A 288,358-nucleotide genomic window follows, 5' to 3' on the forward strand; every position below is an offset into this window, starting at 1 on the left:
TAGGGACATCATAAATAATCATAAAACAACTGTGGAGGTGGGCAAAAAAAAACGAATAAAATCCAGGAAACCACGGCAGCGAAGGCGATGCCGTCAAGAAAGATAATCTCCCTGATCCGGGCTAACGTAGTGGCGGCGCTATGAATGCGGGCTTACGTAAAGCGGGACTTAGCGCTGCGTCGTTCCGCGAGTCTGCCGTTTAATGCGGGCGCCGTGGATTTTCACAAATTATTCTTCACCGCCTCTGACTTCGCTGACCTGTGATCGCGTGGAGCTCCCTCCCAGCTGCTTGGGAAATCTCCCCCGCCCCACCCACCCCACCCACCCCCGCCCCCCACTCCACCCACCCCACCAGAGCCCCCCCCCCCACTCCCCGCACCCCCTCTCCCACCTCCACCCGGCTCAGGTGACCCCGACGGCGCCGCGACGATTCGATTCGCAGATCCTCAATCGATGATTGGCGCGGGGCGTTCCCCTCCGGAGGGGTTCGCGAGGTTCTCGCGCACTGGACACCCCCCCCCCCCCCCCGTTTAGCCGACAAGGTCGCTCGCTTCGGTTTTGTAGATCTCCCGGCGCGGCAGGCGAACAGAGAAATTGGTGGAAGTGTATTTCACTCAACCCCGCTCCAACCTGCGCCCCCCCCGCCACCCCCCCCCCCGTCTCGTCTCTGTCCCCCGAGCAGTATGAATGGGTCTACGATCGGCAGGGCCGCGTGTGGGCGGTGGGGTAATCAGTGGCTACTCCCCTATCCTCTTCCGAGACCGTCTGGCGAGCGTGGCAGATCAGGCCAAAATACGCCACCCGATTCGCACGGTTGGCTACGTACGGTGCGAAAGAAGTTGCACGTATCTTCTTGGTTCTTTCGGTAAAAGGCACGTAGAATGGAAATAATAAAATAATAAAAATAAAACGTAATAAAATAATTCTCACGACGTTTCGGCCACAACGCAAGCAGCCGTCCTCAGGTGAAGAACAGGTCTGTCAGAAAGACAGCGTCTGACAGACCTGTTCTTCACCTGAGGACGGCTGCTTGTGTGGTGGCCGAAACGTCGTGAGAATTTATTTATTTATTATTATTTCCCTTCTACGTGACTTTACCGAAAGAACCAAGAAGATGAATCCCTGCAGTCACGAAAGCTTTAAATCGAAATTTAAGTTTCACGTAGTACATGCACCTCCAGAGGGGTGGGTGGGTGGGTGGGGGGTGTAATTAGAGCTCCCTCTCGTCCTGGAGTCCGTTCCGCCAGAGCAATTGCGGAGCTGCGCCTTAACCATCTGTGCACCTATATATACTCGCATGAAGATGGCGCCCATAACGATCACAAACCTCCCACGCAACTTGCCCCATTGTGTACAATTCGAATACCGCGCTGCGGGAGAGCCCGGGGCCGAACCGACGACCTCCGCATTGCACGTGCGGTGGCGCTTAACCCAGTACAGGGACTCCTCTGCTAACGAACGAGTTAGGTTCCAGAGTTGAAGCGTTCGTGACTGCAAGGATTCATACTCTTAGTTCTTTCGGTAAAGTCACGTAGGTAAAAAATGAAATAAAAATTAATAAAAAATAAAATAAGTATTATATTATTTCATTTTTATTAATTTTAATTTCATTTTTTACCTACGTGACTTTACCGAAAGAACTAAGAGTAGGTTCCAAAGGTCTGTTCGTAAGTCGATTTGTTCGTAAGTCCCAACTAGACTCCTGTCGATTCCAAAGATGTTGCACGGCATGTACACGAAACACGAGGAATGGCTTTAAAAGTTGAATAATTTCCTGTAGATGTAGATGCCACTGGTTCTTCACGTTCTGCAGATGTAGATGACACCACCGGCATCTATTGCGTGGCGGTTGAACTCACGAATCTCGGCCCGAACAAGCAACTGGACATAGGGACAGATTTGTTCGTATCTCTTAAAGTTCGTAAGTCGAATGTTCGTAAGTCGAGGATTCCCTGTGTACACCACCGTGGCAGCATCCGCCACGCCACGATAGATTGTAGATGTAGGGATTTTTTTTATAGGGTTAGATCGCGTAAATATAAATGCGTCGTTAATCCGCCAAAACCTGACGCAGCCAATTCGCAAGGTATGCCACGTCAACAAAACGTGCCAATTAGTTACGACTTCGGCACACCAGTTGTGTGTTGGAAAGCAAACCCACAACGTTTACAATCCGAGTGCGACGTTTTCGCTGGTGATTGCAACCAGCTTCATCAGGCGAGTTACCAGATATTTTGAATGAAGTCATCCTGTCTCGGTCTTAAATAGAGGAGCAAAGGTGACGCCGTCATCACTGTGCGCCTATCAGGTGCGAAGACCAGAGTATAGGTGTTCACCTAGCAATATACATGACAATGGACCATTCGTCCTCCAGTTTTTTTATCTTGTTTTCTCAGCATTTCTACCCCCCCACCCACCCACAGCCCCGCCCGCTCACCCTGCCCCCCCTCCCCCTCCCCACCCACCCCCTCCCCAACATTAGAATGCCCTGCCAGCGTGTGGCCCGTAATTCTGATGGAGAGCGATGGAGTTTTGGAGACAGCTGCCTGGGATTGAGACTTATAGCAGAACCCGGGCAAATGTCCCTTCAGCTAAATCCCGGTTTATCAGCCTCACTGTATGGGATTGAGAGCTGCTCTTCATGCACACACACACACGGGGACATTAAACATTCAGCTGTTAGATATACATACACTGAATAATACATATATGTGTGCGTGTGTGCGGGTGGGGAGCGGTAGTGGAGGGATTAGCGCGCTGCTCTACGAAGCCGGCCACCCGAGTTCGATTCCCGCTCACGGCCAACGCCATTGGCGAATATCTGAACCGATCCAGCACCCTCCCCTAGGTCGACCCAGCCTAAAATGAGCACCTGGTGCTGTGTTTTAAAACATCGCCATTGGGGAGACAAAGGCGGTCGGGCGTGGTGTTGGCCACCCACCCCCTCGTGTATCGTGCCGGCCTTCGTGGGTGCTCGCTAACTGCCCTTGCCCCAACGGTCTGTTAAGGCAATACGGGGGGTCTTTGTACCGTATATACACGGGGCTTAATTTATCATGGAATATTTTCTGCACAGCCCCCCCCCCTCCCCGCCACAAACCTCTCATCCCCTTCCCCCGATGGCAGGGGCAGAGTGGCTGGAAAATATTTTCTGAAGCTCAGCCCCGGATAGCACCAGCTGAAATTAAGGGCTGGGACGTGCAGTTTCAACATCAAAGTGTGCTACGTTGTGTTCGATGTCACCATTCCCGTGGCTGTCTTGGGAGACACCTCGTGCCGCAGAGCTGCACCTCCGATGTGGCACGGTTGGCTAGGTGCGGTGCGAAAGAAGTTCAAACATACATACAAGAGGCAAGAGCGCAGCCCCGCAAGTGCTGGCGACAAAGGCCTCCACATCTGCAGGCCTCCTCTTCGACGCTTGCCCAGACGTCCCGGAAGTGATGGGGAGTACCCACACTTTGCCCCACCAGCACACGCGAGATGCCGATCGACTGAGCGCACTTGCACACGTCTTACACTGCTCGGTGCACGATGGTGGATTTAATTAACTTTTCCGATCGTTTAAACTGCCGCACCGGGACATGACATAGGATAGCTAGCTACACGTGTATAAATGCTGTGAACAAAAAAATAAACCATGCTCTTCTCTTACAGATCTAAATCCAAACATGCCAATCAATTTGTCAGTCGTTGCAATATATGTTATTATTATTTGTTAGAATTGACCACCAAGCCTTTGTCAACGATGAGCTATACAGGATAATATGCGTACATACATGAATACAGGCACGTGTTATGTCTCACTAAAGTTATTTAATGTATACATATTTGTTGAAATAACATTCATCGAAAAAGAAATATCGGTACATGGGTTACGACAACAAAGCAAAATACAGGCGCGAGACATGCCAAATAAGAATGCGGAAATGCTCTAAGACTGCATTGGTGTGACATCTTTGCGTCTATATCACAATTGTACAGAAATATTCAATGCAGGTAACTCCACCGCTTAAAATGTATTTCTCTCAAGTTGCTGTAAATAAAAAATGTTTCAACTCGATTCCTGCTTTGCTTTGTCTTGTTGTTTTGCCGTGGGATTATTCCTGTATACCGATGGCGGTGAATGTGCGATGAAAAAAAAAAACGAACGTCCCAAAACGTTACGATCGCTGGGAGCGGCAACGCCACGCCGCGTCGGTACGCGCCGTTCCCGCCCAGAGTAGAAAATAAAACAGTGGGAAACCGTTGTAGGGCCGACGTTGGGCGACGTTGGGCCGACGTTGCGCGCGAACGTTTCCAACCGAACGCCAACGTTGGGTCAACGTTAGGGGGGAGGGCGGAAACGGTTCCAACCGAACGCCAACGTTGGGTCAACGTTAGGGGAGGAGGGGGGAAACGGTTCCAACCAAACGCCAACGTTGGGTCAACGTTAGGGAGGGAGGGGGGAAACGGTTCCAACCAAACGCCAACGTTGGGTCAACGTTAGGGGAGGAGGGGGGAAACGGTTCCAACCAAACGCTAACGTTGGGTCAACGTTAGGGGGCGAGGGGGGAAACGGTTCCTACCAAACGCTAACGTTGGGGCAACGTTAGGGGGGGAGGGCGGAAACGGTTTCAACCAAACGCCAACGTTGGGTCAACGTTAGGGGGGAGGGGGGAAACGTTTCCAACCGAACGCCAACGTTGGGTCAACGTTAGGGGGGGAGTGGGGAAACGTTTCTAACCGAACGCCAACGTTGGGTCAACGTTAGGGGGGAGGGGGGAAACGTTTCTAACCGAATGCCAACGTTGGATCAACGTTACGCGTTTACCGGAACTGCGATGGTCACAGTAGCCGTTCGCCCCCACCCGAAAGAAAAATTAGCGGCTGCAAAAAATATCGATTTTATTTTATAGCATCATTCTTATTTTGGTGACCAGACACTGCATGGTTTGTTGGTTCGCATTGCCCTCGCCGCTCAAATCCAACGCTTTCGGCCTTAACGCGCCGGTTTTTAATGAAAGAAAGGAATCAAGAAACACCCCAATCGCGACGAAGAGGTGGGGGGGGGGGAACAACCACGCGCGTGCAGGCTGGAGACGAGTGGAGGGGGGGAGCGCACGCTACGAATGCCGTCGCTTGTGCGCTCTTTAACGTCACCCCCCGTCTATTTTACGCCCTTGATGTCCCGAGCCGGAAGATTTCCAGTCGGGGGATAAGAAGAGGGAGCGAGCGAACAGGCGACTGGCCTCTTCGTTTTGTTTGTTAAACTGCAAAAAAAAGAGGTTTCGCAAATGGGAAATCAATTCACAATTATTTGACCTTATTCGAGCGCTACGAGTAAGTAGTAGTGATTTTTAAAAAAAATCAAAATAACGATGATGATAGGGGTTAAAGCAGGCTTCAAGAAAGTCGCGTCGATTGTTTTGGTGCTGTCCGTTCGTGCCGTTTTGGTTTTTTTGCCGCCCCGTCCGTTTTCGTTTCGTTTCGGCAACGCGACCCCTTCAGTCGGCCACAATTCTCTTTGTCTTACGTCGAAGTTGATTTTATTTTGTTTGTTGTTTCTTTGTTGCTGTGGGTTTATTTTGTTTCGCCGACTGATCAGCACGGCCACCACCGTCCGAACCGCTTCCTCGCGGCGGCGCGCGCGGATTGACCGAACACGTGACGCGACCACCTCCACGTGCACCCCGGGGGAGAAGATTATTTATAATATTATTGTTATTTTTCCGCTTCGATGGGGGAACGGCAGATGTCACGAACCAAGTCTTTGTTGTTGTTGCGTGGCAGCAGCAGCAGCAGTAGTAACAGTAATGACGCTGTAAAACTTTGTTTTCTCCCAAAGTGTGAAAGTCTTTACGAAACTCCGCGGGCGCGAATTCTCGCGTCCGCCCGCGTTCGTGGTCGTAAACTTTGAGCGGAGAGGGCCACCGTGCCCCACGTGCGCGCGAGACGCGTCCAGCAGGCGACAGCCGGCAGGCCGGGGAGGTCTTGCGGGCGACGTCGTTGACATTTTATTTGATTTCACAGACGTGGCCAAGTTAAAGCTTGTCCCCCCCCACCCCCCCATTGCACAAACTCATCCCCCACACCCTCCCCACCCCCCCCTCTCTCCCCTCCCTCCCACCGGCTTGGGGAGGGGATGATAAGAAGCGGAGGGTCCAATTACCCAACGGAGAATCTGGCAATTTCAAGACGGCCCTGAATTATCAAGCTGTGGTACCCCCCCGCCCCCGCCCCCCCCCATATCTCCTCCGTCTCCCTCTCCTCCACTGTTCTCTCATCTCCTCCACCTCCCTCTTCTGTTCCTCCTTCCTCCCCTCCCCTCTCCTCCATCTCCTCTTTTCTCTGCCTCCCTCTCCTCTTCCCCCCACTCTCCTCCAAACACACCCCCCCCACCCCAGCACCCTCCGCTCCTCCGGCAGATCTGTTGCCAATTCACACCCTTCCCCGAGCCGACTATTCTTGGATGGATGTGATACGTCTGTAAACGTGTTGCATTATCGCCGCAGCCTGAACACATATGTCTCGTATTGTTTACATTGTTATAGCCAAAACACCAAAACAATCACTTTTGTATCGGTAAAAACTGCACTCACGAAAGCATTCCCACCCCGTTGTAAATTATGGACACGACATCTCACCAGTGCAAGGATCCTTAATGTAGATCTCCGATAGACTTCGTATTTCCCCCGTTAATCCTTATATATTATGTATATATATACTGCAACTTCAAGCAATACATCTGAATCGATACTAGATATCAAAGCTTATCTTCACGCACCCACCCCTCCCCACCAACGAATCCATTCATTCATTCACCCCGCGAAACAAGTGTTTGTCATTCCCCCCTCCACCACAGCCACCCCCCTCCTCCCATCAAACTCTTCCTCCGCTTGTCACTTCAGTTCGTCGCCCCCCCTTCCCCCCCCGTCTAGACGAGGGGCCCGCGCGCCAGGCGGACGAACGCGACCGCCGCCACGGGGCCCAGCGCGCACCTCGCCACGGCGTCGAACCCCGCCCCGCGCCGCCCGTGGACTTGCCCGGCTGCCCCTCCTCCCGCCGCCTGCCCTCCGTGCTGAAGGTCGGCCCCCTCCATCTTCTTGCTCCGGCTGCACTTGGGGCTGGCGGGCTGCGTGCCGCCCGCGTGGCCTCCCACGTCGTCGTCCAGCTCCTTGAAGTATGTGTCGAGGTGCGGCAGGTCCCCCGCGGCGCCGTCGCGCTCCTGCTTGCCGTCGAGGTAGCCCTGCCCGGCGGCGTTGGCGCGGGCGCGCGCCGCCGTGTGCTTGCGGCACTTTCGTCTCGTCGGCACCTTGATGATCGGCGAGATGGCCACGGCCGACGTCTTGGCATCGCCTCCTCCTCCTCCTATTCCGGGTGCCGCCGGAGTCTTCGGTGCGTGGGTTCCCGACGCCTTGTCCGGTCGGAACGGGTGAGTGGCGACGGCGTAGTAGGTGGACGAGGTGGGGCCCAGGTTGCACGACATGAACGTGTTCTCCGCCAGCGACCTGAGGTTGCGGTTGACGAGGTTCGAGGGCGAGTGGCAGACGACATCGGTGCTCGAGCCGCGGAAGCGCTTGAACCACTCCCAGAGCGAGAAGAGGCGGCAGTCGCAGGCCCACGTGTTGTTGTTGAGCCGCAGGTACTGGAGGCCCGACAGGTCGCCCATGGCGTGGCCCGAGAGCTCGGTGAGCTCGTTGTTGAACAGGTAGAGGGTGGAGAGGGCCGAGAGGCCGCGGAAGATGCGGCGGCGGATTGCCCGCAGCCTGTTGTGGTGCAGCAGCAGCTTGTCGAGGCTGTGCAGGCCCCGGAAGACGTTGTCGGAGAGGCTCAGCAGCTTGTTGCCGTGCAGGAAGAGGTGCGTGAGGTTCGACAGCTCCCCGAACAGGTCATCCTGGGCAGAGCGCACGCGGCGCGGGCAGAGCGCAGGGGGGGATTACAATCGTGGGTTGGACCTCGGTTTTATACTTTTTTGTTTGAGACTCAAGGTCACAAAGGGGCACATGCCAGCTAACAGATGCCGAGCAGGCAGCAACAAACAGCACGAGGAAAGTTGGCTTCGAAGTCAAGAGTGGGAGATTTTGTTTTTGGCTCAAATGAGTGTTGCGTGCAGCGGTGCACATTTCTCGTTTGCAGTGCTGGAGTTTCCACATTCACATGGCAGGGGTGAGTCTATCCATAGGGCAACCCCACTGTAAATTTCCCCAAAAAATTGGTACCGTATTGTATCGACCCACCCCCTCCTTTCCCCCGAGGGATCCTCCCGATTGTGAGCCACTCGCTCTACCACTGAGCCACCAGGCCGGATTATTGAACGTTGGGTTGCGCAAGAGTTGACACTTTCTGTGTTAAACTGGGCAAGGTTATACGAATTTGTGGGGGGGGGGGGGGGGGGCGATGGGGTGGAATTCCACGGTGGAGCAGTGCGAGCTTAAAAAGGAGAAAGGAAATAGTCGTGACCTACAGCGTGGTGAATGAGTGGGTGAGTGAGAGTATGGGTGAGTGCATGAGTGGATGAGTGAGTGGATGAGTGAGTGTGCGAATCGGTGAGTGAGCGAGTGTGATGCTGTGATCTGCTATGTGGTGGTCGTGGTGGTGGAACACAGTGGGGATGAGTGGGTTGGTGGGTGAGAGGGTGGGTGAGTGCATGAGTGGATGAGTGAGTGTGCGAATCGGTGAGTGAGCGAGTGTGATACTGTGATCTGCTATGTGGTGGTCGTGGTGGTTGAACACAGTGGGGATGAGTGGGTTCGTGGGTGAGAGGGTGGGTGAGTACATTAATGGTTGAGTGAGTGTTATGTTGCTAAAATAAGAAAAGGTTTAACCCTTGATGGCAATAAAACAGGTGGTATTAAGATGTTCGATCACCAAATTAATACTTTTTGTAAGGCATCAAGTCTACATTAACCACACGTATTTGCGGCAAAACATGCAAGAAACGTGCTATGATAATATATGCATTGTGGGTGAATGAGTGGTTGAGTGAGTAGGTGAGTCGGTGAGTGGGTGAGTGTGGTGCTGGTGGTGGTTGAACACACAGCATGGATGAGTGGGTTGGTGGGTGAGTGGGTGAGAGGGTGAGTGAGTGGGTGTGATGTTGTAAGGTGGTGGTTGGTGGTAGTTGAACGCAAAGTGTGGATGAGACGACACAGAGCAGACCTTCCATTAGACCAAGTCCTCAACATGGATGGGTGGGGGGGGGGATGAATGGATTTGAAACTCATGGGGACGGTACGCATGGTTGTAGCGATGGAAGAGCGACCAGGAGGTGAGTGATCGCTGGACCATCAATGAACCCCGACTGCTGCTCGTTGAATTCCGTCAAGTGCAGTGAACTCGGAACCGGGCAAACCTCCACCCCCCCATACATCACCAACCAACACGGACAAGCGTGGTGAAGTACGGTCGAACACCCCCCGTGACCGACACAGCATGGGGAAGCCACGATCCGGCGGTAAATTAAACAAATTGTAAACATTTCGATTTAAAGCTTTCGTGACTGCAGGGATTCATCTTCTTGGTTCTTTCGGTAAAGTCACGTAGAAGGGAAATAATAAAATGATAAAAATAAAACATAATAAAATAATTCTCACGACGTTTCGGCCACAACGCAAGCAGCCGTCCTCAGGTGAAGAACAGGTCTGAATGACGCTGTCTTTCTGACAGACCTGTTCTTCACCTGAGGACGGCTGCTTGCGTTGTGGCCGAAACGTCGTGAGAATTATTTTATTATGTTTTATTTTGATCATTTTATTATTTCCCTTCTACGTGACTTTACCGAAAGAACCAAGAAGAAAAATTGTAAACACCAATATGCGACAACGCTACATTTTTATCACGAGTGTTGTGGCAAGTGCATTTGGTCCACGCGTTCATATCGACAATGGCCCAGCTCATTCAACTTCTCTGGTATATATCTAAATACGTTTCTATTCAGACCAAAACAATTCTTCATTGGTACATTGGCAAGTTCCCGTTACTCTCTATTGGTTATGCATGTGCCGTGAATTGCAAATAACACCGTGAGATAGAGTGTCTTTCATTATAAAATCAATTTATGCTCTTACACGTGTAATTGGAGGCAGGGCTCCCTGCGTGGTGTGTGTTATTATTTGTGCGTGTAATTATTAGCAATTTTCTCAACGGTGCTCGCAATTATTGTGTTTGTATGAATATATTTGTTTGCTATTAAATATCATTAGATATCTGGGGTGGACTGGTGGCACGGTGGTTAGCACGCTGCGCTAAGAACTCAGTGAGCCGAGTTCGATTTCTGGCCATGGCTAACGCCAGTGGGTAAGTCATATGGGGGGGGGGGGGTGTGTGCTCACAATGGTGAAGTATGGTCAGAAACCCCCACGGTTAATGTGAAGCTTTCACGTGCGATGACTTGAGAATGGCTTGAATATTCGATGTAATGTTTTACTCTCTTACTTTATCTATTTTTTCCAGTCCATAATTTCTCAAAAGAACGGCTTGACGACGACATAAGAAGATATTGATGCCGGAAAGATGTGGCACCACTTGATCATACTGGCACGAGACAGATTAAAGTGGAAACAAATGACGAAATGACGGGGCTATCTGCCCATGGATCGTGATGATGATGATGATGCTGATGATGATACTTCTCAAAAAAAGGAACTGATGAAAATCCAACAAATATTTTTTTAATGAATTGGCCACTGGCAAGGGGAACGTCGTGATTCATGCGTTAGTTTGGGGTCAGATCCCTGTGTGAGTACAACGCCAACGTTGGTGCGTTACACCCTCCACTACCTACATTTGTCACGTACACAAACTGCCGATTTATTGCTGCTTCCGCACATAAATACTTACACACAGAAACACACCACTCACACCCACATACTAACAATAACATCAACCGCCGTTCACCACTAAAAGGGGCGGTGGTGTCATCACAGTACTTGTGCCAGGCTAGGTGCACGCACAACACACAACACAACAACCGCCATTCGCCACTAAGTGGCTGTGACGTCACCACGACTCTTGTGCCAGGCCATGTGCACCTTGAGGCCAAGTGAAGTATCGAACGCCCGCTGGCAGGAGGTCACGGGGCAGACCCAGGTGCCACGGGTCGACTGACTGAGATGACCGAGATGACTGGCTGATGCACCACCTGTGCCCCCTACTGTGCCAACTTGCTGTGCTTTAGCCACCAGGCGCTCCGCTCGTTGTTGTGCACGTACACACACAGTCACAGACACACACTTACAGACAAAGAACCCCCCATCCGGTTGTGAGATTCAACTCACACCACGGTTAAACCCCAGATATCATGCGGTTAGTTGCTTGACTATAGCCGGGCAGTGGTGGCTATGCACGTGGCCTGTAGTAGTACATGTTGTTTATGCCATTTATTGTGAAAATTCCGTCACAGTTCCTATGATCACTGTTTCATTGCTTTCATGGCTTTATTTTGGTGATTTCGAAAAGTGTATTGGTTTAGCCATGTTTGTTTGTTGTAGTACAGAGTTAGACTGATGACCTTAATCTAAGTTGTCTTGTGGTTGTTGCTGGTTGTTTGACTTGCATCCCACTGGGATTTTTGCACACAGCGTTGGTGTACGGTGTTTTTTCTGCAATATTTTGCTGTCTTTTCTTGGATTTTCTGTTTGCACTCAGTCACATATTCACTTTAAGATGTTTTTTGTTCATGTTTTAGTTTTTTTGTTTGTTGCGGTTGCACCCGATCCAAGAGCCGAATGGCTCACAGGGCTATACCCAATAAATGAACTTGAACTTGAACCCAGCATTGTGGAGGCAGCGAGGGTTGGCGGATCACACAGACGTTCTGAAATTGCCCGCGGGCGTCGATGAGGTGCCATATCCTGGCTCACCAGGAGCAGGCAGTACAGCAAGTGTTTTAACCCCAATCTGTATCCATCGGTACGAGGATTAAGCGTAAGCCTAATGCTGGCGCCCGTGAGTCTTCTCCAGTGCTCCGGTCTGCTGCCGCACGTATAAACACCCATTAACCCCATTGGCTAAACATACAAATATAGGGTCACAGACCTTGGGCAATTGTTGGCACTGCTGGTTCTGGCTGCCCTCCCAGACCTAATAATCTCATGTCAAACTGTGCAACGAGTTACATAATCGTAATCTTGTAATGTTTTAACTTTTGAGTCTCTGCATCGTCTGTCTCAGGAATGATGTAGATTCCCATTGTAAGCCATCCATCAGTACTTTTTTAATCATTGATGTTCTGGGGCACTAAGTGAGAACAAGACGATGCCACTGGTGTATTTCATATTTCTCTGCATAAGTTATGGGCGTACTTAGAAGCGGCTGCGATCATTGCAGCTATAAATGGCACAAATGGATTCTGTTTCTTTTTTTAAACAAGTTTCTGCGTCTCCCCATTGTGACTCGCGAGATGTATTTTTTTTATTTTATCGCTTTCAAAACACCTCCACGCAACGGCCAAATAAATAACAAGTCCCCCCCCCCCCAATAGATGCGTTCCAAAAAAAAAATGGAGGTCGCACAGAGCGAAATCGCCTCGCACGGACCGCACGGTCACCCAACCACCCACAATGCACCGCGTGAAGACGGCTGCTTGCCAAGTAGCCCGCGTGGGCGAGCTCAGTGCCGGATTATCCCAGTAGCACAAGTCGCTACACGTGTAGTAGCTACACATGTGGTAGCTACTACACTATACATGTAGTAGCTACACATGTGGTAGCTACTACACTATACATGTAGTAGCTACGGGCCCCGCACTTTCAAGGGCCCCACGCTAAATGCTTTCAAGCTATCAATTCCGGTTCAGTGATTCTGCACTTGCTCGATTACTAGAGTGATATACTGCCTTAAACTTTTATGAACGACTGGGTGTTTAAGGACAGCGAATTGTCGTATTATCTGGCTGTATAGTAAGTGAAAAAATACAATTACTTCACTGTGCAAGTAAAAAAGTGAATGCGTTTTAATATTTTTATTTAGGGCCCCTTTACAACATATGCTACAGGCCCCGCACTGGTTTAATCCATTACTGGGCGAGCTGCGGCAGAGGGCTCCGTCTAGATCACGTGGATACAAGACGGTGAGTCCTTAATAAGTAACGTCACGCAGCCGTCCTTAATGAGCCCCATGCGGCTCAGGAAGCTGCAGATCTGCCGACCCCTGCCCGCGATAAACTGGACTTCCACGATGAACTGAACTTCCATGGTCAAGGGAGTCGGCAACCAATAGAACAAGAAGGGCCATTTCTTTTGGAATTTCAGGAGCTGCACTGCAGCCCTTAAGGAGGCGCAACCTGCGGCTCCTTAAGGACTGCAGTGCAGCCCTTAAGGAGGCGCAACCTGCGCCTCCTTAAGGACTGCAGTGCAGCCCTTAAGGAGGCGCAACCTGCGGCTCCTTAAGGACTGCAGTGCAGCCCTTAAGGAGGCGCAACCTGCGGCTCCTTAAGGACTGCAGTGCAGCCCTTAAGGAGGCTCAACCTGCGGCTCCTTAAGGACTGCAGTGCAGCCCTTAAGGAGGCGCAACCTGCGGCTCCTTAAGGACTGCAGTGCAGCCGACCCCTCTGCTCTCGAGGGTGCTGTGGCGTTCCTACGCTTCCGCTCCGGCCTAGGCGCTTTCGAGAGAGGCGAGGAGCACGTGGAGGAACCACAGACGGGCAGGAAGGCGACAGCCGCGCGGTCTGAGCAGTGGGCGCCAACAATTGCCCAAGCTCTAATGTCGCCTACATGTCAGGGGTCGGCAATCTGCGGCTCCGGAGGCCACCACGCGGCTCTTCAACGACTGCTCAGTGACGTCATTTTTGAAGTACCACCGTCTCGTATCCATCACGTGCCTTGCTGCTCTTGAAATATTGAGTTTTGTTTTTTACATATATACCGCGTTTTAAACCAAATGGCTCTTCTTGTTATCATTTAGGTTGACAATTACTGAGCGCTTACGTGCGGGAGGAAACCGGAGCACCTGGCGAAAACCTACGCGTGCGAGGGAGAAACACTCTATCCCATTGCAGACGGAACAGGTGGAGTCCACATTCTGGTAGTGCCAGGGGGTTACGAGCTCCTCTTCGACGTCCCACCCAGGTGAAGACATGAGCGTGTGGTAATCCATCAACCCTCGCTATGCACGTGGCCTGGACACGTGCATCGCCCGCGGTGGGAGAGTTGGCTATCATTACCTTTGCGGTCCTAGTCTTGCCATCGCCATGTATTTATTTTTCTCCCGTTTTTTCCCTCCACATTTAGAATCAACATGCTTTGAGATCGTTTGGATTATTTGGTTGCTGTGTAGATTTGCACGCGATAAGCCACTTTGTTGAGCTATCATTTGTGGCCAGGTCGTTTCTGGAAAATAAGTCAATACCGCAGGGGGCTTTACCTGGTAAGATTACAAAATAAATCGCTGTATTTGTATATTTTTCAAGAGATGTGTTTTCCTTTAATATACAGCGTGCTTCAAAAAAATGTTAACGCTTCGGAGAATTTGCAACAACGCCACAAGAAATGTGCCTTCGGGCTTTGGAGACCACCTGGAGAAGATTCCAGGCGTGCGTGGACAACGATGGCGATCAAGTGGAGACTCTTTGACTTTTTGAAGCAATTAACTAATCATTTGTTATCATGTTACAGTGTGTTTCATCCGTTCTTTTCCCAGTCCCATAATAAGTGTTAACATTTTTTTGAAGCGCGCTATACATTGCAATCACATCGTGTTTTTGTATTGTTGGTTGTTGTAACTTTCTGACCCGCCCTACTGGATATCTGTGAAAAAGACCTTAATAGCTCATCGGATTCCTCAGTGTCAATACACATTCTGATTCTGATCACGGGGACGTGAGACGTGGAGCCCAATGAGACGCATCTTCGCAGAGCGCGGTAAGGAACACCCCACGTGCTCGAGAACGGTGCGTAGAAGGGGATATTGGAGAGCTACTTCTGAGCATCCTTGCAATCGGCACGTCGGGGGGTGGAGGGGAGAGTGGGGGAGCGGGGTTTGACGTTACCAGAAGCCCACCTACTGAGAAACGTTTATAACACAGAAATAAAATCGATCCTTTTCATTCCCACCGCTGAAATGTTGCCATATCAAGTGACGTGCTAAAGTTAATAATATGAAGAGTCATCGTTATTATTTTTTACGTGGTCGTGTGTGCAGCAATTACTAATTGGGTTGTGAATCTCAGACCATTATAAACTCGTCGCACGCTGGAGAACCCGGTCTAATCACGGGTGGCTGAACACTCAGATTCGAACCCTCCGGTCCTCAGAGGTTATCGGCTCCGTGTCTCTGACCCAGAGGTCGCAACCGGGTACCCGATACCCGTACCCTACTCGATACCCGGCTACCCGTACCCAGCCGGGTACGGGTACACGTTTGCGACCCTGGTGCGGCCGGGTACGGGTACGGGTAGGCCGTGAGTCACTGGTGAGTCACCGTTTGTCACTCATTTCCCAACGTCTTGTCTCTTCTCACAATTCAAGTTCCTATAATCAACCCACCCGCGCCTGCAACATGGCTTCATGCCAGAGGTCGCAATCAGGTCCCCGATACCCGTACCCTACCCGTACCCGGGTACGGGTAGGGTACGGGTACGGCCGGGTACGGGTACCCATTTGCGACCTCTGCTCTGACCTCTGGGCTACCCTTGGCAATGTCCATGCGGCATTAATCATGAACGCAGCCTGAAACTAGAATCATCTTGGCTGACGTTTCAGTCAACAGCCGTGCATCAGAACAGAGAGTCGTTATTCATCATCTAAAAGTATTCCACTTATATCCTTCACCTCTTGACAGTGTATACTACGTACACACATACATTTAGGGTGCAGTGGTGGCGCGGTGGTTAGCGTATTGTGCCACGATTCTAGAAAACCTAATTTGTACTCCCAACTCTTCCAAGACGTCTGGATGGCAAATGGGGAAGAGTAGACCAAATACCACTCGGGAGAGGAACTCTACAAAGCTCCATCTCTCGCGTGAAAGAGCCATCCGGGATGTATTGCCCGAAGCGTGGAAGAGTAGGCCAAATTCAACTCGAGAGAGAGAGAGAGGCACGCTCTTTAGCGCTCCCTCTAATGGTGGAGGCCCTTCCACCAGCGATGACGTTTCAGTTTTCAGCTTCATTTATCTGGTATAGCCCTGTGAGCCATTCGGCTCTTGAATCGGGTGCAACCGCAACAAACAAAAAACAAAAACATTAACTAGAAAACATCTTAAAATGACTATGCGCAAATAGAAAAATCCAGGAAAAAACTGCAAAGTCTTCCAGAAAAAAGCACCGTACACGAATGTGAGTGAGAAATTGCAGGGCTGCGCCTTTATCCCTTGCTGTGTCAATCCGCTGGGTCACGTTTGGATGTGCCGCGCCCGTTGTTGAGATCAGTGCATCGTCTTTGAGCTCTACGCCTTTTGGCGTCCTCTGGTCTAGCACCGTTTGAGACGAGGCTAGAAAGAAAGCCGTTCTCTGGTGTGGACCAATCAGTTTCAAGGACAATGCATAGATTATCAGAACGTGTTTTTTGTTCGCATTTTGACCACAAATATTGTGGTTAATGCACACATGATTCCTTGTTAAAAGGTTTCAGTTTTGTTGCCAGAAAAAAGGGGAAAACCCCTATTATGAGATCAGGGCGATTTCAACCACGCGCCCCCTTCATTGCATCGGGGGAGGGGGGGGCGTGGGAGGGAGGGAGGGGGGCTCTGAAGATGCCGCTGCTATGCGTGACGCCAGGGCCCTTGAGGACAAGGTGCTGCTGAATGCCGAGCCACGCAAATTCAGATTTTTCTAAAAATAACTCATTAAGGGCAAACTCCGTGCCCCGGGCTTCTACCGTCTTCTCCAAATCGTATAGGATCCTCGGGAAAGTAAGACGCACCCCCGAACTCGTGCTCGGTATTCAATAAAATTTAAGATGCATCCCTCGAACTCGTCGATGTAGAGCGGTTGGCGGTAGGGGGGGGCAGAGCGGGGGGGGGGGCAAGTGCGTCTTATAATCCGGTAGTGGTTCAATGCGTTAGTTGCTGAATGTGTGCCACGCGTATACGCACGCTACTACGGCAGGCTGCCGTGGTGTAAACGGTGAGCTCACTGCGCTTGTCATCCTGAAGTATCCCGGTGTTCTCGATCTCCAGGCGTGGCAGATTAAACATTTATTTAATACCTCCCCACCCACACCTTTACTCCCCCCCCTACCCCCTCGCAGTTTCCCACCAAGCGTTGCTGTAGATATTTCTGAGAGCCGCGTGTCGAGTGGATACCCTTACAGTGGCCCTACTTGCTGTGCTGCCTCCCTTCTGCGCCCCCCCCCATCCCACTCCCGCGATCTCTTGCGTGATCCACCAATCCCCGAGTGTCAGCGCGCTGGGCGATTCTTGCCAAGTCGCGTTGGGTTGACGCTCGAAACCGTTGACTCACGTGCGGTTGGCGGGGGTGATTTGGAAACAAAATCTCAGCGAATTGTGTCAGCGCAGAAGCACGGTGACGTTATTACCGAATGGTTTGGTGTGAACTTTAAAGGATGAAAATAAAAGGAAACTACCGTATTAAACTATTTCTTTTTTTTTATCTTACCAGGTAAGGCTCACTGAGCTATGTAGCTCTTTGAAAGGAACGACCTGGCTTTCACGAATGATCGCTCAAATAAGTGGCTTGCAATGTGGAAATGAAGAGATAGCAGCCAAATAAATGCGTGTTATTGAATTTAAATGTGGAGGTAACAACCGGAGGACCCGGAGAAAAATCCACGCGACCACGGAGAGAGAAAGAGAGAGACACGCAAACTCAAAATATACAGCAGCAGGCGTCAGGGTCGGGATCGAATCGACGACCTCCTGCATACCAGGCGAGGTAGTTAACATCTCCTAGCCACCGTGATGATGATGAGAGAGAGACACGCACACTCCAAATATACAGCAGCAGGCGTCAGGGTCGGGATCGAATCGACGACCTCCTGCATACCAGGCGAGGTAGTTAACATCTCGCCGCCGTGGAAATAACTTTATGTAAATAATAGAAACATGTAATAGGTGACGTTTTGAGAAATGGCCTTTCACTCTAGCAGAGTGGCTCACGCGAATTTGAGACTACACAATAACTCCTTGGATTAGCTGATAACAATTACTATTAAAAACATTGTTAAAATGTTTCAGACGTACGACGACGATGATGATGATGTCGCTATGATATTTGTCATTTTCTGTACGTCTTTGACAAAACGCTTTGTAGCTCATCGGATTCCTCCAGTATAAATAATGATTATGATATTCTATTTTTTTTAACCCATAAATGGCATTGTTTGTCTGTGTGTCTGTGTATCTCTGTGTGTGTGTGGCCGGAACTTGCGAAGGATTTGGCTAGCAAACCGTGGAGTTTACGACTAAAAAAAGTACCCAGGTAGCACGCCATAAGCCCCTTGCTGAGCCGGCGCTATTCCCATTTCGCGTCCGTTACCTTTAAAGTAGTTTAATTAGCGATTTAGTGCTGCTTTCGTTCATGTCTTTATTTATTTATTAGCTAGCGTGCGCTGGGCCCTACCAACTCGCACGTGGGGGGTGAGGGGGGGGGCCCTACCAAGTCACACGTGGGGGGTGAGGGGGTGGGGAATTCTCTTTCGTGTGGACACTGCGCAACACACACAGATTTACAGCTCCCTTCAAACGTTTATTACCATGACTGTTTGCTCATTACAAATTGCCTTTAATAGGTTCGAAGATTTAATGACAGGTATGAAGTAATGATTTTGAAGAATAGCTTTTTCTCTGTACTCTGGAGGCATAAGCAGCCGCGCAATAATTACGTCTCCATTCTATAATATTTGCATTTGCCCCCCTCGGTAGGGGGGGGGGGGTTGAGCACTGAAGTTATGTCAATTACGCTTGATTGGTGCGCATCTGCTCATAGTTACAGGTAGGTTTGTGGGTTAATTTTGTCTTCGTTGACTTTCATGAATTTGCCGCTCTTGCTCGCGGCAAATGTTTGCACCGAAATGGGGGAACACCCACGCGGTCGCTACTAATTACTTATCATACGCGCGTGCATTTACCCTCTCTCCCTGCCTTCTTTCGCTAAAGTCGCGTACATAGAAAACTATTATTTACGAACTTATTTAGTCTACATAAAAGTTAGAGTGTGCGTGTGTCCGTCCATGTGTGCGTGTGAGTCCATATATGCGTGTGCGTTGTGTCTGTGTGAGTCCGTGTGTGTGTGCGTCAATGTGTGTGCGAGTCAATGTGTGTGTGTGACATGTTGCTGTGTTTGTTTGTGTACGTCCATCTGTGTGTGTGCGGTGTGTGTTTAAGTCGATGTGTGTGTGTCAGTCGATGTGTGTGTGTAGGTCCATGTGTGTGTGTTAGTCGATATGTGTGTGTGTAAGTCCATATATGTGTGCGTAGTTCCATGTGCGTGTGAGTCTATGTATTTGTGTGTGTAAGTCGATGTGTTTGTGTGTGTACGTCGATGTGTGTGTGTGTGGGTCCATGTGTGTCAGTCGATGTGTGTGTACGTCGAAATGTGTCTGTGTGAGTCCATGTGCGTTTGTAAGTCGACATGTGTGTGTAAGTCGATGCGTTTGTGTGTGGGTCGATGTGTGTCAGTCCGTGTGTGTGTGCACGTCGATATGTGTGTGTGTGAGTCCATGTGTGTGTGTGTGTAGGTCCATGTGTGTGTTTGTGTAAGTCCATATATGTGTGTGTAGGTCCATGTGTGTGTGACTCTATGTATGTGTGTGTTTAAGTCCATGTGTGTGTGTGTGTGTAAGTCGATGTGTGTGTGAGTCGCTGTGGGTCTGTACGTCGATATGTGCGTGTGTAAGTCCATGTGTGATTAGTCAATATGTGTGTGTGTGTAAGTCCATATGTTTGTGTGTGTGTAATTCCATGTGTGTGTGAGTCTATGTGTGTGCATCGATATGTGAGTGTGTTAGTCGATGTATGTGTGTGAGTTGATGGGTGTGTGTTAGTCGATATGTCTGTGTGTGTTAGTCGATATGTCTGTGGGTGTAACTCCATATGTGTGTGTGTAAGTCCATGTGTGTGTGAGTCTATGTATGTGTGTGTGTGAGTCGATGTGTGTGTGTAAGTCAATGTGTGTGCGTGTTGTGTGTGTAGACAACTAATATTTAACAATTAAGTTAGTAACTTTTACAATAATAATGTGTGTGTCTCAGTCCATGTGTGCGTGTGAGTTGAGGTGCGTGTTTGCATTGATGTGTGTACGATGTGTAGGTGTGAGTCGATGTGTGTGTGTGTGGGTCGATGTGTGTGTGTCTTTTTTGCCCGGGCAACGCCGAGTACTATATAACGTGTTCCCCTTCACGATGATTCCAGACGAGGCCCGTAGCGTAGTGGGAGAGGCCTACCCCAACAAAAAAGCAACTCATACATTATCTAACCTTTTTATGTTCATAATTACGTCAATTAATTCACCCAGCAAAGCCTCACTCGGTTTCAAGGCGCCCCCTTTCAAGAGGACCCTGCTGCATTGCGATGTTCGGCCAATGACCTCAATGAGTGTTTTGGATGTTTGTGTGACAGCAAGCAGGGGAGAATCCGGAGTAAAGCCCACGTGCACGCATGCACACGCTTGGAGGGGTGGGCGGGGGGGGGTAAATGCCCTTGAGCTCAACACGCCCCACGGCCTGAAGGGCGAACCCACTTGCTGTACTGCCATCTCCTGGCCACTCCAGTCGCACAAACCTGACGTGTCAATTAGTGACCTCGCGCACCATAGCCTGAACAGACTGTTGGGGCAAGTGCTGTTAGCGAGCACCTATAAAGGCCGGCACGGCACACGAAGGGGTGGGTGGCCAACACCACGCCCGGCCGCCTTTGTCTCCCTAGTGGCGATGTTTACACATTGCACCAGGTACTCATTTGAGGCTGAGTCGACCTAGGGGAGAGCCCAGGACTGCTTCAGATAATCGTTACCGGTGTTATTAACGAGCACCTGTGTGAGGATGGGGGGCGGGGGTGTCACCACTACGCCCGGCCGCCTTTGTCTTCCCAGAGCTGATGTTTGCACAACGCACCAAACGCAAATATCTGAACCTCGCCACTGATATTGGCCGTGAGCCGGAATTGAACTCGGGTCGCCAGGTTCCGCAGCGCACTTCGCTAACCTACTACGAGCCTTACCGATACCAGTACCCGCCATTCCCCACTAAGTGACGGTGACGTCACCACGGGTGCCTGTGCCAGGCCAGGTGCACTTTGCACTTTGAGGCCACGTGAAGTGTCGAAGGCTCGCTGATAGGAGGTCACGGGACAGACCCAGCAGGTGACATGGGTAGACGGACTGAGATGACTGGAAAATGGACCAGCTGTGCCCCTTATCCTTACCACCCTCCCACGCACACGGCACACGGGAATTAATGAATACGATAACATTTCAAACTCGGCTATTTGCATGGGTATGGGCAGACGGAAAGCGTCTGTCTATGAGAGGCATCACAGCCTAAGGGCGGGAGCTTTATTCGAGTCTCGAATTACCGCGGAGAACGTGGTCCAGGCAGGGGTTTCGTGGTTCGAATCTTGCGGCCGCGCCGGGTAATACTGCGGGTGTATTAGCCGAGGGAGGCCGCTGCGTGCCGGCGTGGTTCGTCCAAAGTTGCCAAATAAAAATTTACGAAAATTACCCCACAAATTATTCACTTAGAATGTACAAAGCAATCGTCGCCCCCCGTACTGGAAAAGAAAATGAGAAGACTCGCTTAAGACTCAATGAGGGTTTCCCGTGCAAACAAGTGTGAGAAGGTTTAACACGTAGGCTTTCGCGACCGGTATTATTCATAATAAAGATTTTTGTGTTAGATCGAGTTATTTATAAACGTGTCGCAACCCTCCACCACCTGACACGGCCAATCAGTAAAAAATTGCGTCACGTTGACAAAAGACAAATAGTTCACTACTTTAGCCCACCGGTGTGTTGAAGTGTGAATCCACAACATTTACAATTTTTGAGTAGTACGACGTTTCGCTGGAAATTACATCCAGCATCATCGGGCGATTTGCCAGAATAGTGAAGCCATCCACCTGCTTCCGGTCTTAAATAGTGCAGGATGACGTCATCGTTGTTTTGTTTATTATGAAGCGCGAGAGAAAATACGTTGAATGTTTTGGTTTTAATGTAGGGCGCAAATTTTTTTTTTTAAAGATTGATTTTTCGGGACCGCCTCCCCGACCACCAATTGCAACTGGGACGTTTCTGGAATCCGCCTCTTGCCCCGGCTGCTGTCGCAAACGCGACGTTCCATCTCCAGCGAAATCCCTGGTGAAATGCAATACTTTATGGGAGAGAAAACAAACATTGTCTGGCTGGCTAGCTGGCGTCCTGGGCTGGCTGGCGCGTGCATGGTGGTGGTGGTGGTGGTGGGGAGCGGTCGTGTAGCGGTTAGCGTGCTGCGCTACGAACCTGGCGACCCGAATTCGATTCCCGCTCACGGCCAACATCAGTGACGATTATCTGAACCGGTCCTGCGCCTACCCTAGGTCGACTCAGCCTCAAATGAGTACCTGATGCGGTGTGTAGAAACATCGCCACTGGGGAGACAAAGGCGGCCGGCGTGGTGCTGGCCACCCACCCCCTCGTGTGCCGTTCTGGCCTTCATAGGTGCTCGCTAACAGCACTTGCCCCAACAGTCTCTTAAGGCTATACGGGGGATCTTTGGTGGTGACGCCACCGTGCACATCTCCGTGATGACGTCACGCCCCCCCCCCCCCCTCCACTAACAAAACCCCCACCCTCAACCCCGACCGTGTATCTCGAACAAATGCGCGGGATACGCTATCCGACTATATTCGACAACAGTTTTGCTGGCTGGCTGGCTGACTGGAGGGAGGGAGGGAGGACGTCCGAAGAACGTGCGAGCTGATCGTTTTATATGAAAATAAAATTGTACGGCATTACTCTGCTTGTCCACGTGTCCCAACTGCACATCGCAGTCGTCGTGCTCGCGTCGCGCACAACGACATCGACAATAACCATCTACGCCTCGAGTCTCCTGGCTGGCTGCTGGCTGGGCTCCTCTCCACCCAGACAATACCGTAACTCGATTTGTCAGTGACTGCTGCGGGTGGTTGCCACCTGAAGAAACTCGCTGGGGTGACTGGCAGCACGGGATTTTCCGTGTAGCAAATAATCATTGAGATGAACTATAACGGCGGAAGATGGAGTTGGGAAGACGTAACGAGAAGAAGAAGAATATTATTAGTTAGAGACACCGACGAGGTGGGAGGAACGAACACGGAAGGAGACTGACCACGGTGCATTTTAAAATTGCTCCAACTTCCCAACGTGTGTCCCCATCGGCGTCATAATTATTTCGCCGGAACAGTGCATTTCAAATGAACAAAAACAGATTATCTACATCATGGGACCTCCTTTGCCAGTACCAAAATATAAGAACAGGTTTTCCCCTTTGTTCTGTCAAAAGAAACAGGTGTTAAGATGTCAAAACACCAAACTGAAACCTCTTACAAGGAATCATGTCTGCATTAACCACAATGCTTGTGGTCAGCATGCAAACAAAAAACATACTCTGATAATATATGCATTGTCTTTGAAACTGATTGGTCCACACCAGAGACAGCTTTCTTTTGAGTCTCGTCTCAAACGGTGTTAGACCAGAGGACGCCAAAAGGCATACAGCTCAAAGACAATGCACTATCAGAGTAATGAGACCACAAATATTGTGGTTAATGCAGACATGATTCCTTGTAAAAGGTTTCAGTTTGGTGTTTTAACAACCTAACACCTGTTTTGTTGCAAGATAAAAGGGGAAAAACCTATTCTCATATTTTGGTACTGGCAAAGGAGGCCCCATGATGTAGATGCTCACCCGAGCTCTCATTACTCTAATAACGCGTTGTCTTTGTGGCTGTACGCCATTTGGCGTCCTCTGGTCTAACACCGTTTGAGACGAGGCTCAAAAGAAAGCTGTCTCTGGTGTGGACCAGTCAGTTTCAAAGACAATGCATATATTATCAGAGTAAGGTTTTTTTTTGCATTCTTACAACAAGTATTGTGGTTAATGCAGGCATGATTCCTTGTAAAAGGTTTCAGTTTGGTGTTTTAACATCTTAACACAGCTGTTTTGTTGCCAGAAAAAAGGGGAAAACCTATTCTTATAAAAACAGCTTACTTTAAGTGCTCCGAGCACAGGAGGATTTTGAGATCCGAATATTAAAACCAATCCACGCGTCTCTTATTTTTGTTTTTCATTGCAAGAGCAACGGCTTTCTACACTCACCACAACAACACCAACAACAACAACACTACTGACACGTGACAAAGCGTGCCATGCGCGTGTCGTGTGCGTGCATCATCATCATCATCACCGTCACCAAATCACCTGCAGATGCATCAGCTCGTTCTGCTGCAGGTACAGATGCTGCAGGCCCCTGAGACCGGCGAACACCCTGTCCGGCAGCTCCTGCAGCCCGCATCGGTACAGGTGCAGCGTGTGCAAGTTCACGAGACCGAGGAACGTGTCCGCGTCCAGCCACTGCAGGTAACGGTTGTTTCCGAGGTCCAACTCGTCCAGCCGAGAGAAGGCGGCGAACGCTCCGGGCTGGATGATGGTGATGTTGTTGGAGAAGAGCGACAGGGCAACGGTGTCGGGACTGAGGGCGTTCTCGCGAGGCACCGCCGTGATGCGGTTGTTCTGCAGGAGCACTCGGTGGCTGTTCCTGGGCAGCCCCGATGGGATCCTGACGAAACCCAGCGACTGACAGTTCGCGGTGACGGGCAGCATGTAGCAGCTGCAGTTCTTGGGGCAGTCGCTGGTGCTCGCGGGAGACAGCCAGAGCAGCAGCAGGCAGACGAATCCGAGCCCTGCGTGTGTGTGTGTGGGGGTGAGTGGGGGGGGTGTGTGAAGGTTGTTGTTGTTGTGTGTGTGGTTAGTGTGTGAGTCAGTTGTGTTGTGTGTGTGTGTTGTGTGTGTGTGTGAGTGGGGTGAGTGGGGGGTGTTGGTGTGTGTGGGTTGTTGTTGTGTGTGGTTAGTGTGTGTGTGAGTTGTGTTGTTTGTGTGTGGGGTGTGTGTGTGTGTGTGGGTTGTGTTGTTTGTGTGTGTGAGGTTGTGTGTGTGTGTGGGTTGTGTTGTGTGTGTGTGAGAGAGGGTTGTGTTACGTGAGGTTTATGTTGATCGTGTGTGTTTGGTTGGTGTGTGCGTGTGTGATGATTGTGTTGTGTGTGTGTGAGAGGGTTGTGTTATTTGTGTATTGTGTTGTTTGTGCGTGTTGTGTTGTTTGTGTGTTGTGTGTGTGTTGTTCGTGTGTGTGTGTGTTGTTTGTGTGTTGTGTGTTGTGTGTGTGTGTTGTGTGTGTTGTGTTGTTTGTGTGTTGTGTGTGTGTTGTTCGTGTGTGTGTATGTGGGTTGTGTTGTTTGTGTGTTGTGTGTGTGTTGTGTTGTTTGTGTGTTGTGTGTGTGTTGTTCGTGTGTATGTATGTGTGTTGTGTTGTTTGTGTGTTGTGTGTGTGTTGTGTTGTTTGTGTGTTGTGTGTTTGTTGTTCGTGTGTGTGTGTGTGTTGTGTTGTGTGTGTGTTGTGTGTGTGTGTTGTGTGTGTATTGTTCGTGTGTGTGTATGTGTGTTGTGTTGTTTGTGTGTTGTGTTGTTTGTGTGTTGTGTGTGTGTGTGTTGTATGTGTGTTGTTCGTGTGTTGTGTATGTGTGTTGTTTGTGTGTGTGTTGTTTGTGTGTGTGTATGTGTGTTGTTTGTGTGTTGTGTGTGTGTTGTGTGTGTGTTGTTCGTGTGTGTGTTGTGTTGTTTGTGTGTGTGTGGGTTGTGTTATTTGTGTGTTGTGTGTGAGTGTGTGTTGTTTGTGTGTGTGTTGTGTGTGTGTTGTGTGTGTTGTGTGTTTGTGTGTTGTGTGTGTGTGTTTGAAAGGTAGTGAATGAAGCACAGAGAGACGAGCTGCAGTGAGTGTTGGTCACGTCGCCTGAGAGACAGAGAGACACAGAGACACAGAGAGAGAGAGACACACAGAGAGACAGAGACACAGAGAGACAGAGACACACAGAGAGAGAGACACAGAGAGAGAGACACACAGAGAGACAGAGACACACAGAGAGAGACACACACAGAGAGAGACACACAGAGAGACACAGACACAGAGAGAGAGAGAGAGAGACAGAGAGAGAGAGAGACACAGAGAGACAGAGACACAGAGAGACAGAGACACAGAGAGACAGAGACACAGAGAGAGAGACACAGAGAGACGGAGACACAGAGAGAGACACACACAGAGAGAGACACACACAGAGAGAGAGAGACACAGAGTGAGAGAGACAGAGAGACACAGAGAGACAGAGACACAGAGAGACAGAGAGAGACACAGAGAGACAGAGAGAGGTCGCGTGCTCACCTAGACGTCTCCTTCCCGAATGGGCGCGACAACGTGAGCGCGAGTGGTTATTGCGAAACGCGAATGCGCACGTGCGTCGAAACTTCTTTCGCGCCGTACGCAGCGAGCCGTGCCAATCGTGGATTGAAGCGAGCGTGTCGTCACGATCTCCGCCAAAATCTAGCCCCGCGTCGGGTCAGTGGTGCGCAACGCACACGATAGCAGGGAATGAACACACACGCACACACAAATAACTCAATTGTCGGTAACCCTAACCCTGGAGGAGACTTCACATGATACAACAGACGACGTGGTGTCACTGCTGAAGAAAAGCGGTCAACAGCCCGTTGACTGAAAGGCGTCTGTTCTGATGGGAGGACCGTTGGCCGAAACGTCGCCTCTTGGGCGGTGGCATAGACGAATTGGCTTGGCCGTCAACAACAACAACAAGTGAATGCCTAATTTCAAGTGCGTGCCCGGGTGAGCGTCAAGGGAGAGAGGAGCGTGTGGGGGGGGGGGAGGTTGAAGTTGGGGAGGGGGGCGGTGGGGGGAGAAGGCGGGGGTGGCGGGGTGGTTGAGTGGGTGGGTGTTGGGTGGGGGGGCACGAAGGGGCCGGGAGGGGGGCGGCGGGAGTTGTGGTGATATGAGCGCGAATGCGGTAGCGTTTCATCATCTTCGGCCGCCGCTGATTACGCCGGACACAGCCGAGCATGGCTCTCCGCCAATCGCTGCATTAAATCACCATCTAATATTTATAATCAAATCAGCGGAGCGGCGGGGCTGCGCATCGGCCGTGCCTGCAGGAACGCGCGCACGCACGCGCAGAGAGGCCGAGTGGAGGAGTTCCCGTGCTGTCGTGCGCTCCTGCGCGCTCGTTCCAAAGCGCGCCGCACAGGAGCGTCCAGCATCGCGCATTTCGCCGCGTTCAGCTCAACCGGGGGTCAAGCGCGGCTCTCTGTGGGCTAAGAGAGCCCGAAGGGCTTCGCGGCGAAGGCAGGCGGGTTACGACTCCGAGAGGTGCCCGAGGACGTCTACCGTCGAGAGAGAGAGCGAGAGAGTGAGCGAGAGAGTGAGCGAGAGAGTGAGCGAGAGAGTGAGCGAGAGAGTGAGCGAGAAAGTGAGCGAGAGAGTGAGCGAGAGAGTGAGCGAGAGAGTGAGCGAGAAAGTGAGCGAGAGGTGGGGGTTTTACATAAAGATAAGTTTAAAAATAAATAAATTACGAAATGATGAACGAAGCAAAGTGCCGAATACACCGAGCATCTTCTTGTTTCCACTAATCGTAAAAAAAAAAAGAGAGAGATGGAGCGACGGAATCGGTTGAAGTTTCGTGTTGCGGTGCGGCTGTTGGGTCACGGGTCGTTTGTTGTTTGCATCGCGGGGTCGTGAGAGAATAACGAATAAGCGAAGGTTTGTGGGGATCGGGGATGGGGGGGGCGGGGATTTCATCCAGCAGTGGATGAAGGCCTGCCAGTTGAATTCATCATCATCATCATCAGGATTATCCGTGATCAATCCACTGCTGGATGATGGCCACTCCCAAGCAGTCGCCGTACGCCGATCGGGGTCACGCGACGCAGAAATCCACGCAGCCTCCTGCGCACGAAGCTGGGATGATTTCACGTCTCCATCTCTCCTCCCCGGTGGGACGTCCTCAAGTCGGACGCGTTCCATTCCTTGTGGCTGCCACTTCGGCGTGATCCTTGACCATCCGTCATCGTGCACGCCCAATCATTCACACCGTTAACACGAGAAGCCAATTGTGTTGAGAGAAAAAATCGAGCAAAAAAAAAAACAAATACAACGCGTTTCGTCAATCGCACTGTGTGGACTCAAAATAAAGATATACTGGGCGACGTTTCGGGCTAATGGGCTCTCTTCAGGGGGCGCAGAGAGGCCCGTCAGAGTGGTCGAGTGAAGGTGAATTGAGGTCAACTATAGCCCGACATAAATTGGGGACGGAGAGGGTGGTGGTGGTGGTGGTGGTGGTAGTGGTCGTTGAGAGCAGTGATGTAGCGGTTAGCGCGCTGCGCTACGAACCCGCTCACGGCCAACACCAGTGACGATAATTCTGAACCGGTCCTGGGTATCCCCTAGGTCGACTCAGCCTTAAATGAGTATCCAGTGCGGTGCGTAGTAAACATCGCCACTGCGGAGACAAAGGCGGCCGGGCGTGGTTCTTGACCCCCCCCCCCCGCTCCCTACCCAGCCGACTCGTGCACCGTGCCGGCCTTCGTAGGTGCTCGCGAACAGCACTCGCCCCAAACAGTCTGTCGAGACGACGCCGGCGATTGAACGTTGCCTTTCATCTTTCGGAGCAAACTTCGCCGGGCATTGGACGAGAGCGGAAATCGTTGGCGCGCGTGGCGATCGAGGCGCGCCACGCGCGCGACCCTCTTTGTATTGTGGGTGTCCACGCGGCGCCTGGCTGACACGGAACGTACGCGTGAGGCCTCGCGGTGACGCCGCTCATTCACAGAGGCCCCCCCACCTCCCCCCCCCCTTGCCCCGACATTGGCAACCCGTGAGATGCAACCATCCTCATGAATTTGAATCTGTTCGTATTGATGCAGGGAGCTAAGGTTTTTTATATATATAGTGTGTGTGTGTGTACATGTGCACAACTTATGGTGAGGCTACTGGTCACTCGGCCCCCACCACTCCGTGCGTGTTAGAGAAGTGACTTGGGTTTAACACGTGGGTTTTTGCGGCCAATGTTATCCCCAAGAACACCGATTAAGGAGGGACTTTAGTTGATTAAACACGTAAACTCTGTTTTTTTGTTTTACCAGGTAAGGCCCACTGAGCTATATCGCTCTTTTGCAGAAGCTACCTGGCGATCACGAATGATAGCCCGACGAAGCGGGCTTGTCATCACGTGGAAATGTAAAGCGTCCAAATACTCTAAACGCGTGATGTTGAGTCTAAGCGTTGAGGGAAAAACCGGCGGACCCGGAGAAAAATCCATGCAGCCGTGGGCATAGAGAGAGAGAGACACGCAAACTTCAAATATACAGCAGCAGGCGTCAGGGTCGGGGATCGAACCCACAACCTCCTGTAGACCAGGAGAGGTCGTTGGCATCTCGCCACGGCAATCAACATCACGGATTGACTGCGCTGGTGCACAAGCACAGCCAACATCTATAGACAACAACAACAACAACAAACACTCCAACACGTTCGTGAATATCACTGCGTCATGTTCTCAAAAGAAAACGTCTATGTAATAAGCGACGTTTCGGGCAATGACCCTCCTTCACGAAACGCATTTAAGTGAAAATTCAAATGACCGTTGGTGCGATGCTCCATATAAGCCAATCGTTGAAATTCCACATTCCTATGGCGGGCGCAAGGGGGAGGGGAGGCGAGTCTCGCCACAGGGAAACTGCTGTTTACTTCGGTACAAGGTGATACTCGTTGTGTCGACCCCGGGGCAACCATCGGCTGAGTCAACTCCACCCCCACCCACCCCGAATTAAGATGTGAACTCGCACCCTTCCGACGGCGAGCCGCTGGTTCTGCCACTGAGCAACGGGAAATGCCCCTTTGAAATTCAATTGCACCGCGGCGATTTTAATTGCGCCATGTTATATCCAGGTCAGGCACGTTTTGCAACAACAAAGAGATTAATTATTTGATCTCGGCTGCTTGGAATGAACACTGTGGTTATTTATCCCCAGCCAAGGCACGTGAGTGTGTGCACTGGTTGTGCTCAGGTATATGCGCAGAGTCGCTTGAACGAATTGAAACGATGTGCGCGCTTTAGACACCTCGCAGGATCCCGCGAGAGACGGCAACAACTTGGAAGGAGTTTTTTTTTTATCCAGCAGTGGAGTTATCAAGGCTGCTGATGATCATGATGATGATGGTAATGATGTCTGATCCGGAGGCGATCGGATGGTGTGGATTCCAATAATGTCTGAGATGGCCTAGAATAATAGATATTTGGCAATAACACACATTCACTCACTCACTCGGAGTCTCTGCTTATAACAAGATACCCTCCTGGGTACGTCCTCCTGTAAAAACCCGCCCTAACCAGAGCGGTGAAGTATGGTCAAACAAACGGCAATCTCCAAATTAAAACAAACTCACGTACTGATGTCAATTAGTTTCATTCAAAGGGCAGGGTTGACCAACCCCCGCACCCGCCCTCCACCCAAGTTCCAAACTGCTCCAGGCCTCCAGTCGCACCACTTAACTTCTCAATAAATACAAATCTACGATCCCACCGCTTCATCGGTGAACCGAGTAATTCGCCTCCCGCTGATGGAGAGCCCACGAGGCACACACCCACCACCCCCCCAACCTGTTCACAGGTACCGCGATGTTCGAGGCACGCGTGGGTGTCGTCTGGAGGCACAACGCCTTGAGAGCCAGACAGAAATCCATTCCGCAAATGTCACGGTTCGTGTCTTGCAATACGCCTTTGCCTCGCTATAGCGCTCTCTCTCTCTGTATATCAAAGATCCCCCGTATAGCCTTAACAGACTGTGGGGGCAAGTGCTGTTAGCGAGCACCTATGAAGGCCAGAACGGTACACGAGGGGGGGTGGGTGGCCAGCACCACACCCGACCGCCTTTGTCTCCCTAGCGACGATGTTTACACACCGCACCAGGTACTCGTTTGAGGCTGAGTCGACCTAGGGGAGGCCCAGGACCGGTTCAGATAATCGTCACTGGTGTTTGCCGTGAGCGGGAATCGAACCCGTGTCGCCAAGTTCGTAGTGCAGCGCGCTAACCGCTACACTACCGCTCCCCATCTGTATATACATACATACACACACACATACGTCGATTTCACCGGATTATAAGACGCACCCTAGTAGACCCGTGCCCGGTGTCGATGGTTCATGCGGGTGTGGTCTCAAAGCGATAACATCCATCCCTGCCGGCTGCAGGGGCAAGTGCTGTCAGCAAGCAGCACCTGCGATGGCCAGAACGGCACACGAGGGGGATGCGTGGACAACACCACGACGGGCCGCCTTTGTCTCCCCAGTGCTGATGTTTACACACCGCACAAGGTACTCATTTGAGGCTGAGTTAACCTAGGGGAGGCCTTGAACGTGTACACTGTATTCTCCGGAGTATAAGACGCTCCGGAAAGTGAGACGCACCCCACCAAACTCGCGCCCGGCGTCAATAGCAAACGCAAATCTGGTTGCACAAAGACAAAGATCCCCCGTTTAGCCTCAACGGACTGTTGGGGCAAGTGCACGCACATTGTGAGACTCACCCCGTCAACGTTTTCTTCAACATACCAAGGGCGGTAACAAGGGCGTCGCGTGATCCCTGTGAATACGTTATGTTAAGTATCATACGTGCACAATAACAATTCCCTCCTGCCCGTCAATATCGCTCGTTCTCCGTCTCTCGTCTTTTGTTGTTTTTGTTGTTTTGCTCGCTACGTGCAGCGTCACCCACGAAGCGATTTTGTGCGCAAGGACAAGAACACCGCGCCTGGCGACAGACGTGGCAGAAGTCTCCCACGCCGCCCGCCGCTCGTGGTCGAGGCTTTGTCTGGCGCGTTCGTGACACCACACTTTTGAAAAACTATGAAAACACACGCAACAAATTTGAGCGCTGCGTGCAATTTCCATTGTTCTGTTTCATTGTTCTACCCCGCACGCATTGTACTCGTGCAAGGGTGGAATGGTGAGTGGCGCGGTTGGTTAGCGTATTGGGGATATGATATACGGGTGTTCGAAAAGTATGGACCCGATTTGAAATCGCTATATCTCTGCAACCACGAACCGCCCATGAATGAAACTCTTACCACTTGAAAGGGCGGGGCATAGAGTTTCAAATGAGTACCGCTATATGCCTCTCCCAGCGCACAAACAGCCCCTAGCCTCAGTCATTCGCAAGACAACACAGCCTCAACGTTGAATAGGTCGCTGGACCCCAAGACTTGGCGCTAAACTCTTGGCCCCCAAGATCACCCCCAGACATCACGACACCCTGCGACTTTTTCTTGTGGGGATACGTCAAAGACCGTGTTTTTGTGCCACCATTAGCGACTCATCTGGTGACCTCAAAAACAGAATAACGGCGGCGGTGACTTCAGTGGAAGAAGACACTTTGAGAGGCGTTTTGGACGAATGCAACTATCGTCTCGATGCTGTCCGTACAGCACGTGGAGGGCACATAGAGCATTTATAAAATGGTTAGTAAAACTTGATAACTCATGAAACCGTTTGTAACTTTTAGTGTAATTGTAACACGTTGCCATCGTGAAATATACTGCTTTGAAATTGGGTCAATCTATTTCAACATCCCTGTATATATCCCCGGCGACTCGAGCTCCGTATTCCACCAGGCCACGGCGAACATCATTGTCCGCGAAGCACCAGTTGGCCGTGAACATTTAATTCGGATGACGTCCGAAATTTTCAGACGATAGTCGAAAAATGCGCTCGGCGCACACTGACCAGCGCGGTGAAGTATGGTCAAACGACTACAACAACAACAACAACCACCCCTCCATGACCGAGATGCGTGGAGAGGCCTTCATCTAGCAGTGGATTGATGAAGGGCCGCGCATTAGCCCGCACTATTGTTGCATCGCAACACGCCGGCTCCCCCTTTCAAAGAGAGATTCGTGGTCTCGACGGACTGCCGCCGCGTGCTTCAGATGACAGGCGTGGACGCTTGCGAATGAACAAACAAATCAGAGGCTTTGGACCGCGGGTCACCAACCGTAGGCGCTTGCCAGGTGCTGTAGGTTGCGGTGGCTGCCGGGGCTATACGTGAGCAGGAGATGGCAGTGTGCTGAGTGTCACTCCTTTCGGTCCGCAGATTACCGCACACGCGAATCCCGAAGCTCGTTAATGGAATTGGCCAAAACGTCGTTGCAAGACCCCCTCCCTCCCCCCGCCCTGAAAGAGGAGAGAGTCGAGGGACTCCGGAGTAGCACTGGAATGACCTGCATTGGATAGCCCTTCACAGGACCGCTGGGGCAAGTGCTGTTAGCGAGCACCTATTAAGGTGGGCACGACGCACGAAGCGGGGACGGGAAGAGGCTGCGTTGGGGGTGGGGGGGTGCAGAGAGCGCCACGTCTCCCCTGCTCTGATGGGTTACACGCAGCGCCAGCTGCTCATTTAAAGGCTGAGTCTACCTAAGGGGAAGCCCACGGCCGCTTCTGAAAGCACTCGACGTTGATGCTTTTGCCGTCCGTGGGAAGCAAATCGCAGGTGGCAGGCACGGGGGGTGGGGGGGGGTCTGTAGCGCGTTGCGCTAACCGCTGCGCCGCCGCTCCTCACACGTGACGTGCAGCAACTCCGTTCAGCACCCCCCCCCGCCCCACACGTGACGTGCAGCAACTCCGTTCAGCCCCCCCCCCACACACACGTAGCGTGCAGCAACTCCGTTCAGCACCCCCCCACCGCCCCACACGTGACGTGCAGCAACTCCGTTCAGCCCCCCCCCCCACACACACGTGACGTGCAGCAACTCCGTTCAGCCCCCCCCCCCACACACACGTGACATGCAGCAACTCCGTTCAGCCCCCCCCCCCACACACACGTGACGTGCAGCAACTCCGTTCAGCTCCCCCCCCACACACACGTGACATGCAGCAACTCCGTTCAGCCCCCCCCCCACACACACGTAGCGTGCAGCAACTCCGTTCAGCCCCCCCCCCCCACACACACATGACGTGCAGCAACTCCGTTCAGCCCCCCCCCACACACACGTGATGTGCAGCAACTCCGTTCAGCCCCCCCCTCCCACACACGTCACGTGCAGCAACTCCGTTCAGCCCCCCCCCCCCACACACACGTGACGTGCAGCAACTCCGTTCAGCCCCCCCCCCCACACACACGTGATGTGCAGCAACTCCGTTCAGCCCCCCTCCCACACACGTCACGTGCAGCAACTCCGTTCAGCCCCCCCCCCCACACACACATGACGTGCAGCAACTCCGTTCAGCCCCCCCCCCCCCACACACACACGTGACGTGCAGCAACTCCGTTCAGCCCCCCCCCCCACACACACGTGATGTACAGCAACTCCGTTCAGCCCCCCCCCCCCCACACACACGTGACGTGCAGCAACTCCGTTCAGCTCCCCCCCCCACACACACGTGACGTGCAGCAACTCCTTTCAGCTCCCCCCCACACACACGTGACATGCAGCAACTCCGTTCAGCCCCCCCCCCACACACACGTAGCGTGCAGCAACTCCGTTCAGCCCCCCCCCCCACACACACGTGATGTACAGCAACTCCGTTCAGCCCCCCCCCCACACACACGTGACGTGCAGCAACTCCGTTCAGCTCCCCCCCCCCCACACACACGTGACGTGCAGCAACTCCGTTCAGCTCCCCCCCCACTCACACGTGACGTGCAGCAACTCCGTTCAGCTCCCCCCCCACACACACGTGATGTACAGCAACTCCGTTCAGCCCCCCCCCCCCCCACACACACGTGACATGCAGCAACTCCGTTCAGCTCCCCCCCCACACACACGTGACATGCAGCAACTCCGTTCAGCTCCCCCCCCCACACACACGTGATGTGCAGCAACTCCGTTCAGCTCCCCCCCAACACACACGTGACATGCAGCAACTCCGTTCAGCTCCCCCCCCACACACACGTGATGTGCAGCAACTCCGTTCAGCTCCCCCCCCCACACACACGTCACGTGCAGCAACTCCGTTCAGCCCCCCCCCCCACACACACGTGATGTACAGCAACTCCGTTCAGCCCCCCCCCACACACACGTAACGTGCAGCAACTCCGTTCAGCTCCCCCCCCCCACACACACGTAGCGTGCAGCAACTCAGTTCAGCTCCCCCCCCCCCCACACACGTAGCGTGCAGCAACTCCGTTCAGCTCCCCCCCCCACACACACGTAGCGTGCAGCAACTCAGTTCAGCTCCCCCCCCCCACACACACGTAGCGTGCAGCAACTCCGTTCAGCTCCCCCCCCCACACACACGTAGCGTGCAGCAACTCCGTTCAGCTCCCCCCCCCACACACACGTAGCGTGCAGCAACTCAGTTCAGCTCCCCCCCCCACACACACGTAGCGTGCAGCAACTCCGTTCAGCTCCCCCCCCCACACACACGTAGCGTGCAGCAACTCCGTTCAGCTCCCCCCCCCCACACACACGTAGCGTGCAGCAACTCAGTTCAGCTCCCCCCCCCACACACACGTAGCGTGCAGCAACTCCGTTCAGCCCCCCCCCCTCCCACACACGTAGCGTGCAGCAGCTCCATTCAGCTCCCCCTCCCCCACACACACGTAGCGTGCAGCAACTCCGTTCAGCTCCCCCCCCCACACACACGTAGCGTGCAGCAACTCCGATCAGCCCCCCCACACACACACGTAGCGTGCAGCAACTCCGATCAGCCCCCCCCCACACACACGTAACGTGCAGCAACTCCGTTCAGCTCCCCCCCCCCCCACACACACATAACGTGCAGCAACTCCGTTCAGCTCCCCCCCCCCACACACGTAGCGTGCAGCAACTCCGATCAGCCCCCCCCCCACACACACGTAACGTGCAGCAACTCCGTTCAGCTCCCCCCCCCCCACACACACATAACGTGCAGCAACTCCGTTCAGCCCCCCCCACACACACGTAGCGTGCAGCAACTCCGATCAGCCCCCCCCCACACACACGTAACGTGCAGCAACTCCGTTCAGCTCCCCCCCCCCCCCACACACACATAACGTGCAGCAACTCCGATCAGCCCCCCCCCCCACACACGTAACGTGCAGCAACTCCGTTCAGCCCCCCCCCACACACACGTAGCGTGCAGCAACTCCGTTCAGCCCCCCCCCCCCCCACACACACATAACGTGCAGCAACTCCGTTCAGCCCCCCCCCACACACACGTAGCGTGCAGCAACTCCGTTCAGCCCCCCCCCCACACACACGTAACGTGCAGCAACTCCGATCAGCCCCCCCCCCCCCACACACGTAACGTGCAGCAACTCCGTTCAGCCCCCCCCCCACACACACGTAGCGTGCAGCAACTCCGTTCAGCCCCCCCCCCACACACACGTAACGTGCAGCAACTCCGATCAGCCCCCCCCCCCCACACACGTAACGTGCAGCAACTCCGTTCAGCCCCCCCCCCACACACACGTCACGTGCAGCAACTCCGTTCAGCTCCCCCCCCCCCACACACACACGTCACGTGCAGCAACTCTGTTCAGCCCCCCCACACACGTCACGTGCAGCAACTCCGATCAGCCCCCCCCCCACACACGTCACGTGCAGCAACTCCGTTCAGCCTCCCCCCACACACACGTGACGTGCAGCAACTCCGTTCAGCCCCCCCCCACACACACGTCACGTGCAGCAACTCCGTTCAGCCCCCCCCCCACACACGTCATGTGCAGCAACTCCGTTCAGCCCCCCCCCCCCACACACACACGTCACGTGCAGCAACTCCGATCAGCCAATCGCTCATTCATAGAATCGCCCAAACATGCACGGCGCGGCAGGACCATCGCGAGCAAGAGTCTTGAGACTCAACGAGAGAGACGTCCCGGGGTAAATCATTGCCATGGGTGTCATCATTTTTAATATATATTTTGTTCTACTTCGATGGAAACGCGACCGGGCTTGGTTGGCCCACTGCGCTATGAGGCCGCCCCGTCAGAGTTCGATTCCCGACCACGGCATCAGTGGCGAGTGACCAATACCCCCTTGTCGTCAACAACCCGCACGGACCGGCGCGGTGAAGTATGGTCAAACGACCCACCCCCGCGAAAGACAGGGCTTCAGGCGGACATTTACCCAGCAGTATGTTGACGAAGCCTCGTATAGAGAGTACTCTGTCTCATTATTATTATTACAAAGACTAAGATACCCCGTGTAGTCTATACGGACTGTTGGGGCAAGTGCTTGTAGCGAGCACTTGTGAAGGCCGACACGAAGGACGTAGGGGCTTGGTGTTGCCAGCACCACGCCCGGCCGCCTTTGTCTCTGCAAATCCGATTGTGTTCACACCCTCCCCCTTAGTACAGTCTTCATTTCAGGCTGAGTCGACCTACAGTGGAGATCCATGACCGGTTCAGATAATCACCCCTGCTGTTATTTTGCCGTGGCCGGGAATCGAACTCGGGTCGCCGGGGTTTGTAGCGCAGTGCGCGAAGCGGCACCACGATAACGTCTCGCTCCATTGTTATCGATGAAGGCAAAGATCACCCGTGTAGCCTTTAACAGACTGTTGGGGTAAGTGCTGTTAGCGAGCACTTATGAAGGCCGGAAGAGTGCACGAGGCGGTGCGTGGCCAGCTTCACGCCCGACCGCCTTTGTCTCCACAGTACCGACCTTCACACACACGCACACCGCAGCAGGAATTCATCCAAGGCTAGGATCGACCAACGTGATGGCCCAGGACCGGTTCAAATATAATCGACGCCCGTTATTAGCCGTGAGCGGGGATCGAACTCGGATCATTGGCGGGTTCGTAGCGCAGCGCGCTCACCGCTGCTCACAACTCGATTACCTGCCGTGCTGCTGCTGCTGCCGCTGCCGCTGACGTCGAGTCCCAGGATCGCGTTCACGCGTAGCCGGCTCATCTCAAGTCAGCGTGGGGGGGGTGGGGGTGGATAACACGGGCGAGAAGGCGGTGGGTTGCAGCAAGGCAGCCGAAGGGAACCCGCGGATGAAGCACCCGGGGAGCAGGTCCGGCTGGTGCCCTGGCCGGATCGGGTCGGGTTGGGTCGGCTCGAGACTGATTGTTCATCTGAGGAGGGTTGCGATCTTTCCCGGACTAGTTGGTGATGCGCTCAGCCCTTCCCCGCTGCGCGCGTTTCAAGAGCTTACGTCGGCGGCGAAAGTGGTCGAGGGATGTGATGACAGCGATGCGGCTGACGACGGCGTGACGATGTGACGATGAGGTTTTGTAGACAATGACAACGAAACGAAGCCAACGATCCGCGCGCTAAGGGCGTGAGCGAGTGAGCCACCGGCACCGTGATTCCGCGCGCTCCACCTCGTCTGAGTGAACGTTCTCGCCAAAGCGGAATGGTGAGAGAGGTTCGCCCTTCTCTTAACTTGCGCGCGTTCAATCCTCCTGCTCGGGTGCCGGTCCGGTGGGCTCGTTGGTGGAGGATGAGGAAGAGGTGGAGGAGGTGGCGGTGGTGGTGGGCAACTGTGCCCGTGAACTCTTCATGTGCTGGAGCAATAAGCGGCGCTGATTCGTCGTCATCATCATCATCAATCACCGTCGTCGTCGGAGTAATTGCAGGAGCCCGCAGCCGTCACGAAAGTCCGAGGAAATGAAAAGCGCGACTGCGTCCTCGGCTCGAGTTTCACACCAAGGGCCACGTCGCGCGCCGTGGGGGTTCCGCCGGGCTGCAGACGTCGCCACGCGCGTAACCCGGAGCCAACCCGCGCGTTACCGCAAGAGTCCTCGTGTCAAACAAGCGACGGGAAGATTCACGAAACAAGCAAAAAGCAAGCGAAAGGAGAGGAGAAACACCCCCCACCACCACCACCAACAACAACAACAAAAACGTGTTGTGTTTCCCCAGTCACATTTCCCCGAGCCCAGCCCAGCCCAGCGAGCAGACCCGAGCCAGAGCCGCGGTGCGTTGTCTTGCGCCGCGCAGATATCGGGCACCCGAATCTACAGCTCGTCTCTCCGCCTGCCTTCTTCTTCTTTCGTCGTCGGCAGAAGAAGCAGCGTCGGCCGGAGTGGCATCAGCGGAAGAGCAGTGGCAGCTGCGGCAGAGAAGAAGGAACAGGAGGAAGTAGTGGTGGTGGTCGTGGTCGTGGTGGTGGTGTCTGCGCTCTGAGCTGATACAGTTACTGCACCTGACTGGAGAGAGAGCGCAGCGCTTGAGGCTGCTCCACACAGCAGCGCCCGACCGACAGAGCTCCGGCTCGCAGATTAAACCCAGCGATTGCTGCAGATTCAGACCTCCCCCCCCCTCCTTGCCCCATCGCTCCGCAGCCCCCCACCCTCACCCTACCCTACTCCCTCCCACTCTACCCCCCCCCACCACCTCCCCTCTCCGTGATATTATGAGCCCACAGTCCGGGGCATGGCAATCCTGACTCCACACTCCGCCGCCGTGCCCATAATCGGCTTCTTTGGCATTGGCGCAAGCGTGATTGATTAATCGTTACACCGCCCTGTTGTTGATCTCCTCCTCCTCTTCCTTGCTCCTCTTTATCCTCCTCCCTTGTGTCTGCCCTCCCCCCTCCCCCCTCCCCCCTCCCCCCTCCCCCCTGGCTCTAGCTCCTCTGTATTCTCGAACTCCTCCCCGGTCTCCTCTTTCACCTCCTCATCCAATCTCTTTATCGTCATCCTTTCTCATTTTCTCCTCCTCCGACTCCTTTTTTTGGCCGATTCTTTTTCATCCTCGCTACCCTCCTGCCCCTCCTCCTCCTCCTCCTCTTGCGGTCCTTACACTCTGCTCGTCAGCGCGCTTGTGCGTACGTACACATATATTGCCCTGCTTGTTAGCGTATGTTTATGCGATTTTTTTTCCTCTCCCCCATGCAACATCTCTCTCGCCCTCTGGCTCCCTCCCTCCCTCCCTCTCGCTGTGTGCATGATCTTTGTGTGGCTTCTCGCCGCTAAGGTCACACGCGCTCTCTCCACGCCACGCGCAGGAGCACAGTCGACGCACCACCGAAGCACAAAGACACAGGTCCCCCGTGTAGCCTGTAACAGACTGTTGGGGGCAAGTGCTGTTAGCGAGCGCCTATGAAGGCCGGCACGGCACACGAAGGGGTGGTTGGACAACAGCACGCCGGGCCGTCTTTGTCTCCCTCGTGGCGATGTTTTTTACGCACCGCGCCAGGTACTCATTTGAGGCTGAGTCGGTCACCAGTGTTGGCCGTGAGCGGGAATCGAACTCGGGTCGCCCGGTTCATAGCACAGGGCGCTAACCGCTACACTACCGCTCCCCCTTGCAAGAAACACGCACACACGCGCGCGTGTTGGTCGACTCAGCCTTAAATAATTATGAGCACCTGCTGCTGTGTGTGTGAAGATCGGCACTGCGGGGACACGGGGGACCTTTGTCTTTGTACTGCCTACACCACCCCTTCGTGCACCGTGCCGGCCTTTTTAGGTGCTCGCTAACAGCACTTGCCCCCCTACAGCCTGTTAAGGCTATACGGGGGATCTTTGTCTTTGTGTTGTGTACGTGACTCTACCCACCCAGTATCACTACTCAGCTTCATCACCACATATCCTAAACACCACCACCCACCACCACTCACCATTCACCACCACCACCCCACCAACACCACCACTCACCACCACATATCCTAAACACCACCCCACCAACACCACCACTCACCACCACCACACATTCTTAACACCACCACCAATAAACACCACCACCAATAAACACCACCACCACCACATTCTCAACACCACCAATCACCACCATCACACATTCTCAACACCACCAATCAACACCACATCCTCAAAATCACCAATCAATACCACCACCAATCAATACCACGACCTCTCAACACCACCACACCACTCAACACCACTCACCACCACCACCCACCACCACCGCTACCACCACCACCGCACATCCTCAACACCACCACCGCCACTCAACAAGACCACCACTCACCACCACCACCACCCAACACCACTGCTATCACCACCACCACCACCGCACATCCTCAACACCACCACCGCCACTCAACACCACCACTCACCACCACCACTCAACACGACCACCACTCACCACCAATACCACCCAACAACACCACTGCTACCACCACCGCACATCCTTAACACTACCACCACCACTCAACACGACCACCACTCACCACCACCACTCAACACGACCACAACTCACCACCACCCAACACGACCACCACTCACCACCACCACCCAACACCACTGCTACCACCACCACCGCACATCTTCAACACCACCACCGCCACTCAACACAACCACCACTCACCACCACCACCACCAATCAACACCACTGCTACCACCACCGCACATCCTCAACACCACCACCGCCACTCAACACCACAACCACTCACCACCACTCACCACCACCACCACTCACCACCACCCACCACCCAACACCACTCACCACCAACAGGTCCCGTGTGGTGGCTGTGCGCGAGGGAGCGTCGGTGCAGGAGGCGCTCCCCGCTGTTCACGCCGAGCCCCGGGGCGGCATCGCTCAGCGTTTAAGTGGCGCAGAGCCGTAAACGACTCCGCGTCGTCATCGTCGTCGTCGCAATAACGAATCCATTACTTCGTTTCCTCTAAGACATTAACGCTGCCGAGGAATAAAAACGCTTGCCTAGTCACGTTTTTTGTGTGTGTGTGTGTGTCCGGGTCTTCCTTTATCATCATCAACAACATCCGCCTTGTGCTAATTGCGCCCTTCTGCTGTTACTTTCAATGACTGCCCTCTGCCCTTTAAACAGGCGCTTTGTGTTTAATGAGCGTAATTTGATGCCTTTGTTAGTGGTGGTGGTGGTGAGAGGCGTGTCATGAGCGTGCCATTGCAGGGCCGCGCCTTTGTCTTTACCTGCGTGGTGGTGGTGGTGGGGCGTTTGTGAAGCGAGTGTGAGTTTGCATAGCAGCACTTACCCCGACAATCTGTGTAAACCACATGGGGTATCTTTACCTTTGCATTTGTGAGTATGTGTACAGTACGTGTTACGTGTGGGAGTGCCATGCATGCATTCGTGTGCATTCGTGTATGTGTGTGTGTATTGGTATCTGTGTGTGTGCATTCGTGTCTGTGTGTGTGTATTGGTGTCTGTGTGTGTGGCGTATATACGGCACTGCATATTCGGGGAGCGGTGCCATTACGATTAGCGCACCGCTCATTGAACCTGGCGCGTGGCCTAAGTTCAAATCCCGACTAACATCAGTGGCGAGTGATATCGATCCGAGCCCCTTTCACCAGAGCCAGCGTGGTGAAGTATGGTCACACAGGTGCTGGTGCGCGCGCGTGCTTGCAACACCGCGTGGTAACGTCGGTTCATCGGCGGTGAACGTGAAACGTTCGGAGTTGCGCAGGCATCCATTCGCATCGGAGACCTCACCGCGATCAGCTGGCTCCCCTTGTCTGCGTGAGTCCGAAACCCGAGCTCGATTCATCCTTTCGGGGTGGTGGCTGTGACGTCCGTGGCGGGCTTGCAGCGCGCTGAATCAATTCGTATTTGATTATTTGATGAACCGAGGGGCCAGTGTCTGTGTCTGTGCATCGTAGAAGGGAGAGGCATAGTCATCCCCACACCACCACCACCCCACGCCACCCCCACCCCACCCCTCCATCCCCCCAGAAATGCTTTACGCAGCCGCTGTTTATCTCTATCATCGACAATTTGTGAGATTTCTTATCAATGTAAAGTTGTAAATAAATCATGAATGAATCTTGGGGAGAGAGATAGAGAGGTGGGTGGGGGGGTGTAACCGTGGATCTTATCTGCTCGAGAGCATTTAGCGTTCGAGATTGGTGTCTTTCCCCCTCCCCCCGCCCCGTTTGACTCTCGCTAAATGCACATCAGCTTATCATCAGCACCATCCTCGTCATCAGTCAGGGTCAATGTCACTGCTGGATGAACGCCTCCCCAAGCCGCCGCTGTCGCCGCTGTTGGCGATCCTGAATCATCAGCACGCGAACTGATGCCGTGGCTCCATCTCCGCTTGGTCACGTTCCACTCCTTTGCGACTGCCACTCAGATGTGACTCTGGCGCAAACGGGGCCATCAGGTACCACAACGACGACGATGATGATGTTAATGGTTAAGGCGCAGCCCTGCAATGCCTTGCTCCCTCCACTGCTGCTGGAAAGGCCCACAGGATGCCGCTCTGGACAGCGCCTCTCCTAAAGGCTACTCCGGAATAACTCATCCATTGGTTTGGGAGTATACCCACAACTTGTTACCCTACCACACACGCGCTCTGCCGCAGATCGTCTGACTTGTGGACCAAATCTATACTACTGAGTGGACAGAGACCTCGGATGGTGGCGGTGGGGGGGGGTTAAGAAACGTGTCCAATTGTTTCAACTACCGGGCGGGGAGATCGATTGTGATGTATCGGGTGGTAGTGGTGCACAGTAGGGGGCACAGGTGGTGCATCAGCAGAGTTATCTCGGTCATCTCAGTCAGTCGAGTCGTGGCACCTGCAGGGTCTGCCCCGTGACCTGCTGCCAGCGGGCGTTCGACACTTCACGTGGCCTCAAGGTGCACATGGCCTGGCACAAGCGTCGTGGTGACGTCACCGCCACTTGGTGGCGAATGGCGGTTGTTGCACGCCTGTGGTCTAGCACTGTGGAGGCAGCAGCGGGGGTCGGTGGATCACCGCACAGATTCATCTTATTGGTTCTTTCGGTAAAGTCACGTAGAAGGGAAGTAATAAAATAATAATGATGTTTTATTTTTATTTTTATTATTTTATCACTTCCCTTCTACGTGACTTTACCGAAAGAACCAAGAAGATGAATCCCTGCAGTCACGAAAGCTTTAAATCGAAATTTCACCGCACAGATGTTGTGAAACTCCCTTCCTTCCCGTGGGTAGCGAGGAGGTGCCATACCTCTGGCTCGCCAGGTGAGGGCAGTACAGCGAGTGGACTAATCGCCAACTGTGTCCACGATCTGTACGCGGGATAGAGCGTTGCCCCCTTTCGCGCAAAGGCGTTTTGGGTTGTATCCGGGTGCTCCGGTTTAACTGCCCACCCCCCCCCCCCCCGTGACTGTACGTGTGCATGTTGAACTTCGTTCGCACCGTACATAGCCAACCGTGCAGATCGGAGCAGCGGATAAGAAACACTCGTCATTAACTGGCTGAAAACATCTCAAAATAAAATAAAAAAAAAACTGAAATGCACAATGAGCAGCAGCAGGACCCTCCGGCAACTCGGCGTGACTCTCCAGGGAATAAATGAGCAATTATATTCGCGTATAATTAGCATTGCCCATAATGTACCGAGTTCAATGAATTCTCGTCGCATTCTTGCCACAAGAAGCGATGCTCCGCGCGGTGTCGTTGATATCATTTGATGTCTAAAAAAATATATAATCATAAAAAAAAATCACTCGGGGAGTAGGAGGTGTTGGTAGCGGTGGGGGGGGGGGGATAGGAAAACATTGCGTTTACTCCAGCAGTGGGTTGAGATGGAGGTGGGGGAGAAGTTTCGCTGGAGAAAAAAATATTGCTCTCAAGTCGGAGAAGAGAGACGCGCGCGCGCGTGTGAGCCGTGCGCCATGCTGGGTGCTGTGAAGCCGCAGCTCCAACCAGAACCCCCCACCCTCCCACTCCCCCCCCCCACTCCCCCCTCCCCCACTCCCCCCCCACCCCCACTCCCCCGCACCCCCAACGCTCCCTACTCCCCACACCCCCACTCCCCCCCACCCCCACTCCCCCACTCCCCCACTCCCCCCCCCCACTCCCCCCCCACTCCCCCCCCACCCCCACTCCCTCGCACCCCCAACCCTCCCTACTCCCCACACCCCCACTCCCCCCCACCCCCACTCCCTCCCACCCCACTCCCCCTCTCCCCCACCCCCCCACTCCCCAACAATCCCCCCCCTCCCCCACTCCCCTACTCCCCCCCGCCCCCACTCCCCCCCACCCCCACTCCCCCCCACCCCCCAACCCCACTCCCCCCCACCCCCACTCCCCCCACCCTCTTCTCTGCACGCGCAAGGCGGGACGCGTCGAGAGTTTGGTGCCTCGTTCGTTCTTCGCGGGCTCGAGCGCAGCTGGAACGCATTTTCAAAGTCGCATTCAATTAGCGCCTCTCCCGACTGCTCCGAGTTGCGTCGGAGGTGCCACTCTCTGTCTCTCTCTCTATGCGGATGGTGGCGGGCCTCTCCCTCCTCCTCCTCTTTCCCGCAGTTGTACTTCTCCTGCGCGCAGCACCCGGCCACAGCGACTCCGGCAAGCTACTGAAGCTCCGAGGCTGCAGGAACGTGCCCCTCAAGAGTGCCACGAACACAGCGCTCTGCACGTACTGTGTCAAGGCGCTCTACACGTGGCTGCGTAAAGGCGCTGCATTCCCGGGACCTCGCCGACCTACCGGACACAAAATGGAGAGACCATTTCTCTCACCCTCATTGTGGCCGCCCCTCAGTGGAAACAAATGTACAAGTCTCCCCCGTAGCCAAACGCTGCGGTGACCTCCAGTGGAGGTTGGCACACTGCACGTTGCCATCGGCCGTGTGGCTCAGCCGAATCTCGCCGGGGGTAACAGACTTGTGCATTTCCTGCGGTGCCAGGGAGGATCTGCCCCTAGTACTTACGCTGCCAGCGGCTCAAACCAATGTTCCGCCTTTTGGGGGACATCTTCAGGAAACTGGGGGTCCCCTTTTACAACAGCAGCTTCGTATATGGGGTGTGCCTTACCTGGCTAACAAGCGCCATGATTGCAAATGTTGTGGATTTCCTCTCCAATACACCGGTGTGCTGTATTAGTAACACATTGGCATGTTCTGTTTACGTGAAAACCCTTACTAATTGGCTGTGTCGAGTGGTGGCGGGCTTAACGACGCAATTATAGTTACGCGATCTAACCCAAAAGACCTGTTTTTATGGACGTAGACTCCACCTGCTCCGCGTGTATGGGATAGAGTGTTTCCCCCTCGCTCACGCGTGCGTGGGTTCTCTCCGTAACCACTCATTAATTTGCCGATAACGCCTTGACATATAGAGGACCGCAGAGCTTGGGCAATTGTTTGGTAGCACCGGCTCTTGGCGTGGCTACCGCTGCTGCTGCTGCCTTCCCGCTCGTCTGTGGTTCCTCCTCCTAACGCCGCTGAGTCGTCCCCTCTCTCTCCGGACGACAGCGAGCGAATACCGTGCGGTAGCAGCGCATTACAAAACCGAATCATCGTTGTACGCGTGCGTGCTGAACTTCTCTCGCACCGTACGTGACCGACGGTGTTAATTTGGAGGTGTGGGGAAGGGCGGCAAACTAAGCACAAAAAAACGAGTGTTCAATCTGGGATGTAAAAGTGCGTGGCTCCTGTGGCTTCCTGACAGCGAGTCGATGCCTTGCGGTTGAGCCTTCGCGAATCGGCCACACGTGTTTGTGCGTTGGACCGTTCCGAATATTGGCTTAGTGGGTGGGAATAGTCTGGTGATGTTGTCTATTATTTCTACAGATCCGTGTGTTGTGGTAGACACATTATATATATAAGTTATATTATATATGTGTGTGTGTGTTATTTTCTCTCCATGTTTGAAAGGTATAAGCATGGGGAGGAGTACAGTCTGGCTTGCCACAGCATTGCAAAACCGAAATGTTCCATCTTAAACACATCACGCGTAGAATAATAATTCGCAAATAACAACTCTTACTCATACCTGGAATTTAGCGAATGCTATTGAAAATTCGCCCTCTCGTCTTCCTCCAACGCCGCCAACCACAAACTTGCAGATCTGCGAAGGTCATATAAGGAACGAAAACTGTTGCGTACCATGGAAAGCGAAGGTAACATGCCGCACTTGATTTGTTTTTCTATACATATTCAGTTGATGCATTTAAATTCATTAGAAGTAAATACACGTCCACGTTAAACAAAAACTGTTTGTTAAAAGTTGTATGCAAAAAAACATTTCATCATACATTTTTGGAATAGTTAGCATTTTCAGAATCCATTCTGAATATTCTAAATTTATATGTAGTTTATGTGTTGGCTGTAACGATGCGTTTCTTAGAATTTTGACACAATACCCTTTATACACATCAAACTATCGTCATCCGTCATGGTCAATCTACTGCTGGATGAAGACCCCCACCCCCAAAGCCTCCGCCACGGTCTTTCACACGATCCGACGATGTATCACTCCAGACCGAGCACCTCTGCACATGAACTCATCTTTGATCGCTCCATCTCCTCGCGTGGTTGTATTGGGGTAGCTGAGTGGAGCAGTCTAATTGTTCTACCAGAGTTCGCGTGGTTGTACTGGGGTAGCTGAGTGGATCAGTCCGCTTGTTCCACCAGAACACGACGTGGTTGTATTGGGGTAGCTGAGTGGAGCAGTCCGCTTGTTCCACCAGAACACCACGTGGTTGTACTGGGGTAGCTGAGTGGAGCAGTCCGCTTGTTCCACCAGAACACCACGTGGTTGTACTGGGGTAGCTGAGTGGAGCAGTCCGCTTGTTCCACCAGAGTTCACGTGGTTGTATTGGGGTAGCTGAGTGGAGCAGTCCGCTTGTTCCACCAGAACACCACGTGGTTGTACTGGGGTAGCTGAGTGGAGCAGTCCACTTGCTCCACCAGAGTTCACGTGGTTGTATTGGGGTAGCTGAGTGGAGCAGTCCGCTTGTTCCACCAGAACACCACGTGGTTGTACTGGGGTAGCTGAGTGGAGCAGTCCGCTTGTTCCACCAGAACACCACGTGGTTGTATTGGGGTAGCTGAGTGGAGCAGTCCGCTTGTTCCACCAGAACACCACGTGGTTGTACTGGGGTAGCTGAGTGGAGCAGTCCGCTTGTTCCACCAGAACACCACGTGGTTGTATTGGGGTAGCTGAGTGGAGCAGTCCGCTTGCTCCACCAGAGCACCACGTGGTTGTACTGGGGTAGCTGAGTGGAGCAGTCCGCTTGTTCCACCAGAACACCACGTGGTTGTATTGAGGTAGCTGAGTGGAGCAGTCCGCTTGTTCCACCAGAATACCACGTGGTTGCACTGGGGTAGCTGAGTGGAGCAGTCCGCTTGTTCCACCAGAATACCACGTGGTTGCACTGGGGTAGCTGAGTGGAGCAGTCCGCTTGCTCCACCAGAACACCACGTGGTTGTATTGGGGTAGCTGAGTGGAGCAGTCCGCTTGTTCCACCAGAATACCACGTGGTTGCACTGGGGTAGCTGAGTGGAGCAGTCCGCTTGTTCCACCAGAATACCACGTGGTTGCACTGGGGTAGCTGAGTGGAGCAGTCCGCTTGCTCCACCAGAACACCACGTGGTTGTATTGGGGTAGCTGAGTGGAGCAGTCCGCTTGCTCCACCAGAATACCACGTGGTTGTACTGGGGTAGCTGAGTGGAGCAGTCCGCTTGCTCCACCAGAGCACCACGTGGTTGTATTGGGGTAGCTGAGTGGAGCAGTCCGCTTGTTCCACCAGAGTTCACGTGGTTGTATTGGGGTAGTTGAGTGTTGACTGGGCAGAGAGAAACCTTCATTGGCTCTGCCCTGACAGTGGCTCATAATCACAAATAATAATTGTAATAATAACTCAACACATTTATTCAACAACACTGCTCTGAAAATGGAAAATATGCATTTCTTAGTTTATACAACCGTAAATTTAAAGCGGCAGATTCTAAGTTTCTCGCAGCAGACGCGAAGAATGGGTGGAACTTGCTAAGTTGTTGTTCTGGCCACTTGCCAAGGTGGATATTTTATATCAACATTATTCACGGGGCCTCGACCTGCACTTTCTCCTCTGTGCGGCACAAAAATGTGAGACCACTGCAGATTTATTTTGCGTCCAAAAAAAAAACCTCAATGCATCCGTCAATAACACCGTGCCCTTAAAACGACAATTAAGCGACGTTTCGGGCAACGAACCCCTTGTTCGTGGCACGTAAACGGTGTTGTTATGAATGAGGACACCTTGGCCCGAACGTCACCTAATTCTAAGGCCACACAGTTTTATACAGGTAGGAACCTCCTTGTTCCATCAGCCCACAGGGGATTATTGTGTCCGTCCGTCCGTTGTGCATCCAAAAATGGGTGGGGTGGGGCTGGGTGGAGAGGGGAGAGTGGGGAGGGGCTGGGTGTGGAGGGGCTGGGTGTGGAGGGTGGGGAGGGGCTGGGTGGGGAGGGTGTGGAGGGGCTGGGTGGGGAGGGTGGGTAGGGGCTGGGTGGGGTGGGTGGGGCTGGGTGGGGGGTGTGAGGGGTGGGGCTGGGTGGGGAGGGGCTGGTCACCCCGTGGTGCCCTTATAAAACTCAGCGTTTAACCTACTCACGCCGGCTTGTGCCTGCCCTCACAGTCGGGCATATTTGCGGAATACACCACGCCGCCGTTGACCCTGACCATTGACGGAGCAACCCAACGTTCCTACCAGCTCCCTCCGCAGGAATGTGTTTGACGAATGTGGTGAAGTTTGTTTTATTTTTCTAAAATGTTCTATTGCATCGCGGCCAACGCAGCAGCAGCAGCATTCCCACCAATTAATTTATTAACTTCATGCAACGTTCCTGGAATATATCAATCCGGAAAAAAAAATAGTGATTGAAATTATGCTTCTAAAGACAATGTTGCTTTTGTTGTTGTTTGATGTCGCTTTTTATATATATGCACGTGGACACGATGCGTTCATTAAATATTGGAAACGTAACGAGTGAAATGAACGCGGAGTTCGCCCGATCTTGTCAGACAACGGAAGTTTCAAGCTAAGCGGGCATTTTTGAGCCTGTGATGCTGCCTTGGCACAGTGGTTCTTTACCTTTACTGCAGCCTTGCACCCCTTTGATTCTCAATTGTAAAAAAAAAAATTGTATAATGTGAATAACTACATGGGTTTGATGAAACAAAGCAGTTGTACTTACATGCCCGTACTTAGTTCGTGTTTTTTTTTTATGATTTACATTCTAAAAAAAACTGCCCACGTCTCGCACCCCCAGAAAGGGAATCTCTCACCCCAAAGGGGGTGCGTGCACCCCCCAGATTAGGAAGAAGAAGAACCACTGCTTTAGCAAATGGCTAAGCCAGCCATGCACACAAACACAGGCGCAATTAAGTGTTGCGGGCCGTGCGCTGGCTGATGGGATGCAAACCAAAAAAACGTTTAAATTGTTTTTTGAAATAGAGATACGGACATGTAAAGGAGACACATTCCCTGCTCATTTATTTTGTAAATTTACATTCTCTACAACCACGCCGCTAATTCATAACTTCAATGATTTCGCGACTGCGTGATTGCTCTGTTGAGCAGGGAGATAGTTTGTCTTGATTCTACATAACAAAGGACAAAAACAAAGACCCCCCCCCCCCCCGTATAGCCGGTTTGCGAGCACCTATTTGAGAGCGGCACGGCACACGAGGGAGGGTGGGTGGCCAGCACCACTCCCGGCTGCCCTTTCCTCCGCAGCGCTGGTGTTCTTCATACAGAGCAACCAGGTACTCATTATTGAGGCTGAGTGCGGCTAGAGAGAAGCCCAGGACAGGTTCAAACATTCGAGACTTCTATCAGTCGTGAGTGGGAAACGAACTCGGGTCGCCGAGTTCGAAGGGCCGCGCGCTATCCACTCCACTACCACTCCCTAAAGACAAAGACCCCCCGTATAGCCTAAACAGACTTTTGGGACAAGTGCTGTTAGCGAGCAACTATGAAGTTCGGAAGGGCACACGAGGGGGTGGGTGGCCAGCACCACGTCCGGCTGCCTTTGTCTCCCAAATGGCAATGTTTTTTCTACTCGGGAGACAAAGGTTCGTAGCACCGCGCGCGCTAACTCTACCACCCACACAAACTTCGGTGTCACTAAGTGGTTCAAACTTCAATTCTCAACTTTACCATTTGCATTCTTGTTTTTGTTACATTCGTTGCTCAAGCAGAACATGCGCACTTAGGGGTGTTAATGCACAGCTTGGCAGCGTGCGCACGCTCGGGCTCTTTCTCTTCACCGACAAAGGCCCTTTGTTGTTGACGGAGGCCCTGCACCGGCACTTCGCTGCCTCTCAGACGCATCAACCGGTCTGCTCCCAGCACCCACAACTACTGTGTTCGACCAGGTAAAGCCCCACACTGAGCCATGGGCTCTGTTTCAGAGGCGACCTGGCCGCACATGACGATAGCCCATCGTCGTCATGGCTGCTATCATCATGATATACGACGTTTCGTTTGCAACACAAGCAGTCGCCATCAGGTAGAACTAAATTTCAGAGAGAGAGACAAAACACAGACACGGAGACACACAGAAAGACACACAAGCAGAGAGAGACAACACAGAGACACAGAGAGTTTGTCTCTGTGTGTCTATGTTGTGTGTACTTTTTTTGTGTCTCTGTGTTGTCTCTCTCTCTCTCTCTCTGCTTGTGTGTCTCTCTGTGTGTCTCCGTGTCTGTGTTTTGTCTCTCTCTCAAATTTAGTTCTACCTGATAGCGACTGCTTGTGTTGCAATCGAAACGTCGTATTATATTATTCAATTTATTTTATTTCTACGTGACTTTACCGAAAGAACCAAAGAGTAATTCCTGCAGTCACGAAAGCTTTAAATCAAGTTTGATATTTTCATCATCATCATCATCATCAAACTCACACGTGGGAATTTTTTAGCAGCAGCCGAATCATCTAGAGGCGTGTTAATTATACATGTCGAGGAAAGGTGGGAGAGGGGATGGCAAAACTGGAGGAGCCCGGATAACAATCCACGCGAAGTGAACAGAGAGAGAACACGCAAACTCCAAATATACAGCAACAGGCATCGTCAGGGTCCGGGATCGAACCCACACACCTCCTGCTGACCAGGCGATGGACAGTTTAAGTTTATTTGGTATAGCCCTGTGAGCCATTCGGCTCTTGAATCGGGTGCAACCGCAACAAAACAACCAACAAAAACATGAACAAGAAAACATCTTAAAGTGACTATGCGCAAACAGAAAAATCCAGGGAAAAACTGCAAAGTCTTCCAGAGTCTTCATACATACAACATATCAAACGTATCAAACTCGCGCCAGCGTTGGCCGATGTCACCACCCATATTTTATTGTTTCAGGCTGAGCGCTGTTGATGAGATAACGTTCACACACATTTTCACTGAAACCTTTAATCATGCTCATGTCACAAGTCTCACGACCTACGGCATATACTCACATATTATATCGTGTTCGCAAGGACGCTGTCCACGTATAATTACAACGACCAACACTGGCCACGATTCAATTAACATTTGCAGCCCGCGATAATTTATTTGCTGAGATTCCTAAGTGGAACATTTACCATGTGCTCAAATCAGTTTATGTGCTGCGTTTAACCGCGCCGGCATGCCCCGAGGTTATGTAAATCTCGTGCGCGCGTGCTGCGTTGGAATTTGCGTGGATGGCCAATGGGGCGTGTAAAAGTGTCTATCGAGTCGAGGATTAAGATCGACACTCAGGCTCGCGACGCGTGCGTACGGAATCGAGCGAGTGAGAATGGGCTACTTGAACATTGGTACGATGGCACAACAACAACAACAACAATAGTAGTGATACATTTCACTTGGAACGAGCCACCGCCGCACATAATTCGCGTATTCTCGGAGAGATAGAGAGCGAACGACTCAGAGAGAGTGAAATAACGAATCAGAGAGAGAGAGGGGGAAAACCACTGAGACAGCGAGAAAGAACGACTTAGAAAAAGAGAGAAAGAACGACTCAGAGAGAGAGTGAAATAACGAATCAGAGAGAGAGAGGGGGAAAACGACTGAGACAGCGAGAAAGAACGACTTAGAGAAAGAGAGAAAGAACGACTCAGAGAGAGAGAGTGAAATAACGAATCAGAGAGAGAGAGGGGGAAAACGACTGAGACAGTGAGAAAGAATGACTTAGAGAAAGAGAGAAAGAACGACTCAGAGAGAGTGAAATAACGAATCAGAAAGAGAGAGAGAGAGGGGGAAAACGACTGAGACAGCGAAAAAGAACGTTTTAGAGAAAGAGAGAAAGAACGACTCAGAGAGTGAGAGAGTGAAAGAACGAAGCAGAGAGAAATAACGATTCAGAGAGAGAGAGAGCAAACGACTGAGACTGCGAGAAAAAACGACTTAGAGAAAGAGAGAAAGAACGACTCAGAGAGAGAGTGAAATAACGAATCAGAGAGAGAGAGGGGGAACACGACTGAGACAGCGAGAAAGAATGACTTAGAGAAAGAGAAAAAGAACGACTCAGCGAGAGAGTGAAATAACGAAGCAGAGAGAAAGAACGACTCAGAGAGAGAGAACGACTCAAAGAGAGAGAGAGAGAACGACTCAGAGACGCGAGGAGGAGCCACAGACGAGCGAGAAGGCAGCAGCAACTGGCGGCGCTACCAAACATTTGCGTAAGCTCTGCGGTCCTCTACATATTAAGATGTTTTCAGCCAGCTAATTAATGAGTGTTTCTAAATGTAGGAAACGGAGAGAATTCCCCAACACTCTATCCCATGCAGATGGAGCATATGGAGTCCACACTTGCTCTTCCGCCTTCACCTGGCGAGCCGGGGCACGGCACCGGTTCGATGCCCGCGGGACGGCGGCTTCACGACGTCTGTGTGATCCATCAACCCTCGCTGTTGCCTCCACAGTGCTGGGTTACAGGCCGCGGGCAGAGACACCCCCATGTGAATCTGGTAGAGGGGTGGGACGGTGGTTAGCGCGCTGCACTATGAACCTGACCGTCTCACTTCGATTCGCAGCTACAGCCGATTGACCAGAGAGGTGAAGTATGGTCAAACCATTCTATCTGGCAAAAAAACTGACACCTTTTTTACAAGGAGTCATGTTTACATAGACCACAATACCTGCGGTCATAATGCAAACAAAAAACATAACTCTGATAATGTGCACTGTCCTTGAAGTTGATTGGTCCACACCCGAGACAGCTTTCCTTAGAGCCTGGTCTCACATGGGTTGGACCAGATGACGCCAAAAGGCGTCATCTGGTCTCGGGTGTGGACCAATCAACTTCAAGGACAGTGCACATTATCAGAGTTATGTTTTTTGTTTGCATTATGACTGCAGGTATTGTGGTCTATGTAAACATGACTCCTTGTAAAAAAAGGTGTCAGTTTTGTTGCCAGTAGAAGGGTAAAAAAACAATTATCATATTTTTTACTGGCAAATGAGGCTCCAATGATGGTCAAACCAATCCCCCATGAGCCACACGACGGTGAGAATCGAGCCCTCGTCCAGCAGGGCATTGAAAAAGGGCCGTGCAGTACGGTTGCCACCTGTCCCGGTTTGACCTGGGTTTCACTCTGGACACTGGGATATTAGCATCTGTGTTCGGGGTGGCAGCACTTGATTTGCATTGAAATCTGGCACGGGTATTGTGTAGAGATACATGAAGAGAATACTGCACGGTTGTGACAATAGACCGAGACGGACTGAAACATGTGTCAGACCTGGGATTTGGTGTGTGCAAATGTGTGACAACCTTACTGTGCATACACGAACGGTAGAGTAGCAGCTATCGCGCTGCGCTACGAACCTGGAAACCCGGGTTCGATTCCCTCTCGCGGCCAAAACCTGTGACGATTACCTGAACCGGTGCTGGGCCTCCCCTAGGTCGTCTCAGCCTCAAATAAGTACCTGGTGCGGTGTGTAGACATCGTTACGAGGGAGACAAAGGCGGCCGGGCGTGGTGTTGGCAACCCACCCCCTCATGTGCCATGTGGCCGGCCTTCATAGGTGCCACTCGCTAACGGCACTTGCCCCAACAGTCTGTTAAGGCTATACGGGGGGGGTGGGGGACCTTTGTCTTTGTAGAAACACGTGCACGTTCTGAATAATGGCAAATGTTCCCTGAAAGGACCCCCCCCCCCCCCCCTCTGTTCGTCCGTTCAGCGTGGAGTGCCGGAGATCAGTGACGGGAATGTCCGACAGCCTCCGAGTAGTTTCAGTCGGAGGAGGCATCAGCCATTAAAACGTCGTAAATAATTAAGGAGAGTGTGCTGTATTATGCGAAGCTTAAAGCCTTTTAAAATAAATTACCTAACATTGACTCCGCGTGCATGATTTTTTGACCATCGATTCGTCAAATGAATATCAGAATGAGAATGATAACGATGAGAAAAACAAAAACCCCGGTGCTTTGATGTGCCGTAAATGTAACACCCGTTACATATTCGCGTCTCGTTTTCGTTTGGCTTCTGTTGATGTTCATCGTCATCATCAGCTTTGCTCAATCCACTGCTGGATGAAAGCCACCCCAAAACCGCCGCCGCCATCACTCGCAATCCTGTGACGTCATAATCCTGCCACGTGGTCCCAGGCGGTAGAGCGCAGCAATCGACAGCAGCAAACAACGACTCACGAGGCAAGTAACCCCCACCCCCCCTGCCCCCACCCCCCACGCCCCCACCCCCCACCCCCCACGCTCCCACCCCCCACGCCCCCACCCCCACGTCCCACCCCCCACGCCCCCACCCCTCATGCCCCCACCCTCCACGCCCTCACCCCACGCTCCACGCCCTGACCCCCCACGCCCCCACCCTCCAACACCCCCACCCCCACGCCCCCACCCCTCACGCCCCACGCGCCCACAACCCAACGCCCTCACCCCCCACGCCCCCACCCCCCCCACGCCCTCACCCCCCACGCCCCCACCCCCCACGCCCCCACCCCCCACACCCTCCACGCCCCACACCCTCACCCCCCACGCCCCCACCCCCCACGCTCTCACCCCCACCCCCCACGCCCTCACCCCCCACGCCCCAACACCCCACGCCCTCACCCCCCACCCCCCATGCCCCCACCCCCCACGCCCTCACCCCCCACCCCCCATGCCCTCACCCCCCACGCCCCAACACCCCCAACCCTACGCCCCCACTCCCCACGCCTCCACACCCTACCTGCCCACCCCCAACGTCCCCACGCCCCACGCCCCCACCCCCACGCCCCCACCCCCCAGGTCCACACCCCCCACGCCCCCACCCCTCACGCCCCACGCGCCCACAACCCAACGCCCCCACCCCCCACCCCCACACCCCCACCCGTGTGTGCGTCGCGGCTTTCTGTCTGGAGGATCTTTCCGGAACGAAACCCGTCCCACGCCTCGCCCCCTGTGGGTTTCGTCGCGAGATTTATTCGCGTGTCATCGCCAAGCTGCAAGCACCCCCACAACAGCAACGCGACCGCCAATTGCTTTCGCCTCTTGAGTAACAATCCCATTTTTGTTTTGTTCTAAATGTTACTCCGTTAGACGATATCCTACGCTCGGCTTTCAGATTAAAAATGAAAACAATGCCCATGCTTCAGAATTTCCGCATCACTATATCACTGACAATTCTCACCACCACCATCATCATCCCCACTTTCCTCACCATCATTATCATCGCCACTATCCTCACCACCATTATCATCGCCACTATCCTCACCACCATCATCATCGTCACTATCCTGGGTGGCTAGCACCACGACCAGCGCCTTTGTCTCCCCAGTGGCGATGTTTACACACCGCACTCATTTGAGGCTGAGTCGACCTAGGGGAGGTCCATTGACGATTCAAATAATCGTCACTGGCGTTGGCCGTCAACGAAAATCAATCTCGAGTCCGCTGATTTCACAGCTCAGCGCGCAAACAGCTACACCACCGCTCCCCCACACACAAAAATATCCCCCGTATAGCATTAACAGACTGTAGGGGCAAGTGCTGTTAGCGAGCACCTATGAAGGCCGGCACTACACACGAGGGGGTGAGTGGCCAACACCACGCCCGGCCGTCTTTGTCTCCCGAGTGGCGATTTTTACACATCGCACCAGGTACTCATTTGAGGCTGAGCCTACCTAGGGGAGGCCCAGGACCGGTTCAGATAATCGTCACCGGTGTTGGCCGTGAGCAGGAATCGAGCCCGGGTCGCCAGGTTCGTAGCGCAGCGCGCTAACCGCTACACCACCACTACCCCCCCCACACACACATGCACAGACACATTTGCACCCAAGAATGTCTGACACACACAAAAAATAAATAAAGAATAAAAGTTTCCTTTCAATTTGCAACCTGTCCAAACACATTTTTTTTTTGGCCGCACATCGGAGCAAGCAATCCCATTAAGTTGATTTAAATGTTTAATACCATTGAAATAAATTGGATTTTTCAATTGATATACAAATTGGCCGAACTGGAAGGGGCGACGTCGCTTTGAACGCCACCGGCTTTCGCGCTCGCAGAATGCGGTGACCCCCTTTGAGGAGCAGTCGCGTGCACGCGACCCGGCGCGAGGATCGCACACGCTCATTTCGCGCCGGCATTTATTGATTGCCATCGATTGCAAATAGCTCCGCACACCGTCGCAACTCATTAACCATCTCGCAAGGAGGCCATAGAACGGAGGGCTCGGTGACAATGGCACCGTGTCACGGGACCTTGTATTGTTCGACTTGTCCCCACCATCAACCCCACCGCCATCCTCATACAAATGTGACACTTTAACCCCGTTCATCTTCTTGGTTCTTTCGGTAAAGTCACGTATGACGGCTGCCTGCGTTGTGGCCGAAACGTCGTGATAATTATTTTATTCTGTTTTATTTTTTATTATTTTATTATTTCCATTCTACGTGACTTTACCGAAAGAACCAAGAAGATGAATCCCTGCAGTCACGAAAGCTTTCAATCGAAATTTAACACCGTGGTGAAACGGCTCTCCTCGCCGCTCTCGCCCCTTCTCCCACTCTTCGTTTCCCGTCCTTTCACCCTTCCTTCTGCTTTGCAAAACTTCCCTACATAACAACTTGGTCCTCCTACAAAGTTCCATCCGATTATTCCGAATTGTGTTCATCGTGAGTATTGTTCAATATATAAATTAAATTAATCAAATATAGTACTATACGAGCCTTTTGTCCGTCCAAGGACGACGGGTGTTTTTCAGTAAATATGAAACTTGCAAGCGAAAAGCAGAACGCGACGTGATATACATTGCATCAATGCGTGTGCAGTTTGTAAGGCCGCGGTGACACAGACCTATTGAATTTTAAGGTTATAATCCTTTGTTCGTCATGACGTCCTTTTTACTTCGATGTCTCAACAGCTTTACGGAGATCGCGTGACGTGAGGGTTCTGCCTTTGTAGTGAGGGTTGTGAGTTGACGCCGAGGAGGGGGGAGGACGCGCCTCGCCCCCACCATGTGGAGTGACGTCACCCGCTAATTATTATTAATGAGGGGGGCTGTTCGATGTGGAGTGATGTCACCTCTCCATAATTATTAATGAGGGGAGGGGGTGCTACACGTGGAGTGACGTCACCCGCTCATGATTATTAATGAGGGGAGGGGGTGCTACACGTGGAGTGACGTCACCCGCTCATGATTATTAATGAGGGGAGGGGGTGCTACATGTGGAGTGACGTCACCCGCTCATGATTGATAATGAGGGGGGCTGGCCAACGTGGAGTGACGTCACGCGCGGGACACACAGACATTCTTTGCTCATTATGGTAGTAAATAATGAAGCGTCTTCCTCCTAACCGAGGGTCGATATGCATGACCGAGTGGAGTGTTGGCTACGCAGCTGCTGCACGTGTCTGCCCGTAACCCAGCACCGTGAAGGCAACAACGACGGTGGGTGGATCACGCAGAGATGTTGCGAAACTCCACTCCCGTGGGCGTCGAATGCTTTAGAGCAAAGCGCGGACCAAAAACATCTAGATTTAAAGCTTTCGTGACTGCAGGGATTCATCTTCTTGGTTCTTTCGGCAAAGTCACGTAGAAGGGAAGTAATAAAATAATAAAAATAAAACATAATAAAATAATTCTCACGACGTTTCGGCCACAACACAAGCAGCCGTCCTCAGGTGAAAACCAGGTCTGTCGAGGCGACAGCGTCTTATTTTATTATGTTTTATTTTTATGATTTTATTACTTCCCTTCGACGTGACTTTACCGAAAGAACCAAGAAGATCAAAAAGATCTGCCCCTTCGGTATGAGGATCGAGCTCCCTCGCACGTGCCAGTTTCCTCTGGGTGCTCAACCCACCATCCCTCCAAGCTCTATGAAATCAGTGCCACTTTTTCTTGGTTCTTTCGGTAAAAATTATTTATTTTATTATGTTTTATTTTTATTATTTTATTATTTCCCTTCTACGTGACTTTACCGAAAGAACCAAGAAGATGAATCCCTGCAGTCACGAAAGCTTTAAATCGAAAATTTACAGTGCCACTTTGTGGGGAAGTCAACGGTGGGTGTCCTCTCGAGAAACTCGCCCCGCCCCCCAGCCCCAGCAGATATATGAATGTGGAATTTCCACCCCTGGTTCTGCAGGGATGTGAACAAGAGAAGAGCACCAATGCCTCAATGCTGCTCACTTGAGTTGGGAATTCACTGTGGCATTGATTTACGCAATTAGGCAGATGTAGATCCTGTACAGCGATGATAAATGCAACCTTCATTTGAGCTTGCATCGTATTTCGACATACAAAGCTGGCTGGGTTTTTTTATTTTATTTATTCATTCCACCCAGCCAGTACAGTTGTGTGCGTATTAGTTCTGTCGGCGAGACGATAAAAAATTAAAGACTGCCTTATTTTAAAACCACTGTACCTCCACCACCGCCGCCGCCGCCGCCACACACGAGATAATTATTTCAGGAACAGAGTAATGCCACGTGTTCGCGTCGCGTGAAAGCGCGCTGAGACCCAGACGAGGCCGCGCCGTAAAGCGACAGCATTTTTAAACGCGAGCACGAATCCATCAGGAAGCTTGCTCCGTATCGAACCGTCAGACGTTACATTTTGCGTCCGATATCACGGATGTCTCCTCGTAATCCACATGTCAATCCGCTGCATCATCGTGCTACTACTACTACACGTGACAGGTTCGATCAATCCAGCGGCATGGCTGTTACAGTGTTTTAATTTGTTGTCTTTCCGCCGCACCTCCGATTAGCACGGTTGGGCCACGTACGGCGCGCAAAGAAGTTCAACACAAACACAGCTCAAGATACACGTAAAGTGCGCAGGCGTTGCAATTGCACCGGGGGGCGAGTGGGCCGGAGGGGGGCCACGGGCACCCAGCTACTAAGAACGTTGTCGGACAGAGAGGGCCTCATTATTTCAATGTATGCATGCGTGTTGAACTTCTTTTGCACCGTACGTAGCCAACCGCACCAGGGCTCATGGCGGCCTCGCCCACGGCCACGCCACTGCAAGGGTCATCATTTGCGTTCGGATAATTCGAGCAGTTTGCCTTTCTTTTTTTACTTCTTCGTGGAAAACTCACTGACGGAAAAGGTTAAAGTTAAAAAAGAATCATTGAAGTAACTTAAGAGCAAATGTATGGGTTTGTGGCAAGCCCCTTTTGAAGCGTAGAGCGAACGTGCAGATCAAGCGCTCGTGCTTTCACATTTCTGTTGCCAGGGGAAGATAATATTGAAATAAAACCTTCCGGAAAGGGAGTTTAATTGAAAGTGAAAACATGTAGATGGGTATTAATGTTAATAACCTTCCGTTTCCTGTCGGGTTGAAAGCAACGCTTTTCAAACTCTAATTCTCCAGCAATGCGCTCGGCCAGGCGCGGGTGGCCTCTCATCTTTCTTCGTCCGTCTGCGAGCCGACTCAGACTGAACGATTGAAAATTGATTTGAAAAAAAAAAGTTCTGACAGCCGATAAAAGTCACCGCGGGCACGACCCAAGCACGCAGCTGTCCATCTCCGTCCGACGCGTTCTCCGGTCGGGCTATCGTTGTCCGACGTTTCACTACACCTGCTGCGAGCTACTTGAGGAACCGCATGGACTTCCTCAAGAAAAAGAAAAAAAAAGGCCACGTGTGTTTTAGTCCATTGGTCTATTTGACTCTGCGGGCCAATATCCAGTTTAACACGTAGGCTTTCGCGACCAATATTATTCATAACAAAGGTGTTTTGGGATATGATCGCGTTATTTATAAATGTGTCGTAACCCTCCACCACCCGACACGGCCAAACAGTACGAAAAAATGCGTCACGTTGACAAAAGACAAATAGTTGACTACTTTCGCCCACCGGTGTGTTGAAGAGTGAATCCACAGCATATCCCTCAATCCGGGGAAGATGCCACAGTGGTGGAGTGGTTAGCACACTGAGGGCTGCAATCCCGAGGTCCCCGGTTTGATTTCGATTTACCGTCGAGGCAGTCGAAACAATGAGAATATTTCTGATCGCCTCCACCCACGGCGCCGCACCTCTGTCCACCCCGGCAGTTGAAATGGGTTACGCCAGAGTTCGTCGATCGGCAGGCCGCGTGTGGTGGGGTAAAGTGTGGGTTCAGCACTCCCATCTATTCCAAGACGCCGAGCCAGCATGGAAGAGTAGGCCAAAGGTGCCCTATGGAGGGGTTCGCGAGTGCTCCCCATAGGGGAGGCGCGAGCAGGCAATTGCAGGGCTGCGCCTTTCACGTTACCCTTAATTACCGAATTCAGTTCCTGAAGAAGCTCCCAACACGCGGAGCGAAACGTCGGACATCGTGCCGAACAACAACAACAACAAAGGCGGTACAACCCGATAAGACATCGGAGAGTTACACAGCGGCAGCAACCGAAAACATTTGCCAGGCGCTATGATGCACGGCTTTACCTGGCGGAGGATTCTGAACCAAGAAGAAGCAAATCGCTCCACTGGGTCGAAATTAACTGGCACGGAAGTCTCCGTGAAACGGTCAAAGGTGCAGCCCCTGCAAGTGCTCGCTCGCGCTGCTGCCGGCAGAAGGGCCTCCGCTAGGGGCAGCTCTGGAGAGCCCCCCCCCCCCCTTCTCTCTCTCTCTCCACGCTTCATATAGTATGGGAAAGGGGAATTATTTAACAACAATAATAAAAATAAATCTCAACTCGTAACGCGTCGCCGCTGCACAGTATTTGCTCGTCTCAGCTTTCAAGATCTTCTAGAGAATTACGTTTGTATGTTGAGCTTAATACATCGCCAACCGTGGTAATAGGAAGTCCTTGAACGCACCTCAGTCAATCACTGTTACCTGTGTGTGCATGGTGTGGTACGGTACTGGAAGAGTCATAGTAATTCCCAGCCCTTTTTGTCAATCCACTGCTGGTTGAAGGCTGTGTAAGTCATGGGTGTCGTTTGACCATACTTCACCACGCTGGTCAACGCAGGCCGGTGAAGCAGGGGTTGGGGGAGGTAGGCGAGGGGGGGGGGGTTCAGGGTCGGTGGGGGCCGTACCGGTGAAGATGTCCCTCGCCACTTATGTGAGCCGTGGCATGGGAATCGAACTAAGGTTTGTCCAACTGCATATCACCGCATCCCGTGACCGCTGCAATAAAAACCCGGAGACAAATTCTAAAACTTGCAGCAGGATGTTTAGACACCGCCTGCATTAATGATGGTGACATTTGCTATTGTTAGAATGTATTTAAAATTGATAACCAGGGCAGCTGCACGGAGAAAATGCGGCTCTTTAACATTGAGCAGTTATTACATTTCGTTTAAAGGATACAGTATTTGTGTCGGTAGACGCCTGTGTGGTTAGCGGTGGGGGGGGGCCGGGGGAGGTCAGCGCACCGCACTACGAACGCAGCCATTTGAGTTCGACTCTGGGCCATGTGCTCGCCACTAAGTCCCCCGTACAGGGCTCTGTGGATTTACCGCATTAACACGAATGGAAAAGATAACAGTAACGTGTAAAGAAAACGATAGAATGTGTCGCACGTATGCGCGTTGCTTCTGTCGCTCAATCGTCCACGATAGAACGCAGCGCACTACTCATCGACAAAAAGTGAAAGAAGTTGGGACAAAACAAAATAAAAGAAAGTGCGCTAAGAAGCGGAGACAGATCCCGGCTTGGAATTACACTGAGAGCCAGAAAGAGGAACGCATTGACTGGACAACACACGCAGGCTAAACGCCATCAGGATGCGATCAAGAATAATAGCGGAACGGCAGCCAAGGAATGGAAAGAGTCTTGATCGGACGTCTGCAGAGGAGATGGAGCGACGGAATGAGATAATGTGCGGGTGACAGGTGGATCATTACATCGTATGAACGTGAGAGGAGGCGTAGGACTTGGGGAGGCTTTCGTCCAGCAGTGGATCGTCCATGATTGACAATGTTAAAAGTAAATTACTTAATTTCTCAGACATTTAGAACGTACGGTCAAATAAGGCTTCAGGATGACCAACATGGCGTGGGGGAGGCCTTCACCCAGCAGTGAATTGACAAAGAGAGTGTGAATTAGTAGTCTTATTATTTTAATTAGCATCACTGCTGATGTGGCAACAAAAAAATGGGGGTGCATCTTGCATAATGTATAGCGTCGTCATAATTGTCAACGCAATTTTCACCCATCAATCACGTGTTTATTGAGCCCTCTCACATCCTCTCACATTGATCCCCATCTGAAGGCAGCAGCAGCAGTGGACCGAGAGGCAAGTGTTGGGCAGACTACAGCTGGGTGCTCCCTTGAACATTTCCGCGTAAGAAAAAATTCTACTAGATTTTATTTCAAATCGTGTTATCGGCACCCCACCCCACTCCCGCCAATGAGGCGAAGGCCATTTGGGGAGGGGGGTACCCAGCACCACCCATTGTGGAAAGGAAAAAATAGTGGGTGGGGGGCAATTTCCCCCAGGCCTCACGCAACAATTGGGCCCCCACAAATGGGCCTGGTCTATTTTTTTGTTAAACAACACATGAGGGGGGCCCCCACGTGGCATTCAGAATGAGAATCTTTATTTATACTGGAGGAATCCGATGAGCTACAAAGCTCAATTGTTTCACAGATGTCCAGTAGAGGGCGGGTCAGAAAGTTGCAACAACAAGCAATGCCAAAAAAAAACACGATATGATTGCCTCGGACCTCCGATCCCGGGCCTCCCGAAACCACTGGGATTTTTGCACACAGTGTTGGTGTACGGTGTTTTTTTCTGCAATATTTTGCTGTCTTTTCTTGGATTTTCTGTTTGCACTTAGTCACATATTAACTTTAAGATGTTTTTTGTTCATGTTTTTTGTTTGTTGCGGTTGCACCCGATTCAAGAGCCGAATGGCTCACAGGGCTATACCTAACAAGTAAACCCGTAAAAACAAAGTTTTTCACTATAAATCCTTTATATGCGTGGCGGCTAGAGTCTTCTCGTCCTCTGGCTTGAGATGGCTGCCACCTATGGGTTAGATGATTGTCTGCCAGTATTAAGCAATTGGTAATTAAATATTTAATTTGTTTTCCCTAAACAGTGTAAAATTTTGGGAATTTTTTTTCACGAACATGAATTGTCTCGCACAACGAGTCTGTGTGGAAAATGTCAGCTCGATTGGATCACGGGAAGTGGGTTAAAAAACAACCGAAAGATTTGCACGGTCGTAAGCAAGCAAGCAAGCACGCACGCAAGCACGCAAGCAAGCAAGCAAGCGAACTTAATATAAAGGATTTAAAAATATATTCGCCTGTGGAGGACGCGGGGATCGATCCCGCGACCTTTGGCATGGGAAGCAAGGGCGCTACCAACTGCGCTACTCCGCCACAGCCTGTGGAGGGGTTACGCTCTGGGCTCTTACACTCTGACGTTCAGCCAAAGCCATGAATGCGTTCTATTTGAATATATGTAAAATAATTTTTTTTTGCCTAAAAAGTGTAAAATTTTGGGAATTTTTTTTCACGAACAATAATTGTCTGGCACAACGAGTCTGTGTGGAAAATGTCAGCTCGATTGGATCACGGGAAGTGGGTTAAAAAACGACCGAAAGATTTGCACGGTCCTAAGCAAGCAAGCAAGCACGCAAGCAAGCAAGCAAGCACGCGAACTTAATATAAAGGATTTAATAAATGAACTTGAACTTGACAGCACCCACACTTTATCCCACGACTCGCAACCAGCCGGATCCCGTGGACCCATTAATACTTCTGGTTGGACAAGAGGCAGTCGATCTTGATTTGAAGCTTTCGTGACTGCAGGAATCAATACTCTTTGGTTCTTTCGGTAAAGTCACGTAGGTAGAAAATTTAAATAAATCCAATAATAATAATAATTATTATTAAAGAGCAAGAGGCTGTCGGTTGAAGGGAAGGCAATTTAAGAAAAGAAAGTCCGGTGTGCTAACCATTTGCACCGCGACCTGGTCCAGCCGGAGCGCGTTCGCCGCTTCTTCTTCTTGTTGCAGAGGTTCACGGTGCGAATTCCAGCGGCCGCCCTGATTAATACTGCGGGTGTAGTCACCGTGACAACCATAATACGCGTCGTCTGCTGAACTCACAGCGGACGTTAGAACCCCGTGCCGTCGTTCGCAAGAGTAGGTGACCCCGTGCCTGTGTCTCAACCAGGCGCACGTTTGAGGCCGAGTCGACCTCGGTTGAGACCCAGGACCTCTTCAGCGTAATTCGAATCGTCGCCGCCGATGTTTGGTGGCCGTGAGCGGCAATCGAACACGTGGAAGGAAGTGCGCTAACCGCCGCGCCACCGCTCCGCAGGTTGACAGACAACGCGCCAGGGACCTTCGAACACTGCGTCAGCTTTACCCCCCCCCAGCACCGCGGATCTTCTACATCGCGCAGGACCTGTACGAACCTTTGGATAATACAAAAAAAAGTGCGCGCGTGGATCAGGCGAGCCGTGGCGCTCGCGGCCGCTGGGCTCGCCGTCGCGTGCTTAAGCCCTCCAAAGGGCGGCGAATGAATAAAAATGATGTATGTGGTGAGACGCGAGAGAAAAGCGTAAGGGGGGAGGGGGGAGAGCAGTGTACAATACCGCAGATGGCACGCACCATTGTTGAATGTAAAAAAAAAAGCAAGTAAAACACGCGTGTATGTTTTGTTGGGTAATAGCTGGTTACAGAGGAACTCTGTGAAGGGGCATCAAACCTTGAGTTAAGAGTGGTGTTTTGTAATCATTCCAACCGTCAGGTCTTGCTCGAACTAAAAGCGAGCTTTATCCCCGAGTGTGACTTGTTGCTGGCATGCAACAATACGCGCGCACGGTGTGCGAGAAATAGCCGCGGTAGTTGTATGCTGCAGTACGCTGAACTTCTTTCGCACCGCACGTAGCCAACCGTGCAAAATCGGAGGTGCGGGGAAGGGCTACAAACTTAACGGAATACAACGAATTGCGTCGTAGTCCGGCATACAACTCGTGAAAGTTGCACATCTGTCTCGCTCTCTCCCTCTGGGTTACGTTCTCGGGGTGATCGACCGTTCACTGCGGTACCCCCCCCCCCCCCCACAGTTGTGGAACTTTCCACTCGTGCCCCCCACGCCAAGCGCCCCCCCCCCCCCCACGCTTGTAAAACTTTCCACTCGTGCCCCCTACGCCAACCGCCCCCCACGCTTGTGGAACTTTCCACTCGTGCCCCCCACACCAACCGCCACCCACACTTGTGGAACTTTCCACTCGTGCCCCCCACATCAACCGCCCCCCCCACGCTTGTGGAACTTTCCACTCGTGCCCCCCACACCAACCGCCACCCACACTTGTGGAACTTTCCACTCGTGCCCCCCACACTAACCGCCACCCACACTTGTGGAACTTTCCACTCGTGCCCCCCACATCAACCGCCCCCCCCCACGCTTGTGGAACTTTCCACTCGTGCCTCTCACACTAACAGCCACCCACACTTGTGGAACTTTCCACTCGTGCCCCCCACACTAACCGCCACCCACACTTGTGGAACTTTCCACTCGTGCCCCCCACACTAACCGCCACCCACACTTGTGGAACTTTCCACTCGTGCCCCCCACACCAACCGCCACCCACACTTGTGGAACTTTCCACTCGTGCCCCCCACACTAACCGCCACCCACACTTGTGGAACTTTCCACTCGTGCCCCCCACACTAACCGCCACCCACACTTGTGGAACTTTCCACTCGTGCCCCCCACACCAACCGCCACCCACACTTGTGGAGCTTTCCACTCGTGCCCCCCACATCAACCGCCCCCCCCCACGCTTGTGGAACTTTCCACTCGTGCCCCCCACACCAACCGCCACCCACACTTGTGGAACTTTCCACTCGTGCCCCCCACACCAACCGCCACCTACACTTGTGGAACTTTCCACTCGTGCCCCCCACACTAACCGCCACCCACACTTGTGGAACTTTCCACTCGTGCCCCCCACACCAACCGCCACCCACACTTGTGGAACTTTCCACACGTGCCCCCCACGCCTACCGCCCCCCACGCTCGTGGAACTTTCCACTCGTGCCCCCTACGCCAACCGCCCCCCCCCCCCCCACGGTTGTGGAACTTTCCACACGTGCCCCCCACACCAACCGCCCCCCCACGCTTGTGGAACTTTCCACTCGTGCCCCCCACGCCAACCGCCCCCCCCCACGCTTGTGGAACTTTCCACTCGTGCCCCCCACGCCAATCGAACCCCACCCCCCCCACGCTTCTGGAACTCCCCACTGCTAGAGATCAGGCTCTCGGACAGTGTTGATGTCTTTAATTTCCGACTAAAAAGCTCCGTTGAAATGAAGTTCATCCTCATTAGTTGGAAGCCCTCCTTGGCTCTTATTCTTCCGCGCGGTTATTCCTGTTCCCTTTTCATCCATGACGCCTTGAGACGTTATTTGAAAGGCGCCTAATGAGTGAAAATCATTAGTATTACTTATGCTGTTTGATCGCTTCAGCCATTGGGCCAAAATTATCGGTACCACCAAGCCAAGGATGGCACATGCTTACAATCATTACCTTGAAATATTGTATCTTTCTACGACACTGTTTGATAGCAAGGTGACTGCGGTAGCTTTTTATGAATATAGTTTTGTCAATGAATGGTATTGTCACAGTAAACATGGAAACATTGCGACAACGTTAGCGTATTTTTGGAACCTTTGGCCCAAAGTTCGTCCAATGTTGGGCCCAACGTTCAATATTTACTGGGGTATGTATGTTTGATAGAGAAAATCGTTTCGGGAAAAAATGTGATATGAAACATCGACGGAATATAAAATACATAGGCAGAACATATTTTTTTAAAATGCACTATATACGATAATCTTTCTGCTGATGGGTGGACAATGCCCATGGTGGACACTGCCCATGTTTGACACCTGAGGTAGCATTTGCCACCTCAGGTGGGACCAACCAACCCCCTTGGCTCTGAGGCAGGTTGACGTCTCAAGCACAGCGGGGAACGGGGTTGTGCAAAGGTACCCTTGTAGTAACCCGGGTCGATTTGCCATGCACGTCACACGTTTATATATATGCAGCGGGGGGGAGGGGGGGGCACCAGATGCATCCGTGCAGTGATTTGAGTGATTGCTGGTGATATCACCGACGTGGCACAAGACGGAAATGCATTGAAGCAACAAATATGATATTCTTGGTTCTTTCGGTAAAGTCACGTAGAAGGGAAATAAAAAAATAAAAAACAATACAAATTCTCACGACGTTTCGAAAGAAAATTTTCTTGCTGTGGATTTCACACCTGATGATGATTGCTTGTGATGCAGTCGAAACGTCGTGAGAATTTTTATTGTTTTATATTATTTTATTTCCCTTCTACGTGACTTTACCGAAAGAACCAATAACATGAATCCCTGCAGTCACGAAAGCTTTAAATCAAAATTCAACAAATATGAGTGATCGCTTGTGCCAGGGTAAGTGCGTGTGGCTGGTGGAAGAAGACAGTAAACGGTAACCGGTTAATGGTTTAACAGAAACAGCTGAGTGGTCTGCAAGAAGCCTGGTGCCAACTATGAATAATGCACGCCTCTTTTGTGGCCTGCTGATATTGGGGCTATTTGCATATCGATAAAAAAAACTACAGAAACAAATGAGTGCTCACACGTCAAGTTCAAGTTTCAATTTCGACCAGGTGAGAATTTGAAGAGACCAGAGGTAAATTCTCAAACTGCCAGAGTGACCCGGGTCACCAAAAATGACACCGGCACAAAAATCAAGTAGAAATGCATCGAAGCAAATTAGAAATCAGAGCAAAAAAAATGTGAAATCGAAACGAAAAATTACTGCGTTAGGGGATTAATCAAACCGCGTACGTTACCTGTTCTGATGGAGCCGAAACATTGACATTGACAGGGAACATTTAATAATAATAGCTACGTGCCACAGGCTTGATGGATTGCTCTTGGCAATACAATCTGGCAACACAGCATTGTTTAATAGGTCTCAGTCTGCTGATGAGACTCACACGGTTGAAACAAGAACCAGACGGTCTTTTTTCACTTCATTTTAACTTCGTATTATACATGGAACGATGTTGCCCTGGATGAAGGTCTCCTCACACCGTGTCGGTCATGGGGGGTTGTTTGACCATACTTCACCACGATGGTCAGTGCAGGTTGCCACAAAGAGAGAGCCAATGGACCTATTCAGATATCGCTCGCCATTCATGTTAGCCGTGACCTGGAATAAAGCTGGTTCGTTTGCCAGCGTCAGAGTCAACATTTGCCAAATTCGAAAATTACCCGCAGGCTACCCGGTTAGGTTTGCACACACACATAGCAGCAATCATCATTGCCCCCTACTGGTCAGACTAATGCCCCAGGTCAATCTTGCAAATGAGACTTTTCCCTGGTCTCCTGAGTTCTCAACTGGTTAAACGAAACAAACTTGAAACCTCTGCTCAGATTGCATAGTTTTGTTGTTGTTGTTGCTGCTGCAAAGTCATCACGCAACCTTCAAGGTCTGCTCTTGCAGTATCCCCACCATCTGGCTTGCGGTCTTCTCCTTGGCTGCTGACCTCTGAGTGCTCACTCCGGTGCCTGCTATACACAGTTTAAATTTTAATGTGCGAAGCGAGGTGATGTGATTTCGTTTAAGAGGGTGTAGCTGTGTGTGCGTGCGTGCGTATGTGTGTGTTAGCGGGGGAGCGGGTATCGCATCGGTTAACGCGCTGCGCTACGAACCCTGCCACCCGAGTTCGATTCCCGCTCACCAACACCCAGTGACGGTTATCTGAACCGGTCCTGGGCCTCCCCCTAGGTCGACTCAGCCACAAATGAGTACCTGGTGCGGTGTGTAAACAGCGGCACTAGGGAGACAAAGGCGGCCTGTCGTGGTGTTGGCCACCCACCCCCTCGTGTGCCGTGCCGGCCTTCATAGGTGCTCGCTAACAGCACTTGCCCCAACAGTATGTTAAGGCTATACGGGGGATCTTTGTCTTTTTTCTGTGTTATCCACTCCACGTCTCTCTTGCCTCACCGTCTGTATGCCTTGAAGGACTAATATACAAACAACTTCACCTATTTACATGTTTTTAATTCTCATTGTTATTTACGAATGTGTTGAGTATATTCACATACATATATCCATATGAAATAGCAAAGTTCAATAAGATAAAGGTGCGGCCCTGAAATCGCTTGCTCATGCCACTGCTGGCAGAAGGGCGTCCTCAGCAATATGGGATTATTGACCTGCTCTTCCTTGCTAGCCAGAGCTCTTAATCATTGTAAACCACTTAAGCCAACGTCTTCATACTATTTTTTAAAAATATTTATTGCTTAACTCCAAATCGCTCAGCTCCGCCATGCACCCCTTTTCGTTCTCACGACTAAGGGAAATCTGTTAAGTAAAACATATCACCTCAAGTAACCTAGACAATGACACGTTAAGAAAGTGAAGTAAATAAATACACATGTATTGTTTTTCCATCTTAATAGTGTACATTTAAAACATAGTAAATCACTCAAGTAAAAGTAATCTTCAAGTTTATCAGCGAAATCAATTTAAACTGAGGGCAATCACCGAGGTAAAAATGTCCCTTTCACGTAAATTGCCTTCAACTTTCAATGCAATTTAAGAAAAATAACTTACGACAAAAAATATACCCTCATAGCGTCCAATCTAAAAATCCTAACTCATTGTTAAACTTCGGGGAATCACTACGGGGCCCTCCACAAATGACGTCACGCACCTGGAGGAGGGGGGGGGGTCAGACATTTGTGACGATGTGTGACGAGGGGGGGGGGGTTGAGAAATGTGACGTCACATCAAAATGCGCGACTTTAAATAAATATAGACAACACGTTCTACTTAATTAAATATACTTTTTTTTATATAAATGTTTCCTCCTACAACATCAGAGTGCAGCTCCACATTAAATACGCACTACAATGACAATAGTTTAAAGCGATTTGAAGCATGACATTTTTTTTTGGGGGGGGGCAGAGCTTTGTGACGTCATATTTGAGGGGGGGGTCTGACTTTTTGTGACGCCGTGTGACGAAGGGGGGGGGGTCAAAAATCGTCCAAAATCTCGTGACGTCATTTATGGACGGCCCCTAAGGACAATCACTGATGTAAAAATGTCCCTTTCACGTAAATTGCCTTTAATTTTAATGCAATTTAAGAAAAATTATTCAAGACAAAAAAAAATCAACCTCATAAGCGTCCAATCTAAAAAGTCCTAACTCATTGTGAAACTTCGGGGAATCACTTACGCCAAATTATAACACTTAACTTAACCTTATCCATTTGCGATGCAAATCACTTAACCTGGAGTTCCAGCTCCATCGTAAACTTAACGGAACCGCTAAGGATCAAGTAGGCGAGTGCAATTGCAATCGATTACCGATAACCGACTCATCGACGATCGACTGAACGTGCCAAAAGCAATCGCGCTCCGTCCGCTCGATTGCTCTGGCCTCCAATCTCCCTCTTGCGCAACAACATCCACCCACGCGTGTTACAATCGTCACGGTGCCATGTCGCTCTCAGTCGTTGCGGCAAAAACTTCGCCGGCGTCGGCCGCCGCCGCCGCCAAAGGTAACAAAACCTCAGTGGGCCACCACAGCGAAGGGCAACCACGGACGACGGCCAAATCCGTTGCTCGTCCACGCGACCTTTGCGGTTCAGGAGCGGCGTTCGAAGTTGTAGGCCTCGATGCAGCCTACGGGCTTGCTTGGAACCCGCGCCGGGGTTGGTGGTGGCAGCGTCGGCCTGTAGGTGGCAGACGGAGCCGCACGCGGACCCTTTCGGGGGGGGGGGGGGGCGGTTGGGGTTTGCCTTCGCTAATTTACTGTTGTTGTTCAAGATGTAGTTGGCATTTCTAGGTTTAAGAAATATTAACGCGTGCTGCATGGCACCGGTACGCAACATTACATGCCTCCCGCATACAACATACACATAACACACATGTGTGTGTGTGAAGAACGCACTTTTTTTTTAATACAACCATGCACACATCCGGCAACGGCGAGCATGTGCACGCTGCAAGACGCGTAATGTACAACTGTACAAACCAGTGGCCGGTTCAATCGATATTATGCAAATAGATGGCAATTTAAAACCGGTCCGTATGTTTTGGGGGGTTTAAGTTGTGACATGCAGGCTCTCCAACTCTTTTTGTCCACTGTATCCCTCTTAGCGTCTCTGTGTATGTGCTATTTAGGAGAAGCGCCATTGCCCGAAACGTCGTCTTCTTTTCAATGCAACGGTGTGATTGACGAATGTGTGGAGTTATTTATTCACACTGCGTGTCTGCCAACGCAAACAGCATTACCAAATTATTGGTTCAGAGAGAGAGAGATGGGATTTAACCCCGAAACACGAGCACACTGCTTTCTGACTGTTATGCATCTTGTAGATATGCTCCTAAGCTGTGTGACCATGCCTGTTTGACACGAATTTATAAAAAAAACTTCGTAAAAAAAAGCCGCTAAAGTCACACGATTAATTATTTAAAAGTCTCCGATAGGGGCTCGCTTGACCAGAAGCTTGGCATTTAAACAGCTGTTAAAGAGCTGCGTAGCCTAATGGCCTCACCGGCTGAATTAAAGAGTCTGAGTTTGCCTTTGGCTGTTTGTTTTTGAGATCATAGGCCTGTTAAATACACAAGCCAAAAAATTGTGGAAATAATGAACCATCATATAACTTTTCATATAATACAGTATTACATCATGGGACCTCCTTTGCCAGTACCAAAATATGAGAATATGTTTCTCCCTTTTTTCTGGCAACAAAACAGGTGTTAAGATAATAATAGGGTTTTCCCCCTTTTTTCTGGCAACAAAACTGAAACCTTTTTACGAGGAATCATGTCTGCATTAACCACAATACTTGTGGTCAAAATGCAAACAAAAAACACACTGATAATATATGCATTGTCTTTGAAACTGATTGGTCCACACCAGAGACAGCTTTCTTTTGAGCCTCGTCTCAAACGGTGTTAGACCAGAGGACGCCAAAAGGTGTACAGCACAAAGACAATGCACTATCAGAGTAATGAGACCACAAATATTCGTGGTTAATGCAGACATGATTCCTTGTAAAAGGTTTTAGTTTGGTGTTTTACAACTTAACACCTGTTATGTTGCCAGAAATAAGGGGAAAACTTATTCTCATATTCCATTCTCATAGTATTACAACTGTAATTTTGGTATGGTTCCAAATATTTTTTTTTGCTGTAATAAGTGCTCATGATATTAGAGTTTAATAATTTATCACATGGATGATAACATTTCATTTTAGATAAATAAGAAATTTGAGTGGTGGCGTAGTGGTTCGTTCGCTTTTTGGCTAACGGCAATCATCAGTGGCGAATGATATCCTGAACTGTCTGTGTGCACCCCTATCACCCACCCGCACTGACCATCGTAGTGAAGTATGGTCAAACCGCATGGCCAACACGGCATAGTGGGGGGGGGGGGAAGGCCTCTAATCCAGCATTGGACGAAGCCTGTTGTTTAGATTGCATAAAATAAACTGACAAAAGTCAGTGTCTACACTCTATATATTTTTTTACGTTTAAATCACCCGTCTGCACTTTGGTCTTTAATACCATGTTTAACAGCTGCGTTAGTTTCAGCGGCCAAACCTCTGGACTGTCTGGTTTCGATTGTCTGAGTCTCATCAGCAGATCTACGCGCCTGTTAAACAAATGCTGCAGTGTTGCCAGACATTTACTGTCAAGACCTAACAGCCAGAGCCGTGTCGCCCGTCTGCACCAAACAGCAGTGTTGCACAAAAACTCATTATGCACTGTCATGGGGGATGGATCATGGGGGACTTGTACATCAATAAATGTATCACACTCAAGACTAGCGCATTTACATGTACTTACATATTTGAATTAATGCATTAAGTACATTTAGTATGCAGTGATTAAGAACAAGAAAATATTTCATTATTCATTAAAGTGGAGTGCTTTCTCCTACTTCAAATTGGAATGAAAATGTGACTGCATCCCAAGGCACTGTACAAAAACAAGGGATATATATTTTTTTAATATAGGGGAAATCGAGGCAGCCATAAGCAGAGAAGAACAGGGAGGTCTTGGGCCTGGACTTAAGTCATCAGTACGGATGTTTGTGGGAAGGTATTGACAGGCAATGGGGGTAGCAGAGGAGGATGCATGACCTCCCACTGAGCCAAGGTTGACACGGTAGACGTCGACAGGAATCCTTGGTTGCTGAAGTGGAAAGGGAATGGAGGGGAGTCGAGTGAGATGAGAGGAGGGGAGAGTGTGTGGACGGGAGTGCGATGAGATGGGAGAGTTTGGCAGGGACTAGTCGGTAGAGGAACGTGGAGACTGGGAGCATTGCCACTGTGCACGAACTCGGGTTGCGCAACCGATCTTCGTGACATTTATGCCAAGGTGAGATGGCATTGCAAACCGGTGATCTTTCTGCAAGGGTGAATGCGGGACACACACGGCTGTTGTCAGTACAGTGCTGCCTTAGTTAAGTGCATCCGCTGCGTTACATCATCGTCCCCTTCATTAACCTGGCATTTACAAGCCAATATGAGTTTCGTATGTAGAACTTATTTCGCACCGTACGTAGCCAACCAGGTGCCCCTTGCAAAAACAAGCAATGGGTGGCACTTATCTCTATAGCTGGCCATAAGGCTGTGATTGAAATTCCATTTTCCCCGAGTAGGGTGCCAGCGTCTCTCTATTACCGCTTTCCCACTGGCACATCGAAACCAAGCCAGCACGGGGCCCTCGTGGTGCGGGTGGTTTTCCACTGGATATATACAAAGTCAAGCCGTAACCACACCATGCTACACTAGCCTCACACTACATCTGCATTTGGCTTGGGTGGCAAGCAGGGCCATGGGCTTGGTTAATGATGCGGTCATTGCCCATGATGTCAGTCAGTCCAGCTCAGACTGCGTTACCGCACAATCTGCATACGACAGAACTGTGTTTATTACACATGATGTCAGTGCACTGCTGCTCTCGTGCGTCGGGTACTGCAGTGGATAAACGAAACAAATTTTTTTTAATTTTACCAGGGAAGTTCCACTGAGCTATACAGTTCTTTTTCAGAAAGGATCCGGCCACAAATGATAGCTCAGCGAAGTGGCTTATAACGTGAAAATGTATAGCAGCCAAATACTCTAAATTCATGCTTACAAATGTGGAGGGAAAACCCGGAGGACCCGGAGAAAAATCCACGCGACCACGGGGAGAACATGCAAACTCCAAATATACAGGCGTCAGGGTTGGGATTGAACCCACGACCTCCTGTATACCAGGCAAGGGAGTTAACATCCCACCACTGCAGCACCACAATCTGGCACCTCCTAAGCCGCGCTGGTCTCCCTCAACACGGCCCTGGTGCAGCTCGGTTGTCGAGTGGAAAAGAAGTGTCAAGGATGACCGCTATCGAATCGGCTTTCGTGTGTAATCTTTAAAAGGAGGTAACGCAATACAATTTTGGGCTGTTGGTCAATACGGTTGGTCAGTGGAGCGCTACGTAAGCGCCGCTTGCGTTTGGCTCCGACGCCTCACTGGGCAGATCTTCTTGGGAAGCGTAATGAGATCACGGTGCGCACCTGCGTGCAAACGCAGCATAAACAGCGTCCATTGCCATCACCAATTACCATCCCGCTGCCTCCAAAGAAACGTTGAAATGCTTTTGACACTTAGTGTTCAGTGTGTGTGTGTGTTTCAAAGAGATGCCAGCTGGGTTTGACTGAAAGGAAATATACACGTACGTTGGGGCTTGAGTGATGGAATCTAGGTGGAACGCTACGTGATAATGATTGAGGAAAAGCAACACAACGGGGTTTAGGGTACCGTAGGATTAGTTGATTATTGTATCGGTAGAATAGGATTAATTGAAAGAAAGCTATTTGAAATGAGGAACATATGTACGATGTAAGATCAATATATGCACAGCACTGCATATTCCGTTGGGGATTGCTGTGGCGCAGTGGTTAACGCACTGTGCTGTGGACCCGGTGACCCGTGTTTAATTCCCGGCGATGGTGAGTGTTGTCTGCACAAGTCCTGGGCCCCGCCTATCACTAACCCGCACTGACCAGATTGGTTAAGTACGGTCAGATAACCCTTACGGCTGACAGTGTGGGCAGCCCTTCCTCCAGCGGCGAATCGACAAAAGGCTGTCGACTCGGCATTTTTATTTTACATACAGTACCGTTTATTAATAAATGCAAAAGGTAAAGGTGCAGCCCTGCAATAGCTTTCTGACGCCAATGCTGGCACACTCTTTGTCTGCCACTGCTGGCCCGGATGTCTTGGAAGAGATGTGGGAATGTCCTCACACTTTACCCCCTCCAGACATGCGCGACCTGCCGATCGAAGACTAACTTGGGGTCCCCATTTATAGTGCTGGGGGGTGGCAATAGGCGGGTGGTGGGGGATTTCATAATCTTTGCACTGTAATTTCAACCGGCAGCACACCGAGGGAGTTTTAAGCGTAGCCGTCACAGATAATGACTCGTGACATTTTTTGACACCCAAACAGCCTGCTCAGCCTCTGTGCTGGAAGTCTTGAATTAAAGTAAAACATCTTCAAGGAAGCCAAACTCTTGCGAGGCTTTTGTGGATAAACAAAGGGGCATTTTGTATTAAAACTATGACAAAGTTGGCTGCAGACTGCAATGGATTGGTGTTTCAGTTCCGTGAAGACTTTGACGAAACAACTTAATGGAGATGCTGTCAGAAAACACCACGGAGACTTTTCCCTCTAAGTGGCCTTCTTCATCCTCTGTACGTGACCTTTTTGGCCCTTGCTTTTCTGCTGATCAATCGATATGCTGCTGATGTGTTTTGCTCCTTCCTTTGCGGGGGTTTCTCCCGTGCACTTTGTTGTGGTTAAACCCCACTTTTACCGTGAAGGCGGACCGTGCTGTTTTTCATTTGGCGAGCTGCTTCGGTCAAAACAACCACGTTCACTCAGTAATAAAAACGCAAAGTGATTTCCTGCTCATAAATGAGCATCGAGGGGATGCTTTCTTTTACTGTTTTACATCCCCGAGCCTGGAAATTCTACAGTCCTGTGGCGGTCACTTGTCTCTCGATATAGAGGAGTGATTCTTAACCTTTACTTTTATTTTATTATGTTTTGTTATTTACTATTTTATTATTTCCCTTCTGCGTGACTTTACCGAAAGAACCAAGAAGACTTTACTGCAGCCCTGCACACCTTGGGTTCTCAATCATGATTCGATGTATAATGTTAATAAATAGTAGGTTTGATAAAAAGAAAGTATTCGTGCTTACGTGCCCGTGCTTAATTTGTGTTTTCGATGATTTACCTTATTTAAAAAATACTTGGCATGTCTCGCACCCCAGAAAGGGTATCCCGCACCCCCAGGGTGTGCGTGCACCCCAGATTAAGAACCACTGGTATAGAGCAACCGATGTTGAATTCCTCAAAAAGTGGCGGTGTTACATTTGATCCACCACGCAGGGATGATGGGCCGAGTCAGCTGCCCAACTGGAAGTTGAGCTGGCAACCTTCCACTCGCGAGCTGCTTGCAGAGACACGTGGCATGCGTTACTTAGTTTTGAAACTGCATCGCATCATTATTCCAAACTTAATGGCACAGACACTGAGAGCCATTGATTATTCCGTGTTCTGTTTCACATGCTTATCCGTTAGTCTGCAGAGTGTGTATTTTTTTTAATTTGCTTTGTCTAATAATAATTAATATATTTCACATGTAGTTCCCAGGGATATCTTTGTTTTCGATACTCAATAAAGTCAAATTAGATTACATTATTGCATAAGCGCCGTTATGTCTTGCTCACAAAGTGTTGGAGGAAAAAAAACCCAGCCTCAGCCTGGAGGTTTTCATAAATAGCAAAATGTCATTTTTGAAGAGGCAATATACATTGCCATGCAATCCCGCCGTCTCGCTTGTTCGCCACCTTTGCGAAATATTTAAAAGGAGCAAGCGGCCAGCCTCTTAAGAATGCGCACGGTGAGACGTGCTTGCGCGAAATCCACAGGAATAATTCATTGGGGGGTAGGGGTGTGGAGGGTGTTGGGGGGGGCGTGGTGAGGGTGTGGGGGGCGGCGTGGTGAGGGTGTGGGGGGTGGTGAGGGTGTGGGGGGGTTTGGGGGGGCAGTCACATCGCTGATTTGCTCGGCGTTTCTACGTCGACCGTGCAATTTGTTAAAAATAAAAATGGAAAAACGACACCGCTGGCGCTGCCCCACTCCACGTCCAGCCAATCTCGAGAAAACTGCCACCGGGGGACCCGGTGCAGAATGAAGTCAAACTGATAAATTGTCCCATCATCACAAAACCCTGAAAGTGCATCCAATAAACAAGTATTTATTTTCTTCCCAGCACACTGCATTGTTTACAAGTATCGCATTGCTTGATGGGACTTTGGGGATAAATCACGCCGGTGCTTATTTATTAAAGATCTTTATACGGGGCGGCTCCATTTAGCAGATGTCAGCGAGTTTACAAGAAACACGGTTGTGGGTTTTTGTTCAGCGGAACCCCGGAGGGCACTGAAGTGGAATATGACTCTCGCGGTGTATAAATCGGCAAAATTGCCGTACGCCAGTAGCAATACTGATTGCCGTATAATGATCCGGTTAATGTAAACATGTCCACTTGCATAGATATTTTTTGTAGTTGCAATGAGCGTGCAATGCTCGTACCAATTTGTACTTGAGTTAAAGCTTCCGGGCCCCTTTACCCGCCCTCCCTCCGTTTTGCATTAAGCGGCTCCTTATTAATTCCTCGCTTTGAAGTCGCGTTTGGATTCGCGCCCGCGGTGCTTTGTGTTAACCCACCAGTCGTCGCGCTCGCTCACCGTGGCACTGTCTTGCCCATCACGTCCAATTGGGGAGTATAGAGCAAACATATTTTTCATACAATAATAGTTAAAATAACAATTTTCTGCATCGTCCTCATCAGCCGTGATCAATCCTCCTGCCGGTTGGAGGCCTCCCCGTGCCGTCGCCGTCGCTTTTGGGCGCACCAAGTGACATTCCATCGAGCTCCCGCACACGGGCTTGATGTCCACTCCATCTCCGGGGCGGACGTAACTCCTGGGCTTATTCAGCTCCTTTAGCTGCCACACTCTCTGTTTAGTCTCGACCACTGGCCTTCCTCCATTCTCGCGACGTGTCCTGTCAAAGCCTGCCTACTTTTGTTATCAGTTAACGCAATAAGCCACCTCATTGGGCTATCATTTGTGGCCAGCTCGGTTCTGAAAAAGAGCTATACAGCTTAGTGGACGTTACCTGGTCAAATGAAAATAGTTTAGTTGAAAATGATGTCCTTAACTCAGGTTTGTTCTCGACTCCATGTGTTTACTAGCCTAGGCTATCATCGGTTGTCAGTGATATCTGAACCTGTCTTGGGCTGTCACCCCTTTCACCAATCCTTCCTGACCAGCGTGGTGAAGTATGGTCAAACAACCCGCTATTACTAACATGGTATTGGGGGGGGGGGCCCTTCCCTTGCAGTTCATTGACAAAGGACTCCATTATTTTCTAAAATGATCGAACAGAGAATGTAGAGAAGGCACAAACACACGCCTACATTTCCTATGCATGCCTAATTGTTGGAGCTTTTAACAAATCATTGGGTATAATGAATGGGCCAATGCATTGCACCATATTGCCTTGTGCCAGACCGGTCGGGAGAAGATATATGTGTATGTCAATAATTACAGTTGTTTTGCAGGACGTGCTGATTTTTAAAATCCTTTATATTAAGTTCGCTTGCTTGCTTAGGACCGTGCAAATATTTCGGTCGTTTTTTAACCCACTTCCCGTGATCCAATCGAGCTGACATTTTCCACACAGACTCATTGTGCGTGACAATTAATTTTCGTGAAAAATGTTTTCCAAAATTTTACACTTTTTAGGACAAAAATATTATATTTAATTACCAATTGCTTAATGGTGCAATGCAATCATCTGACCCATAGGTGGCAGCCATCTCAAGCCAGAGGACGAGATGACTCTAGCCGCCACGCATATAAAGGATTTATAGTGAAAAACTTTGTTTTTACGGGTTATACTTATACACTGTAATGATGCATTGTTGAGCACCATGCACACGCCCGGGTAACTGTGTGCTTTGGGGGGAACAAGTGGTGCAATGGGACAGCCTGACGTGGTGCCGGCCACACCGTCACGCTCGTCGTGTGCCGTGCCAGCCATGATAATAGGTGCTCGCTAACAGAATTGTCCTTGCTAAAGGTTGCGCGGTGGGGCTGGTTGTGATCGTTGTCTTTTATTGTGCCTCAGGCAGGCGGGTAATCCACCAGGTGCCCTTGGAGATACTTGAAGATCCACTGCTCCAGCAAGCTGTCGCCACCCTGCCAGGCAACTATAATTTTGAGATTTACAAAACCATCTGGAGGATAAGGCAGGCCGGATTCAGGCGAGGTACAGTAACATCACACTGCAGTGCATCTCACTCCGAGCATAAAAATTACGATTATTATTATTATTGCTGTAATGTTATTTTAAAACATTTTTGTTGAAGATTACCGCCTGTTGGTTTGCCCATTTTCGAGTTGTAAAAAAAAACGTTAACCGTGTAAAATTGCGACGGTGTTTAATTTCCGCCGTGCGTGCAATTATAGTTTATCTTTATTTGCTTTTTCGTTCCGCTGCTGTCTCCGACGGTAATGTGCTTTATGGCTCGGCGTTTTGAAAGGTGTCACGCTTAATTAGTTTATTGCTGTCAGCCAGGCCCGACTGAAGGCTGTAACAAGTGTGCAAAACACCGCTTGCTCCGGTGATTTATCGTACACGACAGGGGTGAAGGAAGCCTATATTTATATATATAAAAAAAATGAGCATTTTGCAAACATTGCTCTCTTTTTTTCGCCAGCGAAATTAAAGCTTCCTCCAGCACCTCCGATTTGCGCGCCTCACCGGGCGCGAGGAAAGGCCCAATGCTTACTTTGTCCCACCGTACAAATTTATTTTTGTCCCTTGGCTGCGCACTTTTTAGCTAAGCCCGTCGGCCCGTTAAACTATCCAAGAGGCACACCGCGCCTGAGACAGCACACGCGTATTCTCCTGAATTTCAAACCAGGAGTTTGGGGGGGGGGGTGCATCTTATAATCTGGAGAATGCAGATTATTCCGGAAGACGTTTTTTTTTCAATCTTGTTATGAATCCTCTTCCGGAAGAGACTTCTTCCTCGGCGGTACATTGCCAGCCGGAGGACAGAAGATACCACCAACCGCTCAGAATCATCTCACGGAAGACATCGCTTCCGCCGTTCTAAACTTGCTCCACGGTCATACACGTCGTTCCGGAAGACGTGTTTTGATATCTTTTAATCTGTAAATGGTTAGAATGCTCTTCCAGAAGACATCTTTTCCCTGTTTAAGGGCAGCGTCTTCCGGAAGCCTGCCCTTTGTTGTACCTTATTTTCACGATTATGAAACACACACTTTAATTAAAAATTACCCAAAAGTTTGGCGTGCGTCTTCTACTCCTTAGAATACGGTGTAACGGCTGAGTAATGTGTACATTGCATAGCAATGATGAAAGGATTGTGTACCACGTGCACATTAGCGGGCCCTTGTTGTTGACGCAAACAACCCGTGTAGTTTCTAGCGTGGAGCTGTCGATCGCCTGATGCTGAACAGTCTGGCGTGTGTTGTTGCAGTGGCGCTGCAGATGCCAGAAGGGCTCCTCATGTTTGCCTGCACAATTGCTGACATAATTGAGAGGTAAGGATGACAAGGTCATGTGACTCTCCCTCCCGTTTCCTGCCACGGCTTCCTGTGGAGAAATGATGCACTCTTGGGATTTTGTTTGCATTACGGATGCATTACGAATGCAAGTTGTTGTTTGTGTTTGCTACATATGTTCATGGGTATGCTCAATGTCTTGGCATTGTTTTTTTTTTATTTCAACAATACGATGTTTTCTTACCATGAAACGGTTTAAAAATGTAAAAAAACGAAACTATTTTTATTTTACAAGGTAAGGGCCATTGAGCTATACAGCTCTTTTTTAGAAGCTGCCTGGTCGCAAATGATAACCCAACGAAGTGGCCTTTCACGTGGGAATTTATAGCAGCCAAATACTCTCAACGCTGTTGATTCTAAATGTTGAAGGAAAAACCGGAGGAGCCGGAGAAAAATCCACACGACCATGGAGAGAGAGAGACATGCAAACTCCAAATATACAGCAGGCGTTAGGGTAGTTAACATCTCACCACCGTGGCACACCGCGGCAAGGGAAGTCGAGTTAGCTGTGAAAACGAATCTCTTCTTGAATAGAATTGTGACCTTTCATCGTGAGGGTCGTGCAAAATCGCGCAACGCGCCCGCCCGATTTCTCGCTAATTTATTAAAAATGTCCACCGCGTTTCGCAGTCCCGCGGGAAGGTGCGCGAATGTAAGTTTTTTTTTTATCCATGCCGTGGCATACAGTGCGGCGACGGCGTTCCAACCTGACGCTTGCGCTCACCGTGGGCGTAAATAATTCATGGGGAACGCGCGGCGCGCTACTCCACCGGCAGTGCCGCTGCACGGGTGGTCGCGCCGCTACAGACCGCGGCCGTGCCGCGGCGTGTACACGCGTGACGCGCGCACGTGCGACGAGTAGCGTGCACACGCGTGACGCGCGCACGTGCGACGCGTAGCGTGCACACGCGTGACACGCGCACGTGCGGCGAGTAGCGTGCACACGCGTGACACGCACACGTGCGACGCGTAGCGTGCACAAGCGTGACGCGCGCACGTGCGACGCGTAGCGTGCACACGCGTGACGCGCGCACGTGCGACGCGTAGCGTGCACACGCGTGACGCGCGCACGTGGGACGTGTAGCGTGCACACGCGTGACGCGTGCACGTGCGACGCGTAGCATGCACACGCGTGACGCGCACACGTGCGACGCGTAGCGTGCACGTGCGACGCGTAGCGTGCACACGCGTGACGCGCACACGTGCGACGCGTAGCGTGCACGTGCGACGCGTAGCGTGCACACGCGTGACGCACGCACGTGCGACGCGTAGCGTCCACATGCCCCGACGTCGATTATTTCATTCGACCGTAATTTCTGTCTTGTGTGTTCATTACGACCCGGCAGCAATTCATTAATTCGCTGACCAACGCTCGTCGGTGCGTTCAAACCGATATTCGATCCTCATAGCTGGGGCTATATGGTAAAGGCATTTTTTTTTTTGCCGCTGCTCGTGCTGCCTTTACAGAGGTGCACAAGCACGCGAAATGAAACAACTCTACATTCGTCAGTAACACTGCCCTGACGTTTGATGGCACAAAAAATCGTGAGCTCTAAAGAGCGGGCCCATTTCCTGCACGTGATTTATGCGCCGTGAAGAAGAATCATTGCCCGAAACGTCGCCTGCTATGTTGCGGTGTTCTTGAAAAATGTGTTGACTTTATTTTGTTGATTGTGCTTTTATTAATGTATATTCATTTTCCAAAGACAAAGATCCCCTGTATAGCCTTAACAGACTGTTGGGGAAAGTGCGGTCGGCACGTCACACGAGGGGGTGGGTGGACAGCACCGCACCCGACCGCCTTTGTCTCCCTAGTGGCGATGTTTACGCATGCAACTAGTTACTCATTTGAGGCTGAGTCTACCTATTGGAGGCCCAGGACCGGTTCTGATAATCGTCACTTGGTGTTGGCCATGAGCGGGAATCAAACTCTGGTCACTGGGTTCGTAGCACAGCGCGCTAACCACTACACTGCCGCTCCCCACATTAACATACACATACGCCCCCACTAATATTTTTGGCGGTTATTTATAGTGGCGAAAAATAATTGTTGTTATCTGAGCGACGGAACAGAAACCTTTTATTTGCGACTATTTCATTTTCATAAAAAACGAAAATTTAAATCGTATATATTTCTATATCGCTCACTTTTGCACATCCTGCGCAACTTTATCCCGGCTCGTTCCGTGCCCCCCTCCCCCAGTAACCGCATGGCCCAACCGCGCTCCCGGTAATGTCCCCACCGAGGGGTGCGCACTCCGTTTTGATTTCCTACGACGTCATCCAGAATATCAATTCCGCTGCTCGCGCTCCACCTCCGGGTTTTTTGTTCTTTGTGCGGTGCCCGCTCTCGCTCGCTCGCTCTCTCGCACGCTCATGTCTCACTCTCGAGCCGCCGATCGTCGCCGTTAGGTTTTAGTCGGCTAGCCAATTAACGCGCGCAGCCTGTACCCTTTCGCTCCTAATTGTGGGTGTATCTTAAATAACGGGTGAATTTGCACGCACTGCCACACCCCCCACCCCCAACATGAGACACCTTACACGAAGCACACTAATACACAACGTGAGACACTCCTTACTAACAACGACACGCACAGCAATAGGTTTTGCTTTCCACGTCTTTTTTCTTCGAACGCGTTTTCCGCGTAACAGCGAGGCGAAACCTGCGGTCGTGTCCGACGTTAAATTGACGAAGCGACGACGCATCGGCGTGACACCGATATTTTCCTCATGGGTCCGAATTTAGTTCCCTGTGGGTCTTGTGGGGGGGGGGGGGAGGGGGGGCGCTTGACCTCAAACCGGACCGTTGTGACCCAGCGAGCGCCGCCTCTGTCCACGCAGCTGGTGGGGGGGTACAGCTTGCGCCCGCTGCTGGTCTAATGAGCCTCTGGGGAGTGCAGTTATCCCCCTGAGCAGAGCCACGGCACCGCACGTCCACTGCCCCAGCTTGGCATGTTTAGCAAATTCACTGGATCACTTATCTCTCGATAGCAATGTCAATGAGCAAAGACAAAGATCTACCCCCGCCCCCCCCCCCCCCATGTAGCCTACGCAGGCTGTTGCACCAAGTGCTCTTAGCGGAGGAGCGCCAGTGAAGATGGGAAATGTGAACGGAGAGGTTGCGTTCGGACGTGGCCAGCCCCGTGCCCCCGCCGAACTTTGTCTCCCCCCGTGCTGATGCTCACACACCGCAGACGCGCCCCGGGCAATCAGTTGAGGCTGAGTCGACCGAGGAGAGGCCCGAGACCGAGACATGTGTATGACAGAACCAACAGCTGCCATTCGCCACCACGCGAAGGTGACATAACCGCAGCTCTTGTGCCATGCTAGGTGCACATTGAGGCCACGTGAAGTCTCACTGGTAGGAAGTCATAAGGGAGGCACAGGTGTTATTGGTTAATCAAGACATATGTATACATACAGAATCGGAATCAGAAAATGTAATCATACTAGAGGAATCCGATGAGCTATGAAGCTCTTTTATATATATAAAAGGCAAAGTTGTGATTATGCGTGTCTGTTCAAAATGTTTAGTGTACTTCCCGACATGCAACAAACTTGAAATTTGCCATGTGGGTACTTGCCAGACTGTACACCATGCTCAGTAATATATTTTTTGTACGGCAAGTGAGCTGTGACATCAAATCTGTCACGTGACCCGCGCATGTGGAAGCGTAACGCGGTGTAGTGTAGTGGTTAGCGCCGCTGCGCTACGAACCCGGCGACCCGAGTTCGATTTCCGCTCACGGCCACCACCGGTAACGATTATTTTAACCGCTCCTGGGCCTCCCCTAGGTCGACTCGGCCTCAAACGAGTAACTGCTGTGGTGTGTGAACATCGCCACTGGGGACACAAAGGTGGCCGGGCGTGGTGCTGTCACCCACCCCCTCGCCATTTATATAAGATAGATATATATACAAATAAAATTAAGCAAATGTTTCGTGTTATCTTACCAGGTAAAGACCACTGAGCTATTAGCTTATTTTTTCAGAAGCAACCTGGCCGCAAACGATAGCTCTTCCAGGGCGTCTCTGAGGCTTTTGCTTCGTTGAGCTGTCAATTGTGGCCAGGTCGCTTCTGAAAAAAACAAGCGAATAGCTCAGTTGTCTTTACCTGGTAAGATACAACTAAACATTTGCTTAGTTTTATTCGTTATATTTTTAAGTGATTTGTTTACCTTTCCTATGCTCTACACTCTTATCGTGTTTTCGTGTCGTTTGTTGTGACGTTCTTACCCGCCCCGACTGGACATCTCTGGGAAAAAAGAGCTTTATAACTCTTCTTCTTGGTTCTTTCGGTAAAGTCACGTAGAAGGGAAATAATAACATAATAAAAATACAACATAATAGATTAATTCTCACGACGTTTCGGCCACAACGCAAGCAGCCGTCCTCAGGTGAAGAACAGGTCTGTCGGGAAGACAGCGTTTGAATGACAGACCTGTTCTTCACCTGAGGACGGCTGCTTGCGTTGTGGCCGAAACGTCGTGAGAATTATTTTATTATGTTTTATTTTTATTATTTTATTATTTCCCTTCTACGTGACTTTACCGAAAGAACCTAGAAGATGAATCCCTGCAGTCACGAAAGCAGCTTTAAATAGAAAAGCTTTATAGCTCATCGGATTCTTCCTGCGATGTAGAATAAATATTCTGATTCTGATCCTCTTGAGTGAGGAGCTCTCCGCGGGCACTCCCTCTCGTGGAGAGGCCCTTCCGCCAACAGTGGCGTGAGCAGAACAGTTGCAGGGGCTGCACCTCTACCTTTTACACGTTTAATCCTCGCCTTTCTCTGCTCGCGCAGTATTCATTTTCCTGGGCTGGGCGCGGCGCGCAATGTCTGCTGTGCGTGCGCGCGCGCGCGCGCACGCACACGCGTGTAGGTGTATTGAGCAGACAAATTAAAATGGGCAGTTCACATGCCACTGCGACTCTGCAGCCGGCGGCAGATGGAGAAATTGAAAGCGAAGTCTGAACGCTGAGGAAACTGGGGAAATGGATTACCCGTGCAGGACGTTGATTGGAAATGTAATGCTGACAAAATCTGTTGAACAAATTCGGGCTGCGTTTTGCATACATTTGCACTATTTTTGGCATGCTACGTTTTCCAAATGTTGTATTACCGTTGTGCGCTTAGTTTTAAAATGACAATTGTTTGGGTTGGCAGGGGTGTCCCGGTGGTCACAGCTGTGACACGCCGCAATTACCGACTTGGGCACCCCTCTGCTCGGAGTTTCTCTGTTCAACCCCCCCACCCTACTTGATCTGCACGGGGTTGCCTCCGGGTTCATCCACAGATTAAATGAACAAATATATGTAAACAATGCACCGTGAAGTGACATTTACCAAACACATCCCCGATGATGAAAAAGTGTGCCTTGCAAAATCGCTGTGAAAAGTTGCCAGGGCCCTCCTGAGAGAGGGAGGCTTGAGACCGTGAGGCTTTTGCTGGCTGAACAAGAATACAAGTGAAATAAAAAGGACACAAAAAACAATGTGGAGTTCATTTTAATGTGCAATTCTACGCAAGCGTGTATGCCACGTGTGTGCGCGCGGTGTGTACGTTTCTGCAAACTATGCGCGTGCGCACTTGGCATGACAACAGATTTTGCTTCAAGCACTGTGGGAGTATTGTGTGGCAAAATCAACAGTTATCTCCCCACAGAGCCCCATTTTGCATGCAGCAATCCATAAGACAATACCCGCATATATCTTTTGTTGCAAAAAAAGCTGAACACATTTGTCAATAGCACTGTTTGGCTTTAAAAGGAAAAAAAAACATGTATAAATAGGAAACATTTCAGGCATATGGCTCTTCTTCATAGCACATACATTTTTCAACTCTTATCCAGTTTGTCTCTCCAGCCTCTTTATGTCCTCAGAAGAAGGCCCATTGCCCGAAACGTTGCCTATTATATATGGGTTTTTTTTCCTTTTAGGCCTGCGCAGTGTTATTGACGAATGTGTTGAGTCTTTTTTTTTTGTTTCGTTATTTGTGCGCTCGTACACCGCTGCCAACGCGGTATCGCCAAATAATTCACGTCTTTTTTCGCAGTCCATCTTCCAAACGGCGACCAGCATTCACACCGCTCTCACGCTCGGAATCTAAATGTGACGCGCTGCGAGAGGAGCGGGCGGAGCGGCGGCGTAGCGGCTACGGCGAAGCGCGTTACCCGCCAGCCGCCACCTTTCACACGGGGGGGGGGGGGGGGGTGGCGGTCACGTAGCCCGGTGGTGGCGCGTGTCACCGCTTGCTGTTGCGGACGTTCGCGGTTCGACTCGAGCGTCGGCCCTGGTTAATACCGCTCTCGGTGGAAGACCGAGGGGCCCGTCTGCTTTGCCTCACAGTGGCCGTTACAGGGTCCCCGTGGTGTCATTCGCAAGGGTTGGCCATCGTCGTGTGTGCCGGTGGTGTCACGGTACAAATTAGCCAAATTGGAAAAATACACACAGCTAATTACGCAATAGGGATTACAAAGACAAAGGTCCCCCGTATAGCTTCAACAGATTGTTGGGACAAGGGCTCTTAGTGAGCATCTATGAAGGTGCTCACGAATATGGTGAAGTACATTCAACTTAAACTAAACTCAAATGATTTCCGGCCGTCATTCAACCTGCCGTCGACTGACCCATATGCGGATTTTCCTGAAAAAGGCCAGTCGCTTGAAACGTCAACATCTTCCTTTACTTCCGGTGCCGGTAAAAAAACTTATAATTCTAATATACTCTACATTTTCTTGGTTCTTTCGGTACGTGACTTTACCGAAAGAACCAAGAAGATGAATCCCTGCCGTCACGAAAGCTTTAAATCGAAATTTATACTCTACATTTTATATAAAATGATATATACTCTACATGTACCAATATTGAATATCTATAATTCTCCAATCAAGTGCATCTTAACAGAGTGTTTAGGTCCAACTACATGATTTATCTGAAGTGTAAACTTGATAATAAACCAGAAGGCGTATTACCTAACGGAGTGTCTTAATTGTGTTAATCAGTGTTGCTCTAGAAGCCTACGCACTCTTTATCTGCTCAAGGCAATGACTCGTAGAGTACCAATATCGCTCGGATTTTAAAATGCTGCGCAAGTCAGAGGGGCAGGGAGGGCGGCGGCGGAGGAGGAGGGGAACGGTGCCACGGCGGTCGACGCTCGTGGCGCAACCGCTCTCCCCACGTTCACATTAGGTGTTAGAAATCTAACGTCAAAAGTGGTTTCCTGCTCAAATGAGCTGTGAGCCATCGGTGCTCGTCTCCCGTTTCACCGCCCTGATCCAGCCATGGAAATTCCACATTCCTGTGATGGGGGGGGAGAGTCTATCCATAGGATGGCCGCTGTTGACTTCCCCACGAATTGGCGCTCATTGTACCGGACCCCGGAAGTGTAATGGGTCGAGTGAACACCCCAAACGGGACTTGAACTCGTGACCTTCCGATCGCGAGCCGCTCGCTCCCTCTCCCGCTCACTGAGCTGCCTGGCCATTGTCGCGCTCTTTGTCCACCGTATTGAATCTACGAAGTGAATGCCAGTCTCTGTTTGCTTTGAACATTGAGACCTAAAAGCGTTTGACCCTGCCGCCGCCAGTGTGCGGTGACGGAACGATAAAATCAATTTGCGCGGCAGGAGCCAGAGGGATCATCCCATCGTGGTACGGCGGCGAGAGACGGCGATGGCTTTGGGTGAGGGGGGGGGGGTAGAGGCCTCCATCCAGCTGTGGATAGACCATGACTTGAAACCTCTGGTGAGCCTGGCAGGGCCCAGGGTGTGAAACAGGACTCGCTTTTGTGAAATGCGCAGAGCGCGCAGCGCAAAGAATAACTCGCGACGTTAATCACCGATACTTTTAGTTTCAACGAAATATGAAAAAAGGTACCGCTATAAATTGCCCTATTAATTTTCCGCAAATACTTCCCGCCTTTGCAACTTACCTTGGTTAGTGGAGAAGAACAATTCATGTACAGAGGCGTTGGTTTGATAAAGACACCCTTACAGAAATAAAAGTTTGATTGAATGATTAATGCTTTAGGTGACGCCTTTAAAAGCGACAAAATGTCTTTATTTTGCACGTTGTTACGGAACAGACTGTAACTGTCGCATAAGAACATCACATGGCAGATGCCGGCTGTCTCTAATCACGGACCACACAGTAATACCACTGTCCGCTTCCTTCACTTTAAGTTTGTGGTTCTCTGTTTGAGTCTGTGGGTGTCTGTGAGTTTATGGATCTCTGTGTCAATCTATGGGTTTCTCTGTACGTATATAGTTTCTTTGAAAGTCTGTTTTGTATGGGTCTATGTGAATCTCGGGATGTCTTTGTAAGGCTATAATCTATTTAAGTCTGTGGGTATCTTATGTAACTCTGTGGGTCTATGGATATTGATGTGAATCTATGGGTCTAGATTTGAAGTTTTCGTGACTGCAAGGATTCAAACTCTTTGGTTTTTTCGGTAAAGTCACGTATGTAAAAAATAAAATAAATTAAATCACGTTTCGGGCGCAACACAAGCATCGTGATTTAATGTATTTAAATTTTTTTATTTTATTTAATTTATTTACATTTTTTGCCTACGTGACTTTACCGAAAAAAACAAAGAGTATAATCTATGGGTCTCTATGGATATTGATGTGAATCTATGGGTCTCTATGCAAGTGTACAAATCTCCATGCCAGTCTATGTAATCTCAAACCATGGGCTACATAGTAATGCCACTTCGCGCTTTGAAAATTCAATTTGATATTCACCAGGCTACTCTTGAAGTCCCCTATTAAAGTCTGTGAGCCTCTTTGAGTCTGTGGATCTCTATATGAGTCTACGGGTCTCAACGTAAGCCTACGAAACTCAATTCGAGTCTGCATTAGAAACCATGGGCCACATATTAATACCACTTTCTCACTGAGATCATTTAAGCCTATGCGTCTCTACGAATCTGTGGGTCTCTTGTGTGAGCCTGCGAATCTATATAGAGTGTGTCGGTCTATTTAAGGCCATTTGTTTCTACGTGAGCCTATGGATATCCATGTCGGTCTTTGCAATCTCAGACTGTGGACCACGCGGTACGACCAATGCCCACTTCAATTGTTCGCTGGCTCACCTGCCAACCTCGAAACGAATGCAAAGCGACGCTCTGCCGATCAGCTCGCCACCGCCACGCGAAAGAAAGAATGGGTCAAACCGCCTGGCGATTTGAAAAAGAAAAATCCAACGCCGAGTCACAACTGCAAAATCAAAGGAGAGATTAAATCTGGCCTCGACGGCAGCCGGGGATGTTCCGTTACACGATACGGAGGGTAGGGCCGGAGTGGAGTGGTGGTGGGGGGGGGAGAGAAACGCGGGCCTGCCTGGTTGGGGACGCGCGTGTAAGAAAGGGAGCTCGTGTGTTGTGCCACGGGGGGATTAGTGTGTTCGCGGGCTCTGTGTGAAAATGACATTTTGGTGTTGATAAGTCCTGTTGAAAGCAGAGATTTTTTTTACCAGACGGCCGTGTGTGGTTGTGTTTTTTTTCTTCTCCATATTTTTTGGGCCTCTGCTCCAGCAACCCACAATGCACGTCATGTTTCAAGGGGGGAAAATGGCAGGGTGTGGGGGTCTTGGTAGTGGGGGGCGGGGAGGCAGGGAAGTGGTGGGGGGCGACGGGGGGGATAAGGAGGCACCAAGTGCGTTACGCGTTGAGCTGCGGTGAGAGAGGTGGCTTGCAGCGCGCGAGAGGCTTGCGTGCTTGTTAAAAATAAATTATGGGCACGTCTCGCCAAAAGCATGTTATTGTGTACAAATGTGTACGTGTGAGTGCATGCGCGCGTGCGTGTTGGTGCATTCGTAATACACTCTTGTTGCGCGATATTCATATGTTTTTGTCTGTTTGCTTATTCTGCGTATTGGCATACCTCCTGCTTGCATACATCTTGTCACTTTTTTTTTGTGTGTGCGATGACTGCGTCAAACCCAGTCGTACGTAGCGATCATATCTGGGATATTAGAGAAAGATTAAAAGAACGTTGCTTATTCAGCACGATCGAAATTAGGAAGCAAATACCAATTTACTTTTTGTGTTGATCATTATTATGATTTACAGCAGCGCTCTGTCAAGCCACTGGCGACTAAAGGGTTGAAGACGCGTTGTTCGGCTGGGGGCAGGGGGGCGTTGTTTCACCATATTTCACCACACTGACCCGTGTGGTTGGTGGAACCGGTGGGGGGGTGGGGAGGTATGGACTGGTTCAGACATCACTCGCCACCAATGTTAACCACGGCCAGGTGTTGAACTCTGGATAGGTTCAGATCGTCATACGTTAAAACCGCTGTGCCACCAAATGTATGACAACAACCGCCATTCATCACCACGGCGCTTGTGCCAGGCTAGGTGCACGTTGAGACCACGTGAAGTGTCGAACACCCGCGCTGGCAGGAGGTCAGACCCACGTGCCACGGGTCGACTGACTGAGATGACTGGCCGATACACCACCTCTCCCCCCTACTGTGCCAACTTGCTGTGTTTTAGCCGCCCGGCGCTCCGCTCCTTGTGAGCGTCGCTCCTCTACCCTCCGTTGTTGTTGGAGGGCGACTGCCTCCAACTGCCCAGGAGCATCCTTCACGAGCCTCCTCCACAAAGGCCGATTTTGACACCGCTGGTACCAGTCATTGGCAAGTCCACTCAGCTCCACATCCTCTTGTACCACATCACTCCATCTATTCTCTAGCTCGTGCCGCACCCATCTAGCCCTCTCGATCCGGCTGAACAAAAGCTGTATCGGCATGCGGTGGCTGGGCATGCTGTCTACATGACCCAGCCAACGCAGACTTGCTTGCCGGAGGAGCTCACCGATGAGACTTTGTCCAGATCTTTTAAGGATTTGTGAGCTCCTCACAGAATCCAGCCTGGCTAAACCCAGGATGGATCGTAGGCAAGCCAGCCTAAATGTTTCCAACCGGCGAAGATGTTCCATTAGGGGGGTCCACGTTTCGCAAGCGTAGAGAAGTGAGGGCATGACCGTGGCCGAGAAGACCTGAAGCTTCGTGCGGAGCGACAGACCAGGTAGCTTCCACACAGCGTTACGCAACCGATGAAAAGATAATTCCGCTCGACTGATTAGGAGTGAGATCTCTATGTACATCAGCATTATTAAATAAGGAAATAAATTAATACGAATACATACAAGACGGTGTGTGCTCGCAAGAGGGGGGAGTTCCCACACTTGACCTCACCACTTGCAATCTGCCAATTGCCTTAGGGGCGCCAAGGTGTGGCGAGATGTTAACTACCTTGCCTGTTAGACAGCAGGTTGTGTGTTTGATCCCAACCATGACGCCTGCTGTATATTTGGAGTTTGCATCTTCTCCCTGTGGTCGTGTGGATTTTTTTCCGAGTCCTCCGGTTTTTCCCTCCACATTTAGAAACATGCGAGTGTTGGGCTGCAATACATTTTCACACGATAAGCCACTTCATTGAGCTATCATTTGTGGCCAGGACACTTCTGAAAAAGAGCTTTATAGTTCAGTGGGCCTTACGTGATAAAATACAAATTTGTTGAATAGTTTATTTTAACTGCGGTGTACTCATTTGTACTGCTGGGGTGGACAGAGCCTGGGTGAGTGGAGGATTAAAAAAGAATCTGCACCATCGCTTCAACACAGCCGCACGGGGGGATTGAATGGAACCGGTGATTTCTGGATTGAAATTACAGTGCACTGCCGACCATTGCTCCACCGTAGCCTCCCTGTTGATGGATTCATAGGTGTGTAATGTAACCCAGCAGGTGACCGATGGCGCAGTGGTTAGCGCGCCCCGCTCCGAATATGACGACCTGAGTTTGAATCGCAGCCACGGCGAAAATGGGTGACTTCAAAAAATCTCCACGAACAATTCGGCCTTCATCCGGCAGTGAATTCACAAAGGAGCGGCTGTAAGATATAGGACTAAAAACCAAAAAGTGTATTTGTGTTTTTTTTCTAATTTGATCGTGCTAAATTATATCGACGTATAATTTAATCTAAAGTTTATCTCTCCAGCATCTAATAAATAGATTTGGGTGTTAAATGTGATTATAACCGAGTGTTAATGTAATAAAAAATAATGACTTTCTCAACAATGGGAAAAAAAAAACACTTAGAAGCAACAATGAGAAATTACACGTTACCCAAACTTCCGGAAGCCGTCATCAAATACACGCGCTAATGACCCTGTGTAAAACATTAATAATTTTTAAATATTAACACCAGATAATGCTTCCTTGAGGAGGACGAATTATATTTCTTTGTGCAGTTTTTTTGGCTTGCAGCGCATGAGGTGTTCATTTTACAAAACGCGAGACAACGTCACGTATCCGTCTGTCACACACAACCGCCTTGGTCTCTTAACTGCGGTATCCGCGCACTGCGTGTGGCTCTCATTTTCGTCAAGTGTTCGCAAAATCCGACCTTAACGGCACGCCGTGGTGCGTTCTCAAATCTCGTTCGTGCAGTCCCTCGCTTCCGAAGCACAGCGGAGATTTTTTTTCTCCATGCGTATGAAAGTTTTTTTTTCTGTATTTGGGTTAGATCGCTTAAATACAAATGTGTCGTTTACCCGCCGCCACCCGACACAGCCAATTAGTAAGGTTTTTCTCGTACATTAGCACAGTAAACACAATATTTACCATTCATATTTACAATTTATTTTTACATGATCAAACCCCCCCCCCAAAAAAACCTTCATGAATAATATTGGTCGCGAAAACCTACGGGGTTTTTTTTCGCACATGTAACGTAGTCTCCGCTTTCTTTTTCTGTCCCGTAAACCCATTTGTGTGCGGCGTAATTTGTAACAAAATGTTGGCAGATGTTCAGATACATCTGATCCTGTTACATATCCGGCTGTACTTGAGCCCCCCCCCCCCCAATGAGCTGGATATACCATGTTTTTATTGTACACCTTTTCGCTCACAGCCAGTAGGCCTCCCTCACGCATAGGCCTCTTCTTACTCTTAGTTCTTTCGGTAAAATCACGTAGGTAAAAAATAAAATTAATAAAAATGAAACAATAAAATCACGACGTTTACCGAAAGAACTCAGAGTATGAATCCTTGCAGTCACGAAAGCTTCAAATCTAGGCCTCTTCTTGCCATGGATAGTTTTGCCGAGTCAAACAAAAACGGTAATAACTTATCACGTGTTTGGGGGAGAGGGGAATAAAAAATTTTTTACACACAGTAGGTATCGCAGCCAATGTTTGGATTCATAATTAGCCTTATTATGATCTGGACCAAATTTGTGTTGGGCATTTTTAATATCTGCTTTACAGCTGATTGGTTGTTCCTGTGAGGTCATAACATCTGGGCTTAAGAAGCCATGGACTTCAGGTGACGCGGCTTTTGTAACTTCCTGTAATTGTATTTTGACTTCCTGGCTTTTCCGGAAGATGCTATCTATGACGTTGCGTCAAAGCGATACGTCGTGTGACTTTTTTTTGTTCATTGTGGTTGTGAAAATTGTCTCCTCAACTCGCCTCTGATCTGAGTGAGCCTGAAACAATAACAATCATCATAATCGGCACATCCTTCGACGCCTGACAGTCAGTTTGGCCGAGTCGGGTGGTGGAGGGTTCTTAACGACACACATTTGAGCCGGATCATTACGTGGCCTGACCGCACAAAATCTATGAGCCAGAAACAAAGTAAGATGTGGTATTTCCGTTCTGCGTTCTTCCCACTATTAGGTGGTCCCCTATGGAGATAAAGACTGTGAGTCGATCAATAAAGTATATGCCACTGTACGGGATATGAGCGTGCTGGCGGAGTATTGGACACTTGCTGGCGGTGATTGGCTTTGTTCTCTCGCTGTAATCCTAGCCAGCGGGACCGACATCGGCTTAAACCTCTGCCGTGATATCTTCACCCGCCGATTGAATCCGTGCATTATTGTCGCCGATCACTGTACCCGGCCGCGCATGACGAAATAATTACCCGGTTATTTAACTGCTCGCTTGGGGGTGCCGTGGGAAAACATGATTTTTTTGTTACTTTAACAAAATCGGAAGTATATTTCCCGAGTAAATAACCCGTTGAGCTCCATAGCTCTTTTTTCCAGGGTGACTCGGCCAGCAGACAGACAATTTGAAACGTACAATCAACTTGGGGTGGGGCAGAATCAGAATCTTTATTTACCTGTGTATGTATATTGAACTTCTTTCGCACCGTATGTAGCCAACCGTGCTAGTCAGAGGTGCGGAGGGAAGGACAACAAACCAAACACCAAAAGCAGTTCTAAAAAACTGGCAACACAAGTTCGATTCCCGGCCACGGGTAACATCAATGGTGAGTGATATCAGAACCACTCCTGCCCTTTGCAGCAACCTTCACTTACCAGCGTGGTGAAGTCTGGTAAAAATCTAACCTATGACTGCAATGGTGTTGGGATAGGCTTTCACCCGTTGGTGGATTGAAACTGGGCTGGGGTTTCATTTTATGATTACTGTAGCACGCTTTCCCTCAATAGAATCACGATGCTATATTAACACACGGCAGGAAGGATTGCAGTCGTCGGGACGTGTCCAAACACGTTACGTCCCTTAACCTGCGTTGTGTTTTGGTTGTCGGGTGACGTCGAGGCTGAGAGTCCGAGGCACATTGCTACTCCCAAAGCGGTCCAGTGCACGCTCGGTAATTTAAAATTCAGTTTGGCTTTTGTAATATATATGGGAAATCTGCTGACACAACAACGAAATAAATAAATAAAACTCTCCTACTTACAGACTGTTAAATAATGCACGACCTGCACATGGGTGATTTAAGTGTTGGCGATTGTTTTTTTTTAAAGGACGGGCACTTTACGAAGCGGTTCCCCTGGTTCATTGTGATGTCTCCCTAAGTATGAATAACAAGGTGTAGGACTGTTAGCGCCGTTTCTCCCGACACGTTTTTGGCTGTCCGGGAACCGTTGGCGTTCACCACCGAATCGTAAGAATCCTGTCCGGTCTGGCGTGGCTTGGGCATACGCACAATCCCGCTGTGGTTTGTGAAGACGGAAAATAAATATACATCGTGTCGCGTGCACCAACACCGTGAAATCATTGTTTTAGCCCCCCGTTGCCCGTCGTCTTCCTGTTATACCGTGCGTGCGGCGGGCCTTTATCAGACGACCTTAAACCCCGGAAGTCAAGCAGGCCACTTCCGAGCCTTCAATGCCACCTGGCACAGATGCAAGTCGCAGGTGGGCCAGCTTAAAAAAACAAAAACTCTGCACCGAGCTTCGTGAGAAAGATAGCCCGTGCGACGGCGCATTAAGGAGATATGATGTGTCACGCTGACAGATTGGTGTCGTAAGTAATTGTGACAAGATATGAAGCGCGTGACAGCGCAAGCACAAGGTCAGTGATGTATGGGCACTTCCAGTTGCGTCCCCGCAGGGAGACGGAGCCCGCGCGGAGGAGGCATCGGCAGGCCCCAGCGCGGCATTGAGTATCTGTGTCGCAGAAGCGGTTTTGTTGTGCATGAGCGATTGATTCCTCCCGCTCGTATAGAAAGCCGCGCATGATCGATGCGTATAAATAGAAATCGTGGTGGTGGTGCTGGTGGGGTTGGTAGTTGGCGGGGTGGGGGGGGATAGGAGGCGGTGGTGGCGGGTAGGGAGGGAGGGGGGGGTTGTAAGTAGCTCAGAAAATATGAAATGACAATTGATTGCAATAGAAATTGAAACCTGAAATTGAGCCGTGCGCGCCGCAGTTCTGGCCTTAGGAATAGAATGATACATTCTGCAGTGGCCGATGATGATCGCGACTCGTTCGAAAGCGCACCTGTAATTTTTACAAGCTACGTCGACGATTTAAAGTCCCAAACATCACGCAACCTCCGGTGCCATTGCAAAGACCATTTCTTGAAGCAGTGCATTGTGGTCCTTTTCTGTAAAGTCTATTTGTCTTTGTGCTGTCGCAGCGGTTGGCACACTGCGCTGTAAACCCCGCCCCACCTGAGTTTGATTCCCGGCCACGGCTAAGGTCAGTGGCGAGCGATGATGTCTTGACACGGTCCCGTGGCTTGCCTCCTTTGCAGGTGACAGCGTGACAAGCGAGGTGACGTACGGTCAGAAAAACCCCCCGTGAACCGACGTGGCATAGGGCACGTTTGGGTGTACCGTTGCCTTCGTCCAGCAGTTCGACAAAGAACAGTTGTGACCCTCCCTTGCACTTGTATTCTCCCGGCCGCACGACTCAAAGTTAATTCCACATTCGGCGATATTCCTCGGCAAATATCTTGTCTCGATCCAGCCCTGTAAATGTTGCCGATTGCACACGACACATGAAGACGTTTTTCGTGTGATTCTTGTTATTATTAACTTCTGATGTGATAGAAAATGTGACTTGAACAAGAACTCTTTTTCATCAGTGTGTGAATCTTGTGGTGTGCTCCGCGTCATTGTAGGTTTGCAACACAAGTGAGTGTACGTGTGTGTGTTTGTGAAAATTGTATTTGTATAACAAGCCAGGTAAGGTTAACCGAGGACAAGCGCTAGGCATGTAGCGGTGCATCAATTCATTGATTGTGCTAAATATGAAAAAAATATATATTTTTACACTCATTAATCCATCGAATTGTGCTTACAAGAATTGTCTATTAACAATTTATGTAAAATGGTATTGCGATGGCGATACAAATTTGTGTAAACAATTCGTAACAAAAAAATACAAACGTATATATAAAGGAAAACTGTGACATGAACAAAGAACGCATTTTTGACTTGAACTGCGATCCTCAATCACGGCAGTTGGAATCTACTGGTGGGGGGGGGGGCGGGGTTTGGGTGGGGGGTGGAATATAATCATCACATCATCGGCTAGCAAGAACCCACCGGATAAGCCACAACTTTTGGTGGTTTAATTGTGAGCCATGCAGAACAAATCACATTTTTCTCATCTGCTCATGGGGTAGTGGGCGGGGGAAGTAACGTGGCAGGGGCAGGCACTTAAAATATGTTTGCATCACGTTCCGTGACCTTTAACGGGCGTTGCTAATTGTCAACGTTAACTAGAAGTGACCAGTCGACGACAGCATGGAGCAGAGAATTGAGTGTTTTTTTTCATCTCCACATTGTTAGCACAGGTGCTGGGGATAAGCCCAAATGCCCCCAAACGCCAAGCGGCCAGCCACAAACAGCACGGTCAGCGTCGTAATAGATTAGAGTTAACATGTTTCTTGAATCGAGCAAAGGTTATTATTGTGCGAGAGGCTGGGAAAAGAGATGATGATGGGAGGAGTAGGGAAGTACACAGTGGAAGAGTGTGAGGGAAGCAGCAGAAAGATAAGGGAGGTGACCAGCAGTGTGGTGAGAGGGTGGTTGGGTGAGTGCATGAGTGAGTGGGTGAGTACATGAGTGAGTGGGTGAGTGCATGAGTGAGTGAGTGAGTGCATGAGTGAGTGGGTGAGTGCATGAGTGAGTGGGTGAGTACATGAGTGAGTGGGTGAGTGCATGAGTGAGTGAGTGAGTGCATGAGTGAGTGGGTGAGTGCATGAGTGAGTGGGTGAGTACATGAGTGAGTGGGTGAGTACATGAGTGAGTGGGTGAGTGCATGAGTGAGTGAGTGAGTGACTGCATGAGTGAGTTCTTGTGAGTGGGTGAGTGGTACTGCAGTGGTTAGCGCGCCGCACTACGAACCCGGCAACATGAGTTCGATTCCGGCTCATGGTCAACATTAGTGATGATTATTTAAAATGGTCCTGGGTCTCCCCTAGGTCGACTCAGCCTCAAACGAGTACCTGGTGCGGTGTGCAAGCATCGCTACTGGGGAGACAAAAGCGGTCGGGCGTGGTGCTGGCCACCCACCCCCTTGTGTACCGTTCCGGCCTTCATAGGTGCTCGCTATCAGCGCATGCACCAACAGTCTGTTGAAGGCTATACGGGGGGGGATCTTTGTCTTTGATGTGACCAGCATTGTGGTGAGTGGGCGGCCGCTGGAATCTAATCGCGTCTCTGACCTGGCAGGGAGTCAAAAGCACGTGTGGCTGGGGGAAATGCTCGTGGAGAAGATTGACTGGCAGCTTTTTGACCGATAAGCAACACTTTTAACCGGTGTACATTCCCCCTCGTGCTTAGCTTTACAGCATGAGCCCCGGCTACGTTGTGCAAGTGTCGCTTCGGTGTTATTGAGGCCGCGGTGCAGCCTTGACATGCAGATGTAAAAACACAATCATGGCAACAATAACCCCCCGCCATTCCCTTCAAGCGGCAATTACGCCTAATTTGATATTCGTAACCGTGTTAAATGTCTACACGGCGTAGCTTCAGCGTGAAAGCTGCGGGATTTATTGCGCCAACATTTTTGTTTTTTTTCTTTCCGGAAACTGTCTTCTCCGCGTGAATTCACCACCCGTGTCGGTCACCGCACCGGCGTCACTCGGGTACAAAATGAATCTCGCTGGGACGCGATTGCGAAGCGGACTCCGTTTCAAAACGCCGCTCTCGTCTCCGGGCCACGCTCCGCGAGCATGGCTCGCCATGGCTCGCCGTGGCTCGCCGTGGCTCGCCATGGCTCGCCCGCGCATCGCGCTCAGGACACGCGGTTACGATAACGGTGACGATGACGGTGGTGATGACGATGACGGCGGCGGTGACGATGACGACAACGGTGACGATGATGACGGTGACGACGACAATGACGATGATGACGGTGACGGTGATGACGGTGACGGTGACGACGGTGACGGTGATGACGGTGACGACGGTGACGGTGACGACGGTGACGATGGTGACGATGATGACAGTGACGACGACGACGACGACAGTGACGGTGACGACGGTGACGGTTACGATGATGACGGTGACGATGATGACGGTGACGGTGAGGATGGCGACAGTGAGGATGACCGTGAGGATGACAACAACAGTGACTACTTGTCATTACCAGCGGACGGCAGGTCCCAGGGATCATTACGTTCTCGGGCAGGGCAGGGCAGATTTGGGGGGGGGGGGGGGTGGTGCCTGAGCAGAAATTAAATTACAACTCGAATGTGTTGTTATTTACCAGGCAAAGTCCGCTGAACTATCAGCTCTGTTTCAGAGACGACCTGGCCACACATGATGGCGCATCGAAGTACCTCCATCGTCGCAGCCACATAATCTACAACGCTTTGTTTCCGAACATTGAGGGTGAAACCAGAGGAACCCGGAGACCTGGCTCATTGAACAGGGCCCCATAGTTTAGATGGAGATGCAGGCACGGTGGAGATGAGAGAGAGATATTACACTACTTGTCCCTTTTCATGTTAATTATCTTAAGTTTCTTAGGATTTAGATTCCAGCTGATATTTGAGGCGATGTGTTTCTTAATTAATCTGGGTCTCCCTTGAGCCGCTTGCCATTTGCTTGATTTGTCCGATGCCTCGCGCCGCAACTGTTGCCGAGGCCCTCTCCGCCAGCCAGCCAGACCCCTGACTAAAGGCAAAGATCCCCCGTATAGCCTAAACGGACCGTCGGGGCAAGTGCTGTTAGCGAGTAGCACCTATGAATGTCAGCACAGCACACGATGGGATGGGTGGCCAGCACCACGCCCGGCCGCCTTTTTCTCCCGAGCGGCAATGTTTACGCACAGCACCAGGTACTCGTTTGAGGTTGAGTCGACCTAGGGGATGCCCACGACAGGTTCAGGTAATCGTCACTGGTGTTGGTGGCCGTGAGCCAGGTTCGTATCGCAGCTCGCTAACCGCTGCACTGCCACTCCCCACCTTCTCAGGCAGCGAGCCAAACCCCCCGCACGGACGCACGCACATACGGTGAGGAGCTGCTCAGGATCAGTGAGGAATAGCTCGACTGCAGATGTTGACGTGTCCGATGGCAAGGCAGCATTGTCGGTGATAATGAGACCGTAGCTCTGGGCTATGTGTCGTGCCATCCCAGCCTGGGAATTGTGCACGCGAGGTCAAGGCTGGAAGGTCTTTCTATTGTTGTTGTTGTTTGGGAAATGCATGAGCCATGGTGGGAGAGCTGAGCTCAGACGCCTGCGTCAGGCAGATGTGTTGTACGTTTTAAATATGCCGTGTGTTTGTCAAATGATGTGGGTGCCTGTTACATTTATATTTTTATTACCCTCACCCGATGCCCGCCACCTAAGTTCAATTCCGGGCCATGACCCACAACATTTATTCTGCGAACAAAAAACACTTTAATCAGAGTGTACCTTTGAAATAAACCACAACCTACGTTTTAAAGTTTACCCGATGCTCGACTCGTCGCCTGTATCATTCGCCGCGAGAATTTAAGCGAACACCTGCGATAATCTTCCAGGAATGTCCTTAACGCTCGTGACGTCACTCCACGTCGACCATCCCCCCTCATTAATATTCATGAGCAGGTGACGTCCTCCAAATGGACACCCCCCCCCACCCCTCATTCATAATCATGAGCGGGTGACGTCACTCAATATGGAGTTCTCCCACCCCTCATTAATAATCATGAGCGGGTGACGTCACTCCACATGGGGGTGGCGTGGCACCTCCTCCCACCTCCTCAGCGTCAACTTACAACCTTCACGATAAAGGCAGAACCCTCACGTCACGCGATCTCCGTCACGCTGTTGAGACATCGAAGTAAAAAGGACGTCATGATGAACAAGGGATTATAACCTTTAAATGAAATAAGTCTGCGTCACCGCGCCCTTACACATTGCACACGCATTGATGCAATGTATATCACGTCGCGGTTTGCTTTTCGCTTGCAAGTTTCAGATTTACCGCAATACACCCGTCGTCCTTGGATGGGCAAAAGGTCGAGTTAATAGATAATTTGGAAACTTTATAATAATATTAAGCACATCTGTTTGTCGAGCGCCACACGTGTGTGAGAGACTTTGTCACGTGGCGGAGGGCTTTGGCGGCGCTCGCGTGTGCGTGGAGGCGCTGCGCGTCATGAGAATGGATACATCACCTGGTGAATGGTTACACGTCTTACTGTTTACCTCCTCTTTCCGTGGTCCGCCGCATTATTGCACGGCGCCTTCGGATGCGCTTCTGCGGCCGTCTGGAACTCTCGTCTTTTCCGATAGGAAGCCACTGGAGCTGTGCACTTTTAAATAATCTAGATTGAAAACTCATTTCTTTAGAACCGCTTTTTATGTTTCATTTATTGTCCTTCCCTCCGCACCTGCAATGAGCGTGGTTGGCTACGCACGGTGCGAAAGAAGTTCAACGTACACACACACACTTGCGAACAGTAATTAGGATAATATCCAGCGCCACTTCAGAAATACATGTTACAATTACATGCTCGCGTTAACTAAGTTGCTTATCCAAAGGGACCCGCGTGAAGAACGCAGCTTGCTCGTCCGTTTCACCGACGGAAAAGCATTCATAAGAGTCCATTCCCTACCCCGCCGCTCCCACACACACACACAACGGTGGTTGTTACGATGCCACGCTCATATTTGGTGGCTAGACGCAAAAGTGCTTGACAAGTTAATGAAAAATGCTACGCTGATAAATGCTAAGGCGGTCTTTAGACCAGGGGCGGCTGAGGGCACGTTACGCGGAAATGCGATAAAAAACCGGGCTCAATTGAATCAGACGCAACGCAATAACATGGCAGATAGCATTTACAGCCACTGTATCGTGTCATCCGGTGACATTCAAGAATTATAGGTCAGATAAGCAAGTGCGTAGGCAAAGTAAATAAATAACAAATGGAACATGGCATGGGCGTTGGGGCTCTGATGCCTCAACTTGCTTTGGTTTAACCCCAGGTGAGATCTTGGGGGACCCAAGGTAGGGGGCAGTCGCAGTTGCAAAGGGTGGACCGCGGGCATCGAAACGACAAACGATGAACGCAGTAACAACAAGAAGCGAAAAATCTAATCGGAGATCTGGTGCAAAAAACAAAGCACACAAAAAAACAACCAGCCAAACCTCGCCAAGGAAGGGATTGATTTAGTTTGCGACGATGATGAAATGGGTGCGTGGATAGGGCACACTCGCGCTCTCCGACTGTGTTAAGTCCCTGTGCTCCAACGATGGCAATAAAACCGGTGAGAGTGCTTGGAAAAGTGTTTGTGAGCAAGGTGCATGTTGAAGTTAATTATTTAAGATCATAATAATCTTTTAGTTTAATGTGGGAAATTTTTATGTGGAATATGAAACATTCGTACACACTGCAATTGCGATATTTTTCATGTTTGAACAAACCACACTGATCTCCCGTGCAGATGTGAATAGACCTTTAGATTTTTTTGGTGATTTTACAAAGCCCTCTCCGTATAATCTATCTAGATTTGAAGTTTTCGTGACTGCAGGGATCCATACTGGGTTGTCCCACCTGATGACGGACGCTTGTGTTGCGCCCGAAACGTCGTGATTTAATTTATTTTATTTTATACCTACGTGACTTTACCGAAAGAACAAAAGAGTATGGACCCTCCCCGTATAGCTTTATCTCATCATCATCATCACGGTCCATGGGCAGATAGCCCGCTGTTAGGTGTTTCCTGCACATTTTGCCATTTGTTTCCACTTTCCTCCGTCTTGTGCCAATACGTTCAAGGAGTGGCCGTATCTCTCAGGAACCAGTCAAGCCATTCTCTGTTGGGTCTTCCTCTCATTCCAGTTCCTTCCATTTTTCCTTAAAACTCACTTTTAATTTTCTTGTTGTCCATCTTCCATGTGTGTCCAAATAGCGTCGCTTCTCATCACTGCCTGCATAATCAGATTGTCCTCTTCGATGTGCAATCATTTTTCTTACGTCTACTTTGGTTCACTCTCTCTGGTTCCGGTTTAGATGCACTATCGTTCTGCGGCACGACACTTTGCGTGCCGTTGTTTGATCTCGGTCAGTCTTTTTCAATGTCAAAGTCTCGCAGGCGTACCAAGCTGTACTGAACATACATGCTCTTACCATGTTCAGTTTGGTCTTGAACCTGATTTGCTTCCATCTCCAGATGTTATTGAGTCCTGCCATTATTCCTGGCTCTGTCTACAACAATAATGATAAGAATGGCTTCTATTTTCCAAAAAAGCATCACCGAGTCTCAAGACTTTTTTTTTCCGCCTGGTCCCGATTGGGATGTTTGGCCAATTCCATTAAAAAGTGTTTGGCGTTTGTGTCGGACAAAACATGAGTTACACCGCCATTGGAGAAAACTCACCACGTGTGCAAGGAGGTGGGGGGGGGTATTACTAAAAACTCCACACAGATACATTTAAGAAAACATTGGCCGCCTGCCAACCCAACTAGTATTCCCCACAGGTAGTCAAGCATAAACCGGGCTAAGGCCTGCTTTGCTTGCGAGATCGATTGAGAACGATGTCCGGAGTGATGCAGAGCTTGCGAATGTCAATGAATAATCTCCGCTTATTTGCCGGTTTTTTTTCTTCTCTCGTTGGCGTCTCTTTTCACAATGTTTACCCGCACGTCGCCCCGAAGATAACTCCTCCACGCAGCAGCGTGCCTTTCCATTGATGGCGGAATCAGAGTCCTCCGGAGATTCGTCTGAAAATCCGCCGAACGGCGTGAACATATAACCCGAGCGGCTTTGGCGTACACCGCGGGATATTGGGCCGTGGTGAAATGTACCAACAATGTGTAATTAATCTCGGCGAACGTGGGAGTAAGTGAAAATTGGAAGTTTTAAAATATAAAATGGAACAAAAAAAAAACGCCCGCAACATTTGCGACGGGAAGGAGTTTGACGAAAAGTACATCGTCGCCGACGAGCGCTCAATCGCCGCGTGAAATGGGACGCGCGTCGGCGTGTTCCCGCGCGCCTGGCCCATTTTAATCTTAATTGAGCTCTCGGAGACTGACGTGCGTTCAGTCGTGGTGAAATGATTCACCGTCGTCACCTCCCCCGCGTAAACCGAGCATTTTTTTTGGTCCTTTTTGTCTGTTTTTTTTTGTTTTACCCCCCCCCCTCGTCCGTATTGTTCCTCGCTTGCTTTTGTTGCATCGTTTGGCGACCCGGGTCGCTTTTGCAAATGCGGATACGTCCTGGCCTCTTGAGTTCTCACCTGGTCAAACGAAATAAACCCGAAAGCTGATTTGCGCGCTTTTGTTTCGCCTCCCGTTTGCGTTCAGCCTAACGGGCTTGTCATTTCACGTTACCGGTAATGATCTATCCGCTGCCGGATGAAGGATTTCTGATGCTGTTATCCCCTCGCTCGTGGCCTTGCGATGCCACAGTCCATCTCGCTTCTGCGCGCGTCAGCTGATCTCATCTCTCCATAGCTCCGGTGGTCGCCTTCCCGGTCGTGTTCTCTCCTTTTGACTGCCATTCTGTCACCAGTCTTGTCCATTGGTCATCATCCCGATTTGCGATGTGTGGAGTCCAAATGCACTTGCTTTACTTAACAGTCAATTTGAAGTCTCTCTAATTTGTTCCCTGATCCATGCATTCCTTTTTGTGTCTCCCAGTGCAATTCCCAGCATGCCTCCATGCTTCTTGGCGCACTTTTCAGCTTTTGTTCATATTCGGCTGGTGGCCGCCACGCTGCACATGGCCTGTAATCCAGCAGTGTGGAGACGGCACAGATGTCGTGAAAATTCCCTTACCATGCACGCCGAGGAGGAGCCATATACCCTGGCTAGCCAAAGGAAGGCGGTGCAGCAAAGAGCGGACTGACATCATCTGTTTCTTCTAGAGCGTTGCCTTTTTGCACATGTGGACTTTCTCCAGGTGCTCCGGTTTTTTTTCTCGATTGGCTGAAAACGTCTTAATGTACAGAGGAGGGTATCTGATGGGTGGAGCGTGGATGAGAGGCAGTGGGGTATGGGGGGCATGTGCGAAGTTGTCAAATGGGCATGGATGAGGATAGGTGGAGGGTGGTAGGGGCAGAGGTCTGGTGGCCGGACAGTTGAGCTGATGGAGTCGCGCAGTGTATCTACCCCTGCAACATCAGCTCCATTCCCAACCTCTGTCCCTCCATCTATTCCATCAGCTTCCTCACTGAACTCCGTCGGATTTAATCTTAAAGCGCCCTGGAAAGGGAACTTTATAAATGCGAAATAGAATAGGATAGGACCCCAGAGCTTGGACAATTGTTGGTCGTGCCAACTTACCACCGCTGCTGGCCTGTGGTTCCTCAGCGACCGTGAGAGATGCAATTTGCACGAACGATGACGCTACGTATAAAACTATTACATTATTATTTATGATCCATATGTAATGTGGGTAATGTGACACGATTGTAAATGTATTTCTTCTAGTACATTGGTATAATTCTAACAATTTGGTATCATTAATTAAGAAATCCTGTCATGTAATTTCACTTTTCATTTTAAGTGGAATTATTGCGTGGATAAAAGTGTTAACTTTAAAATATGTTGTGGTTTATTTGCATTTTAATTCATCTGTTTTTTTAGCAGATTAAATTATGTGGTCATGGCCCGGAATTGAACTCAGGTGCTGGGGTTCATAGTACCGTGCGCTGTAACCGCTGCATCACCGTGTCACCGCTCCGGCTATGTCCATTTACATACCGGCACAAACGTACCGACGCATCGTAGAATACGAACCATAATTACATAACAAAGACACAGATCCCCCATATAGCCATACGTGGTATTGGGGCAAGTGGTGCGAGCGAGGAGCACCTATGAAGGCCGGCATGGCGCACTAGGGGGTGGTGTGGCTACCACTGCTACCAACTCCCCACGACTTCTAATGTTTTATATCACAGCACCAGATGCAAATGTAAGGGTGAGTCGACCTTCGGGGAAGCCCAAGACAGGTTGAGATGTTTGCCACCGATGTTGGCCGTGTGCGGGAATCAGAATTCGGGCCCGCTGGCTTGGTAGCACGGCGTGCAAACCACGGCACTCTCCCGCTGCCCACTGATCATTACAAATGCACACATACGAAGATGCGCACGCATGCGTGCACGCGATGGTATCCCTGTGGAGTACAGAGACACTCCGAAGAAATATAAATTCTAATTGCCTATTTCTACTTGGAATAAAAAAAAACACACACATCGCGAAGAACGCAATTGTAAGTCCTGGTGAGGCCGGTTATTATAACAAGGAGCAGCTTTATGAGCCGTGCAGCACCTGCTGTAGTGGCGGACTGGGTCCTCTAAAAGACGGTAATTATTCCCGTTTTATTCACTTCTAACTAGAAACATTACCGGCTCTTCTGCGAAAGGTCAGCGAGTTTTAACTGCGCGTTCTTTGGTAGCAGGCAGCGCCCGTTGCGCTGCGTTTGTGCGTCGCTTGGTACCTCGGGAGGGCAAAAATAAAACTCGCTGGAAGTTACCGGGGCGATGGACTGGAGTTGTGTGACGCGCGGGCTCATTTGTACTTCCAGGTCGAGTACCACGACTAGAGTTGCGATGTCACATGCTAATGATACAGCAATGTTTGCTTGCTTTAAGCAAATGGGGCGAACAAAACGGATGGTCTCTAACCGTGACCCTGGATCGTGACGGGCATCGAATCGCCGTGAGAGGTGTGTGTTATCGTTGTCACGTGTCTGTTAAAAAAAAAAATATAACAACGTATGCACACGCAGTTCAGTGTGCTCTCCGACGTGTTTTTCGGGTTGTGCTGCACCACGTGTTGTTCGACGCGATGTCTGACGTTTTGCTGTCCGTGCTGGGAACATTTGTTCACTCACTTCCTCCTATTAATTTATTAATTTCCCGACGAAGCTCCCAGCACGTAGAGCAAAGCGTCGGACATCATGCCAAACAGCAACGCGGTACGACCCGAAAACAACAACAACAACATGTCGGTGGAGCTGATCTATGTTCCCGAAAATAAAATGTCGAAAGTGTCGCGGTTGCCCGGTGGCGTTCAGTGAGGAAGGTGATGGAATGGATTGAGGGACAGAGGCTTGGAATGGAGCTGTTGTTACAGGGGTAGATACGCTGCGCTACTCAATCAGCTCAACTTTCCGGCCACCAGACCTCTGCCCCTACCACCCTCCACCTGTGGTCATCCATGCCCATTTCACAACTTCATACATGCCCCCCATACCTCACTACCACTCATCCACGCTCCACCCATAAGACACCCTCCTTTGTACATTTAGACGTTTTCAGCCGATCGATGAGGGTTAACGCGTTTGCCGTCTGCTCAGGTTTACGGACGCCGAGACGGTGGTGATGGGCGACGTGACATACGGAGCGTGCTGCGTGGACGACTTCACGGCCCGTGCTCTCGGGGCCGACTTCATGGTGCACTACGGACACAGCTGCCTCAGTGAGAGTCGCTCGCCATCGGCCTGCTGCTGCTCTTGCAGAGACAGCGTGTGTTCACGGTCGGACGGCGTGGTCACGGTCGGACAGCATGGCCACAGTCAAATGAGCACTGGCTCTGCAATTTTGATGTTCTTGCCGTAATTTTGTTTTTTCAACTGCTAAACTCATCCGTGTAACAAATCGAACACACTTGCACTCATTGACGTCACGGGATATTTCACGTCCGCTGCGTAGCGGACGGTGCGTCGTAGTTTTTCGGTTCACGCACACCGTGATATTAATCAGGGCAGCCACCAGATTTGAACCTGGAATCTCTGTAATAAGAGGTGAACGTGCTACCGCTAGGCCACGTCACCTTCCAGGTCGCTGATCTAATTATGATATAAATGCGTGATATATATAAATCACTAAAATAATGATTTCTACCGCACCTTAATCACAGTCCTTCTAGAACCATTAATATCCCATTTTCAATGGCTGTACCGTGTCTCAGTAGGTTTTTTTCTTTAGTTGTCATAAATAAACGATGAGTATAAGTCCTTGGCCAGTGTTCGGAAGAGGGTCTGGCCACAGTTTAATTGAATTACTTGTGCGCAGGTTAATATTTACAACGGCTGCCATTGTTGGTTATGGGTGCTCAGTTTGACCGGTTGTCGTATCCCCTCCGCACCTTCGCTGGGCCCAAGTGGAATATGCTAATATTCGTATATGTCGGCCGTTAGCCATATACGTCAATTCCCTTACGGACGTATATTGTGTAAGTCAGTTGTGCAGGCACGCACGCATGCCGGCACGCACGCACGCTCGTACGTACGTGTGGCTGCATTAGATTAATGTGAGGTTTTTGTTAGCTGAGACGGTGGAATAATACTCATAGCCCTGGATTCGTACCCAGGACCTTAGAGACGATGATCAGCTCAGGGCCCGCTGCATCATGATGAGCTTTTCTTGTTGACTATTCGTCCATGGTCGGAGCACGGTGACACGTGTGTTACCTTAGTAGTAGGTTTTTACCCTTTTAAACTGGTACAAAACTGAAACCTTTATTCAAGGCATCATGTTTGCAATAGCCACAACACAAGTCAAAAAAGCAAACAAAAAGAAGCAACTCTGATAATGATAATAATATGCACTGTCCTTGAAGTTGATTGGTCCACACCCGAGACGGCTTTCTTTAGAGCCTAGTCCCCATTGGTGTTGGACCAGATAAAACCAGAAGGCGTACAACTCAAACACAGGTGTCAGTTTTGTACCAGTTTAAAAGGGTAAAAACCTACTACTATATTTTGCCACTGGTAAAAGAGATCTCATAGTGTAAACGTGTTACCTTGTTATTGTATTATTAGCAGCGCAGTGATCGTTATTACATTCGTCTAATGGAAATGGAGTCTGACATTTGTCCCAAACAGCCCTGCAATGCTGGATGAAAAGTTATAAATGCAGTCTTGAGTGCCTTGAGTATGTAAGAGTGCCTGATGCGATGTATAAGACGGGACGGGGCGGGGTGGGGGCATTGGGAACGTTTGATGTGGATGGAAAGTCGACGCCACATGTTCCGAGTTGACGTGATTGACCAGCTTGGACTTGCCAAGTAAATCACGTGGCGTTTATTTGCTCGTAAAAACTGAAATGGAAAAAAAATTAAATCATTGTGTGTTTTTTTCCCCCTCCGGATACATTTTCTTCTGTTTTGAATCGGCAAAGGGTCCATTAGTGAAGTTGGTACTTTGCCAAAAATGTTTTGTACATATATCTTAGTTTATGAAAATGCTGCTGTTGTGTACATTTCTGTTAATTGGAGTAGGAAAGTACGGTTTGTATGTATGTAGAACTTTTTTCGCACAGTACGTAGCCAACCGTGCCAATCGGAGATGCGGGAAATGTATCGTGTATTTTAATACGTTCAATCTTGACTTGTAGCTTTCGTGACTGCAGGGATTCATCTTCTTGGGGTCTTTCGGTAAAGTCACTTGGATAGGTTCAAAGAAAATAACAAAACATATTTTCTTTGAACCTATCTACGTGAAATTTCGATTTAAAGCTTTCGTGACTGCAGGGATTCATCTTCTTGGTTCTTTCGGTAAAGTCACGTAGAAGGGAAGTAATAAAAGAATAAAAATACAATTCTCACGACGTTTCGGCCACAACGCATAACAAAATAATAAAAGGCAGAGTCTGACTCTGTCTTCTCGACAGACCTGTTCTCCACCTGAAGACGGCTGCTTGCGTTGTGGCCGAAACGTCGTGAGAATTATTTTGTTATGTTCTATCTACGTGACTTTTCCGAAAGACCAAAAGAATATTTAATACGTGAGTTTGATTTGCAGTTGACTTGCACATCGGCGGCTCGTGTGTGGTGGGGTTCAGTGTATGTACTGCCACCTCTTACTAAAACGCCAGCCTGGAAGAGTAGGCCCAATACTGTCTTAGAGGGGCTCAAGAGTTATCCCGCTAGTTGCAGTCCCTTGAAGTCCGTGAATCGATGCATCATCACCGACCGAGTTAACCGATGGCAAGTTATTATTTGCATGTTGCGTAGGTGGCTCCTGTGCCGCAGTGGTTAGCGCGCCGCGGTGTGAACCCGGGTGATCCGAGTTCAACTCCCGGCCACGGCTAATATCAGTGACGAGTGACACCCGAACCATTCCTCGCACCCTCTGCCCCATTCACCGGTGTGCACCAACCGGACCGGTTAAGTTTGAGAAATGTGGCCAAACACAGCATTGGGTGGTGGTGGTGGGGAGGGGGGGTCCCGGTGAGGGGAGTCATCATCTTAGCAGTGCATTGACTGTCAATTATTTATTTAGCAATCATTTGTTGGCATATGCTGAAAAACCTCTGTTGTTTAAATTGACCGTAGAGCTATTATGCAAGGGGGCTTCCCGCAGTAACGAGCCGATTGTTTTACAGGTAACTGCAAAGTAGCCATGCGCTTAGCTTGGACAACGGCTTCCCACACCTTACGTTCGCTTTTTGAGATTGTGTGTGTGTGCGTACTTGTGTATGTGTATATATATATTGCTTCGCAAATGGAGCATTAAAACGTACAGTAACAAGAGCTCAATGTAGATTTAAAAATCAATATTCTGCCCCTTGCATTGCTGGGCCCGCTCATAAAACATGCATGCGCCGTTGTGTACGTATTATGATGCACGATCATTTTTTTCTAATTTGCTTCACATGTCAACCCAGCTTGAGATTGAGAAGAACAGCGTGTGCACAACACGTCTCGAGTATCCCTCCCGACGCCGCCTCTGCCACATTTGATCAGGTTGCATGGAACCGTCGGGCCCGGTTACACTTTTTTTTTTCTGGAGCCAGCCCTCCTGCCTACACCGCTTTTTTGCGCATCGTTTCGGGCCGCGAGGTTCGGGCCGCGACGTTCGGTCCGCCACGTTCGGGCCGCGACGTTCGGTCCGCAACGTTTAGGCCGCCACGTTCGACTTTTGGCCGGCGGGTTGCCCCGCCGCGTCGGGCCGCTCATTGGAGGTTCGCGGTCCACCCGGTCGATGCCGCGGGGGGGCATGCGCATGGCGTTAACCGTGGAAAACGCCACGCGCCATCCGAATGTACGTACGTTGAACTTGTTTCGCATCGTACGTAGCCAACTTTGCTGACCGCGGAAGTGTGGGGGAAGGACAACAAACTGGTTACCGCTCTGAAGCTGCAAACCCAGCAGCTGTGAGGGACCCCCCGCACCCTCCAAGGGACCGAGGCGGAGGTGGGAACGCGGCAGCCACGGGCTGCTGTGTAGGCATATTCGCCCCTCATATGTGATATCTGATGTGATTGCAGTCATTGCACCACCCCCCCTTCCCCTCCCCTCCCCCTTCGATTTGGCTAAAGTTAGGTGAGCCCTCCTGACCATGTTGGCTAAATAATAATAACAACAAAAAAGTGCTGGGAGCTTCTTGAAGAACTCATCCGTCCACTGCCTGCTGCTGGTGGCGGTGGTGTTCGACGGCCTTAAAAGTGCACATAGCCTGGCACAAGCCCCGTGGCGATGGCACCGCCATTCGGTGGCGATTGGCGGTCGTTGTTGTTGGTGTCTGATGTAGACCGGTCGATGTTCACGAGGCAGGAGCTGGCGGCGCTGGCTAATTGCCGAAGTGAGCTGTTCGATTGAGCTCCTGGCTGGGGGAGCACCCAGCAATTTGCGGAGCGAAACGTCGGACAACGTGCGTGCGTGCCGAGCTGATGTGCGGCCACGACCCCGGAGCACGTTGCTCGGGCGGGAGAGCCACGCGGCTACGATGCGCGCGTGGAACGTTGGCCGCATTCTAAATTTTGTCACTCGCGTTAATTACTGTTTAACACAAACGAGTAATTATTGGCATTTTTTGCACGGAGGGACGAAAAAAAAACACGCAGTTTTTTTCTCCCTCTGCACCACAATACGTGCTCAGAAAATGTTTAATCACCGACGATCTTTATGAAGGTATTCGGCCCATTATGTAAAATCTGAACTCGGCAGTCAATAAATAGGCCAATTAGTGTTCTAATTCAATATAGCGATTGGAGGGCAAGACGGAGAGAGACGGTGCAAAAGAAACGAGAATTATTTGCATTAAAAATGTAATGAATAATGTAATATAAATTGATTCGCATGCATAAATTCCATAATTCAGCGGCTAAATAAGAAATGTATTCTACAGCCGAGCTGCTTATGCGCACGAGACAAAACCATAGGGATGGCGACAATCTCCGGCGTTTAATATCGTGGCCAAACAAATGTTACCATCAGCACAAAGGCAAAGGTAGAGATTCTCCCTATAGCCTCTAACAGACTGTCAGTGAGCACCTATGGAGACCGACACGGCACACGAAGAGGTGGTGTGGCTATGACCACCAGTGGTGATGTTCACGCAGAGCCAGGTACATATTTATGGCTGAGCTGACCTACAGGGGAGGCCCAGGACCGATTCAGATATCCATCACTGCGGTTGACCGCGAGTGGGAGTCAAACTCAGGTCACCGTGTTCGTAGCACAGTGCGCTAACCGCTACGCTACCGCTTCCCCCATCATCATCATCAGCACACACGCAAACTCATGGTAAAAACATTAACAGCTTGCATTTGCTCGTATTGTAGATAAAAAAAAAAATACCCCGATACTATCCACGAGTGCGGAATAGCACGATCGCAATATTAAAATGAACAACAGAACTAGCAGGTGTGCCGGGAGTTGAGAGCGGTTGGACTGGATAAATTACCGAAACGCCTTTCAGTCCCCGGGGCGTGCCGGACACACGTCGAGTAAACCCTGTTGAGGAATATCGTTAGAAAAGGGGCTCTTAACTTTTTTGTGCTCATTTTCTGTTCCGAGCAGATTCTGTTCTGAGTGGTTGGTTGGGCCTGGCCTGGCGGGAGGGGGATGCGGGGGAGTGGGTCACGGATCTCTCCGATGTGTGATAGGGTTGCGCTGCGTGTTGTCGCGCACGATGTCCGATGTTTCGGTTCCTGTGCCGGTAACGAAGAGCTCGGAAAGTGGAGCGAAGCGTCAGGCAAACGCGCTCGGAGAGACGACGAGCGGTGCGACGCGAAACCACACCGGAGGGAGGTCGTGCGTGGCACAACCGTGAAAAGCCGACGCGGTGGAATCCCCAGCTCAAGGTCATCGGTTAACCACCGACAGTTGAGCGTGACCGCTGCAAGCGGCAACAGCTGATCTTCGGAATCAGAATTGGAAAGTTTTGGAGAAAATCCGATGAGCTGTAAAGCTCTTTTTTTCACAGGTGTCAAGTATGGGGGTGGGTCAGCAAAGTTACCGGGGCCTTGTTAGCTCGAATTGGACTCGTGCACCCACACTCATTGTCCACCCCACGCCGACTTCGTGCTTTGTTGCGGGCCCGATAGCCAACTCACGGCGTTTCCTGTAAGCGCTGCCTTTACCGGCAAATTCGAGCGAGCATTGCTCCCCCCCCCCCCACCCCCCCATCGTGCCATCGTGCATTGTAAGACGGGGCGAGACGGAACCCCCTCATTCCCCTTCGCTCCACCCCTTTCGTGCGGTTCCACCTTGCCGGAATGCCGAGCCCCGCAGATTGTTGTAAAAATGAAAATAATTAAAGGACACGGGGCGAGGATGATCGGCAAGGGAGCGGCGATCGCTCGGAGCGCCCGTACTGCGGCGGCCCGTCTGCCACGTGTCATCTCCGGCATTCCGTTGTGCGCCCCGTACGGCTGTGATGGGCGCGATTGATTTCTTTTTAGATGCGTTGTGGCCGAATTGCCCCCCCCCAATCCCCCTGTTTTTATTTTTCTCGCGGGATAATTGATTCGCCAGAAAATTGCGAAGAATGAAAATGGAAGTAACATTTTTGGATCGATCGGCCACCCTTCACTGGCAGTAAACTGCTCTCTGCAAAGTTGCTGTTTCTCCGTCAGAAGGAATTCCCGTCCGTGCGGCGCTTGCGCGGCGACGCTGCCGCTAGCCACAGTGGTCGGCGAGCCGGACTTGCGAACCAAAGGTCGCCGGTTCGGTTCGATGGTTCAGTTCGACCCTTCCTGCGGCTCGGCATGTTGACAACGACGGGGCAGAGTTCCTTAAAATCGCCCCCCAAGCCGCCTCTGCCAGCCCAGCGGTATAAACGGGCACACCCACAGTTGATCTACAGGCCCGTTTGTGGTGGGGTGAATTGTGGGTAATACCTTACGTTCTCGAATACGTCTGGCCAGGGTGGACGAGTCAGGTGTCCTCTAGAGGGCCTCACTCGAGCTCCCGCCGTCGGGACGCGCTTCCACCGACAGTGTAGCGACCAGGCAATTGCAGGGCTGCACCTTTAAGTTAGCAATAACGCAAGTTTGCTTTGCGCGGAACACTCAGCATCGTATGCACTCAAGGATGATTCTACCCAAAGGGCAAATGTCTCTCATTTTGCAGATCTGCACAGACTACAGGTTGGTTACTGCATTGCGAGACTGTGAAGGATGTCGACGACTCCTAGAAGCCTTCATCCAGCAGTAGATATGGCTGATGATGACAATGATGGTGACGACTAACTAACTGGAATGGTTGATGTCAAAGGTAGCGGCTTGACATTTTGTATTTCAGTCCCATAGCTTTAAATGTAGGATGTATTTTTTTTCTTATTACCATTATCTAACTAAATCAGCTCAGCGCCGCCCCCCTTAAATCACGTGAAATCCATGTGGCCACCCCAATGTGAACCTCACCGCTCTACCCTTCTCCCCGCCCCCCCCTCGTGAAAACAGATGCTGCTCGGACAATTTTTATCACAATAATATCGAAAAAACAATATTTATAACTGCGTTTTTTGGTAATTATTTAGGCGATTCACCGCTCGCCAGTAAAAACGGGTGAATTACTACGACAGCGGACTGGAATAATTTGTTTCGGAATTTTTTTTTTTTAAACGTCGGGGTCTCCTTTCATCGCAGCGAGGGGGGTCCCTGCTGTGCACCGCCGTGTTTAGTTGAATTGAAGCTGTTTGAGGTGCACGCTCTGGCTTATTGATCTGAGCGAATAAATCTCGCAAAGCCAGAGGATCCACGCTCAAAAAAACGGTGGGGGGGGGGCGTGGGGTGTGTGGAGCCCCCTCTTAATGACTTTCCGAGACAACGTTATTGCTTTTAGGGGGGGAGTTGATGCGACTCGAAACGACCACGGATTACAAGGGAGACTTATCGATTAAAATAAAGCAAGTTTCATCGCTCGAAATTCATTTCTAATTACGCGGGAGAGAGAGAGAGAGGGAGGGAGGGGGGAAAAAAAACCGCGGTGTTTCTCTACACAGGCCTTTGGGCTCCACATCTTGTGTCCTCCTCCGTGCTATTTGTTTTGCCTGCATATATCATTTACGGGCCGTGATGTGTATTCTACGGTGTTGCCAAATGCCGATGTGATGGAATGATTCACGATGGATGAATACATTATTCAGGTGAATTTTTCGGAATTTGTGTGGCGTGTCCCAGTGGACGTGCCTGAGAGGAGAGAATTTAAGTTCTTGGAAATGTTTGGCGGGGCGGGGGGACAACAACAACAACAACAACAAAAATCGCTTTACACACGGCCCCGCAGACAATATCGTAACGCTCGCCAGACTGTAGCTCACGATTTAAATGTGTTTTCGTTTCCTGCGTTGACACTCCCGTACGTTATGAACGATGGGCCATTCGAAATGTTTACCCGGAACGCGAGCACACTAGCACACGCGCGCCCGTGGCGCCGCGTAAGTTCGCCGATCGGCCGTCGCGAGCCGTCCCCGTAGCTCCGCGTGGCCGTCGCGCTCGCCGCTGAATTTGTTCGTCGGCCGATTGCAAAAGGAGACGCGCCGGGTTATCGATCGGCATCGGTTCTCGGGGTTTGCGCATTTGCGAGGGTGAGCTGGGGCCGTCGATTATGCAAATGGCGATGATGATGATGATGATACCTTGGTACGATGGTGAGCACGGTGGACAAGTCCGGAGGTCGCCGGTTCCGGTTCGATCTCCCGGCGGCGGCAGTGAAAACATGGGGGAAAGTTTCTTAAATCCTCCCCTCCCACCGACGCCACCTCTGTCCGCTCAGCGTTTGTTGTGAATGTTACAGTTAGAGCACAGTTAGTCGATGGGCCGGTTGCGACCGGTGGAGTTAGCGTTGGGAACTCGTACCTCACCCGAGACGTCTTGGCCAGCCTGGAAAAGTAAATTTCGATTTAAAGCTTTCGTGACTGCAGGGATTCATCTTCTTGGTTCTTTTGGTAAAGTCACGTAGAAGGGAAATAATAAAATAATAAAAAATAAAAATAAAATGCTTTATTTTTATTACTTTATTATTTCCCTTCTACGTGGCTTTACCGAAAGAACCAAGAAGCTGGAAGAGTAAGTCAAAAAGTACCCCCTCTTTAGAGCTCCCGCTCGTGGAGGCTCTTCTGGCAGCAGTGGCGTAAGCAAAGCAATGACAAGGGCTGCACCTTTACCTTTATTCATTGCTAAAATTACTTGCAGGGTAATGTTACATTAGCACAGGTGACTGCATAATGTGCGAAAGAAGTTGAGCATATAGCCATACATACAGGAAATTATATAAACGAGACATCGAAAAAGTGAATAACACGACCAAAGAATCGTTTTTTTTATTCTTCTCAAATTGGACTTAAGATCGCCAAATCGTCACAGTTCCTACAAATCGCCGTGGCGGAGGAGAGAGTGAATCATCGTGCAATTGCTTCGTCCGCTTTGTGTTGCAGTCCCCGTGGACATCACGCGCGACATAAAGATGCTGTACGTGTTCGTGGACATAAAGATCGACACGGCTCACTTCATTGACACGCTGAGGTTCAATTTCCCAAAGGGCTCCTCGCTGGTACTGGTCAGCACCATCCAGTTCGTGTCGGCTCTGCAGGTGAGTCCTGCCTCACCGTCACGCAGCGCCAACCGGAACCCTCACGCCTGTGAACTCTCACTCATGTCTCAAGCTCACAAATAGGAGGCCGCAGCCAGCGGATAACAACAACAATAACACAACTACTACTACTGTTAACAAGCAGTGCAGACAAGTGGGTCAGCGCGATAGCGAGCGGGTCAAAGTTCATATCACATCCTGGTTTTGGAGTTGACTCAGCCCATCATCCTTCCGGGGTCGATAAAATAGGCACTGCTTTTTGGAGAGGTCAATAGCAGAGCAGTTGACCTTCGGAAAGACCCCCCCCCCCCCCCCGCCCATAGAAATGTGGAGTTTCCGCCACGGGCTCAGGGCTGTACGCGGGGGAGATGTGCGTGTCCGCATCGTTGCTCGTTTGAGCTTTGACCTTCGACTCGTTGATTTCGAGCGACAACGCCATGTCGCGTATCCGACTCGCTGGGGGACCGCAGGTACAGGCGGATATCTGAGCAAGCTCGGTTAACGCGAACGCACGTGGGAAATTCCAGTTACGCCGCGCGATCAGATGAGGGCGAAAATGAAACGCGGGTGGAAACGCTTCGCTGTGAAGTTCACAAGCGAATGTAGGCGAGAGTAAGAACGCAGTGCTGCCGCTGCATATGCAGCGCGTCTCTCTGATTTGATAAAAGCACAGCTCCATACCTCCAGGACAGCGCTCTCCCACTAGCAGAGAGCAGCCGCTCCCATCACTCCACTTGGAAAAGTGTTTGAATGCGACATCACAGCTTGCGGTCCATGCCCCGCAGTGCCTGGCGGGGTGGGTGCAGGTGGGGGGGGAGAGGCAGGCGGGTGGGGGATGGGGGGGTAGGAGGGTGCAGGTGAAGCTGATAGACCTAGGAAGAGTGGGGGGGGGGGCCAGACGGGTGGGGGACAGAAGGATGGAGGGGGGTGGAACTGGGTAGACCTAGGAAGAGTGGGGGGGAGGGCCAGGCGGTGAGGGACGGGAGAATGGGGTGGAGGTGAAGCTAGTTGACCGAGGAAGAGTTGGGGGGGGGGTGAGGGGGCCATCGGCGTCTTTGTCCAAAATCCCAAAATGCAATCTCGGACGGGGGCGGGGAGGGAAGGCAATTTAATTGGGCGACGTTATATCGGGTGCCGTTGTTTGAACGATGGCGGTCTGCCGCTCGCAGGCGGCCGCCCAGGCCCTGCGGGACGACTTCGACGTGACGGTGCCGCAGAGCCGCCCGCTGTCCCCCGGAGAGATCCTGGGATGCACGGCGCCGCGCGTCGACATGCCCGGCGCCGCCATCATGTGAGCGAGCGCAGCAGCCACCGCCAACTGCTGCAGCGGCGCACAGCGCAACGCCGCTGCTCGTCCACGATACGGGCACAGCCACTCACCACGCAGAGACACAGGCACTCACCCATGAAACCAGACGACCACACCTAGCCAATCATCACACACCCTACAACCACTCACCACACACCACACAACCACTCACCACACACCCCACAACCACTCACCACACAACCACTCAGCACACACCCCAGAACCACTCAGCACACGCCCCACAACCACTCACCACACACCCCACAACCACTCACCACACACCCCAGAACCACTCACCACACACCCCACAACCACTCACCACACACCCCGCAACCACTCACCACACATCCCGCAACCACTCGCCACACGCCCCGCAACCACTGACCATACACCCCACAACCACTCACCACACGCCCCGCAACCACTGACCATACACCCCACAACCACTCACCACACGCCCCACAACCACTCACCACACACCCCGCAACCACTCACCACACGCCCCGCAACCACTCACCACACGCCCCACAACCACTCACCACACAACCACTCACCACACAATCACTCACCACACAACCACTCACCACACAACCACTCACCACACAACCACTCACCATACAACCACTCACCACACACCCCGCAACCACTCACCACACACTACACAACCACTCACCACACAACCACTCACCACACAACCACTCACCACACACCCCGCAACCACACGCCCTACAACCACTCACCACACAACCACTCACCACACAACCACTCACCACACAACCACTCACCACACACCCCGCAACCACTCACCACACACCACACAACCACTCACCACACAACCACTCCCCACACAACCACTCACCACACACCCCACAACCACTCACCACACACCCCACAACCACTCACCACACACCCCACAACCACTCACCACACGCCCCACAACCACTCACCACACGCCCCACAACCACTCACCACACGCCCCACAACCACTCACCACACGCCCCACAACCACTCACCACACACCACACAACCACTCACCACACACCCCACAACCACTCACCACACGCCCCACAACCACTCACCACACACCCCACAACCACTCACCACACACCCCGCAACCACTCAGCACACACCCCACAACCACTCACCACACGCCCCACAACCACTCACCACACGCCCCACAACCACTCACCACACGCCCCACAACCACTCAGCACACGCCCCACAACCACTCACCACACGCCCCGCAACCACTCACCACACGCCCCGCAACCACTCACCACACACCCCGCAACCACTCACCACACACCCCGCAACCACTCACCACACACCCCGCAACCACTCAGGACACACCCCACAACCACTCACCACACCCCACAACCACTCACCACACACCCCACAACCACTCACCACACACCCCACAACCACTCACTACACACCCCACAACCACTCACCACACGCCCCACAACCACTCACCACACGCCCCACAACCACTCACCACACACCCCACAACCACTCACCACACGCCCCACAACCACTCACCACACGCCCCACAACCACTCACCACACACCACACAACCACTCACCACACACCCCACAACCACTCACCACACGCCCCACAACCACTCACCACACGCCCCACAACCACTCACCACACGCCCCACAACCACTCAGCACACGCCCCACAACCACTCACCACACGCCCCGCAACCACTCACCACACGCCCCGCAACCACTCACCACACACCCCGCAACCACTCACCACACACCCCGCAACCACTCACCACACACCCCGCAACCACTCAGGACACACCCCACAACCACTCACCACACCCCACAACCACTCACCACACACCCCACAACCACTCACCACACACCCCACAACCACTCACTACACACCCCACAACCACTCACCACACGCCCCACAACCACTCACCACACGCCCCACAACCACTCACCACACACCCCACAACCACTCACCACACAACCACTCACCACACAATCACTCACCACACAACCACTCACCACACAACCACTCACCACACAACCACTCACCATACAACCACTCACCACACACCCCGCAACCACTCACCACACACTACACAACCACTCACCACACAACCACTCACCACACAACCACTCACCACACACCCCGCAACCACACGCCCTACAACCACTCACCACACAACCACTCACCACACAACCACTCACCACACAACCACTCACCACACACCCCGCAACCACTCACCACACACCACACAACCACTCACCACACAACCACTCCCCACACAACCACTCACCACACACCCCACAACCACTCACCACACACCCCACAACCACTCACCACACACCCCACAACCACTCACCACACGCCCCACAACCACTCACCACACGCCCCACAACCACTCACCACACGCCCCACAACCACTCACCACACGCCCCACAACCACTCACCACACACCACACAACCACTCACCACACACCCCACAACCACTCACCACACGCCCCACAACCACTCACCACACACCCCACAACCACTCACCACACACCCCGCAACCACTCAGCACACACCCCACAACCACTCACCACACGCCCCACAACCACTCACCACACGCCCCACAACCACTCACCACACGCCCCACAACCACTCAGCACACGCCCCACAACCACTCACCACACGCCCCGCAACCACTCACCACACGCCCCGCAACCACTCACCACACACCCCGCAACCACTCACCACACACCCCGCAACCACTCACCACACACCCCGCAACCACTCAGGACACACCCCACAACCACTCACCACACCCCACAACCACTCACCACACACCCCACAACCACTCACCACACACCCCACAACCACTCACTACACACCCCACAACCACTCACCACACGCCCCACAACCACTCACCACACGCCCCACAACCACTCACCACACACCCCACAACCACTCACCACACGCCCCACAACCACTCACCACACGCCCCACAACCACTCACCACACACCACACAACCACTCACCACACACCCCACAACCACTCACCACACGCCCCACAACCACTCACCACACACCCCACAACCACTCACCACACACCCCGCAACCACTCAGCACACACCCCACAACCACTCACCACACGCCCCACAACCACTCACCACACGCCCCACAACCACTCACCACACGCCCCACAACCACTCAGCACACGCCCCACAACCACTCACCACACGCCCCGCAACCACTCACCACACGCCCCGCAACCACTCACCACACACCCCGCAACCACTCACCACACACCCCGCAACCACTCACCACACACCCCGCAACCACTCAGGACACACCCCACAACCACTCACCACACCCCACAACCACTCACCACACACCCCACAACCACTCACCACACACCCCACAACCACTCACTACACACCCCACAACCACTCACCACACGCCCCACAACCACTCACCACACGCCCCACAACCACTCACCACACACCCCACAACCACTCACCACACAACCACTCACCACACACGAACATTGCCTGAAACGTCGCCTATTATGAGTGTTTTCTTGTCAGCCCACACTCAGTGTTATTGACAAATGTGTTGAGTCTTTTTTTATTCCTGACCCCCACATCTTAACAATTGGGATGATAGGGGTTAGGGGGTTGAGGGGGGGGGGTATGTGGAGGGATTCTAACGTGCCTTCACCGCCGTTAAAATAAATTTTGACAGTGCTCGCTAATTATTTGTTTGTTGCTAATTCCGGCAAGAGGCGAAATGTTTTTGTTGTTCAAGTCCCCGAGGGGATTACGCAGAGCGAATATGAAAGGGGTTAATGACTCTGTAAACATCACGAGCACATTATATGCGAGCACGGAGAATCAAATGACAACGTGGCAATAGTTGTGATTCGGTCCCCTCTCGCCAGACTCGGTTGTCCTAAGCTAAACTCCTGACGTGACAACATCGGCCCTGCCAATTGCTCGCTCGCGTGCCGACGAAAAAGGCAGCTCAAGAGAGCCAGCCCCTGCTGCTCTAGGAGGCATTTGGCTACGTTGGTCCCAGAGGGCTCGGAAACAGGTGGGAGCACCCACGCTCTACCCCAGGAGCACACGATATGCCTATCGACTTTGCCGCGCGCACGCTATTTACCCTCGCCCAGAGTTTTATTTTCCCTGCCTTCAACCCTCCCCTCAGATTCAACGCTCGATTCGGCATTTCGGCCACGTTTTTGAGACGTCGTGATAATTGCAAGCGACAGCTTGGCGCGGACGTGTGACGATCCATGCCGCATCTGACATTTCAGCAGAAATCGACCAAAAAATGACCCTCGGTCGTTTGCGCAGAGGTTTTGGCGGAAAGAGACAAACCGCGGGGGCTTTCTTGTTTTTTTGGTCAACGCGGGCATTTTAACGGGCGAACAGCGTTCTCGTTTATTTCCATTTCGGCTCGTTCTCATTCATCCGCGTCGCTTTTCATCTTTCGCGCAGAGACGTTGCAAACAAACGCAGATTCACGCATTAAGTGGGGGGCTTTATTGATGTGGTTTCGATTGATTATGGTGGGGGAAGCTTTGATTCACGTAAATAATTAAAATCCCGTAAAGTCGATGCTGCTCATGAACCGTACGTGCCGCCGTCCTAGGTGTGTGGTGCTGGTGATGGTGGTGGCGGTGCAAGTGGGTGGCCTAGTTACGAAGTGGTCATTTGCATGACCCATCAGCTCAGCTAGACTCTACACCTGTTAACCAATCTCACGCTCCGTACCCCCCGTCTTATCCTCATTACCATTTGCCCTTTCCCGCCACCCCGCGCCCATGTGATATTTTGCAGTTATCTCGGAGACGGTCGCTTCCATCTGGAATCTATCATGATTGCGAACCCGGAGATCTCTGCGTACAGGTGAGTAATGGAATGACCTTCCATTATAAGGCACCCAAATGGCATCACATTCAGCCGTTTAATTTGCGAGATGCCCCGAGTTTTTGTTATTCGTATTAAACATTGGTTGTATTTTTTGTATCTGCCCGCCGCAAACGAACACGAGGAATGCCAATATTGCAGGGATAATGGCGTGAAAATTAATCTGCTTGGATCAGCCACTGTTTTAAGCTCCGCTTCCTTACGTGTTGCATTAGCCTGAGCGCGCAAGAAGTCTGCTGCTGTTGCTTTCAAATGTTTATTCATGATAATTTGTAGTGGTTAGATATATATACATATAACAATATCTAAATGCGTGTGTTCGCGCTTGCACGTGTACCATGCGTTTGCTGGAGTATTGGTTAGTGTTTCTGCGCTGCGAATGCGGCGGTTCCGAGTTTGATTCCAGTCCATGGCCAACATCGGCGAATTTCATCCGAACCGGTCCTGGGCCCTCCCGTTGGTCGATTCATTCAGCGTGGCTCCCAGCCACACTACCACCACCACCACCCACTTGTGCAGCGTGCCAGCTTCAATGATAGATGCTCACCAACAGCACTTGTCCCAACAGCGTGTTAAATGGCTACGCGGGAGGAGCGTTGTCTTCATTTCTGCCGCTGTCAGTAGTGAGGAGCACAAGCAGGTGCATTGGCCGATCGTCTCAGTCAGTCGACCCATAACACCCTGGGTCTCTTCCCGGCCCCTCCTGGCAATGGGGAGAGCACTTCCGCGCCTCGCCTGACGTACTGGAAGTGCACCTAGTTTGGCACGAGCGGCCACGGTATCGTCATCGTTGCTTGTCAACAAGCGGCGGCCGTTTGCGCCATACGTGCGTGTTTGTGTACGGATACAATTTTAAAAGACTCCAAATACAAAATTAGCATTTGACGCATGCATTGAAAATCAACAACGCAACAGCTGTTGACTATCTGCAATTAATGGTGTGTCCACAGAAAGTTAGCCGATCAGAATTTTTTTAAAACAAGATTTTGTTTGGCGCTGCTGCATTGTGAGTGGTGCGTAAGCACAGATGACAAGTAACTCGACATGTTTGTCAATAATACTGCAGCCCTAATAGGACAAGTATGTAAATGGGAACGTCCCTGGCAATGGCCCGACTTCGTAGCACGTAGATGTAGCGGGCCAGAGAGGTAGATTGGATAAGAGTTGGAGCCTGCACTTATACCATAGTATTGAACTCGGGAAGTGAACTCAGGACTTCATACCATGACATGAAGGGCAGTCTTCGGCGTATATCCACTCTACCTCTCTGGCCCCCTCCCCATGTGCTACGGAGAAGGACCATTGCCCGAAATGTCGACTTGTGTTTACTTTTCCTTTTTGCGTCGCAGTTTTAATTGAAGAATGACGATATCATTACGACGCTTGGTTTATTACCCAGGCAAGCCTTGGTGAGAGTGAGTATCATTACACTCTTGGTTAGGAGGGTCCTGCCAGGATTTTCACAGTAGGGTGGGGGTGTGGGAGAGGTGGGAGCAGGAGGGTAGTGGGGTGGGTGATGGTATTTTTCCAAGTGAATAATACAAATAAATAATTGAATGTCTTAAGGCATGTAAAGTTAAACAAAAACACAACGTGCAAATGTAGGGCACCACGGTGGCGAGATGTTAACTACCTTAACTATAAATTTCGATTTAAAGCTTTCATGACTGCAGGGATTCATCTTCTTGGTTCTTTCGGTAAAGTCACGTAGAAGGGAAATAATAAAATAATAAAAAATACAATTCTCACGACGTTTCGGCCACAACGCAAGCAGCCGTCCTCAGGTGAAGAACAGGTCTGTCGGTAACAGACGCTGTCTTTCCGACAGACCTGTCTTTCCGACAGACCTGTCTTTCCGACAGACCTGTTCTTCACCTAAGGACGGCTGCTTGCGTTGTGGCCGAAACGTCGTGAGAATTGTATTTTATTATGTTTTATTTTTATTATTTTATTATTTCCCTTCTACGAGACTTTACCTTAACTATTGCATGGTATGAAGGAGGTTGTGGGTTCGATCCCGAACCTGACGCCTGCATGGACTCCCCGTGGTCGCGTGGATTTTCCTCCGGCTACTCCAGGTTTTCCCTCCAAATTTAGAAACGTGCATTTAGGGTATTTGGCCGCTATAATTTTCCACGTGATAAGCCACTTCGTCGAGCGATCATTTGGGGCCAGGTTGCTTCTGAAAAAGAGCTACATAGCTCAGTGGGCCTTTCATGGTAACATAAACAAACGTTTCGTTGTATAGTTTTTAGTTTAGTCGGGATTGACCAAAGATCCCAGTGCCGAACGACTCCCTGCAGATTACTCTGTTGGGAATGCTCACCGCAAAATCGCCTGCCCTGTTGCACACACTTGGCAGGGCCCTCCTGAAAACAAGTCTTGAGACTCCGCAAGGCTCTCCTGGGTTAAACAAGCACTGTAATCATAGTCAAAATAAATAATGTAGCGGGTGTTTTTGTTCAACAAATACACATTGGCGTTACATTATATCGCGAGCGTGTCTTCCTTAAATGTCATTTTTACGTAATCACATTTCGTTTTATTTAGTTAGTTCTCTCCAAATGTGTTTTTCAGATGCAATTAAGTTTTTTTTAGGTTTCGGAGTTCAGTCGCTCTTGCCAGATTATGTTTATTAACCTTCAGTGAGTTCAGTGCTGATCTCTAATGAGCCGAGATTATACGCGGCGTTGTTTTTATGTTCTAATACAGCAACACAGCATTAAACACCTCTAAATCCAGCGCCATGCCGCGCGCAACCATGAGTTACGCTCTGCGTGCCATGTTTTATTACTTCCCCACATGGGGAGGTCCTCTCTCCGCTCCTCCCCCGTCTCACTCTACTCTCCGGCATGCGTCTACGTATGTACGTTGAACTTCTTTAGCACCGTGCGTAACCAAACGTACTAATCGGAGGTGCGTTGGCTCTGTTCCACCAAAGAAGGCCTCCTCCTTTACGACGCCTGGTCAAAACCTTCATTCCATCGGAGGGGGTCGCTCCTTCTCGTCTTCAGTATTTCTCTTCCTCCTCTGATCTTTATTTATATATGTAGAGCGCCCAAGCTGGGGGTTGTTTTACAAAGTTTTAAAGCGGTAATTGCAATAGAGTGACTTAGACGGCAAGGGGCAGTGCACGGGCCGAGGAATGAGTGAGCATAATAGAGAGGGCACACAGCGGTCAGGGAAGGGCTATAGGGGAGGGACGGGACGGAGTTCGGGGGGAGGGATGAGGAAGGAAATGAGCAATCAGAATATTTAATTATACTGTAGGAGGAATCTGATGAGCTAGAAAGCTCTTTTTTCACAGATGTCCAGTCGCGTGCGGGTGAGAACGTTACAGCAACAAACAGCACAGAAACACGATAGGAGTGCCGAAAATGTGATAGGAGAAGAGGAGAGGCATTAAAAGAGAATCACCTCCTCCCTTGTACTCTCTTGTACTCCCTTGTTCAAGTAGAGTCTTAAGGACCCGCATTTGGTTTCATGTGGCATAATTTTTTGATTGGCCCCGCCTCCCTGTGAAGCATCTGCAGACGCGGTTGCATTTAGACGCAATATAAATGCAAATTGTGTTGTGTCTTGGTGTTTGGTTGTATGTTCGGGCAAGTGTGGTATACACATGTGTACGTGTTCCCCCGAGTTCCTTCATCATATGTACACCTGTATGGATCCAATGAAACAGAAGCCCTTCATCTCTATTTTAAAATCACTACCGCTTACTTGACGTCTTTACAAAAAAAAAAACATTTCAAACTCTTTCCAGCTGCGGTTTTGAGTGTTGATGCATTGGCTCTCTGTTCATCCGTCACTCTGTAACGATGTTGGAGGGCACTGTAACTGTTAACGACAATCAAACATGAACACAACTTGAGCCTAACGTTGTGTTGCTATTGGGGACATTCACTTTGGGGAAATCGGCCAAATTAATGGAAGGGTTTCCAAAACTTCGAGTCAGAACCAGAGCAAAAAAGGACTATCTGCAAATATGCCGAAAGGTTTCTCCTGTGACAGCCACCGCACTGCTTGTGACTGCTTCCACGGTGCCAACTCTCGACGCTCCCGAAGACGAATGCATGGTGCGGAGCGTTGCAGGACCTAACGCTCGCGCGTGCGCCATTCTTCTCAACCCATTCGCAACGGAAAGGCGGTCGCGAGACGGCTTCGCGGAGCCAGCAGTGCCCGGGAAGCGACGAGCGCTATGGCATCCTGCCGTCGCCGCGCGGGGCGGCAGCGCGTTCGACAGTGCTAAGTAACCAGCACTCGAATAATCATAACGAGAGATACTACTACCGCTACGACTATCCCTACTAAACTAAAATATCGGGGCCACGGGGGCTCAGCGGTTGAGCGAGCAGCACGCAATTGGAAGGTTGAGAGTTCAAATCGAATCCCCATTTTGGGGGGGGGGAGGTATAGAAGGTTGACTCACCCCATAATCGCTCCAGAGTTGATAAAATTGATACCACTTTATGTCAACAGCGGTTGTCCTTTGGCTAGACGCACCGCCCCCTGCCATTGGAATGTGGAATTTACACCACTCTCTTGAGGGCTGTAGACTGGCACTGGAGCCGCAGCCTCAAAGTTCATTTCAGCGGGATATCACTTTGACCTAATGACACTCAGAAGGGAAATACGTTTAAAGCCCGGTGTGTTGAACAACCAAAGGGTCGCTGCGATGAAATCAGTTCGTGTCCTGGTGCCGGGTTGGTTGATATATATATCGTGAGACGTCTTACGATATATATATCAACAATGACACTCGCGGCGGCCTTCTTCACACAGTGGATTGATCCTGGATGTCGATGGTGCTGATGGTGACGGATCCCGCCGCATGGCAAATATGCGCCACAGCACACGGCCCTCCCCGATTGCTGGCTCGCCCCCTCGCTGGGGCTCACCCCCTCGCTGGGGCTCACCCCCTCGCTGGGGCTCACCCCCTCACTTTGGCTCACCACCAGGGTGGCAGCGCCGCCACAACTGCCCTTTGTGTTCATCAGGCACTTGGGCCGGGAGGGGGGCGTGAGGGGGTTGGGTGGGGGGTGGGTTTGGGGGAATGTGATGCGAGTCCGTGCAGCATCGGTGCACCGACTCACCCCCAGATGTATAAAAAAACTTGTTGTGAGATGCAATGGTAGCGCCAATTTGTATTTTAAATGCATCACGCTCAAGGAGGTGGTGGTGGGGAGGAGGTTGGGGGGGCAGGGGGGGGCACGAGTAATCGTCCGAGATTGGCACTGCCCACCTGCGCCACTTGTCGCCATCGCCCGTAACTCTTCATCGTCGGATCGAGGAGCGTGCGGAATCGCCGCCGCGGTGCCGCTGAGCCCCCCTACGCTCGCTTGACGCGGAGGTTTTTTGACCGGAGGACCATCTGCTGCTGTCACCGCGTAGTTGCGTCATCGTCCGCATACCCACAGCGGTCGCGCCGCCCGCAGGGATTGTTTTCTCCGGGCCCTCAAAAGTGCCCTGGCAGAGAAGACGGCTCTCCCTCGTTCCCACTCGGCAGCCTCTCCGCACGCACGCATCGCACGCTCGCACGCACGCTCGCACGCACGCTGCTTGACTCGGAGTTGCCCCGATAATCTTCGACCATTACCATGCTTGGTTCTGCTGCTTCCCTTGGATCTAACTGCAACACCTCGCTGATCTCGTCAAGGAGGATGAACCATCATGAGAACTCCGGTCTTCCTCGCAGCAGAGGCTTTTGGCTAGCCATCGAGCAAAGACGGTCAGCGCATCGCACGCTTTCGGATGCGCTTCTGCGGCCATCTGGAACGCTCTTCCTTCCGATATTAGGGAGCCACTGGAGCTGTATCATTTTAAATCTAGGTTGAAAACTCGTTTTTTTAATAACTGCTTTTTGTCCTTTTGCACCTACGATTAGCATGTTGCTTTATCTGAGAATAATACGGTGGGCGTGTTAATCATGGATATACTACCACGGACCGTCAGCTTCATCGTGACAGTTATTCTAATAGCAAGGGGGAGTTGGTCGGCCACAAATCTTTACAAGCCTATTAACATGTATAGACACTTATTGCTGATTACGATAACGATGATATTTTTTCAAGTTTCAAGTGTACATTTTTTACGATTGTATTTTTCCTTCTTACCGAATCGTACGACCCACTCGGATCTCCGCAAAGACAGGTTCACGAACCCACTTGCTGTACTGTCATCTCACAACCCAGCTGATTTTGAAATTTCATAAAATCTATTGAGTGTTCAAACGTCCTTTGACCATCCAAAAGTATCTAATCACAAATGGGATGGGGTTGGAAATTCACACGCGGGCGGTGAACGGCTCACTTTTTCGCTCCAGAATAGAAAAAAAGTAGAGTAAAAAAAATGTCAACCTACATTTTTGGTAATTAATTTTTTATCGTGCCATTTTGAGCCGCGCGCGGATGAAAGGATTCGCCAACCTTTGGTGCGTCCTCTTGAGGCGCTTTTAGCGCAGCTAGCCGCAGGAGATGGTAAGTCACGTGAGCTGTATCTCGGTAACGCGCGGCCTGACACCTCCGCGGTTTGGCGTCTCCCTGCCAACAACTGGCTGGTCACTGCCGCAGAGGCTAATCAGAACCAGAATGTTTATTTCAGACTGCAGGAGATGAATCCGATGGGCGATGAAGCTCTTTTTTTCACACGTGTCTAGTCGGGGCAGTGGGGGGGCAAGTTACAGCAATAAACAATACACACAGAAATGTTGAGAGTGCAAAAATAGAGAAAAGGGTAAGAAAGTACCTAAAAATAAATACGTAATAATAATAAATCAAGTATATGAGTACAATTTGCATAAGAACACTAAATGCAAGCTTGGGCAAGGCAGCAAAAAAAGTTTTTTTTATTTAACTCGACTCATTGTTTACACTGTGTGGCCTCAAACGGGCGAGTATATGACGAGCGACGTTTCGGGCAATGGCCCTTCCTCAGAGCACAGTTGAAAGTTAGCTATAGGGAAGGATTGACAGAAAAACAATTGGTCGGTAGACCAACGTGGTGGGCGGATGGGTTCGGGGGGGGGTGTCTTATAATGCGGTTCTGGACTGGGACGCCGATACCTTTCGTTACATGGGCACGGAGCGTTTGCCTGAGTGGCGAAGGGATTTCGCGTTCTGCTGGGCGGGCGAGGCAAGTAGCCTCGCCGTTGCAATGCGGGGGCTTCGTCCTGAGGGGACTGGGGAAGGTCCCCCCAGCACTTTCCGCGGGAGTGGGACGTTACGTGCCGGCGTCTCGTAGCCAACTGTCCTTTTGAAAAAGACGCGGGCAGGAGCTTCCTGGAGGAAAGGTATGCACGCAAATCTAATTGAGCCGCGCTGTGCAACGAGCTTCATTCAAACCCGAGCCTCGAATAATTACCCTTTTTTTTTTTCCACTGGCACATTCGGTGATCTTCCATGTGGTCCGATCGCCGTCGTCTCCCGCCCCCCCCCCCCCCCGCCGCGGTGTGTGTCGTGATGACCCGGGTGGAGTTGCGGCACCCGACGGCCCCCGTGTAGGGCACAGCCTCAGGCGGGGTTTGGCCCAACGGGTCGCTGGACGCGTCCACGCGCACCGTCGTGTCCTGCGCGGACGCGTCGGCCGTTAGATTAGCTGACTTTGCCCTCCGGCGGCTAGTCCCTCTGCGAAGATTTCCAATAAGTATTGAAGAATGAAAAAAAACATGTTTTTTTTATGTGTGTGTGGCCGGCCGTGCTGTTGTCATTTTTGTTGTTAAACAGTGGTGTCCCCCCCCCCCCACATCTTTTCTTTAGTTTATCTTCTCTCTCAGCTCCAGCGGGAAACCTTACTCCGATTATTTAGTCCGAAACGTATAACACAACCGCCCCCATGTCGCTGCGGATGACTTTCGCTCGTATCACAATCGGGCCCCAATTGTTTGACGCAGTGGAAATAGTGGGTGGGGGGGGTGGTATTCTTTTCCTTACAGATCGCCAAACAGGGCTTCAAAACCACTTTAGCGGCTCGCGCAGTAACGTGCAGCTCGGCGTTCCCTAACAGCAGCGTGAAAGGTAACATGCGTGTCTGGTAACATGCGTGTCTGCCGAGTGTGGCTCAATTTCCCGAGGCACATCACCCGAGGCCCTCCCAACTCCCCCCCACCACCCGCCGTCTGAAATAAACCCCTTTCTACCGAGCGCAAAGAGAGACGCCGCCAATGACGGAAGTGAACGGCCGCGTCACTAAAACTACAAGCGCAGAGTTCTTTTGCCGGGTCAAAACTCGTTCCCTTACTGCACCTGTTGAGTGGCACTCATCACCCGTCCTTCGCCTGCACTAACGGAGATGGCCGTCGTCTTTGCGGCCCGTTTCGAAGCGGTCGAGGCCTTGCGTGGCCGCGATCTCTTTTTGTTATTTCCCTCCCAACGCGAAGAGTCCCCCCCGGTGGGGGTGAAGTTCGCATCACAACCGCAACTCTGCGGTTCCCCAGGCAACTTTCCTCGTGCGGCCTTCCGTCTCAGCAAGCCTCGCTCGCCAAGCGAGCCAGGTCCCCTTAGAACTCTCCGCCAGGTGCCAGAGCGGCAAAGGTAGCGCGGTACGGGCGACGCCGTTGGAAGTTTTCGCTCTCACGCCCCCCCCCCCCCCCCCGCGTTGGTTAAATTGATTCCTCAAGGAGCACGGGCCGATAGCGCATGGGCAGTAGAGGTAGAGGGGGGAGGGTCAGACGGTGGAACTGTTGTCTGGCGAGCATTGCTGTTGGTTGGCCACTTTCCAAAGCAGCACTTACCGCCCGAAACATATTTTCGTCCTCCTGCCACTGAGCTACCACCATCGCTGTTGTCGCGATCATCGTTGCCATCATTATCGATCGCCATGGCGAACAATCGGTCGTCGCCCGTCCGTAATGGTTTGGCGTCGATGGTGAACGCTTAGGACGCGTTAATACTGGCAGGAGTTTTGCGTTGGGTAGTTTTGTGTTATTGAGATGCATGGGTGAGTTGAATCTGGCCTGTTTAACCGCTGTGGTTCATCACTATCTTCTCCCTGGCTCCAAAAATACAAAAGAAATGTCGGAGTTTTTCATGGCAATACCGCGCAAGAGAAATGTTTCTGATTGACGCTGCCCCATAACAGGAAGAGGTCCGGCCGGGTGGCTCAGAGGTGGAGGGGGAGCGGCTGGCACGCATTAGGAAGGCTGCGAGTTCAAATCCTATTTGGTGGTTGAGTAAAAATAAAATGACAGCAGAAAAACATGGAGATTGATAGTCCGTTAATATTCTAAAGGGAATGCCGCAGTGGTGTACTGCTTCACTCACTGGACTTAGATTTGGCGCGGCAGTTTAAACGATGGGGCAAGTTTCTTAAATCCCAGTATAAATGGGTTCACCAAAGTTAAGTTGATGGACAGGGACGCATTTAGTGAGGCACTCTGTGCGAGTCTGTGGCGTTATGTGTGATTCCGTGGGGTCTCTATGTGAGTCTATAGGTCTCTCTGAGTCTATGGCTCTGTGAATCCGAGGGTATCTATAGGAGTCTATGGGTCTCTATGGGAGTCTATCGCTCTGTGTGAGTCTGTGGCTCTCTGTATGAGTCTGTGGCTCTATGTGAGTCTATGGTTATCTGTGAATCTATCCATTTCTGTGTGAATCTGTGGGTCTCTGTGGGAGTATATGGGTCTCTATCGGAGTCTATGGTACTCTTGTTAGAGTCCGGGTCTCTGTGGGAGCCTATGTATGGGTCTCTGTGGGAGCCTATGGCTCTCTGTATGTGGCTGTGGGTCTCTGTATGAGCCTGTGGCTCTCTGTGAGTCGACTTGAAGCGATGGAATCCCAGGTATGGGGGGCAGTAATAGAACATGAGTGAGGACCGTGTGAGTTTTTGTCTCCTCGGTACAGTGCACTTTAGTGCTGTGGGGCATCTAAGATATTGAGCGATCTGGGCCTGAATAAACACTTTGGATAGGAAAGGGACTGAGTTATGTGTGTAATATTTACTGCGTCACAGTGTTTTTTCCTTCCGCCTACTTCCCTTTACCTCCTGCTCCACACTCTTGGAGGTGTTACATTTCTCATCATCGAGGCAGAGCGAGAGTCCCCCCACGTATGTAATCCGCGGGTCGGAGCCGAACACAACGCCAGGAGCGGTGGCAAGTTTTAGGCGATGGCAATTTCTGTACAAGGGCGAAACAAGTGGACTGTGCGATAATATCCGTGTTAAATAGCACACAGTTTTTGGTGATGCTGCTGCTGCTGCGTTGGTAGTGGTCCACGAGGACAATTTACGTGCCACGAAGAAGGGGCCATTTCCCGAAACGTTGCCTATTTTGTGTTTCCTTTTTAATCGACGAATGTGTCGAGATATTTTTTTCATTTTTGGCGCAGTGTTCACGCTCATGCCTCACAGCAGGAAGGAGAGGGGCTCGCATCCCGACTCAGGCGCCCTCTCTGTGTGGAGTCTGTGTGCGTTCTCTCCCCCCCTGTTCTCCGGTTTCATCCCATAACTAAAAACATGAAAAAAATATAGATTCACAATGGCATTGGTGTTGGCCAAAGATCCCACTGTGGCAGGACCCTCCCGACAAAAGGGTCTTCTTCAGACGTGATGTATCTTTCCTGGGTGATCAAGCTCCCGTATTATTATGATTATTATCATAACATTGGTTCGACTCAAGTGTTGCTGTCTTAGCCGGTACCGGTAAGTAAAATATTTTCTCCGGCTCCATGGACTAATGGTCTCTCGCGTGCGCGTACAGTCCGCATCGAGCAATCCCGTGGTACGTTGGAGCCGGCGATATGAAACATGGCTCCGCTGGCTGTGATCTTGTGCTACAGCTAGCCACCTGCTGTGCCTGTAATGAGGCCTGAGTGGAGATGCATGGTTCTCTGGGGCTCGGGTGTAAATTGCTGGACTCCTCATCACCTGCCGCCCCCTCCGCACACTGTGAACCTTTATATATATTTTTTTTGGTTTAAAAAAAAAAACAAGCCCGGTTGCCATTAAAGTTTCATTTTTTTTGTTTAACAACTTGAGGGGCCATGAATAAAACATCTCCGTGATCACTCGTTCCCTGTCTCACTTGCCGTGCGCGGGCTCGCAAATAATGCATGCGGCTCGCCCGTCAAAAAACCACGGTGATGATTGTCGGGAGTTCCGGAGAGGCTACGAGGGGGCCCGTTTTGGTTTTTGTAAAAACGTGGCCGAATTTCTTACGCACCGTACGTTGCCGAGCGTGCTAATGCGAAGGGAGGAATGTAAACGGACGTGGCTGTGCGCTGTCCCGCCGACGCGCTGGCGTTGAAATTCGACGTTTTGGAAATCGCCGTTGTGTTTATCCTACAAGCCGACGATGGCGTACGTAAAATGTGCCGTGAGATACCCTTCCAGCCGATGCAGTCGGTTAATGAAGTTGTCATGCGATGAGCAAACGTGCCGATTTATCCCCACTCCAGCAGCAGCACAACCGGTGGTGCTGTTGCTTTTGAGTGATCTCTCAACATTTAATTGGCGTGCGGACGTTTTGCCGATAGAACCGGCATCGTCAGGCAGCGGGCCAGAATAGTGAACATTTCCTCCAGGCTTGGGCATTAAGTAGAGGGTGTAATGTCATCATTGCACATCAACAAGGGAGCAAGAGAGCAGCAGGAAGTTGTGCGCATGGCTACAATTTTGCCCAAAAACGTACATTTGGCCGATTGTGTTGGCACGTTGTGGTAACATTTTGCAGGCGTGTTTTGTAACTTTGATCCTTGCCTATGCGTCCACTGTTCAATTTTAATGTGCAATTTGTATTGAGGGACTGCCGTGTGTTGCCTTGGTGTGGTCCAGGGACGGTTTTTGTTGTTGGTTTTCATAAATGGCATAGTTATTTATATTTTTATGACTTGCTTACCATTTTCTCTGTGTAGCACTCCTATCGTGTTTTATGAATTCTTTGCTGTACGGCCCCATACTGGACATCTGTGGAAAAAAGAGATTCGTATCTGATTAGTGAAGATTCTGATTGTGACATTTCATAAACTCGACGTATTCTTCAGGAATGCTGCCCAGCAGAGGAAACGCAGAGACACTCTTAAAATCCTCATTTGTAAAAAAAAACAATTGCCAATGGAAAGAGGTTAATAGGTGCAAGTGCACGTGCTCCCGTTCGCGTGCACGCTCGCTGAGGAAGTGTTTTAGGCCAAAAATAGGGCCTCGATATTAAATTAAGGAACGGTCCGAATTTTGTTTACGTGTCTCTAATTCATCTGGAAACCGGAAATGGCTTCGCTAATTTACCGTTAAGTTAATTTGAGATTAGGAAATGCATTTGCGATTCACACTGTGCTTGAGTTGAATTTCAAATTCCGTTTCGTCATCTTGCCGCACTAGGGTTGTTATCCACGTGTTTATAATTTCCCCGCGTTTGTTCCAATGGCAACCCGAGTAAACTCTTCCCACGTAACGCGCTGGCTACCGTCGCACCAGCCTCTCAATACGGCACCTGTAAACCCTCCCTGCCCACGTAACGTGCTCGCTGCTCTCGTATCGTCCGCTTTGGCCCGGGTCGCCATTGAACGAGAGACGGCTCGTGGGGGCCCGACTCGAAATAAACTGACTGACGTGACGTCACGTACTGCGAAGCCGTGACGTCACTGTTAGCGCAGAACGACGTTCGTCGTTCAAGCCGAGCGATTGTCAACAATTCTAGATTTGAAGCTTTCGTGACTGCAAGGATTGGTATTCTTAGGTTTTTTTCGGTAAAGTCACGTAGGTAAAAAATTTAAATTAATAAAAATAAAATAAAAATCAGAACGTTTTTTATTTTACTTTTATTAATTTAAATTTTTTACCTACGTGACTTTACCGAAAAAACCTAAGAATACGATTGTCAACAGTCCGAAAATCCGAACAAGACCCCAACAGTTATCCTTAATTACCAACGGTCCAAAACCCGGCTTTTTTTTTTTTACTTACCAAAAACTCATCGCGGACGAAGACGAGCACTGATGTTTATTTGTTTTTTATTTATTTCAATGTCGACGATTTACGATCCGGCTTCGTTTGATCTCACCTTTACAATGCGGAGATAATGAAAACGTATCTCCCTGGTACGTCGTCTCCGTTATTATGAATGAATTTGTAATGAAGGCTGTTCTGCTTGTAATAAAAAAAAGGGCATTTTTTCTTCAAATGCTAGAGGGTGCGGGTTGTGGTTGGGTGCCGGCGGGGGGGTAGTGGTGTGGTAGAGGGAGAAAAGTGGGAGGAGGAATGGGAGCGAGAGGTCCCTTGAGGTTAGTATTAATAAGGCCTCAATGTAATATATCATCAGCATAAATTTTAATCATATGTTTCGTGTAAGAACAACACGCGGATGAAACGCGCGTACGGCCTGCACCTGCCGCCGTAAATCCCCACAGGCAATTAGATGGCGCACAATTGATGTGCGGCGTTCTTGTTGTTTACAGTCGCCAATTTGTCTCGGTCGCGACGCACGGCGGCCGGGACCGCCGGTTTCGTCACCGCGTCGCCCAGAAAAAAAAAACGGTCACATTGTGTTTTTTTATCGAAACTTGCTCGGTTGTCATTTTGTATCAGTTTCTTGTTGTTGTCTGGCGGGGAAAGGAGACGTGTATACGACCCGCGCCACCGTGCGTGTTACGTCCGACCCTGCGCCCCCCCCTTTCTATACGCTTCACGCGGAAAACGACTCGGAAACGGCGCGGGCTCCCGATCTCCGGCTCAAACACGCGTCTCCTGCGCGCCGCGCTTCGCGCTCGCCGATGGGACGCGCGCCCCCACATCGTTCCAGAATGCCCACGACGCGATCGCGCGGCGCCAGTAATTCGCCGGCCCGGCAGCTGGGCACAGACACGCGCGCACGCGAGCTGACATCGCTCGTTCAGAGGTGGCAACCCGAGCGGACGCTTGCCGTCGACCCGCGCACGCTTTAGGGCGGCCTCGCGAACCTCCCTCATGCCCTCCCCCCCACCCCCCGCTGATTAATCACACGGGGCCAGATCGGCACGCGACCCTGCGACACGCGCCGTCTAATGCGGCCCTCACTCGCCGATAAGGACTGACGATAAATCACATTACAGGTACTGCATCGAGATGCATGTCGTGCACACCGGCACCACCATACCCCCCCCCCATACCCCACCCCCCCCCCCAAAGATAAAGATCCCCCCGTTTAGCCTTTACACACTGTTAGGGCAAGTGCTGTTAGCGAGTAACACCTATGAAGGCCGGAACGGCACACCAGGTGGTGGGTGGCCAACACCACACGTGGCCGCCTTAGTTTCCCCAGTAGGCGATGTTTACAGAGCACTCATTTGACGCTGAGCCGACCTCGGAGAGGCCCAGGACCAGTTCAAATAAATCGTCACTGGTGTTGCTGGCCGTGAGTTGCAATCGAACTCGCGTCGGCGGGTTCGCAGCGCGCTAACTGCTACACTACAGCTCCCCACCATATCTCCCCCACCTACCACCGCAATCGCCAGCAACTCCCCCCCCCCGTGGACAAGCCCCTGCCACAGCGATAAAGGTCGAACGTGATGCATCGCGCGTTTGCCTCGAGGGGGGAAGGGGGGAGGGGGGAGCTACCAGAGATGGCGTGGAATGCACCAACGCGGACTTGATGCATTGCCCCCCCCCCCGCCTGAACCGCCGGGCCTGGCACGTTCCCGTCGGCGTACCGACGTGGGGCTGGCTCGCACGCGTGCCCACGTGCGCCTCCGCCGCCGCCCGCAGCTTGAATTTGTGTGTTTCAGCAAGAATGCGGCGGGTAACCGTTTCGATAGATCACGCGCCGGGGTATGGGCCTCGGTGTGGCTAATTACGTTGTTGGATTTGCATACGCAGCGCATCGAGCTGGGATGGGGAGGGGGTCCGCTAGTTGTGTGCACGGACTCGCGAGGGTCTGTCCGGGCAGATGTACACAAGGCGTGTTTGAGAACGAGTGAATGAACGAGAGAGAGCGAGCGAGCGGGCGAGCGGTAAAAACCTTGTTTGTTGTTACCGCTTAATTAGGCCCCCATGGCCTCAGAGAGGGTGATGGATGATGATGGTGGTGGCGATGATGATTATTGTGATAAAATCTTCAGTCGAAATCGAGTTTGATTATTGTTTCGCATTTTCTGTTTGCGAAACATCAAGCCGCTCGTTAGTTAAGTTAAAAGTTAAACTTAAGGAGAACTCTGGTAACAAGAATGGAACAATGCTTCCGATTCACTAAAATATGCATCCATTTTAAATTGTGTTTATTGTTGGTAACATGGCATAAATCGAGGTATGTTGATTCTGTAAGCCCCACACCCACATCCCACTGCTGGTGATCCATTGATTAAATATTTTTTACAAACTCAGGATCACGATTCGTTGCAGATTGGATAACAAAAATTTCATTACATTGTGGTGAATGTAGCGGCCCCTACTGGCTGCGAGGGTCACATGAATGCGTTAGATACGTCTACGAAATGGACGTAATTTCTTACCCGTGGGTATCAACGGTGGCATTGTAAGCTCAGGAGACGTCAATCGATGGATCAATGCGCACTCCCAATTCTGACTGCCATGGGCACTGTACACATCTGAACGTAACGTTTTAGTGGCGAGCGGAGATCTAAAGATAACCGTGCGGCCCTCTGTTGAGCTCACGATACACGCATCTCGTGCGTAAGAATCGGTCGTTTTAAAGTCCTCGCCTACCACGTGCTGTGCATGCTATTAGGCGCTTTCACTGTTATGCGATTCTTTCATCAGGTAACACTTCGTGCAACGCGGAATGCGTCCCGTTATAACGCAGAACGCGCCGCCTGTTATAACGCGGAAACGCGCGCCGTTATGACGCAGTTTCTGAGCGGTCTGATACAGTATGGGGAATCATCTTCTTGGTTCTTTCGGTAAAGTCACGTAGAAAAAAAAAACATAATAAAATAATTCTCACGACGTTTCGGCCACAACGCAAGCAGCCGTCCTCAGGTGAAGACCAGGTCTGTCGGGGAGACAGCGTATGGGGAAGGATACGGTTATGCGGCGGCAGTTATTTGTCCTGCCATCCCACTGCGTGGTGTGCGTAGTGGTGCATCGTGTCTTACCAAACGTTATCGTTACTACATTTTTCATGGGGGGTATTGTTTTTCGCTGAACGCGGTTTTCACTTAACGCTGGCACTTTCTGGGAGTGCATCTACTACCGCGTGAAATGAGGACTTCCTGTCACCGGTTAATGTGACTTTCAGCCAGCAGAGGCGCTATAGCATTCACCCCCAATGTTTCGCAAGTCAATTATACAGGTAGGAACAACAGTTCCACACTGCCCACCAGGGATTATTTGTCTGTCTGTCGTGCATAGCCACGCCCTCGATTTGTATTTCATAGAGCGCTTCGGGCGGGCTCAGCACCACGTGACGCGCCGCCCCACGCAGCTTGTGCCGCGTGACACGGATCACACAAGATCGCTGTGCAACCAAGTTCCTACCTGCCCACTCCGAAGGAACATGTTTTAGTGATGCTGCTCCTACTACTGCTGCTGTGGTGGCAGTGGTGGCCAAATAATAACAAAGACGGTCAACACACGTGTCCGTAACACTGCCTCAAAATATATTATAATAACATGTATTTTAGCATTTTAAGGCCACAGCGACATTGGAGAATTCTTTTTATAGGTAAATATTCGATTATTGCATCGAATCGTGACCCTGAATTGAAGCAGTTCATTAAATTGTGACAGCAGGTTGGAGGTGGGTGAGGATGGTGGATCATTAAACACCTAGTTTATTATCGTCGTCATCATCGTCACATACCTGTCAACCCCTTATCAGCGCCTACCTTATTACAGACCAATTCAGACCTTGTTGGTCACCCCGTGCCCCTTATCAATCTCAACGTTCATCCTACAAAGTCCCATCACAAGAGGGAGAAAGACAAACAAATAGACAATGATGTTGTTGTTGCCCGTATTGAAACTGCTGAACACTGTAGGGGCCTGAACTCAATTTCCCTGTGCAAGAATACGGGTAAACAGTATGGGTGGACAGGTACGTCGTCAGAGGCTATATTTCCATAATCAATTATATGACACATGCCACTACTTACATTGAAACATTTTAGCACACAAGATGCGTGGCCAGAACCACGCCAGACCGCCTTTGTCTCCGATGTTCACACACTGCACCAGGTATTAATTTAGGGCTGAGTCGACCTAGGGGAAGGGCAGGACCAGCTCAAATATTCATCACCGATGTTTACCGTGAGCAGGAATCAAACTCGGGTCTCTGGGTTCTTAGCCTAGTGTGCTATATATGAAGACAAATGTCCCCCGTATAGCCTTAGCAGACTTGGGGCAAGTGCGTTTAGCAAGCACCTATGAAGGCCGGCACGGCGCACGAGTGGGTGCGTGGCCAGCACCACGCCCGACCACCTTTGTCTCCCCAGTGGCGATGTTTACACACCGCACCAGATACTCATTTGAGGCTGAGTAGACCTCGGGGAGGCCCGGGATCGGTTCAGATATTCGTCACTGGTGTTGGCCGTGAGCGGAAATCGAACTCGGGTCGCCGGGTTAGTAGCACAGTGCGCGAACCACTGCACTATAAACACTCCCACACACACACACACAGATGTTACGTATCGAGGCTGTAATGAATCGTCAATTCTGACCTTGGAAGGTCACCTTTGGTTCAGATGCTCGACCCTTGCAGAGTAATGGGCGAGCGTAACGAGTTACCCGGCCGATGTTTTTTGGTGGTTGCGCACGTACACGCACAAGACCGTGGTTTCTTAGCCTCCGTCGCAAATAAGCTCTGGGACCCAGTGATAAACTGCCGTCGCGGCAACCCGTTAAGGTTAGGTGTTGAGTTGGCATTCAAGGTCCGCGGCGCTTGGGCTTAGCGCCTAGCGGTGCGTGACAAACCTCCAGAGAGCGGAGCAAGCGATTTGCCTTGGAGCGCTCCACTTGCTTGATCCGGCTTGCGAACGTAAAAGGTACCTTTGAACTCGGGAGCACTGAAACGAGCGGAGCACTTGTGCTTGTGCCGCTTTGGAACGGCCGCTTTGCTCCACAGGTTCACGGTTCGAGTCCCGCGGTCGCCGCGGTTAACCCGTCAAACATACGACGCACTGTTCGCTTAACAGTGGACGTTGATGACCCCGTGACCTCACACACCCCCCCCCCCAACCTTTATCCCGCGGTCGCTACGGTAGCGTGGTGAGCGAGCCCATCCCTCTCCCTTTACCCCTGACCCGTGTGAGCGCCGCGTTTCGGGCTTAAGCCCCTCGCAATTTCTGTAGTCTTCACCCCCTCTCGGTCCCTTTATTATTGCTCGCTCCTCTGTACTGCTGGGCTCTTTTTAGAATTGGTTTTAAATGACCCGCGTGAAGTAATTCACGAAAGTGGCGCGCCATTGTTTGCCGGCGTCGCGGTCCACGTTTTCCAAATGTGAACATTGACACTGAAGAGAAAACAAACCCCCCCCCCCCAGTTCGCTACCCTCATAGTCTGGTGCACTCTTGCACCAGCTGTCTGTGCTGTCAGCTCCCTGCCCCTGTTCAATTCCAGGCTACACACCTCTCTCCTCTCTCGTGGCTACGAATAAAATGAATGCCTTACTGTTTGGTTTTTTCGGTAAAGTCACATAGGTGTAAAAAAAAAAAAAATCAATTAAATCACGACGTTTCGGAGGCTTGCGTTGCCTCCGAAACGTCGTGATTGAATGTATTTGTTTTCTTTTTTTACCTACGTGACTTTACCGAAAAAAACAGAGTATGGACCCTTGCAGTCACGAAAACTTCAAATCTAGAAAAATAAATGCCCCTCTGCTTTTTCTGTACGGCGTACTTGACATATAATTGCATTCAGATTCCGCTTCATGAATCCACTGTTTTAGGCCTACCAATGAGCACAGAGACCCATTTACTCAAATGCAGAGAACCATCGACTCAAGTTCAAGTGGGAGAGTTTTTTTTGTCTACCTGAAACCGGCACTGTATACAAACGTAACGTATCCCATTGTTTGTGTACAGCGTCCCGAGATGCGAGCACATTTAGACTCCGCTATATAAATCCACATTGTATTGTAATTGTATCGTAGCTCACGCAGCGTGCGAACGTCAGCCCTGGGACCTTGTGTGGTCCATGGGCCAGAAGTTAGCCCTCCCACCTATTCGCCCTGAACGCGCCCGATGTCATCGCATCTCCACGAACCCCGCCGACCTCGGGGAAGAGGAGACCTAAGGCCAGCTGGTGGTGGAGACTGTCAGGGGAGATACAGGAGTTCAGAAGGTCGCCGCGCGTCTCCCGCGCAGCAGCTCTGGGATCTGGCAGTGGGTAAGGGGGGGGGGGATGGGGGCCGGGGGGGAATGCGTTGGCGGGGGGGAACGCGATGGTGGTGGTGTAGTGGTTAGCGCGCTGCGCTGCGAACCTCGCGAAGCAGAGACAATGGGATGGAATTCCAAAGTGGAGTGATGCAAGGGAAGAGGCAGAAAGAGAAGTGTTTGATTTGCAGTGTGGTGAGTGGGTGAGTGAATGAGTGAGTGAGTGTGGTGTTGTGACCTGCAGTGTGATGGTGGTGGTCGAACACGGCATTGATGGAGGTGAAAGTCAGTCTGTTCGACCGAACAAATGCAGCGAACATGGGCGGAGGAATCAACGAGTGACATTTACTGGCAAAGTAACCATGGTAGTGGCAATGGAAGAGCGATAGGGCAGTGGATTAACCCTGTATCTGCCTGTCTGCCATTTGTCGATCGTGACTGTGCAGGTACGATCCGTACAGCAAGGTGTTCACGCGCGAGGAGTATGACCACGGGGCCATGAGGGCGGCGAGGAAGGACGCCATCGCTGAGGCTGCCAAGGCGAAGACGTGGGGACTCATCCTCGGCACGCTCGGCAGGCAGGGCTCGCCCAAAATCATGCAGGTCAAGTGAACCGGCGAGAGATGAGGAGGTGACCGGCTGGCCCGGCGAACTAGTACGCTGGAGTGAATCGCTGAGTATGTGTACGTACGTATGTATGTGAGTGTCCTTTGGCACCGTCCGTAGCCAACCGTGCTAATGGCTGGTGCCGGATCATCAGTTGATCAATCCGACGCCCTGACCGGTCTACGTTGAATTGTGTCGGGTGCAGTGAGAGGGGCTTAGGAGGACCAGATGTGACACCGGCATTGGGGAGGGGTGGGTGGGGGGGGCGCTTCCGTGTGGAGTGTGCGGGGTCACACGGGTCGAGGCGCGGTCTCAATTATAATAATAGGTAAAGGTGCAGCCCTGCAATAGCGTTGCTCACTCCGCTGTTGGCGGAAGAGTCTCCAATGCAGAGTATTTTGGGCCTGCTCTTGCATGCTGGTCACAAGTGTTGGAAAAGGTGAGAGTACCCCCCCCCCCAGCCCACACACCACATGCATCCTGCGATCGACTGGCTGCAGAATCAGAATCTTTATTTGGACTGGATAAGGAATCCGACGAGCTATGAAGCTCTTTTTCATAGATGTCTAGTAGGGGCAGGTCAGCAACTGCTGGATGGATAGAGGCAGTGGGGAGATTGGGGGGGTGGGGGGGGTGGCTGGAGGCAGGGCAGAGGAGATTTAAGAAGCTTCCACCGTTGTTATCAACTGCAGGGCGCCTATGAAATAAAGCCTAACAGCTCATGGGGTCCTTCCTGCTAAAATAAATAAAATCTGTATCTAGTTATTTAACCGCCACACCGGGAGATCGGGCCAAACCGGCAACCTCTGGATTGCGATTCTAAGTGCGGTAACGATTACACCGCGGTAGTGGCCCTGAAAATAATGACCGACTTATGGCCCTTCTCCGCACTCGTTATTTTTTGTGTTATTTTTAGTTTGTTTTCCTTATCTCGTTCCCAATGTTATTGCAATTGTGCTGTCACCGGTCACGTCATATCTGAGAAGGAACGTCTCTACGGAATCATTGCAGTGCATCGCAGTGCAGCAGCGGAACCACCACTTGTTAAAGAAATGGCCCGCGGTAGGATACGTCACAGAACTACTTCTGAGATCCATACAAGCGACCTCTTTCCCATGTGCCCACCTACAGATACATTCATCGCGTGGAAGTCAAACAATTCCCAGAGCTGGAATTTACCAAATTAAGTGAAAATAATAATTTAACGTCATAGTTTTTTACCCCCCTTTCTCCCCTATGGTCACCGGTGACCCGGCTGAGACCATCGAATCACTAAGTTGAAACCCGCAGAGGGTGCCAGTTCAGGCACCCTCTGTGTTTTGTTTAAATTAACAATTTGAGGACCTGTGACGGAATAGGACATAGAGTTCCCCAGTTCTTGTGAAATATTACTTCACAAGCAGTGTCAAAAACCATGCGTCTCTTGCTGGCAGGTATGGTGGGAGGTAAAAAACAAAAAGCTGTTAAATTTCTCCTTAATTAATTGTTCTCGACATAAGATGTACCTGTCGGTAAGGTATTATATTCGTATTCGTTTGGAATTGCAATCTCATAAATATTGGGGGGGGGGGAGTAGGGGGGGTTTCGCACAAGCTGCTTCAACAGTTGCAATGTCTTCTGCCCGGAATGTTGATGTCTCCAATGTTTGGAAGAACGCACTCCACGGATGATGATGATGATGATGGTGATGCGAGGTCAGACGGAGAATCCATCCGCAGGGGGCCCAACTAACCTTGAGGTGGACAGTGTGTCAGACTTCTCAAGGTCACCGTGCGATAACCACAACCTCTGGGCCCCTCTTCCCTTTCTCGCGCAAAATAATTGGGGAGCCGATGCGGCGGCTGCGGCTGCGGCGTTGGCCGTTTTCTCGCGATTGTCAGCGCGAGCGGCAAGCGCGTTGGCTTACAAAAATGGAATTGCAGAAAGGAAGAAAAAATGGGGGCGGGGGGAGGGGACAGAAGCCGCTTTGTCGTCTGAGCGATTGGAGATGAAAGCCGGTTCTCAGTTTAATTTCTGTTACTGCGAGAGCCCCCCACCCCCCCGCCTCCCCCCACCAAATTTATTTATTTTTATTATAAAGCTCGCGGAGGTCGGCCGCACTGGAGAGCCCTGGCCGGTGGGTGCTGCGCTGCAACTGGTAATTATGCCGTTCCTTTTCGGCGCGCTTGCTGGAGACTTTATTCCTCTCATTCTTTACGGAGTGCCCTGGGGAGCCTGCAGCCTGTTGGGCTGTCACCTGCCGGCAGTGTTAGATGAAAGAGGTGCTCGCGGGGGGGGTGGGGGAGCGGGGGCGTCTTTCCCCTCCCTCCCCCGCCCATCTCTCTCTCTCTTCTTCCTCTCTCTATGCTGGTGCTTGCTGGGCCAGACTGTATTTGTTCCCAGCTTACGTCTCCTCGCAAGATACCGCCTCGAATTTTTGTTGTTGTTGTTGGTGACAAATGAAAGCGAGAACAGAGAGAGAGGCAGATTATTATGATTATTTTTTCTCTCCTTTTTTTCTTCGCTAGCTTGAACCGCATTAGAACTTTACACCGCAGAGGTCAACGTGAAGCATTTAACGATGCCCCGTGATGGCCATCTTGATGAATGAGCTGGGCAGTGCAGTGAAATGTACATCAAGCTTTCTTACAATCTTACCAGGATGAGAACTCAAAAGACCCAGGAGGAGGGTCTCGTATGCGAGAGCGCGAACCTGTGTTCCAACGAAATGACTCAAAAGCAAAAACGAACTAGAACAGAGCGAAACAATGAAGGTGAATAGCAATCGGCGCAAAAGCAATCACGCGGCGAAACTAAATGATATTTCAGACGATAAATCAACCAACGTCAAATCAGACCTGAACTTTAAATTCCCCGCATCGCGAAGTCGTTCGGGGCGATTGGTTGATAACGGCACAGACGACAAAGCTAAGCGAGAGTCGTACACGAACAACGTTAAACGGTGTGTATCAGAAGCAATTTGCCGGTGAAGATATCAAAGCGTCGAGGGTTTAGGCGTACGTAAAGCGTGGCGAGAATACGAACCTCGTGCAAATTGCGTGGAGCCGATCGGCTGCCTTTAAAGTACCGTTTGGTGTTGCCCCCCCCCCTCTCACCGCCCAGAGCGCTGCGGAGTGATGACGAATACCTACTCACTTCTGTCTTTCTGCACTCCTGTGGAACGGCTGCATAACAGAGAGAGAGAGAGCCGGCCTCGGGAAAGACCATTCAGTTTTATCTCGGCTCATGAACATCTCTCAAATCTCCCCCCCCCGCCCGGTTTAATAATGACGTGTCCGAATAAGGCAACGGACAAGCGTCAGGGTGTGTTTTATTTTTAAATGTAATATATTTAAAATAATAATTTAACAATTATTAATCACCTTCATCCCCCCCCTCCCCTTTTTATCTGGTAAGGCCCACTGAGCTGGGTAGCTCGTTTTCAGAAGCGACCTGGCCACAAATGGTTACTGAACGAAGTGGCTTATCACGTGGACATTCACAGCAGCCAAATACTCTTAAGCGCACGCTTGATTCTAAATGCGGAGGGAAAAAAACCGGAAGAGCCGGAGAAAAATCCACGCGACCACGGACGGGGAGGAAATGCAAACTCTAAATATACGACGGGCATCAGGGTCGGAGTCGAACCCGCGCGACCTCCTGTGTACCGAGCGAAGTGGTCAAAACGATTGCAGATGCCCCATGCCCCCCCCCCCTCCCGCCGCTGTTCTCCCCCCACGCATGCATCCTCGCCAGCCCGCCTAGTGGCGCGTCTGAATTCTCGTTGTTTTCCCAACGATTTCATGTGGCCCACCCTTCGCAAAAGTGTTTATTATCCTCCAAAGCCACGTTCGCGTTCGTTGTCCAGCAGCGTATGCCTGCGCGCATTTAATTAGTTCACGTGGGTGCTTTTTATTGACCTTGTGGATTTTTTTTGGTTATGAACAGAATTAATTTATTTCACCTTCGGTATTTGTAAACGTTGGACCCCTCCCCCTACCCATTCTCCCACCTTGAACTGTTTGTGTTTGAGCAACAGAGAGAAAACATATTGAAACACTACATTAAGTGCTGAAAAGTAAAAAATTACTTAGCCATTACTGGCCTCGGTCAATGATGATCTTTGGGATAGCCTGCCCAGTCGTTACACCCCTAAGTGTGACAGTGTGCCGTAGTTGCCTCTCTCTAATTGCCTGCTGTTGATCCCACTGCTGGATGAAGGTGACTCTAGTGCTGTGTGTGTCGTCAGGGTTTTTGGCCATATTTCAACATGTACGTACGTTCAACTTCTGTCCCACCGTACGTAGCCAACCGTGCTAATCGGAAGTGCCCGTCAGTTCGAGTTTTGTGACCGGTTCGGATATCACGTTCCAACAATGTTAACCGTGGCCGCAAATCAAACTCGGATCACCGGTTTCACAGTGCAGTGCCCTAACCACTCCACCCAGTGACATCTCATGTCACTGTAATTAAATCGTTTCATTCCTTCATTCATTAGTTCGTGAGCAGCGGCACGCAACATCCAGGAGTGCCGCTCGGCGAGCCTTCGCGTGGCAGTGGTTAACGCTCCTTGCTTCCACGACGTTCGCCAACGCCCACCGTTCGAGTCTCGCTCTCGCGATTGGTATTGAATTTCTACCGCGGTGTGGGTGATGTATCGCATGGTAAACCTCGCCCTTGAGCGTGTCAAATACGTACCGATGCGTAGGGTTTTTTTCTTCCTCCCCAGGCTGGGCTGTACAGTTTTCCGATGATGCGTTTTTTGGGTTGTTATAATAATTAGCACAATTTATGATGTGCGAATATTTCGCGAATTGGACGCGATGTTCCATCGAGAGCCCGAAGACATACGCCAGTCTGAACCAGGTGAGAGGCTGAACCAGGTGAGAGACTGAACCAGGTGAGAGCCTGAACCAGGTGAGAGCCTGAACCAGGTGAGAGCCTGAACCAGGTGAGAGGCTGAACCAGGTGAGAGGCTGAACCAGGTGAGAGGCTGAACCAGGTGAGAGGCTGAACCAGGTGAGAGCCTGAATCAGGTGAGAGCCGAACAACATGCAGTACAACCCGAAAAACACATCAGATAGCTGTGTTCAGGGGTGGGTTAGTGGGGTGGTGTCCCAAAATGCCAGGCCTTTTAAAACAGATCCTTAGAATAATAACGTTCGGCAGCCCGCTGTGTGACGCCTGCGTCGCTCTGTGTTGTCCATCGTTGATGTCGCTCAGCACGTGGAGGACAGCCTGCAGAGGGCCGGACGGAAGTGTGTGCGGCTCCTCCTCTCGGAAATCTTCCCCTGCAAGCTGCGCCTCTTCCAGGACGTGGACGCGTAAGAGTGCCCCGCACCGCGCCGCGTCGCTCCATGTCGTACGCTCCGCTCGGCATGTTCGTCGACGAGAACCCGACGCTTTGTCGACGGCACCATGGCCCCTCAAATGAAATCCAGTCATCCTCGCAGCAGCGGCGGTGTTTTGTCTAGCCGTCGAACAAAGACGGTCACCGCATTGCGTACTTTCAAATGCTCTTTTGTGGCCGTCTAGAACACTCTCCCTTCCGATATGAGGAATCCACTGGAGCTATGCACTTTTAAATCTGGATTGAAAACTCATTTATTCAGAACTGCGTTTGATGTTAAGATTGTTGTCCTTCACCCGCATCTCTGATGAGCACGGTTGGCTACGTACGGTGTGAAAGAAGTTTAACATACGTACACACAAAGAGGAAACTGCGCGATGGGCGACGTTTCGTGGCAACGGGACTCACTGGTGTGTACGTCAAAAGAGGATGCTCATCTTGAAAAACAAACAAAAATGACAAAGACAAGTTGGGAAAAGTTTAAATTTGATTAATTAAAAGCCAGAAAGGTCTAAGTTGTTCATCATTCAAATAGGCAAGGGATGGCAATCGTCTCCTGTTTAGAGGACTGAGTCGTTGGGTGAAAATTCACATTCCCTGCGGCCGAGGAGAGTAGTTCCATCGGACAGCCTCCTTCGACTTCCCCAGGAAGTGGTGCCAGGTTTATCGACTCTGGTGGGGGCGATGGGCCGAGCACGACCCCTGACCTACAACCTCCCGACGGCGAAGCGACACCTTCTAGTCGCCACGCTGTTTGTCTGAAAAATTCATGCGCACGCTCGCCATTATGCAGAGGGGCATCTCAGTGATCTGGTGAGAGGAGGGGCAGTCGGGCCCCCCACGGGCCCTGGCTGCCGCGGCGATGGAAGCATCCCCAGGATCGCGCGTGACCTTTGAACTGTGAGAGAGCGAGCGCGGCGGTGTTGGCCGTGTTGTGCCGTAAAGTAATAACGGTTGAGCCACGGTAAAAGGGTTTTGGCGGATGTGGGATGATGAAGTGTATCACTTGACAGTGGCGCTCAGCTCGTCGGAGCCAGACTGCTGTAGCTTCCCCAATCCCATCGCGCTCGGCAGGCAAGTCAAGGCAGGCAGGCAGATCTATTAGCGCTGCCCTTGTTTGCTCCTTCTCCCTGAGATGGCTAGATACCCCTTAAAGAGTTTTGTGGGTGCTCTCTCATCCTCAACCGGAGGCCGTGGTCACGATTCTCAACTTGAGAGCGTCAAACAAAAAATATCCAATTTGTTGCCAAAAATAGTGTAAGTGCGACACGTTTTGTTCTATGTTCAACTTATTTCGCAACGGACGTAGCCAATCGTGCTAATAGGTGTAATGGTGTAAAATTAGTCGTAATAAGAACGTTATGAGGTCAGATGTGGTTTCCGCCCTGTGCCAGTTGTGAAAATTCGCTACAAGCATGTTTAATATTTACAAAAGACAAATGACCGTTGACTTGCCCCAGACGGGGCGGTAGTTATTTTATAAACGCAGGAATGATGATGGATTGAGCGGAGCCCCGACCAGGATTCGGGTCCAGTCTCTTTTCATTTTATTTTGGTAATCCCACCGCTCTTCGTTCAACTGGCCTCACACTTGATGGCAAACGAAAATGATTTACCCTCTCCAGCAAGAATACAGGAGGTGTTCAGATGTTCAAACGCCAAATAGACACCCCATCACAAGCCATAAAGTCTGCGTTAACCACACACATTCTTGTGGTAAAACGAGGCAAGTCCAAATGATTTGATAATGTATGCATTGTCCTTGAATCGAATTGGCCGACACCAGGGACAGCCTCCATCATGGCCTTGTCTCATCACCAGTGTTGGACCTGACAATAACGGCAAAAGGCGAACGGCACAAGTACAATGCAAATTAAAAATCATAAATAGCTCGAGTTTGAGCGGTTATATCTAAGGGACTTTTTTTGCCAGTATCAAGATGGTGGAACGATTCACTCGCCCGCCACCTGGCTCACACGCCGAAACGTCGCGGTCGGTTCGACGCCGCGATTCGATTTGGCCGACGTTTTGGCGCGGCGCCGAAAGATGTCGATTGACCGTCGTCGCACGTGCAATGCGAGCTTCGGCGACGAGCTTTTCAAACGACGACTCACCGCATCGTTGAATCTGTCCTGCAGACTCTTGTCAGAGTGCCAATCAAATTGATCATTTTCAACTGTTTATTTTTTTTCTTCTTATAAAAACTATCAATGTTTGTGTTTTTCTCACGGGGTTAGGAGCGCGGTATGTAATTTATATTTCTAACGTTGGTTTGTTGTGAAATATCAGCCAAGCCTGTAATAGTTTTTTTTTTTTACCCAGACCGTTGCCATTGAGTTTGATTGAACCATTTTGGGCAGAGCGTTAAAACATATTTTAATCAGGGCGCTGTGCTGATTTAATAGGGGGGGGGAGGGCGCAAAAAACCACATGCACCACGCACGCATCCACGCCACGGTAGGTGTTTTTCCGAGAGTGAAAACCACGCAAGCGTTGCTAGTCGCTGCCCGCCCAGTCGCAGCGCGAGACATTTCATCAACACCGCCCCTCGTTTTTTTCAGAAATTGTTCCCGGGTATTAATATGCACGTGTATTAATATGAATTTTTCTAAAAAAAATTCCCGTGTGTTAATATTATGTAAAGAAAAAATTGATCCCGTGTATTAATATAAACGTGTATTAATATTAATGAAACAAAAATAGTTCCCCTGTATTCATATTCATGCGCAAGTTCTGTACACGTGTGCGGCCCATGTTGTTTTGTCGACACACTGCCGGATGAGGCCCCTCTCCACCTCGGAAGCACGTTGCATTGTTACCCCCCCCTACCCCCGTATCTCCGATTAGCACATTTTGCTACGTACTGTGCGAAAGAAGTTCAACATAACCTGTACACTCGTGGGCTGCGGGGCTATGCTCTGAGCATCAGAGTTATAAGTGCAGCAGAATGCTTAGCTGTCGTGAACTTATGTGCTCCACCCCAATGTCTATATGCTAGCCCAATGCTATACGCTACCCCAATTCTACCCCAAAGTTCCAATGCTCTACGCTACCCCAATGTCTATATGCTGCACGTGTTAACCAGTCCGCACTGACCAATTGTTTGAAGTATGATCAAATAACCGCGGCCCAGGAACCGCACGGCATGGGTGGTTAGCGGGAGAGAGGGGGGTGGTGGTGGTGCCAGAATGGGGGGAGCCCTCACCCAGCTTTGGATTGGCTAAAGGTCCATGTAGAAGAGGAGTTTTACCGCTAGATTTTGTCTCCGTGCTTCCGAGGTGCACGTCGCGGCGATAAGCGTCGGCGATAAGCATCGCCAGGCACACATTGATTTGTGACAAGGTCCTCTCTGGGTCTTTAATTCTTTGAAACAGAAAACAAATGGCGACAGCAGCTCCCCTTTAATTCATACCCATTGTTAATGTTACGTGCGAGACACGGCGGTGGTGCGCTTCACAGCAACAAGACCCCTGGGTTCAATTCCTGACTCAGGCACCGGTCCGTGTGGAGTTTGTACTTAAATAGTATTGACCAAAACTTCCCAAAGTTTGCAAAATTACTTGAAAATCACTCCATTTGGATCTCTGTACGCATAGCAACATCGTCCGCCTACTGTGAAAACCTGGCAGGACCCTCCCGAAAAAGAGCCTTGAGAATCGGCGAGGCTTTCCTGGGTAAACAGGCAGAATCAAAATAATGTAAAGCACTTGGATGCATCGTTTGTTATTTGCCCGTTTGTGTCTTGCGCCGCTGCACTCGTCATGTGTGTGATAGCGTGTGTAGGTGGCGGTGCTGATGGTGGTGGTGCTGTTAACAGTAGTGGTGGTGGAAGTGGTAGAAGTGCTGGTGGTGGTAGTGGTGCTGGCGGTGCCGGTGGTGGTGCAGTTGATGGTGGTGGTGCTGGTGGTAGTGCTTGTAGTGGTAACGGTGCTATTGGTGGCAGTGGTGGCGGTGCTGGTTGTGGTAGTGGTGTTGGCGACACTCCTGGTGGTGTTGCTGCTGTTCTTGTCGCGTTGCCGGCGGTAGGCCTGCGTGTGAGCGCGGACTGACGAGGGATCTGAATGTGTCTCCGCAGGTGGGTGCAGATTGCCTGCCCCAGATTATCCATCGACTGGGGCACTGCGTTCTGCAAGCCGCTTCTCACTCCTTACGAGGTGGGTGTCTGTAATGATTCACACTACCACCCACCACCGCCCACCCCCCAACAGCGATCCCATTTCATTATCCTGATGCCGGAATAGATGTTGGCTAAAAGAGGCGACAGTCGTGGGCATGGCCAACCCAAAGAATGGTTGTTTACGTAAAACCGTGCTCATTGTAAATAAAACTTTCACCACGGAGATGGAGCGACTAGATCGGCTCATGTGCAGGGGAAGGTGAAGAGGGGGGGAGGGGGGGACCCCAGGGCAGGTACGACGGATATCCCACGCCACTCATGTTGGCAGTAGCCGGGAATCAAACTCTCACCTCCACCGTTCCACCCAAACATTATTTTTGCACGTGGACAATAACGGTAGAAACAAGGCAATAATCGCCTCGTGTGCAGGTGTCGGATTGGATTATCCTACACCTGCACACGTGAGAGATGGTGACAGGTTGGGTGTAGGGGGGAGTGGCGGAGAGGGGGGGGGGCTTCATCCAGCAGTGGATTGATCTTGGCTCCGACTGATGACGACGACGATGATGATGACTTATTCAGACATTCGGTAGCTCGTCCTTAATTCATTAAGCAGCATATGCCCCTGTTGTAGGCCCAGCTGTAGGCACAATGTGATGCCACGGGCTTTGTTCAATGAACCTCCTGTGCGACCTGCCCGACCATCTGCAAATATTGACCGCAATTGGAATAACGTACGGCTTGAGTGTAATGAGAAAAAGATGACTTTGGCAAAGTGCTTGTTGCTGTTTGCTCAAAAATCACACGGAGCGCCGTTACTGTCGTTATCGCCACAACGAATCAATCCACTGCTGGATGAAAGCCTCCCTGAGCCGTCACCACCGCTGGCGCTCCTGCGATGCAACGTTGCACCTCGCATCTGCGCACGAGCTGACATTCATCATTCCATCTCCACATTAGACATGCTCTTGGGATGCACCCCATTGTTATCCGCTAACCGCCGGTCGTCATTCCATCTCGAGACCTGTCCAGTCTCAAAGCGCCGCTACTTTTCATGGTCTTATTTCCATTTAATCTTGGAGAGGAACAAAAAAAAAAGCCGTTTAGTTTTTAAACCAACTAATTCGTCATTCTAATCTATCGATTATTATCCTTTTATATTTTGTAATTGATTTAGTACATTGTGGAGATCGGTCACGTGAAGTGTAATGTGTGTGCGTTAATTGAATAAAATATAATAACAAGGGAAATCATTGTATTTTTTCACGCAATCAGCTGTGCATGGTTCACCAAAGCGAGACGGCTCCGTAGCCCAGAATCGATATCCTGCTTGGCCGAAATGCGGCGATAATAATGTTAATAATAAACATGGTTACCTGGAGTCGTTGATGCTGCTGGATTACAAATGCTTTGAACTAAAATAAATATTTTATTCAAGGTGTGGAATGTTGGCGCAGTGGTTAGCCCGCTGTACACTGAGCTGCACGACAAACTCTTATTCCTGAATTTGATTGCCGGCCATGGCTAACATGAATGGCGAGTGATGTTTGAACCAGTCCGGTGCTGGATCACTATCCTCCCCCCCCTCCTCCTCCCCTTTACCAACATGCACTTACAAGCACAGTGAAGTATGGTCAAACATCCCCCGTGACCAACATGCAATGGGGAGGCTTTCAGTCAGCAGTTGATGACGAGCTCTCGAAATTATGTTTTTATTTATAATGGATCTTGCTGTGTGATCAGACGTGCGTGTTCGTGTGTGTGCGTGCGTGTGTTGGGAGCGGCAGTGTAGCGGTTAACACACTGCGCTACGAACCTGATGACCCGAGTGCGATTCCCGCTCACGGCCAAGACCAGTGACGATTATCTGAACCGGTTGTGGGCCTCCCCTAGGTCGACTCGGCCTCAAATGAGTACCTGGTGTGGTGTGTAAACATCGCCGGGCATGGTGCTGGCAACCCACCTCCTCATGTGCCGTGCCGGCCTTCAATGATGCTCGCTAGCAGCACTTGCCCCAACAGTATATGAAGGCGATACGGGGGATCTTTGTCTACTGAATTAAGAGCAATTTACATAACCTAAAATCGATATGCTGCACAACCCAAATGTAACAGTTGTTTTCTTTCATAAACATCGTCACCTGTGGTCGTTAAAGAAGCCGCCAGATGAGAAGAGTTTTGAGCCAAACTAAGAAAGTAAAATACAAATACCACTTAATTATTTTAATCAACGTGCTTCATGAAAGGCCCACCATCGAATTACGATATCAGTGAGAATTCCTCCGCACAGGAGAAGAATGTACTCGATGGGTTATATTTCTTGCAGCTCTTTTGATTTCTCTCTCCCACCATGCGGGGGCTTTGTGACAAACAGCATGCAGTCGCTTCTGTGCAATCGGCACCCGGGCGCTTTTAAAGAAATTCACGGAAAAAAATCAAAGAGCGTGAAAATAAAATCTGCTACTGCAGTTGTGGGGCTGGGATTGCGGATATGCAGCAGACTGTCTCCATTTGTACCGTTAGTATAACGTTTAATATCAATGACAATTTAGTACGTTTGGAATTCGTGCCTGATAGCAGTAAGGATATTGCGAAGCAAGGCGGTGGGGTTTCACGGACCCTCGTCAACTGTCGCTTCACTAGAGGGGCACGATCTTGCTGATTATAATCACAAGTTAGTAATTCACGGCAAATTTTTTTTACGTATTTTTTGCAAAATTTGGACCGTGACGCCAGCGCACAACGGCCTTCTTCTCGTTCCGAATGACGCGGAGTGCACGGCACGCAATTTGTGGTTGATACGGGCAGCCCGCTGGATTCAAACTGTGAACTGCAAACAGCCAACCACGAACCATGAACCACGAACCATGAACCACGAACTAGGAACCACGAAGCATGAACCACGAAGTGTGAACCACAGACAAACCACGGGCCATAGACCGTGCAACTACGACCCGTGAACCGCTGCAACAAGCGATGGGCATCCCGCCGCCAGGTCGCGTCACGGCCGCGAAGTTGGGAGCGTGTGTCCCGTAAATCCGGAGGATGCGTTGTCGTCCGGAGGACGTGTTCCCCAGTCTAGTTGGTCAGAATCACCTTCCAGAAGGCTTCTCTCACCGTTCTAAATCTGCGTGTTCATAATCATATATTCCCCTTCTGGAAGACGGCTCTGCATTGTTAATGCATGACCTTCCCGGAAGACGAGCTTGTTATCGCCTGTAATAGTTCGGGGTAGTCTTCCACGAGACACGTCTCCGTAGCGCGTTGGGAATTATCATTAGAAGCTTTATTTAGAGTGGAGGAATCCGATCAGCTATGAAGTTCTCTTTCACAGATCTCCAGAAGTGGCGACTTTCCCGGATACCGTATTGTCACGACCAAAATCGCAATTTTTTTTTTTTTAAATGACCCCACCAAAACGTACAGATCTTCCAGATCCAATGACTACGATATTTATATTCCGCGGTACGGAATACCCCACGGAATGCAATCTGCCGCACATCCTCCCCCGAATCATTGGCACGAGTGCTCCCCTCTCCGTCAGCCACACCGCCACCCCACCTGTGCTCTCCTGGGACACCATTAAAAAGTGCCAAATCGTATTTGTGTATTAACAAGGCCGCCTCGGTTATAATCGGCAGGCACGAGCAGCGGAACTGGCGCCCGCACTGCTTGCGGGAACAAACAAATCCCTGGCACCGCCAGCTTCTGTCACCACGTCCGCACGTGACACCCCCCCCCCTCCCCCCGTTGCAAGAAAATATATATTGAGCGTGTCACCGAAACCGAATATCGGGCCAAGATTTTGTAAAAAAATGTTTTTTAATATAAACCAGCTTGATTATACTGACGATAAGTGAACCTTGATCCCGTGAGCGAACAGCTGGCTCTCAGCAGGACAAACCCTCGTGTCAGCTCTTGTGCGCCGAGAGCTAAGCAGGCAGATTTTGGCAGACCGTTATTTTATTATTTCGCAAACACCGGTAGGCATGCCCGTGATTTGATCGCGAACCGTCGGTCGCACGTGTCCGCTTGGTACTGGTGCGTGAGCAAAGAAACAATAGCAGTAAATATTAAAATTAAATGTACGTTTTTGCTCGCTACGAATGCGCACCCCAGTGTTCTTCTTGATTTATAGCAATTGCATCCAAATAGGTACAAAAAAATGCACGCGTTTAATGTAGTATCGTTTTATTACTAGATGCTGTTGCTTGATCGCGGCTCGGGATTTTATTTTAATGCCCCCCTGTGCTCAAGAGAGATGAATGCTCCACAAGCCGGAAGCCGGTTTAACGTGGTCCTGACAAAGAGAGACAAAGGCGCAGACCTTCAATTTCATGATTATTGCCGCTGCTGGCGACTAGGACCTCCGCTCGAGAGAGCTCGAATAGAGCCCCTCTGAAGGTTTTTTGTTTTGGCCTAATCTTCCACACTGGGCCAGACGTCTTGGAAGAGGTGGGAGTTACCCATACTTTGCCCCACCTACCACACGTGACACGCCGATTGACTAACTGGGGCGTTTGCCCATCTATACAGCTGCTCCGTGGACAGAGGCAGGGTGGTTTAGGAAGCTTGCAGCATTGTTTCAAATGACATGCCGGGAGGTCGAACAGAACTGTGTACCCCTACTGTCCACCGCGTGTAACCAATACGATGTACTAATGCAGTACAAGTATTCATAAAATGCATATCTGCAATAATGCACACTCAGATGTCTTTAATTAGTTTGACCTGAAATAGCGTAAATCTTTGCATTTTTAATGAGTAGAAGTTATGCGCTTAGATGCTGTGCGCAGTCCTTGGAGTCTTTTGTTAATTTTTAATTTTTGTAGATTTTTGTTTATAAATAATTCCATTCTCCCAACCGTTCATTTATATTTGCTTTCTCAGTTTTAACTTTCAAAATAAGTAAAAACTAATATTGCGGATCAGTCACTTCTTGGAGTATTTTTTAAACCTTTATTATTTTCCACTTTATTTGTAATAATACATTTTTATGAATAATCTTCACTCTGCTTTTGTCTGTTCTGCATTGAACTTAACAAAAAAAAGAGGTGGCTCAGTTCGCCCAGAGGTTAGAGGTCAGCTGTGAGCTGACACCGCTGAGATCCTGGATTCGAACCCGGTTATCAGCTGCCTATGATTAATCCAAGTTCTCAAGTGTAGTTAGTTTAATGGTCTCAGCCCAGTAACCGGTGCACTGCACAAAATCATCATGTAATTTCCCCACTTCATTTGGCTTCAATTACAGCTGCTAGACTGAAAAATACATTTAATTTGACCGCCGTGCAATTAACATAATCTCAATAGCGGGGCGTGAGAAAGAGCAGCCCCCCAAGTGTGGATAATAGGCCACTCGGAGGGATCTCAGAAGTAGCCCTGTGACGTCTCCTTCAGCGGACCGTTCTCCGGCAGTCGGCGTGATGCGCCGACTTTGCGAATGGGGGGGGGGGGGGGGAGACTCGGTCTCGTAGACTTGACGCCGAAAGCACGGCAACAAAAATAAAACAACGAAGCAACATGCCGCGTGGTCATTATCTCCTTTGGCTACAAACTACCAGAGTGCAAAACATTTGAGACTCATTTGCGGACAATGTGACCCCTAGCTTTTCCCAAGGACGCTCTTGATTATGAACTCGCAGTCGGCTATTGCTCGTTGACGGTAGAAGGCATTATGGGTTGTTATTTTTTTATGACCGTAACTGCGCGGGGGATCGTTGTTGTTGCTGTCATCGGGGTGCCATGGATCGTTGGCGCGTAATGAGCCGGCGTCGAGTCTCGTAGATTCTCACGACGCGCGCGCCCGCGCATCGAATCGCGCGCGCGCGCGCGAACAACCGTTGTTTACGTTCCGCGGGAGTTGCGCGCAAAGCGATTGGAGCACGGCGGGGGAAGGGGGGGGGGGTGTGGGGGGGGCGTGCGGGGGGGGGGGGGGTGCGTGGACCGGCGGAGATTGAGCGGTGAAATCGGGTCGTGTGAGCGCTGGCGCTCGGTAGATTTTCGCGACGGCTTGCGGGTGCCTTCGACCAGCAGCGGATTCATCGTGGCCGATGATGATGATATTCGTAAGAAGTTCGTCATTTAAACATTCATGGAAATGAGCGAGTAAAACTGTCAAAACTGAACCAATCACATGGTAGATTGAAAGCTGAGATCGATAGATGTTTGGATTGAATCTTTACCCCCAAATCTCGGCAGTTCATCAAATTACCGCGGGGTGTTGGTTGGGGTGGTCGGTGGCAGGGGTGCCGAAAACGCCAAGCGGCCAGCAACAGATAGCATCATTGAATGTCGAATAGATATATTATTTAAAATAATTCGCCTGGCTAATCCCTTGAGATGGAACATCTCATTTGCAAGTGCCCAGGGTATTTCTTGCCACACATATATAGCAAAACGGGTAATGACGTGTGCACCGTTGATATTTTTGCCGATTTCTATCTGCTTCGAAGCTGTACCTCATTTTATTTGTCTTGGCTTTGTCATTTCTGTGACCGCCCCCCCCCCCCCCCAGCTCGTCACTCTTGCCAATGAGAGACCCATCCTGGTCTCTTCGAGTTCTCGCCACGGTTTTAAATCTACAGCCCACACGTCAGAGTTAACACGCTCGCCCTTAATTGCCGCGTGCCTCTTGGATTCAATATTCAGAACCAGAGGCACACGCTCGCTGAACTCTTAAACATTCAGGGCAGTGCCCGTGAAGGAAGGCGGCGGAGGTGGCAGCACAGATGGCTGCATCCATCCACGCTAACCATTAAACATTTATGTACCCTCTGCCATATTGCCTTCATAATAAACATTTTGTTAAAACCTGATATAAATCTCTCGTGAAAGCAAGTACTCGATTTTTGCATCATGCCCGTTTTTCTTTTTTTGTACGTTTATCTAGTTTTTTTTTTATAAATATTGTTTTTTTTTATCTCGACCATCTTTGTAGTCCAATAAATAGGCACGATGCTCTCACAAGAACTCATATCATTAATGCATGTTGAATGTTTAAGCTGAGTGTGCGATAGTATATGCCTTGGAGTAGTGGTAGTGGTGGTATCCATTATTTAACCATGAGATGAAATAAACCCATTGAGACACGTGAAACAACATTGCCTCTTTTGCAAGGGCGACCTCTGTTCCACTCAACACATTCACAATAACGCCTTGGGTTTGGCAATGGGTTTGGGCAACAATGGCCCTTCATGTGATAATAATCATAGTTTAGTATATTTCGTGGCATTTCTCATAGTGCAAGGCCATCACGAAGGGAAGGCGCTATGGTTTATGGACACGATCTGCAGTAGTTTCACAGGAAGAGGGGGAGGGCGATTTTGCTGCTACGTGTAATCCTGGTTGAGCAATTTGCGGTGTAATTTTTTCGGAATGAGCAAACTTGGAACACAACTCCGGCAGAATGACTTGAAGCAAACAGCGTGCATTTGTACGGTCAGCACACACGCGGTGATAACCGGGGTGGCCTGCCGGGTCGGAACTGCACACACCTCTGCAACGAGCGGCGGGGAAAACCGAAATTCTCTATCGGTTACAATTAACTTTCGGTTGCTATGGTTTCCACGATTTCCGGGGAAGACCAAAGATGAGAAGGCGCGACACCGTCAGTTCAGGTCTTGGAGATCGTGTGTCTAACGTGACAGCGGCTGCGGGATACTGGAGGAGGGGGGAAAACATCGGCGTGCTGCGGTACCATCAAACAGCTTCGATCCAGATCTATGGTTTTAAGAAGCCAAGTCACTGGAATTAGTTTACCTACGAAGCGTCCAGCACGTGCGGCGAAACGTCGGACACTGTGCCGAACAGCGCACGGCCCAAGCTGACACCGCATTAGAGAGCTGTGTACATGGCAAACCACGGCGGAGAGCCGTATACATGGCAAACCGCATGAGAGAGCCGTATACATGGCAAACCGCGTCGGTAGTACAGCGGGGAACGTGCGTTTTCTCACAGCTGCCATCATAGGCCTGTTCCTCCCCCGCTGAGGGTTGAGCCTTTCATGCCCTGGGGAGGTGTGGAGTAGGGCGAGTGCCGCTGCGTCAATGCACCGCTGCACCAATTCATCAAAGGGCTTTTCCACTACGGCGGCGACGACGACGTGGAAGGGATCGAACGCGAGTTATCGTCGCCCACTGACAAACAAACATCCAACTTGCACTTTGCCAAAGCAGGTTGCTTGAACCTCTTGGGTATAACTTCCGTTGCCTTTGGCGTCCCTGACGAATGGGCTGTGACCTTAGCCACTGTAACAAGTGGCGAAGGTCGTACGTGGTTGTTTAAAATGGTTGTTTTAAGTCGTCGGCAACTTTTGCGATGGATTGTACATTTTCAGTTGTGCCATATGTCGGCATCGTGCGGGTCTTGAGGTGGAGGGGTTCCCGTTTGGAATGTTGAGCATTGAGGAGTGGTTCAAGATTAGTTCATGTTGGGTTAGGTTACGGTGTGAGCATTATGAAATCAAGTTGTCATGTGCGTGCAAATGTACCAATGAATTATATTTTTTTAGCAAAGCAACAGTGTTAAAAAGCAAGCAGAAAGTTTGACAATTGTATTACTTGTATAAAATTGAGAAACCAATTATTAATCATAATAATCGTCGTGAAAGCCCACGTTTACATTTTTTTTTATCTGATTCAAGTTAAAACAAGTTATCAAGCTCCTTTTGTCGGCGCTCCCAGTGGTTTTTATTTTGAGCAGAAATAATTTTTTCGATAGAAAAAATTGTGTATCCCCCCTCCCACCTTCCCCTCTTTTGTGTTTGCACGCCTGGACACCCCTGTGTCTGCCAACGTTTCAGCCATCCTCGATTGTACAGTTGCACTGAACATTCTAATTAAAATAATGATTTTAACATAAATCATTAATCAATCAATCCATCATGCTTCCTGTTTCCAGTGGAGTCTCGGGAGGTCACGACCTCTTGGGGGGTGGGTGCTGCTGTAGGCCAGGAGAATTTTAGCAGACAGATCTTTAATAACTTGGCTTGTTCATTATTAACAAATTTGAATGCTAAGAGTCGTATTTAAGTATTGGAAGAAGGTCATGTTGGCCATGCTTTCAGAGGTCAAAATGCTACACGTTTTGCCATATAATCTCGTAGGCGATCAAGGCACTGAAATGAGTAGATTTTTTTCAGATTAAAAAATTTGACATTTTTCAATTTAACATTTTTTTAAGCTATTATGTGGACCAGTGGTTCTCAAACGCCAGTCCTCTGCTTTCCCCATGGGCCGTGTATCTCATGTTTACCAACACTGCACATTAAAACCTGAGTCGGGTCGCCGGGTTTCGTGGCACAGTGTCCTAACCGCTGTCCCATTGCTCCGCCCTCCGAATAATAATCCAATTTCATTTGCCAGTGGAAGTCGTGGCCAAAAATGTCAGTGCGCAGCCCGTGCATGGCAGGACAATCCTGGGGTGCGAGCCTCGATTTCAGCTGCCCGGTGATCGAACAGGTTTCTCAAGTGGACGGTTGAGTTGAAGGGTCTCTGGGCGCAGTTACCCGCAAGCTGTATTGGGAAAAAATAGATCGTCGTAAAATTTGTTTTAAGTGACTTAATTTGGGATAAATTCCATCTCTCACAAATACGTATATCGTTTTGACTGCTGTGCAACGCGCATCACTCCCAGTGGCAGACAACACCTGGTTTTCCCAGGCAGTCGCCCATCCAAGTATTAACCAGGCTGAGCCCCACTTAGCTTCTGAGATTCGGCCACATTCAGGTCGATCTGCTGGCGGTAGGAATAATGCAGACATACGCTCCCCCCCCCCCCCCCTGTGTGTGTAAAATACAAAGAATATTTCCATTGAACTTTTAACTTAAGATTTAAGCTCAACATTTCCCATTGTGATGTTTTTAATTCATTCTGCGATTTAATTGCTCGCCCGGTAGTTTTCGGCGAGCCATAACGGCCGACGTAGCCCACGCGGCCCCTTTGCCAGCAGCACGCATCTCTGCGGAAGCCCTCCGGATAGAAAATGAAATGCGAAGGAAACATTGTTGGAGTGCCTGGAATTGTTCTGGCTCATCGTGATAAGAAATATATTTCTAATTAGTTTTGGCTTGTCCTTGAAAGAAAAAAAGAATGGGGAAGAGGAAAAAAAAAGGAAAGCAGGTAATTGGCGCAGACTTGGTAGATTGCAAACTGCACACGGATGGTTGGCCCGTAAATGTATTTGCGAGCCATTTAACGCGCCGGCAGTTGCTGACGCTTTCTCATCTTCCCTCCCTGCCCGCCCGCCCGCCCGCCCACCCTACGCACCACCTGGAAGTTATAAAGCGGCCACATTATTGGAGTTGCGCTGTAATTAGCTACACGCTGGGATTAGAATCGTGTCTCTCGGCATTTTATTGTTCCGTGACACCTGTCCACGTAAGGCTGCTTCTCTCCCCACGCCACCCCACCCAAAAAAAAAAATCGTGCATAATTATCAAATAGTAAGAGGCTGGCCCCGGGGAAATGCAGGGTTTCATTTACATATTTGCGGGTTTGCCGAGTTATGTATCTTTCATACGTCCGGTGGTTGTGCTGCTCCCATCGTCTGCAACTCCTGCCCCCCCCCACTCCAGATGTTTGTGCTGTTGGATCCCTGCTGCTATTCAAGTTAAAGTTCAGGCTCTGAAGGCCTTCGCTTTCTCTTCTGCCCATGATTGTTTCTTCGAATTTTAGCATGAAGACATTTCACATTGGTACAAAATGCCGCCGCGACCCTCACCAGGGCAGGCGGACTGAGGAACGAACGAAAACGAACAAAATATAAACAATCAAATTATTTTAAACGATTACAAATTAGTCTTGAAAAACATCTGAAACTCATCATCACGATCCATGGGCAGATAGCCCGTAGTTGCCCACTTCACCAAATCTGTTATATTCTAGCGAGTGGCAATATGTTCAAGAGCCAAATGTTAGTGTCGAGGCCTGCTACCCACGAGAGGGCTTCAGGAGAGAGTTCGTGTAGTTCGTTTGCTGTTCCTACTCCCCCATTGAAGGGGAGGGCAGAAGAACTAAAGTGCTTTCATATGTGGTCGTAGTTTGGTTGCATTGCCACAATCGCACCACCCTGTCTTCTCTTTAATCTTGCTTTCATGAAGGAGGGGTGTGCCCATCGGCCTTTTGATGTTTTCAAGTGGCTGATCGTTACAAAATCAGAATATTTATCTTTGCTGGAGGAATCCGATGAGCTACACAGCTCTTTTTCACAGAAGACACTGGTGTCTTCGAGGTGGAGGATGAATATCAAAACCAGAAGGTACAAAGTTTCTGGGACTCGACCTTTCCTTCACGATGCACGCCCCACACCGCCGCTGCGCAGCGTCCGCGAGACATGCGTGCGCTTCTGACTCTGTGGATTCAAGCTGTGATTACATCGCAACTTGTCGTGCGCAACGCGCGGATCCAAATAGCCGACGGTGCGACGTCCCGCGGTTTGACGGGCCACTCGGCCTGCGCGCGCGATCGCCGTCCTCCCTTAAGCGCTATCGACTTCCGCGCGCCGTGTCGATGCATCTTGGGGGTAATTGGCACCATCTCGGGGCAGGGGGGGGGGGGTGCATCGATGCCATTACTCGTTGATTATTTCGTAGGGCCAACAAAGAGCAGACTATTGGAGATTCAAATTTTTATTTGGTGATGCTACGTTGGCAGTGCTGCACTGTAAACAGTAATGGCACATGTGCCATGAAAAAGGGCCATTTCCTGAAACATCACCTATCGTATTTTTTCCTTTTAGCGCCACTTTTTTTCTATTTTCTTTCTCTCTCTTCTTCTTTTTCTCTCTTGGCGCAGTGGTAACGCTCGTGCCTCGTAGCAGGAAGGACAGGGTTTCGATTCCCGACTCCGGATGCCTCTCTGTGTGATGTCTGTACGTTCTCGCCCTGTTCTACATAGGATTCCTCCAGGTTCTCTGGTTTCCTCCCATAGCTTAAAACAGTAAACATGTGTACAATGTCATTGGTGTTAGGCCAAACATCCCATTGTGGCAGGACCCTCCTGACTAAAGAGTCTTCCACAGTGTTAGCGCATGTCGAGCGTTCACTTTTCATTGGGAGATGCAGTGCTCAGTGTGATTCCACCGATCCGTTTGGCTCTATCCGACCAAGATGTATGTGAAGCGATGCAATCGTTGAACACGCAAGGGGGGGAAAGATACGGCTTGTCACAAGATACGGGAAGCACCCTCATTCAACAGCGGATTGGAAACAAATTGTTCTGCCGTAAAAAAAATTGACGGGGTAGCTGGTAAGGTGATTTGCACTTGGTGAAACAGTGATGATTTGCATCGCGCAAATGTTCTCATTCGCATCATTATCGTTTGGAAGAGGACAACACTTCAGAGTCTCTATCTGCCTGCCCATCCATCCAATTGCCACCGTACGCTGCAGCATGGTCACACAGACGCACACCGACCGCCGCCATCATCGAATGCTCATCCGGTGGCAGCGCGACGGTGCGTTGGTACCCGTCGCCCGCGCCGTCGCCCCCGTCCACTCTCATCGTCTTTATCCCTCTGCCCCCCCACCCTACCCCCGACCCTCCAGGCGACGGTGGCTATCAAGCAAATCGAATGGCAGGAGCGCTACCCCATGGACTTCTACGCCAACGAGTCGCTGGGGCCATGGACCGTAAACCACGAGTCCCACCGGCCGGCCCGGCCGCTACGGAGAGCACCGGTGAGCCGGGGCTGGGAGGGAGGAGATGTTGCGCCTCGCGTCCAATACGCACATCGACAACCGTGCTAATTGGAGGTGCGGACGCACTTGCGGTTTGGTTTTCGCGCGTTCCTTTTCGGTCTTCGGCGATTGTTTTTCTTTTTGCGGTTGTTCGGGTCAGCGCCCGTAACGGTGTTGATGACGATAATTTCGTTTCGCATAGCGTCATCGGTGCGACTGCATCTCACGACGACGACGACGACGGTGATGATGATTTACACGGTCGCAGAAGCGGCAAGTCGCTTAAAGAAGGAGCTCGTGAGCACGGTCACGAAGCGCATAGATCGGAGAAAGTCACAAAAAAGTGCGGCGGTGTGTATGCGTAAATACATACACGCATGGCAAGAGGCGTTTATAATGCTGACGGGGTCGAACTTTAATCTCATCACGTGGCCTAGAGCATCGACCTCAATGACCAAAAACCCAGAATGCACTCCCGCCCAGTAAATGTGGAACATTGCACCACCCAACGTTGAGCTGTCGTTGCACCAACAGTTTCTGCCGCTTGTCGACATTTTCGTTCCAAGTTTCAAAAGTAACTTAATTGGAGGAAAAAAACACATAGCAAGCCACGTATAGACCATGCATTAACCACCATATTGCCTCCCTACCAGCAGACTACGCTTGTCTGTGAAACGGCAGGCATGCTTGATATAGCTTTGCGCTGTGAGTACTGCGCGAATACCAAATGTGCTAATTTTTTTACCGTCGCCATGGCAAATGAAGACTCGGCACGGCACTCGATCCTAATCGTTGCATTTCCTTGGACAGCTTCACGTAGAAATCCTCAACGGGTGAAACTGCCGCTACCGAGTGCGCTCGATAATTTTAGGAAAATATTCTGAAATTAATGAATTCTCATGACCAAATCACCGGCGCCCGCACCAAATCTCGTCGGACACTCAGAAGCTAAGCAGGACTGAAACCTGGACAATACTTGGATGGGCAGGCACCATGCATAGCAGGTATTTTAGGCCGCAGAACTACCCTGTGGGCAGCAGTGAGCCGTGCAGCTAAATACACCGGTCTAATCATGGGCGGCGGCTGAAATCTGTACCTGAACCCATGGTTCCAGCTCGGTGTCTCTGACCGCTGAGCCACCTGGCAGCCCCTCCTCGACAGCCGTGTTCAAAATCACGAGCGCCACACCCCCCCCCCCCTCCCTCTCCCATGCCTTCCCCACCCCACGGTATTTGCGGTCGACTCTTGGCTGTGACGGCCACGAAACCTCTCGTCTCGGCTCTTTGTCCCGCCGCGGGATTCGAATTGGCATTGTTTTTATTTATTTTTGGGCCCCCACCCCTACCCGTAATGCGCACGCGGTAATTCCTCGCTCGGCGCGGGCTCTTGTCGAGAGCGCATCTGCTTCCCGCGTTCGACCAGGATGTCGGCGAATGTGCGCGGCGGTCGTGCGCTCGCGTGCACGGCTTCCCTCTCACGCCCCCTCCCCCCCCCGCCCCCCCTCCCCCCCCGCCCCCCCGCCCCCCCCCCCGCCCCGCACAATGCCGTTGGCCCCGTGGAAACTCCCGTCGAAAGCCACCTCCTTTTTAGACGCACGCTGCCCCAAAGCATTGCTCCGGGAAGACCCGCAGGCAGATGGACTTAACGCGTCGTAATTTTTCCTCTTATTCCACAGTCACCCGACGAGACCGACCCTTGCCCGCAAATTTATTTTAAGTTACGGCCGTTTTAAAAAGTACGACTCGTGCGCGGATCTGCGAGGAGGTGGTGGTGGCGCCTTGCGAGCTGGCTGGCTGCGAGGAGACGCGGGGGTCGATCTGCTAATTGAGGATAAAAGCGCCTGGTTTCTGCTTGCGAAGGGGGGTAACACAAGCCGCCCGCTATCCATTCCGCACATTAACACCTTGCCATTAGGTCGAGTCTCTCTTTTAGCTGGATACTGCTGGAGCGTCGCGAGAAATCCGCTAATCTGTGGTCCTTTTACCCGGCAGCAATACTATATGCAGGATGCTGCTAATGGTCACCATACTTACGATCCAGAGGTCGCCAGCTCGATTAAATGTTTTCGGGGCTGAGCTACAGAAAATAATACCCTCGCGTCCCTCGCTATCGGGTGGTTGGGTTGCGGCAGGGGGGGGGGTGGGGGTGGGTTGGGGGGGGGCAACGAGCGAAAAAAAAAGTTCCATGAAAAGGAACCGTTGGGCGTACACATTCACAGTGCCGGGGGAGGCGTACCGGGATGGAATTTAAGAAACGTTCCGTCGATTCAACTGCCGTCGTCGCCGCGAGAGATGGAACCGAACCGGCGACCTCTGGGATCGCGTGTCCAGTGTGCTCCGGCTGTCCGTTACGCTGCGGGCAACGTTCACGCTTTTGTCGAACGTTGTGTTTTTTTTCTCTCACCCCACCCCCCCTTCATCCCCCCCCCCGCCCTCCCCACCCCATCCCCCCCCCCCATCACTGGCGCAAACGGGAGACGGGCAGAGCGGGCGAGTTGGATGATGCTTAATCACCCCAACGTTTTCTGGGGGGGGGGGGGCGGCGTGGCCAAAAACGGCACTGCTGGGGCCCCGAGACATTAACCAAGAAGACACAACACCAAGGGCACGGTTATTGCCTCGCCGCATTAATTCCGAGCGCGTAGTGCGGAATCAAAAGCCCCCGTTGGCTTGGAGGAGGATGCTTGTACGCGCCCGGGCCAGTTTTGCCGATTCCACTGCTGGACCAGGGCCTCCCTGAAGCTGCAGCCTTCAATCGGAGCCATTAGGAGGTGAATACATTTAAACAGGAAACGTCTTAAATTTCGATTTAAAGCTTTCGTGACTGCAGGGATTCATCTTCTTGGTCCTTTCGGTAAAGTCACGTAGAATGGAAATAATAAAGTAATACAAATAAAGCATAAAAAAATAATTATTTTATTATTTTAGAATGGAAATAATAAAATAATAAAAACATCTCCATGATAGCGTGATTATTTTATTATTTTATTGTTTCATTTTTATTTTTTTATTATTTCCATTCTACGTGACTTTACCGAAAGAACCAAGAAGAGGAAACGTCTTATTTACGTGGAAAGCGGCGACAGCAACTTTATATTTGCGTCGTCGTCGTCATCGTCGGTTGTTTTCTATCCACTGCTGGATGAAGGCCTCCCCACACCGTCACCATCCCACACACTCCAGCGATGCCACAATCCATCTCGCTCCTGCACATAAGCTGATCTCATCACTCCGTCTCTGCGGTGATGGTCGCCCCCTCCGGAACGTTTCCCTCCTTTGGCTGCCTTTCTGTCGCCAGTGTTGTCACCCAATGAGCTCTTGCGATGCGTTCGAGCCCAAACCACTTACTTTTATGTAAGATCGCACTCATTACGCATGAAGTGCTTGTCACAAATGAACCACAATACTTCTAGATTTGAAGCTTTCGTGACTGCAAGGATCCATACTCTTAGGTTTTTTCGGTAAAGGCACATAGGTAAAAATGTATTATAAAAATAAATAATGAGATGATAGAAATAATAATAGAAATAAAATTATGAATCACGACGTTTCGGGCGCAACACAAGCGCCCGTCATCAGGTGGGACAACCAGAGCAAGAATCAAATGCTGAAGTGGGCAAATGCTGAAGTGCCCACTTCAGCATTTGTTTCTTGCTGTGGTTGTCCCACCTGATGACGGACGCTTGTGTTGCACCCGAAACGTCGTGCTTTATTATTTTATTTCTATTATTATATCTATCTTTTTTTTAACTACGTGACTTTACCGAAAAAAACCTTAGAGTATGAACCACAATACCTTGCTGATCTCGTCAAGGAGCGTAAACCATCATCACGCGAACTCCGGTCATCTCGCAGCGGCTTTTGGCTGACTGTCGAATAAAGACGGTGACCGCATCGCGCGCTTTCAGATGCCCTTCTGCGGCCGTCTGGAACCCTCTTCCTTCCGATATGAGGAAGCCACTCGGAGCTATGCACTTTAAAATCTAGATTGAAAACGAATTTCTTTAGAAGTGCTTTTTGTGTTTAGTTTGTTCTCCGATTTGTACGGTTGGCTACGTACCGTGCGAAAGAAGTTCAACGTACATACATCAACAGTCAACGCATTGTCTGTGATTTGCATTTGTTCCCTGATCCATGTGTTGCTCATTCCGTCTCTTGGCGTAATTCCCAGCGTGCACCTTTTGTTTCCGCGCTGCTTTGTGCACTCGCCAGCTCCTGTTCCATTTTCTTTGCCACTGTCCACGTTGCTCATTCATACGTCAAGATTTGCGTGCGATGATTCAAACGGAAACGCAGGAGGCGCGCGTTCGTTAAAACAACAGCGGCATTCATCAAAAATCTCATCTGCTACGTTTTACCTTATCTCGAACGTGAGAGAGAATTTGTTTTTCTCTCTTGCAGCCAGCGGCCAAACTACTGCTGCCAACTTTTGAATTTTCCATTCCTGCTATGTTGGTGTAAAGCGGTGGCACAGCGGTTCGCACGGCGCGCTATAAACTCACCCGGACCCTCGACTTGGTTCTCTGCCACGGCTGACATCAGTGGCACCACGATGGCGAGATGTTGACTACCTCACCTGGTATACCGGAGGTCGTGGGTTCGATCCCAACCCTGATGCCTGCGGCTGTATATTTGGAGTTTGCATGTCCCTCTCTCGTGGTCGCGTGGATTCTTCTCCGGGTCCTCCAGTTTTTCCCTCCACATTTATAATCAACATGCATTTTAGAGTATTCGTCCGCTATAAATGTCCACGTGATGATAAGCCACTTCGTTGAGATATCATTTGTGGCCAGGTCGCTTTTGATAAAGAGCTTAATAGCTCAATGGGAATTACCTGGTAAAATAAAATTGAAAAGTATAGTTTTTAGTTTAGAATGATATCTGAAGCCCCAACTCATCAAGTCAGTCCACTACCGACACTGACCAGCATGCTAAATTATAGCCCAACAACCCCCTACTGACACGACATGGGGAGGCCTGCACCCAGCAGTGAGTTGCCAAACGGTGGTACATTGTTGTTATTATCAGTGCTAAGGGTGGCATTGTTGGGGGAGGGGGGTTGTTTTCGTCCATACTTCATCACTTTCGGCAATGCAGGTTGGTGAGCTGAGCGCAACCGGCCTGTGGTACAGCCTCCGCTCCCAAACCCCCCACCACCACCACCCTCCCCCTCGTCGATCGTCGGGAGGGGGAGGGTTGCGGTGAACGGGGGGGAGGGCTCGTTTCCGTGCCGAGTGGCGGGGTCACGCACGTCGAGGAGCTGTCCCATCGCGGGGGAGGTCGCGCTGTGTTGGGGACGGCGCCTCCACGGCTGCCCTTCGTTTCGACTCTCGTTACAATCGCGCTCTAATTGGGATGCTGCCGCCGCCGCCGCGGTGTTGTGGTTGGCGCGCACCGGAGCCGCAGGTCAGAGGTCGCCGTTACGATTCGATCTCTCCCGGCGCGCGGCAGTCTGTCCGCTAAGTCGATCGGCCGCTACGAGTTTGGTGGGATAAAATGTGGGTACTCCCCACCTCTTCCAACACGTATTGAGCAGTGCAGGAGACCAGGCACAAATACTCGCTCAAAGAGGGCACCTTGAAATGCTGACCCTGACGCCGCTGGCACACAGTGGCCCACTCTTGACGTCACTGTGAGCGAAGCAGGCGGTAGGTGTTGTATTATGGCTAAATCACATTTTGTTCTGGATTGCCGATAAGCTGCAAGACTTAAACATATTTAATTATGTGTGGATTAAATTACTTATACACGCGCGCGCGCAGGACTTGGAAGCGCGATTGACCATGTTTCAGCTATGACGTCAATTTGCGAAGCAATCGCCGCCACGCCATTGTTATATGGCCAAGGGCATGGTTGTTATCACGCGTGTACGCATGGCTTTGTCTTGTAGAACACATTCTCGGGGAAATCGACCGAACGCTCATTCGTATTCATCTTTCCATTAAAGACATTTTACCAGCCTGCGTTAGTCATAGGTGGTGATAAAATAGCGACTCGTTTGGAATCTACGTAGCGATCATTGCCCCCCCCCCACCCCCCCCCCACTGTGAAAACTTGGCAAGACCCTCCTGACAGAGAGTCGTGACACTCATCATCGAGGCTTCTTTAAATCGAAATTGAAAACCCATTTCTGTAGAACTGCTTTTTGTGTTCAGTTCGTTGTCCTTCCCCCCGCACCTCCGATTAACATCGGTGGCAAACTACGGTGCGAAAAAAGTTCAACATCCATCCATCCATACAAACAACCCTAAGAAGAAGAATAATAATAAATGATGGAGCAGAAGCCAGGGAATGATCTGCGTCCAATAGGACGCCACCACCAAGGAGATGGAGCAATGAAATGAACTCCTGCGCAGGTGCCAGGCGGATTATTTCGCTGCAAAGCCGTGAGAGATGGCGACGTCTTGGGAGGAGGCCTCCATCCAGCAGTGGAATAATAATGATTGATGATGACTGACGGCGATGGTGATTATGGGTAATTGGCACGTGACAATTGTTTGCCGTCACCCCCCCCCCCCCCCGCGATGAATTGTCACGATGCTGGGCTGCAATTCAGAAATCGTTCATTCCTCGTCTCAGTTTACTTTACCGTCTTTTTTGTGTCAGTTTAACGCGTAGGCTTTCGCGAATCAATATCTATCGGGGCAATTCTGTTAAAATCGCCTGATGAATACTCTTAGTTCTTTCGGTAAAGTCACGTAGGTAAAAAATGAAATAAAAAATAATAAAATAAAACAATGAAAATCACGACGTTTCAGAGGCAACACAAGTCTCCGTCATCAGGTGGGACCGTCACAGCCAGATTAGCTGCAGCTAATCTGGCTGTGACGGTCCCACCTGATGACGGAGACTTGTGTGAATCCTTGCAGTCACGAAAGCTTCAAATCTAGAATCGCCTGATGAAGCTGGTTGTGATTGCCAGCAAAACGTCGTACTCAGATTGTAAATGTGAGTTACTGCCCGACAAACCGGTGTGCTGAAATAGCAACTAATTGACACATTTTTTTCAAGTGACCAACCTTACTAGTTGGCTGTGTCGGGTGGTGGTGAGTTGACGGCACATTTATATTCACGCAGTCTCACCCAAACAAAAACCTTTATCATGGCTCCTTTGCATCGTTTCTCAGCTCTCATTTCCAACTCGTTTGGACACTTGCATACACTTTGATGAGAATCAGGACAGAGATTTATACTGTACTAGCTTTACTACCCGGCTTCGCCCGGGACTTGGATTCACCACGCCCGGCCGCCTTTGTCTCCCCAGTGGCGATGTTCACACACCACACCAGTTACTCGTTTGAGGCTGAGTCGACCTAGGGGAGGCCCAGGACCGGTTCAAATAATCATCACCGGTGGTGACCAATACACTACAATGCGTTATACTTCCACATGCGTGGATCACGTGACAGATTTGACGTCACAGCTCACTTGCCGTGCAAAAAAATATGCATTATTGAGCTCCCCCCCCCAAAAAAAATACGTGTATTTTTATCATTTTTGCATGGTGTACAGTCTGGAAAGTACCCACATGGCAAATTTCAAGTTTGTTGCATGTCGGGAAGTACGCTAAACATTTTGAACAGACACACATAATCACAACTTTGCCTTTTATATATTTGGAGATGAACCCGATGAGCTATGAAGCTCTTTTTCGCAGATGTCCTGTAGGTGGCGGGTTACAACATCAAACAATACACAAAAACATGACATGAGTGCAAAGTATAGGAAAGGCTAGCAAATGTACGCAATGTTCAGGCCATTATCCCAAATGGAACAGCATAGTATTAGCGTACAATTTGCACAGATTGTAAGTAATTGATTTACACGCATGGATTTTATGCCGGTATCACAAGCGTAAAAGTGGATCGTGATGGATGATTCGTCACTTATCCTAACGCTAGCTTTCACGTTAAAATGAAGTCGTAAGTTATTCAACGTTTACAACAGACACTTTGGGAAGACTGCCTTGGCGTGAAGACGAGTTGATTAACTCCGCTTGTGAATACAACCGCATTGCAAGTTGGGCTCCTCAGCGAAACGCATTTCACACAAAAATGTTTGTAACAAACCGGTCCGTCGTACAATAATTATAATTGTTTTTATTTTCAATTGTCAGACCCCGGGCCAAAGGCGACATTGACAAATGTACAGTATAATTTGCTCAAACGACCAAAATCTTGGCAGAGCCCCCAGTCCCCAACTCCCTCGTTGGTGTAAAAAAAACCAGAGATCCACTCTGCTTAGCAGTGCAGAAAAGCCAAGGTCACGGCTAGGATTGATGATGAAACCCTCGCCAAGTCCGCCAACCTCGTGTTTATTTCCCAGTATAAAAACACACTTAAAAAATTCTGTTTAGTTTTGGCAATGATCCCCTTTCGTGCGGCTAATGTTGGTGTAGATCGACAACTGTAATTTGACGTTGAGCCGGTTGAAGCCAGGTACGGAATCGGAATGTGTATTTATCCTGGAGGAATCCGATGAGCTATGGAGCTCTTTTTCACAGATGTCCAGCAGGGTCGGGCCAGAACGTTCCAACAACACAGGATACAAAAACACGCCCAGAGTGCAAAGTATAGGAAATGTAAAAAAAAATACTTTAAAAAAATATATACAAAAAAAAATGCGACTCTTTTTATCTTACCAGGTAAAGCCCACTCTGAGGCATTAACTTAGTGTTTCAGAGGCGACCTGGCCACAAATGATAGCTCAACAAAGTGGCTCATCACGTGGAAATCTACAGCAGTGGAGTCACAAGTAGCGCGGGAGTGGTTGGTGCGCATCGCTGCCGTCACGATGCCTCCTCCTACGTGACGGTGAATCTTCTGGTCTGAGCGACCACGGTGCCCCTCGCACACCGCCGGAGAGTTTGTAATTTTCCGTTCGTGCGTCGAGTATCCGCATCGTCATGACGTTGAACCACTTGACGTTTCATTTGTTGGTGCACTGCCACATTTCTTAAATCTCACCCCCTTCCACTCCCAGCCGCCCCACCCACAGCCCCGCCCGCTGTAACTGTCCATTCAGTTGTATAAATGTGTGCACCAGAGTTAGTCTGTGGTCAGCAGGTCGGTCTCTTGTGATGGGTTGTCTGTATGTTGAACTTCTTCCGCGCCGTACGTAGCCAACCGTGATGATGGGAGGTGCGGTAGCTCCCAGCTCTTTCCAGACAGTTGGCATGAGCCGGCAATCGCAGAGAGCTGCACCTTTGCCAAGCACAACATTCATTTTCTTAAAGTAATTAATGTTTCTCAGATTTGTTTTTGCTCAGTTGGCAAATTAAATTTTGCTGAAGCAGGACAGGTGCCTCTTAAATTTCAGTGATTCCGCCACCACCACCTCCCACCCAACCACACCCCATCATCAGCACCGTCGTCGGCCTGTGCGCTGCGTGCTTTGAGAACACGGCTTGTCAGCTCACGGTGGAGCAAAAAAAATCCATGCTGAATGTATGATTAGAGGGTGGCAGGGGTGGTGAAGATGTAATGCAGTATTCATTGGCACTACGGCAGTGCCTCATGGATACTAGATTATGTTTCCTTTCTATATTTCTTAAACAAAAAATTCGTGAATATTGCCGGGAACATCTCTCGCTGAGTTTTCCAGACTGTTTGAACCCTGACGCCGGCACGCAATGGACTTACTCCTATGAATTCCGTCAGGGGATCTGTAAACTAAACTATTAAAAGTAACTATTTTTTATTTTACCCAGTACGGTCCACTGAGCTACGTAGCTCTTTTTTTATAACGGACCTGGTCACAAATGTTAGCTCAGCGAGGTGGCTTATCATTTGGAAATGTATAGCCACCAAATCCTGTAGACGCGTGATGTTGATTCTAAGCATGGAGGGGAAAACCGGAGGACCCAGAGAACAATCCACATGACCGCGAGGAGAACATGCAAACTGCAAATATACAGCAGGCGTCAAGGGGTCGGGATCGAACCCACGACCTCCTCTATACCAGGCGAGGTAGTTAACATCTCGCCACCACGGCGCTTCTTTAACTTCCACAGTGATTTTGATTTAAAGCTTTCGTGACTGCAGGGATTCATATTCTTGGTTCTTTCGGTAAAGTCACGTAGAAAGGAAAAAATTAAATAATATATATATATATAAACAATAAAAATTCTCACGACGTTTCGACTGCAACACAAGCAATCATCATCAGGTGTGAAATCCACAGCAAGAATATTTCAAAGTTTACAATTTTCTTGCTGTGGATTTTTATTGTTTTATATTTATATTATTTTATTATTTCCCTTCTACGTGACTTTACCGAAAGAACCAAGAATATGAATTCCACAGTGATTCATCTTCTTGGTTCTTTTTATTACTTCCCTTCTACGTGACTTTACCGAAAGAACCAAGAAGATGAATCCCTGCAGTCACGAAAGCTTTAAATCGAGATAAAATCCACAGTGATTGTTTCGTGGTTAATATTATTATAATCACACCGGCAGTAATAATCGTGGGCGGCCACTGGATTTAAACTTGCGAACCTCTGCAGGCAGCGTTAGGCCCATGTCACCGCCCGGAGCTGCTGCCCGTGGTGCTGACACTGGGAGCTGTGACTTCACGCGAGGGGCAAAGGGAGAGGAGTTAATTCCACCACTCGCCTTTGACTCATTGGCGCAAGCAATGCATGGGCGACACGAATAGTAACAGTAAATATACTAATAAATACATCGAACGGCTCCTCCCTTCCCACCAACACACACGCGCGCCAACGCGGACAAAAAAAATAATAAAAAATTACACTCGACCGTCTTCTCTAAATACTTTGTTTATTTTTTCTCGGGCTCTGATATTTGGGAATTGGTTTCAACGCCCCCATCATGCCTGCCGATTTTGACATCTGCTCCCCGTCACTTTGATTTAATGCGAAATCGTCGCTTGGCGGGTCAGGAGATAATGAGCGTAGCCAGTGGAGCAATGCCGCTCAAAATTCATGACTTTTGAAGGGACACAGATGCCACAGGGCGAAGTGAAATATTTCATTTGTGGAATCTGTTGCATTGCGAAATAAGTCTAGGGCACTCGGAGCATGAAGAGCGAACATGTTTCTTGGTCGGCCGTTTAATTCTGTAATTGAAGTGAGATGCACGTGACATGTTGCTGCTGCTGTTGTTGGTGTTGTTATTCCGTCTTTCTTTTTTATAATCACACTCGCTGCGCACAGGGCCCAAAGGCCCAAAATGCCAAGCGGCCAGCAACAATCAGCTCCGTTAAAAGTCATAAGAGATTCACAGTTAACGCGTTTTTTCAAGTGAGCAAGGTTTTGAGAGCCTGGGGAACAAGGCCATGGGAGGGAATTCCAAACTCGAGCTGGGCCTGGGAAGAAACAGAGGAGAGACGTGTTTTGGCCAGCAGCATGATGAGTGAATGAGTGACTTGTGTGAGTGGGTTGGTGAGTATATGGGCGAGTGGGTGAATCAGTGCATGGGTCAGTGAGTGAGTGAATGAGTGAGTGAATGAGCGAGTTGTGTGAGTGGGTGGGTGGGTGAGTAAATGGGTGAGTGAGTGAGTGAGTGCATGGATCACTGAGTGGGTGAATGAATGAGCAATTTACGTGAGTGGGTGGGTGGGTGAGTAAATGGGTAAGTAAATGGGTGAGTAAATGAGTGGGTGAGTGGGTGAGCAAGTATGTTACTGTGACCTACGGTAATGATGGTTGAACGCAGTATGGCAGGCGACGAAAAACACGGATCGATGAGTCGACGAGCGAAGATCCACGGGAACAGTCAACCGTGGCAATAGCGATAGAAGAGTGGTGGGGAGGCGACTGACCGCCGGTGAGCGAATGAGTGCCTGACCGTCAATCAACCACGACTGCTGCTCATTGAATTCCGTCGAGTGCACCGAGGTAGGAACTGGGTGCTGCACCCCAGATGTTGACAAGAAAATTATTTTGTCATCTGCTTCTCAGAGGTGGAATGAAAACTGAATTTTTTAATGCGGTGGCTCCTAGCCTCTGTGCTTTCCCCCCCTCCCTCCCCGTTACAGTATTTCTTGCCGCTTGTTATAATAATAATAATAATGCAATTTATAGCGCGCGCAAATTTGCGGACGTGACGGCCGCAACTCAGAGGCGCGGAGCCAAGCTCAGAGTCGCTCGAAAGCATGGTTGTAGAGGTGAGTTTTTAAGTGTCTCTTGAAGGAGGCGATTGAGGTGATGCTGCGAATGTGCAGAGGGATAGCGTTCCAGACTGTTGGGGCTATGAACTCATAAACCATGTGTGGCAGTCATGGAACAATTCAAATCGCTTCCCCCGATGTTTTTAACCTGCCTCGCGATATCGTCAACCTTCACACGAGCGTGTGTGCGTCGCCGCCGCTCTCCGTGTCTGCGGCACTCTGCCATTACCACACAACCCCCTTGCCTGTTGTGTTTCCTCCATTCACCCCGTTCGCCATAACCCTTTCGTTTGCCCCGCGGGCACACCGGTAAGGCAGCAACGCCAGAACGTCACCAGGCCGGTGCGCGCACATCTCCTTGACGAATGGAAAATTAAAGACACGAGCCACAGTAGTGCAACACTTTGCCATGCAACCAAAACTGTGGATGGTTTAGTCAACCCATGGAGACACACACAGAGAGAGACTGATAAAGACAGCGACCCATAGATAAACATTCAGATATATAGAGACCCGTAGAGATGCATTAAAGAGCAGCTACATTCGTGCGATTGTGACTATGCAAAGCACACTGTGGACCAGTTAGTAAACCACTGTAGTCTGCACTTTTCAAAGGAGGAGGAAGAGCAACACGACACGAACTCTCTTCTAAAGCCTTCTCGTCATGTGCTAGCATCCACTTCCTGAGCACATTGCCGCACGCAAGAGTAGAATCCACTGCTGGAGGAAGGCCTCCCAGGCCGTCGCCATCTGTAACAGTCTCACATGTACACTCATCCGTGTGGCACCTGCGCAGCACCAGATTCCATCGCCCCATCTCCGTGGGGGGACGTTAGCACCACGGTGGCGAGATATTCGCTACCTCGCCTGGTATACAGGAGATTGTGGGTTCAATCTCGACCCTGACACCTGTATATTTGGAGTTTGCGTGCCTCTCCCCATGGTTGCGTGGATTTATCTCCAGGTCTTCCGGTTTTTTCCTCCACATTTCAAAGAATTTGGCTGCTAATAAATGTCCACGTGATGATCAGCTATTGTATGTGGCTGAGATCGCTTCCGAAAAAAATCTGCGTAGCTCAGTGGGCTTTACCTGGTAAAATAAAAATAAAATAGTTTCGTTTTTAGTTTAGTTGGGATTTGCCAGTGCTGAAAGACGACCTGTCGATTACTCTTTTGGGTTTGCACACGGCAAAGTCGCCCCCCTGTTGGCAGGACCCTCCAGAAAACGAGTCTTGAGACTCGGCAAGGCTTTCCTCGGTTAAACAAGCACGGTAATACATACTCTCTGGTTCTTTCGGTAAAGTCACGTAGATAGAAAAAATAACAAAAGAAAACACGACGTCTCGGTCGCAACAGAGGACCTGAAGAACGGACGCTTGTGTTGCGACCGAAACGTCGTGTTTTCTATCTACGTGACTTTACCGAAAGAACCAGAGAGGATGGATTCCAGCAGTCACAAAAGCTTCAAATCAAGACCAAGCGCGGTAATCATAATAAAAAATAAATAATGTAGCATAGTGCTTTTGTTCAACTAATGCAGAAGTTTCTTTGGAGTGAGTTTCCCCCTTTCTCTCTGCTGGAGAGACACCGAGCGCCTGGTAGCTGCTCCACGTTTGGAGACTCACAAAGAGCTTCCTTTACCCACCACTACCAGACGAACCCTTCACCTGTAGCCGGCCGCGACGTGGTTTTGGGCTTGTTACCGCGACTCGTTCGGCCCTCTGTCCGACGTTTCGCTCCACCTGCATTTCCACGCGATAAGCCACTTTGACGAGGGGTCATTTGTGGTTTCCGAAAAGTAAGTTAATGGCTCGGTGGGCTTTACCTGGTAAGATAAAAATAGTAAAAAAATATTTGTATATATTTTTTTAAAGTGATTTTTTCACATTTCCTATACTTTGCACTGAGGTCGTGTTTTTGTATTGTTGTTGTAACGTTCTGACCCACCCCTACTGGACATCGATGAAAAAGAGCTTCATAGCTCATCGGATTCTTCCAGTATTTCTAAATATTCTCATCCTGAGCTTCTTCAGGGAGCCAGATCGAAAGACAATGCGCGCAAGACTCGAAGCTCCGCTCAGGTCGCCCGCGTCCCACGACGACAAGACGGCTTTGGACCCTTTGGCACCGTCGCCGGTGACCTCTTTTGACCTTGACCCCCGCGGGTTTCGTTCCTCTCCGTCTGTGCCGTCGCAGCGCGAGGCCGCGAAGGGCGGCAGTCCTGCCGAGGTGACGACGACGACAGAGACGACGGCGACGACGGCGACGTCTTGCGTGCGGGACTGCGGCTGCGTGAAGGAGTCCGGCTCGGACGCGCAAGCGTCGCAGCGCGCCGAGGTGGCGCTCGGCTCTGCGCCGTCGGAGGCCGGCGAGGCCGCCCCCCCCACCGCGCGCTTGGAGCCGGGCGGCCGGATGAGCGCGGAGGACGGCTCGGAGCAAAGCGGCGGCGGTCGGACGCAAGAGGAGCCCGGAAAAAAGTAGTTTTGTACAACTGCAAGATTGCACTGAACTTGCCTGCAAGTGGCACAACACATTTTCGGGGGCCTTACCCGTTGACGCTTATCAAATCACGCGTCGCTGTTCCGTGATTTCCCTGCACCTGTCAAGTCACGTACGCGCGTTCATTAAAGTAACTCGTAAGTCATTGGTTTGAAATTCTTTCTTGACGCACACAAACTCAGGGTGGCAAAGTTCGAAGTGATTTCTCGCCTCGGGGTCCAGGCAGCTTGCTCATTCCTCTGGCACGGGCGAGTCAACCGACGTCACCCGCAAGGTGGTCGTGATTTTAAAGCACCCGGATGGATTGGGCTGAGTCAACTCCCCTCCCCCACCCCTCCCCCACCCCTCCCCCACCCCTCCCCCACCCCTCCCCCACCCCTCCCCCACCCCTCCCCCACCCCTCCCCCACCCCTCCCCCACCCCACCCTAACCCTCCCCCACGCCTCCCCTACCCCTCTGCCTACCCCCCGCCCCTACCCTCCCCTGCCCCGCCCCTACCCTCCCCTGCCCCGCCCCTACCCTCCCCTGCCCCGCCCCTACCCTCCCCTGCCCCGCCCTACCCCCCCCTGCCCCGCCCCTACCCTCCCCTGCCCCGCCCCTACCCTCCCCTGCCCCGCCCCTACCCTCCCCTGCCCCGCCCCTACCCTCCCCTGCCCTACCCTCGCCTTACCCTCCCCTACCCTCCCCCTCCCTTGCCCCTACCCTCCCCTGCCCCTACCCTCCCCCTACCCTCCCCCTACCCTCCCCCTACCCTCCCCTCTCCTGCCCCTACCCTCCCCCTACCCTCCCCCTACCCAATCAGGAGTCAAACTCACAACCTTCCAATTGCGAGCCACTCGGTCTACCGCTGAGCCACGATGCCAGTTCACGCCGGGTGACTCGGGGTGTAGAATCGAAACACATGTTGTAGACTTCATTATTTGCAGCCCGTGGTCAATCCACTGCTGGATCAAGGCCTCTGCCACACCCGGTCGGTCATGGGCTTCCTGGCAAATGCGCAACGTTGGCCCAATGTTGGGACCGTTGGTCCAACGGATGATGGCCCAGCCTTCGATGTTTACCGCGGTATTTGATGGTTACTTCTCCACGTTGGTTGATGGGGGTTTGGTGAACGGGGCGGGCTCGGGACTTGTCGCCGCTGACGTTAGCCGCAGCCCGGGATCGAACTCGGGTCACCGGGTTCATACCACATTGTGCCGTCCACTGCGCCGCCACCGCTCTGCGGCACAAATGTTTAGAGGTTTGCACAGCGATCCCTTTATATTTGTAGTTTCTTTCATTTTAATCCATTGTAAATTTAGCAACAACTCATTTGAGGATATCAAATTCCGCGGCGGTGTTATGTAGAAAATCTCATTTGACTCGGTTCTTCTATTTATAGAACCCCTTAATTTATAAGTATAGAGTTGCTCCGTGTGACATTGGGGAAATGTAGACCCCTGCAGTCAATGCAGATGCACAGTGAATTACAGGACTTAACCTCCAGCGTCTCAATCAATGAATTGATTTTCTAAATGTTCGTTACTGAACACCTCTTCAATTGTGCTGCTTAACTCTCGAATCCGACACCGACGTTCTCTCGCATGAAGCCGCGGGCGAGGATTACTCCTCGTTTTAAAACGTCTCGGGGAAAAAACAGGATCGGGATCGAAAGCCGTCGTAAGCAGGATAACAAAAAACCGTGCCGCTAACGGGGCTCTATTAAAACAGGGAAAAAAACACTTCCCGAATAACAAAACCCTTCTTGTGCTGCAGTGTAATTAGGAAGTATTTGATGTCCCTAACATCGATCGGGGGGTATCGCGCTGCACGACGGCGTCCATTGGTTGGTGGAAAGGTATCGCGAGTGGGGTCGGCGCGGCGCGGATCTAATAATATGGCGAGGAGCACGCGCCACCGTCACATGCGCGCCTGCCGTGGACGTGGCCTGCACAGTCTTCCAGCAGATTATTATCGATGCACCACATCGGGGCGTTGATTGGAACGGGCTTCGTCCCTGTTCGCGTACCGGGGATGATGATGATGATTATCGTGAGAAGTGCTGCGGATGATGACAAGCATGGATGAATCGTCGCGATTCCCCGATCGCAAACGTGGATCCTCGTTTCGTCCTGTCTGTCGTTTTCAATGTTTCCGTCTTGTTTTGCGTCGTGAATTTTAAAAAAAGAAGTATCATTTTTTTTTATATATACATTTGCTAATCCACTGCTGGATGAAGGCGAGCCTCCCCCATCCCGTGTCGGTGCTTGCAAGCGCCACCGAAGACCGTCAGCAGCAGCAGCAGCGCGAGCACGCAGTTGCAGGGCTGCCCCCTATCTCCTTGGCCCTCCGCTGGGGCAGCCCGCCGCGCTTTCTTCGAGCGACGGGGTGGAGGGGAAGGGGGCAGCGGCAGCTGCGGCGGGAGGGGATCTGGAGCCGTTTTCAAACGGAGCGTCGTGCGGAGAGTCTGCCAGCGTTATTGATCGTCCGCTAAACAAATGAAACGCACAGTAACGCATCTAAGCACTGTGGAATTCATGGCCCGTGGAAGCAGAAGTAGCTTTTTTTTTTTCACGCGCGCAAAATAGTTTTTTAAAGTATTTACCTTTCATGTAATCTGTTTTCTGCTCCAGAGAAGTATTGCCTGGCAAAGTACCGAACGTTTTCCCCAAATGTTCCGCTGGTGAAGGCTGTGGTTTCTATTAAAAAAAGTTTAAATGCGTGTAATACGTGAAAAAGATGGCACTTGAACTGCTCACTGATACATTATGCATACAACAAAAGGCACCAACTACAACTTTATCTTTTTTACTTGATCCGGTCAAGCGAGCGGTAGAGGTGCGGCCGGCTGGCTCAGAGGTCAAGAGGTCAAAGCGGCCGAGCCGGCACCCGCAGATGACCGTGATTTGAATCCAGTCAGCCACCTGTGATTTAAAACCGGCTGCTCACGCGTGCAGCAGTGTGAGTCTACGGCAGTGTTCTTCACTCATTTTCAAAAGGGGGGGGGGGGGGGGGCACGTTCACCAAGAAGACATCGTCGACCACACCGCCTGCAAGGTGTATTGTCGGAGGCTGCACATAAAGACAAAGAGCCCCTGGATATGTTGAGGCAAGTGCTGTTAGCGAGCAGCTATGAAGGCCGGCACGAATCACGAGGGGGGTGGGTGGCCAGTAACCACGCCCGGTCTCCCCAGTCGCGATGTTTTTACCGCACCAGGTACTCATTTGAGTCTGAGTCGACCTAGCAGCAGGCCCAGGACCGGTGCAGATAATCGTCACCGGTGTTAGCCGCGAGCGGGGATCGAACTCGGGACAGCCGGGTTTCGGAGCGTAGCGCTCTAACCGCTTTGCTACCGCTCCCCATACATACACACACGCATATACACATACATGCGTACAGAAAATCGAATCGATCAAGGGAGATAATCAATTAGCTACGAGAGGTCAGTTATTCAAGTTGTAAAGTGCGCTGTTTGATCCACGACACGAGCACACAAATGGACTTCTCAGCAAGCGAAGGCACGAAACGCTTTTGCCACGTGCGCTCGGATGTAAATAAAGTCCCCTAAGCCGCCAGGTGCGATTCCACGTCGCCATCGGCCGGACTAATAAGAACTGGACATCTGTAACTACTGGACATCTGTGAAAAAGAGCTTTATAGCTCTTCGGATTCTTCCAGTGTAAATAAATATTCTGATTCTGAAGTAAGGACTCGGAGGGCATTTAAAACGCTGACTTGAATTAAAAATCTGAATATTTAGACTGCAGAAATCCGATGAGCTACAAAGCGTTTTTTTTTTTTACAAATGTCCAGTCGGGGCGGATCAGAACGTTACGACAACAAACAATAATACAAAAAACACGATATGAATGCAAATTCAATGTAAGGAAATCACTGACAAAAAATATACATATTAAACTAAACTCTTTGGTTCTTTCGGTAAAGTCACGTAGGTATAAAATAAAATTAAATACCTCCGTGACTTTACCGAAAGAACCAAAGAACATGGATTCCTGCAGTCACGAAAGCTTCAAATCAGGATTAAAACTAAACTCTTTTTTTATTCTACCTAATAAAAGCCCACTGAGCCATGAGCTTGTTTTTCCAGACGCGACCTGGCCGCACGATTGCTCGACAAAGATGCCTTATTATCACGTGGACATTTCGATTTAAAGCTTTCGTGACTGCAGGGATTCATCTTCTTGGTTTTTTCGGTAAAGCGCTCTTCCTCCCCTAACCCAGCTTAAATATACGCTGCCAAGCTTGGTGGTGTTCATTCAGACGCTGTCTTTCCGACAGACCTGTTCTTCACCTGAGGACGGCTGCTTGCGTTGTGGCCGAAACGTCGTGAGAATTGTATTATTTTATTATGTCTTATTTTTATTATTTTATTATCTCCCTTCTACGTGACTTTACCGAAAGAACCAAGAAGATCACGTGGACATGTACAGCAGCCAAATCACCTAAACAATCTTAACGCGTGGGAGACACGTGTGCGCGCCTTCGTGCACGTTTGCCATAGCACGCGCTTGCTTCCATGAGTCCCAAGCGTTATAACGACCTCGCCCGGTATATAGAGGGATGTCTTGGGGTTCGATCGCGACCCTGACGCCTGTATTTTTGAGTTTGCATGTTCTCCCCGTGGTCGCGTGGATTTTTCTCCGGGTCCTCCTCCGACTTTTTCCCTCCACATGTTTGAATCAACGTGCGTTTTTAGAGTATTTGGCTGCTATAAATTTCCACGTGAAAAGCCGATTTGTTAAGCTAAGATTTGTGGACAGGTCTCTTCTGAAAAAGGGCTGTAGAGCTCAGTGGGCTTACCGGGTGAAATGAAAATCTACTTTCGTTTAATAGTTTTTACTACGCATAGTTAGGAACTCCTTCAGCATTGCGTTCTCCTCCGCTTACAATTACGCCGTTCCACACACGACACGCGGCCCATTCGTACGCAGGCACTTTTATCATTTGTCAAAACTATCACGCGGTGACTTATGCGAAAACGTGGTCCGCATAACTCCCACACGCGGGGGCGGCGGGTGGGGGGGAGGATTGGGGGCTTGGCACATTGCCAAGTTTATGGAAGGGCATTTTTGGCCCATATTTCACTGCGGGCAAGACAACCAATATTTACGGATGCTACGCCCGCGGAATGAAATACGGTAAAAGTAGCCTTCCCCCCCCCCCCTTTTTGGATTTTTTTTCATCCTGCCAAAAAGGTAAAGGTGGTAAAAAAAGGCGCGGCCCCTGAAATTCCCTGCTCACGCTCAACGCTGACGGAAGGCCGCCTCCATCGGAGTGGGGCCCCGAGTGGAACCCCTTCCCCGGAGGATACTTTGGCATTTTTTCGTCCAAGCTGGCCACATGGCTGGGAAGAGATGGGAGTTCCCCACGCCGTACCCCACCACACGTAAACAAACTTAACGATGGTTTAATTTCACCAGGTAAGGTCCACTAAGCTGTACAACTATTTTTCAGAAACGACCTGGCCACAAATGATTGCAAAAGGAAGTTGGCTTATCAAGTGGAAATTTACATGTAGAGAGGAAAAACCGGAGGAGAAAAATCCATGCGACCACTCCAAATATACAAGAGGCGTCTGGGTCGGGATCGAAACACCCACGACCTCCTGCATACCAGGCGAGGTAGTTAACATCTCGCCACACGCGACCCGCCAATCATAGTGGTCTACATTGCAAGGCCCGTGGGCCACTGCCGGCCCCCCTCGTGGCCTTTAGTGCGGCCCCCAACAAGACACGAATGGTGACAACACCGCCCCAGCATCATCGTCATCAAATTCGTGCTGCTGCCAAACCCCCAATGGTTTCACACTTGTGGCAGCCCTCACACTGGCGATGTCTTACCGGCGAAAGTGCCCCTCTGCACATGAGTAAAGAACACTGATGTGTAACCCATTGACACTGCTGCGTGGTGGGTACGGGGTAGAGTTCAGTTTAAAACTCGCTCATTGTTTCTGTTGCCGCGACGGGAGATCGAACAACGGCCACAGGGTTAAGGTACGCGGGACGCGAGCGGTGTATCAGTGGTCGTGGCCGTTGTTTGACCATACTTCACTACGCTGGTCGTGTCGTGGATCATTTGGTGGCTTTGGCGCAAGGGCGAGGTGTTTGAGGAATGATTTGTGAGTGTGTGTTTGTTTCAAACTGTAGGTGCATTCGTCATGTATCATGATAATAATTTTAAAAGAATAATGTATAGTTCCTTGTCAAGCCATTGCTGGATGAATGACTTCACACACCGTGTCAGTAATGGGGGCTTTAGAGCCACACTTCACACCGTGCCGATCAGTGCAGTGTGTTCCTAGAACCACGCGGGAACTCAGGAGACCACGAGGGATGTTTCATTTGGGAGAGTGAACTGGGTCTCTCCAAAATGACAACAACAACATAAACCATCAAATCGTAATAAAAATAATGAGACGCGGTCATGACGCAAATAGACATCGGAGCAAAAACAACCGAGTCACTCACATTGGGAGGTGGGGGAGGTTGTGAATTGGGGCAAAAAATGGCCCAGGACCGGCTCAAGATATCACTCATCGCTGATGGCACCCGTGTCTGGGAATCTTCACTCGGGTCGCTGGGTTAGCGGCACAATGTGCTAATACCACCGGTGCCAGCGCATCCCCCCGTTAGCAACAACAACAACTGGCGGAGAGAGATGGACAAGATTAACCACGGACAAGATGGACAAGATTAAGCACGGAGTGGATACCGTGTTGAGACGGTAACAGAAGGAAGTTGAAGACAACAGCGGCGAGACGATATCACACGAGTCCGGAGGCCGCTACTGGGAGCTCTGACGAAGGCCCACTGCCTGGAACGTCGCCGATTATGTCCTCTTCCTTGTAAGGCCACTACCGCACATACAGGTGTTGTTATTGTCGAACGTGCTGAGTTTGAAAGAAAGCAAGGTATGGGGAGAGAAACAAGTAAAAAAAAATTAGGCGGCAGCTTTTGCCAAAGTTGTAGGAAAGTTACAGGCTGATAACAACAACAAATTCCATCTGTGGGCTCGACGGAAAGCCGGTGATATGTGTGTGTGTGTCCACTGAAGCTTGGCATGGGCATCTCTGTAGGCTCCGAAGCCTTTAAACAGGCGTCGTGCAACTGCTGAAATTTGACTTTTTTCGTTTGTTAGCATTTTTATTGGCGCACGCATAAAAGTTCACCTCGGCATTGTAAAGTGTCTGAACGAGCCCGCGGTGTGAGTGATGTTTACTTTCGCGGCACGCGGTGCGGTTGGCTGTTGTTCGGTTCTTTTTTTGTTCGTTGCACTTTGTGATTTGCAAATCCTTGGGTTTTACTATTCGGTATGAATGAATTACAGCGCATTTTCTTAAAACAACACTTCGCTGTAGTAAGATGCGCTTCTTACTGCGTACAAATTTGTCTATAGGGTCATGCTTTCTGCATGTTTATTGCAAAGAGCGAGTGATTGATGTCCATAGAATCAATTTCCTTCCTTCCTCTATCCTATATAACCTTCCGCCACTTATTTGCGTCGTCAAATTAAAATCTTTATAGGAGGGCGTACGTTCTCGGGAAAGCAGCGAGTGTAACAAAAAAAATCATATTAAGAAAACATTGCGTGTCGCTTTGGGGCGGAGGGGGTGTGATGCCGACTCGGCGATGAGCAAACGGCGCCGTGGGAACCTGCAAACGGAACGTCGGTTCCCAACCGGCATGTAGGAGGCGTTCATCCAGCAGTGGATTGTCGAAAGTGGGGAGGGAGGGGATGTGACACCGTGCAGTGGAGCATCACGTGGTGTGAATTGAGGTGAGTTAAATTAAATAATAGAATACGACGTTTCGATTGCAACACAAGCAGCCATCATCAGGTACAATTGAATGAGAAAACAAACATAGTAAAGTTGGAAATATAATGCACTACAACACATATTCATATTCTTGGTTCTCTCGGTAAAGTCACGTAGAAGGGAAATAAATAATACAAATTAAACAATACAATTCTCACGGCGTTTCTGCGTTGTGGCCAACGTTTCGGCCTGATAATTTTATTATGTTTTATTTGTATTATTTTATTATTTCAGTTCTACGTGACTTAACCGAAAGAACCACGAATATGATTCCCTGCAGTCACGAAAGCTTTAAATCGAAAAATACAACAGAGAGTCGGCCAACACAAGTCAACACCCTACCCGGTTGATTACGTTTTTCCAAAAATTGCTTAATTTGAGAGAGAGCTCACACCGTGTGGGACCCCCCCCCCACACCTTCAAACTAATCCGGAAGTATTACATCTGATGACACCATCGAAGCGCGCCCCCCCCCCCCCAAAACACGTGGCCCAGGGCAGTCGTCCCGTCTGGCCGTGAGGCGCCCTGCCCAAGCCCGCTTCATTGCATCAACAGTTGGGGTGATGTCATGACCCTGGCTATGTTCTCTAGTCCACGTGTCCCCGTCTGCGTCTCTCCGTGTAACTCACGGCGTGCGCGTGTTAATTTTTTTCCACGCCTTTTTGTTGTTGTCGTCGTCGTTGTTGTGCACTTCGCGTTTCTTGTTTCAGTCTCGTGACGACGAGTCTGCAGCCGTCGGTCGCAGCGCATCGCATTCGCCGCTCGTTCACGTCACTCACAGCGCACCGGTCTCCGACTATTAAGAATTAATGAAATGAGCAGCCATTACGCCTCCGTTCCCATGTTCAGTTTTTTTTTCTCTCTCTCTCCGTTCGCATCTCAGCCGAGCGCTGTTCCGACGGTGCAGCCTTTCAGCAGCATCGGTTTCATTCGAGCAAACTCTGGACCGGGTTTCCTCGCTCAGCGCCCCCATCAGATCAGCGGTCGCTGCTGGGTGTGCGGCCCGATGTTCCGAGGATCGTTCTGTGAGCGTTGGGCCCAAGTTTCTAGACAAATTGGCAAGGGGCATCAATAACCCAAGACATAATGAGATATCTCGCCTCCGCGATATATTTGTCTCGCTATTTAAACAAAAAATTACGCGTTCCATCAGCCGGCAGGGTCTTCTGGGGGGGGGGGGGGGGTTCATCCTATCAGCAGCGTCGGTGGGACACAAACGAACCCTGGACCGGGCTGCATCGTTTGGGTGGCGTCTCATCGGCTTGCCCAAAACCGGCGCTGACGACCTGCCCGATGTTTAGAGGCGGTGTCGGAGAACGTCCTCTCTCTCTCTCTCTTTTTTTTTGCTGTCGTTGCGGTCAACGTTGGAAGCTTTCGGCTTCGATCGGCGGAGCCATCGATCTGCGATCGACGCTTGCGGACCTCGCACGGCGACTCGCGTTTGCAAATGCGGAGCAGTTTCTTGAGAAACAATAAAAATATATATTGAGCCATGACACCTGCCAGCCTCCTTCCCATTGTTGTCCCTCCACGCAACTCGCCATCGACCGCAGCGCATGCGAAGACAAAGATTACCCGTATAGCCTTAACAGACGTTTGGGGCAAGTGCTGTTAGCGAGCAGCACCGATGAAGGCCCGCACAGCACACGAGGGGGTGGGTGGCCAGCACCACGTCCGGCCGCCCTTATCTCCCGAGTGGCGATGTTTAAAGATTGCAACAGGTACTCATTTGAGGCTGAGTAGACATAAGGGATGCCCAGGATCGCTTCAAGTAGTCGTCACTGTTGTTGGCCGTGAGTCGGAATCGAACTTGTAGCGCAGTGCGCTAACCACTGCGCCACCACTCCCCACATACATTTTCAGCAGCATTGGTTCAAGCAAGTCTGACTGTGCTAATTGAACCCTGAATATTTACACTATGAGACATCTCCTTTACCAGTGGCAAAATATAGTAATAGGGTTTTACCCTTTCAACTGGTACAAAAACTGACACCTTTATACAAGGCATCATGTTTGCAATAACCACAACACAAGCAGTCAAAATGCAAACAAAAGAAACAACTCTGATATTGATGATATGCACTGTCCTTGAAGTTGATTGGTCCACACCCGAGACAGCCTTTTGGCGTAATCTGATCCAACACAAATGGAGACTAGGCTCTAAGAAAAGCTGTCTCGGGTGTGGACCAATCAACTTCAAGGACAGTGCATATCATCAATATCAGAGTTGTTTTGTTTGCATTTTGACTGCTTGTGTTGTGGTTATTGCAAACATGATGCCTTGTATAAAGGTGTCAGTTTTTGTACCAGTTAAAAGGGTAAAACCATATTACTACTGAACCCTGAATGTTGAAACTGGCCGAGTATGGTTCGGGCCTCATGACGATAATCCCTATTCCAAGCCTGCCTTTCGTCTCATCCATGTTGTGTTCACCCACCGCACTGCAGCTCACAACAACACTTGCTCAACCACTCACCCACTCACGCAATTGCTCACTCACCCACTCAATCGCTCCCCCACCCACTTACTCACCCACTTACTCGCTCACCCACCTACTCACTCGCTCACTCGCCCACCGCACTGCAGGTCACGACCACATTCACTCGTTCACTCACCCACTCACTAGCTCACTCACCCATTCGCTCACTCACCCACTCACTAGTTCACTCACCCACTCGCTCACCCACTCACTAGTTCACTTACGCACTCGCTCGCTCACTAGTTCACTTAACCACTCACTCGCTCACTCACTCACTCATCCACTCGCTCGCTCACTCACCCACTCACTAGTTCACTTACCCACTCACTCGCTCGCTCACTAGCTCACTCACCCACTCACTAGTTCACTTACCCACTCACTCGCTCACTCACTCACTCATCCACTCGCTCGCTCACTCACCCACTCACTAGTTCACTTACCCACTCACTAGCTCACTCACTAGCTCACTCACCCACTCGCTCACCCACTCACTAGTTCACTTACCCACTCACTCGCTCACTCACTCACTCATCCACTCGCTCGCTCACTCACCCACTCACTAGTTCACTTACCCACTCACTCGCTCGCTCACTAGCTCACTCACCCACTCACTAGTTCACTTACCCACTCATTCGCTCACTCACTCACTCATCCACTCGCTCGCTCACTCACCCACTCACTAGCTCACTCACCCACTCACTAGTTCACTTACCCACTCACTAGCTCACTCACTAGCTCACTCACCCACTCGCTCACCCACTCACTAGTTCACTTACCCACTCACTCGCTCACTCACTCACTCATCCACTCGCTCGCTCACTCACCCACTCACTAGTTCACTTACCCACTCACTCGCTCGCTCACTAGCTCACTCACCCACTCACTAGTTCACTTACCCACTCACTCGCTCACTCACTCACTCATCCACTCGCTCGCTCACTCACCCACTCACTAGCTCACTCACCCACTCACTAGTTCACTTACCCACTCACTAGCTCACTCACTAGCTCACTCACCCACTCGCTCACCCACTCACTAGTTCACTTACCCACTCACTCGCTCACTCACTCACTCATCCACTCGCTCGCTCACTCACCCACTCACTAGCTCACTCACCCACTCACTAGTTCACTTACCCACTCACTCGCTCGCTCACTCGCAGGTCACAACCACACCTCTCTTTGCTTTCTTCCCACGCACTGCTCCACTTTCTGAATTCCATGCCAACGTCTCCCCATGCCCCCACCCACCCCCACTCCAACGCTTTAATTATAATAACCTCGCTCAAGTCAAGAAACGTGTTTCACTCTTATCTATCGATGACAACGGCGATTCGTGTAGTGTGTTGCTGGCCGCTTGACTTGTTCTGCCTGTGCTCGGCAACCGTGCTGAAACAAAACAAAAAAGCCTCGCGTGTGTGGAGCGGTGGCGCAGTGATTAGCGCGATGTGCTACGAACCCGGCGACCCGAGATCGATTCCCACTCGCGGCAAAACGCCACCGCCAGTGACGCTTATCTGAACCGGTCTTGTGTCTGCCCAAGATCGACTCAGTCTCAACTGAGTCGACCTGGTGGGCTGTGTCAACATCGCCACTCAGGAGACAGATGTAGCTGGCCGTGGTGCTGGTCACCCCCCCCTCCCCTCGTGTGTTATGCCGGCCTTCATAGCTGCTACTCGCTCACAGCACTTGCCCCAGGAGTCTGTTAAGGCTATACGGGTGATCTTTGCCTTTGGTGGCGGCGGCGGCGGCGGTGGTAAGCTGAGGCGTGAAGACGAAGGCGACGAGTGTGCCGTGAGTGTTGCGGACCTCGCTCTTGAATAAAGGGATTCCAGGTCAAGGCAAGGTAGCCGAGCCATGCGTCTAAGAGAGAAGAGCTCTCTGGCGCTAATAAAGAATTCGGAAATGTGGGGCAGGTGTCTTGGGGGTGACATCTGAGCAAAGGTAGATAGAATCAGTCTACAGGGCCTCTATAAAAGGAGGGGTGCTTAATATGCAGCAGGCACGGCTGCTAAGGCAAAATAAATTGGATTTGTGTGGTAACTCGTGCACATCACAACAGAATAACTGGTAGCAACAACAACAACAACAAAAAAAGCTCTATCTATAATTCAGTGTAAGCGCCCATTGTGCTATGAAAGGGCGTCAGATGGAGATGATAAGAGCACAAAGGGAAAATGTTTATTTTTTTAAACCCACTAAAGATTGAGTTTTTTTAGCGGTGATTAATGTTTGAGAGTTGTTCAGATTTGGCGTTCGTGTCGGTGGCTGATTAACTACTCTCTCCGGCTGGCGGAATTTAACATTGGAATTACTGCATATGGCAATTTCAAGTATCTTACAGAACGGCTAATCAAATTCCGTAGTAGCCACTTACATTTTTTCAGGTCAAATGGTACCTTGGTCAACAAACAGTTAAAGGTGAATTATTGCTCACAACGACCACTGAGAATATTCTTTGGGTCTTTCGGTAAAGTCACGTAGAAAGGAAATAATAAAATAATAAAAATATTAAACAATAACATTTTCACGACGTTTCGATTGCAACACAAGCAATCATCATCAGGTGTGAAAACCACGGCAATAAATTTTAAAAAAGTGGCGGCTTTTTCTTAACGTCAGCACCACGAACAGTTGCAATCGAAACGTCGTGCGAATTATATTGTTTTATTTTTATTATTTTATTATTTCCCTTCTACGTGACTTTACCGAAAGAACCAAGACTATGAATGAGTTTTCATTCACCCAAACTGTTTTTGTTCATAGCCCCCCATTAAACCTTCGGACAGACATAACAACATCGCGTGTACGACTCCCGGGAAATCGTGGCGTGCACCTCCGATTAGCACGGTTGGCTACGTGCGGTGCGAAGGAAGTTCAACACAAAGCCAAAGATCCCCTGTGTAGCTTGTATCAGACCGTTGGGGCATGTGCTGTTCGCGAGTAGCACCTATGAAGGCTGGAATGGCACACAGGTGGGTGGGGGTAGCCCGCCTCACTCCGGGCCGCCTTTGTCTCCCAAGTTGCGATGTTACACACCACGCCAGGTCCTCATTTGAGGCTGAGTCGACCTAGGGGAGACCCAGGGTCCGGTTCGGGTAATCGTCCCTGGTGTTGGAATCGAACTCTGGTGACCGGGTTCGTAGCGCAGCGCGCTAATCGTCACGCGACCTCTCCCCGCGAAGTTAAACGTACACATTCAAGCATCCACATACGTTTGGGCCGAATAAGTGAAAATGTCAGATATGTGAATGTTTTGATTTGAAGCTTTCGTGACTGCAGGAATCCATACTCTTTGGTTCTTTCGGTAAAGTAACGTAAGTATAAAATAAAATAAATCACGACGTTTCGGGCGCAACACAAGCGTCCATCATCAGGTGGGAAGAACCAAGGAGTATGTGAATGTTTTTCGCGAAATGGAAGTTGGACCACGCAAAGATGCGCTGGATTTTCAAAAACGCCGGATATTTACGACATCATCATTATTTAAAATTGTTTATTTTTGCACGTTAGGCCTAACGTTGGCCCAGCGGTTCCCACCGCACGCCCAACGTTGACCCAACGTGGGATTTTCACTGGGTTACAGCTACACCATGCCCCCAACGCTGCGCTGGGTGTGCGTGGTTGATTGGGCAAGACGCAAGACGCGACGGTCGGATCTGCGTTATTTGTCCCGTGTGAGTTGGCATTCTTTTGTCAACAACAACAACAACAAAATACCCGCAGCTGTCCACGCGTGTACACGTGCATCGGGCAAGCTCTACATTTTAGCAGCGTATCCTACTACTTACTGTACGATTTAAAAAAAAAGACGGGAGATCATCAATTATCCAGCGGCTTCGGGGAGTTGAGGGGGCGTCGGATTTTCAAAAACGCTGGATAATCATTACATCATCATTATTTAAAATTGCTTATTTTTGCTCATTATTGCATGACATGTTTTAGGTGTCGTTACATGCTTTTTGTGTGTTTCACATTAGTTTTACTATTTGAAATTTGCCGTAAATAAGCATACAAATGGACAAATAAATATCCTGTTAAAAGTTACCATATATACTGTACTTCAATCCCGACGACTCTGCACGGGCTGATGTGCAGTATTTTCATTGTAAACGTTGCATGTAGTGTATAATGTACCGTATATAATATTTGACACGAAAATCATACAAATAAATAAGTATAACCCGTAAAAACAAAGTTTTTCACTATAAATCCTTTATATGCGTGGCAGCGAACTTAATATAAAGGATTTAAAAATACATTCGCCTGTGGAGGACGCGGGGATCGATCCCGCGACCTTTGGCATGGGAAGCGAGGGCGCTATCAACCCCTCCACAGGCCGTGGCTACTCCGCCACGGCCTGTGGAGGGGTTACGCTCTGGGCTCTTACACTGTGACGTTCAGCCAAAGCCATGAATGAGTTCTATTTGAATATATGTAAAATATTTTTTTTTGCCTAAAAAGTGTAAAATTTTGGGAATTTTTTTTCACGAACATTAATTGTCTCGCACAACGAGTCTGTGTGGAAAATGTCAGCTCGATTGGATCACGGGAAGTGGGTTAAAAAACCACCGAAAGATTTGCACGGTCGTAAGCAAGCAAGCACGCAAGCAAGCACGCAAGCAAGCAAGCAAGCACGCAAGCAAGCAAGCGAACTTAATATAAAGGATTTTAAAAAAATTGTCACGCACGTGGAGCCGATCGCCGGACTGGTTAATAGCCTTTGGAGCGGTTTCGCCAGATGTTGGAAGCAGATGCCGGGTAATCGATGAACTGCTGTAATCTATGCTTCAAGTTTACCGGCTGGCTACTGGCTGGACTCCTTTGCACGCCCCCAACAACGCGGGCCCTTGCCACCGGAATTAGCTGGGCGACTTCGCTCAACGGGATTTTTTTCCCCGTGTAACAAACATTACATTGAAGTGAAACGACAGAGGAAGAAAAAAAATCCCAAGATGGTCTCATGAAAATAATAACGATGATACTAGATATTGATGCTGTAGGGGTGGGAATAACAAATACAGATGCCTGATCGCGGTTCGTTTACAATCGCTCAAACTTTGCAATGTGCGTTTCCTATTGACGTAACAATATTCTTTCAATGCTGGGGAATATAAAAATATTTTTAAAAAAACATCTCACAACACATTGTCTCGGCCGTTTAGTGATTGCGTAATAAAAGGTGACTTTTAGTGCCCCAAGTACGGGATGATCGTGAGAAGAGAATGCACGTGACAGCTGCCTCTTATTTTCCATCGCGGAGCAACGGATTCTGTAACAACAACACTAACAACAACACTAACAACAACAACAAATTCTTAGGTTTTTTTGGTAAAGTCACGTAGGTAAAAAATAAAAATTTATAAAAGTAAAATAAAAATTAAATAAAAATCACGACGTTTCGGAGGCAATTTATTTTTATTTAATTTTTATTTTTTACCTACGTGACTTTACCGAAAAAACCTAAGAATATGAATCCTTGCAGTCACGAAAGCTTCAAATCTAGAATTAACAACAACAAAACTAACAACAACACTAACGACAACACTAACGACAACATTAACCACACTAAGGGGCCGTCCATAAATGACGTCACGCGATTTTGGACGATTTTTGACCCACCCCCCCTCCTCACACTGCGTCACAAAAATTCAGACCCCCCAAAAAAAATAAAACATGCTTCAAATCGATTTAAACTATTGTCATTGTAGTGCATATTTAATGTGGCGCTGCACTATGATGTTGTCGGAGAAAACATTTATTAAAAAGTATATTTAATTAAGTAGAACGTGTTTTATATATTTGTTGAAAGTTGCGCATTTTGATGTGACGTCACATTTCTCAACCCCCCGTCCCCTCTCGTCACACATCGTCACAAATGTCTGACCCCCCCCACCCCCTTAGGTCCGTGACGTCATTTATGGACGGCCTCTAACAACAACACTAACGACAACACTAACAACAATAACAACACTAACACAACAATAATATAGGTTTTTTTTTATTAGATCGTGTAAATATATAAATGTGTCGTTAAAGCCGCCACCACCCGACACAGCCAACTAGTAAGGGTTGTCACGTCAACAGAACGTGGCCAATTCGTCACGAGTACAGCATTTACAATCTGAGTACGACGTTTCGCCAGTAATTACAACTAGCTTCATCAGGCGACAGCCAGATTTGTGAAGAAATCATCCCGTTTCGTTCCTTCCTTAACATATTCCTGGGGAGGGAGCTGGTAGTCGGTCAATGGCCAGGGTCAACGGCGGCGTGGTGTATTCCGCAAATATGCCCGACTGTGAGGACGGGCACATGCTGGCGTGAGTAGGTTAAACGTTGAGTTTTATAAGGGCACCACGGGGTGACCAGCCCCTCCCCTCCCCACCCAGCCCCACCCCCACCCAGCCCCACCCTCCCGACCCAGTCCCTCCCCACCCTCCCCACCCAGCCCCTCTCCACCCTCCCCTCCCCACCCACCCCACCCTCCCCTCCCCACCCAGTCCCTCCCTCCCCACCGAGCCCCTCCCTGCACGACGGACGGACACAATAATCCCCTGTGGGCTGGTGTAACCAGGAGGTTCCTACCAGTAAATAGCGGGATAGATGTGACCACGTCACTTGCGAGCCCTTCACGTGCGAAGAGGGGGGGGGGAATTAACGCGATCTAACCCACCAACAAAACCCATGTTATGGGTGATATTGGTCGCGAATTAAAGCCTACGCGTTAAAATAACACGGCGATGACAATAATAATAACGGCGGTGTCCACGTGACATGGGGGGCGTTTGCAAATTGTCGTCTGATGCCGCAGCTTGATAATTATAATTGTTGTTAAGTATAATTCAACGCAGCGCCGTGTCAGAATGCCCCTCCCCCCCCCCCACACACACCCCCTCCTCCCTGCCTGAGCCCCCCCCCCCCCCCCCCCATCAGTGGCCGACACCAACGCCAGCCAAGATTGTTACCCCAACTTAGCAGGTGTGTTGCATGAATTGGCAAAGGTGAAGCCCTGCAATCGATTGCTTAATGCCACTGCTGGCAGAAGTGCCTCCACTTGGAGGCGGCAGCTCTAGGGAGGGGCGCTATAGAGAAGACCCCCCGCTCTCCTCCCCCCCCCCCCCCCCCGATGGTATTTTTGGCCTACTCTTCTACGCTGGTCTTAGAAGATGTGAGAGTATTCACACTGCTCGACGGACAGACGCGGTGTGGGAGCATTTTAGAAACTCGCCCCCGTTGTTTCAACTTCCGCGCCGGAAGATCGAATCGAACCGGCGACCTCTGTAATACCAGTCCAGTGGCGCGATAAATGACTCCACGAGTAACAGCACACATATCATCAGAACTACATTCTGCGTCTCGCCGCATCAATAAAAACATGTTCTATGTGGCTTCTTCCCAAGCCAGGATTACTCAGCAACAATTGTCGTGAGCCGGCGTTTTAAGCGCACGAATGTTGCTCTGTCGTCGGACCGGTTTCAACCCTCTGGGTCTCATCAGCAAGAGTCGGTCTCGTTACAACAAAATGCTGCCGGTCGGCCAGACGCGTTTGGCGAGAGAAATTCGCCGATTCAACCAAAGAGCATTGTTCACCACCGCGGTCTAACTTGCACGCACACACACGCTGCAGGGAGCGAGTTGTTCCCCGCACAGCAGCAGGAGGTGAGAGCGGTGAGTCCGCGTTTGGCCCGCCCCCATTGGTTGTTATTCACCACTTCCGTCCGCGCCTCTTTCCCGCACTGCGCACTTGTCTCAGTCACAGTTTTGGTGAGCCCACAAGCTGCTAACCCCTAGTAGCCAAAATGAGTAAAAAAACAAACGTCGCTGGAGAGCTTCTTTGAAAAGGGGGAAAGACCCAATGATGACCACCCCCCCCCCACCCTCCGGTCCGTGGAAAAATTGTCTTCCACGAAACCGGTCCCTGGTGCCAAAAAGGTTGGGGGCCGCTGCCCTAAGCCATGGGAAACAAGTAGGAGACAGAAGTTAACTGTCGTGCTTAATCGATTTGAATTTTTTTTAAAAATAATTTAACGGTCAGTGTCCCTGCAGAAATTGTGTTTCCATTCAGCGTCCTTTATCTCTATTCACACCTCGCGGTAAAATACTTTTGTGGAAATCCTCACAATGCCCCCCCCGCCCCCCTCCACGACAGTCAATACGATCTTGGCCCGTGGTGGAAGGATGGATTGCTGCTCAGAGCCCCGTGTGAGCGTCCGCCGCCGCGATTATGTCCACGCGTTACGCAAAGGCCAGGGGGCAGGTAGGGAGATGGGTGGGCATGGCCGGTGGAGCCACGTGGGGCCCACGTGGGGTCGGTGGGGCCCACGTGGGGAACCGTGGGGCCCACGTGGGGTGGGTGGGGCCCACGGGAACGGCCGGCGATCTCACGTGTGCATCAATCACGCTCGCTACTTCCTCCACGCTCATTAATGCACTTTCGCCCATGAATAAATAATTAGCCGATAGATACTATCCTGCCTCCCCCCCTCCCCTCACCGCGCGCGCTGACCTGCGTTGCCATCATAATTATTAATGGGACCATTTCGCGAGGCCGGGGTGTCGCACGGGAACAGCGCGTCCGATACCCAGAGATGCGTTCAGCCAGACATCCCCGAGATGCTTAGTCACGCATTTATAAGGGTTGCTTTTTTTGTACGTTCGTTCACAAACGTTTATAAACGAACAGACAAACTAACAAAAACTAAATCTTGACTTAAAGCTTTCGTGACTGCAGGAATTCATATTATTTGGGTCTTTCGGTAAAGTCACGTAGATAAGTTCTTTGAACCTGTCTACGTGACTTTGAACCTATCTAACGTGACTTTACCGAAAGACCCAAAGAATATGAAAACGAAAACTACTATTTATGAATTGAGAAATGTATTGTGCAAGATTGTTTGTGTTGTTGTTGTCTTGATGTATTTTCTTGGAAGAACTTAATCACGGGAGGCTTGAGCTCATCGAGTGAGATGGATATGTGATATAATACTGGTAGGAACCACCTGGTTCCACCAGTGCCTACAGGGGATTATTGTGTCCGTCCGTCCGTCGTGCATCCAAAAATGGGAGGGGTCGGACTGGGTGGAGAGGGGAGGGTGGGGAGGGGCTGGGTGGGGAGGGTGGGTAGGGGAGGGTTGGGAGGGGTTGGGTGGGGAGGGTGGGGCTGGGTGGGGGGTGGGAGGGGTGGGGCTGGGTAGGGAGGGGCTGGTCACCCCGTGGTGCCCTTCTAAAACTCAACGTTTAACCTACTCACGCCGGCTTGTGCCCGCCCTCACAGTCGGGCATATTTGCGGAATACACCACGCCGCCGTTGACCCTGGCCATTGACCGAGCAACCCAACGTTCCTACCAGCTCCCTTCGCAGGAACGTGTTTAAAACTGTTCAGGAAAGTTAGTGGGCGTGGGCAGGACACGACGCGAGAAGAGCTGACGGTCACGAACAGTGCGTATGATGAACTTCTTTCGCACCGTACTCAGCCAACCGTGCTAATCGGAGGCGCCACATAAGCATCACGATGATAATGGCGGAGTGGCAGCCAAGGAATGGAACACATCTGAGAGGGCGTCCCCAAAGGAAATGGGGGGCGATGAAATCCACGCACATTCGGCTCCTAGGTGGATTTTTGTTTTTTTTACAGCGGGAGGCAGCGTGACGCAGTGGTAGCGCTTGTGCCTCACGCCAGGAACAGCCTGGGTTCGATTACCAACTCGAGCGCCTTCCTGTGTTGAGTTTGTGTGTTCTCCCCCAGTTATTGCATGGGTTCTCCTGCGCCCCCCCCCCCACCTTCCATAGCTAAACAATTGAACAGGTATTGGCCAAAACATCCCAATAAAAAAATGTACCTGCAAAAATTACTCAGATGGGATCACACGCAGCCTCATGTCCCCGCGACTGTGCAAAACTTGGCAAGACCCTCCTCGCAAGGAGTCTTGAGACTCGGTGAGGCCTTCATGGGTTAACATGCGTAATCATAATAATAACGACAGAGGGATAGCAGCATGGGTGGGGGTGCCTTCATCCAGCAATGGATCGCCCATAACTAATGACGATGGTGACACGGTGGTTTAATGCGACGGCCTTGCGTGAACTCATTCCAAACTAAATGTCCGGCTAAAGAGAAGAAAAGAAAAGATAAAAAAAACACGCACGCGATTCGTTGCACGTATCGCCGGCTTCAGAATCGCCGTCAGCGTCTCGCTATGCCGACACTCAACCGTGCCCGCTCTAATTCCACGATTAAGTGCGGCGGGTCGGGGAATGGAGCCCCCTTAAGGCGATGATGGAATTGAGAAAGAGAGATAGACACGGAGAGAGAGAGAGTGGGGGGTAGAGTTAGTGCGGGAATCCCTCTTTTGAGTCTTTGCGATCCGTGCGGTTTAAGCTGAGCAGCTCAGGGCGTGTCGAGTTGCAAGTCGCGTGGAATTGAGAGCGTCGGCACACGGGCCTGTTACGGTGCTGCAGGGAAAGCGTTTAGACTCAGCTCGCCTGCAAGCCCCTCAGTGAATAGGGATTCCTCGTTGAACGTGGGCTGTTCTTGGGCCATTGTTGATCACAGGAATAATAATAATGATTATGTACACGCATGTGTCAATCCACGGCTGGGTTGGAGTCTCCTTTACATCGCCGTGCCGGTCGCAGGGGGTTGTTTGACCATACTTCACCACGCTGGTCAACGCGGGTCGGCCTGGTAACTGGGAGGCCCAGGATCAGTCCGGTACGTCACTCGCCACTGACGATAGCCGGGGGATTGGGAGTCAAATTCCGGTCGCCAAGTTCGTGGCGCAAAGTGCTGACCGCTGTTCCACCCTTTGCCACGTTGCGTGTTCACTGCGGAGTAGATGTTGGACGAAAGATGGACAGCGTGTTCACTGCGGAGTGGATGCTGGGAGAAGGCAACAGGGGCACGGCGGACATCAGTGGCGAGTGATGTCTGAACCGGTCCTGGATGCGCCCAAAACGCATTAGCCAGCGTGGTGAAGTATGGTCAAACAGGCATCATGACTGACACGGCATGAGGTGGGTTTAATATCGAAGTGGATTGGCAGAGGGCTATTAGACTATTCTCTTTTTTAAAATTGAATTCCTGGCATGGCCCATCATCCATCCGGTGTCGATAAAACGTCAACCGCCTTGCAAAGAAGTCAGCCGTCAGCACTCCGGTGTGTTTTCGGGTTGTACCGCGTTGTTGAAGCAGCTTCAAGGACGCGGAGCGAAACGTGGGACTTCGTACCGAGCAACACGCGGGCACGACCCGCACACAACTTTACACAGTCGGCCAAACAACAGTTGGTTGCGCTGTGGAGAGACTCACCCCGGCCAAAGGAACGTGGAGTGTCCATCACTGGCTCGCGGCTGTAAAACGGGAGATGAGCGCCACGGGAAACCACACCGTGGGTGTTACATCTTTTTTTGCGGCCAATAAAACTTCGTCAGAGCAGCTGGGCGTTGCGTGACGAGGTGTCTTCTCATCTTGTGTCACCATGCAGCTCGTGGAGTTTTGTTGGCAGGATGCTCGATATCAACTAAACTTTAAAAAAACTCGACTATTATCTTCTAGATTTCAAGTTCTCGTGACTGCAAGAATCAATATACTATTTGGTTCTTTCGGTAAAGTCACGTCGGTGAAAAAAAATAACAACTAAATTAAATCACGACGTTTCGGAGGCAACACCAGCTTCCGCGGTGTAACCCATTAATACCGACGGGCAGACAGATGCAGTGGGGTTTTTATTGTTTTTTTGGGAGAGGGGTGGGCAGTATGGGTTGTTCATTGACACCGCGAGCAATGAACTCCACGAGGATCTCACGTCGTTGACTCCCTTCGCCAATCCAGCGCTCGATCAAGTCATCCCTGTAGGACGACGCGGCGGTCGTGGGGGGTTTTGTTTGGCCATACTTCACCACGCTGGGCGGTGCGGGTTGGTGAAGAGGGGGGGGGGATCCAGGATCGATTCAAATATCGCTCGCCACCGATGCTCGTGCAATCGTTTTTGATTGTCACGTGTGACACGGTTGTTGTTGTTGTTGTTGTTTTTTTGGGGGGCGGCTCTGATTTCTATTTGTTTCATTGCCGCTACGCTGTCTTTTTGTTGTTGTGCTTTTGTCATTTTGGGTGACCTAAGTCACTCTTGCAAATGAGACTGGCCCCTCTACTGGCCGCTTGAGGTCACACCTGGGGGTGGAACAACACCGACGTGGAATGAAACGCGACGGTAGGCTTTTGGGGGGCAACGCAGTGCCGCTGACCGCGGCGCCACCACTCCACCCCGTGCAAAGCACGTGTCACATTATTCCATTTAAATTCTTTGTGCTTTTAAGGCAGCTCTGTAACACGTGTGAAAACAAATCAAATCTATACGGATCGTCACTATAACGTGTATTCTTTGTTTTTTGTTTCCCCAAGAATATCCATCCTTCACAGAGGGGCGCGAGGGTGGTTCATTTAAACATTAATACTTTGGCATAATCACAAATTTGCCGAGTAAAGATTAATTATTTATTATCGCGAAGCGTTATTGCGGATGTGTTGATTGAGTGTTGTCTCTCAGATTTTCGTTCAAAATTTGTATTTAAAAATAAACTTTTTTAAAATATAAATCTGTCTTGAAAACCCGCCTCTCGGAGTCTCAGCGCCACGGAGCCGAACAATAATCACGGATCTCACGCCGATTAATAAAAAAGTGAAGCGTATATTATCTTCTTTTTTTTGGTTCATTTCTCGATGAGAATCGGGCCATTATTCATTTATTTCCTGCGACGATGTCGGCTTAAGTCGCATTATCCACACGCACTCTCTCTCTCTCGGCTGAATCTCCTTCCCACGGTCACTTGTTCTCGTGTGAGCGTGCGCTTCGAGGAAGAGAGAGAGAGAGAGAGCGGAACGGTGGTGGTGCTGCGAGGTGAGGTGATAATGAGAAACTGCCGCTCCCCCGCGTAGCTGTTGCTCGCCGCGTACGGAGTCGAGGAGGTGGATGGTGGGGGGGGGTACCTCCCACGATCGAGTCACAACTTTCTCTCTCGAACTCGAGCCGCACCTTCTCGCGATGACATCTCCGACTTCTTCTCGCGCGAGTCGTCGTCTGTCGCCGTCTTCGCTGCACGAATGTCCGAACGGGGCCGGGGGGGGCGGGTTTCGCCTTCCGTGCACGCGCGCACGCGCACGCACGCGCACGCACGTACACACACGCGCGCGCTCGTGGCTTGGGGAGTTTCTTCGGGAAGTGAGTCGCTTTATTCAGCAGGTGGGTATAACAAAAACAAAAAAACAGTGCTCTCAGTTTTGTATTTTTGTATTATGCTTTTGTGTTTTTTTACGGCTCATTTATCAAGGAGCGCCACACTGAGTCGTCGGACTAATTTTCAGGAGTTTCCTGCAGCCGCTGCTGCTGTTGCTACTACACTGGTTGTTTATGTTTAAATGTTTTGAGTCAATTAATGGCGAGGAGTGCTTCGTTATTCACGTGGCAGGAGGTAACCGGAGCACGTGGAGAAAACCCCACGCCCTCCCTCCCCATACAGATGGAAACAGACGGAGATTAGGCCACTTATGATCACTGTTTTTTTACCCTTTAATCTGGCAACAAAACTGACACCTTTTTTACAAGGAGTCATGTTTGCATTGATCACAATACCTGCAATCGGAATGCAAACAAAAAACATAACTCTGATAATGTATGTGTAATATAGTAACTTGGCGGGAGACGACTTAACGGGTAGCACACTTTTATTAACACCAAACTTAATTACACGAATGGCCAACTGTAGCCTAAACTGCGCGGTTCCCCCGGCTACACACCCACGGGCTCTTCCGCCCCGTAGCTTCTCGGGAACCCACCCCAACCGGGGTATGAGTCTCGCCTCTGGGTCCCACAGCCTCGCCCCACATGGACGTCAGACCGCGGGTCCCACAGTCTCGCCTCTGAGCCGCACAGGGCCCCGGCCCTTACAAGGACAGCGGGACAAGGGGTCCCAGGGCCCTATCTCTCCAACTCCGCCTTCGATCTTCACTGGTTAAACAACTTCCCGAGTGCTCCCGCGCGTCCCCCTTTATAGTCCTCCGCTCCCGGGGAGGCGGAGCCCATGCGGACGTCGCTGCGAGCACCCACCCCAGTTGACCAATCACCACGCGCTGCCCCACGATCCTTTTTCCCATCTTGTGTCAGCGCACACAACCACGCACCACGCGCTGCCCCGTGATCCATCACTGTCAGCGCGCGTCACCACTATACCACGCGATGTGGCCACACCCGGCGCGCTCACACACGCGCTCCCCTTGTCAGCGCGTACCGCCACTACATATGCACTGTCCTTGAAATTGATTGATCCACACCCGAGACAGCTTTCTTTAGAGCCTAGTCTCACATGGTGTTGGACCAGATGACGCCAAAAGGCTCACTTTTCAAGGACAGTGCATACATTATCAGAGTTATGTTTTTTGTTTGCATTCCGACTGCAGGTTTTGTGGTCAATGCAAACATGACTCCTTGTAAAAAAAAGGTGTCAGTTTAGTTGCCAGATAAAAGGGTAAAAACCCAATTATCATATTTTGTTACTGGCAAATGAGGTTCCAATGGTGTATTAGGCCACTTGCTGTACTGCCTTCTCCTAGCGAGCCAGCGAGCCAGGGGGCATGGCACCTTTTCGACACGTCCACGGGAAGGGAGTTTTGCGACAAGTGTGTGATCCATCAACCCTCTCTGCTGCTGCTGCTGCTGCACGCTGCACACTGCACGCTGCACGCTGCTGCTGCTGCTGCACGCTGCTGCTGCTGCACGCTGCTGCTGCACGCTGCTGCTGCTGCACGCTGCACGCTGCTGCTGCACGCTGCTGCTGCTGCTCGCTGCTGCTGCTCACTGCTGCTGCTGCACGCTGCTGCTGCTGCTGCACGCTGCTGCTGCACGCTGCTGCTGCACGCTGCTGCACGCTGCTGCACGCTGCACGCTGCTGCACGCTGCTGCACGCTGCACGCTGCTGCACGCGGCTGCTGCTGCACACGGCTGCTGCTGCACGCTGCACGCTGCTGCACGCGGCTGCTGCTGCATGCGGCTGCTGCTGCACGCTGCTGCTGCTGCTGTTGCACGCGGCTGTCTGTAGGCCAGCACTATGGAGGCAGCAGTAACAGAGTTGCCAAATCCAATACATCCGCCATTCACCACTAAGTGACGGTGACGTCACCACGGCGCCTGTGCCAGGCCAGGTGCACTTTGAGGCCACGTGAAGTGCCGAAGGCTCGCTGACAATAAGCCTCGGGACAGACCCAGCAGGTGCCATGGGTTGGCTGACTGAGATGACCGTTAGATGCACCAGCTGCCGCCACCAGCAGTAGCGCCCGGCTGAAACGAGGGCCTCGGAATTGCTTCAGATTTCATCCGCCACTGGCGTTAGCCGTGGACGGGAATCAATGTCGGGTGGCTGTACTCACTGCAGCACCGCCGCTCCCTGCCAGGGCTGTCATTTCAGCCAATCCGGCACGCCACATCCAGTATGGCTCTGGCCGCAGCTGTGGCTAACGACTCGTCACGTGCCACCTACGCGACTCTCTCCGTTGGTGACCCATGAAACGTGAATTGAAAGCGTAAACCTCCGTCTTTAACAATCGAAACAAACGTGGCATCTGCCAGCGGACTGTGCCTGTTTATTGTGAGCTTTGGTGTCACACTCGACGGCAGGCAAATTACTTGGTTCGCCGATGATGGAATTTATTATGCAGTTTAGTGTTTGGCACTTGGCTTCCAACGACATTTGAAATGTGCAACTGACCCTGCAAAATAAGTGAATCAAACAATCGATCAATGTCTAGGCCATCGTTTTTGGGGGGCATACCTCCAAAAGGGTTTGACCATCGGAATTTCATTGTATTTGTTATTCACTTTTATTTGATTTTATTGTATTTTATTTAAATGTATTTGTTCTTCACATATTTAATTTCATCGTATTTGTTCTTCACCTATACTTGATTTCATTGTATTTGATTTAATTTAATTTGTTCTTCACTTTTATTTGATTTAATTGTATTTTATTTAATTGTATTTTTCTTCACTTATATTTGATTTCATTGTATTTGTTCTTCGATTGCAAGGACAGCACTCGACTCTTGTGTGCTAAATCCAAGCCTCAGCCATCCCTCCTGGAAACACCATGAAAGTTTTACACGAACTCGCTCCACTCGGACACAAACTCTAATGGATGATCCCGCGTACACGAATGTGTGCGCCTATTAAATTAAAGGGCACGTTTGGCACCATGATTTGGAAGTGTGCCGGTGAGCAATGACAGTGTCATTGGCATGAGTCATTATGTGCTCTGTGTGTGTGTGAGATTCAAAGTATATGTGCATTACTCACGTATAATAATAATGAAAAAATAATATTGCCATTACAAAATTACAACCCTTTGCCAATCCATCGAGTGCTTTCCCACGCCGTGTTGGTCGTGATCGTGTTCTGACCATACTTCACCATTCTGGTCGGTGCGGGTTAGTGAAGGGTGTTGTGGCCTGGTTACCGGTTCAGATATTGTTCCGGCCTCTGACGCTCTCAGCCTTGCCTGGGACTCGAACTCAATCCGCGGGCTTCAGGGTGCAGTGCGCTCAGCAGCGCTCAGCACCCACATACGGCGAGAGAAAACGAATCAGTTCGCGTGCGTTGTGGAGGATGTAAATGGCCGCCCTCTCAACTTCTTAAAAGTATTTCTCTTACAACCCATCTGCCTCACGGCCTTCTGGGAGTGTGCCACTGCAGCAACCTTGATTCAGTACGAGCCATCTCTGGCCGAGTTTCGACACACAGCGTTCGATCAGCAGTGTCCGGCTCGCTTGGATCAATGCTGGTGAACTGCCAGATGCTCTAGGCCATGGGCCCTCTCTTGAAGACATGGGTCCGAGATGTACGAGTTCCATATAGGATGAGATCGAACGCGTATGACGCCCCCCCCCCCTCCGACTAGGTGGATTGTTGCAACGCAGGACTGTAAACTAAGTATGGCGGTTAACTTGGGGAGGCATTCATCCAGCAGTGGATTGCTCATGGTTGACGATGATGACGATGATGACGACGTTGATGATGATGACGATGATGATGAGGCACCATGCGGACAATCAGCTAGCGGATTTTAGCAGGAGTGATGACGCGCTGGCGCGTGCACGGGCAGCATCGGGGGCATTTGTCGCAAAGTCCCCTTCCCCGAACTCCCTCCCTCTGTACACGCGAGCGTTTCAAGCTGGCGCGGTGGTCTTCATTACAAGGGCATCGCGAGGTCACTGGCGGCCCCCTGGTGGCCTTTAGTGCGGCCCCTGACATGCGCCCCCCCCCCCTCCGACAATACACGAATGGTGAAAACACCCCCCCCCCTCCCCATCATCATCACCACCGTGCTCCTGTCAAACCCGCAATGGTGTCAAATGCGTGGCAGCCCTCACGCCGACGGTGTCTTATTGGCGACGAGAGTGAGCGCCCCGCTGAAGATGAGCGAAGAACACTGGGCTCGAGGAGCACGAGCCGCGTGTCCCCCCCCCCCCCCCCCCCCGTGGCCACGCACACAGCAGGGGCGCCCTCCTCCATCTAACTCACTCGCAGGTAGGCCTCGGCAAGGTAAGGTAATTGTACCCTTTTTACCGGGTAAAAGGGTAAAGGTAAAGGGTAAAGGTGTCGACATGCCAAGGGGTAAGGGTAACGGGTAGGGTCAAAGGTAGGCTCGTTGCTTTTTACCTTTTACCTTACCTGCTAAAGGGTAAAAGGTAGGGTAGAGTGATTGTATTGTGGTAAGGTAAAAGGTAGGGTAAAGGTAGGCTCGTTGTTTTTACACTTTTACCTTGCCTTGCGAAGGCCTACTCGCAGGCATTCACGAAGCGGGGTCGCTCTCGAGCGCGCAGGCGGTACAACTGCGCCCAAGGGCTGGAGGGCCCAGGTGCAAGGCTATGAAGAGAGGAGGTGGGGTGGGGTGGGGAGGATTTAATTTGCTGAATGGCCACTGGCTGACATTTGTCAAGGAGTGCTTGACAAATGTGATGTACGTTTGTTGAACTTCTAATCGGTGGTACGGGGGGGGGGGAAGGACAACAAACTAAACACAAAAAGCAGTCCTGAAGAAATGCGTTTTCAATCGAGATTTAAAGGTGCGTATACTACAGTGGTGTCTTCAAATCGGAAGGAAGAGCGTTCCAGACGGCCGCTCGATAGCAACCCCGCTTGAGTTGCTCTGCTGTCTCTTGCCCGTGCCAGAATAGCCACCCCCCACCCATAAAATGGATCGTTCTCAGCCATGCATCACTCCACTGCTGGATGAATGTCTCACACACACGCCGTCTGCGTCTCTCTCAGCATTCCGAAGATGTAGAGTCAGAGTCCTACCCGGCAGGCACCGACTGCACCGCGGGGCTCTAGCCACTCGCTCCATCTCCGCAGCGGACGTCCATCTCAGGAGGCGTCCGTGTGTCCCTTTAGGCCGCCACTCCGCCGTTGTTCTTCACTCTTCACTCGCCGTCGTCCCGTGTAGTGACGCGTCCTGCCGAAGCTCCGCTCTTTAGAAACATGGCCTCTAGACCAGTGGGGTTCTTACCCTCGGGTGCAGGCACCCCCCCCCCGCCTGGGGTGTGTGAGACGCCCTTTCTGGGGTGAGCGAGATGCCCTTCATGGGATGTGCGAGACGTGGGCAGATTTGTTTTTTTTTTAGAAGGGAAATAATCGAAAGATAAATTAAGCAAGGTCACTTGGGTCCAACTACTTTGTTTCATCAATCCGATGTATTTATTAATATTGTACATTTTTTTTACGATTGAAAATCAAAGGGGTGCATGGCTGCAGTAAAGGTTAAGAACCACCGGTGTGGTCTAGATGAGATGAGAAATTTTATTATTTAGCTGATATAAAGTCCCACGCTATGATAACGCCACTTCGTTATCATTTGTGAATGCCAGGTCGCTTCTGAGAGCGAAGGTAATCGCTCAGTGGCCTTTGTATGCTGAGATATGAATAGTTTAGTTTTATTCGTATATTTATTTCAATGATTCGTTCACCTTTCCTCTACTTTGCACCTGCTGCCGTGTTTTTGTATTGTTTGTTGTAGTAACGTTCTGAACCCACGCCACTGCTTGACATCAGTGAAAAAAAGCTTCATACCTCGAAGGATTCCTCCAGTATATACATATATTTATTCTGATTCTGGGAATTCGTACTTGACAGATCTTCGTCAACACGTCACTTGGATGGAAGGCCTTCCCGCAACGTGCCAGTCCCAGTTGGGCGGAACGTGGGTTTATCTTGACCATACTTCACCGTACTGGGCGGTGCGCATCGGTGAAGCATCGGTGAAGGATCGGTGAAGGATCGGTGAAGGATCGGTGCCCAGAATGAGTTCGGACACCACCCTCGCCGCCTCCAATCGCCGTGGCCCTGGGTCAGGAATCCAACTCGACTCTCAGTTTGCTGGAGGGTTCAACTGTCGGTTGCGAACGCGCTCGCTAGCCACCACTGCCACCAACATCCCACCTCCCCCCCCCCACCAAAAGCCCACATGTTTCCACTTGATGCAGCAAATCTGGCTGTGACGGTCCCACCTGATGACGGAGACTTGTGTTGCCTCCGAAACGTCGTGATTTTTATTTTATTTTTATTAATTCTAATTTCATTTTTTTACCTACGTGACTTTACCGAAAGAACTAAGGGTATGAATCCTTGCAGTCACGGAAGCTTCAAATCTAGAATTTCCATGGATGGTTTGCTGATGGGGTTCTTTTTGTCTTCCCAACCCTCAAGTCCAAACGGCGCTGGGCCCGCTGAATTAGCTCCGCCGTCGGAATTCTCCGGAACAACGTTAGTTGTGCGGTCACGAGATGAATTGCCGATTAAAGCCTTGCAGGCGGGGGAGGGGGTGGGGTTGGGGGGGGTGGTTGGGTTTTTGGGTTGTTGCTTGTAATAATAACTTTAATCGTTTCTACTTTCGCTTTGTTATTATACTTCAAGAATATTGTTAAATAATGCATGTGCCTTCGCAGCACGCTTAATTAAGGCGGCAGTTTACAATATATCGCCTGGTAGGAAAGCAAGCGGGATTCGCTTCGGGTGCTGGGCTCACATCCCCCCCCTCCCCCCCGCTCTAACAGCCCCGCCCCCCTCCCGCCCGCTTCCCATCTCGGCTACCTTTGTGGGGTGGGGGGAGTTTGATGAATCGTTATATTTGTTTGGACCTCCTTGACGCAAATAAAACGGTAATGCGAGGTAATGCAGCGAGCAAGCTCCACTAAACTGCCGGCGTCGCGAAAGCGATTTTGCTGTATCAGGAGGTGATGATGTCTACTTATGGAGCGGCTTAGACCTGCCTAGCCGCAGCCGAATCCCAGCGCTTCGCAAAGGCGGCGTGTCCCAATAACAACAACAACAACAAAAAGTCCCGACCAGCTGTGTCCATCCGCGGTATTTTCAGATTCGTAGGTAAAGACAGAGAATTTAGAATGAGACGAACTCACCCTCCGTGCCGTTCAGCGGCCGATCCAGCCCCCAGCTCCACTGCCCATGTGTTTACGCGTGCGCAGTACTGCAGCAGGAGGCAGTCGTCAGCCCGCAGCTCCCTGGCTCACCCATCAAATCAACCCGCCTGGATCCACGGTCAATTTTGTTGGTTCGGTGTGCTGCCAATTATCGAGGAAAATTCAAACTCCTGTGCCGTGGAATATAAGCTGTTGAGAAGCACTCGACTCGTCGAGAAATGTGGGGAATATTTTGCCCAGACTGAGTTGTCTGTGGATTCCATTGCAGTAATTCTCTTCGTCGAGTCGAACAAAATCGGTCAAACATTTCAGTTCAAGTTTATTTTGTTTAACCTCAAGAAGCCAGAATGTGAGTCTCACTTGTGAGAGTGACCTGGGGGAGGGGAGGGGGAGTGTGGTGGCATTTGTCTGCCAGCAGTAATTTGCGGCTTAAATTTAAACTTTTATCTTGCCAATACCCACGTTCGTTTTTTTTCCTCGGCACCACTGCCGTCTAAGAATGTTACTAAATTGTCTCAGTCATGCGTCTTCAATCGGACTGGGAAGTTAATTCCGTCTCGCCTCTTGAAATAAACTTCTCCGTTTTGATTTTTTTCACCACTGTCAGTGACGGAACTCGAGATGAGGATGGTTCTGGATATTGGGCCAAGAATAATTGCGTAAAATAGCACGAAAATACATCTTAAAACAAACCTCTGTCGTGCCCGCCGATTGAGAAGGTTGAACAGCGTTTCGTGGAGACGTCTCGGCTCTTCCCCTCCCCCACCTCCTCATTTGGAACGATCGCATGAACGCGCATGGATTCCGTGTGCAGGTAAAGCGTCCGCGTGAACGCGTTCAGCGGATGATGTTGGCGATGCCACTGCCGGTGGCTGCTGCGTCGGTAGTGGGTGCTGCACATGCACACAGGACAACTCAGCACGCTCGTCCACAACAACGCCACTGTGTGTAGCCTTATAGAACAGGCGACGTTTCAGGTCATGGCCCTTCTTCGTAGCAAATACAAAAATTAAATTCCCATTCAGCGAAACGTCACCTGTTACCCGAGTGTTATTAACGAAAGTGGGTTTTGTTTTTAAATTCAACACGTTTACCAGCTCGTGCGCGTGTGTGTGTGTGTGTGCAGCAAAATAAAGGTCACCACTGCTCACCTATTTCTTCATCACGCCCTGCCCTCTCCCCCACCTTGACACCGGTTACACGAACCACGTGGTTAAGCCCTCTCCTCTCGCGCTGACGATGACCGTCTCTCGGCTACGCAGCGGCTTCGCTCGCTACCCCGCCGCGTCGTCGCGTCTCTCCTGCACACGGCATCCCACTCGGTGGCGGATTCATCCGACAGGAGCAAGGAGGGGGGAGGGGGGCGATGGGTGATAAATGCACCCCCCACCACCACCCACCGATCCCCCGTCGTCTTGAGACCTAGATAATTTCTATTGCTGGTATTTACTTGAGAATATACATCGAATCGTTTTTCTTTATTATGAACGTAGGACACTATATATTTTTTAAGATGTTGGGACCGCCTCCCTGATCCACTTGGCAAGTTGCTAGATCCGCGCCTTTGATTTCCCTGCTAACCCCCCCCCCTCTGTTACCCCCGCACCTCTCCCTCGATCTTCAAAATCTTCATATGTGCATGTCTTTCCCCACCCCTCCACCCACCCGTGGTTGTAGAGCGTATTGCTCAGACGCGCTGGCATTTATTTGGCTGCTTTACAAGGCCAAATACACTTCGAGTGTATGGTGTGCAGTCATTTATTCAGCGCCCCTTTGTTGACCCACTGTAGCAGGAAGCCCCCCCCCCCCCCCTCATAGGCTGTGTCGGTCACGGGGTTTTGTTTAAACGAATTGCTCGACGATGCCGCCACCGCTGCTGAGTTGGCAGCGATGCACAAGCACGGATGAACAAAACACAAATCAACACATTCGTCAACAACCCCGTGGCCTTAAAGAGAGAGAGAGAGGAAACAAGTTCATGAAAGGCGACGTTTTGGGGGCAAAGGCTATTTCTTCATAGCACGTAGAAAGGCCAGAGGTAGAGTCCATGGCCTATCTATGTGCAGTGAAGAAGGGCCATTGCCCGAAACGTCGCGTATTATATGCGTTTTATGCTTAAAGGCCACGCACAGTTTTATTGATTCGTCTGTCCAGTTTCCAGTTTGATTTATTTGGTATAGCCCTGTGAGCCATTCGGCTCTTGAATCGGGTGCAACCGCAACAAACAAAAAACAAAAACATGAACAAGAAAACATGAACAAAAAAACGTATTAAAGTGCCTATGTGACTATGTGCAAACAGAAAATCCAGGAAAAGACAGCAAAATATTCCACAAAAAGCACCGTACACCAACGCTGTGTGCAAAAATCCCAGTGGGATGCAAGTCAAACAATAACAACCATAAGAGAATTTAGATTAAAGTTATCAGTCTAACTCTGTACAACAACAACAAACAAATATGGCTAATCCAAAACGTTTTCGAAAGTCAAACAACAACAACAACAACCACAAGACAACTTATATTAAAGCCATCAGTCTAACTCCGTACTACAACAAACAAACATGGCCAAACCAAAAAACTTTTCGAAATCACCAAAATTAAGCCATAAAAGCAATGTAACAGTGTAACACACCAGGGCAAATAAAATAATGCATCGTCATCATTATCATGTTCACGATCATCAGGATGATGGGCAAAATAAAAAATATTCAGATTCTTAATCGATATCTGAGTTAGGCCATCCTGCAATCATCTCCCCAAACCTGTGTCATCAAGAACTCTCCGCCATCGACACGTCCAAACAAATGTAATTGTCGCGCGGTGCATGTATGTATCTTGAACTTCTTTCGCACCGTACCATAGCCAACCACGCGAATCGGAGATGCCTGGGAAGGACAGCAAACTTAACGCAAAAAGTCAGTTCTAAAGTGTTCCACCCGTGAGTTAAAGAACGCTCCTCGCCGCCAAATGTAGCGAGTAGATTCTACGTTTCGCTTGAAACTGTTAAGTCAATCATCATCAGGACAGTATCTAATTTATTAATTCTGCGTAACAATCCCAAGAAGCAAGAGTCTATCACAACGTGGATGGTGCTGTTTCTTGCTGGCCGCTTGGCTACTTACATACTAATTCAATCGCGTAAACGTTACGCAAAGACAAAGATCCCCCATATAACCTTTAACAGACTGTTGGGGCAAGTGCTGTTAGCGAGCACCTATGAAGTCCTGCACGGCACACGAGGGGGTGGGTGGCCAAAACCACGCCCGGCCGCCTAACCATAAACCCACCACTCACTTACACACCGACTTACCCATTCATTCACTCACCCACTAACTCACCCGTCCACTCACTCAACCGCTTACACACTCACCCACTAACTCACCCGTCCACTCACTCAACCACTTACACACTCACCCACTAGCTCACCCATCCACTCACTCACCCATTTACACACTCACCCACTAACTCACCCGTCCACTCAACCACTTACACACTCACCCACTAACTCACCCGTCCACTCACTCAACCGCTTACACACTCACCCACTAGCTCACCCGTCCACTCACTCAACCACTTACACACTCACCCACTAGCTCACCCGTCCACTCACTCAACCACTTACACACTCACCCACTAACTCACCCGTCCACTCACTCAACCGCTTACACGCTTACACACTCACCCACTAACTCACCCGTCCACTCAACCACTTACACACTCACCCACTAACTCACCCGTCCACTCACTCAACCGCTTACACACTCACCCACTAGCTCACCCGTCCACTCACTCAACCACTTACACACTCACCCACTAGCTCACCCGTCCACTCACTCAACCACTTACACACTCACCCACTAGCTCACCCGTCCACTCACTCAACCACTTACACACTCACCCACTAACTCACCCGTCCACTCACTCAACCGCTTACACGCTTACACACTCACCCACTAACTCACCCGTCCACTCAACCACTTACACACTCACCCACTAACTCACCCGTCCACTCAACCGCTTACACACTCACCCACTAGCTCACCCGTCCACTCACTCAACCACATACACACTCACCCACTAGCTCACCCGTCCACTCACTCAACCACTTACACACTCACCCACTAACGCACCCGTCCACTCAACCACTTACACACTCACCCACTAACTCACCCGTCCACTCACTCAACCGCTTACACACTCACCCACTAGCTCACCCGTCCACTCACTCAACCACTTACACACTCACCCACTAGCTCACCCGTCCACTCACTCAACCACTTACACACTCACCCACTAACTCACCCGTCCACTCACTCAACCGCTTACACGCTTACACACTCACCCACTAACTCACCCGTCCACTCAACCACTTACACACTCACCCACTAACTCACCCGTCCACTCACTCAACCGCTTACACACTCACCCACTAGCTCACCCGTCCACTCACTCAACCACTTAAACACTCACCCACTAACTCACCCGTCCACTCAACCACTTACACACTCACCCACTAACTCACCCGTCCACTCACTCAACCGCTTACACACTCACCCACTAGCTCACCCGTCCACTCACTCAACCACTTACAGACTCACCCACTAGCTCACCCGTCCACTCACTCAACCACTTACACACTCACCCACTAACTCACCCGTCCACTCACTCAACCACTTACACACTCACCCACTAACTCACCCGTCCACTCACTCAAACACTTACACACTCACCCACTTACTCACCCGTCCACTCACTCAACCACTTACACACTCACCCACTAACTCACCCGTCCACTCAACCACTTACACACTCACCCACTAACTCACCCGTCCACTCACTCAACCGCTTACACACTCACCCACTAGCTCACCCGTCCACTCACTCAACCACTTACACACTCACCCACTAGCTCACCCGTCCACTCACTCAACCACTTACACACTCACCCACTAGCTCACCCGTCCACTCACTCAACCACTTACACACTCACCCACTAACTCACCCGTCCACTCACTCAACCGCTTACACGCTTACACACTCACCCACTAACTCACCCGTCCACTCAACCACTTACACACTCACCCACTAACTCACCCGTCCACTCAACCGCTTACACACTCACCCACTAACTCACCCGTCCACTCACTCAACCGCTTACACACTCACCCACTAGCTCACCCGTCCACTCACTCAACCACTTACACACTCACCCACTAGCTCACCCGTCCACTCACTCAACCACTTACACACTCACCCACTAACTCACCCGTCCACTCACTCAACCGCTTACACGCTTACACACTCACCCACTAACTCACCCGTCCACTCAACCACTTACACACTCACCCACTAACTCACCCGTCCACTCACTCAACCGCTTACACACTCACCCACTAGCTCACCCGTCCACTCACTCAACCACTTACACGCTCACCCACTAACTCACCCGTCCACTCAACCACTTACACACTCACCCACTAACTCACCCGTCCACTCACTCAACCGCTTACACACTCACCCACTAGCTCACCCGTCCACTCACTCAACCACTTACACACTCACCCACTAGCTCACCCGTCCACTCACTCAACCACTTACACACTCACCCACTAACTCACCCGTCCACTCACTCAACCACTTACACACTCACCCACTAACTCACCCGTCCACTCACTCAAACACTTACACACTCACCCACTTACTCACCCGTCCACTCACTCAACCACTTACACACTCACACACTAACTCACCCGTCCACTCAACCACTTACACACTCACCCACTAACTCACCCGTCCACTCACTCAACCGCTTACACACTCACCCACTAGCTCACCCGTCCACTCACTCAACCACTTACACACTCACCCACTAGCTCACCCGTCCACTCACTCAACCACTTACACACTGACCCACTAGCTCACCCGTCCACTCACTCAACCACTTACACACTCACCCACTAACTCACCCGTCCACTCACTCAACCGCTTACACGCTTACACACTCACCCACTAACTCACCCGTCCACTCAACCACTTACACACTCACCCACTAACTCACCCGTCCACTCAACCGCTTACACACTCACCCACTAGCTCACCCGTCCACTCACTCAACCACTTACACACTCACCCATTAGCTCACCCGTCCACTCACTCAACCACTTACACACTCACCCACTAACTCACTCGTCCACTCAACCACTTACACACTCACCCACTAACTCACCCGTCCACTCACTCAACCGCTTACACACTCACCCACTAGCTCACCCGTCCACTCACTCAACCACTTACACACTCACCCACTTGCTCACCCGTCCACTCACTCAACCATTTACACACTCACCCACTAACTCACCCGTCCACTCACTCAACCGCTTACACGCTTACACACTCACCCACTAACTCACCCGTCCACTCAACCACTTACACACTCACCCACTAACTCACCCGTCCACTCACTCAACCGCTTACACACTCACCCACTAGCTCACCCGTCCACTCACTCAACCACTTACACACTCACCCACTAACTCACCCGTCGACTCAACCACTTACACACTCACCCACTAACTCACCCGTCCACTCACTCAACCGCTTACACACTCACACACTAGCTCACCCGTCCACTCACTCAACCACTTACACACTCACCCACTAGCTCACCCGTCCACTCACTCAACCACTTACACACTCACCCACTAACTCACCCGTCCACTCACTCAACCACTTACACACTCACCCACTAACTCACCCGTCCACTCACTCAAACACTTACACACTCACCCACTTACTCACCCGTCCACTCACTCAACCACTTACACACTCACCCACTAACTCACCCGTCCACTCAACCACTTACACACTCACCCACTAACTCACCCGTCCACTCACTCAACCGCTTACACACTCACCCACTAGCTCACCCGTCCACTCACTCAACCACTTACACACTCACCCACTAGCTCACCCGTCCACTCACTCAACCACTTACACACTCACCCACTAACTCACCCGTCCACTCACTCAACCACTTACACACTCACCCACTAACTCACCCGTCCACTCACTCAACCACTTACACACTCACCCACTAACTCACCCGTCCACTCACTCAACCACTTACACACTCACCCACTAACTCACCCATCCACTCACTCAACCACTTACACACTCACCCACTAACTCACCCGTCCACTCACTCAACCGCTTACACACTCACCCACTAACTCACCCGTCCACTCAACCACTTACACACTCACCCACTAACTCACCCGTCCACTCTCAACCACTTACACACTCACCCACTAACTCACCCGTCCACTCACTCAACCACTTACACACTCACCCACTAACTCACCCGTCCACTCACTCAACCACTTACACACTCACCCACTAACTCACCCGTCCACTCACTCAACCACTTACACACTCACCCACTAACTCACCCGTCCACTCACTCAACCACTTACACACTCACCCACTAACTCACCCGTCCACTCACTCAACCACTTACACACTCACCCACTAACTCACCCGTCCACTCACTCAACCACTTACACACTCACCCGCTAGCTCACCCGTCCACTCACTCAACCACTTACACACTCACCCACTAACTCACCCGTCCACTCACTCAACCACTTACACACTCACCCACTAACTCACCCGTCCACTCACTCAACCACTGACACACTCACCCACTAACTCACCCGTCCACTTACACACTCACCCACTAACTCACCCGTCCACTCACTCAACCACTTACACACTCACCCACTAGTTCACCCATCCACTCACTCAACCACTTACACACTCACCCACTAACTCACCCGTCCACTCACTCAACCACTTACACACTCACCCACTAACTCACCCGTCCACTCAACCACTTACACACTCACCCACTAACTCACCCGTCCACTCACTCAACCACTTACACACTCACCCACTAACTCACCCGTCCACTCACTCAACCACTTACACACTCACCCACTAACTCACCCGTTCACTCACTCAACCACTTACACACTCACCCACTAGCTCACCCGTCCACTCACTCAACCACTTACACACTCACCCACTAACTCACCCGTCCACTCACTTAACCACTTACACACTCACCCACTAACTCACCCGTCCACTCACTCAACCACTGACACACTCACCCACTAACTCATACGTCCACTCACTCAACCACTTACACACTCACCCACTAACTCACCCGTCCACTCACTCAACCGCTTACACGCTTACACACTCACCCACTAACTCACCCGTCCACTCAACCACTTACACACTCACCCACTAACTCACCCGTCCACTCACTCAACCGCTTACACACTCACCCACTAGCTCACCCGTCCACTCACTCAACCACTTACACACTTACCCACTAACTCACCCGTCCACTCACTCAACCACTTACACACTCACCCACTAACTCACCCGTCCACTCACTCAACCACTTACACACCCACTAACTCACCCGTCCACTCACTCAACCACTTACACACTCACCCACTAACTCACCCGTCCACTCACTCAACCACTTACACACTCACCCACTAACTCACCCGTCCACTCACTCAACCACTTACACACTCACCCGCTAACTCACCCGTCCACTCACTCAACCACTTACACACTCACCCACTAACTCACCCGTCCACTCACTCAACCACTTACACACTCACCCACTAGCTCACCCGTCCACTCACTCAACCACTTACACACTCACCCACTAACTCACCCGTCCACTCACTCAACCACTTACACACTCACCCACTAACTCACCCGTCCACTCACTCAACCACTTACACACTCACCCACTAACTCACCCGTCCACTCACTCAACCACTTACACACTCACCCACTAGCTCACCCGTCCACTCACTCAACCACTTACACACTCACCCACTAACTCACCCGTCCACTCACTCAACCACTTACACACTCACCCACTAACTCACCCGTCCACTCACTCAACCACTTACACACTCACCCACTAACTCACCCACTAACTCACCCACTAACTCACCCACTAACTCACCCACTAACTCACCCACTAACTCACCCACTAACTCACCCACTAACTCACCCACTAACTCACCCACTAACTCACCCGTCCACTCACTCAACCACTTACACACTCACCCACTAACTCACCCGTCCACTCACTCAACCACTTACACACTCACCCACTAACTCACCCACTAACTCACCCACTAACTCACCCACTAACTCACCCACTAACTCACCCACTAACTCACCCACTAACTCACCCACTAACTCACCCACTAACTCACCCACTGTGGCGAGTCACAGACCCCGCGGAGCATCTCTTGCTCACTCGGTTTCCTGGAGGAGCCGTGCATCGTCGAGGACCTCCCGCGCGCTACACACCACAGCATCATCACCACCATCACGAGTCCGCTACTGAATTGCGACCGTGCTGCAATTGTGCGCACTTTCTCTCAGCGTTGCTGTCCCGCGCAGAGACTTGGTCGATGATTTCATCCGTGTACCAAAATCTGCACGCCATTGGCCAGCGGTGCTTGTGTTAACTACTCCGCCTGGTATACACGAGGTCGTGGGTTCGATCCCCACCTGCTGTATATTTGGAGTTTGCACGTTATTCCCTTGGTCGCGTGTATTTTCCCTCCAGTTCCGCCCGTTTTTCCCTCCACATTAGGGAACACGCGTTGAGCGTATTTGGCTGCTATACATTTCCACGTGATACGCCGCTTCGCTGAGCTATCATTTGTGGCCAGGTCACTTCTGAAGCTCAGTGGACCTTAGCCGATAAAATAAAATAAAAAGTTTAGTTCATTGTATCGCAAATGCCGAAGTCCGTCGTCGAACCGCACGGTTGGCTACGTACGGTGGGAAAGCAATTGAACACGCACGTACACGTCAGCCGGCGTCTGCTATAATCGAAGCCGGGGGATGCTTCAGCCTTTTCGGACATGTTGCCCCCGGGGGTTGACGTGCGATGGTTGATCAGAGCAGAGCTCTGCGCGCGATCATCGTCCGGGCCACTCGAGGTGACCCAGAGGTGGTTGAGTGAGTGGACGGGTGAGTTAGTGGGTGAGTGTGTAAGCGGTTGAGTGAGTGGACGGGTGAGTTAGTGGGTGAGTGTGTAAGTGGTTGAGTGAGTGGACGGGTGAGTTAGTGGGTGAGTGTGTAAGCGGTTGAGTGAGTGGACGGGTGAGTTAGTGGGTGAGTGTGTAAGCGGTTGAGTGAGTGGACGGGTGAGTTAGTGGGTGAGTGAATGAATGGGTAAGTCGGTGTGTAAGTGAGTGGTGGGTTTATGGTTAGGCGGCCGGGCGTGGTTTTGGCCACCCACCCCCCTCGTGTGCCGTGCATGCCTTCATAGGTGCTCGCTAACAGCACTTGCCCCAACAGTCTATTAAAGGTTATATGGGGGATCTATGTCTTTGCGTAACGTTTACGCGATTGAATTAGTATGTAAGTCGCCAAGCGGCACACGCGCCACGATTGAGGCCGATCTCGGAAGCGCCGTGGATCTCGGTCGACTTTCGGCGTAGTGGGGGGCGTGGGGGGGTGGTGCTGGGGCAGGGCAGAGTGGGCCTGCGATCGATGTCTCGTGAGGACGGCTAGGCCTCCGACCGGGGGGGGGGGGGGGGGGAGCTGCGGCCGATTGATGGAGTAGTGGTGGGGAAAACGAGAAGATGAAGAAGACTTAAAGGAACGTTCCAAGTGCGCGAAAGGGATTGAAGCCCCTCCCGTGTTTTGTTAAACAAAATCAACAAAACATCTCCTTCACATTATTACTATTTCGATTTAAAGCTTTCGTGACTGCAGGAATTCATCTTCTTGGTTCTTTCGGTAAAGTCACGTAGAAGGGAAGTAATAAAATAATAAAAATAAAACATAAAACAATTCTCACGACGTTTCGGCCACAACGCAAGCAGCCGTCTTCTTGCGTTGTGGCCGAAACGTCGTGAGAATTGTTTTATGTTTTATTTTTATTATTTTATTACTTCCCTTCTACGTGACTTTACCGAAAAAACCAAGAAGATTATTACTATTTTGTACACGACCCATTGGTCGCCACGAGCTTCTGAGAGTGAATCGTTTCAGAAACATAGATTCAGTACAGTCCAAGCAACGCTCTGGACCGGTTTCGACACTCAGTGTATCAGCAGCAGAGCGAGGCTTGTTAGAAATAATGATGGTGAATTGCTAAATGTTACAGGCAAGGATCCTGTCCGTTTTAAATGATGTGGGCCCTGCGTAAGTTGGACGCAAAGTTACGTAGTGCGTGGGTCACGTTTCGTTCGAGTGTTTGAAGGCATTTTTCTATCTCTGCTGCTGCAGCGCTGAGAGTGGCGGCTCGTGGGTGGAGGTAGTGGGAAGAAATATATATCTATTTTTTTACTTCAAACCATTTCATCACCAGCAGCTGTTGATCGGTCAAAATGTGTGTTCAATAGTAGATACCACATACAAATATTTGCAAAGTGGTGTTTTAAAGCGAGGTTTTGTTATATTTAAAAAAGTTACGAATTTCTCGAAGGCCCCAGCATGCCAAGCGGCCAGCAACAAACAACACTGTTGAAGGTGTACTGGAGACGGGTTAAATATATATCGTTAAAAGTAAATTCGAATTTAAGTAAAGCTGTTACAATTTAAGATATAGTATTCCGTAGGTTTGATGGGTGTCTTAAAAATGAACAAGCCAAAATATCGTTGTATTATTATGAACTGTGCATTCATATTGAAATCCGGGGTTACTCGGCACCTGCTGTTTTGATGGTGCGCGTAAGACACATGAGTGATATCTAAGAGGGGGAAAACCCTCTCAGGAAGAGGAATCAATTTTAGTATCAAGTGCCAGCTACATATTTATGTGCGCACTTCCCATGTATCAATTATGATGAGGTCTGATTTACCCTTGCATGGCCACGAGCATCTTTGACAAGTCTGCGGTGATTGGGCCGACAGTTCAAAGCAGAGGTGTGGACTCGAGTCATGTGACTTGGACTCGAGTCAGACTCGAGTCATGAATTTGATGACTTGCGACTCGACTTGGACTTGCATAACAATGACTTTGTCCCACCTATGAGATGTGGACTCGAGTCATGTGACTTGGACTCGAGTCAGACTCGAGTCATGAATTTGATGACTTGCGACTCGACTTGGACTTGCATAACAATGACTTTGTCCCACCTCTGGTTCAAAGAGATATCACAGGAAGATGCAGCCGTCACGATGGGTAATTTATGCTCGCGTTTTTTCACGGAGAGCACGCTGCAAGGCCTACGGTGTAAACAATCGCACGCGACATTGGCTCACCCTGTTAATTATGTGACGTTGTACCTGTTTCATAACCAGCGATCGTTAAAAAGTTGATTAAATGCAGCAGCAGAAGAGAAAAAAAAAATCATAATCTGAAATTATATATTTTTTCACTCCCGAGATTGGGTAAAAAACGATTTCTCATTGAATCTAGACCAGTGGTTCTTAACCTTGACTGCAACCTTGCAACCTTTCGGTTCTCAATCTGTACAAATGTACAGTGTTAATAAATACATAGGGTTTGATGAAACAAAATAGTTGTAACTTACGTGCCCGTGCTTAATTTGTGTTTTAGATGATTTACCTTCTAAAAAAATCTGTCCATGTCTCGCACCCCCAGAAAGGGCATCTCGCATCTCCCAGGGGGTGCAGCGTGCAACCAAGTTGAAGAACCACTGCTCTAGACTCATCTCACTACCGTGGTGGAACGATTCACAACACATCTCCAGGTTGAATTCCATCTCCCGGAGCGGCATTTGAAACAATGTTGCGCTCCCCCTCCTGAGAAGGGCCCACCCCCAAACCGCCTCTGTCCACCCGGCAGTATGAACGGTGACGTCACGCAACACGTGTATCGGCGTGTCGCTGTGCGCTGGGGTCAAGTGTGGGTGCCCCCACCTCTTCCACCAAGACTCTCTCTAGAGCCAGTGCCGGATTATCCTCGTAGCAAAAGTAGCTACATGTGTAGTAGCTTACACATGTGTAGTAGCTACACACATGTAGTGGCTACTACACGTGTGTTACTACACGTGTGTAGTAGCTACACACGTGTAGTAGCTACTAAATGTGTGGTAGCTTCACATTTAGTAGCTAGGTAGCTACATGTGTAGTAGCTTACACATGTGTAGTAGCTACACACATGTAGTGGCTACTACACGTGTGCTACTACACGTGTGTAGTAGCTACACACGTGTAGTAGCTACTAAATGTGTGGTAGCTTCACATTTAGTAGCTACTACACGTGTAGTAGCTACTACACGTGTAGTAGCTACTACACGTGTAGTAGCTACTACACGTGTAGTAGCTACTACACGTGTAGTAGCTACGGGCGCCGCACTTTCAAGGGCCCCGCGCTAAATGCTTTCAAGCTATCAATTCCGGTTTCAGTGATTCTGCACTTGCTCTATTGCTATAGTACTAGACTGCCTTCAACTTTTATGAACGACAGTGTTTAATGTTAGCGATTTGTCGTATTATCTGGCTGTATAGCAAATAAAAAAATACAATTACTTTACTATGCAAGTTAAAAATGTGTTTTAATGTGTATGTGTTTATTTATGTATTTAGGGCCCCTTTATAACATGTGCTACAGGCCCCGCACTAGCTTAATCCGGCACTCTCTAGAGCTCGCCTCGCAGTGGAGACCTCTCCCGACAGCAGCGGCGTGAGCATGCAATTGCAGGGCTGCACCTTTACACGGTGTAGACGTTGCGGTGTTCATTCTCCAGGCGGGGCGCATGTGCAATGTGCGATTCAGGATCGCGCATTTGTTAAATGAGATACGTCTGTCGCGCGGCCGTTCGCTTGAGCTCCGTCAACAACGCAGAGGGCATCGAATCAGAAGATGTGTAATGGCATGATGACGCCTGCTGGCTGGTAAAGGGAAGCACGGGTACGGGGACGGTTAAGGGAACATCCGATCGGAGAGGGAGAGGTATCTGGGGCAAAGGTAACAGGTGGGGTTGGCCGAGATGCTCCTGGAACCTGCTCGAAGGTTCCACGAGAGGGCGTGGCCGGAGGCGGGGCCTAGCCACGCCTGGGGGGATATAAGGGGGAGCGAACCCGGGGGCTCGGGGTTCGTGTGTGGGGTCTAGGGTCCTGGCTGCGTCGCCACTCGCCGACATCTCTCTCCGTCGTCTGGCCACGTGGAAGATCTCCTGCGGGGGTTTCATCGCCGTCATCGTCACGCCACCAGCCAGCGGCGTAGCCGAGTGAGGGCGGTGTGAGCACGCCGAGTGATCGGCTGTGTGTAGCCAGTCGAGACGTTAATATCTAAGTGTTGTTACTCAGAGTGAGAGGAATAAGGTTGGCCTGTGTTGTGCCCGGTGTGAGAAATAAAAGAAGAAGTACCCTCTACACGACGTGTCGCGGAAGTCGCTCTTCATAGATGTGTTTATACTGGAGGAGGAATCCGATGAGCTATGAAGCTCTTTTTCGCAGATGTCCAGTAGGGGCACGGGCTCAGAACTTTGCCACGACAAACAATACACAAAGCACGATCGGAGTGCAAAGTGTAGGAAATGTAAACAAATCACCTTTAAAAATACAAATAAAATAAACTATTTATGTTTGACCAGGTAAGGCCCATTGATCTATCAACTTATTTTTCAGCAGCTCCACCAGTCACTGCCCTACCATGCACTCAACCTGGCTTGTCCATCCCCCCCCCCTCACCTCTGCTTGTTTCTAGAAACGCAACATTTCTCACGACTGAATGCAGCCCAAAAACAAACAAAAAAGAGCGGGCATCCCAACCACTCTGTTTACCGTTTGCCATTAATGTTTCATGGAATTCGGAGATGACCATGCATCCAATGTGAAGGTTTACATTTCTCAATACGTAAACTTCACCCGCCCCCCCCTTCCTCTCACTCATCTCAAACCAGCCTCCTCCCCGCGCCTCCACACACACACAATCCCCAACCCAGCCCACGTTCTCTTCCCTCCCTCCAACGATCGGTTGTTTTATTGTTTGTTCCCTCCACCAACATACTTGAGGCTGGATTATCCCTGGGGATCAAGGAGCAACTCGTTGGCGACGGGTTTCTCCAGAGCGTCAGTGACGGGCGCACACACTGCGCCTACTCCAACTAGTCCACAGCATACTCTTAGTTTTTTAGGTAAAGTCACGTAGGTAAAAAATGAAATTAAAATTAATAAAAATAAAATAATAAAATTCACGACGTTTCGGAGGCAAAACAAGTCTCCGTCATCAGGTGGGACCGTCACAGCCATATTTGCTGTATCAAGTGAGGCAGGGATTCCAAGATGCAAGTTCTTAAATACAAGTTAAGGGGGAGGAGAGGGGGGGAGCTTATCAGAATGTGGTAGCCAATGAATGGAACGTCGTGGCTACCACATTCTGATAAGCCCCTCCCCTCCCCCTTAACTTGTATTTAAGAACTTGCATCTTGGAATCCCTGCCTCACTTGATACAGCAAATCTGGCTGTGACGGTCCCACCTGATGACGGAGACTTGTGTTGCCTCCGAAACGTCGTGAATTTTATTATAACATTTTTTTATCAATTTTAATTTCATTTTTTACCTACGTGACTTTACCGAAAAAACTAAGAGTATGAATCCTTGCAGTCACGAAAGCTTCAAATATAGAATTAGTCCACGGCAGTGGCTCGTGCGACCTTTAATGCAACCTTGCCAACCCCTTCGTTTCTCAATCAGTTAAACATGTATAATTGTAATAAATACATAGGGTGTTGATGAGACGACAGTAGTTTGCGACTTTCGTGCCAGTGCTAAATTTGCGTTTCGTTGATTTACCTTCTAAAAAAAAGTCAATCTGGCCATATCTCGCACCCCCGAGAAAGGGCATCACGCACCCCTATGGTTAAGAAGAAAGCACTGCTCTACGGCTTGGCGCGGTACGCGTTGAACACCGCGTCAAAGTGCAGCGTCTTTATACAGAGTTCCAGAAGAGGAGCGAGAAAGCCAGGGCATCCAGGGCGTGAACATCGCGCCGCTGGTGGCACGCGCGCGAGCGAACATCACTCCGACGCTCTTGGGGGACCTTTAACGTCCACGCAGTGGAAGGCATACGGCGCGCGAAAGTGTTCCTGCCCCGATCGTGGCTGCTAATTTCTGAGCGCAAATGGGCGCGCGATGGGGGGCTCCCCGGTGGGTGAGTGACATCGCGATGGTGCAATGCGCCTCGACCTCCAGTCTCTCGCCTCTTTGCCGGGGGGTGGAGGGGGAGGAAGGGTTGGAGAGGCACGTGGGAGGGGGGGGGGAGACGGCGGTCGTGAGATGGAGACGGCGATAGCGATGATGATGTGTCGGGGAACCTGTTGGCTGCTGCCATCTGCTGATCTCGGAAACACCCGGGCTTGGCTCTTCTCTCCGTCGGCTGCTGCCCGAGTGCCGGAATAAATTAGTTCCCAGGGGTTGGGAGGAGGCGGGAAGCACCGTATGTTTTGTGCGCAATTGCAATGTAATGATGGAACAACAAAAATTGCATCGCTTGAATGGGTAACACAATTATGAAATTCACCAAACCAAAAAAAGCACGCATTTTTTTTTTCTGTTAAATGATGAGAAAAAAGATTACACTCGCTGTAGAAAAATATGCGCAGGTTGGAAAGAAATATAGATGAGAGAAATTAAAACATGGTTTGTGCTGGTGGTCTAAACAAGGAACGTGAGGACAGCGTTGGCACATGGTTGGAATCATCCGTTGGCCTTTAGCGTCGGCTCAACGTTCCGTATCTACGGGACCTTTTTGCCGGTATCAAAAATGATGAAAAAATAAAGAATTGGCTTTATACTTTCTGACAATAACACAGGAGGTGTTAAGATGTTCAAACACCAAATGTAAACCTATTGCAAGGCATGAAGTCTGCATTAGCCACACACGATTGTGGCTAAACGTGCACACAAGCACGCCATGATAATATACGTATTGCCTCTGAAACTCGCAACAGTTATCTATTTTGTGTTTGCACATCTTAACACTTGTTATGTTGCCAGAAAGGGTAAAGCCTATTCTTCTTTTCCCAACGTTCCAAGTGTACGGGGTGAATGCCGTTTGGTGGTTCGCATAACACGAACGCAATGCATGATGGGGGGGGGGGTCATGCCTTCCTGCCGTTTGCGATCACCATCTATTCATCGTACGTGTATGTTGAACCTCTTTCGCACCGTACATGTAGCCAACCAATCGGAGGTGCGGGAGAAGGACAACAACGCAACTTGTGAAGCCACGAACGTGATACCATCAGTGGTCGAGCGGCTATCAGGGAGTCCCTTCCCTCTATCACGTCACCATCAGCGGAGTTTTTTGGGGAGCAGGAATTCGCGTTGTCCCTCACATTACGAATCGCCGTTGGATATAATATTTGTGTTTAATCTTAATTGTAAACTGCTAAAAAGAAATGAATTAAGGTGCCCAGTTTGGGCGGGGCGTTGCCCCCCCCCCCTACCCCCCGCCCCCCGCAAACTCCACCCACGCGTCACTTGAAAGGGACCTCAGAGGTAGCTCTCGGAAACCCGCTTCTGTGGGCCACTGCCTCTGCGAGAGATCCGCAATCGACGCTTTAATCTCGTGGGGTGATGCCGATATCACACAACTGGCAAACTGGCACAACAATTTCAGGGGGGGGCGGGGGTGGGGGTGCAAAATTTACAACAATAACAATAAATTGTAGGATAGCGTGGCGGCGGATATTGTTGCACGCGGGGTAGCGTTTCACGGCAAAAACCTACGAGAGCCATCGTACGTGGAGAGAAACCCATTTGCTGATATCAGAGACGGCAAGCAATGCGCCAACTTCGGCCCTGGGATGATGGCATTGGGCCAAAGATCGCCGTGCGGTCTGCAACAGCGGTGTTGAATTGTCATCTTTGAGACGCACTCAGTCATCGCCATTTACCGCCGATCGCGATAATGTCATCGGAAACTCCATCACCTTCACTGTCACTCTTGCAACCGTCCATCTCTTTGCGTGGTACCTCCGGCAGGGTCACGCGTCGGGTAAGGGAAACCAACTCGCACAGGTTGACTCAGCCCATCATCCCGCTGAGGTCGTTAAAATATGCACCACTTTGGTGGGGGGGAAAATAAAATACAGATGTCCTTTGGAGAGACTCGTCACCACCATAATAATGCGGAATTTCCATCACTAGCTTAGGGCTTCAGCATAAGATTTCCCCCCCCCCACCCGTCACCGCCCCCCCTCACGTAAACAGAACATGCATACCGAAAGAACCAAGAAGATGCATGTTTTGTTTAGGTGACAAACCTTACTAATTGGCTGTGTCGGGTGGTGGCGGGTTTAACGACACATCTATATATTTACGCGATCTAACCTAAAAATATTCTATTATCGGCAGTTCACATCGGCAGTGTAAATCATTTGCGTCAACCTTCCCAAGGAACAACAAACAACGTCAATTCCAGCGAATAGTCTGACATGTAAAATAAAATGACGCGGTGGGGTTTTTTCCCCATTATTTAATCTCCATTTTTTTTCCCCAAAATCTAATTTTCGAAATTACGGGTAGGGTGATCGCATTGCAGGGAATTAAAGCCATTAGCGACCTTAATGCCACAATTGTAATTCGCCGTCTTCGTAGCATTGCGCCGATTTTGGTTTTAACGGTGGCATAGGTTGTATTTTCACTTGCTTGACGACTCGATGAACTGTGGATGAAACAAATCAGACAGCGGGATTAATGAGGTGCCCTGCTTGTTAACCATTCGTTGTGAAATACGATCCTATCCCGCCCGCGCTGTCTAACCCAGCGACGGGCGCGCGCCGTGGCTCCGTTCGACGGTGATGTTGTTGAGTAATTATCATCACCTCTTGTTGTCGTCAGCCGGGCGAAGTCCAACACTAAGAATGCGTCGAAACTAACGACATGATGAAAAACAACATAATAAATTGCGGGGGGGGGGGAGCGAGGGGGGCTGCACTGTGGACATTTGCTGAAGACAACATTCCTGGAGCTGCAGTCCGTCTTCAAGTTTGAATCAACGCTTTTTTTTGGAGGGGGTTTGTTTTTTAACCTGTTTTGGCACCAGCACCACCACCACCACAGGAATGGGAGTAAAGTCAAGGATCTGATGCGTGGGAAAAGAAAATTTCACGGCAGAGGGAAGGGGATGCCCAGACGGATGTCCCCAGCAGCAGCAAGAAGAGGTGGTAGGGGAGAAGATGAGAGGGGGGTGAGATGGTGACGGTGATGATGATGATGAGAGGGCCGGAAAGCGACGGAGCAAGAAGGAGTAAGCAGACGTCCCCAAGACGAACATAGAGAAGGAGGGGGAGAAGGCATGGCCAGGCCAAGATGTCGGGGATGATGTGAGAGGGTGATGGTGGTCTTGGTGGTGGTGGTGGTGACGATGATGATAGGGTGATGACAATAAAGTGATGATAATGAGAGGGTATATACTCGTAGAATTTTCGGTAAAGTCACGTAGGTAAAAAATAAACAATTATAGAAATAATAATAGAAATGAAATAATAAATCGCGACGTTTCGGAGGCAACACGTCTCCGTCATCAGGTGGGACTTGTGTTGCCTCCGAAACGTCGTGATTTATTATTTTATTTCTATTTTATTTTTATTTTTTACCTACGTGACTTTACCGAAAAACCTAAGAGTATGAATCCTTGAAGTCACGAAAGCTTCAAATCTAGAAATAATGAGAGGGAGTTGATGACGATGAGAGGGTGATGATGATGATGATGAGAGGGTGATGATGATGACTGGGGTGATGATAAGAGAGTAATGATAATGAGGGTGCTGATGACGATGCGAGGGTGGTGATAATGACGATGCGAGGGTGGTGATGATGATGCGAGGGTGATGATGACGATGCGAGGGTGGTGATGATGACGATCATGTGAGGGTGATGATGATGATGCGAGGGTGATGATGATGATCATGCGAGGGTGATGATGATGTAGAGGGGAGGAAAAGAGAAGGAGGAGAGATAATATAGGAGCGAGCAAGAAGTGAGTTGCACGGGGAAGGACCCCAGCATGTGTTTCACAGCCGGCGGCAGAGAGAAGAGAGGGAATCGTCGCTGGGGTGGCCACGCACGGAAGCCACGTGATTGACTGGAGGCTTGAGCTGATCTACATATCGAGATGATGTCATTCACCTGTGCGTGTTCTCTCGTACACGCGTTCCCAGTTCTGTCTCTCGATGTCATTCCAAGCGCATACACGGCGCACGCTTCTTTGCGCACTTTTCAGTTGTTGTGTGTGTGGTTTTTTTGTAATCGATTACCGGCGTTTCTGAACCGCGAGTAGCCCCGTGCCAGGCAGCGCGCACCGAACACGACTCACGGCCTGCGATTTTGGATGAATTTTGACCCCCCCCCCCTTCGTCACACGGCGTCACAAAAAGTCAGACCCCCCCCCCTCAAATATGACGTCACAAAGCTCTGCCCCCCCCCAAAAAAAATATAAAACATGCTTCAAATCGCTTTAAACTATTGCCATTGTAGTGCGTATTTAATGTGGCGCTGCACTCTGATGTTGTAGGAGAAAACATTTATTTAAAAGTCTATTTAATTAAGTAGAACGTGTTGTCTATATTTTTTTAAAGTTGCGCATATTGATGTGACGTCACATTTCTCAACCCCCCCCCCTCCCCCATCGTCACACATCGTCACAAATGTCTGACCCCCCCCCCTCCCCTAGGTGCGTTACGTCATTTATGGACGGCCCCTAACGCTCATTTGTTTTGGACCAAGGGAGTGGGGCCGATGACGTTCACGACGTTTCCCAGCACAACGCGTGGGCAACCTTTATTTTAAACGCGTGTTTCATTCTCAACGAAGAGGCACACTCTGATCGCGAGACCTCTGGACGCTTGTGAGCGGGGGGGAGGGGGGGTGCTGGGGGGGGGGGGCGTGGGTGTTAATGCAAGTCGGCTATTTCCCTGATGCCGATAATGACGACGGATGCCAAACATTAACGTGATTGATGGCGGTGTAAGTGGCATATTGGTCATAAAGTGACGTTGCTGCTGCTTCCTCTACTGCTTCTGTTGCGCCGATGATGTGCACACACGCAACACACACACACACATACAGAGGTTCGTAGAATGTTCTTTTGCTGATGCTGTGCGTGTAACCATCGGAACTGCAGGTGACAACACCGCTCATTCTGCGTCTTTGGCTGGCGCTCCTGCACAATGCAATTCCCTCCAAATCGTCAAGTTCACCCCCAAAGTTCTCCAAGCAACTGGATGAATTGATGATCCAGCAGCCACCGATTCGCCATCGGCCAGTCGCCTTCTTGTCGCTCTTCTATGGAGTGACTCATGCTGCCAGCTATGGCTGCAAAGCTTGGTCGTACATGTTATGTATATTGTGTATTGTTACATTTGAATCACGGTTCCTATGATCACTGTAACGATGTTTTTACAGCTTTATTTCGGTGATTTCGAAAACGTTTTGGATAAGCCATATTTGTTTGTTGTTGTTGTTGTACACAGTTAGACTGATAACTTTAATCTAAATTATCTTATGGTTTTTATTGTTTGACTTGCATCCCACTGGGATGTCTGCGCACAGCGTTGATATACGGTGCTTTTTCTGGAAGACTTTGCTGTTTTTTCCTGGATTTTGTTGTTGCGCGTAGTCACTTTAAGATGTTTCTCGTTCACGGTTTTGTTTGTTGCGGTTGCACCCGATTCAAGAGCCGAATGGCTCACAGGGCTATACCTAATAAATTAAGTGAACTGAAACTGAACTGTTGCTGCCATGGTTCCTGACCCCCGTGACCTTCACTCGCCGATGCCTCCTCCCAATGCTGAGCCCTCGGTCCACTCGACTTTGGAATTCCAACCCATCGTCTTTCTTTTCTCCCAAGTTCTTATAAACTTCACTCAATAAGACGAAACAAACACTGGTCAACACTGGCATAAGGTCTTTCAACGGTTGTTTAGGTAATTTGGGGTGCTGATTCCAAATCTGGCATCAGTTTTTGTCTATCACATCATGTTTTTGAGATATCAAATATTGCATTTTCAATAAAAACTGCAGAAGAAAATATTAAATAAATTTGGATACTACATAAAATGATATTATAAACACACTATCCTAAAAATACAGCACCATGTTTTAACACTAAAGCAGTCACTGACTCGCAACAACTTGCAATCATAAGTGACAGAGTTAATTTCGGGTAAAATAAATGAAAATGGGGTATGCCTATAGAATAAAATGAGATGTGATAGAGCAAATCTGAGATCAGATTTGGAATCAGCACCCTGAAATTAGTCTAAAACAGCTGCAAAAGTCCAGGCCAGATTTTTTTTTTTGTTGACCAGTGAAATCGGACCGGTACTCTTTGTTGCTGGCCGCTTGGCGTTTTGGTAGTTTGCTTTGCGCTCAGTAAAAAAACAACAACAATGAAGGTGGTAAAGCTTCATACTCTTAGGTTTTTTCTTGGTTCGCCTGGTCTTGGCCTGGCAATATCGGCAGGCCTCTTTTTTTACGTGTATAATTATTTATATATTTCGCCATAAAACATTCTCGCTTTGGATGAATTGTTCAAATTAATGAAGGCGGGGTGGGGGGGGGGCGTGTCCTTACTTGAATTAAAATCTGGCGGTGGGAGACAATTTCTCTTTCCCATTAAAGACGGCGAGATCATTCATCACGCTGAGTGGAACAACTCCGAACGGGATGATTTCGTTGTCCTCCGCTTGACCCCCTCCGTCGGTGCGGAGATTTCCACGTCTAGGCGGCCGATGCAACAACAACAACAACGACTCTTTGGTTCTTTTCGGTTAAGTCACGTCTAAAAATAAAATAATAAATTAAAATAACATATTACGACGTTTCGATTGCAACACAAGCAATCATCATCAGGTATAAAAGAAATAGCAACAAAAAATCTAACTAGAAAACTATAGACAGACATACAAGCAGACAGACATCACAACGGCACACAGAGAGAGGACACACATCGGCACAAAGAGAGGGGTTGTCTCTATGACGGTCCCTTAAATATAGAGAGGGGGGGCGAGAACGGAGAGAGGGAGGGGGCAGAGAGAATTAGCATATCAATGAGTGTACGCCAACGTACTGCTGCTGCTGCAAGTAAGATGACAATGTGGAACGCGCACGCAAAATTGAAAACTAGGAGACAGGCACACGAAAATTAAATAACCCAGCAAAATATCGAAATGTGATGTGTTGTATTACACATTGTCATCTTACTTGCAGCAGCAGCAGTACGTTGGCGTACACTCATTGATATGCTAATTCTCTCTGCCCCCTCCCTCTCTCCGTTCTCGCCCCCCCTCTCTATATTTAAGGGACCGTCATAGAGACAACCCCTCTCTTTGTGCCGATGTGTGTCCTCTCTCTGTGTGCCGTTGTGATGTCTGTCTGCTTGTATGTCTGTCTATAGTTTTCTAGTTAGATTTTTTGTTGCTATTTCTTTTATACCTGATGATGATTGCTTGTGTTGCAATCGAAACGTCGTAATATGTTATTTTAATTTATTATTTTATTTTTAGACGTGACTTAACCGAAAAGAACCAAAGAATAATTCCTGCAGTCACGAAAGCTCCTAAATTAAGAACAACAACGACAACACCAACAACGACAACAACAACAACGAAAACAACAACAACGACAAAACGAAATTTCCAAGCAAGGAAAACATCCCACTGGCCCGTCATTAAACCAGAAAAAAAAAAATAATAATAATAAAAACATCATCGCACGTGGCACGGATTCTGCAACACTTTCCAAACGATGGCTTCGTCCTCGGAGGTATTCATGAGTGCTACCGGCTCAAAGCGGTGTTTGTTTCAAAAATGCCGAAGACCCAAAGCCCAACTCGCAAGCCGGCGCCGCTTCAACCTTGTGCAAAACATAAAACCCTTGTAGGTTAAGCGCTGTTTTTTTTTGTATGCGAGTTTTTTGGGGGCACCGAACACTTTGATACATCTGACTGGTTTTCAATAGGGTCACAGTCCCAATTGGCAGCACGATTTTATACTAAAGTTCAGGTTGGTAAATCTTCGTGCGAGTTTGTCGTATCCCCCCCTCCCCCACCACCATCCCCCCCTCCCCCTTCGTTACAGACAGACAGACGAACCGAGATTAAAGCAATAACATTTTCAACCCTATATCATGGGACCTCGTTTGCCAGTACCAAAATATACTAATAGGGGTTTTCCCCTTTTTTCCGTCATCTGGTCGAACGCCATATGAGACGAGGCTCCAAAGAACGCTGTCTCTGGTGTGGACCAATCAGTTTCAAAGACAATGCATAAATTATCAGAGTATTGTTTTTTGTTTGCATTTGACTGCAAGTATTGTGGTTAATGTAAGCATGATTCCTTGCAAAAGGTGTCAGTTTTGTTGCCAGAAAAAGGGAAAACCCCTATTAGTATTTTCAACCCTAGTTGGGGAAACGTTGCAAAGCAGAGGCATGGGTCAGGAGCGCGCTGTTAACTTTTTTTCTTTTCTCGCGAGAAAGACATTCCATAAAATGTTATTAAAAGCTGACATGGAAGCTGTAAACGCGAGCACGGAGGACATTATCTAATCTTCACGCTCGTATTAACACCACGACGTAAGGAGCCCTTGGTCACCGTTACAGCCTCAACGGCGGGGTTCATTCTCACCTTCATTATCAATGAAAACGTTTCCACTGCACATCATTTCACGAGATACCAATCCATTACGTGTAACCGAGAGAAAAGCGCGTCACCAGATGGATCTCTCCCCCTCTGTCCGTAACGCGACAGAGTAACTTGGCAGCGTGTCCATTGTGGTGGGGTATTTTTTTTTGTGGCAGCGATTGCGCTGATGAGTTCCCAGAAAGGCGAAACCCGTCAAGAGTTACGCGCGTTTAAAGGATGGCCGCTGGATACTTTTTTTGGTTTGGGAAGCCAAACGGCATGATTTAACGACAGGACAAAAGCGTGTGCACTTTGTGGTACCAAACAAACAAAAAACATCTCTCAGCCTTAAGCGTCCATGCAAAACCACTAGTTCCTGAAGAACTAGACTTTGGTCCACCTTGCGTTCAAGTCGCTACCATCCATACGTCGAGCAATGACAAAAATAAAGTGAGTGGACTGTATTGATGGTGACTTAAGACAAGATGACCGCTATGCAGTTCTTCAGGAACTGGTGGTTTGGGTCAATAGATTAATGCACTGATATATAATTGTTACAGTAAGTCCCCGTTTAACGCGGTAGATGCGTTCCTGAAAAGTGCCGTGTAAAGCAATGAAACAACTTTATAGTGGACAAAAATCCCATAGATAATGGCAATATAAAGTTTGGCGAGATACGATGTACCAGTACGCACAGTGAGATGGCGGGACAAAGAACTGAGCGTATGCCACCGCGTTACCGTATCATTCCACGTACTGTATCACTCCGCTCATCCGCGCAGCTCCAAAAAGTAGTTCGTCGTCGACCGCTCAGAAGCAGCGTTATAACAGTGTTTGTTCCGCGTTATAACGGTGTTCATTTTCGCGTTATAAGTGGCTCATTGTGCGAAAAGTGTTTCCCAATGGAAGAGCAGCGTTATAGTAAAAACGCGTTGTGTGAACACCAATGCGTTAAGCGAGGACTTACCCTATTGATAAATAGGGGAACAATAGGGGAAATATGGTAATAGGTTTTTACCCTTTAATCTGGCAACAAAACTGACACCTTTATACAAGGGATCGTGTTTGCATTAACCACAACACTTGCGGTCAAAATGCAAACAAAAAAGACAACTGTGATAATGTATGCACTGTCCTTGATTACATTATCAGAGTTGTATTTTTTGTTTGCATTTCGACCGCAAGTGTTGTGGTTAATGCAAACATGATCCATTGTATAAAGGTGTCAGTGCTCTTGCCAGATAAAAGGGTAAAAACCTATTACTATATCTTGCTACTGGCAAAGGAGGTCTCATAATGGAAGTGGAGATATGCTTACATATGTTGACGTCCATTGACGACATTGCTCTATGGCTACCACTGCCACACTCGCGAATGCCGTCAGTGAAGCCATTTGTATGAACTGTTTGTATGTTGAACTTCTTTTGCATAGTACGTAGCCAACCGTGTTCATCGGTGGCATGGGGGAAGGACTGGAACTGACTGGAACTTGAGAAATGCCATTCATGGGACGACTGGTAATTCAAATTAGGAAATGCAATCTGAACCCTCGCTGTTATTAATGCCATTTTAAATACCACGTGAATTCCTCTCACTCGTGCCATGCATAACGTTATGTTGGATTGCTTACAAGGTTTATTTTTATTTTTTTATTTTATGTGTCTACCTACGTGACTTTACCGAAAGAACCAAAGAGTATGGATTCCTGCAGTCACGAAAGCTTCAAATCAAGATTTACCTTTCATTGTTACACATTCGTCACGGGGTATGCAATTGCTCTTGTTCTAGACAGCTCCCATGTGAACCCTCCCTTCCCATGATTGCATGTATGCTGAACTTTTTTCGCACCGTACGTAGCGAACCCGTGCACCTCCGACGTAACACGCTCGCTACGGCCGCGTCAGCCGTTCAATGCGGACCCTCCCTTCCCATGATTGCATGTATGATGAACTTCCTTCGCACCCACCCTCCGTTCCCACGTTAACGCGCTTGCTGCTTTGATCGCATCGACATTTTAAACAAATAGCTACTAATCTCAACCACCCTGTAGAATATGTTCGCATCGATGGAATGCTGTGTAACCCCCCCCCCCCCCCGTCATGAGGAAATGAACGGTCACGATTTGAGGGTCGCGATTCAAGAAATATTTTCTTAATTGCTCTTTTTACACGCTTTCATTTAACTCACTCTGTCCGTTGTTGTTGTCGTTGTTGTTGTCGTTGTTGTATCCTCAAATCTTGTCATTTTAACCCACTTCTCAATGTGGTATCGACTGCAAACTTGGTATACGTATGTCATGCTGTTGACAATACTATATTCTATCATAAAAAAAATATATCTATTTTTAAACATTATTTTTTCCATGTTATGTTTCGGCTTGGGTCTGCCACTACTAGTACATTTCATAAAAGCGTGTTTAAAAATAAAAATCCCCATGATTAAATGTTTTTTTAAAAATATTACTTATTGAGCATGCGGTGAATGGACGCGCCTCTAGTGGCTGGCAGGGATGACGTGAACCATTTGGATGCGACACGTACCCCTTGAGCACGCTCGAGTCGGGCGTAGAACAATCCCGCACGTCCATCGTGAACTTAAAAATAAAATCAATGCTAATTGTTTGAATCGATGCATATTTTCACCCCCTTGAATGCGAGTGTTCATGATGACTATTACTGCCAATGGATAATATATTTGCGTGAAACCAGCGAATGTAATTGTCACCGTGCACTGCACAGAGTTTTCGGCGTGTGTTACGTGGCAAAGGCGCGGCCCTGCAATTGCTTGCTCACTCCACTACTGGATAAAGAGCCTCTACTGAAGAGCATGCATGTATTTCGATTTAAAGCTTTCGTGACTGCAGGGATTCATCTTCTTGGTTCTTTCGGTTAAAGTCACGTAGAAGGGAAGTAATAAAATAAAAAAATAAATTTATTTTATTTTTTATTACTTTCCTTCTACGTGACTTTACCGAAAGAACCAAGAAGAAGCATGCATGTATGTTGACATTCTTTGGCACCGTACGTAGCCAACCGTGCGAATCGGAGGTTCGGGGGAAGGACAAAGAGAGAAAGGCTCCAGGTTTAGAGTTCCTCTCTCGATGCTATTTAGGAGACGACTCGTCCACGTTGGCCGCTCGTCTTGGAAGAGGTGGCTGTACCCAACACTTTACACGCAACCCTCACACGGAATTGACGTCTGCGTATCCGCATGTGCTGCTGGTGTTTCGTCTGCCGCGCCGGGAGATGGTATCAAACCGCCAAACCTCTGGAGCTTACTTTTGCACGAAGGCAACAACATGACAGTGTATATATATATTGTCCATTCTTACTTGTTCACATATTCTAATGTATGTGCATGCACCCCCCCACCCCCTCTCTGGCCTTCGCACCTGATTGGCTCACAGGTACCGCATCACGTGGTCCGTCTATTGAAGACCGAAACAGGGGCAGTTTTATCCACAAATCTGGCTGTCGCCCAATGATGCTAGTTGTAATTACTGGCGAAACGTCGTTAATAATCTTGATTTGAAGCTTTCGTGACTGCAGGAATCCATACTCTGTGGTTCATTCGGTAAAGTCACGTAGGTAGAAAAATAATAGATCACGACGTTTCGATCGCAACACAAGCAATCGTCGTCAGGTGGGACAACCACAGCGAGAACAAAACTGCTGAAGTCGGCGAGAGATCTGTCGTGGCACGAGGTTATATCGGACTCGGCAGTAGCGGGGGGTGGGAGAGAGAAGGGGGGGAGGAGGCGGGGCACAAAGTGGACCCCGCAGCAGCACTGGAGAAATCGGCTGCAGGGGGGAAGAGAGAAGTGGGGGGGGGGGGGGGAAGTGGACCCCGCAGCAGCACCCGGGTTTTCGAGTAACGAAACGTCGTTTTGTTTAGGTGACAAACCTTACCAATTGGCTGTGTCGGGTGGTGGCGGGTTTAACGACACGTTTATATATTTACGCGACCGAACCCAACCACCTCTATCATGTTCGCATATCGTTTAAAATATAACACCATTGCAATTGTCACACTTTCATTCCGGCAGTGATAACCAAATTGCAGCTTTTTGCGATCGATTTGACCGTCACGTGACGAACATGTCGCTCTCATATGCAGAGCCGCGTGAGAACAGCCCCCCCCCCCCATCTATCTACTGCGTGTGTGTGTGTTGGCACGACCAGAGAACAGGAGATCTCAGAAGTGGCTCTGTGACGTCCACTTCAGTGGGCCCGAACGATGAAGAAGGCACCCGCGCTGCCCCTGCGATGAGAAGTCTTGAGCTGTGACTACGGGTGCGAGCGAACATGCGTGTGGATACGTGTGTCTGTAGGTAGCGGTGGTGCAGCAGTTAGCGCACCTGGCGACCCCGAGTTCGATTCCCGCTCACGGCCAACACCAGCGACGATTATCTGAACCGGTCCTGGGCCACCCCTAGGTCGACTCAGTATCAAACGAGTACCGGGTGTGGTGCGTAAACATCGCCACTGGGGAGACAAAGGCGGTCGGTCGTGGTGTTGGCCACCCCCACTCCCCGCCCCGCCCCGTGTGCCGTGCCGGCCTTCATAGGTGCTCGCTAACAGCACTTGCCCCAACCGTCTGTTAAGGCTATACGGGGGGAACCTTTGTCTTTGGTGGGACGACCAGAGGTCACGCGAAGAGGAGATCTCATAAGTGGCTCTGTGACATCCGCTTCCGTGGGTCGTTCCCCGAACAATGAAGAAGGTTCCCGCGATGCTCCTGCGAGGGATCGTCGTGGATGCTTCGCCTCGTGACACTGATTGCCCAGTGGGGGGGCGGGGGGGAGGGAGGTGATGGGCGGCGGGGGGCGGGGTGTGGGTGGAATTTTGTCAGGGACAAAAAAAATTGATAAATGAAAAAAAAGTGAAGGCACTCGCTTGGGACGCATCTGAGAGAGAGAGAGAGACACCACGGCTAAATAACAAAAAATCGCAGCAACCCGTGTAGAAAATATACGGCCATGCGGGCACGGGGGCATTTAAGGACAAGCTGAGCAATACCATAATGCAAGAGTAGGTTGTTATCTTTTTTTTTACTTACCTCAATTTTTTTTTACAAAAAAGTCCTTCAATAAAACCGCAGCGTCCTAATGAATGCCGTTACAAGAAGGTAGATTTTTTTAAAAAGAAAGAAAAAAAATTATCGCAGGCAAACGGTATGTTGGGCCAATTATTAAATTACTCGTGCTTAAATGGTATTGGTCCTTCTGTTGCGATGACACGAGTCGCGCTGGTGGTGTTCGTAAAAATGGGCGAAAATTGGCCGTGATTTTTTTTACGTGACAACACGCTTGCAATTAATGGCAGTCATAGTGCCCGGCACCGGTGAGTCATCACAGTAATTCGTACGAGTAGAATATGCGCTACACGTAAAACTATAGATGGAAAAAAACTGCTTCCATAAAAGCTGTTATAATTGCTATAACTGAATATGCCAATTTAAACATTTTTTTTTCGTTACCCGCAAATGCCAGACTGTCATTTTTATTTTGTCACATTGTACGCCATGTTATTATCCGTGTGTTTTATTAGATTCTTTTTTTTTTTGGAACGCACTTCTCCGAACAGGAGACGCGGTGAATGATGCATCATTTAATTGATTCGATGTTCAGTCTTGAAGGTCACAAATACATCAATTGCACGCATCGAATCGCGTGTTTGACGATCGATTTTTACGTTTCATTTCAATACAGGTTGTCCTCCCCCCGCTTTATGCGGGTTCGATTTGTGCGGAAAAACGAGTTGGGCGATGCTGCCGCAACTACGTTGACAGCGGTGCACAAAGCACGATTTAACAACAACAAATCTCAACACATGTGTCAATAACACCGTGGCCTTGAAGAAAACATTATAACTAGGCAACGTTTCAGGCAATGACCCTTATTTATAGCAACATACATGGTGAAAATATGAATAATACATTTGCACAACATATTGAATAAAATATTTTAAAAAATGAATATACTCCTTTTGAGCAAGTTTTTTTTTACTCAAATATAAATGATCGCACCGTCCGCGCGTCCCACAGGTAGATTGTAAAGGTAAAGGCGCCGCGCTGCAGGTGCTGCTCACGGAAGGACCTCCGCTGACGATCCACTTCACTGCGGTGAATCCGTGTGTACGGCATTGGGTGGACAGAGGTGGCGGCGGGGGTGGATGACGAGGAGGATGATGATGATGTTGATGGTTTAATAAAAACACCAAAACTTGGGCGACCTTTCTGGATTGCATGCAGCCAACCAACCAACCATTCATTCATTACAACCACGCGCAGCATCGCTCATCTCACAGTGTCCAATGAGTTATCGTATAGCGCGTATTTTTATCTCTCTCTCTGTATCTGTGCCGTTGCCAGCAGCGAGCAGATGGAAATCAGTCACGGGCAGCAGCCCCGCTGCTTCTGGGCGCTTACGGGGACCCCGCCAGGCAAGTTGGACCTGGGTGGGTTGTGCACTCACAATCAAAGCCAGCGGGGGGGGGGGGGGGGGGTGGCGGTCAGGGGGGGGGGGTATCGGGGGCGGTAGGGGTGGGGGGGTTACACAAACAAACAGCTCGGGATAGCCCCTTCGTCACGCGTCCAGACGGGCGTCGTTAATCATCTCGCGGTGGGTAATCGTCACGGCCACGGAGCCGCGTGCACTCGGACTGGACCGAGGGTGCATCCGTCCGTCCGTCCGTCCGCCGTGGGGGTTTTTATTTGTTTTGCTTTTAATTAGCTCCTAATTTTGAGCGATGGGCCGCGCGAGATTGGGACGATTCGGCCGCTCGCCCGTTGCGACGGTGATGGATACGGCGGGGTGGAGTTTGTTGTTTGTGGGGGACGAATGGCGGTTTCATTCGGTTTACCCGTCCTCGGTTTGCGTCGCGGAGTTTGACAGCTGCCAGCCGCGTCCGTACAACAACAAAACTAGCCAACCACAACGCAAATAATGAATTTTGAAAATGTTATATTATAAGCATTATTTATTCACGGGAGAATGTCAATTGCCCGCAACGTTGCCGATGTTGTTGTTATTTTAATGTCACGGTGTTGTTATTGATGGATGTGTTGAGTTGTTGTTGTGTTGTTGTTGTTGTGTGTGCTTGTGCAACCGCTGCCAACGCAGCAGCAGCAGCGGCGGCGGCGGCGGCGGCATCACCGAATCTTTCGTGAAATATTTGAGATTACATCTGGGCGCCGCACAGGAGCAACTTGTTTGCGCCAAACAACGCGGAGGAGATCGTCAGGTGTCATCTCAACGTTCTCCACTGCGACAGGCACGCGTTAACCGGTCAAACCGTGAAGTAGTAAAGAATCGAATGCAATTTTTTTTATTGAACAGCACACTCCGGCCACACGTACAGAGTACGAGCGTACGGGTCAGGAAGCTACGTAACATACGGAGAGACTCGATCACACGCAGCCGTCACAGTCAACACGTGAACGTTGGACGAACGTTGGGGACAAGGCTCCACGTGTTGTTTTTTTTTGTTGCCGGGAAGTCTTGCGGTCCGGACTTGCCCTAATGCTGATTAATCCCAACCCCATCCCATATTCATGCAAGAAAAGAAATATCGTAATTGTCTGTCGAGGATTTGATTACGCTGTTATTGCGTTCCCGGCGCCGACATTCCGTGACATTTAAGACTCGACGCTTCCACGTGCCTAGATTAGATCACCGCTTAATAAACGCGGCTTTAGTGCACGTCATTAGCCGATGATTATTTTGATTATAATTCTTATTATTGTTGTTTATAATTCCAGTGAGGTTGTTGTTTTATCCCCCACCCCCCCCCCGAGGAGAAGCAATAATGTACGCCCTGCCGCAAGTTGTCAATGCCGGCTTGCAAACTTAGTACTCTTCGCGAATGTTATTTGTGATGGGAAATCGGGGGGGGGGGGGCTGGTGGCGCGGCGTCTATCAATCGGAAGGTTGCGAGTTGACATCCCTGTTGGGGGTTGAGTCAGCCCATCATCGCTGCGGGGTCGATAAAGTAAGGACCACTTTGTGGGGACGTCAACGTTCGGTTGGCCTACGGAAAGACTTCACCCACCCATTCCCCATCCTCACCTCCACACCCATCATAGGAACGTGGAATTTCCACCACTGGTTCAGCATGATAAGAGCAACTTTAAACAAATGTTAAGCGCTAAAGGGAATGAATAAAGACACGATCCACATTGTATTCGCTCCGGTTCTCACGCCCTTTGTGCTTTGAGGTGAGTAAAGGCTGCACCAGGATTTCTTGACTTTGCGAATTTAGATTGGGGTCCGAGCCTTCAGCAGTCAGACGGGGAGAGGGGGGGGGGCGCGAGGGTGGGGGCTCGACTCCCTCCAGGCCCTCCTTTACCCCCCCCCCTCCCCCAATTCTTTGGGGCTCCTGCACAACCAGCCTCGCTGCATTGCCCAGCCCAAAGAGCCTCCATACCTCCTCGCAGCGCGTTCGATTTTTGCCCTCCGTGTGTTCCGGATGGTGCCTCGTGCACGTGCCCGCGCGTGCGTGTGTACGTCACAATGCCGTCACCGCGTGCTGTGACTGCACGTCGTGATGCGCTATTCATTATTAATAATACAAACAAACAAACAAAACACGTGACTCTATTTAGACCGCGCTTGCTGCCAAGCCAGTCGCTTTATGTACAAACGAGCGGAGCGCCCGAATCCATCAAGCGAACGACGCCAAATTGCCCTCTCAAATTTCGCGCGGTGCTCGTGGCTGCTCCGGCGAGCGACGGAGAAGACCCTTCCGGGACCGATCGCGACGCCCGTCGCTGGCGCGCGCTGCACGCGCGTGCCAAGTAAGAGAGCCACGGGGAAACCGGCGACTGTTCAGCAGCAGCAGCAGCAGCAGTAGGTGCCCGAGTGGATTGTTCACATTTCAGGGTCGTAAAAGGTGGCCGCGGCGGTGGTGGCAATGGCTTGAGGCTGGAGCAGTCAGCAGCAGCAACATCGCTCCACCCTACTCGGAGAAAACGAATGCAAAGGGACAGTTATACTATGAGTCCTCCTTTACCAGTGGCAAAATATAGTAGTAGGTTTTTACCCTTTAAACTGGTCCAACACCAATGGAGACTAGGCTCTAAGAAAAGCTGTCTCGGGTGTGGACCAATCAACTTCAAGGAGAGTGCATATCATTATCATTATCAGAGTTGTTTTCTTTTTGTTTGCAATTTGACTGCTTGTGTTGTGGTTATTGCAAACATGATGCCTTGTATAAAGGTGTCAGTTTCTGTACCAGTTTAAAGGGTAAAAACCTACTACTAAAGGGTCAGTTGTCACTGGGGGTGCTCCTAGGATGGACCATTCAGTAACGATCATCGCCCCCCTCCCCCCATACTGGCAGCATGATGCCCAATCGCAGACCGCGTGCACACTCACCTTGTGACGCACAGGAACAGCTGCTGTAACTGGGAGTGCCCTTTAAATGTGTTGAGATGGTGAGATGGAAAGGGCTCCGAAACGGTAGAGCGAGCGGCTCGCAATCGGAAGTTTGCGGTTCACTCAGCCCATCATCTCTCCGGGGTCGATAAAACAGCTAAAACTTTGCGAGGAAATCAACGGTGCTTGCCGTATGGAGAGACTCATCCCCACCATAGGAATGTGGAATGCCCACCTCTGGCTCTGCAGGGCTGTAAAACAGAAGCTGAGCACCAATGCATCAATGCTAATTTGTACAGAGAAATCGCTCTGACTTTGAAATATATTTGAGTTTAAAAGACAATGCATATATTATCAGAGTGCGTTTTTTAGTTTGTAATTCTGACCACAAGTATTGTGGTTAACGCAGACATGATCCCTTGTAAAAGGTTTCAGTTTGGTGTTTTAACATCTTAACACCTGTTTTGTTGCCAGAAAAAAAGAGGAAAACCTGTTTGACTTCAAGTTTTTAGATTTTTTTTCATTTTAAAAATCCCCATTTATTTGAAAGCCATCGCAGCAATACCATTTAAAACATCATCTCTCGTGTCCTAAGGCGCTCAAAATTCATTTCCCGGACCGCCCTGAGAATCGCCGAGCGCCGTTTAAAGCGCATCTCTTCATCCTACCACGTCACAAGATGTGTTTGATTTCCAGCATCGTCTTCTTTCTCTCATATTCGGCGGCGGGAGCGCAGAATTCAACGAAATCTCAATTCTAAATTTGCACAGTTCTGCTTGGAGGGGTGGGGGAAAGGGGAGGGGGCAATGGGGGGGGGGTGGTGGGGGATAAGCCGAACAAGAAAAGCAAAGTAATCAGAACAAAGACAAGGACTTTGTCTTTAAAATTAATGGAGTGGAGGCACCCGATCACTCGCTTTGCTGAACCCCATGCCTCTATGATTATTATTATTCTCAAGAAGCAGGGAAATTTTAATTCACAGCCCCTGCTGCCCCCCACCCCCCTCGCCGACCCAGCCAACCGCCAACGCCTGCGAAGCGCACACACATTTATACAACTCAAGTTGCTTATTTTTAAACCTCGGCCCTGTGTGCCTTGAGTCGTTGACCCTTCCTTAGAGCGGCGTCCCTCTCTCTCGCTCTCGCGCGAGCGCGCGCTGGGGGTGGTGGTGGTGGTGAGCCGCCTTCTTAGCGCGCCCCTTCTCTATGCGACGGCTCTCGCAGCGGTGGCTGATGCGGCATCGTTTGCGAACGCTGTCAAAGGGACAATGAAACCGCGGCGCCGATCTGCGCGTTTTAATAACTGAGCTGGAGAGCCGCTGCTCGCGTCGGCGTCCCGCAGCGAATCGAACGCTGTTGTAGCTATCTTAATTTTGGAGCTTTCGTGACTGCAGGAATTATTCTTTGGTTCTTTCGGTAAAGTCACGTATAAAGATAAAATAATAAATTAAATAATAGCATACTACGACGTCTCGATTGCAACACAAGCAATCATCATCAGGTATAAATGAAATAGCGACGTAAAATCTAACCAGAAAACTATAGACAGACATATGAGCAGACAGATATCACCAAGATACATAGAGAGAGAGTAACACAGGTACAGAGGGGGGTGATCGTCTGTTGTAGCTATTTACAAGAATAACAATGATATTGCGAGTGAACACACAGACACGCGCGCGAATATATGATCGTAAATAGTAGTGTGTGTGAACACACGCGTTAACATGCGTGTGATCACGCACACACACACACACGTAATGATATGTATGTGTGCGACGAAGACAAAGATCCCCCGTATAGCCTGAACAAACTTTTTGGGGAAAGTGCTGTTAGCGAGCACCTATAAAGGCCAGCACGGCACACGAGGGGATGGGTGGCCAGCACCACGCCCGGCCGCCTTTGTCTCCCTAGTGGCGATGTTTACACACCTGCAACAGGTGCTCATTTGAGGCTGAGTCGACCTAGGAGAGGCCCAGGACGAGTTCAGATAATCGTCACTGTGTGTTGGCCGTGAGCGGGAATCGAACTCGGGTCGCCGGTTTCGTAGCGCAGCGTGCTGTTACACTACCACTTCCCACAACGCGCGCACACACACACACAATGATATGTTCGTGAAAACACACACACATCATTATGATTATTACACATATAGTGTGTGTGTGTGAGTGTTCAAATTCCCTCAACTGTTCGATTTTACCCATCACTATTAGCCAGTTATGATGTGCAGTGCATTTGCCAGAATTGTTTTATTCGGAGCGGCGGGGGTGATTTGGGGGGCTGGGGCTTCAGTGTGACAGAAGCCATTGACTCCGCAGTGTAATTGATCGATATCTCGCTCCGCAACACGGCGGAGAATTCGGTTACACTCAGGATGCACCCAGGATGCTCTCTCTCCCCACATCCCGGTCGTAAATCAACTTAGCCACGGTGTGAAACGCGAGATTCTGCGCATCTGAAAAATCATTTCACCACCCCCCAGCACCTATCCACATCGAGAAATGCTGACCGTGAATCGCATATTCAAACCGCAAGGTAATGCGCCATTATCTTAATCATACCTGTGTGTGCGCATGTGTTATATGCAGAGAGAGAGGAGAGCTGGGGAGCGGTCGTGTGGTGGTTCGCGAGCAGCGCTGCGAACCGGGGCGACCCGAGCTCGAGTCAGGCTCACGGCCAACACCGGTGACGAATATCTGAACCGGTCCTGGGTCGGCTCAGCCACAAATGAAGTACATGGTGCGGTGTGTAATCGTTGCCACTGGGGAGACAAAGGCGGCCGGGCGTGGTGCTGGCCATCCACCCCCTCGCGTGCCGTGCCGGCCTTCATAGGTGCTCGCTAACAGCACTTGCCCCTACAGTCTGTTAAGGCTACACGGGGGATCTTTGTTCGTGTTATATGGAGAGACAACAAATGTGTTTTGTCGTTGCTGCCTGATGGTCGAGGTTGTGAATGGAATCACAAAGATAAAAGCGCAGCCCTGCAACTACTGGTTCGCGCCACTGCTGGCCAAAGGACCTCCACTTGAGCTTTCTTTTTTTTCTTGGTTCTTTCGGTAAAGTCACGTGGAAGGGAAATAATAAAATAATAAAAATTAAACATAATATTCAGACACTGTCTTTCCGACAGACCTGTTCTTCGCCTGAGGACGGCTGCTTGCGTTGTGGCCGAAACGTCGTGAGAATTATTTTATTATGTTTCATTTTTATAATTTTTCATTATTTTATTATTTCCCTTCTACGTGACTTTACCGAAAGAACCAAGAAGATGAATCCTTGCAGTCACGAAAGCTTTAAATCGAAACTCTCTCTCTTTCTCGAGAGAGAGAGAGAGAGAGAGGGGGGGGCTCTCTGGGTGTTTTTTTGGCCTACTCTTCCACGGAGTTCCCACACTTTACTCATTCACCACACGTGACCTGCCGATCTTCGACTCCCGCTTGTACTGCTGGGTGGACAGAGGCAGTGGCAATGGCTGGAAGGGATTTGAGAAATTTCGTTCTTGCTGCAACGTTCGGTTACGGACCACGGATCCTTCTTGCTTCTGAACTCCGATCGAACAACATCACGAACCGGGATCGTGACAATTCGTTGAAGCGCCGGGTTCGCAGTCGGATGAGAGGGGTAAGGGCGCCACGGTGGCCAGCAGATGTTAACTACCTCACCTGGCATACAGGAGGTAGTGGGTATCCATCCCGACCCTGATGCCTGCATATTTGGAGTTTGCATTTACCTCCCCCCGTGGTCGCGTAGATTTTTTCACCGGTTTCTCCGGGTTTTCCTCCCCGTTTAGAATCAACGTGCATTTACACTATTTGGCTGCTATAAATTTCAACACGATCAGCCACTTCGTTGAGCTATCATTTGTGACCAGATCGCTTCTGAAAAAGAGCTTTATATAGCTCAGTGGGCCTTACCTGGTAAAATACAAAAAATAACCCGATAAAATACAAATAAAATAAAACTGTTTATAGTTTTAGTAACTCTCATTGAACAACATCACAACCCCCCCCCCCTGAATCGTGACGATTCAATTGAAGCGCTGGGTTCGCAGGGGGTGACGAGGAGGTGTGTGTGGGGGGCGGGGGTTGGGGGTGATGCGCTACGTGCCGAGACCACTGCTGCCACTGGTGGTGACACGATGCACGAGAGGGCCACAAGCCACTGTGGCCGCTGGTGCCACGATGCACGAGGGGCCCCCCAACTCTGCGCCGCGTTGTTGACGACTCATCGAGAGGAGGTTACAATTTTTTTTTAATCGGGGGGCTTTACGGCCGTGGTCTCGTGCAGCGGCGAGCCGCGAATTTGATTTAGGAGTGACAGCCGCGGTGCCTTCACATTAGTTCATTCATCGCCACGTAATTCCAGACGTGTCCAATTAAGGTGTCTCTGGACGGGCAGTGTAAACAGCATCATTATCGTCGTCGTCGACGGCTGCCATGGGCAATCCACTGCTGGATGGAGGCCTCCCCGAGCTGCCGTCACCTGCCACGTCGCTGCGATGTGACAATCCACGCAGCGGCCTCCCGCACGCGAGGTGATTATCGCCGATCCATCACCTCCTCGGTGGACGCCGTCTCGGACGCGGGTTCCCTCCCCTTGATGGCCGCTGCGTTGTTGCTGTTGTTGTTGTCCCTTTTGGCGAGGAGATGTTAACTACATCGCCCGGTGTGCAGGAGGGTCGTGGGTTCGATCCCGACCCTGATTTTGTATATTTCGAGTTCGCACGTTCTCTCTCCCGTGCATTTGTCTCCGGGTCCTCCAGTTGTTCGCTCCACATTTAGAATCAACAACACGCGTTCAGAGTATTTGGTTGATAAGCCACTTCGTTGAGCTATCATTTGTGGCCAGATCGCTTCTGAAAAAGAGCTATATAGCTCAGAGGGCCTTACCTCGTAAAAATGTTTTTTTAAATAAATAACTAATACACTGGGGAGAACATGCAACTCCACATATACAGGCGTCAGGGCCAGGATCGAACCCGCGACCTCCTGCACACTCGGCGAGGGAGATAACATCACGCCACAGCGGCGACCTGTTGACCTTCCGGGACTCAGTCTGATATACCGAATCCTCAAGATGGGAGGAAACATCAACGAGAAAAATCACCGAGGCACGGCTGACGAACTGCACGAGCGAAGTTTCTCCCAAAAAAAAATTGCGCGCGGGAGGGACGCTCACATCAAATAGACAGCAGCTTTGAACCAGTGGTGGAAGTTCCACATTCCTGCGGCGGGAGCGAGCCCGTCCATTCGATGTTATATCGTCACGAAGTTGTACTCTTTCGATTTAAAGCTTTCGTGACTGCAGGGATTCATCTTCTTGGTTCTTTCGGTAAAGTCACGTAGAATTGAAATAATGAAAGAATAAAAATAAAACATAATAAAATAATTCTCACGACGTTTCGGCCACAACGCAAGCAGCCGTCCTCAGGTGGAGAACAGGTCTGTCGGAAAGACAGCGTCTGTCTTCTCGTTGTGGCCGAAACGTCGCCCCTGAAAGATAAGTCGCCAAATCACCGTAAAAAAAAAAGCGCCCGAGTCCGTCAGATCTCCGAAAGCCAAGCAAGTTCTGGCCTGGTCAGTGCCTCAATGGGAAACCAGGTTTGTGCTACTGTGCGGCCAGGAGAGTATAGTACTGTACGTCAATATATTCTTGAATCTATCTGTGCGGAGCTCTACGTTTTATAACGCTGGTTTCCTATTAATAATAGTTTGATGTCCTTAATTAAAAAAAAATGTGGGTTAAATCGCGTAAATATAACTGTGTTGTTGAACCCGTCACCACCCGACACAGCCAATGAATACGGTTTAAATCTTGATTTAGTAACGTTCGTCACGTAAACAAAATGTGCCAGTTAGTTACTAGTTCATCACGCCGGTGTGTTGAAGCGTAAACCCACAAACATGTCACATTACTTTAACACGTGCAACTAACATCCCCCACCGCCCCCACCCTTCGTCAATCTCAACCGTCGTGCTTGGCTGAACCATCCTTCACCACGCAGGTTCGTGCGCGATGGTGAACGGCGACGCGGTGGGGGCGAATCAACAATCGGTGAGGCCGCCGCCTGTGTCGGCCGCGGTCGTGAAAATCTCGCTTCAGTTTGGCTGAGAGGCTCTTTAGGACGCTGTGCGCCAGCAACCACCGCACCACCGCTCCATCGAATCGTCTGGTTGTTGTTGTTGTTGTTTACGGTTGTTCGGACCATCGCGAACGACGGCTTCGCGCGAGCTTAACAGAGGCAACCGTCGCCCTTGGCTGCAATGGGTTTATAATTTCAGTGACGACTCGCGTGACAAAGTGCACGGCTGTAGGCAAGTGAGCGAGGGGGAAGTAAGAATAAGAAGGAGGGAGGAGGAGGAGGAGAAAAGAAGAGGAAAAAAAAGAAGATCCCCGTCTAGACCCCTTTTAAATGTTGCCTGTAAGAGCTTGTACATAAATCACTGCGACCTAATCCGTCACGTCGAAGGCATTATGGCCGCAGCACGTATTACACGTCTCCAATGTAGACCTTTCAAATGCTGCATTACGCGCCGCTGAATTGAAAGTGCATCGCCACCCTATTTCACTCGGCGCGGCTGGGCCGTCATGCTCGCGCGGGGCGGTTAAATAATAAATAATAAACGATCCCGCGTGCCGCGAAAAGACTGAGAGACCTCGCGAAGCGAGTTCTCGCACAACGCGAGTTCTCGCACACCGCAACCGACGCCAACGAATGACGTACTTTCGATGTCATCGGCACTTTTTTTATTTTATTTTCATGAAATCCCTTCCCCGCATGCGAATTAACGCTGCATGGAAAGAAAAAAAAGAGACAGGCATATTGCATCGCAGGATAGAGTTGTCCATCATAGATCAGTCCTCGCGGATTTCTCCAACAAGCGTGCCATTTTGGGCGGAATCGCTCGAAGCAATTTGGGTAAATACCACCACGCATCGAGCAGTCTCAAACATCCGTACGCGGCGATTATTAATTTACGTTCCAAACTATAAGGGGGACAAAGTGGTGGGCGGGCAGTGGTTTTTTGCACAATGCTTCTCCTCTTCAGGGAGTTTTGATACCCAGCGGTGACTGTCATGATCTCTGAAATCATTCCCCGCTCCAAGGGATGCTTTTGCGGCGTTGTTTGCTCATATCCTCATCGCAGCTCTGAGACAGTGATGGAAATTCCACATTCCTGTGTCAGAGGCGAGTCTCTCGTACAAATTGGTGCTCATTTTGTCGACCCCGGAGGGATGATAATGATGAGGATGATGGGCTGAGTGAACTACCCCCCGCCCCATGCAGGATTTGAAATCGCAACCTTTACTTACCTACTCATTCACTCACCCACTCGCTCACTCGCAAACATGATGCCTCAGTGGTAATTTGAACAGGACATCGCTTTGACTATTAAAGTAGTATTGGCTGCGGTAATTGTATACGTGTATAAATTATGATCTTTAGTAAGAGCTTGTTGAGACAAGGAGTCACCTCTATTGACATGTCTGTCATTTGTTGCGTCTGTTAAAATTAAATGTCAAAGCAATAACAAACAAAAAACTCGTCCTGCCGATTTCAAAACAAACACGATCTGGGCTTGAAAAGCGGCGACGAACGTGTTGATTCGCGCACTGCTCCAGGTGGTGCAAATCCCTTGCCTAGATTATACAACGAAAGCTTTAGAATGATACCAACCTTGTCTGCAATCTACGTCATATAAATATTCGAATTGAGCGCTTGCTTGTCGATGGTTAGCACGCTGGAGTTGCAGTCCTGATTCGATGTTCCGGAGTGGCAGTTGAAACTGTTGGGCACGTTTCTTAAATCACACTTTCCCGCTACCAAAGACAAAGATTCCACTCCCCCGTATAGCCTCAATAGACTGTTGGGGCAAGGGCAAGTGCTGTTAGCGAGCACCTTTGAAGCCGGCACGGCACACGAGGGGAGGTTGCCAGTGGCGATGTTTACACACCGCACCAGGTACTCATTTGAGGCTGAGTCGACCTAGAGGTCTTCCCCTGGTAGAGGCCGTTCCGCCAGCAGTGGCGTGAATAAGCAATTGCAGGGCTGCGCCGCTTTTTGTGTTTAAGTTTATTGTCCTTCCCCAGCACCTCTGATTAGCGCTGTTGGCTACGTGCGGTGCGAAAGAAGTTCAACATGCATATCTTTCCCGAATGCGTTCATTGTTTTGCGCCATTCCTATAGCGCAGGGCGATCACGAAAGGGAACTGTTTTATATTTTTTTACGGATGAATTTAGTCCGTCAGTGATGGGGCCGGTGGAGGAAATTGCGGGGCTGTGCCTCACCTTTCTCCAGTAATTGTTCCACCACGTCCACCGTGCATTAGCGCGTTGCCCGTATCGGTTTATCTGCACGGTTAAGTGTGCTTGTAATTGCCGCGATAAAAAAAATCAATGACGGCTTTAATTTGCGCAAAATATACTCGCGGCTTAGGATTTACGGAACGGAGGGAGGTGGAGTGGAGGGGAGGGGTGCGAGGGGTGGTTTCTGAGGTCCATGCCCTCTGCCCTCGAAAAGTCCGCGCGTATTAATGCGAACAGTCCTTTAGGAATTTTATTAAAATCGCGGCCGAGGGTTTTTGAAATGCAGCCCAGCGCCCCCGGGGAGGACCTCAGCTCATCTGTGGCTCATAATAATAATACTTTTAACATAATTTCCATTCCGCTTTGCCAAGGACTTGCTGCTCAAGTAATTATTCCACCTCATTCTTCTTCTGATTCGTCTAATTCTTGTGCCGTGTGCGTGTCCCGCGTCGGAAAAGACTTGCGAATCACTTGGCCAGAGCAATGGGTGAGTGTAGCAAATGTACAGCAGCGGATTCGTTCATCTACCTGTGCCGAGTGAGGAGGGGGGCACCGAATAAAATATGACGTGGACACATTTTTTTTTTAAAGCGAACCGCCGTAGAGGTTAAACGGTATAGGTGCAGGATTTGCAATGTCTTGTTCATGCCCACGGCTGGCGGAAGGACCTCCATATATTGGAGTGTATGTTGAAGGTGGAAGTGTACATACTATACCCACGCGACCTGCCGATTAGCTTCATTACTGGCGAGTTGAACTGACGGGGGGTGACGGGGGGAGGGGATTTAAGAAACTTGCGCACCGTTGGTTCGAGTTTTAACTGCCGCGCCGGGCGATCGCATTGAGCTGGCGACCTCTGCATTGCGAAGTCTGTTCGGTGTGGGCTAAACCCCACCGCTGTCGGCATCGATCACTCGCCCTTATGGGTGTCATTGGTGGGTGGCATTGGTGGGTGGCTTTAATGAGTAGTTTTGGTGGGTGGTATTGGTGAGTGGCATTTGTGGGTGGCATTGGTGAGTGGCATTTGTGGGTGGCATTGGTGAGTGGCATTTGTGGGTGGCATTATTGGGTGGCTTTGTTGGGTAGGTTTGGTGGGTGTCATTGGTGAGTGGCATTGGTGGGTGGCTTTAATGAGTAGTTTTGGTGGGTGGCATTGGTGAGTGGCATTTGTGGGTGGCATTGGTGAGTGGCATTTGTGGATGGCATTATTGGGTGGCTTGGTGGGTAGGTTTGGTGGGTGGCATTGGTGGGTGGCTTTGAAATTCAGATTAAATGAAATATCAATCGCAAAAAAAGTGTAAAGAAATATTTTTTTCCGGCTAAAATAGCCACGTCTTCAATAATGTTTCTTCCCCCAGAAGCTAGCATTAATTATAAATGTCAAGTTATTAAATGGTAGCTTGCATTTTTTTGTTTGTTTTATAATTCATACATTTTGCATTCTGACATTTATATGACATTATTATTATTATTGCCGAGAAAGACCGGCGCGTCGTTTGTGCGGCCGTTTAATTATTCATTAACGTGGGTTTCGGTTTGTAGGAGCTGCACCAAAGAGAATATTCCACTTAATTCATAGGACAGGTGGTGAATGAAAGTACTCCGAGCTTATGTGTACCTCTGCAGCCTGTGCCTAATTTAAAATAAATTTCAAAAAGACAAATTTTATTTTATTTTATTCCAGCTGCGTGTTATTAAAACACTTCTGTAATGGCGTGCTGGTCTAAAATGTGTAAGACGAGAAAATCATGTATTCGACGTTCCGGGCAATAGCCATTCTCTTTCGCCCACCTTCGAGCGACGAGTTCACCATATCCTAGCCGATTACCCAGCAAAGCCTCACCGAGTCTCAAGATATTTTTCAGAAGGATCCTGCCATGTGTTTGCAGCAGGGAACCTGGAGGAACCCTATGCAGAACAAGGAGAGGACGCACAAACTCCACACAACGAGGTGTCCGAGTGGGGAATCAAAACAATGTTGCTTCATCTTCCTCGCCCCCATCGTCTAAGGCGGTGGCGAGGAGATCTATCTCATTTGCCTGCTATGCGGGATGTCTGTTGGTGTGTATTTGGAGCCCACGTGTTCTCTATCTCTCTCCCGTGGTCACTTGGATTGTTTCCCACCCCTCTACATTTATAATCAACACGCCTCGTAGATTATGTAAATGCTCTTATACATTACCACGTGTGGTGATGATGATGATGATGATTTAGGCAACTTCGATAAGCTATCATCATGTGTGGCCAGGCTACTTCCAAAAAAAGTAGCTAATAGCTCAGTGGGCTTTACCTGGTAAAATAAAATAGTTTCGTTTCTTTACCATCGTTTAATATCCATACCGTATCTCCCGTGCGGAACAGCCCGGAGCGCCTTTTGGCAATTTATTAATCTCAGTCAACCCACAGCACCTGGATCTGTCCCATGACCTCCTGCCAGCAGCGAGCCTTCCGCACGTCACGTGGCCTCAAGGTGCACCTAGTCTGGCACTGTGGTGACGTCACTGCCACTTAGTGTTGAATCACAGTGGCGGCGGCGGTGGTTATTGTTGTCGTTGATGCTTTCGTCGCATCGCACGTGCGCTCGAAAGGCCATTCGCCGTTCGCTGTTCGTCTCGGCGCTGTTAAATGACACGAGTGTGTATTTTCTCCCCAGCTGTAGCGTCTAATTGATAGACCCCAAAACAAGATTCCGACTGTGGATCATAATTAGCGCGGTTAAAAATACCTGCTTGCCACTGCCGCCTCCCTTCAGCCTCAAACTGACAAGGAAACATCTGGGAAGGTATGACAGCCTGCCGGGGAGATTTGATGCGTAGGCACGGTGTGCACTTATTTATTTTTATTCTTGCAAGGAGCCAAATGCTCAGTATTTGCCGTGTCTGTGTTGTGGTGCTTGGGATGCTTGAATCGCTGAGTGGATGATTTCGGAAAAAGTAAACAACAAAACCCACTAATTACTTCGTTCGGTTCTCCGCCTAGTGCTTTTTTTGGGGTTCACTGCACCGCTGCGTTGTTCCGGCACGATGTCCGACGTTTTGCTGAAGCGGAAAACACCAGTGCCAGCTGGCAATGCTCTGTAATTGAAGGGGAATGTGAGCCGTTCAAATTTAGTAAGTGTAAACGGTTATCGGCATGTGGAGCGAAACGTCGGACGTCGTGCCGAACGGCACGCGGTACAACCCGAAGGAGTATTAGCTAATACTCCTTCGGGTAAGCAGTTAACAGTGCATCTTGATAGAGCAAATCTGGCTGTGACGGTCCCACCTGATGACGGAGACTTGTGTTGCCTCCGAAACGTCGTGATTTTTATTTTATTATTTTATTTTTTTATTAATTTTAATTTCATTTTTTACCTACGTGACTTTACCGAAAAAACTAAGAGTATGAGTATCAGTTTAACACGTAGGCTTTCACGACCAATATTGTTCATAATCAACTATTTTTGGGTTTAGATCGCGTTATTTATAAATGTGTCGTAACCCTCCACCACCCGACACGGCCAATCAGTAAAAAGTGTCACGTTGACAAAAGACAAATAGTTCACTGCTTTAGCCCACCGGTGTGTTGAAGCGTGAAACCACAACATTTACAATATGTGTTTGTGGTTTCACGCTTCAACACACCGGTGGGCTAAAGCAGTGAACTATTTGTCTTTTGTCAACGTGACACTTTTTACTGATTGGCCGTGTCGGGTGGTGGAGGGTTACGACACATTTATAAATAACGCGATCTAAACCCAAAAATCGTTGATTATGAACAAAGTATGAGTATCAGAGAGGTAGATTCACTGAATGTATTTTTTTTTAAATAATGTTTTCCTTCTCTTTTCCCCACATGCCCTTTCTGTGCTATATCAGTGGCATTTCATGGCCATGTAATGGCATGAAATTCCCATTTTTAAACTCTTCCAGCTCACAGTGCATCACCCTGTTTCCAAGAAATGTTTCAGACGTCACAGATCTACTTCTAGATTTGAAGTTTTCGTGACTGCAAGGGTCCACACTCTTTGGTTGTTTCGGTAAAGTCACGTAGGTAAAAAAGAGAAAATAAATTAAATCACGACGTTTCGGAAGCCACACAAGCAACCGTCATCAGGTGTTGACTGCTCCAGCAAAATTACTGAAGAACCTTTCTTGGCACTGTTAGCTGGAAGAGTTAAAAATGTGAATTTCATCCCATTACATGGCCATGAAATGCCACTGATATAGCACAGAAAGGGCATGTGGGGAAAAAGAAGGAAATTTTTTTTTTTTTATTACATTCAGTGAATCTACCTCTCTGATACTCCTTCGGGTTGTACCGCGTGCCGTTCGGCACGACGTCCGACGTTTCGCTCCACATGCCGATAACCTTTTACACTTACTAAATTTGAACAGCGCACATTCCCCTTCAATTACAGATTACTGAGGCCTCGGTCATTTTGCTGGAGCAGTCAACACCTGATGACGGTTGCGTGTGTTGCTTCCGAAACGTCGTGATTTAATTGATGTTCTCTGTTTTACCTACGTGACTTTACCGACAAAACCAAAGAGTATGTCACAGATCTACTTCTGAAGGCACTGCAATGGGCCTCTCTATCCACACGAGAGGCACAGCCCTGCAAAGAGTCTTCGTCTCATCTCAGTTCATGCTCAGAGCTGCAATTTATCCAAATTGACTTTCAATATCCTGCTGCGCCATTCCTTTTACCATCTCCAACTTCGAGAGGTCGCCCTTGGAGAAATAACTTGCAAGCCTCAATGGGCTTTCCCCCGGGTTAGCAAAAATTACATATTTTAAACAAAAACCTATATATATTTTTTTACATGTGTAGAGAAGTTCCCACGGACGCACTCGGAGACGGAGGTAAGTTAAGGGCTTTCGCCAGGGTTTATTAAAGCTGTTACAATATTACACAGCAGGGTACACAACTCCCAGGGGCTAGGGGTCCTACTCTGAGTCCGGGTCCCTGCCGGCTAGCTCCGGTCTCTCTCTCTCTCGTGTCGTATCGTGGACTCTGCCGACTCCACCGACCGGAGAGAGAAGCACCTCTACGGCTACCACCGGCTTCTCCCCAGACTCACTATTCGATCCCTCTCTCTACTCCTGGTTCCCTCTTCACCCTGCTTACTCTACCCGTTCCCGCAGTGACCCCGCTTACGTCACGGGGTATCCCTTAAGTACCCTAGGAGACGTGACGTCATCGCACTGAACGGCACACCTGACGTCACGTCCCCATTTTTAAATCCTTTATATTAAGTTCACTTGCTTGCTTGCGCGCTTACGACCGTGCAAATCTTTCGGTCGTTTTTTAACCCACTTCCGTGATCCAATCGAGCTGACATTTTGCACACAGACTCGTTGTGCGTGACAATCTATTTTCGTGAAAAAAAAATTCCTAAATTTTCCACTTTTTAGGAAAAAAAAAATGTCATATTTAATTTAAAATACCAATGTGATAAAAATGAAACTCTTACTCAAGAAAAACAGAAATGAATAATAAAATAAAACCGATGCCACGCATATAAAGGATTTCTAGTGAAAAACTTTGTTTTTACGGGTTAATTGTTTATACTCCTCTACACATGTAATGAGGGATTCTATGTATGCAGTAATTGTCTTCCGATCCAAGACTGTCAATTCACTGCGCTTGATAGCCCAGCTGAGACCCGGATTCAAACCCAGCGCCTCATCCGTGTCGGCTCAGCGCTCTGATTTCCCGGGCCATCAGGTCACCTGGTTGTCACAATTGTTGGAGATAACCATGGGTTCTGGCTCCACAGCATCCGTTGAGATCGATCGAATGTCCTTACTTGGATCCTGGACTGGGGTCTCAATATAAAAAGGGCATTTTGGCAAAATTCTAGATTTGAAGTTTTCGTGACTGCAAGGATTCATACTCTTAGGTTTTATCGGTAAAGTCAGGTAGGTAAAAAATAATAATAATAAAAATAAAATAATAATAACGTCGTGATTTAATTGAGTTATTTTCATTTATTATTATTTTATTATTATTATTTTTACCTACGTGACTTTACCGAAAAAACCTAAGAATAATTTGGCAAAATCCCAAAAACTCAAGACCAGCCGCTGGACGGCCAATTGTTGATACACATGCTGTGGGATGCTGAACGTGGTGGACTTGCAACCCACCACGTTCTGGACTTGCGATCCGGAGGTCGCCTTCACGATTTGACATATGGTGGCGGCGTGTAAAGCGATGATGCAAGCGTTTTAAATCCTCACCCCTCAAACCCCGCTCTGCCTGTCCACCCAGCCGCAGTACACAGTACACGGGGGTTACACCTCAGTCCCACCCTCTTCCAAGATGTATGAACAAATATTCACGAGAGGGGCTATCTCGGGGCTCGCTATAGTGGTGGTGGCCCTTCCGACCAGCAGCAGCAGCGAGCAATTGCAGGGCTGCGCCTTTATCTTTACCATGTACAAAGACAGAGATCCCCCATATAGCCTTAACGGACTGTAGGAGCAAGTACTGTTAGCGAGCACCTAAGAAGGCCGGTACGGCACAGGGGGGTGGGAGGCCAGCACCACGCCCGGCCGCCTTTATCTCCCCAGTGGCGATGTTTACTACACATCCCACCAGGTACTCATTTGAGGCTGAATCGACCAAGGGGAGGCCCATAACCGATTAAAATAATCGTCACTGGTGTTGGCAGTGAGCGGGAATCGAATCCGGCTCGCCAGGTTCGAAGCGCAGAACGCTAACCGTTACACCACCGCTCCCCACTTTGTTGATTCGCTCCTGATCTGACTCTTCTCCCCCCCCCTTCCGTAATTTCAACCCGACATCGTTAATCCTGATTCGTAATGTCTATTTTAAATTTCGATTTAAAGCTTTCGTGACTGCAGGGATTCATCTTCTTGGTTCTTTCGGTAAAGTCACGTTCTTCACCTGAGGACGGCTGCTTGCGTTGTGGCCGAAACGTCGTGAGAATTATTTTATTATGTTTTATTTTTATTATTTTATTATTTCCCTTCTACGTGACTTTACCGAAAGAACCAAGAAAATGTCTATTTTGTTTTGCGGTTAGGCCACGCGATGACCTGGCCCAAGTTTGTGACGTTAAGAAACCCTCCACCACCCGACTGAGCCAAACAAATTCAACGGCCACGTGGTGCGCACGCGACGACGACGACTCCCTAATCATCGTTGGTTCAGCCGAGTTGGTTTGTTTACGATTTTTATTGAGCCAGCTGGGTCCGGGATTGGGCCCATAAAACCCCGAGCCAAATTTTCACCCAGGCAGCGGGGAGAGCAGCACAGACAAAGTGTCTTTGGAGTTTGCGTGTCTCTCTCTCTCCCCGTAGTCGCGTGGATGTTTATTTGTATCCGGGTCCACCGGGTTTCCCCCTCCACATTTTTAGAAACATGAATTGAGATTATGTAGATTATTCTGGTGCTAGAAATGTCCAAATGATGAGGCTACTTTGTTGAGCTTTCATTTGCGGCCAGGTCGCTTCTGAAAATACGTGAATACCTCAGTGGGCTTCGCCTGGTAGGATGGGGATGGTTCAGTTTAATTTGCTTGTGTGTTTGGGTGATTTCGACCAAGGGTCGCAAGGGTTCCAAGAGCAGCACGCTGACCACTAAACTACCGTTCCCCGCTTCACCATGTACAGTAGTAGCCTGACGTAAACATTTTGAAACTGTATTGAAGGACGAACCGAATACAGAAAATAAACGGGTAAAATATGACTTTCTTGATCACGACTTAAGCGGGTTATGGAGTGCACGCTCTGAATGCGATTACACACCGAGATGCGCCCACGTTGTGATTTAAACCGCCACGCAGCCCCCACCCCAATCATCATCATTATGTGGTGGGCCCCCACTTGGGAGGGCCGAGAGTGCAGGGGGGTCAGGGATTGTCCCCGAAGAATTTCCTGCCTCGCTCAGGATAAGGGCCCCTGGCATTCGCTGCACCCGCACTAATGACCTCGCGTGAGCCCACAGAGGGCTCGGGCCCGCCACTTAATCAGCGCTGCTGTGAGCAACGGACGGGGCCGGGGAGTCGCAGTTTGCGCATCGTCATCATCACTACCATCGTCATCATCATCACCATCGTCATCATCATCGTCGTCATCATCATCATCATCGTCGTCATCATCATCATCATAGTCATCATCATCATCATAGTCATCATCACCATCGTCATCATCATCACCATCGTCATCGTCATCACCATCGTCATCGTCATCACCATCGTCATCATCATCACCATCGTCATCATCACCGTCATTATCATCACCATCGTCATCACCATTGTCATCATCATCGTCATCACCACCATCGTCATCATCATCGCCATCATCACCATCGTCATCATAATCATCATCGTCATCATCATCATCGTCGTCTTCGTCATCGCAGCAGCAGTTGGTGTGGCGGCGGTGGCGATGATGATGACGATGGTGATGATGACGATGGTGATGGCGATGATGATGGTGATGATGCGAGGCGCGGCGTTTTTTTCTGTGTGGCGATTCTGGGCAGTCAGCCCTAATTAATACTGCCGGTGCAATGATAACCGGAGCGATACCAGGCGTTGTCATCTTCACGGTGCACTTTAAAGATCCCCTGACACCATTGGCAAGAGCAAGCCACTGCGTGCAGGCGTCGCGGTCGGTCCGAATGAGCAAACTTCAGATAATTTTCTCATTTGGGTTTACACACAGCGGCCATCATTGCCCTCCTCCTCCCGACTGGCAGATGATTTTCCCGATAGCAGGCCACGTGCTGAGTCACCGTGTGCCGCACAGGGACAGCTGCCACTGGGAAGTCCCCTTTCAAATGTGTTGAGATGATGAGACGTGATGTAAAGCGCTCCGAGATATTCTGGCGTAAAGGGTGCTGAATGAAAACAAAAACAATTATAGCAGAGAAGGGAATATAACCTCCGTAAACGTTATTTTTTTGGGTCCGGGCAAGTCAAAGCGAGATCTCTTCTGCTCAAAATGAACAACGGGACGGTGCTCATCCCCTATTTACAGCCATGTGCCAGTGGTGGCTACTCCATATTCCCACGACAAGGCCGAGTCTATTCCTCCACAGGACAACCGCTGTTGAGCTAAGAGGTTGGACGGAACACGTCAAAGCTCGGGTCTTCGTGCCCTGCGTCCAGCGTGAATGTCTGGACCATGCAGCAGGGGACACTGCATGAGCCGCAGGGCCATGCACATTCACCCGCATTGTGCCACTGCAGTTGGACAAAAATATTAAACTACGTTTTATTTGAGCAGGTAAGGCCCACACTGAGCTATGTAGCTATTTTCCAGAAGCGAACTGCCCATCGCAAATGATAGCTCAACGAAGTGGCTTATCACGTGCAAATGTATAGCAGCCAAACGTGTGTCTCGATATGTGGAGGGAAAAACCGGAGGACCCGGAGAAAAATCCACGGGACCACGGGGTGAGAAAGAGAAAGCCATCCAAACTCCAAATATACAGCAGCAGGCGTCAAGGGTTCGGGCTCGAACCCACAATCCTCTGTATACCAGGCGAGGTAGTCAACATCTCGCCACGGCGGTGGCTGCCTCTCTCTCTCTCTCTGCACGATGGATCCTATCTGGCGCATCTGCGTGCGCGTGCACACGACCCGAGGTGTCCTCGGCGCTCACGTGAGCCGTGACCGATCCTGCGCGCGCGCTCGACACTGAGCAATGTGCGTGAAGTTGACCCCGAGAGCCCGAGCGACTGCTAACTCTGCATCTGCGGTGAAGAAGGAGAGCAAGTGGGTAAAGGCGCAGCGTTGTTGCAATTGCTCGCTCAGCAACCCCCCCCCTCGCCTCCACCACCCCGTATAGCGGAAGGAGACTACCACTTAGAGTGGAGGTCGATTCCATCTCCCGGAACGGCACGTTTCTCAAATAGCACCCTCATCCCCGCCCCCCCCCCTCCCCGTACTACCACCCCCCCTCGCCCATCGCCTCCGTCTCAGTCCGCACAGCAGGATATAAATGGGTACGCCACGGTTAGTCTATGATCAGCAAGTTGCTCTCGTTGTGATCGGTGCCGCTGGTTCCTTGCATTTCCCCTCCCGCCGCTGCCTCTGTTCAACTCGCCCACGAGCCGGCGTGAAGGGCTTCACAGCCGCAAACTGAGCGAGCCCATCGGCAGCTCGCGTGCGGTAGGGTAAAGTGTGGGTGCTCCCACGCCCCCCACCCCCCATCTCCACCTGCACCCCGCCCGTCCAAGGCGTGAGAATAAGCCACCGAGACCTCGAGATGGGCTCTTGAGCGCTGCCTCCTTCACGTGAGCACGCCGGCAGGGAAGATTGCAGCTCCTGCAGCCTGTACCGAGCTACACGTTGGGCACGACGCGTAGGTCGTGGCGTCTCGCCGGCGCGTATGCACCTAGCGTGGCACAAGCGCAACAGTCGCCTCGAGCGAGCGGTCGCTCACTCGGCGCGGCGCTCGCTGAGTTGTTGTTGTTGTTGTTGTTTTGATGTACGCGCTACCGCTCGGCGAGCGCATAAATAAAAGATTATTCTGAATATCTGTCGACTTATAATTAATAGTTTAGCAGGCAATTAGGCTTGTGCAGAAATACGCGGTCGCTGTATCATTCGTCATTGTCCGACACGAAGGAACGAATCTCTCTCCCACACCTCCCTCCCCCCAACCACTCCCCCAAAAGACGAACAGACTCCACGCTCTATATATAGTTTGTACACACGCGCGCACACAATCGCGGTGTGTTTAACTGAAAAGCTCAGCATAACTAGTACACCACGTGAATTCCGTGCCGTCCGATTTAATGGCACACACGTTGCGTAATGTTCTTGATGCATCATCGGGGACGCTGTCACGGGCGGTCGAACGTGTTGGGCACACTACCATGCGCAGATTCGTCGGTTCGATTCGATTCGATCTCCCGGTGCGGCAAGTTGCAACAACCGTGCAGGTTTTTTAAAATCCCCCACTCCGCCAGTGTGTGTGTCCCTCTCACCCAGGCGGTATAAACGCGCGCGCCACGCAGTTGGTCGATTGGAAAGTCGTGTTCGGCGTCGTCTGTGGCGGCGTCTGGGCAGGCTGGATGAGTAGGCCAAGTTCCTTCTGACAGTAGCCTCTCTCTCCCTCTCTCTCGAACTTCCTCCGTTGGATGTTCTTTCTCGAGGAGGCCCCTCGTGATCGGGCAGTTGGCGGGGGCTGCGGCTCCTGGCTGCTTCGCCTTCAACTTCGTGCGTTCAAATATGCCTCAAGTATTTTCGATTTCAGAAATCTGGCGAGCTGTTTTTTTTTCCCCCCCACGTCTCATTTCGGCGAATGGAATTCCAAGCCGTTGCTTGAAAATAAAGGTTTTGTAAAAAAAAACCATGGGCTACACGTCGCCTCTCAGGCCACATCATCAAGCGTCGAGACATCCACGCGCGCATGTGTAATCATGTCACACATTGTGCGCTCCTGCGCTGATTACTTTAAACAATTTTTTACGTTCGGTAATTAAAAGGTGGCACCCCCCCCCCCTCAACCTCCCGTTTTCCCCCGGATCCTGATTAATACAGACAAGATGATCACGTGAAAAACGCATTCAATTAAAAAGATTGTTTCAATGTAATTGTTTTCTAACACACGCAAACATTTAATGTAATCTTGCGGATTTGGATGTGCCGCTGAAGGCTCGGTGTTTTCATAAATTAATGGAGCAACGGGGTTGTTCAATTTCTTTGCCTGCTTCTATCCTCGGTCTGTCAGTCAAGGTCGCGAGACTGGCCTTGCGCCGCCCTACAGATGCCCCGCGGTGAGTACAGATGGCTATTAATCCACGTGTTCGCTCGTTAATTTACTATTTCCACATTTCATCTTTTTTTTTAAGTACATTAAATCGTCCCCGAACGCGCCCGATCTCGTCTGATCTGGCGAGCTAAGCAGCGGGGCCCAGCCTGTCCTGCTCAGTTCAGTGGATGTCCCATGAACCGTGGTCAGTGTGGGAGAACGGAACATCGCTTGTCCTAATTGTCGCGGGGTTATCCGCGAATTCACTCCACTTGTCGGCAAAAAATATCGATATATGCGGATAATAGGATGAATTGGCCGGTGAACCGTACTAATTGGAGAAAGCATGGAGCGTTCGACAATTGAAAAACGGGGACAAATGCGGATTATATAAAAGGAAGAATAGGCGTGTAACATGCAATGACTCAAAACGATTGTTTACATTTATTTTATGCAGGAACACCGGTACATTGCTTATAGTCGCAAACTCCTCCTCGTCAGAGGTCCGACGACGCAGAACATCCCTTGGGCGTCGATCTCCCGCCCCCCTGAATCGCATCAACCACTGAACTCCAATCATGGCGGTAGCAGCAGCAACCGCAGAAGATGCCGGACACTCCATGGTGATGGTGGTGATGAAGATGGTCATGATCGTGATGCACAAATGGATGATGATGATGATGAGCGTGCGGCGACTTGGTCAACACTCAGAAGAGAGCCATGTAATTTGTAGCGACTCAATGGGCCAGATTCACTCACACAAGAAGGAGGAGAAATCATCATCGTCACCACCACAGCAGCAGCAGCAGCGATGCACCACACTGCTCCTGACTGAGCGCAATTCTGTGGCTCAACCAGCTCAGTGCCCACGCGTGCGATGGGGAAACACTCGATCCCATACTTGACGGAACTGGTGGAGTTCACATTTTTTCGCTATACCGCCATCTCCTGGCAGTGCCAGGGCATGGCACCTCCACGAGGCAAACGGGAAAGGTAAGGAAGTTCAAGTTCATTTATTAGGTATAGCCCTGTGAGCCATTCGGCTCTTGAATCGGGTGCAACCGCAACAAACAAAAAACAAAAACATGAACAAAAAACATTCTAACATCCGTACGGTGATCCGCCAACCCTCGCTGCTGCACCCAAAGGGGCCGTCCATAAATAACGTCACGCAACTAGAGGGGGGGGGGGGGGTGTCAGACATCTGTGACGATGTGTGACGATGTGTGACGAGGGGGGGGGGGTTTGAGAAATGTTACGTCACATCAAAATGCGCAACTTAAAATAAATATAAACAACACGTTCTATTAAATTAAATAGACTTTTTAATAAATGTTTTCTCCTATAACATCAGAGTGCAGCGCCACATTAAATCATTAAATACGCACTACAATGACAATAGTTTAAAGCGATTTGAAGCGTGTTTTAATTTTTTGGGGGGAGGAGTGCGGGCAGAGTTTTGTGATGTGATATTTCAGGGAGGGATCTGACTTTTTGTGACGCCGTGTGACAAGGGGGGGTGAGGGGTCAAAAATCGTCCAAAATCGCTTGACGTCATTTATGGACGGCCCCAAAGTGCAGGGTTAGAGGCAGCCACTTACAGCAGCAGCCGCGTAGCCACCACCAACCGCTCGGCTACTGCGGAACTCGGAACGACTCAATGGCACGATTGACAAATATCCAGTGCCCGTTGGTTCTTTCGGTAAAGTCACTCTATTATTTTTTATTTTATTTTTCTACCTACGTGCCTTTAGGCCTCGACAAGGTAAGGTAAAAGTTAAACGGTAAAAAAACAAGATAAACTTTACCCTACCTTTTACCTTACCACAATACAATCGCGCTACCCTACCTTTTACCCTTTAACAGGTAAGGTAAAAGGTAAAAAAAGAACGAGCCTAGAATTACCTTACCTTTTACCCTTATCCCATACAAATTTCGCGATTACAGGGTAATTACTGGGGTAGAGTAAAGTGTGTCTGGTGCCAGGATGTAGAGTGGAGTTTGTCTGGTGCCAGGAAGTAGAGTGGAGTTTGTCTGGTGCCAGGATGTAGAGTGGAGTTTGTCTGGTGCCAGGAAGTAGAGTGGAGTTTGTCTGATGCCAGGATGTAGAGTGGAGTTTGTCTGGTGCCAGGATGTAGAGTGGAGTTTGTCTGGTGCCAGGAAGTAGAGTGGAGTTTGTCTGGTGCCAGGATGTAGAGTGGAGTTTGTCTGGTGCCAGGATGTAGAGTGGAGTTTGTCTGGTGCCAGGATGTAGAGTGGAGTTTGTCTGGTGCCAGGATGTAGAGTGGAGTTTGTCTGGTGCCAGGATGTAGTGTGGAATTTGTCTGGTGCCAGGATGTAGAGTGGAGTTTGTCTGGTGCCAGGAAGTAGAGTGGAGTTTGTCTGGTGCCAGGATGTAGAGTTGAGTTTGTCTGGTGCCAGGATGTAGAGTGGAGTTTGTCTGGTGCCAGGATGTAGAGTGGAGTTTGTCTGGTGCCAGGAAGTAGAGTGGAGTTTGTCTGGTGCCAGGATGTAGAGTGGAGTTTGTCTGGTGCCAGGATGTAGAGTGGAGTTTGTCTGGTGCCAGGATGTAGAGTGGAGTTTGTCTGGTGCCAGGATGTAGAGTGGAGTTTGTCTGGTGCCAGGAAGTAGAGTGGAGTTTGTCTGGTGCCAGGATGTAGAGTGGAGTTTGTCTGGTGCCAGGATGTAGAGTGGAGTTTGTCTGGTGCCAGGATGTAGAGTGCAGTTTGTCTGGTGCCAGGATGTAGAGTGGAGTTTGTCTGGTGCCAGGATGTAGTGTGGAATTTGTCTGGTGCCAGGATGTAGAGTGGAGTTTGTCTGGTGCCAGGAAGTAGAGTGGAGTTTGTCTGGTGCCAGGATGTAGAGTGGAGTTTGTCTGGTGCCAGGATGTAGAGTGGAGTTTGTCTGGTGCCAGGATGTAGAGTGGAGTTTGTCTGGTGCCAGGATGTAGAGTGGAGTTTGTCTGGTGCCAGGATGTAGTGTGGAATTTGTCTGGTGCCAGGATGTAGAGTGGAGTTTGTCTGGTGCCAGGAAGTAGAGTGGAGTTTGTCTGGTGCCAGGATGTAGAGTGGAGTTTGTCTGGTGCCAGGATGTAGAGTGGAGTTTGTCTGGTGCCAGGATGTAGAGTGGAATTTGTCTGGTGCCAGGATGTAGAGTGGAGTTTGTCTGGTGCCAGGATGTAGAGTGGAGTTTGTCTGGTGCCAGGATGTAGAGTGGAGTTTGTCTGGTGCCAGGATGTAGTGTGGAATTTGTCTGGTGCCAGGATGTAGAGTGGAGTTTGTCTGGTGCCAGGATGTAGAGTCGAGTTTGTCTGGTGCCAGGATGTAGAGTGGAGTTTGTCTGGTGCCAGGATGTAGTGTGGAATTTGTCTGGTGCCAGGATGTAGAGTGGAGTTTGTCTGGTGCCAGGATGTTGAGTGGAGTTTGTCTGGTGCCAGGATGTTGAGTGGAGTTTGTCTGGTGCCAGGATGTAGAGTGGAGTTTGTCTGGTGCCAGGATGTTGAGTGGAGTTTGTCTGGTGCCAGGATGTTGAGTGGAGTTTGTCTGGTGCCAGGATGCAGAGTGGAGTTTGTCTGGTGCCAGGATGCAGAGTGGAGTTTGTCTGGTGCCAGGATGTTGAGTGGAGTTTGTCTGGTGCCAGGATGCAGAGTGGAGTTTGTCTGGTGCCAGGATGCAGAGTGGAGTTTGTCTGGTGCCAGAATGTTGAGTGGAGTTTGTCTGGTGCCAGGATGTAGAGTGGAGTTTGTCTGGTGCCAGGATGCAGAGTGGAGTTTGTATGGTGCCAGGATGCAGAGTGGAGTTTGTCTGGTGCCAGGATGTTGAGTGGAGTTTGTCTGGTGCCAGGATGTAGTGTGGAGTTTGTCTGGTGCCATTATGTAAAGTGGAGTTTGTCTGGTGCCAGGATGTTGAGTGGAGTTTGTCTGGTGCCAGGATGTAGAGTTGAGTTTGTCTGGTGCCAGGATGCAGAGTGGAGTTTGTCTGGTGCCAGGATGCAGAGTGGAGTTTGTCTGGTGCCAGGATGTTGAGTGGAGTTTGTCTGGTGCCAGGATGTAATGTGGAGTTTGTCTGGTGCCATTATGTAAAGTGGAGTTTGTCTGGTGCCAGGATGTTGAGTGGAGTTTGTGTGGTTTATAGCAATACTGTATATAATTTAATGTTGGGTTTGTCTATGGCAGTATATAGTACGGTGTAGACTCGTGTGATATAAGAGATTAAAGTTTAGATGGAAGCATATTATATTTTTTACGACGTAGAATTGTAATGAATTACTTACTGTTAGTAACTCAGCTTATTCTAGAGTATATTTAGTATACTGATGATATTATGTAGTTTATACTTTAGTTGTTTACGTGGTGGTTTTAGTTACTATTAATGCTACCCCTATTTCCTCCTTTTGATGCTGCTAATCCTGCATAATGCACGGGCATAGGTAGTACTAATCACATACCTGCATTTCCCATATCCCCTCCTTTTGATTCTGCTAATCCTGAATAATGCACGGGCATAAGTAGTACTAATCACATACCTGCATTTCCCATATCCCCTCCCTTTGATGCTGCTAATCCTGCATAATGCACGGGCATAAGTAGTACTAATCACATACCTGCATTTCCCATATCCCCTCCTTTTGATTCTGCTAATCCTGCATAATGCACGGGCATAAGTAGTACTAATCACATACCTGCATTTCCCATATCCCCTCCCTTTGATGCTGCTAATCCTGCATAATGCACGGGAATAAGTAGTACTAATCACATACCTGCATTTCCCATATCCCCTCCCTTTGATGCTGATAATCCTGCATAATGCACGGGCATGAGTAGCACTAATCACACACCTGCATTTCCCATATCCCCTCCTTTTGATGCTGCTAATTCTGCATAATGCACGGGCATAAGTAGTATTAATCACATACCTGCATTTCCCATATCCCCTCCTTTTGATGCTGCTAATTCTGCATAATGCACGGGCATAAGTAGTTCTAATCACATACCTGCATTTCCCATATCCCCTCCCTTTGATGCTGCTAATCCTGCATAATGCACGGGCATAAGTAGTACTAATCACATACCTGAATTTCCCATATCCCCTCCCTTTGATGCTGCTAATCCTGCATAATGCACGGGCATAAGTAGTTCTAATCACATACCTGCATTTCCCATATCCTCTCCCTTTGATGCTACTAATCCTGCATAATGCACGGGCATAAGTAGTACTAATCACATACCTGCATTTCCCATAAATATGCTAAATTCCTCATGATATGCAAATTCTTTTGTAAAGGCGCCCTTTCCCCCCCTTCCAACCCAGATTAAATATACGCTCCAAGCATGGTGCTGTTTCATTCAGACGCTGTCTCCCCGACAGACCTGGTCTTTACCTGAGGACGGCTGCTTGCGTTGTGGCCGAAACGTCGTGAGAATTATTTTATTATGTTTTATTTTTATTATTTTATTATTTCCATTCTACGTGACTTTACCGAAAGTACCAAGAAGACGCTTTATTCATATAGAATACTCTCATATCGGGCGTTTAGGCTGTCGACGACGCCGTCCTCCATAACCTCCTCGTCCCAGTCGTCTTGGTCGATGGCGATCTCATCAACAACCTGATCAAGTTCGTCATTGCCATCATCCTTGGACGGACGACAGGCAATAAGATCCTGCGCTGCTCCAGCCCAGTTAGACGGAACCTTCAGGCAGCCGGCCGTGATCCATGAGCGCAAGCACATGGACTTTATGAAGAGCGTCGTTGACAGCGACTGGCGAACGCTATTCGCACGTTCACAGGGAGTTGACGTCGCCGGCGCTCCCAAGTAGTCGCAGGCCATCTTGTAGTTGGCGGGGAGCAGCTCTTTGTGGAGAAACCACCACTGCATTACGTCAATGAAGGCGCTGGCGGTCGTGACGCCCATGCTCAGAAAACGATCGACTTCATCGCCGTCGTCTATGGAGTTGCCGACGTTGCTGAACAGGGTGCTGAACAGCGACCGCTCCTCCATATGGGCAGCAACTGCCGTCGGCGAGATCATGAGCACGTCCGAGTAGCGATGCTGCAGGACAGAGCGGATTGTGGCCTTCAGTGTAGCCAGCTCGTCTTGGTCTGTCGTTTTCGGCAGCTGTGGATTCAAGTAGGAAGTCGCATTACCGCACCAGCTCGGCCTTCATCCCCGTCGCGGTCAAGGGCTCATCAATCGCTCTAAGGGCGGCTTCACCGTGATCGCAATGACGGACGAGGTGCTCCATCGTCACCGGCACGAGATCCAATGTCGAATTGTGGTCCGCCGACAACGAGGCCATGACCTGGCGCGGCATTCGCAGGAATGCTGTCACGCCTTCGATGTTTGCCCACTGCAGTTCAAATAAAGCACTGACACCGATCAAATCCTGGAAGCGCGCCATGATAATGTCCAATGGGACACGCTTCTTGATGGCGTCGTCGCCCATGTCAAACGTCGAATGCCACCTGGTTGGCGAGTCCTGGTGCGTCGGCTCCTTGCTGGCGAGCTTGGCGATCTCAGCCTCGCGGCGGTACGACTGCCGGACGACCTTGCTGCACCTGATATTGACGAGCGCCTTGCGCAGTTCGGCATTTGTTGACTTGATCAGTTTTAGAACTTGGACGACACCGATCTGGACGGAATGATCCGCACATCGAATATGGTGGCAAGCCCGCAACTGCTCATATCCGGCGTCCACGTTGACCAGGGCGAACAACGTCTTGACAACACTGTTCGCATCGGAGCCATTGTCACTGGTGACAGCGAGCAGCTTGGTCGAGATATTGTGCACGAGGCTTTGGAGGTGCTCAAACAGAGCGGCCCCAATGCACTTGCCGATACCCCTTCCGGACTGCACATCGAGGATTCTAGATTTGAAGCTTTCGTGACTGCAATGATTCACACTCCCAGGTTCTTTCGGTAAAGTCACGTAGGTAAAAAATTAAAATTAAAATTAATAAAAGTAAAATAAAAAGTAAAAATCATGACGTTTCGGAGGCAACACAAGCTTCCGTCTTCAGATGGAACCGTCACAGCCCGACAGCTGTATCATGTAAATGAGAGATTACAAGAGATACCACTCCGTATATATAATGGTTGAGGGGGGGGGGAAGGGCCAGGAACGGCCCACTTTTTATTATTATGGTAAGGATTGTCAGCAGCATGGATTTTGACGCACCAGATTTGCTGTCGATCCAGTGCACCGTGACCATCCAAAATCCCTTCAGGTTGCGGTTCGACCACCCGTCGATGGTGAGCGAGATGGCGACGTCCAGGTTGGAGAAGAACGCCCCGACGATGGGCAGCATGATGGCGTGATGCTCGACAATCCTGCGAATGATAGTGCGGGTCGATGGGCCCCCGTATCTCTGCGTCAATGTGTTGACCAAGGTCTTGAACTTGTCGCTGCCGGCGGCTCGCAAAGAGATTTCACCTTGGGTAACAAAATCCACCACCGCGTTCTCAAACTTTACCAGGAGGCGATCCGGGATTGCTGGCCGGCTCAGCGTTTGCTGTATTAGGCAACTCGCCGACGCCGACGTCCCGACCTCGCTGCCTGGGGCGAGCGCGTTGTGTTTCTTGAGGTGGGCTTTCCACCCTGATGCGTTCGTGTGGGTGGAAAACCACTTGCGGCAGTGCACGCACTGCCGCTTCGCTTGCTGTGCATGCGGATCACCCTCCATCCAATCGTGTGTGTGCTCCCACGGGAACGCATACCGCTGCCTCTTTCGATTGCTGTCCGCAGCAACCCCAAAAAAGCCGTTGCTGGCATCCTTGTCCTCTAGTACATCGACCTCAAGAACGTGGACCGTCTCCATGTGCTCCGCCATCACTTTAAAATGGAGGCCACGGACTGCGTCACTGCGCCACGGAACTTTTAGCGGTTAACAAGGTACTGTATTATGGGAACCTCATTTGCCAGTAAAAATATGATAATTGGTGTTTTACCCTTCTATCTGGCAACAAAACTGACACCTTTTTACAAGGAGTCATGTTTGCATAGACCGCAATACCTGCAGTCATAATACAAACAAAAGAACATAACTCTGTCTCGGGTGTGGACCAATCAACTTCAAGGACAGTGCACATTATCAGAGTTATGTTCTTTTGTTTGTATTATGACTGCAGGTATTGCGGTCTATGCAAACATGACTCCTTGTAAAAAGGTGTCAGTTTTGTTGCCAGATAGAAGGGTAAAGAACCAATTATCAAGGTACTGTATTTACCGGATAATTATTCGCCCTACCCTTACCCTACCGGGTAATTCTTCTGAGCTACCTTTACCCATCTCTTTACCTTACCCCTTGGCATGTCTAAACCTTTACCCTTTACCTTTACCCTTTTACCCGGTAATAAAAGTTATTTACCTTACCTTACCGAGGCCTACGTGACTTTACTGAAAGAACCAACGAGTATGGATTCCTGCAGTCACGAAAGCTTCAAATCAAGATTGAAATATCCAGTGGTGGAAATGGGCAAGAACGCCTCGACACGCCGTGGTAGGAGTGGACATTTGAACCCTGTGACTGCGTTCCGGAAGGACTCAGGGATTCATATTGTTTTTTCATTTAACTCACACATAGACCCCCTACCCAAACAGCGAGACCCACGAATACACGCACAGAAACTTACAGACACGCATAGAGACCCACAGACACGCATAGAGACACACAGACACTCTCAGAGACCCACATACACTGCCAGAGACCCACAGACACGCACAGAGACCCACAGACACGCACAGAGACCCACAGACACGCACAGAGACCCACAGACACACACAGAGACCCACAGACACGCACAGAGACCCACAGACACGCACAGAGACCCACAGACACACACAGAGACCCACAGACACGCACAGAGACACACAGACACGCACAGAGACCCACAGACACGCACAGAGACCCACAGACACGCACAGAGACCCACAGACACGCACATAGACCCACAGACACGCACAGAGACCCACAGACACACACAGAGACCCACAGACACACACAGAGACCCACAGACACGCACAGAGACCCACATACACACACAGAGACCCACAGGCACGCACAGAGACCCACAGACACACACAGAGACACACAGACACGCACAGAGACCCACAGACACGCACAGAGACCCACAGACACACACAGAGACCCACAGACACGCACAGAGACCCACAGACACACACAGAGACCCACAGACACACACAGAGACCCACAGACACACACAAAGACACACAGACACGCACAGAGACCCACAGACACGCACAGAGACCCACAGACACACACAGAGACCCACAGACACGCACAGAGACCCACAGACACGCACAGAGACCCACAGACACACACAGAGACCCACAGACACACACAGAGACCCACAGACACACACAGAGACCCACAGACACGCACAGAGACCCACAGACACGCACAGAGACCCACAAACACGCACAGAGACCCACAGACACGCACAGAGACCCACAGACACGCACAGAGACCCACAGACACGCACAGAGACCCACAGACACACACAGAGACCCACAGACACACACAAAGACACACAGACACGCACAGAGACCCACAGACACGCACAGAGACCCACAGACACACACAGAGACCCACAGACACGCACAGAGACCCACAGACACGCACAGAGACCCACAGACACACACAGAGACCCACAGACACACACAGAGACCCACAGACACGCATAGAGACCCACAGACACGCACAGAGACCCACAGACACGCACAGAGACCCACAGACACGCACAGAGACCCACAGACACGCACATAGACACACAGACACGCACAGAGACCCACAGACACGCACAGAGACACACAGACACGCACATAGACACACAGACACGCACATAGACACACAGACACGCACAGAGACCCACAGACACACACAGAGACACACAGACACGCACAGAGACCCACAGACACACACAGAGACCCACATACAGAGCGAAGCTTCTCCTTGCCCTCCTCATTAGATCTAGTGGGGAGGGGGGGTGGAGGGGAATAATTTATGAGTTCCACCCCACAGTAATGTATTCCCATTTCAAGCCCTGAAATATGGAGGAAGAGGAGGAGGCATCATCACGGCCATGAGACCCCCAACTCCGGCTCTACTCGTGACTCCGCAATCATCTGGCTCAACCGCCTAAATGAAATATCACAGATGTTGATCGACACCGGCATCAGCTGCCATTCGAAGACGAAGATGTTGGGTTTCTCTGATTATTAGCGAATGCTGTCAGGTCATTCATTGTAAGTGGAATGATCTCGGTGTTCATTCGTGGGCTGTCAAGTACGGGGCGTTTGTTTTTTCAGCGTTAACTTTGAAAAGTAGGTTGTGGTTTATTACAGAGCTGCACTTTTAATTAATGTCTTTTATGTCAAGCCATAAGTGAGTCATGCTCTTGACTAAGACGAGTCGTTATAAACTATAAATAAACAGCTTCATTTGTACATCTGTCTGCCGGTCACAGCATGTATTTCAATCGTCGCCATCATACATACGACTACCAGTGTGGGTTGATAGTGACTGTCATCAATTGGACGCTTGTGATTATTTTAAGTTCTGTATCGCTATCAAACGCATTTGAAATTATATTCTGGCTTCTTGGATTATGCTGAAGGTGTTCGCTGTCGTTTCAAGTGAAACGTCGCGTTTGTAATTTTACGCAATTTGTTTACAATAATTGGTGTTTGTCTCTGAAGTGTGATCCTTAAATATGTTATTGTTATTTTATTAATGTTAGGTGTTCAGACACACTTAGAACTAGATCCGATCATAAGTTGTATTTATACTGGAGGAATCTGATGAGCTATAAAGCTCCTTCTCACAGATGTCCAGTCGGGGCCGGTAAGAACATTACAACAACAAACAAAACAATAACACGATATTCTAGATTTGAAGTTTTCGTGACTGCAAGGATTCATACTATTTGTTTTTTCGGTAAAATCACGTTGGTAAAATTTATAATAAATCAAATAAAATAGAATGAAAACAACTAAAATAAAATTAAATCAAATCACGACGTTTCGGGCGCAACACAACCTGAAGAAAGACGCTTGTGTTGCGCCCGAAACGTCGTGATTTGATTTAATTTCATTTTAGTTGTCTTCATTCTATTTTATTTCATTTATTTTACTTTTTACTACGTGACTTTACCGAAAAAAAAATTCAATAATACGATAGTAACGCAAAGTACGCAAATTAAACTAAACCATCCCCATCCTACCAGGCAAAGCCCACTGAGGTATTAACTTGTTTTTCAGAAGCGACCTGGACACAAATGATAGCTCAACAAAGTAGCCTTATCACTTGGACATTTATAGCACCAAAATAATTTAGATAATGTCATTGCCTGTTTCTAAATGTGGAGGGGAAAACCCGGAGGACCCGGATAAAAAATAAACATCCACGCGACCACGGGGAGAGAGAGAGACGCAAACTCCAAAGACACTTTGTCTGTGCTGCTCTCCCCGCTGCCTGGGTGTAAATCGGGCTCGGGGTTTTTGGGCCCAATCCCGGCCCCAGCTGGCTCAATGAAAATCGTCAACAAACCAACTCGGCTGAACCAACTATGATCGGGGAGTCGTCGTCGTCGTCTTTCGAAGCGCGCGCACCGCGTGGCCGTTGAATTTGTTTGGCTCAGTCGGGTGGTGGAGGGTTTCTTAACGTCACAAACTTAGGCCAGGTCATCGCGTGGCCTAACCGCAAAACAAAATAGACATTTTCTTGGTTCTTTCGGTAAAGTCACGTAGAAGGGAAATAATAAAATAATAAAAATAAAACATAATAAAATAATTCTCACGACGTTTCGGCCACAACGCAAGCAGCCGTCCTCAGGTGAAGAACGTGACTTTACCGAAAGAACCAAGAAGATGAATCCCTGCAGTCACGAAAGCTTTAAATCGAAATTTAAAATAGACATTACGAATCAGGATTAACGATGTCGGGTTGAAATTACGGAAGGGGGGGGGGGAGAGTCAGATCAGGAGCGAATCAACAAAGTGGGGAACGGTAAAATAATATAATATTATTTCCCTTCTACCTGATTTTACCGAAAGAACCAAGAAGATGAATCCCTGCAGTCACGAAAGCTTTAAATCGAAATTTGAGGAGCGGTAGTGTAGCGGTTAGGGTGCTGTGCTTCGAACCTGGCGACCCGGATTCCATTCCTGCTCACGGCCAACACCAGTGACGATTATTTGGACCGGTTATGGGTCTCCCTTGGGTCGACTCAGTCTCAAATGAGTACCTGGTGTGGTGTATGATTATCGCCACTGGAGAGACAAAGGCGACCGGGCGTGGTGCTGGCCACCCACCCCCACGTGTGCCGTGTCGGCCTTCATAGGTGCTTTTCGCTCAGAGCACTTGGCCCCAACAGTTTGTTACAGGATACACGGGGGGGGGGGGATATTCATTTTCGGGGGCGGGGGATAGTCAGATTAGGAGCGAATCAACAAAGTGGGACCAAGAGATGGGAGCCGTCTTGACAGGCAAGGTGATTTTTCTGATGGAACGAGGCATCACGTACGGTGTGGCGTTTTATTGGAGCCGAGGGGGTTATTCTTATAATACACACAAGATTCCCTTCATCAATTTGCACATTCCGTTAAACAGTGAGTCACCTTAACAAGCTTGACACTATTGTTGGCGGTTATATTTTAATTAGCAACAGCAGCCACACCAATTATCGGTTGCATACACACACACATCCTTGCAATGGCACGCAAGCTTAGTCCGGCGCGTGCGATCGCAGTCCATCGCATACGAGGAAACATCAGACTGCGGCCTTCTTTTCACGTTGACTTGCGTGGCCATGAGAGAGAGCTCAAGTCATAGTAGTAGGTTTTTAGCCTTTTAAACTGGTACAAAACTGACACCTTTATACAAGGCATCATGTTTGCAATAACCACAACACAAGTAGTCAAAAATGCAAACAAAAAGAAGCAACTCTGATAATGATAATAATATGCACTGTCCTTGAAGTTGATTGGTCCACACCCGAGACGGCTTTCTTTAGAGCCTAGTCCCCATTGGTGTTGGACCAGATGACACCTTCTGGCTCTAAATAAAGCCGTCTCGGGTGTGGACCAATCAACTTCAAGAACAGTGCATATTATTATCATTATCAGAGTTGTTTTCTTTTTGTTTGCATTTTTGACTGCTTGTGTTGTGGTTATTGCAAACATAATTTAGGAGCTTTCGTGACTGCAGGAATTATTCTTTGGTTCTTTTCGGTTAAGTCACGTCTAAAAATAAAATAATAAATTAAAATAACATATTACGACGTTTCGATTGCAACACAAGCAATCATCATCAGGTATAAAAGAAATAGCAACAAAAAATCTAACTAGAAAACTATAGACAGACATACAAGTAGACAGACATCACAACGGCACACAGAGAGAGGACACACATCGGCACAAAGAGAGGGGTTGTCTCTATGACGGTCCCTTAAATATAGAGAGGGGGGGCGAGAACGGAGAGAGGGAGGGGGCAGAGAGAATTAGCATATCAATGAGTGTACGCCAACGTACTGCTGCTGCTGCAAGTAAGATGACAATGTGGAACGCGCACGCGTTCCACATTGTCAATTTTGCGTGCGCGTTCCACATTGTCATCTTACTTGCAGCAGCAGCAGTACGTTGGCGTACACTCATTGATATGCTAATTCTCTCTGCCCCCTCCCTCTCTCCGTTCTCGCCCCCCCTCTCTATATTTAAGGGACCGTCATAGAGACAACCCCTCTCTTTGTGCCGATGTGTGTCCTCTCTCTGTGTGCCGTTGTGATGTCTGTCTACTTGTATGTCTGTCTATAGTTTTCTAGTTAGATTTTTTGTTGCTATTTCTTTTATACCTGATGATGATTGCTTGTGTTGCAATCGAAACGTCGTAATATGTTATTTTAATTTATTATTTTATTTTTAGACGTGACTTAACCGAAAAGAACCAAAGAATATTGCAAACATGATGCCTTGTATAAAGGTGTCAGTTTTGTACCAGTTTGAAAGGGTAAAAACCTACTACTATATTTTGCCACTGGTAAAAGAGGTCTCATAGAGCTCAAGTCGTGCTCTGTTTTTGGATCGAAGTTTTGCTGTCGCACGGGGCCCCTCCAAGAAAACGTCAAGCGGCCAGCGGCAAAAACGTGGAACAGATAAAATACTGCATTTGCGTTGCTTTCGTTGAGTGAGGTTTGACGAACTTGCGAAACGAGACAATGGGTGGTATTTCGAGAGTGCGATGGGGAACACCCGCGGAAAGAGAGGCGTGGTGAGTGAGTGAGTGAATTAGTGAGTGTGTGGGTAATTGAGTTCGGTGCGTTTCATGTTAGTCAGTTGTCCGGCTATTTTACAAGGGAGATCCGCGGTGTTGCGTAAGAACAGCGGCGGCAGCAGCAAAATGAACATCGCAGAGGACGAGTGCAGCAGGGCCCTGAATTAATATTGCGCGACTAACAAACGAGGCATTTGACGGTCTCAAACAAAGCAGAACGCGAATCGAAAGAATGACCGTGCAAACATAATTTGAGAGCAAGGCGCGTCACGAAAAAGGTTAGGTGCATGTGAAAGTAAGCTGTATATTTTAGTCTAATTGTTGTGACCTGCAGTGCGTTATTGAGTGGGTGCGTGCGTGTGTTGGTATGACCTGCAGTGTGGCGACTGATTTGGTGAGTGAGTGCGTTATTGAGTGGCTGCGTGGGTGTGTTGGTATGACCTGCAGTGTGGCGACTGAATTGGCGAGTGAGTGCGTTATTGAGTGGCTGCGTGGGTGTGTTGGTATGACCTGCAGTGTGGCGACTGAATTGGTGAGTGAGTGCGTTATTGAGTGGGTGCGTGTGTGTGTTGGTATGACCTGCAGTGTGGCGACTGATTTGGGTGAGTGAGTGCATTATTGAGTGGGTGCGTGGGTGTGTTGGTATGACCTGCAGTGTGGCGACTGATTTGGTGAGTGAGTGCGTTATTGAGTGGCTACGTGGGTGTGTTGGTATCACCTGCAGTGTGGTGACTGATTTGGTGAGTGAGTGCGTTATTGAGTGGCTACGTGGGTGTGTTGCTATGACCTGCAGTGTGGCGATTAAACACCGTCTGAATGAGACGAATCGGACCTTAGCGTGGCTGGAGGGAATCAATAAGTTCAGTTCCTGGGAACAGTATCTAGTCTCGTGCTCGTCGAGTAAATCGAACTGATAATTATCGGTATAGATTTCGATCAATTGCACTAAGCTGATAACCCAGCTCTAAATGCAAGTTCCGTTTGGGTCAAGAGCCTCTTTTCATCGATGCACCGATGCAGTCCTAATGAGCAGTGAACACACGTTTAACGCGTCATCACCTCTGCATCTGCGCGTGGCACATTGCGAAACATCTCAGAGAGGAGATGTTTTTCGCCTGTGTGTGGGTGTAACGCTAATTAATTTTGGAAGCACAATGAGTGAAACGGCTGCTGTGAATGTCATGGATGTGCGTGTGCCTGTTATAGGCTGTGTGGGGAGCGGTAGTGTAGCGGTTAGTGTGCTGCGCTATGAACCCAGCGGCCCGAGTTCGATTCCCGCTCACGGCCAACACCAGTGGCGATTGTCTGAACCGGTCATGGGCCTCCTCTAAGTCGACTCAGCCTCAAATGAGTACCTGATGCGGTGTGTAAACATCGCCTACTCGGGAGACAAAGGCGGCCGGGCGTGGTGCTGGCCCACACACCCTCTCGTGTGCCGTGCCGGCCGTCATAAGTGCTCGCTCACAGCACTTGCCCCAACAGTCTGTTCAAGCTATACGAGGGGGATCTTTGTCTTTGTTATCGTTTGCACAACCATCATCCATTCTCTTTCAAATCGAAACATATTCCTTCGTGCAAATAAAATAAACCATCATCAGCCACAGTTTATCCCGCTGTAGAACGAAGGCCCTCCCCAAAAGCGGTCGATCCTTCCCTCGTGTTTGCTTCCACCAACCCCCAACGATCCATCCGGACTCTCGCACGTGACTTCCCATCTGCTCCGTGTCCCCTGGACCCGGCGGACGGGGATCCTCGCACCGCGCGCTGAGCTTCCCCTCCATACTTTTTGGTTCTCTCGGTAAAGTCACGTAGGTGGAAAAATAAAACGAAACAAAAATAATATCTTATTGGTTCTTTCGGTTAAGTCACGTAGAAGGAAAATAATAAAATCATAAAAATAAAACATATTGCAATAATAATTCTCACGACGTTTCGGCCACAACGTCGTGAAAATTATTATTTTATTACTTTTTTATTTTTATTATTTTATTATTTCCCTTCTACGTGACTTTATCGAAAGAACCAAGAAGATGAATCCCTGCAGTCACGAAAGCTTTAAATCGAAAAATAATACATCGCGACGTTTCGATCGCAACACAAAGCGGTCGTCCTGAGCCGTGAAACTGCTCGATTATTTTTTTCGCTCGAGGACGACCGCTTGTGTTGCGATCCAAACGTCGCGATACGTTATTTTTATTTTGTTTTATTTTTCTACTTACGCGACTTTACCGATAGAACCAACGAGCACAGATTCCTGCAGTCACGAAAGCTTCAAATCAAAGATGTAACTTCCCCTCCTTTGTGTGCTGCCGTCTTGCTCCGCTCCCATCCGTCGCGGGAGCGCACACCGAGCTGATGGCATCGCTCCATCTCGCTGCCACTCCGTCGCCGCTCTCGACCACCGCACCCTGCACACTCCTGTACCGCACCCTGCACATTCATACCTCAGTGGGCTTTGTCTGATGTGATGGAGATGGTTTAGGGTTGTATTTGTCTGTGTTTGAGTGATTTTATTACCTTGCTTTGCGCTTTGCACCGCTATCGTGTTTGTGCATTCTTTGTCGTGGTAACCTCCTTACCCGCCCCGACTGGACATCCGTGTGAAGCAGAGCTTCACAGCTCATCGGATTCCTCCGTTATAAGCACACAATTGTGAAGCTACGAGCCGCTAGTCCGAGCACGCGCGAACCGTTTACAAGCAAAGGTGGCGAGCAAAGATCCCCGGCCCGCTGCCTCTAATTGACGCTAAAATTGTCAAGGCGTCAGTCGAATCAAAGCGGCGGCGACGCTTTTTTTGCCGCATTGCCGCCGTGTGATCTGGAGTCTCCCATCCTGCCTAACCCCCCCACCCCCCCCCCCCCGTGAAGCAATCCGATCACTCACCGTGACGGCGAAGGAGCTCGGCTTAGCTTCACCTGCGCGGACATCACATCGACGTTAATTGGACGAGCCTGCCTGTCTCTGCAGCTGCTCTGGACGGCGCTGTCTCTGGCTGCCGCTCGCAAACGTGACAGTGGTGGCTACGGTGCTGTTGGTTGCTGCTGCCGCTGCTGCTGCCGCTGCTGCTGCTGTTGCCGCTCGTGGCGGTCGTTGTTCCGTCGCTTACGGCCCGAGAAAATCATTGTCGGTGGACACTTCTCACGACAGAGGCCCACTCAATTTGGGTCGAGACGAGGCCCTCCGGCAGAAGTCGCAGGTTTGCCGGCATCGTGAACACGTGCGATGCCTCTTCCAAGCCCTCTAGCAGGGGGGGGCGGTGTAGGGGGGACTCAACTCCCCCCCCCCACTCCGCCCCCATGTCTATATTCTTCATAGCGCGATAATGACTGTGTTCCACACGTTGCAATGACTGCCCACACACCGACTGATCTGTCACGATTTTCTTTTAATTTGCAAGCTGCAAGTGATGATGATGGTGACGACGACGATGATGAGGATATACAAAAGTTCCAAAGAAATATTTCGAGCTCAAAATGCGCTGCTCATCTCCAGTTTGCAGCCCTAAAACACTGCTGGAAATTCCACATTCCTATGGCGGAGTGGCGGGGGGCGGGGAGACGAGGCTTTCCATAAGACAATCACCGTTGATTTCAACTAACATTGGCAATTATTTCACGTGCTCTGGACGAATAATTGGCTAATTTAACACCCAAACAGGAGTTTAACTTGTTAGTGGGGGGGTGGACATGAATGCGCGAATCAGTACCATTAAGTGGAGAGTGTGAGCCCCCACACGAGAGACAGAGGGAGCTCTAGACCGCCCCACGAGAGGGCATTTGGCCCACTCGTTCAGGCTGGCCAGACGTCTCGCAAGAGACGAGAGTAACCCCCCACACTTCACCCAATCACGCACGCCTGTGATCGCGTAACTTTACCGCGCCCGTAATTACTGCTGAGTGGACAGAGGCGGGGAGAGTTGGAGAGGAGGGGGGGGCAATTTAAGAAACTGCCGCGCCAAGAGATCGAATCAAACTGTCGACCTCTTGATTGCAAGTCCAGTGTACTAACCATGGCACCACTGTGGCAGCATACACGTGCTGCAAGCGTGTGTGCGTGTGTGTATGGGTGAGCGGTGGTGCAGCGGTTAGCGCGCTGCGCTACGATCCCGGCGACCCGAGTTCCCTTCCCGCTCACGGCCAACACCGGTGACGATTATTTAAACCGGTCCTGAGCCTCCCATTGGACCACTCAGCCTTAAATGAGTGCCTGGTGCGATATGTAAACATCGCTACTCGGGAGACAAAGGCGGCCGGGTCGCTGTGTCGGCCATCCACCTCTTCCACGCGCCGTGCCGGCCTTCATAGGTGCTCGCTAACAGCACTTGCCCCAACAGCGTGTTAAGGCTATCCGGGGGATCTTTGTCTTTGTGTGTGTGTGTGTGTATATACACGTACTTATAGTCACTCACATCCAAAAATACTTCGCCGTCAGTAATTCCCCCCCACCCACCCCCTCCCACCCACCCCCTCCCAGCTTTCCGTCTACGCTACAGGAGAGGTGAAAATTAGAATGTGTTTCCTAATGGCGTTGCGTCTCGACGTTCACCGTCGGCGCGCGGAGCCGTGGAGACGGTGCCTGTTGACACGTGGCAGGCGCGCGCGCAGATCCACGCCGCTAAGCTGCCTCGAAGCGCTGGCGGCGCGCGCGCGAACACATTTCGGATGCGCCGCTCGCAGAGTGCGAACTCGATTTTTTTTTATTAAGGGGGATGCGGGTTTTTTTGGGGGGGGGGTGTGTGTGGGTGGCTGGGTGCAAATTTATGCCCGTCAGCTTTAGGGAGACGCGTGCGTGCGCGTGTGTGTGCCTTCTATACCCTTGATGTTGACATGGAACATCTCTCTGTGTGGGTGTTTGGTTTCCCACCCCCCACCCCGTCCCTATTAAACTAAAGCTCGGAGCTTACTTGCGCACCTTGCACCTAATTCTCGTTTTTTGCTGGTGCCACGAGCTCGCACACGTGTGTTAGTGTCGCTTTTAGACTCAAACATCGAGCTGACTTGCACCAGCACCTGACTTTTTTATACTACATTTGCACTGTTTTTGATTAGCGTGCAGTTTCGATCATGGCGGTTAAATACCTCGTTGGTTAGTCGTGCAATATTCCCTGAGTACCCTGTACTCGTCTGCAATGTTGATCTTTGTTTTACACGCTTTCTTTTAACTCACTCTGTCTGTTGTTGTTGTCGTTGTTGTTGTCGTTGTTGTTGTATCCTCAAATCTTGTAATTCAATTTTAACCCACTTCCCAATGTGGTATCGACCGAAAACATGGTATACTTATGTCATACTGATGACAATACTATATTCTATCATTAAATTTTTTTTTACATAATTTTTAGATGTTATGTTTCGGCTTGGGTCTAATTGTCCACGCTCAACTGACGTTGGCTGTAATTGGCCACGGTCCCCTTACGTTATGGCAAGCCTCGGGGCCACTTCATGGAGTCGTGGAGTTCTGCCATTACTAGTACATTTCATAAACGCGTGTTTAAAAAAAAAGTTATTTTAAACATTACTTATTGTCTTTGTTTTGTTGCTGCTGCTGCTACTGCTGTTAATGTGCTGACGCAACACCACGGATTTCCCGTGCAACATATCTGGGTAACTGGCTCAACGGGACCACCATCCGCGTACACCAACTCCAATCAGCTCTCACGCTCGGCTCGATCTCAGCAAGCCACACGGAGCACCAAAGGAAGTGGGCGACCGTCGAAGATAATGCAAAGCATCACCATGCAAGCATTTCTTATCACCATCTAGCCGTAATCAATCCACTACTGGATGAAGGCCTCCTCTCCCCCCCTCCACCCAGCAGAAGTCCTCAGCATCTCTCGTGCTTTCCGAGATGTTTACGATCCACCTACCCACCGGCACACGCGAGCTGATTTCACCACTCCATCTCTCGTCGGAGGTGCAGGTTTCGCTGTTAATTACATCAACAGGCATCATCGGGCGACACGTCGTGCTCGAATTGTAAATGGTGTGGGTTTACTCTCCAACACACCGGTGGGCTGAAGTAGTAACCAACTGGCGCGTTGTTTACGTGACAAGCCTTACCGGCCGTGTCGGGTGGCGGAGGGTTACGACACATTCTATACTTACGCGTTTTGACCCAAGAACCTTTATTATGCGCAGTAGAGAGAAGTTCAAATCGCTACTCGGTGCGAGTTGGTCAAGAGGGGCTCGGGTGCGCCCAGGGAGAGAATGATTTGAGATAAGATGACTCATATTCTTAGGTTTTTTCGGTAAAGTCACGTAGGTAAAACAATTTAAATTAATAAAAGTAAAATAAAAATAAAAAATAAATCACGACGTTTCGGAGGCAACACAAGCTTCCGTCTTCGGGTGGAACCGTCACAGCACGATAACTGTATCAAGTAAGATGACTCACGGGAATTGAACTTAGGTTGCTTTTGTGCGGAGTGCAGCGCGCGATCCGACTGTGACCGCCGCTCCGTCCGCGCGTCATAGGAATGGCGACGGTGGTTAAAGGTGCAGCCCCGGCAATTGCCTGCTCGCGCCGTTGCTTAGCGGAAGGGCTTCCGCTGCTGTGAGTGCAAAAGGCGAAGCCACCTTCGGGGTATTTGGCCTACTCTTCCATGCTCACGTTATAGTTCTTTATATATAGAGGGTGATTAAAAAAAAATGTTCACACTTCTGAGAATTTGCAACAATAGCACCTGGGGACTTTTTGAAGCTATCAACATACATTTTTTTTATCATGGTTTAGTGTATTATCCGTTCTTTCTCCATACGATAGCACCTATATAAGTGTTACAACTAAATTTGTAGCACCCTGTATATAATCTGTGCAGCTGTAAATTGAAGAAGATATACAGCGGAAGTATTGTGTGTTCCCATGAAACGTATTGTCTCAATACGTCACCTTGAAATCCAAGGCACAGGGAATCCTACTATATATCGCGGTTTACGTCACATTTTTTTGCATGTGAAATGCGAGCGTAAATGGGGTTGCTGCTGGTATGGGGGGCGTGTGGGAGGGGCCGCCGTTCACCTCGGCTCCAATGGGAAGCGAGGTGAATGGAGGTGGAGCCAGCAGGGCAGTATGGGAAGGCCGGATCGGACGATCCGGAAGGGGAGGAGTCAGGGTCACGTGGGAGAGACGATATAGAGGGGAGCCCGGAAGAGATCGGGGTCAGTTGATGGAGTGAAGAAGTGGGACCACGTTGGGTGGCCGCCGCGCCATCAGCCACGTGGCTGATGGTGCTTCGGCACACCGTCGGCCAGCGGTGTGCGGAGCGGGGAGGAACGGAGCGACTGACGGGAGAGCGCGTGCGGGGCAGCACGCGAGAGGGGAGCTAAGGGAGGAGCGTGCGGGGCACGCGAGAGGAGCGTGCGGGGCACGCGAGAGGAGACGCTGGTCCCTTGTCAGGACCAGCGGGGTGTGAGGACGAGTGGAGGAGCTGAGGAGGAAGCGCGTGCGGGGCGCGCACGAGACGACGCTGGTCCGCGGAGGAGACCAACTTGAATAAAAGACCAACGGAGACCAGCAGTGCCTGATGGAGTCTTTTATTACACATGCAACACATACGTTATCTAGTGTTTCGCTGCCAGCATGCTTTGCGTATTCAAGATGTCATCATATGCAAATCATGCTGGCAATCCTGAGAAACGTTGCTCTTTAAGACAACTGCTTGCGTGTCAATTGCGTCTGGTTGCTTATCCGCATGCGATTGTTTCTGGCTGTTACATCGCCCCCTTCAGCTAAAAGAAAGAGCGAGAGTTAAATTGTGCCTTTGGGAGTGCCACATGTGCTCTCCCCCACCAACACCACCCCCACCTTTGAAATACAGCTGTGAAAACAAAGAGCTTGATAGTTCATCGGATTCCTCCAGTATAAGTAAATATTCTGAATCTGGCAAAATAACCCCCCGCGACATTTCATAGGAAGGAGATGAGTATCTCGCAATAGCGGAGGAGGAGATGCTTGCACCTAAATGTGGTGCTCTATTTAGTTATTATTATTCCGCAACCGACAAAAACAGGAACTTCTAATAACCTGGGAAGATATTCTTGGTTCTTTCGGTAAAGTCACGGAGAAGGGAAATAATATGATCATAAAATAATACAAAATCAAACAATACAATTCTCACGACGTTTCGATTGCAACATAAGCAATCATCAGTATTTTATTATTTCCCTTCTACGTGACTTTACAGAAAGAACCAAGAATATGAATCCCTGCAGTCACGAAAGCTTTAAAT

General features: G+C 50.0%; 2 protein-coding genes across 5 annotated transcripts; one reads left to right on the forward strand and one right to left on the reverse strand.

Annotated features, from left to right (window-relative positions):
- Positions 1–6,893: 6,893 nt before the first annotated feature.
- LOC144945281 (reticulon-4 receptor-like 2) lies at positions 6,894–39,179 on the reverse strand. Of its 2 annotated transcripts, none has more exons than XM_078873672.1 (3): positions 37,763–39,179; positions 24,309–24,790; positions 6,894–7,873 (listed from the first exon to the last, which is right to left on the reverse strand). In XM_078873672.1, exons 1-3 carry the CDS (start codon positions 37,833–37,835, stop codon positions 6,914–6,916), a joined length of 1,515 nt encoding a protein of 504 aa, XP_078729798.1. In that variant the 5' UTR covers positions 37,836–39,179; the 3' UTR covers positions 6,894–6,913. The 2 variants fall into 2 exon arrangements, with proteins under 2 accessions (XP_078729798.1, XP_078729799.1); XM_078873673.1 differs by lacking the exon at positions 37,763–39,179 and adding an exon at positions 32,994–33,118 and having other exon boundaries at positions 6,895–7,873.
- A 32,256-nt stretch (positions 39,180–71,435) lies between these two features.
- Positions 71,436–224,534, forward strand: DPH1 (diphthamide biosynthesis 1). Of its 3 annotated transcripts, none has more exons than XM_078873678.1 (12): positions 71,436–71,529; positions 80,238–80,378; positions 81,619–81,682; positions 108,727–108,848; positions 118,039–118,193; positions 119,363–119,484; positions 124,330–124,398; positions 144,098–144,254; positions 149,460–149,560; positions 153,662–153,740; positions 166,248–166,379; positions 224,453–224,534. In XM_078873678.1, exons 1-12 carry the CDS (start codon positions 71,469–71,471, stop codon positions 224,498–224,500), a joined length of 1,251 nt encoding a protein of 416 aa, XP_078729804.1. In that variant the 5' UTR covers positions 71,436–71,468; the 3' UTR covers positions 224,501–224,534. The 3 variants fall into 3 exon arrangements, with proteins under 3 accessions (XP_078729804.1, XP_078729800.1, XP_078729803.1); XM_078873674.1 differs by lacking the exon at positions 224,453–224,534 and adding an exon at positions 180,709–181,334; XM_078873677.1 differs by lacking the exon at positions 224,453–224,534 and adding an exon at positions 170,780–171,102.
- Positions 224,535–288,358: the final 63,824 nt, after the last annotated feature.

This window comes from Lampetra fluviatilis, chromosome 37 (genome assembly GCF_964198595.1).
Source record: "Lampetra fluviatilis chromosome 37, kcLamFluv1.1, whole genome shotgun sequence".
Classification (NCBI taxonomy): domain Eukaryota; kingdom Metazoa; phylum Chordata; class Hyperoartia; order Petromyzontiformes; family Petromyzontidae; genus Lampetra; species Lampetra fluviatilis.

Excerpts from the sequence above, each read along its gene's own strand:
- LOC144945281 (XM_078873672.1), bottom strand. The coding sequence starts at position 37,835 with ATGAGCCGGCTACGCGTGAACGCGATCCTGGGACTCGACGTCAGCGGC. Across the intron at positions 24,791-37,762 it reads CAGCAGCAGCAGCACGGCAG|GGCTCGGATTCGTCTGCCTG; the intron begins GTAATCGAGTTG and ends ACACACACGCAG. Across the intron at positions 7,874-24,308 it reads ACGAGCTGATGCATCTGCAG|GATGACCTGTTCGGGGAGCT; the intron begins GTGATTTGGTGA and ends CGCTCTGCCCAG.
- DPH1 (XM_078873674.1), top strand. The coding sequence starts at position 71,469 with ATGTCGCTCTCAGTCGTTGCGGCAAAAACTTCGCCGGCGTCGGCCGCC. Across the intron at positions 144,255-149,459 it reads GCTCGCCCAAAATCATGCAG|CACGTGGAGGACAGCCTGCA; the intron begins GTCAAGTGAACC and ends GATGTCGCTCAG. Across the intron at positions 153,741-166,247 it reads CGCTTCTCACTCCTTACGAG|GCGACGGTGGCTATCAAGCA; the intron begins GTGGGTGTCTGT and ends CCGACCCTCCAG.